This window comes from Pleurodeles waltl, chromosome 3_1 (genome assembly GCF_031143425.1).
Source record: "Pleurodeles waltl isolate 20211129_DDA chromosome 3_1, aPleWal1.hap1.20221129, whole genome shotgun sequence".
In the NCBI taxonomy this organism is placed as follows: Eukaryota; Metazoa; Chordata; class Amphibia; order Caudata; family Salamandridae; genus Pleurodeles; species Pleurodeles waltl.
Window position 1 is genome coordinate 1270212278 of NC_090440.1, and position 288358 is coordinate 1270500635.

Genomic DNA, 288358 nt, shown 5'->3' on the forward strand with positions numbered 1-288358 from the left:
CAATTTCAACAGTATCACTTGGAATTAATGTTGCCGGGTTAACATTGTACATCTTTTTAATGTTACATTTGGAGCACCTAGAATGCTTGTTTCATACCTTGTCATTCTGGCACCAGTCAAATACTGCATTTTTTTTCTTGTCAGTAAAATCTCAACCGAGTGAGGTACCATTACCATCAGAGGATATCCCATCACTACTCCCTCACATTGTGAAAGGCTTTGACCATCTGTGGCAACCTCACGCAAACAACCCGGTAAGGCTGCTGCAACTGGGTCCAAGGTAGCTGCAAAATAGGCTACTGGGCGATAAACATCTCTATGGACCTGTGTCAAGACAGACAAAGAACATGCATCACGTTTATGACAAAACAATGTGAATGGCTTCATGTAATCAGGCATTCCCAATGCTGGAGATCTGCACAAACTCTCTCTCAACTCCGTAAAAACCTTCATTTGGTCCTGATCTAGAGTAATGGGATCTGTAACATCCTTACGTGTCAACTGTCGCAATGGTTTGGCTATCTCAGCAAAATTTGGAATCCACTGACTACAATAACCTAACATTCTGACATCTCTCTGTGAAGTCGGGGGACTTCTCTGCAATATCATTGTAATCCTTTCTCTGGAAATCCTCCTTGACCCTTTCTCAATCTGGTGTACCAAATATTTCACTGGCTTTTGACAATGTTGTAATTTCAAAGGTGACACCTTATGTCCAAATTTTCCCAAACGATTCAACAGGGCAATCGAGTTTGAATGCAATCAGTAAGTCAACAATGTATTGCACCAGAGTCGATTGGTACGGTAGTTCCAATGACTTCAAGTTATTTTTCAGAATCTGATTGAACAAGGACGGTGACTCCGTGTACCCTTGAGGAAGCTTGCACCAGCTGTAGACTCTGTCTAGGAATTGGAAACCAAAGAGAAACTGACTATCCTCATGAAGAGGCACAGAAAATAAAGCTTGTGACAAATCAACCACTGTGAACCACTCAGCATTGCATGGAATTTGAAACAATATTACTGCTGGGTTTGGCACCACAGGACAACACTTGACCATCATTCACTTTTCGTAAGTCCTGCACAATTCACACTTTCCCACGAGGTTTGTTCAGACCTATTATCAGTGAATTGCATGGACTGCTCAACACTTCTTTCAAAACCCCTTGTTTCAGAAAAGCTCCAATTATCTCTGCTACTTTCATTAGAACATCTTATGCCATGTTATACTGTGGAAGCTGCGGAAACACTACATTCTGCTTCAAGGTGATCTTAATTGGCTCCACTCCCTTGATCAAACCCACTTCTTTACCTGTCAGGTCCCACATATTTTCCTGCACTGCTCCCTGCAAGTCTGCATGCAATTCTTTCACAGTAAACATTGGGAAAATCTCAATCAGCGGGTACTCTTCAGTAGTGGTTTCATTCTCAATCTCTGGAGTTTGTTCTTCCTCATCGTCACTATTCGTCTGGACCTCTATTCCAGCAGTTGAACAATTAATTGAACAGCTGGTTTGCACAATAGGTCCCTTTCCAGTAGGGATAATGACTTGAATCACAGACTACAAACGTATACATAGCCTGGAAGTTGCCAATCTCAACCTGTACTGGATCTGTGATCGGATTTATCAACTGCATATTTGCTACCCCTACAACCTGAACTATGCTTTCTGAAAGAGGTAAGTTTAGAACTTATACACTTCTCACTTTAGAGCATGTAGCTCCTGTGTCCACTAGAAATTAGTCCCTATGACCCATCACCTTTCCTTTCACAAAGGGTCCTCGTTGATCTACCTCTAATGAGGCTGCAAACATACATGGCTCCTTATCCAAACTATCACACATCCATTCACCATTTATTTCATTCTCACTATGTAATGGAAATTGGTGCACTGTGTCACTACTTCTGTCTTGTCTCTGACCTGTGACCTGCTGAGTAAGCATCATTTGTTGCTTTTCCATAGGGGCTTGGGGTATCTGCATTTGCTGTCTAGGTACCATAGGAACCTGCTGCTGCATTTGTTGCAACTGTGTCATTTGTGCATGGGATGAAAATTCTGTACTTGATTCATGTTATTTGGAAAACTCAGGTTAAGTCCTCTTATTCTAGAGAGTTTCACAGTCTGAAATGTGTTGACATCACCACCTTGCTGAACAACACCATCCTGCACCATCATCGGACAATCTCGCTTCCAGTATCCCACGTTTGCGCAAAGATGACACCGTAACATCTTCTTCATCCCTTGCACATCATTTTGAACCACTACAGTATTCAAATCTGGTCCGTGATTCATACTGATTCCATGTTCTCTACCTCTCACCTGAGTTGGAACATAACAGTTCCCTGCTGATGCGGTATCTGCTGCACAAAAGCTCGCTGCACTCCTGTTTGAGCTGCCTTAATCTGCATCACCATCACCTTCTCCTTCAACTTTTTCTGCTTCAACCAATCTCATCAGTACAGTATTTTGCATACTGCAACACCTCATAAATCGGCTTCGCTTGGCAACAAATTAAATGACTCAATCATCTGACCTATTTCAGGTCTCAATCCTTCCATAAACCTGAACACAAAGTGCAACATGTCCTTTGGCTTGATCGCTTCCTTGCCACTATACTCCTTGAATGCCTCCAACAATCTCTCATAGTATGTATGTATCGACGCTTTTACCTCCTGTACTGTCCTGTCAATTCTTTGCCAGTCAATACTTTTAGGCGAGGTTCTCGTCTTCGGGAACTCAATCACCTTATAATAATTGTTCAGCACTTCCGGTGATGGTGCACCTGTAACTCTATTCCTTTCTGGTTCACTCATCGGCCAATCCATTGCTTTCTTGTATTCAACCCATAAATCAGCTGGCACCACTATCTCCAACAGAGTATTCAGGTCTTCGCACAGACATTTCGAAAGTTTCACAAATCTATCTGTCTGCTGTTACAATTCATCTGGTTTCTCCCTCAGCTTCGGATAATCATTTGTAAATGACAAAATATCACTCCTGTGCCAAGGAACATGAACAAACTGCCCTCCTGGAATTGCCCTCATTGGTAGAATTTTTACTGGATCCTTTTTTTTCTGCACACTTTCAGACCCTTCTTGTGAATCTCGTTTCTGTTTATCCTTCTTCTTTGCCCATCTGCCTTCCCACTTTTCTAATGCTCCCCAAATCTGAGCACTCTGCAATAATTCTTTAAGATGCACTTTCATTCCAGATGATCTCATGTGTTCAAAATCCTTTGCCTCAAAATCTAATCTGTAACTCCTCTTCAAGTGCTTTGTTTTCTCCATTTCTATATCATATTTTTCTGCCAAAACTGCCAACTTCTGATGTATCTTACCCAATTCTCTTATAATTCTCAGACACAAGCATCTCAGCTCTTCTTCAGTATAGGATTCCAACCTTTTCACTCCCAAAGTCCCTCGACTAGTTCAGTTATTTCTGTAGCCAGCCTCACACGATCAATCTACTCTTCACCCTTGGGGTACTCAGACTGTCTAACCACTCATTTAACTGCTGTGCTGTCAATCCCTGTAATGAAACATTGCTTGCGTTCGGCAATGGCACCTGTTGTATCACTGCACCTGGAGTTTGCAGTATCAAAAGCTTCAAGCTCTGACTTACACTCGGGCCATTTGTGTCATCTGAAAGTGCAACAAGTGGACTAAGGTCCATTAATGGCCTAGATCCATCAAAGGTCTGACCCATAGACGAAACCACCTGCACATGCTCTCTCACATCCCTCCTCACGAGGCTCTGTGACATTTTACCCTGTTCTCTTGTAATCGGCTTCTTTTACGCAAACAATGGTACCGCTGGACCAACAGTAATTGCATCTGGTGCCACTCTGAGAGCCGCATTTTGTGGAAGGGCTACTCCCATACTCAGATTCATCACTGGAGGCACATCTGACTGTGTACCTGTCATTGGTGTGAACTTCGGCAAACCCTGTGGCTGTGCCTGAGGCATCAACATTGGAGTTGGCTCGGCCTGGGCTAGCATTGGCCTCGGAACCATTTGCTCCATAGGAACCACTAAGCTAGAAGTTGTCTCAAGAATTGGTATTTCTGGATAAATTCTCTGTACCTTTGGTGGGTGCATCTGTGCTTGTACTACCGAAGTAGTCACCATATTGGGAGTATTCTGCACTACCCCTTGTACCTCTCCCTTATCTGTTTGCACTGGTCCCGCTGTCCCGTTCACTTGAGCTGGGGCAGTTGGAGCAGAACTAGTACTTGAGCCCCCCTCATGTACCACATATGGTGGAGGTCGATCCCTCAGCACCTGAGTAATAAGGTCCTCAACATCTGAGTCTTCTTCTTCTACGTAACCTTTTTTCTTCTTTTTACTCCCTGACAAACTCTTATCACTTTTGCTAGTCTCCTCTTTCCCTTCTGCCTCATCTTCCTCTGTGATAGCAGGAAACAACTTAACATCCTGCAATGTCGCTATTCTTCACCTCTTCTGTTCTCAATCCCATCTTGCCTCTGCTAGGGACTTCTCTACCTTCCTTATCCTCTTCTGGAATTTGATTTCTTGCTGCTGTCTCTCTATGAGTTCCCAAACCACTAACACCTCAAACTGTGCTGGTATCGGCTTCGTATTCTATAACCTCATCCGTAACTGGTCCAAAATTTTCGAAATAAACATTCCATGCTCTGGAAATGCTAAAGCTTCCTGTTTCTTGGTCAATTTGCACCACTGCTTTAACCAAAGACATAGCGCAACATCTTGCTCCTCCATCACAATATAAGCTGGAGAATTTTCCGGTGGGGTAGGCTCCCCCACTGTTGCCTTAATGTATGTATCACCCTTCATGGTACTCTTAAATGCCTTGAAAAACTTCATATTTTCTATCTTTTTGTGGATTCGAATCAAATCAGGAAATTAGTTTTGCTCCCAGGATTCCCTTCAACTGCTTTCTCAACCAATTGCCTCTCACTGACGGCTGCTAATCCACTCGTGACTTTTCTCACTAACCAACCTATCCCAGCGCGGCTTACTCTGACATCACAGTCACACACTGCGGCTGACAAAGTCTTGCGGCTTGCCCTCCAAAACTCCAATTTATAGAAAACTATTGCAAATTATTGCAAGCACTAACCAAAAACCAATGACCGAAACAAACTTGCTGGATTACTACAGGAAGGTATAATTGCTTCAGAGACCTTACGGATTTTTACTGATGGCCATTTCGCTCGTGCATATATTCCTCTTTCTCAGTCTCCCACATTTGCAAGCAAAATTTGACCTGCAGATTTTACTCTCAACAAGTCTTAGACCACACATGGTCCGTACATCATCAACAACCATGTGGACAATTTTTTAGCACAAAGCGCCACACACATATGAAGCTTGATGACTTCCCTACTTTCATACTGCAGAGTACGCACACTTCTACTAAACCTCAACTGGAGTACACAGACTCCCTACTTTCCTCACATATGTCACAATTCACCTGCGATTTGCATAAGCTTCTGCAAGCGCAACCTGCCATTTTCACACTGTCACTAAAATGCCGAGAACATACCCAACTTCACTAGTGGGATTCAGGACCTTGGAAAGCCATTTCTGGGTTTAAGGGGACATCATTCTTGCTACAATTGCCATTCCGAAAAAGAAAATCCAAATCACAATAATAATGAACAACTAACCCTAACTCAAGCTACCACCATAACCATCGGTCACCACATAACTAGTTCTCCATGGATACTAACCATCAAGCTGCTACCAAAAACTGCTAGCACGGCTGGTCCTTAGTAAGTAAACTTACAAGGGGACGCGTATAGGTCGATGAACCTTTTGATTCACATGGAGTATCCTAGCTACGGTGTGACCAATGTTTCAATAATCGATACGCAAAAATCAATGACTATTAAGCAAATGATTAATCAACAGTTAATACACATCATACCATGACCTTACAGTCATGAATAACCCCAACTCAATATACGTTTCAACAATTTTATTTACCTATTTGTTACAGTACTAAGTCATGAGATTAATTCAAACTTTATTAAATCAAATCAAGATTAATTCATTAGTGACCACCAATAATATAATATAATCATAACTTGAGATAAAATACATTCTAACGCTTCAGCATAAACCAGCATATGAATCAAAGGTGAGTAAGTCAAAATGAGTAGCAGAGTTCAGCAAATTAGTCCATCAATCATTGAGACTGTATTTGTCAACGTCTTAGAATAGAGACTCTCATCTAACCCAGATTAGCATTGGCATGTGGATCTTCATGCGAAAACAGTTTAGAACATGAATTTGGAAAAACATCTAGCTAAGAGAAAAACTAATTAGACAGCGCAGTTGGTACCAGAAATAAAAGGCACTAAAGTAATTCAGTCACATTGTCATAGCTACCTATCCACGGTATGGATCAGCAACAAAGTCAGTCTTCGTCTTCAGGTCATGAATCGATCAGCATCGCATCAGGCTCTACAGAGCATGAGCCCAATGAGAGAGTCTCGAATGTCTTTGATCTCGCGTCTAACATCTCTCGTCATTTCTGACTCCAGACTTCTGCACCTAACATCTGAACTCTCCCCTTTTGTCACGCCATTATATCAAAGTCACCCAGACTATCTTCCAAATTCTAATTGGTCAATTAATCACCAGTTATGACTTTACCCAATAATTTCATTTTCTCAAATCGATGAATCCTACTATTATACAGTTCTCAGGGTGTCAATTGGTTCACTGTGCGATGTTCTCATCATCCGGCTCATTAGGTATTGAAAATGTTGCATAGTCTTCTCCAGTCAGTGTCTTCATTGTTCAAGTCCTGGGAAAGTACATTCTGAATGCTTTACACCGATTTTGATACATAGTTTGATTCCATCATCTCCTGTCCATCGGTTCACGCAAAAGATTCTAGCTAAGCAAATTTTAAACAATGATCAGGGTTATATGTCGGAACAACGAGTGCTTCAACCACCCATGCCTGAACAACGAAGTCGGAACAACGACCTTGTTGTTACCACTAATGCCTTTACCACAAATGCCTTTACATTGATTTTTCATTGTAAAGGCATCCCTGGTAAAGGCATTAGTGAACAGCATGCATGGTTCCAGCATGCGTACCCCCATGGGCCCCCACCACTAAAAATTACCGCGACCCCTCTACCCCACAACCACCCCAACCCCCACCCCCAAAATTACCACAACCCCAACCCTCCTCCCCTAAAACCTAAAGCACCCCAACCCCACCCCTAAAACCTAAACCCTGACCCCCCTCCCCGCCCATAAACCTTAATCACCCGAGCTACCCACCCCCAAAAACTAAAAATACCCCGACTCTACACCCCATCCCTAAAACCTAAAGCACCCCAAACCCCCCACCCCACCCCTAAAAAATAAACCCTGACCCCCCCTCTTCGCCCCTAAACCCTACTCACCCGAGCCCCCCACCTCACCCCCATAAAAACATCCCCAGTCCCAGCACAAATTACCTCCTCCTTGATCACGTTGAATCCCTTCTGTGCCTTAACCACGCATGTATGTGGTTCAGCACATGCATGGTTAAGGCCCTGAACAAGGAAGTTGTGGAAACAAAAGCATTGTTTTGCTTCGTTTTCCACAACTTCGTTGTTCAGGACTCGTTGTTCGGGATGCTTCCCATGATCAGTTCATGGTTAGTTCAAGTTCCAGCAGTTTCATTGCGCTTTCGTATTCAACTTCTGTACGAGGCCTGGTAGAACTAGGCCACAACTTTGGCTAAGTTAAGCTCTATAATATATTGCAAACATATGTCATATAGCTCATTATGACATACTACTACATTGTGTTAATACATTTTCATCATTACACATATGTTAGTTGTTTTTTTAAATATAATTTGTGACTCTTGGTGACCACTCTCCGTGGTCACATTTTCAAACATGACCATTATATTTCTACGTTAATTACTCAAACTACTTAAACATTTACTAATCATTTCTAATTAATATATCTGCATTATCACAGGCAATAGTAAGCCCATGCAGTGGGTAAAAAAAAACAGCGCCTCATCTCAATAGATGTATTGTGCTGCTTTTCTCTTGTCGTTTGACATAGCGTCGCAAGTGTGGTTGATGCGCTGCGCTGCACAGAAAGATAGGAAGGCTGCCCTTATATGTGGTAGCACTGGATATTTTCACATTATATTGTTGTGAACTAACAACACCAGACGGAGTCTGGTGAAGTATTCAGATTATTTATTACAAGCAAACAGCACTCGATCCTTCCAGCTGCTCATCCCAGGATGACTACCCGACAGCCTTGGAACAATCTACCAGAGCACCCATGGTGACATTCTTAATAGTAGATTCCATTGCAAATGGAACAACATCAACAATCCACTACATATGCAGCAGTAGCTGCCTTTTTTTACTATACTTTCTCCTCAATTAACTGTGAGAGTGGTGAACTATTTGACCGCATAATTCAACTGCTAAAGAGTCTCCAAGGGCCTGCTGCTAAATCCTGATTAATCAAGGCCTGGAACTACTATATAGGGATCTGATATTGTATGTATATTTGCTCTTTGATCCAAAAGGATTACTTTTAGGATCATACAGAGGCAACATAAACTTTTGTTTTTACCTTCTTTGTGTAATGTGGAGTATCACTGTATTATATTTTAAATGTTTTAAATTGTTTTGCTTTACCAATAATAATGATTACCAACAATAATGCTTATCATCATCTCTCTGTTTGTCATACTCAGCCTCTGCCTGGCTCAGGTCACTGTTTTCCCTTAGAGAGTTCTAACATGGCCTTGCTCTCATATGTAATATCTGTACTCCCTTCATGTGGTTGATTCACTTCATCCCTAAGAAATAATCCCTGTACTGAAGTTTAATTGGTATTGTCGCCGTGGTACTATTTGTCAACGTCTGAGCCTCTAAACATTCATCACCATTAATTATTTCAATTGCAGTTTGGAACTTATGGAACTTATGGCACGCTGAGTTACCATTGGCCTCACACACCTCTCACCCTAGGTCACTACATGAAATTTCTCCCCAAGCAAGGACAAGTCTCCGTCATTAACAAAGTGTTTGGGATGCTGTGATCTTTTCTTGCAGGTGTCTACTGTTTTGCCAGGGGTAGCTGTCCCAGAAGTATAAAGTGAATAGAAAGAGCCCGGTGCATAGATCACATATTAAGGTGGATGTAAATTATTCATATTCTTGCAAGATTTGGGCTCCAGAGCTTGTCTTCCTGTGTGGAGAAGGACCTTCTGCACTGTAATATTTTCAAAGCACATAATGTGAATAGTGATACCAATCTAGAATGAAGCAACCCAGCTTGGTTCTAAGTGCAGAGTTCATTTTGAAGGAAACATGGTCCATTGCTGATTAGCTGTGTGTGCATTGCACACACATTTACAATTGCTACATCCAGTGAAAACCAGTCATTGCAAGGATTGGATGGCTGAAAATATATGAGGACAGCTATGTAGGTTATTATATTGCGTCACTGCTATGCTGTGGAATCTCTGGATCCATTGAAGTAATTAGAGAGGGACTCCTGGTTATACACATTTGCCACAATGAAAACATGAGAGAAACATTTTAATGGTGGATTTCACCCTTTGAGTAAAAACTAGAGACAAGAAAATGTGTCACATGGATCAAAGGGAGTAGACTGCTCCTATGTATCCCTAATTAAATGAAGCTAAAAAGAAAATGCTGAAGTACCAGTCACTCCCATATTCTTAATCTGGATTGGGAGGGTTTGGAGTGGAATGAGTTTCAGTGGCCAGATTATGCAGAGGTGACACATAGCTCACATGAGCATATCTGAGTTTTCAAAGAGATTGGCTTCGAAGTATTGGACAATAGCTTCAGGATGATTTGCCTGTCATTAGCATAGCTCCTAAATTCAAACAAGGCAATGCAGCAATATTGAAAGGTTTTGGGACGTCAGCTGTGGAAGAGAAAGTTGCAAAATAGATCTAAAGGAGAGGCATAGTGAGGGATCAATCTACAGTACCATGCATTCCAATGTTGTCAAGTCTCTAAAAGAAAGTGCAGTGTTGCACCGTATGTTAGGACTGAAGCTGCAACTCACTGATAAAGCCCAACAATACCTAAACTGGTCTTGGTTGCTAGATTTCCCATCCCAAAGGTATCTGCCTGACACTGCAGGCTGGCCTTATACTATGGAAACTGAAAACATGGCCTATTTGCATATGCCTGGTCTAGCAACTGAGTGGTACAGTCTGCATAAGAACAATGGACTGAAATGTGGCTAGAGTAATTACCAGAAGGTGAGATTAATTCAACCATTCCACTCATAACATTTTTGGTCTACTAAGTGAGATACCCTAAGTGCATTGAGTATGCCTAGATGTCAGACACTGGTCTCTATGCAATAGGATTTAGGCTGAACTGCACTGGCAAGGCCAAACAAGATCGAAGGTAGTCTGGAGTTGCTTGTCTTCTGAACTGGAGGGGACCTTAGCAGGTACATCAATCTGGACTGTTCCTATTGAAAAAGGGCCAGGGCTGATTTTCATATGGGTGTTTTATGTGTGAAGTGCAAAGAGTGGAAATTGGACCCAGGGTAATTACCAGTGACTAAGATTAACTCAAGTATTCTTCCCATCATTATTCTGTTTGTATTCAATGATTTCACTGAGCTACTGCTTTCACTAGTACATTGAGTAAAATGTGAGACTGATGATACTGAGTTACAGATATTGCTGAGATGTAGATAATATTTTATGCCTGATCATACTCAGCTGCTGATAAAACTAAGCAGCTGATGCTTGTGAGTAGCTCAGAATTCTGAGCACTGAAATTTCAGAGTCATTGATGATTGTGAACCATAGTGCCGTTGATAATAATACAGTAGTGATTGCAATGAACTACTTTTGTGACTGAACCTCTGATAATAGTGACCAACTCATAATACTGAACCTTCTGTGCCTATCTAGAAAATCCACTGTATATTGGATGACACCCAAGCGGGTTTTCATCCCGGCCACAGTACAGAGCTGATAATGATGGTGTCCGCAGATTAACTTTGGATCTCGGCTTGCTTCAATTTAGTTCCACTTGCATGATTGCCTATTTCTTCTATTATGAGGGTCGCCATTTACTAATTGTTCCTATGATAGACTTGAGAATGAACTATTGCAAATTTCTGTAGCTCAGTGTTAAATCATCTTTAGTGCACCATCTCCTAATCATTCAATATCAAGCTGGTTAATTGATTATATCTGCCCCCACTTAGGCATTGCTAAGCCTCTTCTAAGATGTCTTAAGGTGTCCCAATCCAGCTTCATGTCTTCTTTAACGTTCTCTGCATGGTTCATACATTCATGCACACTTTGGCCCCTAAGTGTTTATGTCAAAGGTTGCAAAGATACACGCTTGTCCACGACTTGAGATCTCCCAATAGTCTTATGCCCCCCTCACTTCTAGATGTCCATATTAGAATGTAACCCTTCTCATTCCTAGATCCATACTTATGAAACAAATTACCACTTGACATTAAATCCATTCAATGTTATTATATATTGAGGAATAAACTGAAGATCTCTCTCAAATCAATAAGCTATTAACTGGCTCAGCCTCATTCCATGTGAACACAAAGAGACCCCAGGTAATATTGCCCCCTGAAAAAACCCTTTCACATACCATAACATACCGTAACATAACATAACATAACATAACATAACATAACATAACATAACATAACATCACATAAGATAACATAACATAACATAAAACATAAATGTAATGTTTAATGTCATGCTATGAGAAGCGCCTGAAGCATTGGGCTAGTCATAGTTCCCCAGGTGCTCCACGGCCCTCCTTCTGACAGCTCCACTCACATTTCTGAGCCCAATTGCAACAGCCTCACCTGCATTCCTGAGCCTGATTGCGACAGCTCCACTGGCATTCCTGAACTTGATTGCGACAGCTTTCACCACATTCCTGAGCCTGGTTGCATCTTCTTAAGCCCCTGCTGATGTCTCATTCATGCCCCTGCTGCTTCTGCCCTCCAGCCACCCCGCCTCCCATCTTGGCCCCTCCCACCTCTCAGGACATATAATGGAGGCTGCTGCATGGCAGCGCATAGGACATGTGGAGTGGGTGGAAAACTATCAACTACCAAGCACCACTCCAGTACATCCTGCTAAACTCCCATTCCTTATGCAAACATGCCACAGAACTCTGGGACACCATCACCACCCCCAACCCAGACGTCACCTTCATCACTGAAACATGGCTAACACCCTCCTCAAACCTCAACATCGCCACAGCCACCCATTACGGCTACAAGATGATACAAGGAGACTGCCCCAACAAACATGGCAGGGGTATTGCCATCAGCTCCAGGACTATGCCCAGCCTTCTGTGACTCCATTGCTAACATCATCGCTCCCCTCGCCATCGACTCCCTCCACTACATCCAACACAGCAATCTCAATTCCACCTTAATGAACTCACTGACACAAACTCCACTTCCCTCATGGAGAACCTTAGCAACATAGGCCTCACCCACCTGGTCACCAAACCCACGCAGAAAGCCAGACCCACACTGGGTGCCATCTTCACTTCTAGCAACAGAATCAGTTTCACCCACATGATTGAACTTCCCTGCACCGACCACATTATTGTCCACTTTACCCTCTCCAATTCCCAGCACATCACCTCCGAGCACCTCACGACCTCCCACTGAAGCCAGAGCAAGGTAATCATGACCCTATGGGCACAGCCCAAATGCTGCACAACCTGAGCCCACGGCAGACCTTGACCTCCCAGGCTGTTCAAAACTTCACCACCTGGATCACCTAATCTCCGGATAGAGTCCCCGCTGCTATAGCCAGCTAAAACCAACAACACATCCAGAGCTCAGAAACTCCAAACGCGACTGCCAATGACTCAAGAAACAATGGCACATGGCCAAAGACCCCTCCGACAGAGCCGCCTACACAACAGCCCTCAACAACTACCACCACCACATCAAAGTAACAAAAAGAGCAGCAATCACTGCTCACATCAACACTGCAGTCAACCGCACAAAAGAAATCTTCAGAATCATCAAGGAATGCTTTAACCAGATAGCCTCACAGACCACATCCACTCATCCCAGGAACTCTGTGACACCCTCTCAGACTACTTCCACAGCAAGATCACCACCATATACAGCAACTATAACCTCCAACCTTCCACCTCCAGCCTAAACAACATTCCTCAAGCAGAGAACACCAGCCACACAATCACCTCCTAGTCCCCGATTACCACACATACTACCACAGCCATCATGTCATCTATCCACTCTGGGGCACCCACCGAACCCTGCCCCCACCAGCTTTTTAACCTCAGAGCCAACACTACTAGCATGCATACTCAACACCTCCATCTCCATGGCAAGCTTCCTGAATGAATGGAAGTACGCAGAGGTCAGACCACTTCTAAAGAAATCCCCTGCTGAGCCCCGTGACTGTTCTTCCTTCTCTCCTTCCCGATCAAAGTGCTTGAGAAAGTCATCAACCAATAGCTCACCGACTACCTTGAATTAAATTACCTTTTCAACACCTCACAAGCAGGATTCTGGGATAACCACAGCATGGAGACTACACTGATCACTGCCACGGATGACATCACAGCCTTCCTCAACCGAGGAGAGTCAGCAGCTTTGATTCTTCTGGACTTCTCTGCAGCGTTCGTTACAGTCTCCCACCAACCTCTCCTCAACAGACTCCACAACATAAGCATTCAACAAAATGCCCATAAGTGGGTCACCTCTTCATTTCTACACCCAAGGACATCACCTGTGACATATCCCAAAGATCCTCCTTCAGCCCAACCCTGTTGAATATCTACGTGACCCCTCTTGCAGACATCATCACATTCTACCAACTTAGCATATTCTTAAAAAAGTCCACCAATGACCCTCAACTATTGCTCTCACTCACCAAAGACCCCCACAGTGCCAAAGCCAACTTCTACTAAGCCATAATCAATGTAGCAACATGGATGAAAAACAGCTGCCTCAAACTAAACAATGACAAAACCAAAGTCCTGATCTTTGGGAAGAATATCTCTGTATGGGACCTGGTGACCAGCAGAACTCAGACCACTGCCCTATCCATCAGACCACACACAAAACCTCAGCATCATTCTCAACTGCTAACCATCCATGAATCAACAAGTAAACTCAGTCGCCTCCTCCTGCTTCTACATCCTCCGTATGCTCCGCCAAATCTTCAAATGGATCCCTACGGACACCAGTAAAACAGTCACACACACCCTGGTTACCAAACGCCTCGACTATGGCAATGCTCTCTATGCCAGAGTATCCTCCCAGCTTCTTAAAATACTCCACACTCTACAGAAAACCACAGCCAGACTCATCCTCAAACTCCCCAAGTGCTCAAGCATCACCCCACAGCTCAGGAACTTCCACTGGCTCCTCGGCCAGAAAAGATGCCAATTCAAAATCCTCACACTCACATGCAAGGCTCTCCACAACCTAGGGCCAACCTACAACAACCATTGACTGAGCTTCTACTTCCCAGCAAGACAACTATGCTCCACCTCAATAAACCTCACACACACCCTCTGCATCCATTACAATGGAGGCCGCTCCTTTTGCTACACAGAAGTCCTGGAACAGCCTGCCCCCTCCACTTTTGAACATCTCGTCCCTGGCGGACTTCAGAAAGGGACTCAGGACCTGGTTTTTCTACAGAGATATGCACCCTCAGCATTCAGATACCCTTAGGAGTGATAATGCTGCATTTCACAAATGCTATGATTGACGATTGATTGACTTATTAACTATTCATTGTACTGAGCTATGGACGATAGCACAGCCATGTTAATATTGAATGATTCATTATACTGATCAATTGATAAAGCTGAGCTAAGTGAACCACAGCCACTATACTGAGACATGGGAAATCAATACCTTAGCCACTTTTGTTTGTGAGACTGCTGAGCAACATTCTCAAGCACATTGCTAAGCTTTATGAATGACTGGCAATTAATAAGGAAATTAGAGGATAATGGTGGAAACCATAGGTATTATATTCTGGTAGGCTCTCTTAGTGATATGAGCACCTGCTCCATCCTGCTATGATAGCTCATTGGCTTAATGTGCCTATTGCAGTAATCTATTCATAGCCTGTCACAAATTATACTCCTGACTACCACCCAAAGTTTCATGATTTCCAGGATGACAAGGTTATTCTACTTCCCTATAAAATGCCCAAATAAGGATAGTACTCAGCGATGCTAATGGAGAACAAATCACACGCATTTTAAGCAGTTGCATTGGTTCGTTTTTTAGCCAGAAAGGAAATCAAAAATTCACAATTACCCATACAATCTACATGTCCATGGCAATGTTTTTTTAATAACTCATTTATTAACAGTTCAGTAAAGAACAATCACAAGGCTTAGTTTTGCATTGACATTTCTTTTGGTTGTGTAAACATCTCAATACTCAAAATTCCCGGCAATAACTCCTCCCCACCACCCAGTTCAATTGTCATTGGTGAGGGACACAGCTGGTCCGGACATATACTCCCCCAGCCAGAGGGGGCAAAAGCATTTTAGATGTTCCCCCTGTAAGCATTCCATTGCCCCCAAATGTTCCCCCATTTTTGGGGGTAACCTGACCTTCATGTACCACCCTCTCAGCCAACATACACCAACACATTTCACGTTTCCAGCCTCCCAATTGTGACGTCTGTTCTACCCCCACAATTGCTATGTTACATTTCGTGAATGACAGTCCCAAGTTCCACCATATCAGTTCCATGTGATTAAAGTCTGTTACACTGCAACTGTTAAGTAGGCACCATTTCCCAGAGGTGGTCATGGCGCACTCAGGCCCTGATTTATACATGTTGAAGCTAACTGAGCTAACGCAGTTTACTGTCAAAAAGTATACCGCCGGCTAGCACCATTCCAAGACGCCAGCCAGGCACCTTATTTATGGAATGGCGCAATATGGCGAAAAGGGTGGGCTAACGTCATGGATAATGGCACTTCTAAGAAAATACAGAAATACTTACCTATACTTACCTGGGAAGGGGTCCTCCATCCTCTGCTGTCCCTCTGGTGTGGGTGGGGGTGTCCCTGGGGCCTGGGGAGGGCACCTGTGGGCTTATTCCATAGTGTTCCACCATTTGAATAGGAGGCCCCCATGTCCACTAAAGCCTGCCCTGACCCAGGTGTTAAAAAATGGCGCTAAGCCAGCTTTATTTAGGCCTGCCTCTCACCCTTGCACCATTTTTGCACGGGAGGATAAATAAGGCACTAGGGCCTTTGAGTCATTTTTTGCCCAGGAATGACTACCTTGCATCTTATTGATGCAAGGTAGTTTTCTGCATGCAAAAAATTACTTTAACTCCAATATTTTGGAGCTAGACATGTCTTGCACATCAAAATATAAATATGGAGATAATTTTGTGCTGAATGAGCATCAAAAAAATGAACACTAATTCAGCCCAAACGGAGTATAAATACGCCCCTCAGCCACTTCATTCATAGAGACCATGATTGCCTGGCCAGAAAATGTGTAATGAAGGGCAGTCCCACACAATGTGATAAAATGTACCAGCTATCCCACACCCTTGTTGACAGCGCTCCGCCATTGCTTTACTTATCTTGACCAGGGCTCTCTGGGCGTAATAGGACTGATGTAGCAGTTTTAGTTGGATTAACCCAGACTATTGAAACCCATCTGTAGGTATTGTTGTCTCAAAATCAAGAGCCAGTCCTGGCACCCGGTGCTTCAAGGGATAAATTAAATACTTTTTCCAATTACTAGAATAGACAGAGTAGCTGACAAAATTGGCTGTAATCTGCATTAGATTTTTTAGGGTATTAAAGGGGTCTGTGACATACAGCAGAATGCCATCCACGTACAGTGAGATTTTCTCTTGCCACTAGTGTTTACACTGCAGACCTCTGACAAATGGGTCCTGTCTAATCCAAACCACCAGGGACCCATGTATCAGGGAAAAAATCATCAGTGACAAGGGAAAAGCAGGGTGCCTCACTGCAGTTTAAAATGACGGAAACGCCCCCCATTAGCTTTGACCTGCGCTATTGGGTCAGTGTAAAGTAATCTTTCTCATTTGATGAAGAACAGGCTGAAGAACATCCAGGCCAAAACCTAGAACATATAGGCCAAATCTACAGTGTCAAATGCCATTCTGCATCTAATAAGATGTGAGAAGCTGGCCTGGCTTGAAGTGAGTACCAGAGGTGACACAAGGCCAAAAATATCTTAGAGGCTATACTCCCTTTGGAGGTAAGTATTATACACAATATATACATTAGTAACCAGCATCAGGTAAGTAAACAGTCATAAAATAGTGTAAACAGTGAAAAACACAATAGGTTGCAATGGGCCTAGGGGGCAACACAAACCATATACTAAAATAGTGGAATGCGAAGGTCGGTTTCCCCCCAGGGCAACTGTAGTGTGTATAGGGGCACTGGGAGTGTAAGAAAACAACAAATATGAGTAAAATACCCCACCCCAGAGCCTGGGAAAACAGGGGTAAAGTACAGCAAGTTTCCTCAGAACACACTAGAAATCGTGCTAAAGGATTATGCTAAAACCAAGCAAGACTGCAAGACACCAACAGTGGATTCCTGGACCTGAAGACCTATGAAGAGAGGAGACCAAGTCCAAAAGTCGATGAAGAGTCCAGGAAGAACAGGAGCCCCTGCTAACCCTGATAAAGGTGCAAGAGTGGATTCTCTGGTTGGAAGAAAAAGTCAGAAGTGCACCAAAGAAGACAGCTGTGGGTTCCTGCTTGGTGCGAGAAATGTCCTACATCGAGTCGTTGGATGAGGCTGGTTTTTATCTTTGGATTCTGCCAACAAGCCTTGGCTCATGCAAATCTCACGGTTGACATGAAAAGGCCCTACCTGGGCCCAGGCGGGACCTGGAGGTCTCAACGCAGACTGGGGAGACAGAAGGAGCTCTCAGCACTTTTGAGAGCCCTCAGAAGACCAGGCAGCACCCACATGAGTCCCAGAACATGGGGACAAAGGAGTTGAAAAATGCTGTAATTGCATCACTGCATAAAGGGATCCCACGTCATCGGAGAACAACTCAGGGAGCTGAGCATCACAAGATAGAGTGCTGGGGACCTGGGTTATGCTGTGCATGAAGTATGTCTGGAAGAAGCACACATAAGCCCTAGGAGCTGCAGAACATGTGGCGCACAGGTGTACTATCTGGCTCAGGAAGGCAAGCCCTTACCACCACTAAATTTGGACAGCTGGACCTTTGGATAGTCAGGATCACTTTGGTCCACCACATGTGTTCCAGGGATCATGCTCATCGACAGAAGAGGAGTCCCAGAGTACCCGGTTGTTGCTGCAGAGAGGTGCCTGCTGAAGCAGGGAAGTGACTCTGTCACTCCACTGGAGATTCTTTCATCCTTCTGGTGCAGAATGAAGACAGTCAGTCCTCAGAATATGCACAACCTGGAAACTGTTGCAGTTGCTGGCAGGAGCTGAAGTAACAGAGTTGCAGTAGCCTTCTTGGATACTTTGTTGCAGTTCCTGGGGCAGTATGTGGTTGATCTGACAGTCAGAAGCTGAATCAGTGGATGCAGAGGAGTACTGGTGGAATCTTGAAAAATGAATCTGAGGAAACATCCCGAGGAGAGACCCTAAAAAGCCCTGAGAGGGGGATTTCTCACCTAACCAGGTAAGCACCTATCAGGATGGGTCTCTGATATCACGTGCTGGCACTGGCCACTCAGATGCTCACAGAGTTCCTTGACCATCGTGAAAACAAGATGGCAGAACCCAGGGACACTCTAGAGGAACTCTGGGCACCACCCTTTGGTGGTAATGAATATGGGAGTGGTCACTCCCCTTTTCTTTGTACACTTTCACACCAGTGGAGGGACTGGGGGTCCCTGAACCGGTGTAGACTGGATTATGCAAGGAGGGCACTGTTTGTGCCCTTCCAAGCATTTCCAAAGGCTCTGGGAAGATACCCTGCCCATACCTGTAACACTTATTTCCAATGGGAGAGGGTGTAACACCCCTCTCCTAAAGGAAATGCATTGTTCTGCCTTCCTGGGAATGAGCTACTCAAACCTTCGGAGGGCAGAAACCTGTTTGCGAGGTAGCAGCAGCTGGGCCTGCAGAGGAAACCTCAGAGAGCTGGTTTGGCAGTACTGGGGGTCCATGGTGGAACCCCCAGAGTACATGGAATTGCCCCCCCCAATACCAGAATCGGATTGGGGGTACCCTTTCTCAATCTTGGACACCTTACATGGCCATATTCTGAGTTACCATTGTGAAGCTACATATATGTATTGACATATATGTAGTGCATGCTTATAATGGTGTCCCTGCACTCACGAAGTCCAGGAAATTGGTCCTGGACAACATTGGGACACCTTTGCTACAGCAAGGGTGCCCTCACACACATTAACTTTGCACCTAGCCTTCAGGAACTAAAGGTTAGACATATAGGTGACTTATAAGTTACCTGGTGCCGTGAAATTAGCTATGAAATAGTGTTTGCCCTATTTCACTCAGGCTGCAGTGGCAGTCCTGAAGGAGTGTTTGTATGAGCTCCCTATGGGTGGCAAAAGAAATGTTGCAGCCCTTAAGGATCTCCTGGAACCCCAATGACCTGGGTGCCTAGGTACCATATACTAGGGACTTATAAGGGGGTTCTAGTGTGCCAATCTGGATTGGAATATGGAGTCACTAAACTATAGTGACAAATTTGGAAACAGAGAGAGCATAAGCACTGGAGTTCTGGTTAGCAGGACTCCAGTGACACAGTCAAGCATACTGACAACACAGTAAAACGTACTGACATGTAGTCCACAAACTATGAGCACTGGGGTCCTGGCAAGCAGGATCCCAGTGAGACAGTAAAAACACACTGTCAACACTGACAAACAGGCCAGGAATGAGGGTAACCATGCTAGAGGAAAGCTGTCTTCCTACATAAAAGCACTAATGCACATTATTGGAGATTGTCCACCTGCCTCAAAACACCATGAGATTCAGAGTGGTGCTTCGGCAAAGACATAAATCTCAACTGGTCTGGATGAATTAGAGTTATGATAACCTTGAGCAGGCGAGAGGCCAACACCTTGGCCAAGATCTTGGACGCAGCATTCAGGAGTGATATCAGCCGGTGTGAGAAACATTCTTCAGGTGGGTTCTCTTTTTTATGAATAACCACAATAGTGGCCAGTTGCTTGTCCTTCAGCAGCGAGCTTTGTTGCAAACTCTCCTTAAACATGTGAAGCAAGTAGGGGGGCAGCTTCAGGAACAAAAGTTTATGTAATTCAATCGGCACTACATTTGGTCCAATGGCTTTTCTGGAACGGAGGTTGTGGATTGCCTGTCAGTCAGGTGCTCCCTGGAGTCCTTTGCCGTAGCAGTAACAGCTGGGGAGTATAGGTGGGCATAGCAGGTAGAAAAGGTGTCTGCTATGCTCCGATTATCTCACACCAATGTTCCTTGCTATGTTTGCACTTCCAACACCCAACATCCTGCCAGCTCGTGCTTATCCAGCCAAGCTTAACTTAAAAGAAGTGTTGTGTTGCTCTATGACTAGCCCTGTCAGCATCTCTAGCCTCATCCTTATATTTTGTCTGCTTTAACTGTAGGACATGATGAGTGTCAGTAGTGTCTCGCTCATCAAGGCCCTTCTCTAAATCTAGTATTTCCTGTTCAAGGGTTTCAAGTTTGGCTCTTTTATCTCTTTTATGGCCAATGAGAGGCCCTGCGCATTGTTTACTGTTCTATATGCCTCACATAGAATCTGTGGTGAGGACACCAAGGCCTCATTTTCAGAGAAATAATGTTTAGTGACTTCTATAATTCCCTCTCTAATATGTGGCACTTTGAGATATCAAGGACTGAATGATGTCTGGCCGTGCTCGGGGCCTCACTGGAGACTAAAAGCCACCCAGAATGGGGAATGGTCTGTAGTTCTTCTTGCTAGGTGTTGGACATCTGAATAGTGATGACGCTGACACATGAGAGTAAAAAGGTGGTCAATTTGGCAGAGGCTGCCATGTGCCCCGGAATGGAAAGTATAATGTTGGAGTCTGGGGTTGTGAGCACACTAGAGATCAGTGAGACCACAGGCCGAAAGAAAGTTGAGTAAGTGACGGGGGGCAATCCCACAGATATACAAGGTCACTGACTCCACTCCTCACACAGCACTAGAATAAAGTCTCCCCAAATCAACAGTTCACCTTCCGACAGTTGAAACAATAGGGCTGCAGATCAGGTATCACAGTCGTGAACGTGTGGAGGGGCATAGACTGAGCAAAAATTGACCATTACTCCCTCCGAACTTCCCATAAGGGCTGCATATTTCCCGTGTGAATCCAACCATGTCTGTTGAATAGTAAGCAGGAGTGATTTCTTTATGAGAATCCCCACTCCTTGAGAGCCTGTAGTGTAGTATGCATGTACTGGCAAAGTATACCCCCATATATTCATTGCTCAATATGTGGTGCCATTCATATGGGTCTCCTGGAGGAGGAATACATCAGGAGATCAACGTTTGATGGATTGCTTCACAACTCACCTTTTGATACTATCTCATAGGACGTTTACATTCCAGGATAGAATTTTGAGCTTTGACATGTCAATGGAGTCACGCATTTGGAGGTGTGAGCCGAAGACCTCACTGGCCCATCAATGTACCTCTCCACCCTAGGGGTTGAGAAGAGGCAGGAATGGATGTATATGTGCAGTGTCAGTGCTAGTTCCACGTAAAATAGTTTAATCATCAAAACACACATTATAGAATAAGGAAACCCCAAAACAGCCCCCCACTCTCTCGGACTCCCTGCACAGTGGACTTGAAACTGGCTACCACCCCCAACATTGCAGAGTGCCTGTCGCCCAAATTAGCACAGAAACAGGAGGTGACAGTGATGACAACCAACAGTAACCATCACCCCACCCCTCCCTCTACATTGCTTATGTTACTGAGAGTCATCTGTTTTCATGAATACGTTAGTTATCTGTTTTCATGAATACATTAATTGTCCATAGCAGCATTTAGTATCTGGCCAGCATCCTGTAACAGAAAGGAAAAAGAGCTGTTTTCTACATTAAACTTCTTTACTATCCGCCAAGTCCCTGTCTTCCTAGGGGCGGCGAAGTGCCAAGTCTTCCCTTTTGTCTCTACTAACAGTTGTGCTGGGGACATCATGCAGTAATTCAGGCATTGCTTCCTTAGGGCTTATTTCACTTTCACAAAGCTACAGCACTGTGTGAAGTTGAGGAAGAAGCTGATAGCTACATTTTCATACTTGACAGAATGGGCACTGTGAGCTGTTTGAAGAATGACATTGCGATCCCTAAAATTCCCTAGAATTTAAGATTCTGGTGATTATCATGCAGGGCGGTGCACCTGGTTTGGGCATGGCCCTTGGGATCATGTGAGCCAGCTCAACGAGAAGTAGTTCGAGAGTCCTTGAGGCTCCAGAAATTAAAGAATGAGGTCTTCCACAAAAAGATTTACAGCTCTGCCTTCCACCTTCTCAGGGACCCCAATCTTACAGATGTTGTTCCTGGTGGAGTGGCCCAAAAAAGTCCTCGAGTCCACCAGGACCTCTGTGGTAATGTGTAGTTCCTTAACTTGTTTCTTCACGGTTATGGTTTCAGTCTTGAGGACCATAAGGGAGTCTTCTTCATCCTTCATCTGGGCACTCATATTGCAGAGGTCTGCCCGAACGAGTGTGACTACTTTGGATACCATGTCGAATTTAGCCTCTAGGCCACAGGGGGAATCTAATTGTAGAGTGCTCCTTGACTGCGTGCCCCTCAAGTATCTGGAGTATGCAACAAAACTTGGTGAGGTGCTCTGGGTGATAGGGCAGACAATTCACTGATGCTGAGTCTGTATGCCACGACAACTCTCCACTCCCCTGTCTGGATAGAGAGGACTCTGAGGATGGTGAGGAGGACGGGGGAGGTGGAGAAAGAACCGGTGCTCTGGGTGTTTTGTAGCCACAATTTATCCAAAGCGTCGCCTGATAAGGTCCATAAAGTCACAACAGTTCTGGCCAGTCAGTAAGCTTGAGTCCCGTTCCCTAATGTGGTTTGTGAATAATGCCTTGTACATTTGGGCGGCCCATTCCTGGTTCACAAGTGGTATCGGAAAATCTCCAGTCTGGTTAGTCATGAGTTGGTGATAGACTCTCCAGTCATTTGGTCTTTGGCTTTTTTCTCTCTGCGGGCCCCTACACACCGCCAGGGGCCCCACATCCCTCAGGCTCACTCTAGCCTCGTTCTGTGAATTAAGTGGGCTGAATATGCAGGACTGAGCAGTGGGGAGGGTGTGGAGAGCGCACCTGCTCTTCCTTATCCTGGTGCCCCCTATGACACCCCAGGGGCCCCCTTGGACCAGTACATTCTCGGCCCGTAGTGCTTGTGTGCCGCAATGTCCCAAAGTGCTGGCAGAGACAATGGAAGCGCTTCGCGCTCATGTGGGAGGCTGCCGCCTGGGTGTTAGTGAGATCGCAGGCGGCCCCTTCTACGCTCCAGCTGAGCGCCCACTGCACTGGAATCTATGCAGGGCACCAAAACACAAAGCGGTATCTATGTTTGCAGGTGAGTCACCCCTTGACCCGTTCTGCCTGTAGGTTCAATGGACAGAAACCTCTAGAGCACTCACTCGACAAGCGCAGCTCTCCTCTCCACTACTTCGCAGGCAAGACCGCGGCTGAACACGGTGCTCTAGGCTCCAACGTCTCCTGTCCACAAAATAGAACTGTTGGACACAATAAAAGGGCTCAGTGGTATCTCTATGGCCTCCGGTCCCCAAGCCGTAGTAGGGCACCAGGAAATAGATCAGTGTGTGGATATTAGAGGTTTAGGACAGTGGAGAACGAAGGCCGATCTAGCAGGCGGCCATCTCGATCAGCAGCCGGCCACGCCACTGCCCCATGCCAGTATTTTATCTGTGAAAAGAACACGTGCAGATGTGAACATTTTTATTAGGGACCTGCTACTTCTGCTGCTGAGTGACAAACTTGACAAATACCAAGGCGGACTAGTCATTCATTCATCTCATGCCTCTGACTTCCACCACACAACACTTCTTGTTTAGCTCAAATTTGCAGATTCTTTTTCACTGCTGCTTCCTTCTTCTGTCATTGTTTCCCTTTATTTCTCTTTTGCCCTTTTTTTTGCTTTTCTTTCTCTTGCTTTGGTTCAAAGTCCAACAATAAAAAACAAGTTACTGTGCCCGAAAATAAGTACTGGTGGCTATTGCTTACAACCATCAGCACATACTAAGCACCACTGACTGATCTACTACGCTCATCAGGTGGAGAACAGCAGTGCAAAAAACAGCAAGGAAAAGTTGATGTTTTGCTTCTGGCTCTATCCTTCCCTTGGAGCACAAGTGCTCCTGAAGTGCAAGTGCTGCCTACCTCTTTGCAGCTGTCCATTGATATTTTAAATTGTGCCCTGGCTGCACCCCCAGCCCGCCCGTCTTGTCTTCATTGATCTGCTGACTGAACGTCTCCATCAGGTAAATTGCGAGCCATTTTATTTACATGCTCGGACATGAAATTTTAGGTGAGCTTAATACTGTCTGTTCTTATTTACTTTTTACGAGTTATGTATCATTAAAATACCTATCATGCCGATAGAAACGGTGGATGTTAGGGCCACAGTGACTAAAAGCCTCGCCTTTACAGCTAGGGTGACCACCTGGCACTGAGGCAAATTCTGGACAGGACTGTAAAAAATTCAGGACAAAGGGTCAAAATTCAGGACAAAAATTCAGGACAAAGGGTCAAAATTCAGGACAAAATTTCAAGAACAAACGTCAGTTTTACAGAGACACGCAAGAAAGGCCATGCCTCACTATGTTGTCAGTGCATTTATTTACTCTTTTTTTAACATAGCACTAGTTATTCACTGTGGACCTTTTGTGATTGCCTCCTGGTGTGCTACATTCAGGTGTCACATTACGTCCTTGTTCAGTAGTAAATGAATGCCCTTCAGTACTGCGGCAAGGCCATCACCCCTACCCATATCTACCCGATCTTTCCTGAAGAGAAAGTAACAGCAAAATTTTGATTATGTTTCTGAACATTTCAAAACCCCTGGCAAACAGTTTGGGAAACATTAAGGTAATTAACCTTATGCTAGTTTAAACAAATTGAACAAAAACATCTGGCTTACCCCAACCGCCCATGGACTTTCAACCTAATTTTTTTTAAAGAGGCAGGGCAGATGGTCTGGGTGACAGTCTCACACCTAATGACAGGATGTGATGTACCCATAACTTGTCTGTAGTCTCACTGCACTAGAGTGTATGCCTGGGACTCTACATTTATCTCAGAGCTGGGAGCCCGGACTACCAATCAAAAATAATAAAAGAGTAGGATGAAATCGAGATCAAATGGGAGATCCACGGCAAGTAATTCAAAGGATTGTTGCTAACAACTGGATAAATAAAGAAGAGAAGAACAAGGTGGGACAATTCCTAAAATCAGACAAGATGCGTCCACCAAGACTATTTGAAGGTATTGGGTACCTGGGGAGTTGTCTGCACACAGGAGCGAAACAGAAGGGGCACTGTCAAGTGGTTGAACAATCAACACCCATCCACCTTGGCAAACTCTTCTGGTGCAATGGTTCGCATGTTAGTGCTTGTGAAGGGTGAGCAGGGGCCGGACCCCTTGCAAGGTTGTGCAAGGCAATTGCCCACTTAGTCCATGTCTTTATATGGATTTGAAATTGAGCAAAAGCCAAACTAGAGATCTGGGTTATCCCTAAGTGTCAAGTACACATAGAGGGGGTGATTCTAACCCCGGCGGTCTTAGACCGCCGGGGCCAGGGTCGGCGGGAGCACCGCCGACAGACCGGCGGTGCCCCGCAGGGCATTCTGACCGCAGCGCTTTGGCCGCGGTCAGTGCAGGAAAACCGGCGGTCTCCCGCCGGTTTTCCGCTGCCCCTTGGAATCCTCCAAGGCGGCGCAGCTTGCTGTGCCGCCGAGGGGATTCCGACCCCCCCTACCGCCATCCAGTTCCCGGCAGTCCGCCCGCCGGGAACCGGATGGCGGTAGGGGGGGTCGCGGGGCCCCTGGGGGCCCCTGCAGTGCCCATGCCACTGGCATGGGCACTGCAGGGGCCCCCGTAAGAGGGCCCCTAAATGTATTTCACTGTCTGCTGCGCAGACAGTGAAATACGCGACGGGTGCAACTGCACCCGTCGCACAGCTTCCACTCCGCTGGCTCGATTCCGAGCCGGCTTCATCGTGGAAGCCTCTTTCCCGCTGGGCTGGCGGGCGGCCTGAAGGCGGCCGCCCGCCAGCCCAGCGGGAATGTCAGAATTACCGCCGCGGTCTTTCGACCGCGGAATGGTAACCTGACGGCGGGACTTTGGCGGGCGGCCTCCGCCGCCCGCCAAGGTCAGGATGAGGGCCAGAATCTTCAAAATATTTGGGATGTAAATTGCACAAACAAAATTTACAAATTTTAAATTTTAATTAGTGTTTCTTTAACATATGGCACTGTTTTCGCCTTCATACACAATTAGATCTCAGATTGAACTGGGAACAAGTTACCTTTCGATACCTAATGATTAATATCTACCATTCTTACACTGATTTCCAGGATGAAAATCTCGGCAGAGCGAACGGTCCCTCCAAGCCCAGTTTGCTATTTGGTCTTCTCTTCTGCTTTCTGTAGAGGCCATGTGGCACTAGTGAAGATGTGCTACCCCAATGATAGTATTATTTTGCAAACCTTCCCCTGCTCGTCGTTCATTCCTTCTTCAGACAGGCCACACATCTGGTTTGGTCACTGCGGCGCCATCAGGAGCTCTTTCCACTCTAAAGCTAACTGTGACTGTGGGTGGATTAGATCTTCTGGACTTAGAATGCTTTTATTCAGCTGCAGATGTCCAATAGGTGGCTCACTGGCTTTCTGCCCACCTCCCTGCATGAGATAGGGTTTACCAGTAAAGACTTTTAAGGAAGGCTTAATGCACTGCTCATCGTTTCCTACTGACCATTCTATGGATCACCATCCGGGGTTATCATGCATGGCTTTCTCTTGCCTTGCCAGAACCTGTAAACTCACTGACACGAAGAAACCCTATGCTCCTGCACTACCTTTGCTAAGCCTTCCCACACGCACAGGATGGCTGTGCTCAGTGCAACTCCATCAGTGGCATGTTGCAGGTGTCTTAAAATTGGGGACTTTGTTTCTGAACAGTGAGCTACTAAATTTCAAAACCCTTGTGGCAGACTACCATCTTCACCCCGGTCAACTTCTTACTTACCACCACCTTAAATAATCATTAAAAGCCCCATTTCATGTCTGCTACCTAGCACTAACCCTACAAGAGGTGTGCCAGAAGCTCTCTACCATAGGAAATGGTGGCAGACTGATGGAATGGGTGTACAGACCTATCCTGCAACATGGAAACCACTCCAGGTCTTCTTGTCATATTGCCTGGGTGATTGATGTACCAAACCTCTGCAAGATATGGACTAAAATACTGGACTTTCCCCACAAAGTATCCCACAGCTGTCACTTTAAGTAAATTCATAGTGCTTCCTTGTGAATGCATTCTGCCCGTTGCTTGCCATTGGCCTTGTGGTTTGTAACTCACAATTTGTTGCTTTCAATTTGCTGGCTTTATTTGTTTTAGGCTATGCAGCTTGAATTCCTCCCTTCCCTTGCCAAAACCTTATTTACAGTATCCTGCCGAGTGCTCCCTTTCTGTAAACAGGCCTGTAAATCTTGTTCTTATCTTATCATGTTTGCTGTGCATTCAAAGAACAAAGTCAAATGTCAGGCTCTGTCTTCGGTGGGAACTTAGGGGGTTATTCTAATTTTGGAGGAGTGTTAATCCGTCCCAAAAGTGACGGTAAAGTGACGGATATACCACCAGCCGTATTACGAGTTCCATAGGATATAATGGACTCGTAATACGGCTGGTGGTAAATCCGTCACTTTTCCGTCACTTTTGGGACGGATTAACACCTCCTCCAAAGTTAGAATAACCCCCTTAGTGTTTACTTTCCTTTCACAGACTTCAAAGTGAGAGGATTTATGCGACAATCTTGCTGGATACTGGGGATAGGAAAGAGTTTTTTCTATCACATGACAACATTTAAATAGACTTCAGAATATATCAGAATTAGAAGTACAAATCAAGCACATTTTTGTTAATTCTGAACTGTGCTGGAAACAAATACCTTTACATGATTAAAACAAATCATTGCATTAGGTGATGCAATTTCCACACATCATCGTCTCTGCACAATATAGTTTGATTTGATAAACTGTATATCTGTGCAAATGTAATGGTCATTTCAATCAAAAATGTGTTGTCTGTAATGGCAGTGTGTTCCCACACCATGCATGCTCCACTCCACTCTGCTCTACACCACTCCACACCACTGCACCCTACTCTGTATCACTCCACTTTACGCCACTCCATGCCACTGCACTCTTCTCCATTCGGAACCACTCCACATTAAGCCACTGCTCTCTATGCTACTTCACACTATGCCTCTCTACTCTACTCTGTACTACTCTACTCTAAGCCACTGCGCTCTGCTCGTCTGCACGCCATACCACTCCAGTCTAGGCAACACCAATCTAATCCGCACAACTCCACTCTCTGCCACTCTGCAACGCTGCACTGTACGCCACTGCACTCTAAGCTAATACACTCTATGCTAATGCACTTTACTCTGTAACACTCAACTCTATGCCCCTGCACTCTACATCAATACACTGTACATCATTCTAATCTACTCTGCACCTCTGCACTCTATGCCACGGCACTCTACACTACTTTACTCTATGCCATCACACTCTATGCCACTTTATGCAACTCCACTCTAACCTGCACTTCTCCACTCTAAGCCACCTCACTCTACTGTGAAATAATCTACTTTATGCCACTGCACTCTGTGCCACTGCATTCTATGCCACTGCACTCTACCCTGCACCTCTCCACTCTATGCAACTGCACTCTACTCTGAAACAATCTATTCTACGCCACTGTACTCTATACCACTCTGACCACTGCACTCTACTTCAATGCACTCTACACCACTGCAAGCTGACACTCTGCAACACTGCTCTGGCCGCCACTATACTCTACACCACTCTGCTCTGTACTACTGCATTTTGCACCAATATACTCTATTCCACTGCATTCTATGCCACTCTTCTCTGCCCAATGCCACTCTATGCAACTGCACTCTACACCAGTGTACTCTAAACAACTGCACTGCCCTTTACTCTGCACCACTGTACTCTATGCCACTGTTCTCTGTACCACTGTACACCACTGCACTGACACTCTACTCTGCAACTCTGCACTCTACACCACTCTACTCTATGCCACTGCACTCTAGGCACTATACTCTACTCTACACCACTCTACAATACTCCACTCTGCACCACTCTACACCACTACACTCTATGCCACATGAGTCTACTCTGCACTCTGACACTGCACCACTCTGCATTACTGCACTCTCTGCTACTCTGTTGTATGCCACTCTACTCCACTGCACTCTATGTAACTCTACTCCATGCCACTCTATGCCACTGCACTCTGTGCCAATCCACTCTACAGTAAACAACTGCACGCCACTGCCCTCTACTCTGTACCACTGTACTCTACGCCACTGCTCTGTGCCATTCTACTCCACAAAACATTACTGCACTGACACTCTACTCTGCAGTGTTGCACTCTCCACCACCGTACTATAAACAATGTACTATGTACTACTGCATTCTATGCCACTGCACTCTATGCCACTCTACTCTGCATCACTCCACTCTACAGCACTTTGCCCTACTCTGCACCACTCTACACTACGCCACTGCACTCCCTGCAACGTGAGTCTACTCTGCAATCTATGCCACTGCACCACTCTATGCTACTGCTCTCTCTGCCACTCTATTGTATGCCACTCTACTCCACTGCACTCTATGCCACTCTACTCGGTCCCATGCCACTGCACTCTAAACCACTGCACTCTACGCTAACGCACTCTAAACAACTGCACTGTACCCCACTGCACTGTACTTTGCACCACTGGGCTCTATGCCACTGCTCCTATACTACTCTACTCCACTCCACACCACTAGCTTTAAGCCATGCTGAACGGAAGCTACTCTGGTGTATAACATGGCTAATGGCTAAAACACATTAGCAAAGCCAATAACTCTTTCGTAGATGAGACCAACTGGCTCTGCCAATGTTTGTTAGTACTATGAGGTACTGAGGTACCTGAAAGAACTGTAAAAAATACAATTACATTATAAGAAAGGCTGCTACAAAATGCGCAAATACATTTCGGTTAAATAAAAAAAAAAGCGCTTCTCGAATACAGATTTGAATAATATACAGTTTATACCTAGTGCTAAAAAAATGTTATAACATTCCATTAAAACCACACACTCCACAGCTCACCTTGGAAAACCATTACAATACCTCTCTGAAAGAAATATCTTTGCCACCAGAAAACTTCAAGTGGCTCCTTTTAGTAAAGTCAATGCAGGTTTTCAAGCCCCTTTGTATTTGCAGATTTACCAGTTGCCCACATTTGCATGTGTTTAGGGAAGGAGGCCCCCTGGCAAGAAGGCCTTTTCTTATCTGTCTGCCCCTCCCTCCCTCAGAGCACAGGAGACCCCCTGCCTTCCAGCCCAGCTGGGGAAACTCCTCTGCCCGTAATTTTGCCCTGCCTCCGTTGCCCTTTAGGTGAAAGGCTAAAATTACGGACAAATGCCGTCCGTTAAAGCTTTCATCACGGACAAGGGACAGCAGGGCGAAATTACGGACAGTCCGTGAAATTTACGGACGGGTGGTCACCCTACTTACAGCCCCCATCATTAAAAAGACTCCTGTAGCGTACAGGGAGGGAGGCTGGCAGAGGACAGAAAATGTCTGCTCTGCCGCCCCAATTGGCACTTCCCAGGGGGTCACCATCCCGCTCCTGCAGCCTCTTGTTCCTCTGCTTCCCACTTGCAACAGTTCCTCCTCCCTAACACACGCAATGTTCTGCTTGAGCGGGTGGGGACAGGGAGGAGTTAGAGCTGCTGCAGCCTGAAGTCTATGTGCGCAGGCAAGGTGGGTGATGAGTGAGGGATGAGCCTGCGTGAGTGAAGGGTGAGTGATGAGCCAGTGTGAGTGAGGGTGAGCGATGAGCATGTGTGACTGCTAAATTAGTTTAATAACTGTATGAGGGCAGGGACAGTGGTATCCATGTATGAGTGTAGGGTGAGTTGTAAGACTGTGTGAGTGCAGGATGAGAGAGGAGCCTGCAAGACTACTGAATGAGTTGCTTGACTGTATGAGTGCAGGGTCATCGGTGCCCATGTATGACTGCAGGGTGAGTGATAGCCGATGTGACAGTTGAATGAATTTTGTGACTGTATAAATGCAGGGTCAGTGGTGTCCATGTATAAGTGCTGGGTGAGTAATAAGGTTGTGTGAGTGCAGTGTGAGTCATGAGCCTATGCGACCTCTGAATGAGTTGTGTGACTGTATGAGTGCAGGGCCACCAGTGTCCATGTTTTAGAGCAGGGTGAGAGGTGAGACTATGAATGCAGGGTGAGTGATGAGCCTGTGTGACTGCTCAATGAATTGTATAACTGTATGAGTGTAGCATCAGTGGTGTCCATGTATGAGTGCAGGGTGAGTGGTAAGACTGTGTGAGTGCAAGGTGTTGTGTGATTATATGAGTGCAGGGCCCCCAGTGTCCATGTATTAGAGCAGGGTGAGAGGTGAGACTATGAGTGCAGGGTGAGTGATGAGCCTGTGTGACTGCTGAATGAATTGTATAACTGTATGAGTGCAGCATCAGTGGTGTCCATGTGTGAGTGCAGGGAGAGTGATGAGTGTATGAGTGCAGGGTCAGCGGTGTCCACGTATGAGTGCAGGGTGAGTGCTGAGACTGTGTGAGTGCAAGGTGAGTGATAAGCCTGTGTGACAGCTGGATGAATTGTGTGACTGTACGAGTGCAGGGTCAGTGGTGTGCATGTATGAGTGCAGGGTGGTTGATAAGGGTGTGTGAGTGCAGGGTGAGTCATGAGCCTGTGTGACGTCTGAATGAGTTGTGTGTCTGTATAAGTGCAGGGCCTGCAGTATCCATGTATTAGTGCAGGCTGAGTGGTGAAACTGTGAGTGCAGGGTGAGTGATGAGCCTGTGTGACTGCTGAATGAATTGTATAACTGTATGAGTGCAGCATCAGCGGTGCCCATGTATGAGTGCAGGGTAAGTGGTAAGACTGTGTGAGTGCAGGGTGACTGATGAGCCTGTGCGACAGCTGAATTAATTCTGCAAGTGTATGAGTGCAGGGTCAGTTGTGTCCATGTATAAGTGCAGGGTGAGTGATAAGGCTGTCTGCGTGCAGGATGAGTCATGAGCCTGTGTGACTGCTGAATGAGTTTGTGTGACTGTATGAGCGCAGGGTCAGTGGTGTCCATGGACAAGAGGAAAGTGAGCTGTAAGACTGTGTGAATGCAGAGTGAGTGGTATGATTGTGTGAGTGCAGGGTAAGCGATGAGTCTGTGTGACTACTGAATGAGTTGGATGACTGTATGAGTGCAGGGTCAGTAGTGCTCATGCATGAGTCCAGGGTGAGTGATGAGCCTGTCAGACTGCTGAATGATTTGTGTGACTGTATGAATGCAGGGTGAGTGGTTAGATTGTGTGAGTGCAGAGTGAGTGATGAGCCTGTGTGACAACTAAATGAGCTGCATGACTGTATGAGTGCGGGATCAGTGGTGTCCGTGTATGAGTGCAGGATGAGTAATGAGACTGTGTGAGTGCAGGGTGAAAGATAAGCCTTTGTGACAGCTGGATGAATTGTGTGTCTGTATGAGTGCAGGGTCAGTGGTGTCCATGTATAATTGCAGGCTGAGTCATGAGCCTGTGTGACTTCTGAAAGAGTTGTGTGACTGTATGAGTGCTGAGTGAATAGTAAGACTGTGTGAGGGCAGGGTGAGTGATGAGCCGGTGTGACTGCTAAATGAGTTGTGTGACTGTATGAATGCCAGGTCAGGAGTGTCCATGTATTAGTGCAGGGTGAATTTTGAGACTGTGTTAGTGCACAGTGAGCGATGAGCCTCTGTGACTGCTGAATGAGTTGTATAACTGTATGAGTGCCTCGTCAGGGGTGTCCATGTATGAGTGCAGGATGAGTGGTAAGACTTTGTGAGTGCAGGGTCAGAGATGAACCAGTGTGAGTGCAGGGTGAGTGATGAGCTTGTGTGACTGCTGAATGAATTATGTGACTGTAAGAGGGCAGGTTCAGTGGTGTCCATGTATGAGTGCAGGGTGAGTGGTAAGACTGTGTGAGTTCAGGGTGAGTGAGGATCTTGTTTAACTGCTGAATGATTTGTGTGAATGTATAAATGCAGGGTGAGTGGTAAGATTGTGTAAGTGCAGGTTGAGTGATGAGCCTGTGTGGCTGCTGAAAGAGTTGCATGACTGTATGAGTGCAGGGTCAGCGGTGTCCATGTATGAGTGCAGGGTGAGTGATGAGACTGTGTGAGTGCAGGGTGAATGATGAGTCTGTGTGACAGCTGAATGAATTGTGTGACTGTATGAGTTCAGGGTCAGTGTTGTTGTGTATAAGTGCAGGGTGAGTGATAAGGCTGTGTGAGTACAGGGTGAGTCGTGAGCGTGTGTGACTGCTGAATGTGTTGTGTGACTGTATGAGTGCAGGGTGAGTGGTAAGACTATATGAGTGCAGGGTGAGTGATGAGCCTGTGTGACTGCTGAAAGAGTTGTGTGACTGTATAAGAGCGGGGTCAGCAGTGTCTACATATTAGTGCAGGGTGAGTGTTGCAACTGTGTGAGGGCAGAGTGAGTGATGAGCCTCTGTGACTGCTGAATGAGTTGTGTGGCTGTATGAGTGCAGGGTCAGCAGTGTCAATGTATGAGTGCAGATTGAATGGTAAGACTGTGTGAGGGAAGGGTGAGTTATGAGCCTGTATGAGCACACAGTGAGTTGTGTGACTGTGTGAGTGAATGGTGAGTGGTGAGAGTCTATTGGGTGAGTGGTAAGACTGCATGGTTGAAGGGTGCATCTTTATGAGTGTTGTGAATGGTGTGCCTATGTGAGCACAGAGTGAGAAGTGTGATTGTATGAGTACACTGATGAGCGGCATGCCTCACGAGTGCAGAGAGTGAGTGGTGTGAATGCCCTGGATGAGTGGTGTGCCCTTGTCCATGCAGGGTGAGTGTTTGTGCTTGTATAAGTGTAAAGTGAATGAATGAAGCAGTGTGCTTTATGAGTGCAGGGTACGCCAGTGCTTGTGAGTGCAGGGTGAATGATGCATCTGTTTGACTGCAGGGAGAGAGCTGAGTCTTTACGAGTACATTTTCACTCTTAAAAAAAAAGTGAGTTTTCTTTTCTCGAATGTTCTTGCACCCCATCCCATGTTTGATTAAAGTTTGCTTGAACTTTGTATTTAACTTTCTGCTCCACCCACTTTTTAAAAGCATCAGCCGTCACTGCGCATTTTCAAATCAGGGCGGTTTTAATCTTGTAAAGACAAGTTGTATTTTGCAAGATATTGGTGGCAGAGTAGTTTGTTTTAACTGCAGGCAATCCTTGTGGTTACCACAGAAAAAATGAGACAACAAGACCATAAAACAAAACTCTGGTTTTAGAAACGGGGTCTCTAGTTGGCAGAGGTACAGACCCTTGTCCAAATAGAGACCACAGTCTTAGTCAGGGTAAGTCACACACAATCCAAATTATCCTGTGCCCACCCTTTGGTAGCATGGCACTTGAGCAGTCAGGCTTAATTTAGAAGGACATGTGTAAAGTATTTGTGTAATAAATCATAGAGTAACACAGTGAAAACACCACAAAAATACACACAGGTTCAGAAAAATATAAGATATTTATTGGGTTAAATTAAGGTCAAAACAATAAAGATTCAATAAGTACAAGTTGAGACATCACTTTTGCAAAAGTCTTAAATCTTGGACATCAACAGTTGTCTCTTGATTGCACAAAGCAACTGGTTTGCGTCTAAAATAACAGCGTGGAGTCCGCAAAGGAAGAGATGTGTGGAAAAATAGGGTGTGCGTAGGATTTTTCGACTCAGCACATACAATTCATCATTTCTTTCCACGCTGCAAGGGACTTTGCATCATCTTTCAGCACGTAGTCTTGGTTCCTCACTTTGGTGAGATGTTTTTGACACCCAGGGATGATTTAAGGAAATCCTGGGTGTGCGGGAAGAAGTCACAGGCGTTGTGTCAATTAGGTGTGGCAATGTGTCAAATGTTTTTTTTGCATGACAGGCACTGTGTTGATTTTCCACTCTGGGAATTGGCTGCGTCGTTCTGATTCAGTTGTGCATCAATCATGTAGGGCTGTGCGTTGAATTTCCTATCGCCAAGCAGGCGCATCTTCGAATCTTCACTCGGGAAGTCAGGCTGCGTCATTCCGGGAAAGCTGTGCGGTGATTCCTCAGTCGAAAAATGGCTGTGCATCGTTTCCAGCAAGTTGTGTGTAGAGTTTTGCCGCACAAAGAGTTTCCTTAAGAGATAAAGGCCCTTATTATGACACTGGCGGTAAATCCCACTTACCGTCACATTGACGGCTGCCAACATACCGGCATACCACAGCGGTGGCGGATATCCGTTAACCATATTATGACACAAACACACACACCAATCCGACAGACTACTGCCACAAACACAAATCTGCCAGCCCAAAGGATAGTGCTAAAGTGGCGGTCCCAACACCCATACCGTTACACCAACAAAACAATGTCCACCACATTATGACCCACGAATTACCACGGAAGACATTCAACGGTGGTAAAACATTGGTGGTACCTACCACCACGCTCAGAATGGACACCCACATACAAAACAACACCACATTGGACAATACCAAAAACACACACCTGACACCCATACACACCACACCCACACATCCACAGCACTATAAAACACACACCCACAGTACCCACAACCCTTTGTCAATATCAAAAGACTGCAAAAGTAAGCCACTGACATCACAGGGACAACTACAAACACATCACTGACACCCATACATTCCTCACGCACCCCACATCACACACCCCACCACATCACCCAACACACTCTCATAAACACACAACATGCAACACCCATGGCACCACAAAGACACCCCCATTTCACTGAGGAGGAATTAAGGGTCATGGTGGAGGAAATTGTCAGAGTAGAGCCACAGCTGCTTAGAGCACAGGTACAGCAGATTTCCATTGCCCGGAAGATGGAGCTATGGCGGAGAATCGTAGGCAGGGTGAATGCCGTGGGACAGCACCCAAGAACAAGGGACGACATCAGGAAGAGGTGGAATGACCTACGGGGGAATGTATGTTCCATAGCATCAAGGCACCAGCTTGCCATACAGAGGACTTGTGGTGGACCCCCTCCTCCTTCCCCAAAGCTCACAGCATGGGAGGAGCAAATACTGGCATTACTGTGTCCTGAGGAACTCGCTGGAGTAGCCGGAGGACTGGACACTGGTAAGTCAACATTTACTACCTATCACCCCCCCATATCGGCATGCCATCTCACACCCTCACCCTCACTCTCATCAAACCACTCCATCCCACCCACTGCACCTACACATGTAACTAACCCCAATGCCAACCCCTGCATGCTATACCAATGCATGGACACCCCTCCCAGCCCTGCATAGATACCCATCACCAAAGCATGCACAGCACAGGGAAACTAACAATCGTACAATACATCACCATACACAAGCAAAAGGTGGCAGGGCAACACCAACCATAGAGGGGAGGCTTAGGGAAGTGCCATATGTCATACACATGAAGCATAATACATCACTTACACCCCCACAGGTACCTCAACCAATGTCAGTGGAGAGGAGGTGCCAGGACTATCTAGTCCCCCAACAGAAGATGCCCCCAGTGATGATAGTAACTATTGACTTCTGGATCTGGATGACCTACCTGGCCCATCAGGGACCACTGGACAGCCGGTCACCCAAGCCCACTCACAGACCACCACAGAGCCTCCCCCATCAGGATCCAACACCACAGCACCCACCCAGCATACCCACACCTCTTTCACCCAGAACAGACAATCAGCAGTGTGCCCACCTGTACAGGGACCCCAGGCCACACCTCATACCCACAACAATCAGAGACCTGGGGTCAGTGGCAGTGGGCACACCATTCAGGGGACAGAGGCACAGGCCAACAGGGACACTGGGAGGAATGCTGTTCGCCAGGGGGAGGACAGGAGCAGGGAACCGACTCTCCAGGAGGCACTCTCCGAGATCCTGGGCACTTACCAACATCCCCAGGACACGATGGGCCAGATCCTAGGCAATGTGCAGGAGATCAGGCAGCTGCAGGAGGGAGTGGTATCAGGGGATCAGGGAGGACTTGCAGGCCATCAACACCACCTTCACTCCATAGCAGCGGTGCTGGCTGACATGGCCAACATCATGAGGGAGGCAACAGCACACCAGCAGGCTCCTTCCACCAACCACCCTAATGACCAGCCCTCCACTTCCGCTGCCGTTAGTGGGCAGGAGGCCCCGCCACAGGACCCACAGTCCATGAGCACCTGTCCCCCTGCAGAAGGTAAACCACCCCACAAATGTTCCCTGCAACCCAGACAGAAGCCAGAGACACCTGCCAAGACACTGCCAGGAAATTAGACTCTCCTGATTGTCCACCTTGTGTCCCCCCCTATCACCTTGACCACTTTGAACTGCCTTAGCTCCCCTTCCTATGGCAACTTGGACACTGGACCTGTGCTACAAACAGACTGGAACAATACCCTGAACTTTCCTCCATCATCACCCCATTCCATTGCACTTTCCCCTAATTTTTTAGCACTTAAGTAAACACCCTTGGACACAACTCGACTACTTCTATGTCATGTTTTGAAAATTTGTATTCATGGAAACAGTTACATCCATTGCAAAAGTACTGTACGTTGTGGGAGAATAGAAATAATGACCTGTAGCCGGCTGTAGTCAGCATATCAATACACAGTTGTTATATCACCAACATCTGCAATATGAGAAACCATAGGTGACAGTAAGTAGAGTTAAAAGGAAAGCAATGCCATCGTGCCACAGCCACACAGAATACACCAATAGTCATGGGAGTGTTAATCTATACGGTCTCACCTGTGTGTTATTGGAAGTACTGACGGATTACAGATGTTCTGTTGTCCTCATCCTTGTCATCAGCACCTTCATCCTCACTATCCTCAGGGTCCACTGCTGCCATAGGGGCATCTCCAGTCTTCTCCTCCTGCAGAAAAGGTACATGGCGTCTGAAAACCAGGTTTTGCAACATGCAGCATGCCACTACTATCTGGTAGACCTACTCAGGTGAGTAGCACAGCGATCCACCTGTCATATGCAGGCACCTGAACCTGTCCTTCCAGAGGTCGAAGGCTCTGTCGATAATCTGTTTGGTCCTCCATGTGCCTCATTATAACGTTCTTCAGCCCTTGTCCTGGCCTTACTCATAGGGGTCAGCAGCCAAGATAGGTTTGGGTAGCCGGAGTCACCTGCAAGTATTGAGGAACAACATTTAGCCACACACAATCCTATGGGGTAGACACCAGAGGCATACACTGACATACAGTGGGTGGGGACCAAGGCTCACCTATTGGCCACACCCTGTGCTTCTGTAGTTGGACCATCACATTTGGGATGCTGCTATTCCTCGGAACAAAGGCATCATGTACCGACCCAGGATACTTAGCACTGACATGGGAGATGTACTGGTCCGCTAGGCACACCATTTGTACATTCATTGAGTAGAAACTCTTTCAATTCCTGAACACCTGTTCATTCTGGCAGGGGGAGACAAATGCAATATGTGTACCCTCATTCACACCAATAATATTGGAGATATGTCCCACTGCAAAGAATCCGACCTTCACTGTGGCCAAATCTTCCACCTGGGGGAAAGGAATGTAGCTACACATGTGTTTCACCAGGGCAGACAAAACTCTTGCCAGCACGATTGAAAACATTGTCTGTGACATTCCTGCTGCCAAGCCCACTGTCATTTGGAAAGAACAAGTTGCCAAGAAATGGAGCATTGATAGCACTTGCACAAGAGGGTGGATCCCAGTGGGATGACGAATAGCAGATATAAGGTCGGGCTCCAATTGGGCACACAGCTCTGTGATTGTGGCCCTCTCCAGTCTATAGGTCAGTATTATGTGCCTGTCCTCCAGTGTAGCCAAGTCCACCAGAGGTCTGTACATAGGGTCATGTCTCCACCTCCTATTCATCTGCAGCGGTAGGTATCTAAGGGACACAAGAGTGAGTAGGCTGTCACAATTGGAACAACAAAGCCACAGCTGCAGTCAACATAGTGCACTTATGTATTGGGACAGTGTAAATGCCAAAGTATGTGCCAACTTAACCTGTGATGCAGCAATTGGTGATAGGCTTGATCCCCCACCCCTGAAATGGCGACCGCCTGTCCTGTATGGAGGGACAGGTGGAAGTGAGGTAATTCTGCTGACGTTGGGTGCCGTGGTGGTAGGCACTCTTGCACTTCCGTGCAATTCCTCATTGGATAATATGGAACCCTATGGAGTACAGTGGCCAATGGGGATGTATGCCGGTGGTGATGGTGTACACCGCCGCGGACGTGACTGCCATTTTATATCTGATTCCTCACTTGTTTCCTGGCCTTCAACAGGAGAACACCTACACTATATGTGCTGCTGTGACCTTTGTCTGGAACCTATCATGGGCTGATGTACCGGGGAAAGGGCTCGAGCCTTCACTTCAGAGGAGTTGGAGCGACTGGTGGATGGGGTCCTACCCCAGTACAGACAGCTGTATGGTCCTCCAGACCAACAGGTGAGTACACTTTAGCCACAATGCATGTGGCATGGATGCATGGAGTTGTATGTGAAGGCATTGTGAAAGGGTGGGTGGGGGTGGGGGGATTGTCTGTGGCGGTGTACATGTTGTTCGCTGGCCTATGTGTGTGGAAATGGTGATGCAATCGAGTATGGTGGGCCATATGTGTGACAGGCTGGACTGTTTGTTCAATGGAGTTCTCCTGTCTGTATTACCTCTGCAGGTCAGCGCCCATCAAAAGAAGGGATTATGGCGTGCCATCGCCAAGGATGTGCGGACCTTGTGGGTCTATGGCAGGCAGAGCACCACTGTGGGAAACGGTGGGAGGACCTGAGACACTGGGCACAGAAGACTGTGGAGGCCCAGCTGGGGATGGCCTCCCAAAGAGGAAGGGGTGCCAATCGGACCCTGACCCCCCTGATGGCCGGCATACTTGCGGTGGCCTACACTGAGCTGGATGGGTGCTGAGGGAATCACAGCAGCCACAAGGGGGTAAGTGCAGTGGGTTTCATTACATATTTTGGTTGGTGGGGTGGTATCCGGGTGGTGGATGTGTGTTAGTAGGTGCCCCTAGTGCCAGGCCAGACATTACAGCGTGGGTCAACTGAAGAGTAATGGTTGCATGGCAAATACAGGTAACCTAGCTTGTTAGCAGTCCATTTCAGGCAGGGCATTGTAGGTCCCAGATGTGCTGCAGTTAGTGGTGTGTGGCTCTCAAATTGGCTTAGAGACTAACCATATCACTGGTAGTGCAATGCATAGTGCTTAAGCCTATACTTTGTGTGTGACGGTGATGTGCATGCCAATGGTGGTGTTGGTGCAGTCATTGACCAAGTGTTACCTTTGTCTCCTCCCCCTTTCTTGTTTTGTCATCCTGTCCTTGGGTGCATTATCATCATCTGGTGGAGGAACAGGGGCATCAGCAACAGAGGGAGCTGCATCTCATAGGACCCTGGAGGCAGAGTCCACGGACGCCGAGGGAACCAGTGGGGAAAAGGGCAAGGGGAGCACCACGGCAGAGACTGGAGAAGACAACACAGACTCTGATACCTCCTCCGATGGGAGCTCCCTGGTGGTGGTGGACACCTCTGTGACCACCCCAGATGCAGGTACAGCCGTTACCCCTGTACCAGCACCGCCCTCCCAGTAACCCCTCAGCAAGTTGCCCGTGCCCGCTCACCCAGGAGGGTGGGCATCACCTTCGCCCCAGGCACCTCAGACCCTGACCCAGTGAGCCCTGCAGCCCTGAGTGAGGAGGCTACTGACCTCCTGAGATCCATTTCAGTAGGGCAGTCAACCATTGTGAATGCCATCCAGGGGCTGGCATCCCACATGCAGCAATCCAATGCATTCCTGGGGGGCATTCACAGTGGATTGGTGGCCCAACAGAGATCGCTTCAGGCTCTGTTCTCCTCACTGAGGGCAGCCATTTCCCCTGTTTCCACCCAAGAGCATGCACACAGGACAACACCCAAGAGTGGCACAGGAAAATACAGGCACCACGCTTCATCCCACAAGCACTCACGTAAATACCATACAGTTACATACACTAAAAAATCCACAGCCTCCACTGTCTCCCCCTCCTCCTCCTCCACCACCTCCCTCCCAGTCACGTCCACAATCACACCTGCATGCACTACATCAACATCCACTACCAGCATTACCACACCAAGCAGAACCCACACCTCACTGGCAGACACCTCCACAACAGCCATGCATGCGTCCCCTCTGTCCTCTCCCAGCCTGTCTGTACCCCCTCTGAAAGGACACAAAAGCAAGCACTCACACACCCAACAGCCATCCACCTTACATCAGCACACTTCCAATGCACCTGCACCCAAGTCCAGCAGACATACACCTCTAGTAACCACTCCCTCATCCTCCACTCCCATTACTCCTTCCTCCTCCCACCCCACCGTCCCTAAAAAGCTTTTCCTTTCCCAATATGACCTCTTATCTACCCTTCCCCCTGACCTGCCCGTATGGGCAGAGTACTAAAGACACAGCCCAGCACATCAGCCAAACAGTCCACGGGTACAGTGGTAGCACCACCTACTCATGGTGGTGAGGATACCACATCTCCATTGAAGAAGGGGAAGGAGCAAGCACCACCAGGAAAGAAGGGGAAAGAGCCAGTACCACATGGAAAGAAGGAGAAGGAGCCTGCACCACCTGGAAAGAAAAGAAAGGAGCCGGCACCACCTGGAAAGAAGGAGAAGGAGCCAGCAGCACCAAGAAAGAGGGGGAAGGAGCCTGCACCACCGGCAGAGAGGGGAAGAGCTCATCCACACCTGCCAGGAAGGGTAAGGGATCCACGCACCATGTACTGGAGGAGATGAAGCACTCTACTCCAGTGGAGGCTGTCAGGCTGACACCTTCACCACCACCAGCTGTCACTGGGTCCCCACCACCAGCTGAGGAAGTGCAGCCATCAGAAAGTGCAGAGGCTGCCCAAGAGGCTCCTCCATCCACCACAACACTGCAGCTATCAGACAGTGCAGAGGTTGCCGAGGAGGCTCTTCTATCCACCACCACACTGCAGCCATCAGACAGTGCAGAGGCTGCCCAGGAGGCTCTTCCATCCACCACCACACTGCAGCCGTCACTGCCAGCGGATGCCATGTAGGCCACACTCCAGGGGCTGATGTGCGAGTTGCCCCCTCCAGAACCAGTGGGCAACTCACCCACTTGAAAGACTGTGGTCTTGCACTTCCCAGGACATAGCAATGGGCATGGAGCCCCCCTCCAGAACCAGTGGAGTGGTCACCCACTCAAGAGACTGTGGCCTTGCACTCCCCAGGACAGAGCAATGGGCATGGAGCACCTTCCAGAACAAGCGGGGTAGTCACCCACTCAAGAGACGGTGGCCTTGCACTCCCCAGGACAGAGCAATGGGCATGGAGCCCCCTCCAGAACCAGCGGGGTAGTCACCCACTTGAGAGACTGTAGCCTTACACTCCTCAGGACAGCACAATGGGCATGGAGCCCCCTCCAGAACCAGTGGGCATGATCCCCAGCTCAGAGACTGTCATCTTGCACTCCCCAGCAATGGAACATGGGCATGGAGCCCCCTTCAGAACCAGTGGGGAAGTTCCCGTATTCAGCTGAGGTAACCCCCCCACCGTACACCCCTGAGGTGGCTTGCAAATATATGCCCCTGCAGTGTTCTCTCCGGATGTGTCAGGATGAAAGTTGGCCCTTGGACTGTGGCCTTGTGTGCCCTTCTGACTTTGGACTGGTCATTTGACACTTTGTGAACATCTGTATATATTTGGTTTGTGTGGTGGGTTTTGCTATGCTAATACATTGTCTATACTTCAGCAATCTGGTCCGGGTTTCATTATGCCGTGTGTCATTGTTTTACATGGTTAGCTGGTTGTGTGTATGGTGTGTGTGTGTCGGGTGTGTGTCATGCGTGTGTGAGTCACTCTCGTTTTTCCTCCTCCCTCTCTTGTGTGCTATGCGGCTGTATTCACAGTCGTCGTCTTCGTCGGTGTTGGTGTTCCAGTTGGAGCATAACGTAGAAAATCATCTGGAAGTCTTGCAGTTCGGGTTCCATGGCGGCGTAGTTCTTCCCTGTGTCTCCAATGGTGAGTCCTTTCACTTCTTAGCTCTGTTTCCGCCAGGCTTTTGTTGGCGTTGGTACCTCCCCGGAAAAGGTAGTGGTTTGCAGTGTCCTAATATGGTGGGCGGTACTTTGTCTTCCACCTGGCTGTTGCTGGCTACTGCTGTGGTGAGTGTTGTTTCAGCCCTGGTGGTTGGTGTGGGGCATTGGCTGTCAATGGGAGTTATCACCGCCATGGTCATAATTTGGCAGTACTTACCGCCAGCCTGTTGGTGGTATTACCGCCACTTTATCACTCACCGCCAGGGTCCTAATGAGGGCTAAAGTCTTTTTGGCCCTGAGACTTCAAAAAACAAGAGGCAAGCTCAAACCAAGCCCTTGGAGAGCACTTCTCAGCAAAGTCAGAGGGCAGCAGGGCAACAGCAGGGCAGCAGTCCTTCTCAGCAAAACAGCCCATATGAGTCCTTTGGGCAACCAGGCAGTTCCTCTTGGCAGGTTGCAGGTTCAGGTCCTGAAGTGTGTGAGTTGATGGGGTCAGAGAACTGTTTATATACCCAAAAATGTCTTTGAACTGGGGGAGTCTTCAAAGAGTGGTTTTGAAGTGCACAAGTTCCCCTTTCAGTGCAGGTCTGTCTGCCAGGGACCCAGTAGGGGGTTTAGCAGTCCATTGTGTGAGGCCAGGCCACTAGCCTTTGAAATGTAAGTGTCAGGGCATCCACCCTTCCAGCCCATGAAGACCCATTCATTATACAGATGAGTGAAGGGAGTGTCCTGTGTTTTGTGGTTGTCCAGGTGAAATGCAAAAGGGAGCTGTCAACCAGCCCAGTCCAGACATTGTTTCGAGGCAGGCTGTAAAGCACAGATGGATTTTCAGTGCAGAGAAACGCTCACTTTCTAAAAGTGGCACTTCTAAAATAGTAATATAAGATCCAACCTCACCAATAAGCAAGATTTTCTATTACCATTCTGGCCATACTAAATATGACCTGGTTACCCCTTTCTGGTCAGAATTTACCCCTCAAACAGTATATGAGGGTAGCCCTAATGCTATCCTATGGAAGGAGCAGGCCTCACGGTGGTGGAAAACGAATTTAGGAGTTTTCCACCACCAGGACATATACACCACTCATGTATATGTCCTGCCTTTTCCCTACATAGCACCCTGCCCTATGGGTTACCTAGTGCCTACCTTATGGGTGACTTACATGTGGAAAAGGGAGATTTTTAAGGCTTGGAAAGTATTTTTAAATGGCAAGTCAAAGTGGCAGTGAAACTGTGCTCACAGACCTTGCAATGGCAGGCCTGAGACATGGCTAAGGGGCTCCTTATGTGCAGTGGCACAATCAGTGCTGCAGTCCCACTAGTAGCTTTTAATTCATAGGCCCTGGGCACATGTAGTGTACTTTACTAGGGACTTGTAAGTAAATCAAATATGCCAATTGGGAATGAACCAATGTTACCATGTTTAAGGGAGAGAGCGTAGCACTGGTTTGCAGTGGTAAAGTGTGCAAATACCTAAAACCAGCAGAATCAGTGTCAGAAAAGTGGAGGGAGATAGGCAAATTGTTTGGGGGTGACCACCCCAGGCCTGTTAGGTGTAAAATCTGGCCCACACACTGACCAGTCAGACCAGCCCTTTGGGCCCTGCTTGATTGCATTACAGGACAGTCAGACCCTCGTGAGTGGGAGGCAGGATGATAGATGCAGTGTGCTAAAAATGATGAATAACATTTCCAGCTTTCTGCAGGGCTCAGTCACTAGTCCTTTCCTGCTGACAGACTTTAGACACAATAAGGATGGAAGAGGTTGTCTGTCCTGAGGCACACAACAGTGTGGCATGCAAGTATTTCCCCATCTGATGGTCACTCTGAGGATCACTAATCAAAAAGCATATCTAACAAAGCCTGTCATAGTGGGCCTATTGAGGGTGCAATCAGCAGCAGATACTTTAGAGACAGTTAAAGCAATTCATAATTTCAGAAAAACTACTACGTTTAGAGCATAACTCATGAAACAACATGATACACATGAAAAGAAAGAGGCTTTTTGTGTACTTCTGACTTGGCAGCCAAGTGTGGTGGACATGGCCTACTGTAGCCTGATGCTTGAAATGAGGAACATGAAGTTTAGTCTAATTCAATGTCATAATCCAATAGCATAGGAGAATCAAGGACTGGAGAGTCAATTGCGGGGTCCGTCCTAAAGCATCTCACACACAGCTGTCCAGTGGGAAAGGATGTAAATATTGGAATACCGATCTACAGAGGGTGGTGTTAAGTAAGAGGATGGATTTACTGGTCAAGACAGAGCTAGGCGAAGCAGAGATTCAGCATCATGAGTCTGCCTGTTGTAGGGCAGCATAAGAAATGAAAGGTGAAAAAAGTGGGCGTATGTTGCTTTATGACATTCTTAGTTGCATGGTTCCCATTCGGTTTAGTTTGTTCCCACACCTCTTTTGTTGTCTCCCTTTTTCTCTACATATTTCTTTACTGCAGTACCTCATGTCTTTCCACTTTTCAAGATCCTACTGTGCTGTTCTGTGAAGTTCTGACTTGCTGTGAGGCTCATGATTTGACTGCTGCTGCAACCTCCTCATAGCTTCCTCTCCGGCACCCTGGTGCCCTTGAGTTTTTGGTGAACTTTCTCATTCATCCTAGGGTTGTTCTATTCTATGACCATCAAAGCATCAGGTAAGTGGTTACCAAGTGGGAAAAGAGTTAATTCAAACTCTCTGTGTACCTTTATTTTTCACACTATTCTCATTCATATACAAGTTAGCAGAATATCTTCTGATTAAGACAAATAGTGATGCTCTCATAAAGCAATGCACAGAATTTGTGACACCTGATATGCCAGTTGTATACTCCATTGTAGCATCTTCCACAGCCTGGTACCCGCTGAATGACTAGGCCACACTCAGAGCTGTAAATCAAGCATCTTTATTCCCCTGCCTGTATGTCATGCTGATGTAGAGTTACACATGCATCCTGCATTGCATGCACTTTGTATTCTACATTCTCTTCGAGAATTGTGTATGTGTGTATGTTGGGAAGTTGAAGCCTCTTAGGGGGTGATTCTAACCCTGGCGGTCGGTGTTAAAGCGGCGGCCAACCCGCCAACAGGCTGGCGGTAAAAAAAATGGGATTCTGAGCCTGGCGGGAACCGCCAACACAGACAGCCACCTTAACACTCCGACCGCCACGGCGGTACAAACAAACAGCGCTGCGGTCACCGCCAACAGACTAGCGGCAGACAATGTACCGCCCACACTATTCCAACTCACCAATACGCCACCTTTTCCGGGGCGGGAGCACCGCCGATAAAAACACGGCGGAAACAGACTACGGACGGGAAAACGCTCACCACTACGCACTCCAGGAGGAAGGAGGACAGCATGGAACCCGAATTAAACATCCTTCCTGCTCTCGTCTACCTTCTCATCTACCACGAGTACGAAGTCCGGCGCAGACGACAACGGTGAGTACTGCACCTATGACACACGGGAGGGGGAGGACGAAAGGTTACGGGCACACACACATATGCGACCCCCCCCCAACTATGTACTCACCAATGCAGAGCACCAAGTCACAGTGACACCACCCAAACACCCCTGAAAAATGCTAGGACATAATCATATTTGGAATAAATATTTATGTACCAAAAAGCTCCAGAAAATTATCGTACAACCATGAAAGATATTCACAACAAAACTAATGACATACACATCAGTGTATAACTGAAGTACCAAGTCCTGCACATCCTACGAATTCAGCATGTCCGTGGGCCAAAGTCTTGAGAAATAAGGGCAAAGCCCACACAGGAGACCTGAGTCCTTTGGAGAGAACACTGCAGGGGCATCAGATGTAAAAACTACAGGCACCTCAGAGGGAAGGGAAGGGGGGGGCACCACAGCCACATGAGTCCACGACGCCAGATCCACGAGGAGCCACCATGCCCACTGGACCATCCTGGGGAGTGCAAAGCCACAGTCTCTCAATGTCTCTACAGTGGGTGGGCTGCCCACTGGACCATCCTGGGGAGTGCAAAGCCACAGTCTCTCAATGTCTCTACAGTGGGTGGGCTGCCCACTGGACCATCCTGGGGAGTGCAAAGCCACAGTCTCTCAATGTCTCAACAGTGGGTGGGCTGCCCACTGGACCATCCTGGGGAGTGCAAAGCCACAGTCCATCAGGTGGATGACAGTCTCCACTGGTCAAGGAGGAGGCATGGTGGGCACAGTGAACCATAAACGGTGCTTGAGACGGCGGTGCCCAGCGGAGCGGTGCTTGAGATGGCAGTGCCCAGCGGAGCGGTGCTTGAGAGGAAGGGCCCAGCGGAGCGGTGCTTGAGAGGAAGGGCCCAGCGGAGCGGTGCTTGAGACGGCGGTGCCCAGCGTAGCGGTGCTTGAGAGGAAGGGCCCAGCGGAGCGGTGCTTGAGACGGCAGTGCCCAGCGTAGCGGTGCTTGAGAGGAAGGGCCCAGCGGAGCGGTGCTTGAGACGGCGGTGCCCAGCGGAGCGGTGCTTGAGATGGCGGTGCCCAGCGTAGCGGTGCTTGAGAGGAAGGGCCCAGCGGAGCGGTGCTTGAGACGGCGGTGCCCAGCGGAGCGGTGCTTGAGACGGCGGTGCCCAGCGGAGCGGTGCTTGAAAGGAAGGGCCCAGCGGAGCGGTGCTTGAGAGGAAGGGCCCAGTGGAGCGGTGCTTGAGAGGAAGGGCCCAGCGGAGCGGTGCTTGAGACGGCGGTGCCCAGCGTAGCGGTGCTTGAGAGGAAGGGCCCAGCGGAGCGGTGCTTGAGAGGAAGGGCCCAGCGAAGCGGTGCTTGAGAGGAAGGGCCCAGCGGAGCGGTGCTTGAGACGGCGGTGCCCAGCGTAGCGGTGCTTGAGATGAAGGGCCCAGCGGAGCGGTGCTTGAGAGGAAGGGCCCAGCGGAGCGGTGCTTGAGATGGCGGGGCCCTGTTCAGCGGTGCTCTTCTCCACGGCGGGGCCCTGTTCAGCGGTGCTCTTCTCCACGACGGGCCCTGTTCAGCGGTGCTCTTCTCCACGGCGGGCCCTGTTCAGCGGTGCTCTTCTGCACTGCGGGCCCTGTTCAGCGGTGCCTATCTCCACGGCGGGCCCTGTTCAGCGGTGCTCTTCTGCACCGCGGGCCCTGTTCAGCGGTGCTCTACTCCACGGCGGGGCCCTGTTCAGCGGTGCTCTTCTCCACGGCGGGCCCTGTTCAGCGGTGCTCTTCTGCACCGCGGGCCCTGTTCAGCGGTGCCTATCTCCACGGCGGGCCCTGTTCAGCGGTGCTCTTCTGCACCGCGGGCCCTGTTCAGCGGTGCCTATCTCCACGGCGGGCCCTGTTCAGCGGTGCTCTTCTGCACCGCGGGCCCTGTTCAGCGGTGCTCTTCTCCACGGCGGGGCCCTGTTCAGCGGTGCCTATCTCCACGGCGGGCCCTGTTCAGCGGTGCTCTTCTGCACCGCGGGCCCTGTTCAGCGGTGCTCTACTCCACGGCGGGCCCTGTTCAGCGGTGCTCTACTCCACAGTGGGCCCTGTTCAGCGGTGCTCTTCTGCACCGCGGGCCCTGTTCAGCGGTGCTCTTCTCCACGGCGGGGCCCTGTTCAGCGGTGCTCTTCTCCACGGCGGGCCCTGTTCAGCGGTGCTCTTCTCCACGGCGGGCCCTGTTCAGCGGTGCTCTTCTGCACCGCGGGCCTTGTTCAGCGGTGCCTATCTCCACGGCGGGCCCTGTTCAGCGGTGCTCTTCTGCACCGCGGGCCCTGTTCAGCGGTGCTCTACTCCACGGCGGGCCCTGTTCAGCGGTGCTCTACTCCACGGCGGGCCCTGTTCAGCGGTGCTCTACTCCACGGTGGGCCCTGTTCAGCGGTGCTCTTCTCCACGGCGGGCCCTGTTCAGCGGTGCTCTTCTGCACCGCGGGCCCTGTTCAGCGGTGCCTATCTCCACGGCGGGCCCTGTTCAGCGGTGCTCTTCTGCACCGCGGGCCCTGTTCAGCGGTGCTCTACTCCACGGCGGGCCCTGTTCAGCGGTGCTCTACTCCACGGCGGACCCTGTTCAGCGGTGCTCTTCTGCACCGCGGGCCCTGTTCAGCGGTGCTCATCCAGCAGGTCAAGGGAGCCAGACCTGGCCTGGACTCCCTGCTCAGTCGCCCTCGGACCGTGACGTTTCTGGACCCTTCGGGGACGGACTCCTGGCCTCCTTAGTGTCCTCCTTCCCAGCTGGGATGTGGCATGTAGGGTCCACCTTCTCCGCGCTCCTGCTGCCCTTCCGCTCCTTTGATGGGGCTCTCGGGCCCTTGCCTCCCCTAGATGGTGTGGGTGGTGAAGTGGCCGCACATTGCTCCTTGGGGGCAGCCCTGTCGGTCCTCGCACGGCGGCCCTTGTTTTTGCGGGTCCTCTTGCCGGGGGGGGGCTGGACGTGTCCTTGCTGCTGATCGATGTGTCACTGCTGGCAAAGGGTGGGCTCCAGAACCCAGGCACAACAGTGACACCCGAAGCTGGGCTGGTGGTGGCTGCGGTGCTCTTGGGACTCTTTGAAGATGGATGGGGGAGCTCATCGGGGGGAAAGAGGTTAAGGTTAGCCAGGAAAAGTTTTTTAGGGCCAAGGTAAAGGGTAGGAGAAGTGGAGATGGAAGTGGAGGTAGAGGAGGTGGTTGTAGGAGAGTCAGGTGTGCTGTCATTGGGTGAAGGTGCTGGTGCAGTAGGCTGTCGTGAGGTGGATGGCTGTTGGGTGGGTGTCTGCCTGCGTTTGTGTGTCTTGGAAGAGGGGGTGACAGACACAGTGGGAGAGGACACAGGGGACGTGTAAATGGCAGTGGGGGTGGTGACTGCACGAGTGTGGACTGTCCTGGAGGGTGAGGTGGTGATGGAAGCACTGGCTGATGTTGGGGTGCATGCAGGTGTGAGTGTAGACGTCACAGGGAGGGAGGAGGGAGACGAGGAGGAGGGGGACACAGGGGTGGCAGTGGCTGTTGGCATGTCTGCATCTGGGTGTTGCTTGGGTGAGTGTTTGTGGGATCTGTGGTGCTTGTGTTTGGATGAGCTGCTCTTGGGTGTTGAGGTGTGTGCAGGCTGGTCTGATGGTGTGGATGGGATAGGCTGAGGAACAGGAGACAGAGAAAGGCTGGAGGCAGTAAGAAGAGGGAGGCTGGAAACAGGGACAATGGCTGCCGTCAGTGCTGAGGCCAGAGCAGTGAACGCTCGTTGATGGGCAGCCTGACCCGAATGAATGCCCTCCAGGTACGCATTGCTCTGTTGCACCTCCCTTTGCACACCCTGGATGGCATTCAAAAGGGTCGTCTGCCCAACAATGAGCGTCCTTACCAGGTCAATGAGCTCCGCACTGAGGGCAGCAGGGGCAACAGGGGAAGGGGCTGAGGTGCCTGGGGCGAAGGAGACGCGCGCCTTCCTGGGCGAACCGGCACGGAGCGAAGACTGAGGGGCTGCTGGGAGGGCGGGGCTGGTGCGCTGGGTGGCGGCTGTACCTGTAGAGGAGGGGGGCACGGATGTTGCCACCACCCCTAGGGAGCTCCCATCCGAGGACGTGTCACTTTCGCTGCTCTCACCAGCGGTCCCCGTCGTGGTGCTCCCCTCGCCCTCCGGATCACTGGTGCCCTCGGTGTCTGTTCCTGGGCCCACCGGGCCCTTGTGTCCTGCAGCTCCCTCGTGCTCCGATGCCAAATCTCCTCCGCCTGATGATGCTAATGCACACATGCACAAGAAGATGAAGAGAAAGGGTGGGGGGAGAAAAAAGAAGACCAGGTTGAGTGCATGCAATGTCAACACCGTTGGCGGAGAGGACAGACACAGGTGCCTAATGCACTAAGCCGCGCATTCGGGGTACACTACTCAGTACTACTGACTAAGACAACAGGCCAAGAGACGTCAAACGCGCACATGGGAGATGCTGGACCTTCAATGGCTGTACTTGTCACCCTACCGAGGTGGGGGCCGGGGGCACAGGGCCATGCCTAAGGGAGAGGACTACACTACAGAAAGCGCCCTGGGCTAATGTCACCCACAGCCCTCCTCCCCCACCCAGACGCCTCCACTGCGCAGAAAGATAGGAGAATGTGCTGATACTCACCCCCTTGTGTCTGCTGTGATGTCTTAAAGCGCCCATCCAATTCAGGGTAGGCCACCGCCAGGATCCGGGACATCAGGGGGGTCATGGTGCGACTGGCACCCCTCCTAGGTTGGGAGGCCATCCCCAGCAGTGTTTCTGCGGTCTTCCTAGTTCCGCGGCGGATGTCCTCCCACCTCTTGCGGCAGTGGGTGCCCCGTCTGTTGTGGACCCCCAAGTTCCGGACTTCCTTGGCGATGGCACGCCAAATCTCGATCTTCTGATGGGCGCTGACCTATTTGACATGTACAGGGTGGAAAGGAGGAAATCATGAATGACCTGCATGTTAGATGTGATTGGCCCCCCCCTCCAACTTTGCCATATGGCACATGCTCTCATCTGTCGGGCGTTGCACTCCTCATTCGCCCCCTACCCCACCAACTTACATCCACCCCAATCCACACAGGCATAGCCCATTCCATGTGCACCCGGTGTACTCACTTGTTGGTCTGGAGGACCGTAGAGTAGCGCATACTGGGGGAGGACCCCATCCACGAGCTTCTCCAACTCTTCAGACGTGAAGGCAGGGGCCCTTTCCCCAGTCGCAGCAGCCATTGTATCTTCCAGACCGAGGTCACAGCAGCACTTGCAGTATAGGTCCTCTCCTGTGGATGATCAGGTCTCGAGTGATTAAGCAGATAGAAAATGGCGGTCACGCCCACGGCGGTGCGTACCGCGGTGGTGCGTACCGCGACCACCGGCGCACTTCGTAACTGGCTCCTGAAACCCATAGGCTTCAATGTTAACCAATGCGGCTTTGCGCCGCGGTCTTCGACCGCCTACCGCCACGGTGTGCCCCGCCAGCGCATTGACCTCACATCCCATTGTCCCACTTCACAGGTCAGGCAGCCGCCATTTCAAGGGCCTACATGGCTTAATTTTGACTGCGACACACAGGCCTAGGCCTTGCATTGCCACACATACACGCCTTTCAACCCATTGCCATTCTTTAACTGTGCAAGCTGTCTGTACGTACCTGTGGTTTGGCTGACTCTGTGCTCCATGTTGTCCTTCCTAGGCACCGTCCGCTGGGACTTGCGATGAGAAGGAGGAATCCTCGCGTGTACCGACCGCTGGTGGACCTGTCGACAATGGAAGAACGCCATATAATACTTCGATACAGACTTGACCGTGCCACTATCCATGAACTGTGTGCCCAGCTGGAGCCAGACCTGATGTCCCCCATCCGCCAACCCACTGGGATTCCCCCGCTGGTGCAGGTTTTGTCAGTCCTCCATTTTTTGGCCAGTGGGTCATTCCAGACCACAGTGGCCATGTCATCTGGAATGTCTCAGCCTATGTTTTCTAAGATTTTGAGCAGAGTGTTGTCTGCCCTGATGAAACTCATGCGGAGCTACATCATTTTCCCAGAGGAGGGTGACTTGCCTACAGTGAAGGGTGATTTCTATGCCCTTGGACATATCCCCAACATCATTGGTGCCATTGATGGGACCCATGTGGCTTTGGTACCCCCAAAAGACGATGAGCAGGTGTACCGAAACAGAAAAAATTATCATTCGATGAATGTCCAGGTGGTCTGTTTGGCTGACCAGTACATCTCCCATGTAAATGCCAAGTTCCCAGGGTCAGTGCATGACGCGTATGTGATGCGAAATAGCAGCATCCCCTATGTGATGGAGCAGCTACAGAGACAACGTGTGTGGCTAATAGGTGACTCTGGTTACCCCAACCTGCCGTGGCTACTGACCCCAGTGAGGAATCCCCGGACAAGGGCAGAGGAACGCTACAATGAGGGTACTAGGAGGGTGATTGAGCGAACCTTTGGCCTCCTGAAGGCCAGGTTTAGGTGCCTGCACATGACAGGTGGATCCCTAATGTACTCACCAAAGAAGGTGTGCCATATCATCGTGGCGTGCTGTATGCTTCACAACCTGGCTTTGCGACGCCAGGTGCCTTTCCTGCAGGAGGATGGTCCAGATGGTGGTGTTGTAGAAGCCGTGGAGCCTGTGGAGAGTGAAGAGGAGGAGGACTCAGAGGACGACACAGACAATAGGGACAGAGTGATACAACAGTATTTCCAGTAACACCCAGGTAAGAATCACCCACGCCATTTCACAATTGCTTCTAGCCTCCTGCATCTGTACTTTCTGTAGTTCCCACCAGATATTTTTGGGTAATTTTTGATTTTCCCTTCCCTTCTCAGTGCTGTATGACGCAGTGCCTGACTTCTGCTTGGTTTGCCCATGAACTACAGCGTATTGACATTGGTATGTTGTCATCACTAATTGACAGAACAGATATTGAACAGTAATATGTAATACATTTGCTAATAATACAGCATGACTCCAAACTGATTTGTGTGCAATATGTGATTTATTTACAGGGCTAGATATTGGTACATGTGATTCTAAGGGTGATGGGTGGGGGTGGAGTAATGTCCATGGCAGAGTCCAGTTCTCAGTCTCACAGGTGCATTGTCCTTTTGCCTGTGGAAGGATGGAGCAGAGGCAGTTCATGGTTGGACAGGGTGGCAATGTGGGACAGTGGGAAGAGTTCAGGGGGTATGTCCTGCTGGCGGGGGTCTTGACATCCTACTCTGTCTTTTTTTTGGATCTCAGGCTCCTCTTACGGGGTGGTTGTTCTTCAGCAGGAGGTGGGGTTCTGGTGGCCTGCCGTGGTGTTGGGGCCTCCTGTCCACTAGCGCCGGCGGAGGTGGTAGGCTGTTCCTGGTCCGGGCTAGTGACAGGGGCCCTGTGTGGTGCCACATGGTCCCGCAACGCGTCTTCTATCCTGTTGAGGACCAAGACGATGGTCCCCATTGCGGTCCCGATGATTCTCAGCTCCTCCCTGAACCCCATGTAGCGTTCCTCCTGCTGTGCCTGGATCTCTGTGAACCTGGCCAGTACCGTCGCCATCGTCTCTTGGGAGTGGTGGTAGGCCCCCATGATGGTGGTGAGGGCCTCTTGGAGAGTGGGTTCCCTGGGCCTCTCCTCCCCCCCTTCGCACAGCAGCCCTCCGAGCTGCCCGGTTTCCCCCGGCCTCTGTCTCCTGGACGGTGTGCCCGCTCCCACTGCCCCCAGGTCCCTGTTGTTGTTGGGGTGTTGGGTTAGCCTGGGTGCCCTGTAGTGGCAGACACACCGCTGATTGACGTGTCCTAGAGACAGAGGCATGGGCCCGCTGGGTGGGAGCTGTGCTGGTGTTGGCAGAGGGGGTCGGGTCTGGTGTGGCCTGTGTCTGGGTGAGGGGAACCGACTGCCCAGAGGTCCCCGATGGTCCGGGCTGGTCATCAGGTTCAGTGTCGACAGAGCTGCTGTCCTCACTGTGGGCCTGTTCCGGGGGTGGGATGGACATTTCTGGACCCTCCTGGCTGGTGTTTTGGCGTTCGGGTCCTGCATGGGGTAAGAGAGTTTGGTTATTGTTTCTGTGTGTGCAATAGCGTGCGTGTTATAGGTGCCCTCGTCCCCCAGTGCAGGCATTCCCTTGAGGGAGGTGTTGTGAGGGTAGTTAGTGGGGGGGGTAAGTGCGGTGGTCATGCTTGGGTGATGGGTGTCCATGGATTGTGTTGGCATGCAGGAGTTGGTGTTGGGATGGGTGGGTTGTGCTGGTGAGACATTGTCAGGGAGGATGTGTGCTGGGGGTTGGGGGTGAGGGTGGGGGTGTGGGTTGGCATGCTGGTGGGGTGGGGGGGATCTAGTAGTTGAGATTGGACTTACCAGAGTCCATTCCTCCGGCTACTCCTGCGAGGCCCTGAGGATGCAGGATGTTGAAGACCTCTTGCTCCCATGATGTAAATTCGGGAGGGGTGGGTGGGGGTCCGCCGCCAGTCTTCTGGACCGCGATGTTGTGCCTGGAGACCATCGATCGGACCTTCCCCCGTAGGTCGTTCCATCGTTTGCGGATGTCCTCCCTATTCCTGGGATGCTGTCCCACCGCGTTGACCCTGTCCACGATCCGCTGCCATAGCTCCGCCTTCCTAGCTATACTGGTGTGCTGCACCTGTGAGCCGAAGAGCTGGGGTTCCACTCTTAGGATTTCCTCCACCATGACCCGGAGTTCTTGGTCCGAAAAGCGTGGGTGCCTTTGGGGTGCCATGGGGTGGTGTGGGTGAGGTGTGGGGTGGTGTATGTGATGATGAGTATGTTGGTGTGTGGTGCTTTGTGCTACTATGTGGTGTGTGTGATGGTGTAGTGTGCCTCAGTGTGTATTGCTATGGATTGTCTGCTGTGTCTCTCTCTCCTTCTCTCAGTAATTGTGGTCGTAGGGGTTTGTGGGTGATGTGGGGGTGTGTTTTATAGTTGATTGATTGTGTGGGAGTGGGTTGTGTATGTGTATCAGGTGTGTGTATTTGTAATTGTCCAATGTGCCTGTGTTTTGGTGCTGTGTGTGTATTTTGACCGCGGCGGTGTGTACCGCCAATGGAATACCGCGTTGGAAAGCCCGCCGCGTTGATTTGTGGGTCGTAATGGCATGGGCGTTTTTCTGTTGGCGTGACGGTGGAGGTTTGGTCATCTCCAGTTTATCGCTGCCCGCTGATGTGGCGGCCTGCAGTGGAGGTCGGATTTTTGGAGGTTTGGCCGTTGTGGGTCAGAATGACCGTGGCGGCTTTCCGCGGCCGCGGCGGTGTTATGGCGGTCTTCTGACCGGCGGTAAGCGCCTTTTACCGCCGAGGTCAGAATGACCCCCTTAGTGTTATAAGTGGACACTGCCATCTGCTCTACTGTAATAAACTATAATACTCACTTTGAGGAATCCTGTTGATGATGAAGATATGCTATAATTTGGCGACAAGTGCTCTTACCTTTGGCAGCGGCAATACAACTTTGGTAAAGGTGTTGGCAATAGCTGCCCAAAGATATCCGCATCATTGATTCTGTTATCTCCTGTTGCGGATGCTTGATCGACAACATTTAGGAGCGCAGACTGCAGCGGCCCCTAATAACATTATGTGGGTTCGATTGCCCAACAAACAAACATACAAAAGTCTCAAACAGAATGTAGAATACAGAGCACATGCAAAGTGCAATGCACGTGTGTAACTCTACATCAACATTAAACTTTATTTAGCTCTCCATTATTCAAGCAAAAGCCTGCACGCGAGCTTTCGCTTGAGTTGTCCCGCACAGAGCATCATTGAATTTAAATTTCACGCTCAACAGTGGGTCTCATAATTGAGGCATTGTCTTCACCGCTGACTGCCGTAGGTATATTGAGAAGGTTTCTTACCTTCTATTATGCTGCTGCATGTCTATGTCATATTGGAGGCATTATCTTAACCGCTAACAGCCGTAGTCACATTGGGGAGGATCTTTATCCTTTTTGGCACTATGCTGCTGATGATGGAGCTTTTGTGCATCCTTAGCAATGGTGATGGCCACACACCTGGCAATTAAACGTCAGTGCTCCTAACACTGTGGTGCGCCCACCTTTTGGCACACAGTTATGCGCACATGACCTATCTTATGGTGATTTCACACCTTACATTTAAAACCCTGAGCCAGTCAAAGGACTTGTTAACTGGTTAATGGTGATGCACACACCATTTTCATTGAATGCATGTGCCCAAGTTTCACTGTGAGGCACGCACACTTTCACTATTAATAAAAATTACTGGTGACTCGCACACCTTTCAGCATTACAGTGGTGCACATCTAGCCTTAAAGTGTAAGGGCAAATAATTACTGTGAAAGTGTTATATTTATTTTATCTTCTAATGACTGTGCATCATTTTGGAAACAGGATATATCAATTTTTCTTACAATGCTACAGTTAAGTGCACTACTCGATTGACTTTAATACTTCACATGGGTGGCGGTCATGAGTGCCCAAAATCTTTCCGTACCACCTCCACAGGCATTTTGGCCTGCTGGTGGAGAACCATGCATGAAATGGCCAGATTGGAAATCATTTTCTACAAACCACTTAAGCACTATTGGTGTCAATGGAAAAATGGCTCCAGAACAAAAAAGACAATTTTTTCTTCATTTGGTGGGATGTATGGGTTTAAAGGTTTTTGAACAATTACCGCAAACTCCAGCAGATAGTGATGGCAATATTTTTTAAAAAGCTATTGAATCTTTTCATTAGTATTTCACACCTAATGTCTGTATTGTTATTGTCAGATAAAAGTTTTTCCAAAGAAAACAAAAGACAAATGAGAGTATGGATGAGTATGGGCTCTTTTACTTAAACTTATTTTGGATTGTAATTTTGAAGGATAAAAGGGTAATTAATATGTGATTAAACTGTCATGGATACTAAGGATCCTTCGAAGAAAGATTGTGCATTAATGGTGAGGCTGATTTGCAAGGCATTTTTTCACTTAAAAGAAAAGCAGAAATGTCTAGGGTAGTGTGAAAGTTGTAAAAGGGGAAGTTAGTAATGCACATGATGAAGTGATAAATAAAGTTAAGAATAAAGACATGGGCAATGTATTTGATACAAAATAATAAGTTAACTCAGAAGAAGAAGACAAAGGATGCATGGGAGATATATTAAAATGTTACAGTTGTGCCACTGAGTCACATATAGCGTGCAGCAATTCTTGCCCAGCTAGTAAGGTTAAATGTTCAACGTGTGGTAATATTGGACATTTTGCCAAAGTTTGCAAAACAAAGAAGAGTGTAAAAGTAAAATGTCTTTAGGAGGAAAGGAACTCTGATGAGGAGGAGCAGGTTAATAGAATATTTAGCAAAAGGATTCATTTGTGTTGAATATACATAATGGCGATGACAATTTAAGGAAGAAACCCACATGTTTAATGCAGATTGGGGGAGTGGAAGTCCAAATGTATGCAGACTCCGGGTCTCCTTATACCTTCATTAATGAGGGTGTACAGAAGGAAAAGTTCATAGAACACATTGGAGAGAAGTTATTTCCCAATGATATTAAACCAGAAGGGTTCCCTGGTGAGAGAATTGATGTGTTAGGTTACAGATCTTTATTATTTAGGTTTAAAATGGGAAAAGTCAAGGAAATTATACATTGCAAGAAGAAGAGCATCTGCATTAGGAGGGCATGATCAAGCTAATCTTAACATGATGTTAAATCCTAATAGTTTTGAACCGGTGTTGATTGTGGATGATGGTGAGACAATTGGAAATTATTTTAAAGAATTTTCCAAATGTCTTTTCAGACAATATTTGAAATCTTATGGGTTTTGAATATCATATCAGACTAAAGGATGATGCCCATCCAAAAGTTCACAAGATCAGAAATATTTTCATTTTGTTAAAGGAAAAGGTGCAAAAAGACCTAGATAGACTTCTAACAGCTGATTTTATTGAAGACGTAGAAGCATCAAACTGGATTTCACCTGTGGCAATTGCTAGGCGCGACAATGGCGAGAACAGATTTTGCTTATATTTGCATTACCTTAACAACAATATTGTCATAGACAAATTTCCTTTTTCTAACATCTCTGAGATGTTAGCTTTAATTGATGGAGCTAAATGGTTTACTTCACTTGAATTATATGCTGCATACCATCAGATATCATTACATGACAAAGGTAAAAAATGTCCTGCTTTCTTAAGCTCTGTAGGATCCTATCAATAGAAAAAAATGCCCTTGGGGCTAGCATCCAATGAGGCGGGTTTTCAAAGATTAATGTATCCGCTGATTGGCAAAATTAAAACGTAAGATGCTTTCAAGATGATATTTTAATTTACAGTAAAATTAAACAGGAACATTGTAGGAAAGTACTATCTTGCCTGGCATGTTACCCCCATATTTCATTGTATATATGTTGTTTTAGTGTATGTGTCACTGGGACCCTGCAAGCAAGGGCCCCAGTGCTCATAAGTGTGCCCTGTATGTGGTCCCTGTGTGACGACTAACTGTCTCACTGAGGCTCTGCTAATCAGAACCTCAGTGGTTATGCTCTCTCTCCTTTCTAAATTGTCACTAACACGCTAGTGACCAATTTCACCAATTCACATTGACATACTGGAACACCCTTATAATTCCCTAGTATATGGTACTGAGGTACCCAGGGTATTGGGGTTCCAGGAGATCCCTATGGGCTGCAGCATTTCTTTTGCCACCCATAGGGAGCTCTGACAATTCTTACACAGGCCTGCCACTGCAGCCTGAGTGAAATAACGTCAACGTTATTTCACAGCCATTTACCACTGCACTTAAGTAACTTATAAGTCACCTATATGTCTAACCTTTACCTGGTAAAGGTTGGGTGCTAAGTTACTTAGGGGGTCATTCTGAAATCGGCGGTCAAAGGCGCTTACCGCCAGTCAGAAGACCGCCATAACACCGCCGCGGCCGCGGTAAACCGCCATGGTCATTCTGACCCGCAACTGGCAAACCGCCAAAAACCCGACATCCACAAAAGTCCGCCACACCAAAGGTCAGCGCAAAAATGGCGATGACCAAACCTCCACCGTCACGCCAACAGAAATACGCCCATACCATTCCGACCCACAAATCCACGCGGCGCTCTTTCAAACGCGGTATTCCATTGGCGGTACACACCGCCGCGGTCAAAATACACACACACATAGAAAACTCAGCCACATTGGTCAGTTTGAAATACACACACCTGATACACATACTAACACCACTCCCACACACCCAACACAATATAAAACACACACCCACATCACCCACAAGCCCCTACGACCCGAAATTATTAACGAAGGCTAGAGAGAGAGCACAGAATAGACAATCCCACAACACAGAGGCACACAACACCATCACCCACACAGAATCCACGCACGAAACACCACACACCACCACACGCACCACACTCATCACCACAAACGCCACCCCACACCTCAACCACACCACCCCATGGCAACTCAAAGACACCCCAGGTTCAGTGACGCCGAACTCAGGGTCATGGTGGAGGAAATAGTCTGTGTAGAGCCCCAGCTCTTCGGGGCACAGGTGCAGCACACCACAATTGCCAGGAAGATGGAGCTATGGCAAAGGATAGTGGAGAGGGTTAACGCGGTGGGACAGCATCCACGCAATCGGGAGGACATCAGGAAGAGATGGAACGACCTACGGGGGAAGGTGCGTTCCATGGTATCAAGGCACAACATTGCGGTGCAGAAGACTGGTGGCGGATCCCCACCTACTCCCCCCGAATTCACCGCATGGGAGGAGGAAGTCTTGCACATCCTGCATCCTGAGGGCCTCGCAGGAGTAGGCGGAGGAATGGACTCTGGTAAGTCAAATCTTCACTACTGCTTCCCACCCCCCACCCCACCTGCATGCCAAATCATACCCCCACCCTCACACCCACCCCCATCACACCAACACCTAGCAAAAGGCTCACCATCACAACCCACCCATCCCAACACCAAGCCCTGCATGCGACCACAAAGCATGGACACCCATCACCAAAGCATGCCCACTGCACACACACATCACCCCCACAAGCCACCCTCACAAAAGCCCCCACAAGGAAATGCCTGCACTTGGGTACACGGACACCCACCCATCACACGAAATGCCACACACAGAAGCAATAACCATACCTTTATACCCCTGCTGTACCCGAACGCCACCACACCGCCACGGAGGGTCCAGAGATGTCCATCCCACCCCCAGAAGAGGCCCCCAGCGATGACAGCAGCTCTGTCTCCCTGGAGCCAGATGACCAGCCCGGCCCATCGGGGACCTCTGGACAGTCGGTTCCCCACAGACAGCCACAGGTTACACAGGCTACACCAGACCCAACCCCCTCTGGGAACACCAGCACAGCTCCCACCCAGCGGGCCCATGCCTCTGTCTCCAGGACACGTAAATCAGCGGTGTGTCCACCACTACAGGGCACCCAGGTTGACCCACCACCCCAACAACAACAGGGACCTGGGGGCAGTGGTAGTGGGCACACCGTCCAGGGGACAGAGGCCCAGGAACACAGGGGAACTGGGAGGGCTGCTGTGCGACAGGGGGGGGACAGGCCCGGGGAACCGACTCTCCAAGAGGCCCTCTCCTCCATCATGGGAGCATACCACCGCTCCCAGGAGACGATGGCGACGGTACTGGCCCGGTTCCAGGAGATCCAGGAACTGCAGGAGGAACGGTACATGGGGTTCAGGGAGGAACTGAGGAACATCGGTTCCGCAATGGGGACCATCGTCGTGGCCCTTACCCAGATCGTCACCACATTGCGGGACCATGTGGCACCCCAAAGGGCCCCTGTCACTAGCCCAGGCCAGGAACAGCCTACCACCTCCGCCTGTGCTAGTGGACAGGCCACCAGAACCCCACCTCCTGCAGAAGAAGAACCACCCCGCAAGCGGAACCTGAGATCTCACAAGAAGACAGAGTAGGATTGCAAGACCCCCGCCAGCCTAAGATACCCCCTGATGTCATCCCACTGTCCCACATTGTCACCCTGTCCAACCTTGAACTGCCCCTGCTCCATCCTTCCCCAGGCATATGGACAATGCACCTGTGCGACTGAGAACTGGACTCTGCCATGGACATTACTCCACCCCCACCCATCACCGTTTTCCAATCATGTACCTATATGTAGCACTTAAAATAAATCACTTATTGCACTTAAAATAACAGGAGTCTGCTTGTATTCTTAACAAATGTATTACGCATAATGGTGCAATAATGTCCAGTTACTTTGTGATGACAACATACCAATTTCAATAAGCTTTAGTCCATGGGCAAACAAAGCTGAAGTCAGGCAGTGGGTCATACAGCTCTGAAAAGGGAAGGGAAAGTCACAAATCAGTTAACAGGAACTGGGGGGAAAAACAGACAGTGGAGACGCATGAGGCCTTAAGTAAATGTAAAATGGCGTGGCTGATTCTTACCTGTGTGCTACTGAAAATATTGTTGTATGACTGTATCCCTGTTGTCCGTGTCGTCCCCGTCGTCTTCCTCCTCTTCTCTCTCTACAGGCTCCACAGCTGCTACAACACCACCATCTGGACCATCCTCCTGCAGAAAAGGCACCTGGCGTCGCAAAGCAAGATTGTGAAGCATACAGCAGGCCATGATGATCTGGCACACCTTCTTTGGTGACTACATTAGGGATCCCCCTGTCATATGCAGGCACCTAAACCTGGCCTTCAGGACCCCGAAGGTCCTTTCTATGTTCCTCCTAGTTCGCCCATGGGCCTCATTGTACCGTTCCTCTGCCCTGGTCCGGGGATTCCTCACTGGGGTCAGTAGCCACGACAGGTTGGGGTAACCAGAGTCACCAATTAGCCACACACAGTGCCTCTGTAGCTGTTCCATCATATAAGGGATGCTGCTATTTCGCATGACATACGCGTCATGCACTGACCCAGGGAACTTGGCATTTACATGGGAGATGTACTGGTCAGCCAAACAGACCACCTGGACATTCATCGAATGATAACTTTTTCTGTTTCTGTACACCTGCTCACTTTCTTTGGGGGGAACCAAAGCCACATGGGTCCCATCAATGGCACCAATGATGTTGGGGATATGTCCAAGGGCATAGAAATCACCCTTCACTGTAGCCAATTCGCCCACCTCAGGGAAAATAATGTAGCTCCGCATGTATTTCATCAGGGCAGACAACACTCTGGACAAAATCTTAGAAAACATAGGCTGAGACATCCCAGATGATATGGCCACTGTTGTCTGAAAAGACCCACTTGCCAAAAAATGGAGTGCTGACAGAACCTGCACCAGAGGGGAAATCCCTGTGGGTTGGCGGATGGGGGACATCAGGTCTGGCTCCAGCTGGGCACATAGTTCATGTATAGTTGCTCTGTCAAGCCTGTATGTAAGTATGATATGTCGTTTTTCCATTGTCGCCAGGTCCACCAGCGGTCGGTACACGGGAGGATTCATCCTTCTCCTCGCAAGTCCCAGCGGACGGTGCCTAGGAAGGACAACATGGAGCACAGAGTCAAGCAACCCACAGGTTCGTTCACACAGCTTGCACAGTACACGAATCGCTATGCATTGAAAGGCTTGTATGAGTGGCAATGCAAGGCCTAGGCATGTGTGACGCAGTAGAAATCATGCCATGTGGGCCCTTGAAATGGCGGCTGCCTGACCTGTGAAGTGTGACAGTGGGATGTGAGGTCACTGCGCTGGCGTGGCACACCGTGGCGGTAGGCGGTCGAAGACCGCGGCGCAAAGCAGCATTGGTTAACATTGAACCCTATGGGTCTCAGGAGCCAATGACGATGTGCGCCGGCGGTCGCGGTACGCACCGCCATGGTACGCACCGCTGCGGGCGTGACCGCCATTTTCTATCTGATTAATCACTCGAGACCTGATCATCCACAGGAGAGGACCTATACTGCAAGTGCTGATGTGACCTCGGTCTGGGAGATACAATGGCTGCTGCGACTGGGGAAAAGGCCCCTGCCTTCACTTCCGAAGAATTGGAGAGACTTGTTGATGGGGTCCTCCCCCAGTATGCGCTACTCTATGGTCCTCCAGACCAACAGGTTAGTACACAGGGTGCACGTTGAACGGGCTATGCCTGTGTTGAGTGGGGTGTATGTAAGATGGTGGGGAGGGGAGCGAATGAGGAGTGCAACGCACGAAAGATGAGAGCATGTGCCACATGGCAAGGTTGGGGAGGGGGGGGGCCACTCACATTGACCAGGCAGAAAACTGATGCGATTTCCTTTACCACCCTGTACATGTCACATAGGTCAGCGCCCATCAGAAGATTGACATTTGGCGTGCCATCGCCAAGGACGTCCGGGCCCAGGGGGTCCACAACAGACGGGGCACCCACTGCCGAAAGAGGTGGGAGGACATCCGCCGCGGGACCAGAAAGACCGCCGAGTCTCTGCTGGGGATGGCCTCCAACGTAGGAGGGGTGCCAGCCGCCAATTGACCCCCCTGATGTCCCGGATCCTGGCGGTGGCCTACCCCGATTTGGATGGGTGCGTGACGACATCACAGCAGACACAAGGGGGTGAGTATCAGCACATTCTGCTATCTTTGCGCGCAGTGAAGGTGTCTGGGTGGGGGAGGAGGGCTGTGGCTATCTCCAGGCCAGGGCGCATTCTGTAGGCTAGGCCCCTCTGTTAGACACGGCCCTGTGCCCCCGCCCCCCACCTCTGTAGGGTGCCAAGTACAGCTATCCATGGTCCGGCCTCACCCATGTGTGCATTTGTCGTCCATAGACCTGTAGGCCTAGTCACAATAACTGAGTAGTGTACCCCGATTGCGCAGCCTAGTTCAGGGGGCTTCTGTGTCTGTCCTCTCCGACAACGGTGTTGCCAATGCATGCACTCAACCTGTCTTCATTTCTCCCCCCCCCCCATTTTCTTTGTCTTCCTGTTCATGTGTGCATTAGCATTATCAGGTGGAGGAGAAGTGGCATCAGCGCACGAGGGAGCTGCATCTCACATGGCCCCGGAGGGCCATACAACAGACTCCGAGTACACCAGTGAGACGGAGGGCAAGTGGAGCTCCACAACGGGGACCCGTGGAGACGTCAGCGACACCGACACGTCCTCGGAAGGGAGCTCCCTAGCGGTGGCAACAACATCCGTGCCCACCGCCACAACAGGTACAGCCGACACCCAGCGCACCAGCCCCGCCCTCCCAGCAGCCCCTCAGCCTTCGCTCCGTGCCCGCTCGCCCAGGAAGGCTGGCATCTCCTTCGCCCCAGGCACCTCAGGCCCTGCCCCAGTTACCCCTGCTGCCCTCAGTGAGGAGGTCATTGACCTCCTCAGGACACTCATTGTTGGGCAGTCTACCCTTTTGAATGCCATCCAGGGTGTAGAAAGGGAGGTGCATCGGAGCAATGCATACCTGGAGGGCATTCATTCGGGTCAGGCTGCCCATCAGCGATCGTTCAACGCTCTGGCCTCAGCACTGACGGCAGCCATTGTCCCTGTCTCCAGCCTCCCTCTTCTGACTCCCTCCACCCAGTCCCAGTCTCCTGTTCCTCTGCCTATCCCATCCACACCATCAGACCAGCCTGCACACACCTCTACACCCAAGGGCAGCTCATCCAGACATAAGCACCACAGATCCCACAAGCATTCACCCAAGCAACATCCAGATGCAGACATGCCAACAGTCACTACCACCTCTGTGTCCCCCACCTCCTCATCTCCCTCCTCCCTCCCTGTGACGTCTCCACTCACACCTGCATGCACACCACCATCAGCCAGTACTTCCATCACCAGCACACCCTCCATTACAGTCCGCACACGTGCAGTCACCACCCCCACTGCCATTTACACGTCCCCTGTGTCCTCTCCCAGTGTGTCTGTCACCCCCTCTTCCAAACCACACAAACGCAGGCAGCCACCCACCCAACAGCCATCCACCTGACAGCCTCCGTCACAAGCACCTGCACCCAAAGACAGCACACTTGACTCTCCTACAACCACATCCTCTTCCTCCACTCCCATACCCACTACACCTACCCGTCCCTGTCCTTCCCAAGTCGTTTTCCTTTCCAACCTTGAGCTCGTTCCAATCACTGACCCACCCCCTCCATCTGGTAAGAGTAAAAAAAGCACCTCAGCCACCACCAGCCCTGCATCTACTGTGACCATAGTGCAGGGCTATTGGAGTCCACCAGCTCCTAGGGCAGGAACATCGGCCAGCAGCAAGGGGACAGCCAGCCCACCCCCTGGGAAGAGGACAAAGAAAAAAAGGCCCGGCGCGACAAGACTGAGACGGCTGCCACCAAGGACAGTAGCCTTGCCCCGTCACCTGCCACATCATCCAAGGGAGGCAAGGGCCACAGAGCTTCAGCGAAGGAGGGCAAGGGCAGCAGGGTGGAGAAGTCAGGCAGCAGGCGAGCTGCCCAGGAGGGCCCCACCAGCCCCATTCCGGTTGTGACGGACGACACCCACGGGCCCAGGACTCCATCACAGGAGGGCCCCGCGACCGCAAGGTCGGATGGCGAATGAGCGGGAAGTCTTGCCCAGGTCTGGCTCCCTAGACACACAGGACAAGCAACGCCGAACAGGGCCCCGCGGGGAGGAGCACCGCTGAACAGGGCCCCGCCGGGACGAGAACCGCTGAAGAGGGGCCCGGCGGGACGAGAACCGCTGAACAGGGGCCCGCCGGGAGGAGCACCGCTGAACAGTGCCCCGCCGGGAGGAGCACCGCTGAACAGGGGCCCGCCGGGACAAGAACCGCTGAACAGGGGCCCGCCGGAACGAGCACCGCTGAACAGGGGCCCGCCGGGACAAGAACCGCTGAACAGGGGCCCGCCGGGACAAGAATCGCTGAACAGGGGCCCGCCGGGACAAGAACCGCTCCGCTGGTCCCTTCATCTCAAGCACCGCTCTGCTGGGCCCTTCATCTCAAGCACTGCTCCGCTGGGCCCCGCCGTCTCTGCACCGCTCTGCTGGGCCCTTCATCTCAAGCACCGCTCCGCTGGGCCCCGCCGTCTCTGCACCGCTCCGCTGGGCCCTTCATCTCAGGCACCGCTCCGCTGGGCCCCGCCGTCTCTGCACCGCTCCGCTGGGCCCTTCCTGTCAAGCACCGCTCCGCTGGGCCCCGCCGTCTCTGCACCGCTCCGCTGGGCCCTTCATCTCAAGCACTGCTCCGCTGGGCCCCACCGTCTCTGCACCGCTCCGCTGGGCCCTTCCTGTCAAGCACCGCTCCGCTGGGCCCCGCCATCTCTGCACCGCTCCGCTGGGCCCTTCCTGTCAAGCACCGCTCCACTGGGCCCTTCATCTCAAGCACCGCTCCGCTGGGCCCTTCCTGTCAAGCACCGCTCCGCTGGGCCCCGCCGTCTCTGCACCGCTCCGCTGGGCCCTTCCTGTCAAGCACCGCTCCGCTGGGCCCTTCATCTCAAGCACCGCTCCGCTGGGCCCCGCCGTCTCTGCACCGCTCCGCTGGGCCTTTCCTGTCAAGCACCGCTCCGCTGGGCCCTTCATCTCAAGCACCGCTCCGCTGGGGCCTTCATCTCAAGCACCGCTCCGCTGGGCCCCGCCATCTCTGCACCGCTCCGCTGGGCCCTTCCTGTCAAGCACCGCTCCGCTGGGCCCTTCATCTCAAGCACCGCTCCGCTGGGGCCTTCATCTCAAGCACCTCTCCACTGGGCCCCGCCGTCTCTGCACCGCTCCACTGGGCCCTTCCTGTCAAGCACCGCTCCGCTGGGCCCCGCCGTCTCTGCACCGCTCCGCTGGGCCCTTCCTGTCAAGCACCGCTCTGCTGGGCCCTTCATCTCAAGCACCGCTCCGCTGGGCCCCGCCTTCTCTGCACTGCTCCGCTGGGCCCTTCCTGTCAAGCACCGCTCCGCTGGGCCCTTCATCTCAAGCACCGCTCCGCTGGGGCCTTCATCTCAAGCATCGTTCCGCTGGGCCCCGCCGTCTCTGCACCGCTCCGCTGGGCCCTTCCTGTCAAGCACCGCTCCGCTGGGCCCCGCCGTCTCTGCACCACTCCGCTGGGCCCTTCCTGTCAAGCACCGCTCTGCTGGGCCCTTCATCTCAAGCACCGTTCCGCTGGGGCCTTCATCTCAAGCAGCGCTCCGCTGGGCCCCGCCGTCTCTGCACCGCTCCGCTGGGCTCTTCCTGTGAAGCACCGCTCCGCTGGGCCCTTCATCTCAAGCACCCCTCCGCTGGGCCCCGCCATCTCTGCACCACTCCGCTGGGCCCTTCCTGTCAAGCACCGCTCCGCTGGGCCCGCAGTCTCTGCACCGCTCCGCTGGGCCCTTCCTGTCAAGCACCGCTCCGCTGGGCCCTTCATCTCAAGCACCGCTCCGCTGGGGCCTTCATCTCAAGCACCGCTCCGCTGGGCCCCGCCGTCTCTGCACCGCTCCGCTGGGCCCTTCCTGTCAAGCACCGCTCCGCTGGGCCCTTCATCTCAAGCACCGCTCCGCTGGGGCCTTCATCTCAAGCACCGCTCCGCTGGGGCCTTCATCTCAAGCACCGCTCCGCTGGGCCCCGCCGTCTCTGCACCACTCCGCTGGGCCCTTCCTGTCAAGCACCGCTCTGCTGGGGCCTTCATCTCAAGCACCGCTCCGCTGGGCCCCGCCGTCTCTGCACCGCTCCGCTGGGCTCTTCCTGTCAAGCACCGCTCCGCTGGGCCCCGCCGTCTCTGCACCGCTCCGCTGGGCCCTTCCTGTCAAGCACCGCTCCGCTGGGCCCCGCTGGGGCCCTTATCTCAAGCACCGCTCTGCTGGGCCCCGCCGTCTCTGCACCGCTCCGCTGGGCCCTTCCTGTCAAGCACCGCTCCGCTGGGCCCTTCATCCCAAGCACCGCTCCGCTGGGGCCTTCATCTCAAGCACCGCTCCGCTGGGCCCCGCCGTCTCTGCACCGCTCCGCTGGGCCCTTCCTGTCAAGCACCGCTCTGCTGGGCCCTTCATCTCAAGCACCGCTCCGCTGGGGCCTTCATCTCAAGCACCGCTCCACTGGGCCCCGCTGTCTCTGCACCGCTCCGCTGGGCCCTTCCTGTCAAGCACCGCTCTGCTGGGCCCCGCCGTCTCTGCACCGCTCCGCTGGGCCCTTCCTGTCAAGCACCGCTCTGCTGGGCCCTTCATCTCAAGCACCGCTCCACTGGGGCCTTCATCTCAAGCACCGCTCTGCTGGGCCCCGCCGTCTCTGCACCGCTCCGCTGGGCTCTTCCTGTCAAGCACCGCTCAGCTGGGCCCCGCCGTCTCTGCACCGCTCCGCTGGGCCCTTCATCTCAAGCACCGCTCCGCTGGGCCCCGCCGTCTCTGCACCGCTCCGCTGGGCCCTTCCTGTCAAGCACCGCTCCGCTGGGCCCCGCCATCTCTGCACCGCTCCGCTGGGCCCTTCCTGTCAAGCAACGCTCCGCTGGGACCTTCATCTCAAGCACCGCTCCGCTGGGGCCTTCATCTCAAGCACCGCTCCGCTGGGGCCTTCATCTCAAGCACCGCTGGCCCATTGACAGTGCCGGTTCTGTGTCGAGCAGGGCTTCAGGAAGCACTCTGGGCACCATGCCTCCTCCATTAACAGTGGAGTCGGTAATCCATCTGATGGACTGTGGCTTGGCACTTCCCAGGATGGAACAGTGGGCAACCCACCCACTGTAGAGACTTGTGAGACTGTGGCTTTGCACTCCCCAGGATGGGACAGTGGGCATGGATGCCCCTCGTGGATCTGGTGTCAAGGACTCATGTGGCTGAGGTGCCCCCCCTTCCCTTCCCCCTGAGGTGCCTGTAGTTTTATTATCTGATGCCCCAGCAGTGTTCTCTCCAATGGTATCTGGTCTCCTGTGTGGGCTTTGCCCATGTGTTTGTGCACATTGGCCCACGGACTATGGAACTTTGAGGGAATGTGCAGGACTTATTGCCTATGTATATATTGTTGACTATGTTCATTCCTTATTTTTGTATCTTTTATATAGCATATTTCCCATACCTTTAATGGAGCTATTTATACATATATTTTATAGATCATTTTAATTGTGTCTTTGCATTATTCCGGTGGGTTTGGGGGTGTCACTCTGACTTGTTGCTCGGCATTGGGGTGTAGGTATTTGTGGTGGGGGGTGGGTGTATGGTGCATGTGTGTGCCCGTAAGCTTTCCTCCTCCCCCCTCCCCTGTGTCGTAGGTGCAGTACTCACCGTTGTCGTCTGCGCCGGCGTTCGTACTCCTGGTAGATGAGCAGGTAGACAATAGCTGGTAGGATGTTTAATTGGGGTTCCATGCTGTCCTCCTTCCTCGTGGAGTGTGTATAGGTGAGCGTTTTCCCGTTCGTAGTCTGTTTCCGCCGTGTTTTTATCGGCGGGGCTCCCGCCCCGGAAAAGGTGGCGGATTGGTGAGTTGTGATAGGGTGGGCTGTACATTGTCTGCCGCCTGCCTGTTGGCGGTGACAGCCGCACTGTTTGTCTGTCCCGCCGTGGCGGTCGGAGTGTTAAAGTAGCGGGCTGTGTTGGCGGTTCCCGCCAGGGTCAGAATTCCTTTTTTTGGACCGCCTGCCTGTTGGCGGGTTGGCCGCCGCTTTATCACCGCCCGCCAGGGTCAGAATGACCCCCTTAGTGTGTCGGTCACCTATATGTCTAACCTTTACCTGGTAAAGGTTGGGTGCTAAGTTACTTAGTGTGTGGGCACCCTGGCACTAGCCAAGGTGCCCCCACATTGTTTAGGGCAAATTCCCCGGACTTTGTGAGTGCGGGGACACCATTACACGCATGCACTATACATAGGTCACTATCTATGTATAGCGTCACAATGGTAACTCCGAACATGGCCATGTAACATGTCTAACATCATGGAATTGTCACCCCAATGCCATTCTGGCATTGGGGAGACAATTCCATGATCCCCTGAGTCTCTAGCACAGACCCGGGTACTGCCAAACTACCTTTCCCGGGGTTTCACTGCAGCTGCTGCTGCTGCCAACCCCTCAGACAGGTTTCTACCCTCCTGGGGTCCAGCCAGGCTTGGCCCAGGAAGGTAGAACAAAGGACTTGCTCTCCTCAGAGAGAGGGTGTTACACCCTCTCCCTTTGGAAAAAGGTGTCAGGGCTGGGGAGGAGTAGCCTCCCCCAGCCTCTGGAAATGCTTTGATGGGCACAGATGGTGCCCATCTCTGCATAAGCCAGTCTACACCGGTTCAGGGATCCCCCAGCCCTGCTCTGGCGCGAAACTGGACAAAGGAAAGGGGAGTGACCACTCCCCTGACCTGCACCTCCCAGGGGAGGTGCCCAGACCTCCTCCAGTGTGCTCCAGACCTCTGCCATCTTGGAAACAGAGGTGCTGCTGGCACACTGGACTGCTCTGAGTGGCCAGTGCCAGCAGGTGACGTCAGAGACTCCTTCTGATAGGCTCTTACCTGTGTTGCTAGCCTATCCTCCTTCCTAGGTAGCCAAACCTCCTTTTCTGGCTATTTAGGGTCTCTGCTTTGGGGAATTCTTTAGATAACGAATGCAAGAGCTCATCAGAGTTCCTCTGCATCTCTCTCTTCACCTTCTGCCAAAGGATCGACCGCTGACTGCTCAAGACGCCTGCAAAACCGCAACAAAGTAGCAAAGATGACTACTGCAACCTTGTATCGCTGATCCTGCCGCCTTCTCGACTGTTTCCTGGTGGTGGATGCTCTGGGGTAGCCTGCCTCCTCTCAAAATATCTCGAACAAATTAGTAGGAGCCTCTCTACCCAAAAATGAGCCTTTTGGCAGAAATCCATATATGGTAATCGACCTATCACAGGCAATCATAAATGTGGCAATTGCAAAGCATGTCCTAGAGCTATCGTAGACGACACACTTATGTGGAAATGTAACCACTACAAATTATCCGACATGACCAATTGTAAAACAGCCAACTGTATCTACCTAATCAAGTGCCCGTGTCCCCTACTATACGTAGGAGAAACAGGGAGAGATGTTAAAACCAGAATATTGGAGCATATGTCCAATATTCAAAATGACAAAGAGAGTGCTCCATTGGTCACACATTGGAAACAGTATGGACATAAAATTGATGACCTCTCTTGGACTGTCCTAGAAAGAATTAAGAACTCTGGGCAGACAGAGGATCATAAAATCCGGAACAAAAGAGAAGTTTTTTGGATCTTTCCATTAGACAGCTGTGAAAAAGGACTGAATGAATATATCCCATGGGAAAATGCCATCATATAAGTAAAGTTCCTTAATTAATTTCTCCCCATGTGTGGTCATTTATTGTGACCCTAAATGCATTTATTTGCCAGCAGATTTCGCTCGAAAAAAACTCAGTATCTTCTCTAGGGTTTTTTCCCATAGAGTCATGTATTGTCATTAGTGTATTTATCTTTTATTTCACTTCACTTCAAAATTGAAGAGTGACCTATGTCTCTATTTTGTTTCATTTTTCTTTCGATTGTATTTTTATTTGTTTTTCTCTACTAGCATTCTAAAAAGTAGTTTCCATTACCAACTAGAGGTTTCCTCTATTAGGATACACTTTCATTAATTGATGGATATCCTTTGTAAACTACTTTGATATATATTAACATCTATATCATTGTATTTCAGCGTTCATCTTTTTAAAAAAACAACATGAACATGATCTTAGCGGGTTATAGTAAAATCGCCTAAACACTTTTGTTTTTTTCTCTGTATCTTGTGTTAGCTTAGTTCATTATATTCCATATCTTGGACCTGTTTTCAGCATTTTTCCGACCCCGTGGAAGGATAACAAATTCCCATATGGATCTAATTTGAATCACTACAACCGGTTAATCTCAGGTGAATATTAGTGCATATAAATAATATCACTAATAGATATTAATTACACCACAAATATCTATTGAATACAATCAATTAATTCACTAATGTGTGTATTAGTTAGTTTATTTAGTAATTTTAGCATCTATTTAATCAGATATTTATTCATGTACTTATAACATGTTTTCTGTTATCCAGCCGGTTCGTCTTTTTTTACATCAATTGACACTATCACGCCCTCTAGCGAGATTGAAATAGCCATCAAGACAAATATATCACAAAAATGCTATAAAAAGACTCCTCAAGTAAGGTCCTTCATTATAATTTACCACTATCATTATTAACATACACCGGGATGCATGCCTTCACTGAATGGAACCAATAAATGTTGGTAGCACAAAGTAAGGCACATTTTAATTACAATATACTAACTACTGGTTTCCTTAATATTATCTAGAATCAACTATTACAACTAATTGATTATTTGGTACTTTATGCTTCTATTCCTTAAAAATAAAGTTTTCACTTTTTCTCTGATACTCTATTCTCTATCACTAAAAACATAATCCTAAGTGTACTCTGACTCCTTGGGCACTCACCCTAATATGATAATAAGTCACCCTTGAATGACATATATGTAATATAAAGACAGGTGACCTTTAAGATGCTAGCACAATGGTATTCATAAATTACTATATAATTTTCTTTATTAGATATTCAGACTATGTTATCAAAAATTATATCTAGAATCCAAAATTGAATTGACTAGAAGATTCAGCTGCTAAGATTAGACTACTGGTGAACAGTATCATTGGGAACGGCCCTGAAGAAGGTGATCTAGAACAACCTAAAACACCGAAACGCGCATAGGCCTCCGGTCCCCACGGCACCACTTCGACAGAGCCACGTCATTAGTATTTCCTTTGCCTATCAGCTTATTATTATTATTATTATTGTTGTATTAGAAGATTTAATATTTATATATGTTCATCATTAAAGAATTGTTTTAGTCTTATCTTGTTATTAGGATTAGCTGTATTGATGTAAACCTTCACCTGTATATATTACATTTTCCACGATTTTGGGTTTTATTTAGTGTCATCATCGTCTTTCTTCAAAGTGATAGTTTTAAATTTTATGTTAGCATAATCACGCAAAAATAAAATAAATATCCAAATATATAATAGGATTAAGTTGATTTGTGTTCAATTACTAGATTATAGCAGCCTAGCATCATATGTTTATAATAGGTTTTACTGTATAAAGTTGCAACCATCATAAACTACAGTGTTTTCATTCTTGAAGATCATTGTATCTTCATGTATATTCGAGTAGCTCTTTTAGTAGTTTCTCTACATTGCCTCCTCTCTGCACCAGGAGCGCTGAAGAAATCTCCTGTGGGATGACGCAATCTTCCCCCTGCAACCGCAGGCAACAAAAGACTGCATCACCGGTCCTCTGGGTCCCCTCTCAGCACGACGAGCATGGTCCCCGGAACTCAGCAACTCTGTCCAAGTGACTCCCACAGTCCAGTGACTCTTCAGTCCAAGTTTGGTGGAGGTAAGTCCTTGCCTCCCCACGCTAGACTGCATTGCTGGGTACCGCGTGATTTGCAGCTGCTCCGGCTCCTGTGCACTCTTCCAGGATTTCCTTCGTGCACAGCCAAGCCTGGGTCCCCGATACTCTAACCTGCAGTGCACAACCTTCTGAGTTGTCCTCCGGCATCGTGGGACTCCCTTTTGTGTCTTCGGGTGAGCTCCGGTTCACTCCTTTTCCAAGTGCCTGTTCCGGTACTTCTGTTGGTGCTGCCTGCTTCTGCGAGGGCTCCCTGACTTGCTGGCCGCCCCCTCTGTCTCCTCATCCAAGTGGCAACATCCTGGACCCTCATGGGCCACAGCAGCATCCAAAAACCCTAACGGCGACCCTTGCAGCTAGCAAGGCTTGCTTGCGGTCTTTCTGCGTGGGAACACCTCTTCAAGCTTCTTCACGACGTGTGACATCCATCCTCCAAAGGGGAAGTTTCTAGCCCTCTTCGTTCTTGCAGAATCCACAGCTTCTACCATCCAGTGGCAGCTTCTTTGCACCGTCAGCTGGCATTTCCTGGGCATCTGCCCACTATCGACTTTGTCGCAACTCTTGGACTTGGTCCCCTTGTTCCACAGGTACTCTCGTCCGGAAATCCACTTTGGTTGCTTTGCTGGTGTTGGTCTTCCTTGCAGAATTCCCCTATCACGACTTCTGTGCTCTCTGGGGAATATAGGTGCACTTTACACCTACTTTTCAGGGTCTTGGTGTGGGCTATGTTTCTAACTCTCAATGTTTTCTTACAGCCCCAGCGACCCTCTACAAGCTCACATAGGTTTGGGGTCCACTCGTGGTTCGCATTCCACTTTTGGAGTATATGGTTTATGTTGCCCCTGTACCTATGTGCTCCTATTGCAATCTACTGTGACTTTACATTGCTTGCATTGCTTCCTTTTGCTATTACTGTATATTTTTGGTATTGTGTACATATATCTTGTGTATATTTGGTATTCTCATACTGAGGGTACTCACTGAGATACTTTTGGCATATTGTCATAAAAATAAAGTACCTTTAATTTTAGTATATCTGTGTATTGTGTTTTCTTATTATATTGTGCATATGACACCAGTGGTATAGAAGGAGCTTTGCATGTCTTCTAGTTCAGCCTAAGCTGCTCTGCTATAGCTACCTTCTATCAGCCTAAGCTGCTAGAAACACCTCTTCTACACTAATAAGGGATAACTGGACCTGGTACAGAGTGTAAGTACCCCTTGGTACCCACTACAAGCCAGGCCAGCCTCCTACAAACATGAAGTAATTTTAAACAATGTCCTGGAAACCTTAAATGAAAGAAACTTGACAGTGAAATTTTCTAAATGTAAATTTGCTATGCATTCTATAACATATTTGGGTCATGTGTTAAATGAGGGGGGGATTTCTCCCAAACATGACTTAGTGGAAGCCATTAGCAGTGCCCCAGGACTTACAAATAAAGATGATTTAAGATCATTCTTAGGTCTCGTAGAATTTTACTCCAACTTTATTGAGAATTTCTCTAGTAGGACTTACAATGTAAGGCAACTATTGAAGAACAAAAGTACATTTTGTTGGTCTTTTTAATGCCAGAAGGAGTTTGAAGAAATTAAGAACTATATTGTCAATGCCCCTGCACTCAAACGTCTAGATCCCAGTTTGAAGAATTATGTTACGGTGGATGCAAGAAACAAAGGATTGGGTGGAGTTTTAACTAAAATAATTACTAAAGGATATGAAAAAGTAATTGATTATGAATCTAGAGCACTGTCATCGATGGATGAAGAACTTTTTGTAATAGAGAAGGAAATGCAGGTCTTTCAATGGCTTTGGAGCAATTCAGGCCATTTTTAATGGGTAAAACATTACTGGTTACAACTAATCATAAGCCACTTGTTATACTCCTGACAACTGAAGGTATGTTGTGAGCCTCTGCCAAACTAGCAAGAATATCCATGAGACTGTAGGATTTCATCAATAAGATAAAATATGTTCTAAGTAAAAGCAATATTGTAGCTAATGTTTTATTAAGAATGCCATTAGACATTCAAAAGTATGAGAAATTGGAATGGGAAAATTTCAATATTTCATTAATTCATGATCAAGGTGTTTATGGAGTTAAGAAAGAAGAATGGAATTAAGAATATGCTAAGGCTGGTGTTTTTGCAAAGATTGATGCCATTTATAAAATCAGTTTGGCATAGCAAATCTGATTTGCCCACAGCCATGAATCATTATTGGGAAGTAAAAAAATAATTATCTGTATAGAATGGCATTACGAGAAGGGGTGAGAAAATTGCTCTTCCAGTTACTTTGAGAAAGAAATCTGCTGCTTATGTACTGAAGGACAGGGAGGAATTGTCAGAACCAAACTGTTAGAAATGGGGTCTTTGGTTGGCAGTCAGGTTATCCCCTGTCCAAGCAAGGTCACTCTAGTTAGGGTAAGTCACACACAATCCAAATTATCCTGTGCCCACTCTCTGGTAGCTTGGCACTGAGCAGTGAGGCTTAACTTAGAAGGCAATGTGTAAAGTATTTGTGTAATAAATCATACAATAACACAATGTAGCACCACAAAAATACACCACACAGTGTTTGGAGAAATATATAATATTTATCTGGATATTTGCAGGTCAAAACGATAAAAGATGCAATAAGAAATTGTAGAGTTATCACTAAAAAGTGATATGAAGTGTCTTAAGTCTTTAAAAAGCAAACAAAGTATCTTTCAAGCACAAAGTACCTGGGTTGGATGGAAAAATCTCTGCAGAGGGCCGCAGAGGAGGAGATGCGTGGAAAATGGTGTGTGCGTCGGTTTTGCCCCTTCACAATTGGACTTGCGTCGTTATTTTTCACACGGGGAAGACGTTGCATCGATTTCCGGCGCATGGAGAGTCTCCTCTGTGGGTCGCGGAGTTTTCAGACACCACAGGGTCTGTGCGTGGAAACCTGGGCTTGTTGTCCGGCTGCACGTCATTCTGGTGGGCTGTGCGTGGAATTGTCTTCCTCACGGCAGGCGCTGCGTCGATTTCCTCTCTGGAAGTCGGGTGGCGTTGTCCAGACGGGCCGTGCGTCGAAGTTCCGGTCGCACCGCAGGCGCCGCGTTGATCATTTCCTTGCGAAGTCGAGCGGCGGCGTCCTGGATCAGCGTGCGGTGAATTTTTCAGCGCGGAGCAAGCTGTGCGTCGAATATTTCGCCGCACAAGGAGTCCAGTTGAAAGAAAGAAGTCTTTTTGGTCCTGAGACTTCAGGTAACAGGAGGCAAGCTCTATCCAAGCCCTTGGAGAGCACTTCTGCAGCAAGGCAAGAGTTCAGCAAGGCAGCAGGGCAACAGCAAGGCAGCAGTCCTTCGTAGAAAGCAGTCAGGTGAGTCCTTTGGGCAGCCAGGCAGTTCTTCTTGGCAGGATGCAGGTTCTGGTTACAAGTTTTCTTCTCCAGGAAGTGTCTGACCCATTCAAAATGCACATGTATGCAAGTGAGGCTGGAGTACACTGTGTTTGGGGTGTGTCTGAGTGAATGCACAAGGAGCTGTCAACTAAACCCAGCCAGACGTGGATTGTAAGGCACAGAAAGATTTAAGTGCCAAGAAATGCTCTCTTTCTAAAAGTGGCATTTCTAGAATAGTAATATTAAATCCAACTTCACCAGTCAGCAGAATTTTGTATTACCATTCTGGCCATACTAAATATGACCTTCCTACTCCTTTCAGATCAGCAGCTACCACTTCAACAATGTATGAGGGCAGCCCCAATGTTAGCCTATGAAGGTAGTAGGCCTCACAGTAGCGTAAAAACAAATTTAGGAGTTTTACACTACCGGACATGTAAACTACACAGGTACATGTCCTGCCTTTTACGCACACACCATCCTGCTCTAGGGGTTACCTAGGGCACACATTAGGGGTGACTTATATGTAGAAAAAGGGGAGTTTTAGGTTTGGCAAGTACTTTTAAATGCCAAGTCGAAGTGACAGTGAAACTGCACACACAGGCCTTGCAATGGCAGGTCTGAGACAAGGTAAAGGGGCTACTAAAGTGGGTGGCACAACCAGTGCTGCAGGCCCACTAGTGCACTTAATCTACAGGTCCTGGGCAGATACAGTGCACCTTACTAGGGACTTCTAGGTAAATTAAATAGTCCAATTGGGTATGATCCAATGTTCCCATGTTTAAAGGGAGCGAGCATATGCACTTTAGCACTGGTTAGCAGTGGTAAAGTGCGCAGAGTCTAAAAACCAGCAAAAATGAGGTCAGAAAAAGAGAAGGAGGAAGGCAAAAAGTCTGGGGATAACCCTGCAGAAGGGCGATTTCCAACACAAACAGATTGCAAAAAAGTGGCAATGGTGGCCAGATTTAGACGTGTGTGTGGAACAAGTTGTGAGAGAAGGTTTTGCTTGTTCTAACACCTACCAGTCATTCAGGACTTTGAGACCCAGTTTGTCTGAACATATTCTTCAACATAAACCATGGGAAACCATGGCAATATACATTAATGGACCCATAAGAGAAGATCAGGAATACGCAATATCTTTTATTGATATTTTTTCTAGATGGCCGATCATCAAAACTATTGAAGCAGTAAACAATGATTTAACATTTATTGATGAAGTCTTCCTAACTGAGGGTTTGCCAGCACAATTAATGAGTGACAATGTGTAGGAGGCTGGCCTGGTTTGTAGTGGGTACCTTGGGTACTTACACCTTGCACCAGGTCCAGTTATTCCTTGTTAGTGAATGTAGTAGTGTTCTAGCAGCTTAGGCTGATAGAGGTAGCTATAGCAGAGCAGCTTAGGCTGAACTAGGAGACATGCAAAGCTCATGCAATACCACTTATAGTTACACAGTACTTATACACAAATAAAGACAATACTCAGTGTTACAAAAAACAAAGGTATTTATTTGGGTGACACAATACCAAAAATATCTTAGACACAATACTCCTTCTGGAGGTAGGTATTATACACAATATATACACTAGACACCAAAAGTAGACAAGTAAATAGTCATACAACAATGTAAACAGTAGGAGATCCTGTAATGCAATGGGAGAAAATAGGTCTAGGGGCAACACAAACTATATACTAAAAAAGTGGAATGTGAATCAGAATTCCCCCCAGACAAGTGTAGTGTGTGCAGAATCGCTGGGAGAGTAAGAATACAGTAAAGGTAAGTAAATTACCCCACCCCAGAGCCCAGTAAAGCAGAAGTAAAGTACTGCAAGTTTCCTTAGGAAACACAACACCTAGTTTTTGGGATTTTGCAGCCGCCAACCAAGTCTGCAAAGAACAATTGCTGGATTATTGGACCTGAAGATCTGCAAAGGAAGGGGACCAAGTCCAGAAGTCCAGAAGTCGAAAGAAGTTCCAGGAAGGACAGGATCCCCTATCAACCAAGAAGAGGGTGCAAAAGAAGAGCCCCTGGTTAGTCGAGGACTGCAGAAATGAACCTTAGGAAGATGCCAGGGGGTTCCTACATTATGTAAAAGATGTCCCATGGCGTGAAGATCATTGCAGATGAGATTTCGTGTTGTAAGGCACCAACAAGCCTTGGCTACGGCAAAAGTGCATTTTTCATTAAAATGGTGCTGGATGGACCCATGAGGGACCTGGGGGACTCAACTCTGTGTGAGGAGGAAGAGGGGGCTCTCAGCACTTTAGAAAGCCCTCAGGATGCCAGCCAACACCCCCAGAAGCTGCCGAATCTGGGTTCAAAGGAGGTACAAAATGTGGTTGATGCAGCACAACAAAAGAAGGTCTCACGCCGCCGGAGACAAACTCAGCGAGTTGAGCATCACAGGGTGGGGTGCTGGGGTCCTGGGGCAGACTGTGCATGAAGGAATTTTGCAAAGAGTGCGCAGAGGCCTCAGGAGGTGAAGAAAACACAGTCCACAGGGGTGCCATCGTTCTCGGGGTAGGCAAGGTCTTACCTCAGGACAGTCTATGTCGATGATGTCCACCCTCTGTGTCCTTAAGAGCACACTCATCATTGTGAGAGGAGTCCCAGGGTATCGGTCGTCATCTTGGAAGGTGCCTGCTTGGAGCGGTTCTTCTGGTGCAGGACAAAGACAGGGAGTCCCCAGAGCGTTCACACCATGGAAACTGTTGCAGTTGATGACTTGGAGCTGCGGTTGCTGAAGAAAAGTGTCTCTTGTTGACAAGTTGCTGCAGTTAAGGCGAGCAGGCTGAGGTGGATCCGAGGTCAGAAGAGTCTTAAGATGTTGCAAAGGATTCCTGAAGGAAACTTGCAAGAAGAATCTGAGGAGAACCCACAGGAGAGACCCTAAATAGCCCTGAGAGGGGAATTGGCTACCTTATCAGGTATGGACCTATCAGGAGGGGCTCTTCCATAACCTGCTGGCACTGGCCACTCAGAGCTCTCCAGAGTGCTCCCACACCTTACAAAGCAAGATGGCTGAAGTCTGGGACACACTGGAGGAGCTCTGGGCACCACCCCTAGGGTGGTGATGGACAGGGTAGTGGTCACTCCCCTTTCCTTTGTCCAGTTTCCCACCAGATCAGGGGAAAAGGAGTCCCTGAACCGGTGTAGACTGGTTTATGCAAGGAGGGTACCATCTGTGCCCTTCAAGCATTTCCAGAGGCTGGGAGAGGCTACTCCACCACAGTCTATAACACTTATTTCCAAAGGGAGAGGGTTTAACACCCTGCTTTCAGAGGAAATGCTTTGTTTTGCCTTCCTGGGGCTGCCCAGACCCCAGGAAGGTAGAACCCTGTCTGTGAGGTGGCATCAGCTGTAGCTGCAGTGGAAGCCTCAGAGAGCTGTTTTGGCAGAACTGGGGGTCAATGGTGGAGCCCCAGTATGCATATAATTGGCTCCCCAATACCAGATTGGAATGTGGGGACAATTCCATGATCTTAGACATGTTACATGGCCATCTTCATAGTTACCATTGTGAAGCTACATATAGGTATTGACCTATATGTAGTGCACATGTGTAATGGGGTCCCTGCACTTACAAAGTCCTTGGGGGGAAATGGCCATGAACTATGGGGGGGCACCTTTGCTAGTGCAAGGGTGGTGCCCCCACACTTAGTAACTTTGCACCTAACCTTCAGCAAGTGAAGGTTAGACATATAGGTGACTTATAAATTACTTAAGTGCAGTGAAAATGGCTGTGAAATAGTGTGTGCACTATTTCACGCAGGCTACAATGGCAGTCCTGTGTAAGGGTTTGTCTGAGCTCCCTGTGGGTGGCAAAATAAATGCTGCAGCCCATTTGGATCTCCTGGAACCCCAATGCTCTAGGTACCTAGTTACCATATACTAGGGACTTATAATGGGGGTCCAGTGTGCCAATTGAAATTGGTAAATTAAGTCACTGGCCTACAGTGACAAATTGAAAAGCAGAGAGAGCATAAGCACTGAGGTTCTGATTAGCAAAGCCTCAGTGACACAGTTAGGCACTACACAGGCATACACATTAGGCCACAAGCTAGGAGCACTGGGGCCCTGGCTAGCAGGATCCCAGCGAGACAGGCAAAACACACTGACATATAGGTTTTTATCCTTGAGCACTGGGGACCTGGCTAGCAGGATCCCAGTGACACAGTAAAAACACACTGACATGCACTCACAAACAGGCCAAAAGTGAGGGTAACCATGCTAGAAATAGACTACTTTCTCACACAATGGTGTTCATATTATGTAAAAGAAAGCACAGAAATATTTCTAGTGTGGGCATCAAATATAGAACCACATCACTGTACAATCCTAGTCGTAGTGGTATGATAGAATGGTTCAATAGAATAATCAAAAATGCAGTGCAACTGACCATTAAAAAAGAAGGATAATTTGGAAATCCCATGTTCAAAATAGTTTGGATACACAGAACTGTCATTCATGATGATTTTGGAGTGTCAATAATCACAATCAATGTGGTGGAGAAGGACAAGGTAGTTATGATTATCTTATCAATTTATGTAGTAGGTTTCTAATTTCAGTGAGGGTGTTGAATGTGCTAAAGCAGGTGTTATAATAAAAATATTGATGAGTATTCATGTATTCTGAGTAATGGATTTGCGTAGAAAATGTAATAATATAGAGAAAAATAATTTACACATTTGAAAATATGTCCACGTGAGTGGCCGCCAATGTTCATGAAGTATACTTATTAGCTAATTAATATGAAATATGGATCTTTTGTTTGATTAATGCAGTAATACATCATATTGAGGGTTATGCATTATGTATTAACTTTATTAATTGTAGGCCTTAATTTAGCGGAGGTCTTGGCCTTGTCGCATTGCCTCATGTGAAGCTGTATTTCTAAACTAATCAATAAAACATTTGTTTAGAGAATTAAACTGTGATTTTCCACTGTGCTGACCAAATATGCTCAAAGCTAAAAGTCTTTTCTCATGAGAACCATTTGCTAGAAGATGCTGTTCTTGCTAAATGTAACAATATGAGTGTAATGTGTGTAAGTCTGATTTTCCCAGGAGAAGAGCAATGGAGACACTGACTGGAGTATAAGCTGCAACAATATTGTTACCTGACAAGCCGGATGATGAGGACATTACAAGAGGAGCCAATCAGCGACATGTGAACCAAGTACTAGTAGAAAGTATAGACTTGATGTTTTAGTTTTATTGGACAAAGTATGACCATGCAATCCCTTGACCAATAGGGACTTGGGAAGTAGTTTTAGGAAATCTAACTTAGCCGGACTACACTGAGAAGCAGCTGCCATTATGCATCTGTCTTTTGCCTAACACATTTGCCCATTTTCTTTCTGGCCAAAAAGGTTATTATTTTCTTGAGCATCTTGACAAGAGACATGCTTAACTTTACTGCGTAAAGACTTTGGGGGTCATTCTGACCCTAGCGGTCCAAGACCGCCAGGGCCACGGACGACTGAAGCACAGCCAACAGGCTGGCGGTGCTTCATTGTCCATTCCGACCGCGGCTGTAAAGCTGCGGTTGCAAAACCGGGTCCGGCGGTTTCCCGCCGGATTTCCCCCGGCTGGGCGAATCCTCCATGGCGGCGCTGCAAGCAGCGCTGCCATGGGGATTCTGACCCCCTTCCCGCCAGCCTGTTTCTGGCGGTTTTTACAGCCAGGAACAGGCTGGCGGGAACGGGTGTCCTGGGGCCCCTGGGGGCCCCTGCACTGCCCATGCCACTGGCATGGGCAGTGCAGGGGCCCCCTAACAGGGCCCCAGTATGCTTTTCACTGTCTGCCTAGCAGACAGTGAAAAGCGCGACGGGTGCAACTGCACCCGTCGCACACCTGCAACACCGCCGGCTCCATTCGGAGCCGGCTTCAGTGTTGCAGGCCTCTTTCCCGCTGGGCCGGCGGGCGCTATTTTGGCTAGCGCCCGCCGGCCCAGCAGTAAAGTCAGAATGGCCCCAGCGGTCTTTCGACCGCGGAGCGGCCATATGGCGGTTCCAGCCAGGCGGGCGGCGACCGCCGCCCGCCGCGGTTGGAATGAGGGCCTTTGTGTTTTCTGAGCTTTGATGCTAAATCCTGATGTCTTGCTGACCAAACTGATGTCCTGATGACGAAGACTATCTTAGCTTCCGATCCATTTGAGGAGAGGTATATTACTACTGATGTTTTCTTAAGACTATTTGCTTTTTCTTTCTAGGTACCAACCAAACAATTTTCATAGAGCCATAGTTAGATGTTTTCCAAATTTGTGTTGACTAAATTGTTTTGCATGAAGCCCAACATGCTGATGCTAATCTGGTGTTAGATGAGATTCCTCACTAATGAAGTTCACTAGATGGAGTAACATTTGATGTCTTCTCTTTGCTGAAAATAAATGTATGTGATATCAGTTGTGCATAAGTTCTTGTTCATCAAATTGCACTGTAACTTTAGAATGTGAAGTGGCTCAAGTTAAATTACGCTTTTTTCACTGGACAGCCACTGATGTTTCTTTATGTGTATTATTTGAAGTGAGATTATTTTACATGACATTAGCATTGTTAATGTAAGGAAATACAAATTCTAACTTTTACTAAGGGTGTGGTTATTACTGACTGAAAAGTCATGGTGTGTGACAATTACTGACTCCATTGATTGCCGATGCTATTAATTATCATGGATCAATTATGTTATTGATTAATGATTGATTATTGATCTGCATTTACTGGAGTTATTGTGGGAACCTCTTAATTGAGAGTCAAAAAGGTTCATCGAGCTATTCTCGTCCCCTTGTAAGTGTACTTATTAAGGTCAGACGTGCTAACAAATGCTAGGTTATTAGATGGAGATTCCTCTCATTGGAAGAGGTGGTCTCACACACTTAATTGTGTCATGCTTCATCATTGACCACCTCTCTCCACTCCGGTAGGAAAGTGCCACCAGGGCGGACTCAACCTCTCGGTAAAACCTGCACTCAAGGGACTTCTTATATAAAATCTACTGGGCAGAGGGTAAGATCTAAATCATTTAAAAGTACCTGTAGGACTATTGGTGTATTTTCCCTTTAGTAGTGGTGTCCGTGGGTATGATTAAAAGTATGGGAACGGCATGTAGAGCATAATTACTCTAGCTGTCAAACAAAGCCAACTTGTTTCTGCCCTCAATGTGAGCCTAACCTGGTCAGGGGTGTTCTTCAGGGTTATGGATCCCTAACTGGAGGGGTGTGGTCACACCCTATCTAAGTGATACAAAAACCCAAAGCACACTCAAGCCCTACTATAGTGTGAATAACCATTTAGGTACCCTAAATTTTAGGGATACAGGCTTCTGATCTGGGAATAGGACAATGTCCTTCACACAGTCTTCAAAAGGCTCATCGTATTCATCAACCTATGTGTTGCTGTTCCCAGCCACTTGTACGAGGAAAGAGGACATGTGGTGGTGCGGTACCTCTCTCTCTTCCTGTGTGGGTTACGTGCTTTGGGAGTGTCACCTTTTGAAATTATGAGAAAAAGAGTAGTCAGAACCAAAAGTAATCCAGAGTAGTTGGTGCAATCTCCCACTACAGACTTTCCATGGAAGATGTTAGGAAAAGAATTGTTGATACTCATGTAATTTACAAAAAACAATATGGTTTGAGGAGTAACACTAAAGATATCACAATAGAAGCAGGAATGATGGTCAAAGTAAAGAAACCTTGGAAAGTTAAGAAAACTGAAAGTCATTTCACTGAACCGTCGAAGATCATTAACATTTTACGCAATGCACTCATGTTGAGTGATGGCAAAGTCTGAAATTTAAAGAGAATTGCTGTGTTAAATAGTGAGAATATAGAGAATGCGATAGTTTGGGATTAGACTGTGAATATGGACTGGAATGAGTTGGAACTAGCAAAGGAGGTTGAAAGGTAAGCAGAAAATGTGAGTAAACAGAATCATGCCACTTAAGGTGTAAGTGAAGAGAGGAAAGTGTGTTTATAAAGTCAGAAGGATGGAGTAGAAGAAAATATAAGTCAAGAATAGGAGGATGATAATGATGTGGTGAATGACTTACAAGATAAATGGGATGAGAGTAGTTTAGGAACAGAAAGGATGGAGAAAGAAAAACATGTAAGAATTAAACCGAAATGGATGTCAGACAATGAAATAGAATAACCTTATCACATTGTATTATGTCATTTATCTATTGCATAATTTATACATTTGTATGTTAGTTTATTTGTTTGTTTTTGTTTTATTTATGAAAAGTGAAGATGTACCATGTTGATGTAAACTTAAACACAGGCCTCACGCCTTGCATGCACTCTGTACTCTACATTCTGTTCGATAACTGTGCATGTTTGTATGTTGGGCAGTTGAAGCCACTTAATGTGATGAATGGATGCTGCTATCTGTTTTCCTGTAATAAACTGTAATACGCACTTGAAGACTCCTGTCGTTGATATAGCCACGCTACAGTGTACCTGTAAACTCCAACATTCTATATCAAGCTTTCATTACATTCTATTCTAGTGATTAGGTCATACAAATACAGAGTCCTCAGAGAGCTGAGAAAGTTCAGTTCTAAATAATGCAACACACTACATCTCCCCCTCTTTTTGTAACAACAAGTTCACAATGTCCTTCCTGAGTTTATCATCCTTTGTTTTAGACTCATCTGAATTAGGATCCTTGCAGAATAATTTCTTGGACGAGCCATCCGTTACATTCTTGTACTTTTGATAATCACCATCATCAATTAGAGGTCGAATGTGTTTGTTCCACATATAATTATGCCTTTTAGCTTGAGCAGGTCACCATCATGACTCGTATCAGTGACAATCTGGGCTTAAAATACAGAAGCTGGTGCACTTGACAATGAAACCGATGTAGGTAAAAGCAAGCAGTTACCTCCTCTGCCAGGATGGCCTCTGAGGGGGTCAGCCCAGAGGCATTCTTCAAAGGGGAAGTCACATTTGATGGATCAACCAGCCCAGCACCCCTGAGCAAAATGCCTTTTCTTCCTAGCGACAGCATGGTGACATGGCCAGAGAAGGGACACTCGCCCCCAAACCAGTTTTACCATGGGAATGTTACCCTCAGGTAGCCACACCTCTGGGATGGGCTACCTGGCTCCTGATGACTGAGGAAGAGGTCTGCCATCTCTAGGGGGGCAAGAATTTGGCATACTCTAAAAGCCAAATGCCATATATCACAGGATCTTCATCACCAGATAGGAGGGGAACCCAGTAGCCCATTGGCTAGTGACCACATGGTCTTCCCAGGGCAATTTCCTGGGGTGAATATGGCATTCCTAGCACATTGACCCTCAATATTTGCAGGACTTCGAAGGAGGATTAGATGAAGACCACATTGCATCTGCTGGAAGTGAACAAAAAGAGGTTGTGATGTCAGAGTGACTGAACCTGCTGTAGTTTGAGCTAATAGAGTTTGGACTCTGTTTTGCATGCCTTGCTTGGGGAAAAGTTAATGCCTGTCTCCAGAGCGAAAGCAGAGACTCAAAGGGTCAGTTGACTGACCTACCAGAATGGCAGAAGGGACATTAAAGCTAAAAGAGTCCAAATTGTATCTTTGGTGGCCACCACAGCAGTCTTGCTGCTACCAGATGCTGGGCACCCCAAAGGACATTTCAGCAATAGCCAAACAGTGCACCTGTGTCTGCTGGACTCGTGGTGTTGGTTGTGACCAGATTTGTTGACCAAGAGGGACACTAGCCCTCGCCAAGGATTTGAACCAGCTCACCTGTGGACCAAGGACTCAACCAGACTTCACCCTGGCTAATCGCATAGCATCAGGAGCATCTTTGAGCATGCATCCCTCAGCAAAAGGACCACTTCATTGTTGTCTATGCCGGTCATCCTGTAAATTTTGGATCTTGCTCTAAAAACGCTCTGGTCATCAGGTAACTGATTGAAGTATCCTTTCTGACCCGCCTGACCTCCGTCCTGCCAGACTTGGTTGCCCAACTCGGGCTAGAGCTGTCAAACTAACTTTTACAAACTTTTCAAAAGATTCTGAACTTATTGACCAATGCATGTTTGCAGTAGATTTAGAAGTTATTTATAATTTCTAAAATCTGTATCTCTAGCACCATCCAGTAGATTTTGATGATTAAGGTCTCAAAAATGCATACAAATCTGCTCTATTTTTTATTCATTTGTGTCATTTCTTTCACTTTCTTATTCTGTTGTTTGGAGCTGTTAAATGCTTTACACATTATCTGCTCTATTTTGATAAATGTGTGTCTTTTTTCTTTCGCTTTTTAATCTGTTGTTTGGAGCTGTTGAATGCTTTACACATTATTCATTTGCTAAGCCTTACTGCTTGCAACCACAGCTGCAAAGGGTTGCACTTAAAGTTCAGGAAACGTACCTGACTGGACCCAAGATGGTATTTGTGAGTAGACTGCATGTTAGGGCTTCACAGTTACACCATGTAATACACTCATATCCTTACACTGGGTCACGTGTCTGGGTGTAGTTGGTAGTTGGGCTTTGTTTATTCCTCCAGACAACCACACAATAGATGGATCAGGTGTGTCTGAATGGACAATCAACTGGCAGGATGGGGGGCAGAGCAGGGCACAGCACCACTTCCAACTGAATAGGCCGTGACTTCACACAAAGGAATTGTCACCACTGCACTGTTTATGCATACAGCCAGGAGCCGGGCAGCAGAAGCGGGAAACTTCAACTACTTCAAAGGAGAGTTTCTAGAAATGTCTACTACTTCACAGAAGCTACCACATATAAAAATAGGACCTTCAGACCCACTCTTCAGTTTATTTTCTAGGTCTGGGTAGGACTCTCGGAGTAATGCCTGTTGCTGTGGTGTGTTCCACAAGACTGCTTTGCTGCACCTAGAAGGACCTCTGTGTTGCCTGGTCCCTGCCTCGAACACTCAAAGGTCTGCCCTGCTGCTTGAGCCCTCTTTCATCACTTGAACCCAGGACTACTAGGATGACTCCAAGGCTTAGTGGGATGGCCTCCTGATCAAAGCCTCAGGAACTGATACGGTTGCACCCTTCTTGAAACATCACCCTGACCCAGCCTGAGTGAGTCCTAACCCCCCAAGTGGTGGCCTTTCAGTCTTGGACCTTTGGTGGTGATTCTAAAAGTGCCCAGATAGCCGAAGTCCATAACTTGGGACTTAAACATTTTTTGCCGAAAAATTGTTCTGAGAGAAGACCGAGACCAACCTGCTTGTCTATACACCCAAGGTGCATTGCCGTACGGCCTGACTTTTCTGAAGCTCCCGCTATGTTCTTCTCAATAGCAGCAAATCCTGTTCAGTGGTCCTTCAATAAAGGGGGGTTGATTGTGCCTAGTGGAGCTCTCATGGGCTACAACCTCCAATCTTGTATGAGTCCTAACATAGAAATCTTCACTGCAAATTCAATTACTCACTCCACATGGGTGACACACCCTCCTCGGCATTGCCCCTTTGAAATTTACCTTCTCAGAACACTTTTAAAATAAATTCATCCTAGTCCAAAGGTAAGCGCCAGGCGGGCCAAATCCACTTCTTGTTTCCGACTCATGCTCTATCATGATCAGCTATATATTTCGACTTTGATGTGCGGGGACGGCCCTTTCATTTTTTAAGTGCTACTTTTTACCATAAGCATTACAAATAAATAACTCTGGTTCTACTGATTGAATGTTTGCAATTTTAATGTCAAATAATTTATTACAATGTACTCTATTTTTGTAAATTGCGGTGGGATTTTTCTTGTGTTGTGTTTTCCCTTTATTATTGTTTGTGTGCTGTGTAAATACTTTACACATTGCCTTCAAGTTAAGCCTGACTGCTTTTGCGCTAAGCTACCAGAGGGGTAAGCACAGGTTAATTTTATGTCTTTTGTGGCCTACCCTGACAGAGATTGTGCCCGTTGTTTTAACAGATCACTCCTCCTTTCTTTGTAGGTTTAGAGGCTGTGCAGAAGGAAGGAAGGAAGGCAATGCACAGAGTGAGCATGGTGAGCTGTTGCTGCTGGTGCTGTAGTTGGGGTAGGAACACAGAGGTTGGAGGCGATGTGCAGCAAGGCCGAGACCAGGAAACTGGAGAGAGCAGGACCACAGGGCTGCCAGATAAGTGGATATCCAGTGAGTCACTCCCACCTCCCCTGTGGAGCCAAACTTGCTGTCCTGAGGTCCTGCTCTGCCTGCATCCTGCATTCTTACTCCTTGTACTCTTTCTGCCTTTTTTCTGGCATTTCTGGCACATCTAATGCTCATTGGCCACTATTAATTTGAGCTTACAACCACAAGCATGCCACCGCCACCAGCTCCCTTCAGGGCCCCATACTTCACTGTCCCATTACTCTACACTCTAACCTACCCACCTGCTGATGTGTTGCCTGAGGTGCTCATGCTGCTCTGATTCCTTTGCTGAGTGATCAGCAGGATAGTGAGTGGGGGCTTATCCTTCATTGGCCCCTTGCCCATGTTCTACTGCCTAGGTCGTCCCTGCTGTCTATTTGCTCCCTGTGCCCGACTACTATCCACTCAGCCCAGACCCTCTCCTCCTATCTCTCCGCCCACCTGGCTCTTCAAATCAATTAGCCTCAAGCTTTGTTGGGGGTTGCTGTTTGCCGACAAACAACATCAGGTTGTTCAGGGTATGGGAGTGGGAACGTTAAGGGGGAAAGAGGTGGGGGTTTGCCCTTGGCCAAGTGTGGGGCATGTTCTGCAGGAGGTTGTCTGGGGAGCCTGTGAGGAGGTAGATTAAGCTTCTCTCTTCCTGCCCCTTGCTCTTGTGGTGGTGCCCTTGGCTGGCCATCCCAGTGTGACTTTCACCTCCTCTTATGTCCTCAAAGAAGCTTCAGGGATTTTCCACATAACTCCCAAGGCCAGCATAGGATGCAAACCCAAATGCTCAATGCGTCTACAAGCCCATGCCTGGGCAACCAATTAAATGAGGAAACAGAAGTCAAGCAGAACTAGTAGGACGTACCTGTCTCAGTGAAAATGAACTAAAACAAATCTTCTGCAGAACCCATTTCTGAGTCCAAAAGAACACAGGCATTACCCGGAAGAGCAAGCTACGGCCTTCCCTGCCTTACCAGCCAAGAATGCCAAGGAGGTGTCCAGATCCAAAAAAGCCAACAAAGGCACTGGTCACTACTTTTTCCAGCAGGATACTCATCATTTACTGTTTCATGTGGCAGCAACCAGCGATCTCTCAGAGACAGTGGCATTAATGCGCTTAAGACTCAGGTTAAGGATAGCCGTGGTCCTCTCCCTAAACATGATATTGCAGGGATGAGTGTGACCATACATGCCAGCTCACCCAAACAAGATGATTATCATCCCAACAAGAGCATGAAGGATGGTATTAAGTGCTCGGATATGGATTTATCCTGCCTTGGAAGTAGCATGCGGGGAGCACCCAGGGAAGAATCTAGTAGCCATTCAGCACTACCATCTCCAGCAGAGGCTAGGTACCTTCTTAGCCCAATCATAATAATGAACCACCATAGCACCCCGAGTGAGGCTCTGCTAACATGTAACTTTGACTTTGATTTATCTGACCCAAAGGGAGGCAACCTAGGCAACTTAGGCAAATCCCCCATTAGTATAACTCAAAAGGCATATATGAAAACCCAGTAGGGTATAAGGTGCATCAAGTCCCGCAAGCACCTAGCCAATTAGATCAATTTAAGGAACTGTGAATTCCCTGCGAGAAAGACACATACCTAGCCTTCGAAATCAACCAAAATGATCAATAGAGCACTTTGTGCCTGGACAGACAGATGCCAGAGTTCTCAGAGGCTCTGGTTGGGGAGTCCGTGGCTGCCCCTGTCCCTCTCCAAAGAACTGGGTAAACAGTCGAATGAGGAAACTGAGGACAAGCAGGACTACTAAGACATGCCCGTTTCAGAGCAAATAATTAAATCCAAGGTTCCGTCGATCCGAGTCCAAACGAACATATTGCATTGTTCACTCACCTGTTACATTGGTAACAAATGGTGATTTCATTGCACAGCTGGCACCGAATTTCTACCCTGGATGGGAAGCAATCAACATTGTCCTTTCAGTGATAGTCCTGGCTGCAACACTGCACACAGATATACTAGATGGCTAAATAAAAGTTCTGCAAACTCTTGCCACTATAAATATGTCAATTGATTGTAAACTCGACAAATTGAATCAACTTATTACGAAGACTCAAAATGCGCCCCATAGCATTCAGTCTAAATGCCGATATAGCCTATTGGTAGAGAATGTGAAAGCCATCCCAGAAATAATGTCTTCACTAATTACAGATTTGATGGGTGAAGTTGCGAGGGATGTGTTATGTATGATACTGTAATTGGAATGTGGAATGCGGGGCTCGGGTGGTATGGAATGTGGAATGTGGAGCTCGTGGGGACGGATCCGTGGTTGGCGGTGAGCCAACAACACACACTGAGGGTGGCTCCTGTATTTCTTCTCAAATAAACATATTTATGCACTTAACCCGTCTCGCCGAGTCTCCGAACCGCAACATAATTTTGGAGACGAGGGGTTGGAGCGATCGGAGCCACCTCAGAACCTACACAAGTCTGCAACACGCTTTCCAGACTTCGACACGGCACAGACGACTGAGGAGAATACATTTCGCTGTCGGAAGGGTGAGATTTTGCCTTCGACTTCATCGGAAGTCGTATTTATTGACGCTTGGCCTGATTTTCCACATGCATGTACGGCAACATTCTTCTGGCACGAGCTCACCGAGCGCGAGCAGAGAGTGCGCACACATTCTGCCTGCTCGTCTATCATGTGGTTTATGTTTATCCTGTAACCTAGCAACTGGAGAGCTCACACGGAAGAGCCTTCTTCTATGGAGCTGCTGCTTTGTAACAAGAGGAAATTTTGCTGTTATTTTTTTTACTCTCCGTCCGAATGTGTTCACATTTGCTTTTGGGTGTAAAATGAAAATGACTGTGCCAAAAGAACAGCAAAATTGAACTTATAAAATTGTGGGTCAGTCTAAAATTAAAAACGCCCCTCCCAAAAGCACAATTAAGTTGAACTTAAAGAATTGTGGGGCAGTTTGACAGTGATTGACTCTTTCTTGTTCATAACACATTAACCATAATTCAGCAAAAATAAAGGAACAACGTGTCTTGCACTATGCAATCTGTCACTGCTCCTCCACCATTTTTAGAGTCACCTGGAGAACCACCTGTGGCATGGTCTCAATGGTTCAACGTGTTTGAAACTTATCTAAGGGCTATCGGGGCCTCACGTTACAGACTTGAGAGGAAAAAGTTTCTAATATTACAGTCCTTAGGATTTGAAGGTCGAGAAACTTTGAAACATCTCCCAGATGTCGAAGTTGCGGAAGGTGAAGAATTGGACGAATATCAGGAAACAGTAAAAAAACTTGTTCTGAGATTTGACAAACAGCCGAGCCTCGTTGTATTATGCCACAAATTCTTCAAGAGGGCCCAGTTACAAAGTGTATGTATTGATGAGTTTGTCAGTGCACTTTGTAAATTGTGTGCACAATGCCAGTTTGGCGCACTCCGGGATCAACTCGTCAGGGACCAGCTTACAGGGCATTGTGCTGACAACCACATCCAGCAAAGACTACTTACGATGGGGGACCCTTCACTTGAAGAAGTGATCAAGCAGGCTAAGAGCATTGAACTGGCTCAAGCATCTCTTAAAGAACTATCGGCTCAACGCAAGGAAGAAGAGAAAGTTAGTGTCAGCGTTGTCTCTACACGCAAAGAACATAAGACTATGAACAATCAATTTTTCAAACAAAACTATATTTGTTTTAGATGTGGAAATTTCACACATGCGAAAGACTCTAAAGGTTGATCAGCTAAGAGTGTTGCGTGTCACAAATGCAGTCGTATAGCCCACTTTGCTAAAGTGTGTCAGAGTACTGTGAGCAAGAATGTCAAAGTTAACAGTGTGTGTGAAGCCAGTGAGGTATCAGACCAATATTTGGAGAGTGAGTTCCGTGATATGATTGTAACGGTCTGTCTAAAATAGGAGTCCCGTGCTCTATTTTAAATATTATCAGGGATCTTTACACTGGCAACTATGGTAGAATTAGATGGGGCCCACAAGGTGAATTAACAGAAAAATTCCTTACTGCCCGAGGTGTAAGACAAGGTTGCTTTCTTGCCCCTACCTTATTCCTTCTCTTCATAAACGCATGCATCCCTTATCTTATGGAGTGCTCTAACGACTCGCCTAAAATAGGAGGGCAGAAGATCCCCTGCCTTCTTTTTGCCGATGACACCCTGCTGGTATCTCAAACAGCCACAGGCCTTTCAACCCTGCTTTCAAGATTCATTGACTATTGCAATGATTATGGGCTTGAAATTAACCGATTAAAAACCAAGTGCATGGTGTTTGGCGATAGGAAAGGCAGAATGAGACGACCTATTTATTTAGAGGGTGCCGCGCTGGAAAGAGTCAGCGACTTTGATTATTTAGGCCTGAAATTAGAAGACTCGCACAAGTGGCAGCGCCACATCCAGAAGGCAACTTTACGATTGCAACAGCGAGCGAGTGGCATTGCAAGATTTGCAGCTAGATCTCCTAGCTTTGCCATGACGCCCGCAGTAGAAATTTATAAACTACAAGCAAGAGGGGGAGCAATTTATGGAGCTGAACTGTGGGGCCACTGTTGCCTAGATGATTTGATAAAAGTGGAGAACTCTTTTTTAAGGTCACTGCTAAGAGTTCCTTCCAGTACCCCACTGCTCCCAATACGCATGGACCTAAATCTCCCTTCTATCAGCCAGATTGTTGCACTCAAGCCCCTGTTGTACTGGATTCGCTTATGGTCAACAGATTCTCTCGTCCATTATAGATGTGCGCTAGTTAACTTGATGGCCAACAACACTAGCTCCAAAATCAAGTGGTGTGCATATGTAGAAAGGACCCTCTCGCTTCTTGGTTTGGGGTCCTATTGGAAGGAACCATTATCTATCCCTAAGAACGCAACCCAGACACTAAAGGATGCTTTCTGGCTCCACGCTCAACTTTCCCAATTGTCCGTTGTCTCGCCATCATCCATGACGGGAAACTTTCTATATTTTAAATGCCATTATGAATTTGCCCAATATATGGATATAGTATCTTCTCCGTTTGCTCGTTCATTATACATCAGATTCAGGGTGGGCTCCCTTCCTTTGCGTTCCCTCACATATAAATGGTCTAATTTTAGTTGTTCTTCTAAGATGTGTCCGATGGGCTGTGCCAGAGAAGAATCAGTAACTCATATTCTCTTCCAATGCCCCGCATACTCCAAACAAAGAGCCCGTTGGATTATTCCTCTGTGCAGAAGTAAGGGTTTTAAAAACTGCTCGCTAGCTTTGAGAATTTTTAAATCTGATTCATCGGTTTTAGTGGTTTGTTGTTTGTCAAAATATTTAGATTCAATCTGGCGTATCAGACTGAACACGCTTAAAAAAGCAGAGGGAAATTTAACAATGAATGTGGCAAGGAACAATTGATGGACTTATCATTGTATGCACATATTACTTTTATTGGTTCAGACGTATTCCCTACCTGTTGTTTTTATCTCGTTTTGTTCTTAGATACTTTTTAAATAGAAACGTCCTTTTTATCTGATATGGTTTGCCAGGCTTGTATTTTATTCTTTTACCCACAATGTGTTTTTACGTATAACTATAAGGTGCGATTTTCCAGTAGGGAACTGCTTATGTGTAAATATTTCTCTCTTCTTTTTTCTCTCCTTTTTAATCTTTTATGACTTAAATTGTTTATCATGTAGCTTGCCGTTCCTTTTTTATGTGATGTGCTTTTATGGTATTTATATTTACCGAAATAAAGCTAATGATGATGATGATGATGATGATTGTAGTGGTCACGGATGAACAAGCTGTCTCAGGGAATCCTGAGGAGTGTGTAGAACCCTATGTAGATATTGCTGTGGGTGGCAAAATGCTTCATCTGCTTGTGGATTCTGGTGCACGTATCACCATGGTGACATCAGACTTGTTTAAGAAAACATGGGTTTCTAGGAAATTATTTCCACCTGACAGAGCTCCGGTTTCCTATGAAGGTAGGAGGATAGAACTTCAGGGTTTCATTGAAGATATATTGGAAATCAAGGGGCGCAAGATCCGGGGAAAAGTGTATGTTGCAGTTAAGGGACTTAACATTTTAGGTTGGTTCCACCAAGGCCTCTTTGGTATGGTGCTCAGACCAGGTACCAGTGAGCAGGTATTTAAAGACTGTGGTGGTTTAGATCTGCAAACCCTGCATAAGATATTCCCCAGTGTGTTTGAGAAAGAATTGGGATGTATCAAGTGCTTCAAACATACAATCAAAATCAAACAGGGCACCATTCCCATTAAACACAAATTGAGAACGATCCCTTTCAGCTTGAGGGAGGACCTTAAACTGGAATTGGAAAAATTACAATTGTCTGGGGTAGTTGAACCGGTGGAGTTTAGCCTGTGGTTGTCTCCTATTGTGGTCGCTCGCAAACGCAGTGGCGAAACGCACTTGTGTGTTGACTTAAGGAGCCTGAACAAGGAGATCTGGATTGACTCTTTTCCGTTGCCCAGAATTAATGATTTGTTGGAGAAACTAAATGGTGCTGAGTGGTTTTCCAAGATTGACTTGGCTTCCGCATACCACCAGGTGGTCCTTGAAGAAGACTCTAGACATTATACTGCTTTTAACATGCCTCTTGGTACTTTTCAATTTCGCAGGATGCCTTTTGGTCTTGCTTCAGTAGCTTCAGTTTTTCAGCACATCATGTCACAACTAATGAGGGACATTGAAGGGGTCCTGGTGTTTCAGGATGATGTACTTATTTTTGCCAAACAGTTAACAGAACACGGCACGGTGCTTATGTTAGTTTTACAGGTTTTTGAGGAGAATGGTGTGGTTGTAAAACATGAAAAGTGTGAATTTTGGAAGAGGGAGATTGAGTTTTTGGGACACGTTGTTTCGTCAGAGGGTGTCAAAACAAGACCTGGAATAGTTGATGCTGTTTGTTTTGTCCCCCCCCCAAAAAAATAAGGATGAGCTGCGCTCTTTTGCGGGGTTATGTGAGTTTTATTCTAGGTTTATTCCTAATTACGCCTCCAAGATTAAATGTTTGTCTAATATGTTGAAAAATAGTGTTGCATTCATTTGGGACAATGATTGTCAAGACATGTTTGATTTAGTGAAATCTGAAATGACCAATGCTAAAGCACTACGTTCATATGATCCCCTTTTAACATGTAAGATAATGGTTGATGCCAGCAAGTATGGGTTAGGTGCTGTTCTAGTCCAAGATACTAAACAAGGAGAAGCCACTATTAGTTATGCCTCTAGAGTGTTGAGAGAAGCAGAGTGAATTACTCTGTAATAGAAAAGGAGTTATTGGCGTGTGTCTAGGCAAGTGAAAAGTTAAGAAGTTATGTTTGGGGAAGAAGGTTTGTGATTGTGACTGATCACAAACCGCTACTTTATATTCTGAGTGGTGACAAAACTAATTATACTACCCAGCGTATTGCTCGACTTACTACAAAACTGTTGCAATACGACGTAAAGATTATGTTTTTACCTGGTAAACTTAATGTAAGAGCTGATTTCCTCTCTAGATTACCCATTGAGGAGTTGGATGATTTTGATTCTGAAGATGATAGAGAAGATTGTTTTGTTGCCAGTGTGGATCTTCCAGTGTTCAAGGCTTATGGCAAAACTGATTGGGAGATAACGATCCGTGATGATCCGGTTTTAGCCCAAGTTAAGGAATTTGTGATCAATGTGTGGCCAAAAGAAAAGAATGTTTCCTTACCTTTACAACCATTTTGTACAGTTGCGGACGAGATTTCAATAGAAGATCAGATACTTTTGAGAGGCGAGAGGTGTATTCCTACGTACGGTATTCGTTCTGGTTTGATAAATTCGGCACATGAGGGTAATTTTGGGGCGACTATGACCAAAAGGAGGTTAAGAGAGAGTTATTGGTGGCCATCTATGGATAAAGATGTAGATGTGGTGGTCAAAGGGTGTGTGATTTGTAATTCTGCTGAGAAGGGGCTGAAAGTATGTACGCCGCCGTTGTACCCTATTGATGTTCCGGAAAGACCTTGGTCGAAGCTTGGCGTTGACATGATTGGACCATTTAACTTTCTCCCTCACAATTTGCGATATGCTTTTGTTCTCATGGATTATCACAGTAGATGGCCAGAGGTTTGTTTTTACGCCGCTCCATCAGCGATCAATGCAGTTAATTTCCTTAAAGAGGTTTTTATGCACGAGGGTTTCCAGGAAGACATTATTTCTGAAAATGGGGTACAATTTGTTAATTCTGAAATGGATTTTTTTTTACAGCAATCTGACATTAGACATTTGAAAAGTTCTTTTTATCATCCCCAAACCAATGGTTTGGTCGAAAGAATGAATAGGGTTGTTGGAGATTGCATAAAATAGGCTAGACACAATAATGATGACATCCAAGAGGCGGTCAGCACGATGTTGTGGGTTTATCGTTCCACACCTCATTCATTGACTAAGGTGTCTCCTTTTGAAGCGTTAAGAGGTCACAAACCAAGTTCCATTTTGTTTACATCCTGGTTAGCACGTTCATTGAAAAACAAAGGAATGAGTGTAAGGAAGGGTGTGGTCAGGTGGGAAAATGTGGAGTCAGGAGAGGAACGCATGAAGAAGAGACACAATGCGATCAAAGCCACCAGGTTGCGTGTGATTTGCCCCGGAGATTTTGTGCGAATAAAACAGAGTATGTTTGTTAAAAAAGGTGATGCTGGTTTCAGTAAACCTGTTAGGGTGAGAAAAGTTTGTGGGAGTGCGGTTATGGTTGATTGTGGTCGGTGGTGTAACTTATCAAAGGTTGTAAAGTTATCCGAGGACCCTTCTCCAAGTTCTAATTGTGAATGTGATAGTAGTGAGGAGTGTAAAAGTGGTTGTATTGGAAGTCCTATGATACGTGTCCAATATTCGTTTAAGTCCAGTACTCAAAGGTTAGCTATGGATTTTGCGGAAGGGAGTCTACATAGATCTACCCGGGAAAAGGTTTTACCATGGAAACTAAGGTCTGATGAGTGATATCTTCTGGTTGAATACTCTTTATTCTTATAACGGAGTTCTCACGAAGTTTATTTTTTTTCCTTGTAGAATATGTGGGATGTTTGTTTCACTCAGAAATTTTGCCCATTCATATTTCTCTAGTAGTTAGTTATTTATTTATATGTTTTTTGTTGTTTATTTATTTATTTTTTTAAAAAGGGGAGAGATGGTATGTTATATATAATCCTGTAATTGGAATGTGGAATGCGGGGCTCGGGGTGGTATGCAATGTGGAATGGGGAGCTCGTGGGGACGGATCGCGGTTAGCGGTGAGCCAACAACACGCGTTGAGGGTGGCTCCTGTATTTCTTCTCAAATAAACATATTTATGCACCTACCTCATCTCGCCGAGTCTCCGAACCACAACAGGATGCTCAGGGATTTAGCCTTCCACCATCTGCTCTGTTAGCAGGTAATGGCATCTGGTCCCCCAGTGCCTCCCCTCCCCCATCTTGCTGGGTAAAAAGCCAGGGCCAAGCTACGCTGAAGTGGCTCCAGCCTCTCTCAATCAACAGTCTGAGAGCGATAACGTATGTTCCAGCAGCACTCTCAATCAGGATCTGGCCCCTGGATTTGACGGCATAGAAGCTGTAGAAACTGCTTGAAGGGCCTCTCTTACGGGGCACTGTGCATCCAATAGGTTATCTGTTGATGGGGGGAACAAGACCAGCTATCAATGTGGAAAATACAAATACCAAATTTTTTGACCCACTCCCTCAAAAACCAAAAAGCGTCTCAGGAAGGAAAATAAGAAACAAAATACTGGCTCAACAAGAGCCCCAGCAACCAGATCAGATGTAGGTACACCCTTTTTACCCAATATTTTAGCATAAAACCAACATTCCAACAGATAGTGCAGCTGATTACATTCCTCCGCAAATGCCCGACGCCGAAGATCTAGCTGCCGATGGCAGTGTTCCAACGGTTAGCAAGCCTGTTACAACTAAGGAGGTGCCTCATGACCATGCATCACCAGGCTCAAAGGCACAACTGAGCTCAACTCATACATGGCCCCTCACAGTACTTTGTAATTAGAAACAGACAGTAAAAATACTTCTCCTTTAAATAGCTCTAAAAAAAGATCTTGGATTACTGCTGAGGAGCACTTTCTGGGTGGCCTATGGGACGAGGCCCAGAAGGCGCCCCCGAAAACAAGAACCAGCTCCCATCAGGGCACCACGCTCAGGGGCCACTTTAAGTAAGCTGAATAGGTCTGACATGTTTAATACTGCTGAAGAGGGGAGCACTAGTAATTTTTGATTCTACCACCAGCAGCACCAACAATAATCTTCAGCAAAAAAGCAGACAGCTGTAAGCCACAAGCCCCAGAAGCCCAGATGTGTATAGTTCTCTTCAAGGAGAAAATTCCCCCATATCAGGAAATGTCCCCTCAAAGGTATTAATCCTTCATCCAGACTACATCTCTTGTGGCAAGAGGACATTCACAATAGGGAGAACATCATAAACCTCTGTTTTACACTTTCTGGCCTGGAAACTCTGCCCTCTATTGACATCACATATGTTGCCTATAATCCCCAGGACCAGGAGAATTAAAAACATATACTGAAACATAATTCACTAATTCAAGGCTGGTTCAATTGTTTGAGAGCCACCATCGGAAATTATCTGACTGGGGAATAAAAATCTTCCGCCCTGCCACACAGAAATATCCAGCAGTTTTTTTGCCCAAGCAGAAATTCAGGAGAGCCCAGTCGCACCACCAGCAGCATAGGTGGACAACCTCCATCTTATTTAAAGACAGCTGGTCCAACCTATTCAAAGCACTGGGCCCAATGGAGCATCAAAAAAGTGACTTCTCAAGTATAATTATAAGGGTCAACCCAAAGCGGTGGCAGTTGGTGTTGCATGCATAGAGAAAACTTATCTGAAGACTGGACTTGGTTATGAGAGGCACTACCGTGAAGCCCCTAGTACAATCTCTACAATACTTTTCAAGGGTACATCAGACTGGCCATAAGCAAACTAGTCAAAGTCTCGTTGTGTAAAAGTCTGTAAGAATTTGTTCATGACCTATAAGAGGCATGAACAACTCTGATGACAAAGCAGCAGCTATTAGGCGGCTGGCAGAATTTGACATAGTATGTCAAGAGGAAACGTGGGCAATGGCCTCTATCACATAGTCCAGTTATTTAGAGGTTACCTCTCTGGCCACTCCCTCAGCGCGTGGAGGTCACCTTTCTGGAGGAACAACAGTTTATATCAACAGTTGCTTGGGAGTAAAACCTACGCCAATAAGAAAAGTGAAGAGTGACTATTTTTGTTAAAGTCCAACTCGCTAAGTGCAATAGCCAGGATCTGGCCACACACTTAATTAACAGCAGTATCTCCATTGTCTCAACAGTAGGAGATGGCCCGTGCTGGTCCCCAGTCATATAAAGGGGGACAGTAACTATCCTGCAAACTTTAGGCTCACCGCTTTCTTGGACATAGAAGGAAAATTGTTTGATAAACTTTTGAATGAAAAGCTGGAAACGTAGGCCCGGCAGAAGCAACTAACCTAATTTTTCCAGACAGGTTTTCAGATAGTCTGTGACATTGATGATACATTCTTCTGCTTCTCCACTCTGTTTAGAGACTCATTGGAAAATAAGGGGAAACTGCTGTATGCAGCGTTCATCAGCTTTGCCACAGCTTTCGATTTTATGGTGAAAGATGTCTTATGGAAGAACTGCAGAACTGGGGTATCCCAAAAGACATTCTAAGGGTGATAGTCGCCCTTTACACGAACCATGGGTGAAGTTTAGAGTTTCTCCAACTTGAGCAACCTTGATAAAGATTGTCACTAGTAGAACCTTGAAGCAAGGCTGCATGCTCGTGCCACTATTGTTTAGTCTTTATCTGGCAGACCTTCCAGCCACCCTGGCATCACTCCCAGCCTTTCTCCCCAAATTTGCTGGTCAGAAAATTCAGGTGCTGCAGTACTTGGACGACACCATGGTTCTGGACCAAACAGGAGTGGGGCTGCAAAGATCATTGGATGAACTTGGGCAGTTTTGTAAAGTAAATAGAATGGAAATAAACATCACCAAAATCAAGTTGGTGATCTTTGGTCGCAAGATAATCAAAACAGGCTCCGTGACCCAGTATAGTATGAAGGTTGAAAGAGTATCAGCATACAAATACCTGGGGATATGTGTGGATGAAAGAGGACGTGAGCTCACCCACCTGAATGCCCTAAAAATACCTCTCGATCACTAACTGGACTTTTCCAGAAATTATAAAAGAAATTGGTCTGTCCTGACAAAAGTGCAGTAAGTTGAGTGATCATCACCAAACTAATGCCCACTTTATCAAACAGCGATATTGCACCGCCAGTCTCTCTTCTTGGCTGGACTGGAAACAGTGGAAAACTTTCCATCTGCCTTCATGTTCTGGGTCAGCTCAAATTTGAGTAGAATGTAATCTCCCCAGTCAAAAATTCATGCTTATGGACCGATTTTTTATGTACTGTAACAAAGCAATGGTGGCCAGTGATGGATCTTTTAAGATCCTTATATGGAAGGAAATAATGTGTGAAGAGTCCATTTTGGAATACCCGCCTCAAGAAGGCTCAGCAGTGTTTGGGCACAGGCGACCTGTGGGAAGACCCTCTACCTCGGAATCTTGTTGAGAGGGCACTAGCCAAACAGACGAAAAGAAACGTTGCCTTTGCCGATTTAGATTTCGCAAAAGGCGCTCATGGCAGCTGGGCGTGCAAACTCTTATGACCCGCTGACCCTGCCCGCATACTTAAGTTCACCTCTCCCAAAGCAGCAGAAGCAGCAGAAACACCTGCTGATGCGATTTCGACTTAGCCTGATTCCGTAAAAAGGTTACAAATATGGTGGACTGAAGGCATTAACAAACTCTGTATTTTGCTTATGTGATTATCCCACAGAATCCCTTACCCATATTCTGTATACTTGTGGAAAGCTTTCCCCGCTGAGAACATCTTGGCAAAGGCCGATGTTCAGAATCCTCAAAGTCTGGTCTTGTAAAGAGGCATTGGGTACCTGTTTAAAGGGAGAATGCACCCAAATAACATCAAGATTTTTGGAAATTATGAAGAGGGCAACAAGTACCTTGGGCCTTGAACATAATAATCAATTTCCATGAACGTGGAGGATATGGTTAAATCGTCCAGCACTATCTTAAATTTTGATTTTCAGAACGGTGGGCCCACTTCCACCCAAATAAGGACGACTGGGCCTTATTTCATAATATTATATTTCCCACTGTGGTGTAAATTTTAAACATCCCATTTATTATTTCACTCGCTAATCTGCCTTTAATGTATCAGTCTGTGTTAAGCTTTCTTGTGTAAGAATATGGCTTTTATGTCCATCACTTGAGGTTTAGCTATGGCTTGGCGGTCCCTCGGTTTGCTGTTTGGCATCGACTACTGTTGACTTTTAAGTTATTGTAACTTTTTGTATTCTTGTGTTTGCATGATAATGTTTTATCTTGATTACGGCAATGATTTTATTAACGTGCCAAATAAAATCCATTCTAATATGAACAGCGGTCACTCCCCAATCAACCAACAATCCATTTTCTCAAAAGCTGTCTTTCTGAGGAAATAAACTGACGAGTGGAATGCTTGAATTAATCTTAGCCACTGATTATTATTCGTAGTTTCACTGGGGTCCATTACTTTTATTTCCTTGCGGAAAGAGAATCTCCTAAAATGCCAAATGATAGTAGGAATACATCTCATGGCACCTCCATGTGTCGCACGATTTCAGCTCCTTTCCCACAGTCACAGGATGAGGAGCCGAAATCACACGGTGGATGTGAAAACGAGTTGAACATCACTATAAACAGTGAGATTTCAGCTCGTTTTTTGGAGGCTATAAACAGCCAATGTCCATAAACGGTGTGAAAACAACCCAGGACATCAGCCAAAGACTCAATGACCCTTTGTTTTTTGGGTTTTTTTTTGGGACGGGTGGTGGCTAGGTGAGGGGCCAGGTGCCTCTTAGTTAGCTCTCTGCACCAGGCCTGTCATCTCCAAGGCCCTACTCCCTCCTAACACTATGAAATAATGTTGTACGTTGGCAGGTATGCAGAACCAGCTAATGTCAATGGCCTGTTCCCTTGCTCACATGACATTGGAGTCTGCAGGTCTGTATCTCCCTTTGCTTGCTCTCCTGCACTTTGTTTCCTAGATGCAATTATGCTACCCAATAAGCTAGACTAAATCACTTTTCCTGATAGACAACTTACATCCTATTTGACCAGCATTTAAAAAACACTATCTGCCCTCCCTCTCTCGGAAACCTAATCAAAATCCTATGTTGTAGTCCTTATCCTCACTAGCACCAACCTCAACTTCATCCATCAAAAAATAAACTCTTACCACCACCATTATAAATGTTCAATCATTAGGTAACCATACATGGGAAGTAAATTAGTTAATTGAAGAGAATCGGTAGTATATGTTATCTACAGAAATCTGGCTAAAGAATGAATTAGTCCCTTATCTAGGAGACATGTAAAGCTCCTACTATACCACTTACATCATATAGCACAATATCATCAGAAAACACAATATACAGAGTTACTAAAAAGAAAGGTACTTTATTTTTATGACAATATGCCAAAAGTATCTCAGTGAATACCCTCAGTTAGAAGGTAAGTAATATACACAAGTCACATGTACACAAACCCAAAACAGGTAAGCAATAGTAAGGAAAGTAATGCAAACAGTGTAGGATTACAATAGGATGCAATAGGTGAACATAGGTCTAGGGGCAACACAAACCATATACTCCAAAAGTGGAATGCAAATCACGAATTACCCCAGACCTATGGGAGCTTGTAGAGGCTCGCTGGGACTGTAAGAAAACAGTCAGGGTGTCCAAGATACCCCACCCCAAGACCCTGGAAAGTAGGTGTAAAGTACCCCAATAGAACACAATAGTCATGATAGGGGGATTCTGCAAGAACCACAAACACCATCAAAGCACTGAAGATGGATTCCTAGACCTGAGGACCTGCAAGGCAAGGGGACCAAGTCCAAGAGTCGCGATCGTGTCCAGGAGGGGCAGGAGCCCAGTAAACCCCGGATGAAGGTGCAAGAAGGCTGCCTCTGGGTGGAAGAAGCCAAGGATTTTGCAACAACGAAAATGGATAGAAACTTCTCCTTTGGAAGGAAGATGTCCCACTGTGTGCTGGAGGTTGCAGAAGTGTTTTCATGCAGAAATACTGCAAACCAGCCTTGCTAGCTGCAAGGGTTGCGGTAAAGGTTTTTGGGTGCTGCTGGAGACCAGGAAGGAACAGGATGTTGCCCCTTGGAGGAGGAGAAAGAGGGGGCGCTCAGCAACTCAGCGAGCCTCCACAAAAGGAGGCAGCACCCACAAAAGTACCAGAACAGGCAAGATTTGTGAACCAGAGTCCATGCAGAGTCACAAAGGAGGGTCCCACGACGTCAGAGTCCAACTCAGAGGGTTGAGCACTGTAGGATGGAGTGCTGGGGACCCAAGCTAGTCTGTGCACAAAGGAATCCTTAGAGAAGTGCACAGAAGCCAGAGCAGTGGCAAATCATGCAGTACACAGGTTTGCAGTCTAGCATGGGGAGGCAAGGACTTATCTCCACCAAACGTGGACTGAAGGATCACTGGACTGTGAGGGTCACTAGGATATAGCTCCTGTGTTCCAGGGACCATGCTCGTCAGGATGAGAGGGTACCCAGAGGACTGGTAATGCAGTCTTTTGGTGCCTGCGTTAGCAGGGGGAAGATTCCGTCGACCCACTGGAGATTTCTTCTTGGCTTCCAGTGCAGGGTGAAGTCAGACAGCCCCCAGAGCATGCACCACCAGGAAACAGTCAAGAAAGCCGGCAGGATGAGGCGCTACAATGTTGCTGGTAGTCGTCTTGCTACTTTGTTGCAGTTTTGCAGGCGTCCTGGAGCAGTCAGCAGTCGATCCTTGGCAGAAGTCAAAGAGGGAAGTGCGGAAGAACTCTGGCGAGCTCTTGCATTCGTTATCTGAAGAATATCACAGAGGAGAGACCCTAAATAGCCAGAAAAGGTGGTGTGGCTACCAAGAAAGGAGGATTGGCTACCAAGAAAGGTAAGAGCCTATCAGATGGGGTCTCTGACGTCACCTGCTGGCATTGACCACTCAGAGCAGTCCAGTGTGCCCCCAACACCTCTGTTTCCAAGATGGCAGAGGTCTGGGACACACTGGAGGAGCTCTGGGCACCTCCCCTGGGAGGTACTGGTCAGGGGAGTGGTCACTCCCCTTTCCTTTGTCCAGTTTCGCACCAGAGCAGGGCTGGGGGGATCCCTGAACCAGTGTTGACTGGTTTATGCAAGGAGGGCACCATCTGTGCCTGTCAAAGCATTTCCAGAGGCCAGGAGAGGCTACTCCTCTCAGGCCTTTCACACCTATTTCTAAAGGGAGAGGGTGTAACACCCTCTCTCAGAGGAAATCCTTTGTTCTGCCTTCCTGGGACTGGGCTTTCCAGGCCCCCGGGGGCAGAAACCTGTCTGAGGGGTTGTCAGCAGTGGTAGCTGCAGAGGAGACCCTGGAAAATTAGTTTGGCAGTACCCGAGCTCTATGCTGGAGATCCGGGGATGCATGGCATTGTCCCCCCTATACCAGAATGATATTGGGGTGACAATTCCACGATTTTAGACATGTTACATGGTCATGTTTGGAGTTACCATTGTGACGCTATACATGGGTAGTGACCTATGTATAGTGCACATGTGTAATTGTGTCCCAAACACTCACAAAGTCTGGGGAAATTGCCCTGAACGATGTGGGGGCACCTTGGATAGTGCCAGGGTGCCCACACACTAAGTAACTTGGCACTCAACCTTCACTAAGTGAGGGTTAGACATGTAGGTGACTTATAAGTTACTTATGTGCAGTGAAAAATGGCTGTAAAATAACGTGGGTGTTATTTCACTCAGGCTGCAGTGGCAGGCCTGTGTAAGAATTGCCTGAGCTCCCTATGGGTGGCAAAAGAAATACTGAAGCCCACAGGGATGTCATGGAACCCCAATACCCTGGGTACCTAAGTACCATATACAAGGGAGTTATATGGGTGTACCAGGGTGCCAATGTGAATTGGTAAATTTAGTCACTAGCCTGCAGTGACAAATTTAGAAAGCAGAGAGAGCATAAACACTGAGGTTCTGGTTAGCAGAGCCTCAGTGATACAGTTAGGCACCACACAGGGAACACATACAGGGCACATACTATGAGCACTGGGGTCCTGCCTAGCAGGATCCCAGTGACACAAGGGCTAAAACAAACATATATACAGTGAAAATGGGGGTAACATGCCAGGCAAGATGGTACTTTCCTGCTCTCCTGACCAGCACCTCCCAGGGGAGGTGCCCAGAGCTCCTCCAGTGTGTCCCAAACCTCTGCAATCTTGGAAGCAGAGGTGTGAGGGCACAATGGACACCTCTGAGTGGCCAGTGCCAGCAGATGACCTAAGAGACCCCTCCTGATAGGTGCTTACCTTTCTCTGTAGCCAATCCTCCTCTGAGGGATATTTAGGGTCTCTCCTGTGAGTATTTCACGAGATTACAAATGCAAGAGCTAACCAGAGTTCCTCTGCACTTCCCTCTTTGACTTCTGCCAAAGATTGACTGCTCACTGCTCCAGGATGCCTGCAAAACTGCAACAAAGTAGCCAGAAGACTACCAGCAACATTGTAGCGCCTTATCCTGTCGGCTTTCTAAACTGTTTCCTGGTGATGCATGCTTTGAGGGCTGTCTGCCTTCACCCTGCACTGGAAGCCAAGAAGAAATCTCCCGTGGGTCGACGGAATCTTCCCCCTGCCAATGCAGGCACCAAACTTCTCCATCACCAGTCCTCTGGTTCCCCTCTCATCTCATCCAAGTGCCCCGACAGTCCAGTAGCCCTTCTGTCCAAATTTGGTGGAGGTAAGTCCTTACCTCCCCCGCCAGACAGTAATCCTGTGTACTGCGTGAACTGCAGCTGCTCGGGCTTCTGTGCACTTTTGTAAGACTTCCTTTGTGCACAGCCTAGCCCAGGTCCCCAGCACTCTGTCCTGCATTGGCCAACTCGCTGAGTTGGCACCGACTTCGTGGGACACTTTTTTGTTGTGCAGAGTCGACCGTCATGCTCAGATCTTCTGAACGCCTGTTCAGGTGCTTCTGCGGGTGCTGCCTGCTTCTGCATGGGCTCTCCGTGTTGCTGAGCGCCCCCTCAGTCTTTTCCTCCAAGGGGCGACCTCCTGGTTCTTTCTGGACCCTGGCAGCACCCAAAATCCTCAAACGTGACTCTTGCAGCTAGCAAGGCTCATTTGCAGTCTTTCTGCGTGGAAACAACTCTGCATCCTCCAGCACACCATGAGACATCTTCTGACCAAAGGAGAAGTTCCTGGCACCTTCCGTTGTTGCCGAATCTTTGGCTTCTTCCACCCAGAGGCAGCCCTTTTGCACCTTCATCCGGGGTTTAATGGGCTCCTGCCCCCCCGGACACTTGTGTGACTCTTGGACTTGGTCCCCTTTGTTTACAGGTCCTCAGGTCCAGGAATCCATCTTCAGTGCTTTGCAGTCGGTTGTTGCCTTTGCAGAATCCCCTATCTCGACTTTACTGTCTTTCTGGGGTAGTAGGGTAACTTTACTCCTACTTTTCAGGGTCTTGGGGTGGGGTATCTTGGACACCCTTAGTGTTTTCTTACACTCCCAGCGACCCTCTACACAGTACACTAGGTCCATTCGTGGTTCGCATTCCACTTTTAGAGTATATGGTCTGTGTTGCCCCTAGTCTTATTGTCGCCTATTGCATTCTATTGTGTTCTACAGTGTTTGCACTACTTTTCTAACTGTTTACTTACCTGATTTTGGTCTGTGTGTATATTTTGTGTATTTTACTTACCTCCCAAGGTAGTATATCTTCTGAGATATTTTTGGCATATTGTCACTAAAATAAAGTACCTTTATTTTTGGTAACTCTGAGTATTGTGTTGTCTTGTGATATAGTGCTAAGTGATATAAGTGGTATAGTAGGAACTTTGCATGTCTCCTAGTTCAGCCTAAGCTGCTCTGCTATAACTACCTCTATCAGCCTAAGCTGCTAGAACACTTCTCATCTACTATTAAGGGATAACTGGACCTGGCACAAGGTGTAAGTACCACAAGGTACCCACTATAAGCCAGGCCAGCCTCCTACATTGGTGGTGCAGCGGTGGGATAAGTACTTGTAACAACTTTACCACTTTGTCATTGGTGCTTTTCATAAGAAAAGCATATACCAAATACTTCAGAATATACAAAGTAACCTAAACAGTTTAACTTTCCTTCTCTTAAACTTTCTAAAAAGTTTCTAAAACGTTTCTGAAAACTTTTCAAACTTTTCAAAAGTTTGAAAAAAAGTTTTTCTCTGTTCCTTTAAAAGTTCTAAAACCTTTTTTCTCTCTCTGTCCTAAACCTTTTCTATCATGTCTGCAGTATAGCTTACTCCCACAGTTGTCCAGGCAACATATGGGATTCTAAACTTTAAAAGTTTAAGGGGTCTCTGCATGGAAAGAGGTTTAGCCATTGGAAAGAATCCTACAAAAGATCTTCTCCTCAGCCTTCTCCTAGAAAGTGACCAGAACCAGTCTAGCCCATCCCAGGATCAGGAGGTAATGTAAGGGGGTACCCAGTCAGACTCAGAGGAGTCCCCTGAGGTTGCTGGGGATGGTTCTTCCAAGGACCTGTCAGCTAGCAGGCCACCTAGTGACACTGGTAGTGGGAGGGGGTCATACATTAGTAGGGCACCTTTCACTCCAAAAGGCCAGGTTACTAGAGTCCATTCAGTTAGGGACAGGTCCAACTCTGCCAATTCCAACATTTCTTCTGTGTCTCCCAATTTCCAAGTCTTCCACCATGAGGATAACTTAATGGAAAGGGAACTCAGAAAGCTGAGGTTGGAAGAGGCCAGGCTGAAGCTTACAAAGCAACAGCTGGCCTTAGACAGGGAATCTCTGGATGTGGAAAGGGAAAGGCAGAGGTTGGGGTTAGTTACCCATGGTGGCAGCAGCATTGTTTTTGATAGCAATCCTGTTAGGGAGCAAGATTCCAGAAACCTGCATATGATAGTCTGCCCTTACAAGGAGGGGGATGACATTAACAAGTGGTTTACTGCACTTGAGAGGGCCTGTATGGTACAGTTGGTCCCTCAAAGGCAGTGGGCTGCTATCTTGTGGCTATCTTTCACTGGTAAGCGTACGGATAGGCACCTTACTGTCAGAGAAAGTGATGCTAATAACTACAAAGTTTTGAAGGATGCACTCTTGGATGGATTTGGCTTAACCACTGAACAATACAGGATTAAGTTCAGAGACACCAGAAAAGAGTCCTCTCAAGACAGGACAAACTTTGTAGACTGTTCAGTGAAGGCCTTGGAGGGTTGTTACATGGCAGTAAGGTGACTGACTGTTGGACTTTATTGCTTATGCAGGGTCATCCCCATTCTTTTTGCCTCCTGCATCCTATTTTGTCTCACCTGTTGCTGTTGGATTTTGAACTCTGAGCACTTTACCACTGCTAACCAGTGCTAAATTGCATATGCTCTCTGTGTAAATTGTATGTAATTGGTTTATCCATGATTGGCATATTTGATTTACTAGTAAGTCCCTATTAAAGTGCACTACAGGTTCCAGGGCCTGTAAATCAAATGCTACTAGTGGGCGTGCAGCACTGGTTGTGCCACCCACATAAGTAGCTCTGTAATCATGTCTCAGACCTGCCACTGCAGTGTCTCTGTGTACAGTTTTAACTGTAAATTCGACTTGTCAAGTGTACCCACTTGCCAGGCCTAAACCTTCTCTTTTCTTACATGTCAGACACCCCTAAGGTAGGCCCTAGGTAGCCCCAAGTGCAAGGTGCAGTGTATGGTTAAGGTAGGACATATAGGGGGTCATTCTGACCCTGGCGGTCAGTGTTAAAGCGGCGTCCAACCCGCCAACAGGCTGGCGGCCTAAAAGTATGAATTCTGACCCTGGCGGGAACCGCCAACACAGGCCGCCGCTTTAACACTCTGACCGCCACGGCGGTACAAACAAACAGCGCGGCGGTCACCGCCAACAGGCAGGCGGCAGACAATGTACCACCCACCCTATCATGACCCACCAATCCGCCACCTTTTCCGGGGCGGGAGCCCCGCCGATAAAAACACGGCGGAAACAGACATCTCCAATGGAAAACGCTTACCTCGACACACTCCACGCGGAATCGGAACAGCATGGAACCCGATCTCCACATCCTCCCAGCCATTGCCTTCCTGCTCTTCTTCCAGGATCACGAACCTCGCCGCAGACGACAACGGTGAGTACTGCACCTACGACACAGGGGAGGGGGGAGGAGGAAAGGTTACGGGCACACACATACGCCACACACCCACCCCCACCCTCACCCCCACCGAAATACCTACACACCTATGCAGATAAAAAAGTGAGAGTGACACCCCCAACCCCCCCTCAAAAAACAAAGACAAAAGGCAATGAATGTAAAAGTAGAACCATATTATTGCAACAATAAAGTATAGCGACCTTAGCAATATATGAAGAATGAATACACATCTAGAACTCTATCCATACCAGTAGCAAAAGTCCGTCCCAGTCATTCAAAGTCCAAATGTCCGTGGGCCAATGTGCAGCAACACATGGGCAAAGCCCACACACGAGATCGACTCCATTGGAGAGAACACTGCTGGGGCATCACTAAAATAAAAAGACAGGCACCTCAGGGGGAAGGGAAGGGGGGGCACCTCAGCCACATGAGTCCACGACGCCAGATCCACGAAGGGCCTCCATGCCCACTGTGCCATCATGGGGAGTGCAAAGCCACAGTCTCACAAGTCTCTACAGTGGGTGGATTGCCCACTGTGCCATCCTGGGGAGTGCAAAGCCACAGTCTCACAAGTCTCTACAGTGGGTGGATTGCCCACTGTGCCATCCTGGGGAGTGCAAAGCCACAGTCTCACAAGTCTCTACAGTGGGTGGATTGCCCACTGTGGCATCCTGGGGAGTGCAAAGCCACAGTCTCACAAGTCTCTACAGTGGCTGGATTGCCCACTGTGCCATCCTGGGGAGTGCAAAGCCACAGTCTCACAAGTCTCTACAGTGGGTGGATTGCCCACTGTGGCATCCTGGGGAGTGCAAAGCCACAGTCCATCAGGTGGATTACAGAGACCACTGGTCATGGAGGAGGCATGGTGGGCAGAGTGCGTCGTGAAGGCCTGCCCGACACAGAACCGGGACTGCCAATGGGCCAGCGGTGCTTGACAGGTAGGGCCCAGCGGAGCGGTGCTTGAGATGAAGGGCCCAGCGGAGCGGTGCTTGACAGGAAGGGCCCAGCGGAGAGGTGCTTGACAGGAAGGGCCCAGCGGAGCGGTGCTTGAGATGAAGGGCCCAGCGGAGCGGTGCTTGAGATGAAGGGCCCAGCGGAGCGGTGCTTGACAGGAAGGGCCCAGCGGAGCGGTGCTTGACAGGAAAGGCCCAGCGGAGCGGTGCTTGACAGGAAGGGCCCAGCGGAGCGGTGCTTGACAGGAAGGGCCCAGCGGAGCGGTGCTTGAGATGAAGGGCCCAGCGGAGCAGTGCTTGACAGGAAGGGCCCAGCGGAGTGGTGCTTGACAGGAAGGGCCCAGCGGAGCAGTTCAGAGACGGCGGTGCCCAGCGGAGCGGTGCTTGAGATGAAGGGCCCAGCGGAGCGGTGCTTGACAGGAAGGGCCCAGCGGAGCGGTGCTTGACAGGAAGGGCCCAGCGGAGCAGTTCAGAGACGGCGGTGCCCAGCGGAGTGGTGCTTGAGATGAAGGTCCCAGCGGAGCGGTGCTTGACAGGAAGGGCCCAGCGGAGCGGTCCTTGAGATGAAGGGCCCAGCGGAGCGGTGCTTGAGATGAAGGGCCCAGCGGAGCGGTGCTTGAGATGAAGGGCTCAGCGGAGCGGTGCTTGAGATGAAGGGCCCAGCGGAGCGGTGCTTGACAGGAAGGGCCCAGCGGAGCGGTGCTTGAGATGAAGGGCCCAGCGGAGCGGTGCTTGACAGGAAGGGCCCTGTTCAGCGGTGCTTCTCACGGCGGGGCCCTGTTCAGTGGTGCTCCTCACGGCGGGGCCCTGTTCAGCAGTGCTCCTCACGGCGGGGCCCTGTTCAGCGGTTCTGGTCACGGCGGGGCCCTGTTCAGCGGTGCTTCTGACGGCGGGCCCTGTTCAGCGGTTCTGGTCACAGCGGGGCCCTGTTCAGCGGTGCTCCTCACGGCGGGGCCCTGTTCAGCGGTTCTGGTCACGGCGGGGCCCTGTTCAGCGGTGCTTCTCACGGCGGGGCCCTGTTCAGCGGTGCTCCTCACGGCAGGGCCCTGTTCAGCGGTGCTTCTCACGGCGGGGCCCTGTTCAGCGGTGCTCCTCATGGCGGGCCCTGTTCAGCGGTTCTGGTCACGGCGGGGCCCTGTTCAGCGGTGCTTCTCACGGCAGGGCCCTGTTCAGCGGTGCTCCACACGGCGGGGCCCTGTTCAGTGGTGCCTGTCTTGTGCTTCCAGTGAACCACACCTGGCCAATACTTGCCGCTCAGTCTGCATCGGACCTTTCCATTGCGGGGCCCTCCTGTGATGGAGTCCTGGGGCCCTGGCTCTCCTTCGATACCCCCGGAATGGGGCTGGTGGGGCCCTCATGGCCAGGTCGGCTGCTCCCTGCCTTTTGCTCCTTGCTGCCCTTGCCCTCCTTGGCAGACTGTCCGTGGCCCTTGGCTCCCTTACCCGATGTGGCAGGTGACGGTGCAAGGCTACCCTCCTTGGGGGCAGGCGTATCAGGCCTGTCGCGCCTGCCCTTCAGCTTTTTGGTCCTCTTCCCAGGGGGGGGGGCTGGCTGTGCCTTTGCTGCTGAACGATGTCCCAGCCCAAGGAAAGGGCGGACTCCAAAAACCAGGCACGACTTTCTTTGGAGTTGCTGGGCTGGTGGTGGCTGAGGTGTTTGTGGAACTCTTACGGGATGGAGGGGGGGGTCAGGTGAGGAAAAGAGGTCCACTTTAGAGAGGAAAATTTTCTTTGGAGCCATGGGAAGGGTGGCTGGAGTGGGTATGGGAGTGGAGGAAGAGGATGTGGTTGTAGGAGAGTCAATTGTGCTGTCTTTGGGTGCAGGTGCTTGGGCAGGAGGCTGACGTGAGGTGGATGGCTGTTGTTTGGGTGCCTGCCTGCGTTTGTGTGGTTGGGAAGCGGGGGTGACAGACACACTGGGAGAGGACACAGGGGATGTGTACATGGCAGTGGGGGTGGTGACTGCACGTGTGCGGACTGGTGTGGAGGGTGTGCTGGTGATGGGTGCAATGGCTGATGGTGGTGTTCTTGCAGGTGTGTGTGGAGACGTCACAGGGAGGGAGGAGGTAGACGAGGAGGTGGGGGACACAGAGGAGGTAGTGGCTGTTGGCATGTCTGCATCTGGATGTTGCTTGGGTGAATGCTTGTGTGTCCTGTGGTGCTTATGTCTGGATGAGCCGCCCTTGGGTGTTGAGGTGTGTGCAGGCTGGTCTGTAGGTGTGGATGGGATAGGCAGAGGAACAGGGGAGTGGGACTGGGTGAAGGGAGTCAGAAGAGGGAGGCTGGAGACAGGGACAATCGCTGCCGTCAGTGCTGAGGCCAGAGCGTTGAACGATCGTTGATGGGCAGCCTGACCCGAATCAAGGCCCTCCAGGTATGCATTGCTTTGATGCACCTCCCTCTCCACACCCTGGATGGCATTCAAAAGGGTAGACTGCCCAACAATGATGGTCCTCAGGAGGTCAATGACCTCCTCACTGAGGGCAGCAGGGGTGACTGGGGCAGGGCCTGAGGTGCCTGGGGCGAAGGAGATGGCCGGCTTCCTGGCCTTGCGGGCACGGGCCGAAGGCCGAGGGGCTGCTGGGAGGGCGGAGCTGGTGCGCTGGGTGGCGGCTGTACCTGTAGGATCGGTGGGCACGGATGTTGCCGCCACCGCAAGGGAGCTCCCTTCCGAGGACGTGTCGGTGTCGCTGCCGTCTCCACGGCTCCCCGTGGTGGAGCCCCCCTCGCCCTCCGTCTCACTGGTCATGTCGGAGTCCGTTGCATGGCCCTCCTGGGCCATGTGAGATGCAGCTCCCTCTTGCGCCGATGCCACTTCTCCTCCGCCTGATGATGCTAATGCACACATTCACAGTAAAACAAAGAAAATGGGGGGGGGTGGAAAACATAAAGACAAGTTGAGTGCATTCATTGGGGAGAGGACAGACACAGAAGCCCCCTGCACTACGCTGCGCACTTGGGGTACACTACTCATTCACTGGGACATGCCCTACAAGCCTATGGGCGACAACTGCCCACACAGTATACACTGGTCCATGAATCGCGTTACTAGGCACCCTACAGAGGTGGGGGGCGGGGGCACATGACCATACTTCACGGACGGGCCTATCCTACAGAAATCGCCTTGGCCTAGGGATACCCACAGCCCTCCTCCCCCACCCAGGCACCTCCACTGCGCGCAAAATAGCTGAATGTGCTGGTACTCACCCCCTTGTGTCTGCTGTGATGTCCTCAAGCGCCCATCTAAATCGGGGTAGGCCACCGCCAGGATCCGGGACATCAGGGGGGTCAAGGTACGACTGGCACCCCTCCTAGGTTGGGAGGCCATCCCCAGCAGAGCCTCCGCGGTCTTCCTGCTCCCGCGGCGGATGTCCTCCCACCTCTTGCGGCAGTGGGTGCCCCTTCTGGTGTGGACCCCCAGGGCCCGGACGTCCTTGGCGATGGCACGCCAAATGTCAATCTTCTGATGGGCACTGACCTATGTGACATGTACAGGGGGGAAGAGAAACATCATCACTTTTCTGCATGCTCGATGTGAGTGGCCCCCCCTCCCCAACCTTGCCATGTGGCACATGCTTTCATCTGTCGTGCCATGCATTCGTCATTCGCTGCCCTCCCCTCCATCGTACATCCTCCCCACTCAGCCCAGGCATTGGGCACTATGCATTGCCCCCCGTGTACTCACCTGTTGGTCTGGAGGCCCGTAGAGTAGCGCATACTGGGGGAGGACCCCGTCCACGAGCTTCTCCAACTCCTCGGAAATGAAGGCGGGGGCCCTTTCCCCAGTCGCAGCAGCCATAGTCACTTCCAGACCGAGGTCACAGCAGAACTTGCAGTATAGGTCCTCTCCTGTGGATGCTCAGGTCTCGTGTGATCAAGCCGAGAGAAAATGGCGGTTACGGCCGCGGCGGTGCGTGCTGCGGGGGTGCGTGCCGCGGCGGTGCGTACCACGGCGGTGTGTACCGCGACCGCCGGCGCTCACCACCATTGGCTCCTGAAACCCATAGGGTTTAATGTTGTCCAATGTGGCTTTGCGCCGCGGACTGCGACCGCCTACCGCCACGGTGTGCCACGCTTGCGCAATGACCTCACTTCACATTGTCACACTTCACAGGTCAGGCAGCCGCCATTTCAAGGGCCCACATGGCTTCATTCCTACTGCGTCACACATGGCTAGGCCTTGCACCGACAATCATACTAGCCATTTAATCCCGAGAGATTCGTGTACTGGGCATGATGTGGGCACTTACCTGTGGGTTGCTTGACTCTGTGCTCCATGTTGTCCTTCCTAGGCATCGTCCGCTGGGACTTGCGAGGAGACGGAGGAATCTTCCTGTGTACAGACCGCTGGTGGACCTGTCCACAATGGAAGAAAGACACGTCATACTCACCTACAGACTCAACCGTGCCACTATACAGGAACTGTGTGCCCAGCTGGAGCCAGACCTGATGTCACCCATCCGCCAACCCACAGGGATTCCGCCTCTAGTGCAGGTGCTGTCAGTACTGCATTTTTTGGCAAGTGGATCATTTCAAACTACCATGGCCATTTCATCTGGGATGTCTCAGCCTATGTTTTCAAAGGTGTTGTCCAGAGTGTTGTCTGCCCTGATGAAATACATGCGGAGCTACATCATTTTCCCTGAGGTGGGTGACTTGCCTACAGTGAAGGGTGATTTCTATGCCCTTGGACACATTCCCAATATCATTGGTGCCATTGATGGTACCCATGTGGCTATGGTTCCCCCAAAAGACGATGAGCAGGTGTACAGGAACCGTAAAAATTATCATTCGATGAATGTCCAGGTGGTCTGTTTGGCTGACCAGTACATCTCCCATTTAAATGCCAAGTTCCCAGGGTCAGTGCATGACGCGTACATCATGCGAAATAGCAGCATCCCTTATGTGATGTAACTGCTACAGAGACACCGTGTGTGGTTAATTGGTGACTCTGGTTACCCAAACCTGCCTTGGCTATTGACCCCAGTGAGGAATCCCAGGACCAGGGCAGAGGAACGGTACAATGAGGCCCATGGGCGGACTAGGAGGGTGATTGAGCGGACCTTCGGCCTCCTGAAGGCCAGGTTTAGGTGCCTGCATATGACTGGTGGATCCCTAATGTACTCACCAAGGAAGGTGTGTCATATCATCGTGGCCTGCTGCATGCTTCAGAACCTGGCTTTGCGACGCCAGGTGCCTTTCCTGCAGGAGGATGGTCCAGATGGTGGTGTTGTGGCCGCTGTGGAGCCTGCGGAGAGTGAAGAGGAGGAAGACGAAGAGGACGACACAGGCAACAGGGACAGAGTGATACTGCAGTATTTCCAGTGACACACAGGTAATAATCTACTCCTGCATTGTATTATATCTGTAACTGTAGTGGCTCTCTACTGTCTGACCTTTCACCCCAATGTATGGTAACTTAGTTGTGTATATCACTTCCTATTTCAGTGGTCTGATCCCCACGGAGTGCCCTCTGTTTTTTTTCCCCATGGACTACCGCTGTGTGACACTGGTATGTTGTCATCACAATGTAACTAGAAATGTTTTGTTGGTTATATCGAATACATTTGGTTTAAATAAATAGATAGCAGAATCCAGTTGGTTAATGTGCAATAATTGTGTTTATTGAAGTTTTAAAATAGGTGTATAGTTCAAACAGGGTGATGGTGGAGGCATGTCCATGGCAGTGTCCAGACTGTCGTTCCTACAGGTCCATTGTCCATATGCCTGTGGAAGGTGGAGCAGGGGCAGTTCAAGGTTGGACAGGGTAAACAAGTGGGAGAGTGGGATGACATCCGGGGGTTTCCGTGCATGGCGGGGGTCTTGACATCCTACTCTGTCTTCTTCCTCGATCTCAGGCCTTTCTTGCGGGGTGGTTCTTGTTCTGCAGGGGGTGGGGTCCGGGAGGGCCGTTGCTGTTGTGTCGGGCCTCCTGACCACTAGCGCCGGCGGAGGTGGTGGGCTGTTCTTCCTCCATGCTAGTGGCAGGGGCCCTTTGGGGGGCCACATGGTCCCGCAATGTGGTGACAATCTGGTTGAGTGCCACCACGATTGTACCCATTGCGGAACTGATGCTGCGCAGTTCTTCCCGGAACCCCATGTACTGTCCCTCCTGCATGGCCTGGATCTCCTGGAACCTGGCCAGGACCGTCGCCATCGTCTCTTGGGAGTGGTGGTACGCTCCCATGATGGTGGTGAGGGCCTCTTGGACAGTGGGTTCCCTAGGCCTGTTCTCCCTCTGTCGCACAGCAGCCCTCCCAGTTCCTCTTTGTTCCTGGGCCTCTGTCCCCTGGACGGTGTGCCACTGCCAGTGCCCCCAGGTCCCTGTTGTTGTTGGGGTTGTGGGTTACCCTGGGTGCCCTGTACTGGTAGACACACCGCTGCTTGACCTGTCCTGGAGACAGAAGCATGGGCCCGCTGGGTGGGTGCTGTGCTGGTGTTTCCTGAGGGGGGTAGGTTTGCTGTGGCCTGGGGCTGACTGAGGGTAACCGACTGTCCAGAGGTCCCCGATGGTCCGGGCTGGTCATCAGGTTCTAGGTCGACAGAGCTGCTGTCATCACTGGGGGCCTGTTCTGGGGGTGGGATGGACAAATCTGGACCCTCCTGGCCGGTGTGTTGGCGTTCGGGCCCTGCAGGGGTAAAATAATATGGTTATTGATTTTGAGTGTGCCGTGGCGTGCGAATTGTGGGTGCCCTTGTCCCCCAGTGCTGGCAGTCCCATGTGGGAGGAGTTGTGAGGGTGGTTTGTGGGGGGGGGATGGGTATGTGCAGTGGTCATGCTTAGGTGATGGGTGTCCATGGTTTGTGTTGGCATTCAGGGGGTTGGGTTGGGTTGGGTGGGTTGTGCTGGTGAGACATTAACAGGGAGTATGTGTGCTGGGGGGTTAGGGGTGAGGGTGGGGGTGTGGGTTGGCATGCTGGTGGTTGGGGGGGGTGAAGTAGTTGAGATTAGACTTACCAGAGTCCATTCCTCCGCCTACTCCAGCGAGGCCCTCAGGATGCAGGATGTTCAAGACCTCTTGCTCCCATGCTGTGAATTCGGGTGGAGTGGGTGGGGGTCCGCCGCCAGTCTTCTGCACAGCGATGTTGTATCTTGACACCATCGACCGCACCTTCCCCCGTAGGTCGTTCCACCGCTTTCGGATGTCTTACCGATTTCTGGGATGCTGTCCCACAGCGTTGACCCTGTCGACGATCCTTTGCCATAGCTCCGCCTTCCTGGCTATTGTGGTGTGCTGCACCTGTGTGCCGAAGAGCTGGGGCTCTACCCTGATTATTTCCTCCACCTTGACCCTGAGTTCTTGGTCCGTGAACCTGGGGTGTCTTTGGGGTGCCATGGGGTGGTGTGGATGTGGTGTGGGGTGATGTTTGTGGTGATGAGTGTGGTGGGTGTGGTGTTTTGTGCGTAGATGTGGTGTGGGTGATGATGTTGGGTTCCCATGTGTGTTGTGGTTTGCGTTCCCTGTGCTCTCTCTCTGTGTATTGCGCCTTGTCTCTGAATTTCAATTTGTGGGGGTTTGTGGGTGATGTGGGTGTGTGTTTTATATGGTGATGGGTGTGTGGGTGTGGTGTGTGTATGTGTATCAGGTGTGTGTATTTCGAATTGTCCAATGTGGCTGTGTTTTGTAAATGTGTGTGTATTTTGAGCGCGGCGGTGTGTACCGCCAATGGGATACCGCGGTTGAAAGACCGCCGCGTGGATTCGTGGGTCGTAATGGCATGGGCGTGTTTGTGTTGGCGTGATGGTGGAGGTTTGGTCATCTCCAGTTTATCGCTGACCGCTGATGAGGCGGGCTTCAGTGGATGTCGGGTTTTTAGCGGTTTGGCAGTTGTGGGTCAGAATGACCGTGGCGGTTTACCGCGGCCGCGGCGGTATGATGGCGGTCTTCTGACCGGCGGTAAGAGCCTTTTACCGCCAGGGTCAGAATGACCCCCATAGTAATGTGGTTTATATGTCCTGACAGTGAAATATTGCTAAATTCTTTTTTTCACTGTTGCAAGTCCTGTCCGTCTCATAGGTTAACATGGGGGCTACCTTTAAATCTGATTAAAGTGTAGATTCCCTTTGGGAGCAGATGGACATGTGGAGTTTGGGGTCTCTGAGCTCACAATTTAAAAATATATCTTTTAGTAAAGTTAATTTTAAGATTGTGTGTTTGAAAATGCCACTTTTAGAAAGTGGGCATGTTCTTGCTTATACCATTTCTGTGACTCTGCCTGTTTGTGGAATCCCTGTCTCGGTCAGTTTGACAGTCGGGCTGGTTGCACCTCACACTAGACAGCAACACAAAGGGAGCTGGGGTGTAGCCTGCATATCCTGATGAGACGTCTGTACTAGGAGGGAGGGGAGGAGTGGTTACTCACACCTGAAAGGGCTGGGCCTGCCCTCACACAATGCAGTCTCCAACCCCCTGGTGAGTGTCTGGGATCTGGCCTGGGCAAAGAAGGATTTCACATTCAAAAGAGACTTTACTTTGAAGTAGGCCTATTTCAAAGGAGAAATTGGGTATAAGAACGGCACCCAAAACCACAGTCTTTAGATCACTTCTGGACATCAAGAGGAACCTCTGCCTGGAGAAGAGCTGAAGAGCTGAGGAGAAGTGCTGCCCTGCCTGTGACTGTGCTTTGTGGAGCTATCCTGCAGTTGCTGCTTCTGCCAGAGTGAGAGAGCAAAGACTCGACTTTGTGTGCCTTCCATCTTGTGAAGAAATCTCCAAGGGCTTGATTCAGAGCTTGCCTCCTGTTGTTGAAGTCTCAGGGACAGCAAAGACCTCTCTGCCAGCACCTGGAGTCTCTGGAAAGACTCCTACTCTGCCCTGTGGTGCCCATCCAGTTCCTAGGACCCTGAAAGGAGAAGCTGGCAGCATAAAGACAAGGGAATCCACTCACAGAGCGCGTGCAGGGAAAAGATTGGCGCATCTCTGATCTGCGCCTGAAGAAACGACGTGCCGCCGGCTCTGCAGCTGAGAAACGGCACTCGCAGGAAACGTGATGGAAGAATCGACGTACAGAGCAAGAGAAATGATGCGCAGCATCGCTGACGGAGGCTGAGAGATCACCGCCCACGCTGAGGGGTTTTCGGATCATCGTGCTGCTGGATTTCTGACTCAAATACCGCTGTGCGTGGAAAAACAACGCAAGGCCTGCCCGGACCCCAGAGTGCTGACCGGATTGAAGTTGCACTCCAGCAGAGAGTTGAAAGAACTGGGAAAGAAGGCAGACAAATGGGTCAGAATAAGAGTGAACAGAAAAGTTCATACAGGCAGTGACAAGGATGGCAAGAAGAAAGATGGTGAGAAATCTCAAGATAAGCATGGGGATAAAGGTGAAACTAAAGATCCTTCTTCAAATCCTAAACACTCTTCAGGGGGTGGGGATAAATCATCTTCTTCCTCTTCTTCACAACCCACACACATTAAAAAGCATTGGTGCTCTGTGTGTAAAAATAAAGGCCATAGGCCAGGGGATAAGTCCTGCCCAGGTAAACCCCCTGAGCCTACCACCACTAATACATCAAACTCTAGTGCCCCTAGCAGTAGTGGTAATAGTGGTGGGACTGCTGGCAACAGTCAAAATAAGGGTGTATTTGGGTTCACTTATGGGTCCATAATAGAATTTGGGGTAGTCAGTCCCAAGACAGTTTCTGTCACACCTGGTGGCATTGGCCCTGCCACACTGGCTGCTTGTCCCCTTACAATGGATAAGAACAGTCAGACAGTTTCAATAAATGGTGTTGAGGCCCATGCCTAGAGGGTCACAGGTGCCAGTATCACTTTGGTGACTGAAAACCTAGGCCATCATTACAACCCTAGCAGTCGGTGTTAAAGCGGCGGTAATACTGCCAACAGGCCGGCGGAAAGAAAAATGGGATTATGACTGTGGCGGAAACCGCCAACATAGACAGCCACTTTAACACTCCCACCGCCATGGCGGTACAAACAAACAGCACAGCGGATACCGCCAACAGACAGGCGGGAGACAATGTACCGCCCACCCTATCACAACACAGCTATCCGGCACCTTTTGCGGGGCGGAACCAATGCGAATAAAAACATGGCGGAAACAGTACACAGAAGGGAAAACACTCACCTCTCCACACCCCACTAGGAACCAGGACGCCATGGAGCCCGAATTGCAGATACTGCTGGCGATGGTCTTCCTGCTCCTCTATCAGGAGCTCCAACAACGGCAGCGACGACCACTGTGAGTACTGCACCTAAAACACAGGGGAGGGGGGAGGGAAAAGAGAGTGACACACACACGCAACACGCAACACCCCTACCCCCACCCTCACCCACAACACCATACACACAAATACATGCTGCAAAATTACATATACACCCACCAACCCCCCCTTGAATAATGCAAGGACAAAAGGAAATGATTGTCACGATTGTAATCAATAAAAATCCATTAGTCAAAAGTCAAAATCCAGTATAGACAATTATGTACACCAACTACACAAGTCCGGAGAGTGCACCAATCATTGTCCGTGGACCACTGGGGCCAAAATACATGGGCGAGGCCCACCCATGATACCTGACTCCAAACGGAGAGAACACTGGAGGGGCGTCACATAGAAAATATAAAGGCACCTCAGGGGGAGAGGGGCACCCCAGCCTGAAGAACGCATGATGCCACTGCTCCACGAGGGGGCTCCATTCCCATTGAGGTATCCTGGGGAGTGCAAAGCCACAATCCCTCAAGTCTTTCCAGTGGGTGGTTTCCCCACTGCTTTTTCCTGGGAAGTCCAAAGCCACAGTCTCTCAAGTCTTTCCAGTGGGTGGTTTGCCCACAGCTTTATCCTGGGGGGTGCAAATCCACAGTCTCTTAAGTCTTTTCAGTGTGTGGTTTGCCCAAAGCTTTATCCTGGGGAGTGCAAAGCCACATTCTCTCAAGTCTTTCCAGTGGGTGGTTTGCCCATTGCTTTTTCCTGGGGAGTGCAAAGCCACAGTCTCTCAAGTCTTTTCAGTGGGTGGTTTGCCCACTGCTTTATCCTGGGGAGTGCAAAGCCACAGTCTCTCGTCTTTCCAGTGGGTGGTTTGCCCACTGCTTTATCCTGGGGAGTGCAACGCCACAGTCTCTCAAGTCTTTTCTGTGAGTGGTTTGCCCACTGCTTTATCCTGGGGAGTGCAAAGCCACAGTCTCTCAAGTCTTTTCAGTGGGTGGTTTGCCCACTGCTTTATCCTGGGGAGTGCAAAGCCACAGTCTCACAAGTTGATGCCTTTCTCCACTGGTTCTGGAGGGGACTTTGTGCCCAGAGTGTTTCATCCTGCCAAGGACTGAGGTGGTGGATGAGATACTCTATTGGTTCTGGAGGGGGCTTTGTGCCCAGAGTGCTTCATCCTGCCAAGCACTGAGGTAGTGGATGAGATACTCCACTGGTTCTGGAGGGGGCTTTGTGCCCAGGGTGCTTCATCCTGACAAGGACTGAGGTAGTGGATGCCTTTCTCCACTGGTTCTGGAGGGGGCTTTGTGCCAAGGGTGCTTCATCCTGCCAAGGACTGAGGTAGTGGATGAGATACTCCACTGGTTCTGGAGGGGGCTCTGTGCCCAGAGTGCTTCATCCTGTCAAGGACTGAGGTAGTGGATGAGATACTCCACTGGTTCTGGAGGGGGCTCTGTGCCCAGAGTGCTTTATCCTGCCAAGGACTGAGGTAGTGGATGAGATACTCCACTGGTTCTGGAGGGGGCTTTGTGCCCAGAGTGCTTCATCCTGCCAAGGACTGAGGTAGTGGATGAAATACTCCACTGGTTCTGGAGGGGGCTTTGTGCCCCGAGTGCTCCACGTGCATTGTGGCCGGAACAATACACTCGCCTGGGTGTGTGTGCCACGAGATTGCCGAGGTACAGGTTGGATAATACGCCATGGAGGCAGAGACATACCCCACACTGCTTCGGCTTCGCATTCCATATGCAGAAGACAACTGTGATGACAGTGATGCTTCATGGAAGCTGCCCAGGGTCCTGGAACTCACCACCAGCCTCGGACGACTGACCACTGGGGATGGTAGCCATGTCGGCGGTTGTTCCACTGTCTGAGGCTGGTGGTGCTGGCGGTGCTTGCGGCGGTGTCAGTTGCGGCGGTGCTTGCGGCGTGGTCTGTGGCGGCGGTGCTGGCTGCGGGGTCTGTGGCGGCGGTACTGGCGGCGGGATCTGTGGCGGCGGTGTTGGCTGCGGGGTCTGTGGCGGCGGTGCTGGCTGCGGGGTGTGTGGTGGCGGTGCTGGCTGTGGGGTCTGTGGCGGTGGTGCTGGCTGTGGAGTCTGTGGCGGCGGTGCTGGCTGTGGGATCTGTGGCAGCGGTGCTGGCGGCGGGGTCTGTGGCGGTGCAGGTGTTCTCCGCCGTACAGTTTGGCGTCGACGTGGACAGAAGGTGTGACACTGGTCCCTCCGTCTGTGCCACCATGCCCTCTCCTGACCTGCCCTTCAGTTTTTGGCCCTTCCCCATCTTTGATGGTGGCGCAGCTGTCTTGCCACTATCCCCCTTTGTTTTCCCTGACCCCTTGGTGGCAGGTGTTTTCGGCTTCTCCCTCAGGGATGTGGGCACCTTATTCACCTTGGCAGGTGGCAGATTGTCCTTGCCCTCGCTCCGTGGCACACTGGCAGGCCTGATGGTTGGTGCATTCCATGACCCTGCAGTTGCTGGCACCACTGTGCCTGGGGATGTGGTGGCTGAGGTGCTGGGCTGGGACCTGGAAAGCCTGGCCCTAAGGGAAGGACGGGGGGGAGGTGTAGGGAAAAGGTCAATATTAACCAGGAAAAGTTTTTTAGACACACTGCGACAGGTAGATGGAGGGGGTTTGGGAGTGGAGGTCGAAGTAGTGGTACCTCTGCTAAATTTGGGTGAAGGTGCATGGGCTTGAGGCTGTTGTGAGGTGGATGGCTGTTGGGTGTGTGTGTGCCTGCATTTGTGTACTTTGAAAGGAGAGCTCACAGACACACTGGGAGAGGACAAAGGGGATGTGTGAATGGTAGTGGGGTGGTGAGTGCACATGAACGGTGTGTGGTGATGGGCATGCTGGTGATGGAGGTAGTGGCTGAGGATGTAATGCATGCGGGTGTGAGTGGAGATGAGACTGGGAGGGAGGAGGGAGACGTAGAGGAGGGCGACAGTGGAGGCAGTGGATGTTGGTATGTGTGCATGGGCATGATGCTTGTGTGAGTGCCTGTTGGATGTGTGCTGCTTATGTTTGCCTGAGCCACCCTTGTGTGTTGATGTGTGTGCATGCTGGTCTGATGGTGTGCTTGGGATAGGCTGAGGTACAGGGGATTGGGTCTCGGTGGAGGAAGTTGGAGGGGGGAGGCTGGACACAGGGACAATGGCTGCCATCAGTGCTGAGGCCAGAGCCTGAAATGCTCTCTGTTGGGCTGCCTGGCCAGAATGAATGCACTCCAGGTATGCATTTGTTTGTTGCAAATGCCTCTCAACACCCTGGATGGCATTCAGAATGGTAGAATGCCCAACAGTGAGGGATCTCAGGAGGTCAATAGCCTCCTCACTGAGGGCAGCAGGGCTGAGTGGGGCAGGGCCTGAGGTGCCTGGGGTGAAGGAGATGCCCACCCTTCTGGGTGAGCGGGCACGGGACACACGCTGAGGGGCTGTTGGGAGGGCGGTGATGGTAGGGGGGATGGCGGATGTACCTGTTGATGCGGGGGGCACAGAGGGGCCCACCACCGCAAGGGAGCACCCATCAGAGGAGGAGTCACCGTCACTGCTGTCAGCTCCTGTCCCCGCCGTGGAGCTCCCCTCGCCGTCCGTCCCACTGGTGGCTTCAGACTCTGTTGTTTCACACTCCAGGGCCAAGTGGGATGCAGCTCCCTCCTGCTCCGGTGCCAATGCTCCTCCGCCTGATGATGCTATTGCACACAAGAACAGGGAGACCACAAAAAGGGGGGGAAAGACAGAAAAAAGACATGTTCAGTGCATGCAACACCACTACCGTTGGAGGACACTACAGACTCAGCAGCCCTCTGCACTACGCCATGCACTTATAGTTCCTAGATTAATCACATGCCCATGGGGTACATGGCCTAAGCCTGATTGCTGCACACGTGGAAGTCACAGGAGCCTGACTAGGTGTAGATGGCACTAACCACTAGAGGGGTTGGGGTGCCACTGAGCCTGCCTCACAAGGGACCTTGCCTACCAAGATCGCCCTGGCCTAGGGGAACCCACTGCCCACCTCCCCCACCCAGACACCTCGTAATGCACGCAGAGTCAGCTGAATGAGAGTGTACTCACCCCCTTGTGGCTGCTGTGATGCCCTCAAGCGCCCATCCAACTCAGACACGCCACCGCCAGGATCCGGAACATCAGGTGGGTCATGGTGCGACGGGCACCCCTCCCATGTTGGGAGGCCATCCCCAGCTGGGCCTCCTCTGTCTTCTTGCTCCAGCGGCGGAAGTCCTCCCATCTTTTATGGCAGTGGGTGCTCCGTCTGTGGTGGACCCCCAGAGTCTGGACGTCCTTGGTGATGGCACGCCAAATAGCCTTCTTCTGGTGGGCGCTGACCTAGAGGAATAGTATTGGGAAAAAGGAAAATCTTTACCCGTCCGGGCCATCATACTCATTGGCCCACGTTACCACCATTGCCCTGATGCCCATACACTCACTGTCCGCACATGCAGGCCTCAGTCCCCCCATTTATCTTCTATCCACACCACTCCAAACAGGCATTGCACATGCATGCATGCTCACAGTGTACTCACCTGTTGGTCTGGAGGACCGTACAGTTGTGTGTACTGGGGGAGGACCCCATCCTCCAGTTTCTCCAACTCCTCTGAAGCGAAGGGTGGGGCCCTTTCCCCAGACACATGAGCCATTGTCGCTTCCAGACTGAGGTCACAGCAGCACTTGCAGTGTAGGTCCTCTCCTGTTGAAGGTCAGGTATCAAGTGAGCGAACAGACAGGAAATGGCGGTCCCGTCCGCGGCGGTGTGTCCCGTCACCGCCGGTGTACATCATCATTGGCTCCTCAGACCCACAGGGTCCAAAGTTAACCAATGCAGGATTGCACCACGGTCTTCGACCGCCTACCATGACGGTGTACAATGCCAGCGCAGTTACCTCAAATCTCCTTGTCCCACCTTACAGGTCAGGCAGCTGCCATTTCAGGGGGCCACATGGCATTAATATTAACTGCGTCACACCAATGTAGGCCTTGAATACACACAGTAACAGCCACATTGCGGATTAATAAATGTGTGCAAATGACATTTTGTGATACCCCATTGTTGGCTGACTCTCCGCTCGCTGTTCTCGTCCATAGGGCACGTCTGCTGGGGCAGGTGATGAGATGGCGGCATCCTCCGGTGTACAGACCTCTGATGGACCTGTCGACAATGGAAGAGAGACACGTAATAGTCACCTACAGACTTGATCATGCAACAATCCATGCACTGTGTGCCCAGTTGGAGCCAGACCTGATGTCAGCTATCCGCCATCCCATAGGAATCCCCCCTCTAGTGCAGGTCCTGTCAGTACTCCATTTCCTAGCAAGTGGTTCCTTTCAAACAACAGTGGCCATTGCATCAGGGATGTCCTAGCCAATGTTCTCTAACGTGTTGTCCAGAGTGTTGTCTGCCCTGCTGAAGCACATGCGCAGCTACATCGTGTTTCCTCAGGTGGTGGATTTGCCCACAATGAAAGGTGACTTCTATGCCCTGGAACATATCCCCAACATCATAGGTGCCATTGATGGGACACATGTGGCCTTGGTACCCCCCGCAGAAGTGAACAGGTGTACAGAAACCAGAAGAGCTACCATTCTATGAATGTGCAGATGGTGTGTTTGGCCGACCAGTACATCTCCCATGTGAATGCCAAATTTCCTGGCTGAGTGCATGACGCTTACATTCTGAGGAATAGCAGCATCCCTTTTGTGATGGGGCAAATCTAGAGGCACCGTGTGTGGCTAATAGGTGAGGACAGGGACCCTATACAATGTGAATAGTTTTCTGGGTATGGGGTTGTGTGCCTATCAGTTGTCCCTCGACATTTGCAGGAAACTCTGGTTACCCCAACCTGTCATGGCTACTGACCCCAGTGAGAAATCCCAGGACAAGGGCAGAGGAACGCTACAATGAGGCGCATGGGCAAACTAGGAGAGTGATTGAACACACCTTCTGCCTACTGAAGCCCAGGTGCTGGTGCCTCCATATGACAGGTGGTTCTCTACTACTCACCAAAGAAGGTGTGCCAGATCAACGTGGCCTGCTGTATGCTGCACAACCTGGCTTTGCGACGGCAGGTGCCTTTTCTGCAGGAGGATGGACCAGGTGGTGGTCTTGTGGCAGCTGTGGAGCCTGTAGACAGTGAAGCAGAGGAGGCAGAAGAAGAGGATATTGACAACAGAAACACCATACTCATTCAATACTTCCAGTGAGACACAGGTAAGAAGATGTCACTGCCTCCCACATCTCATACTATTGTTGGAGCTAGCATAAGTCTGTGATTTTCACTCATTGTATGGACCCTGACTTGTCACTTTGGCTTTCAATTTCACAGATGTAGGTCCCACTTTGTGCCTTCTGCTATATTTCTTCCAGCCCTACAGCTGTGTTACATCGGTACGTGAACAATTAAATTGACATTGCTATATTCCATGGTTATTGCAATTAGACGTTTGTGAAAGCACAGACTGCCTCCAGATTGATTTGTGATTGAAGTGTGTGTATTTCTGTGCAAATAAGTGGAGGGCGTTGTAAAAGGGGCAGGGGTGATGGTGGAGGAATGTCCATGGCAGAGCCCAGTCTATTTGTTTCACAGGTGCATTGTCCAAAGGGGCATAGGGAGTGGAGCAATGGCAGTTTAAGGAAGGACAGGGTGACAAAGTGGGACAGAAGGGTGACATTCAGGGGGGTCTCATTTCCTGGTGGGGTTCTTGGCAGCGTTCTCTGTCTTGTTCCTGGATCTCAGGGACCGTTTGCGGGGAGGTTCTCCATCTGCAGGGGGTGGGGTGCTGGTGTCGTGTTCCTGTGGTGGTGCCTCCTGTCCACTACCGCCGGCGGAGGAGGAGGGCTGTTCATCGTCTAGGCTAGTGTCAGGGGCCCCTTGTTGTGCCACAGTGTCCCTCCTGGTGTTGAAAAGGTCTTGCAGCACCCCTGCAATGGTGACCAGGGTGTTGTTTATGGACTTCAGGTCCTCCCTGATCCCCCGATAGTGTTCCTCCTGCAGCCGCTGGGTCTCCTGAAACTTGGCCAGTACCGTTGCCATTGTCTCCTGGGAATGATGGTAAGCTCCCATGATGTTGGAGAGGGCCTCGCGGAGAGTGGGTTCCCTGGGCCTGTCCTCCCCCTGACGCACAGCAGTCCTCCCAGTTTCCCTGTTTTCCTGAGCCTCTGTCTGTCACGTGCTGCGCTGGACTTCTCACCTCTGGATTTCGGATTGGCGAATACACCAAGGGGGTCATTCCAACCCTGGCGGTCGGTGGTAAAGTGGCGGTCAAACCCCCAACAGGCTGGTGGTAAAAAAAATGTAATTCCCACCCTGGCGGAAACCGCCAACAGAGACCGCCACTTTAACACACCGCCCGCCACGGCGGGACAAACAAACAGCGCGGCGGTCACCGCCAACAGACAGGCGGGAGACAATGTACCGCCCACCCTATCACAACCCACCAATCCGCCACCTTTTCCGGGGCGGTAGCCCCGCCGATAAAAACACGGCGGAAACAGCCATTTCAAACGGAAAACGCTCACCTCCATACACCCCACGAGGAATCTGGACAGCATGGAACCCGAACTACACATCCTACCAGCCATTGTCTTCCTGCTCCTCTACCAGGAGCACGAACGCCGGCGCAGAAGACAACAGTGAGTACTGCACCTACGACACAGGGGAGGGGGAGGCAAAAAATTACGGGGACACACATATGCGACACACCCACCCTCACCCTCAACCACTACAACACACACATCAATGCATAGCAACACATCAAAGTTACACCCCCAAACCCCCCGGAAGAATGCAAAGGCAAAAGGAAATGATTATAAATATAGAATTATATTGTAAGACTGAGTATAAAATATATCACACATCTATAACTTTATATACATAAATTGTCCAGTCCGATATGTCAATCAGCCATTGTTCGTGGGCCACTGGGCCAAAACACATGGGCAAAGCCCACACAGGATACCTGCCTCCAACGGAGAGAACACTGCAGGGGCATCAGATAGGAAAACTACAGGCACCTCAGGGGGAAGGGAAGGGGGGACACCTCAGCCAGATGAGTCCACGACGCCAGATCCACAAGGGGCCTCCATGGCCACTGTGCCATCCTTGGGAGTGCAAAGCCACAGTCTCACAAGTCTCTACAGTGGGTGGGTTGCCCACTGTGCCATCCTGGGGAGTGCAAAGCCACAGTCTCTCAAGTCTCTACAGTGGGTGGGGTGCCCACTGTGCCATCCTGGGGAGTGCAAAGCCACAGTCTCTCAAGTCTCTACAGTGGGTGGGGTGCCCACTGTGCCATCCTGGGGAGTGCAAAGCCACAGTCTCTCAAGTCTCTACAGTGGGTGGCTTGCCCACTGTACCATCCTGGGGAGTGCAAAGCCACAGTCTCACAAGTCTCTACAGTGGGTGGCTTGCCCACTGCCATATCCTGGGGAGTGCAAAGCCACAGTCTCTCAAGTCTCTACAGTGGGTGGGTTGCCCACTGTGCCATCCTGGGGAGTGCAAAGCCACAGTCTCTCAAGTGGATAACAGTCTTCACTGGTACTGGAGGGGGACTAGTGCCCAGAGTGCTTCGTGCAGCCCTGCCCGACACAGATGCGGGCCTGTCCCTTCCGCCAATGGGCCAGCGGTGCTTGAGATGAAGGGCCCAGTTCAACGGTGCTTTGATGAAGGGCCCAGTTCAGCGGTGCTTGAGACGTCGGTGCCCAGCGGAGCAGTGCTTGAAATGAAGGGCCCAGCGGAGCGGTGCTTGAGATGAAGGGCCCTGTTCAGCGGTGCTTGAGACGGCGGTGCCCTGTTCAGCGGTGCTTGAGATGAAGGGCCCAGTTCAGCGGTGCTTGAGACGGCAGTGCCCTGTTCAGTGGTGCTTGAGATGAAGGGCCCAGTTCAGCGGTACTTGAGACGGCGGTGCCCAGCGGAGCGGTGCTTGAGATGAGTGTCCTGGTCAGCGGATCCGGCCCAGGCATGGATGTCACTCGCCACCTAACATGTGGCTGGCGGGGCCTTCCTGCCCATCTGTCTGGTGGCTTGCGGGGCCCTCCTGGGCTGCAGTTCTCGGCCTGTGGGTGTCCTCCTGCCCACCTGGGATGGGGCTGGTGGGGCCCTCCTGGCCAGCTGGCCTGCTGCCGGACTTGTCGGGCGTGCTGCCCTTCCCACCCTTCCCTGCACGCTTGTGGCCCTTTCCCACCTTTGGCGGTGTGCCAGGTGGCACCCGACTTCCTGGCGGAGCCAATGTAGGGATTTTTGTCCCTGGGGTCTTTGGTCGCTCGCGCCGGGCACTGGCAATCTTAGGATGCTTTTCCGGTGGTGGGCTGGCCGTGCCTTGGCTCCTAGCTGAACTGCTTGCCCTTGAGGGTGGGGGACTCCACAGTCCATGGACAACAGTCTTCAGAGGTCCAGGTTTTGTGGTGGCTGAGGTGCTGATTGGAGTCTTATGAGATGGACGGGGTGGGGGAGTTGTTGGAAAGAGGTTAAGGTTGGCAAGGAAAAGCAATTTGGAAAGAGAGGGACGGGTAGGTGTAGTGGGTGTGGGAGTGGAGGAAGAGGATGTGGTTGTAGGAGTGTGAAGTATGGTGTCTTTGGGTGCAGGTGCTTGGGCTGGAGGCTGTCGTGAGGTGGATGGCTGTTGGGTGGGTGGCTGCCTGCGTTTGTGTAGTTTGGAAGAGGGGGTGACAGACACACTGGGAGAGGACACAGGGGACGTGTAAATGGTAGTGGGGTGGTTACTGCACATGTGCGGAGTGTTCTGGTGGGTGTGCTGGTGATGGACGTAGTGGCTGAAGATGTTTTGCATGCAAGTGTGAGTGGAGACGTGACAGGGAGGGAGGAGGGAGACGAGGAGGAGGGGGACACAGTGGAGGCAGTGGCTGTTGGTATTTCTGCATGTGGATGTTGCTTGTGTGAATGCTTGTGTGATGTGTGGTGCTTATGTCTGGATGAGCTTCCCTTGGGTGTTGAGGTGTGTGCAGGCTGGTCTGATGGTGTGTCAGGGATAGGCAGAGGTACAGGGGATTGGGTCTGGGTGGAGGGAGTTGGAGGGGGGAGGCTAGAGACAGGGACAATTGCTGCCGTCAGTGCTGAGGCCAGAGCGTTGAACGATCGCTGATGGGCAGCCTGACCCGAATGAATGCCCTCCAGGTATGCATTACTGTGGTGCACCTCCCTTTGTACACCCTGGATGGCATTCAAAAGGGTAGACTGCCCAACAATGATGGTCCTCAGGAGGTCAATGACCTCCTCACTGAGGGCAGCAGGGGCGACAGGGGCAGGGCCTGAGGTGCCTGGGGCGAAGGAGATGCCCGCCTTCTTGGGTGAGCGGGCACGGGGCAAACGCTGAGGGGCTGCTGGGAGGGCGATGCTGGTGCGCTGGGTGGCGGCTGTACCTGTTGTTGCGGGGGGCACGGATGTTGCCGCCACCACAAGGGAGCTCCCTTCAGAGGACGAGTCGCTGTCACTGACATCAGCACGAGTCCCTGCTGTGGAGCTCCCCTCGCCCTCCGTCTCACTGGTGAAATCCGAGTCAGTTGCATGGCCCGCCATGGCCATGTGAGATGCAGCTCCCTCGTGCTCCGATGCCACTTCTCCTCCGCCTGATGATGCTAATGCACACATGAACAGGAAGACCACAAAAAAGGGGGGGAGGAGAAATAAAGACATGTTGAGTGCATGGATTACCGCTACTGTTGGCGGACAAGACAGACACAGAAGCCCCCTGCACTACGCCGCGCACTTGGGGTCCACTACGCAATCCGTGGGACATGGCCTACAAGCCTATGGACGACAACTGCACACATAGATGACACAGGGCCATGGATACCTGTACTTGGCACCCTACAGAGGTGGGGGTGGGGGCACAGGGCCATGCCTTACGGAGGGTCCTAGCCTACAGAAATCGCCCTGACCTAATGATACCCACAGCCCTCCTCCCCCACCCAGACACCTCCACTGCGCGCAAAGTCAGCAGAATGTATTTGTACTCACCCCCTTGTGTCTGCTGTGATGTCCTCACACGCCCATCCAAATCGGGGTAGGCCACTGCCAGGATCCGGGACATCAGGGGGGTCAAATGATGACTTGCACCCCTCCTACGTTGCGAGGCCATCCCCAGCTGAGCCTCCGCCGTCTTCCTGCTCCAGCGTCGGATGTCCTCCCACCTCTTCCGGCAGTGGGTGCCCCGTCTGTTGTGGACCCCCAGGGTCCGGACGTCCTTGGCGATGGCACGCCAAATTGCGACTTTCTGGTGGGCGCTGACCTATGTGACATGTACAGTGAGAGAAAAATTGTCATCACCTTCTGCATGCTCGATGTGAGTGGCCCCCCATCCCCACCCTTGCCATGTGGCACATGCTCTCATCTGTCGTTTGATGCATGCCTCAATCGCTCCCCTCCCCACCATCTTTCATCCACCCCACTCAACCCAGGCATTGCCCACTAAGCATGGTCCCAGTGTACTTACCTGTCGGTCTGGAGGACCGTAGAGTAGCGCATACTGGGGGAGGACCCCATCCACAAGTTTCTCCAACTCCTCTGCAGTGAAGGCAGGGGCCCTTTCCCCAGTCGCATGAGCCATTGTCTCTTCCAGACCGAGGTCACAGCAGCACTTGCAGTGTAGGTCCTCTCCTGTGGAAGATCAGGTATCGAGTGATTAAGCAGATAGAAAATGGCGGTCACGCCCGCGGCGGTGCGTACCGCGGCAGTGCGTACCGCGACCGCCGGCGCACATCGTCATTGGCTCCTTAAACCCATAGGGTTCAATGTTAACCAATGCGGCTTAGCGCTGCGGTCTTCGACCGCCTACCGCCGCGGTGTGCCACGCCAGCGCATTGACCTCACATCCCACTGTCACACTTCAAAGGTCAGGCAGCCGCCATTTCAAGGGCCCACATGGCCTAATTACCAACTGCGTCACACATACCTAGGCCATGCACCAACACTCATACAAGCCATTCAATGCATTGGGAATCGTGTTCTGTGCAAGCTGTGGTTACGTACCTGTGGGTTGCTTGACTCTGTGCTCGCTGTTGTCCTTCATAGGCACCGTCCGCTGGGACATGCGAGGAGATGGAGGAATCTTCCCGTGTACAGACCGCTGGTGGACCTGTCGACAATGGAGGAACGACATGTCATACTGACATACAGGCTTGACCGAGCCACTATACAGGAACTGTGTGCCCAGCTGGAGACAGACCTGATGTCACCCATCCGCCAACCCACAGGGATCCCCCCTCTAGTGCAGGTGCTGTCAGTACTCCATTTCTTAGCAAGTGGGTCATTTCAAACAACAGTGGCCATATCATCAGGGATGTCCCAGCCTATGTTTTCCAAGGTGTTGTCCAGAGTGTTGTCTGCCCTGCTGAAACACATGCAGAGCTACATCGTTTTCCCTGAGGTGGGGGATTTGCCTACAGTGAAGGGTGATTTCTATGCCCTTGGACATATCCCCAACATCATAGGTGCCATTGATGGGACACATGTTGCTTTGGTCCCCCCCAGCAGGAGTGAACAGGTGTACAGGAACCGGAAGAGTTATCATTCCATGAATGTACAGATGGTGTGTTTGGCTGACCAGTACATCTCCCATGTTAATGCCAAGTTCCCTGGGTCAGTGCATGACGCCTACATCCTGCGGAATAGCAGCATCCCGTATGTGATGGGTCAACTCCAGAGGCACCGGGTGTGGCTATTAGGGGACTCTGGTTACCCCAACCTGTCCTGGCTACTGACCCCAGTGAGGAATCCCAGGACAAGGGCAGAGGAACGGTACAATGAGGCCCATGGGCGGACTAGGAGGGTGATCGAGCGAACCTTTGGCCTCCTGAAGGCCAGGTTCAGGTGCCTCCATATGACAGGTGGATCCCTAATGTACTCACCAAAGAAGGTGTGCCAGATCATCGTGGCCTGCTGTATGCTTCACAACCTGGCTTTGCGCCGCCAGGTGCCTTTTCTGCAGGAGGATGGTCCAGATAGTGGTGTTGTAGCAGCTGTGGAGCCTGTGGAGAGTGAAGAGGAGGAAGCCGAAGTGGACGACATAGAGAACATGAACACAGTAATACAGCAGTATTTTCAGTGACACACAGGTAAGAGTAGACACCGGCATATTACATTTACTTAATGACTCCTACCTCTCTACTGTCTGACTTTTTCCCCCAGTGTATGGTAACTGTGTTGTGACTTTCCCTTCCGTTTTCAGAGATGTGGGCCCCACTGTGTGACATCTGCTTTGTTTCCCCATGGACTACAGCTGTGTGACAGCGGTTTGTTAGCATTACAATGTGAATGAACATTTTGGCACAGTCATGTCTAATACATTTGTTCTAAATCACAGCCAGACTCCAGATTGTTTTGTGCAATAAGTGTTTTTATTCAAGTGCTCTAAATTGGATGGGTGGTTGCAAATCGGTGAGGGGTGATGGTGGAGGATTGTCCATGTCAGAGTCCAGACTATCAGTTTCACAGGTGCATTGTCCAAATGTCTGTGGGAAGTGGAGCAGGGGCAGTTTAAGGTTGGACAGGGTGACAATGTGGGACAGTGGGATGATAATCAGGGCGGTATCCTTTGCTGGCGGGGGTCTTGACATCTTACTCTGTCTTCTTCCTGGATCTCAGGGCCTGCTTGCGGGGTGGTTCTCCTTCTGCAGGGGGTGGGGTTCTAGTGGCCTGTTGGTCTTGTGTCGGGCCTCCTGTCCACTAGCGCCGGCGGAGGTGGTAGGCAGTTCTTGGTGCATGCTAGTGTCAGGGGCCCTTTCAGGTGCCACAGTGACCCGCAATGTCGTGACTACCTCATTCAGGGCCACTACGATGGTACCCATGGCGGAACTGATGTTTCTTAGTTCCTCCCTGAACCCCATATACTGTTGCTCCTGCAGAAGCTGGATCTCCTGAAACCTGGCCAGGACCGTCGCCATCGTCTCCTGGGAGCGATGGTATGCTCCCATGATGGAGGAGAGGGCCTCGTGGAGAGTGGGTTCCCTGGGCCTGTCCCCCCCCCCTGTCGCACAGCAGCCCTCCCAGTTCCCCTGTTTCCCTGGGCCTCTGTCCCCTGGACCGTGTGCCCACTACCACTGCCCCCAGGTCCCTGTTGTTGTTGGGGTGGTGGGTTAGCCTGGGTTCCCTGTAGTGGTGGACACACTGCTGATTGACGTGTCCTGGGGACAGAGGTATGGGCCCGCTGGGTGGGTGCTGTGCTGGTGTTCCCAGAGGGGGGAAGGTCTACTGTGGCCTGTGGCTGTGTGAGGGGAACCGACTGTCCCGAGGTCCCCGATGGACTGGGCTGGTCATCTAGATCCAGGGAGACAGAGCTGCTGTCCTCACTGTGGGCCTCTTCTGGGGGTGGAGTGGACATTTGTGGACCCTCTTGTGCGGTGACGTGGCGTTCGGGTCCTGCAGGGGTATAAAAGTATGGTTATTGCTTCTGTGTGTGTCATAGCGTGCAATGGGTGGGTGCCCGTGTACCCCAGTGCTGGCATTCCTTTGTGGGGGCTGTTGTGACGGTGGTTGGGGGGGGGTTGTATGTGTATGTGCAGTGGGCATGCTTAGGTGATGGGTGTCCATGCTTTGTGGACGCATGCAGGGCTAGGTGTTGGGTTGGGTGGGTTGTGATGGTGAGACAGTTGCAAGGAGTAGGATGTGATAGGGGTGAGGGTGGGGGTATGAGTTGGCGTGCAGGTGGGGTGGGGGGAAGAAGTAGTTAAGATTTGCCTTACCAGAGTCCATTCCTCCGCCTACTCCTGCGAGGCCCTCAGGATGCAGGATGTTCAAGACTTGCTCCTCCCATGTTGTAAATTCTGGGGGAGGAGGTGGGGGTCCGCTGCCAGTCTTCTGCACCGCGATGTTGTGCCTGGATACCATGGAACGCACCTTCCCCCGTAGGTCGTTCCACCTCTTCCTGATGTCATCCCAATTTCTTGGGTGCTGTCCCACAGCGTTGACCCTGTCCACTATTCTGCTCCATAGCTCCATCTTCCTGGCAATGGTGGTGTGCTGCACCTGTGCCCCGAACAGCTGTGGCTCTACTCGTACAATTTCCTCCACCATGACCCTGAGTTCATCATCAGAAACCTGGGGTGTCTTTGCGGTGCCATGGGGTGGTGTGGGTGATGTGTAGGGTGGATTGTGTGGTGCTAAGTGTGGTGATGTGTATTGTTGTGTTGTGTGAAGTGCGTGCAAATATTGCTGGGTGACAGTGAATTGGGTGTCTGGGTGCTCGGATGTCTTTTCTCGGTGCGTGTTCACGAATCTCTAGGAGTGGAGGTTTGTGGGTGATGTGGGTGTGTATTTTATATTTAATTGGGTGTGTGGGAGTGGTGTGTGTATGTGTCTCAGGTGTGTGTATTTTGAATTGTCCAATGTGGTTGTATTTTGTAAGTGTGTGTGTATTTTGAGCGCGGCGGTGTGTACCGCCAATGGAATACCGCGGTTGAAAGACCGCTGCGTGGATTCGTGTGTCGTGATAGTGGGGGTGTATTTCTGTTGGCGTGACGGTGGAGGTTTGGTCATCGCCAGTTTCTCGATGCCCTTTGGTGTGGCGGACTTTTGTGGATGTCTGTATTTTGGCGGTTTGCCTGTTGTGGGTCAGAATGACCGTGGCGGTTTACCACGGCCACTGCGGTGTTATGGTGGTCTTCTGAACGGCGGTAAGCGCCTTTTACCGCTGAGGTTAGAATGACCACCCAAGTCTTCTACAGGTCCTGGATGCTCCTAGATAAGTGCGACCCCTTCTAGTAGCCACGGTGCTGCTTGACAGGCTACGCCAAAGCAGACCGTACCCTCCAGAAGGAGTCCCAGAGGGAAAAAAAAACCAACACTGGGGAAAAAACCTCTAACAGGAACTCCTGAAGGAAAACAAGAAAAAACAGGACTTGACAACAGGAAACAAAAATAGGCAATATACAGGGTACAAGGCAGGAAAAAAGGAACAGGCAAAAATATCCCAAGGCAAAAGCAGGAACAAAAAACAGGCAAAAATCTCCCAAGGCAAAAGCAGGAACAAAGAACAGGCAAAAATCTCCCAAGGCAAAAAGCAGGAACAAATAACAGGAGCGAACAGCACAACCAGAAGGAAGTGTTTGCAACGCAAGGAGGAACAAGACCGACTGACTTATATACTGAAAAAAGGGAAGTGACATCACAGGAAAGGGAAGTAACACCATCTTGGATTGGGAAAGGCCCATAGACCAGTATAGGAAAAAGGAAGTAGTATAAAAGAAAAACAGAGCATGCTAGGACAAAAACACGAAGAAGACAAGATGGACACAACATGGATAGAGACAGGCAAAAGGCCGAACAAAAAACCCACCACCAACAATAAAAGAAGAAAAAAGGCTACAAGTAAGTGTAGCGTGACCGGGAGCGAAATATATGCTTCCCAGAAAGCTTAGTAAAAAAACACGGGGAACGGCGCTCCGAATATCGGTAGCGCGTTCCACCCGCGAGGACAGAAAGAGACGCTGCGTCAGAGCGCAGCGTTACAGTAGCTCCCCTCCCCGAGGCTCCAGGTTTGTCAGGATGATTGTCAAAAAACAGGCGAACCAAACGGGGAGCATGGACGGAGGAAGCATCTTTCCACGAACAGTCACTGAGGGGGTATCCTTTCCAGTGGACCAAAAACTGTAGTTTGCGTCGAAAAATTCTGGAATCACAGATCTCCTGGACTTCATACTCAGGCTGTCCGTTGATAGAAAGAGGAGGTGGACGTTGGAACTGGCGATGGTAAGGATCAGGGACAAAGGGTTTTAACTGGGACACATGGAAAACAGGATGAACCCTCCAGGTAAGAGGTAAGCGGAGACGCACAACTACAGGATTCAGGATGTGCGAAATTCGAAAGGGTTCATAAAAACGTGGTTTGAACTTATTGGTGGAAAACCGGGATGGTAGAAATCTGGAAGAAAGCCATACCTTGTGGCCCACTTGATTCAAAGGTGCGGCTTGCCGATAACGATCCGCCTTTCGCTTCATAGCTTGTTTCGAAGCTAGGAGAGTAGTGTGAAGTAGGCCCTGGATTCGACAGATCTGTTGTGAAAAAGAAGTGACTGCAGGCACAGAAGAGGATGTTCGAGAAACAGTAGTGAAAGTCCTCGGATGAAATCCACAATAAAAGGGTGTGGTCTTGGTCGCTCCATGTATTGTGTTGTTATAGGAGAACTCGGCAAGAGCAAGATATTCAGACCAATTGCTTTGTGTGGCATTACAGTAACATCTCAGATAATGCTGAAGTTCTTGATTCACTCGTTCAGTTTGCCATTCGTTTGTGGATGGAAACCCGAGGATAAAGAAATCTCATTGTTAAAGAAGGCACAAAAGGCTCTCCAGAAACGTGATACATATTGAGGCTCTCTGTCTGAAATGACCTCTAGAGGAAGACCATGAAGGCGAAAAATATCTCGTAGAAAAATGCCACTCATTTCTGGGGCCGTTGGTAGTTTCTTCAAGGCTGAAAAATGGGCCATCTTGGTGAATGAATCTACGGTTACCATGATTACTTGGTTACCAGAGGAAGTATGTAGAGAGCATATGAAATCCGTGGATAGAGTACACCAAGGAGCGGAAGGAACCGGTAAAGGTCTTAATAAACCTGCCACCTTAGTTCGGGGTGTCTTAGTCTGGGCACAGACTGGGCATGCTGACACATAGGTTTCAGTGTCTGTCTTTAGCGAAGGCCATCAAAAAGATCGCTGAAGCAGTTCCTGGGTCTTCCGGATACCCCGATGACCGGCTATAGGAGAATCATGCACAATTGCAGGGCTTCTGTCTGCACTTTCTTGGTAGGTAGGAAGAGAGCATGTTGATGATAGAAGTAGTTCTTCTGCAAAAAAGGGGTCACTTTATCCCATTCTGAAGCAGACAGAAACTGGTACTCGGATTGAATGCGTTCTTGAAAAGATTGAGTAGCTCCGATGATCCTGCTAGACTCAATAAGATGTCGAGAGGAGTTCTGGGCTATGTCAGGATATCTGCGGGATAAGGCATCTGCCACTAAATTCGGGGAACCAGGTATGTACGTGATCACGAAATCGTACTGGCTAAAGAAGAAAGCCCATCGAGCCTGACGACTGTTGCGACACTGAAAGCTCCGAAGACACTGGAGATTACGGTGATCAGTCCTAGCTTCAAAAGGCTCTCTGGAACTCATCAGGAAATGCCTCCATTCCTTACAAGCTACTTTGAGAGCGAGTAGTTCTCGTTCCAGTACATAATAATTTAGTTCAGCCTCTGATAGAATATGCGACAGATAAAAGATAGGATGTTCCAATCCATCATTGTCTTGCTTCTGCAGCAAAACTGCTCCAATAGCTCTGTCTGAGGCATCAGTCACGACGTTAAATTTCTTGGTATTGTCAGGATTACGCAACACGGGTGCTTGGGTAAAGGCTGTCTTTAATTCTTGAAACGCGTGTTCAGCCTCCTTGGTCCAAATGAAACCCTTCTTCAGGTTCTCTTTCTTAATTGTTTGTGTTATGAAACTTTGTAGGTGGGCAAAGTTCTGAATAAACTGACGATAAAAGTTTGATAACCCAAGAAAACATTGCGTTTCTTTAATGGACGTTGGAGAAGGCCAATCTAATATGGCACTGACCTTGTCTGGATCCATGGATATTCCGTGTTGATTAATACAAAACCCGAGATACCTTACTTCAGATTTATGGAACTCACACTTCTCAGGTTTACAAAACAATTGTTTTTTCTTGAGTCTTTCCAGGACTTGCAGGACATGATCTACATGGTGCTCAAGATCACTGGAATATATCAAGATATCATCCAAATAAATGACTACATATTGATTGAGTACATCATAGAACACTGAATCCATAAATCGTTGAAAAACAGAAGGGGCGTTGGTCAGTCCAAAGGGCATAACACGATACTGATAGTGCCCAAAAGGGGTACGGAAAGCAGTCTTCCATTCATCTTCTTCCTTGATCCGAAGGAGATGATAGGCACCCCGTAAGTCTAATTTAGTAAATATCTTGGCTCCTTGAATGGCATCCAGTATATCTCTGATTAAAGGCAGTGGATATCGATCCTTAATCGTTATTCTGTTGAGTTCACGAAAGTCCACACAAGGACGCAGATCCTTAGTCTTTTTTGGGACGAAGAAGAGAGGAGGCCCAGCGGGGGATGTGGAAGGAGCAATCAAACCGTTGTGTAAGTTGTCGTCTAAATATTCCCTTAACACCTTATTTTCTTGGTCTGTCAGAGAATACATTCGACCGAAGGGAACGACTTCATCAGGAATTAAAGGAATAGCACAGTCATAACTGCGATGAGGTGGCAAAATAGGATTACTAGGTTTCTGAAAAATCCTGATATATTCCTGATAACAATCTGGAACCCCCTGGGTAATAATGATAGAGTTAGTGTTATCCTTAGTTGACTAACAGGACCTTTTTGGAGTCCAATAAGAAGTAGTAGAATAACAATTCTGTTGACAAAATGAAGACGTTAGGGATATAGATCGTGTTTCCCAATTGATATAGGGGTTGTGTCGAGCTAACCAGGGAATTCCCAAAATCATGATGTGATTTGGTGAGGCTATGAGATCAAAGGCAACGTGTTCTTGATGCCCCCCAAATGTCAAACAAAGAGTAGGAGTTGAGGCCACGACAGGTCCTGAGGTTAACGGAGAGCCATCCACTGTGTGAACCTGCTCAGGGGTTTCTTTAGGAATGCGGGGAATTCCTTTACTAGTAGCCCAGGTCTCATCCAGATAGAGTCCACTGGCTCCACAATCAAGGAGAGCCAGAAGATGTTCTTCTTGATCTTGTGAACTCTGTAACTTGACCGAGAGGATAAACAGGGTGGACATGCTTTCTTTGGAGGAACATATTGATGGTACTTCAGCTCCTCCCGTCTCCTTCCTCCTTACAGGGGATGGGAGCTGGTGTTTCCCGCAGGTCTTGAGGGACGTACCGGACAACTACAGATCAGGTGGCCAGCCTTACCACAGTATAGGCAAAGTCCCCTTTGTCGTCGTTCCTCCCTTTCTGACTCCGTCAATGGCCCACGAACCAGATCTATCTGCATGGGCTCTTCATGGGGAGGTGGAGAGGCTTCAGATGGACTATCTTCCGTTCGCCGACTGCTAGCACGGAAGGTACCGGGCTGGTATGGAGCTCTAGTTCTTCGTCTTTCCATCTTGCGCTCTCGAAGTCTATTCTCAATGTTCATAGATTGATCCATTAATTCTTTCAAAGAACAAGCTGGGGAAGAGTGTACAAGCTCATCTTTAATTTCTTCACGCAGGCCTCGGCGGAAAAGGGTTACGAAGGTGCGTTCTACCCAGGAGGTTTCAGCTGCCAGCTGTTTGAAGCAGGTTATATACTGCAGTACATCCTGATTACCTTGCTGAATGTCACATAAGGCTTCTTCAGCTGCTGCTTCTACCCCAGGTCTCTCAAACATTTGTTTGAAAACAGTCAGGAAAGCGGAATAGTTAGCCAGGACTCGGTCATCTGCAGAAACCAGAGGAGTCACCCAAGCAAGCGCTGGACCAGACAAGGCGCTGATCAGATAGCCCACCTTAGTCTTATCCAAAGAAAACTGGAGTGGACGAAAGGCAAAGAAAACCATCAGGGCGTCCAAAAATTCCTTCATCTTTAAAGGATCTCCAGAATATCGAGGAATAGTAGCAGATACAAGTGGTATGTCCATTGATCGGGAAGACAAGACCTGTCGTAGCGCAGTGTTCTCTGCCCGTAACTGTTGTAAGTCTTGGGCTTGTTGTTGGACAGTCTGTAACATAGCTTGAGCATTTTCTGACACCTCTCCCTGTGGATCTTCCATGGCGCTCTCGCAACGCAGAATCTTTTGGCATTGCAATCTGTCACGTACTGCGCTGGACTTCTCACCTCTGGATTTCGGATTGGCGAATACACCAAGGGGGTCATTATAACCCTGGCGGACGGTGGTATGTTGGCGGTAACACCGCCAACAGGCTGGCGGTGTTCCGCCAGCAATTATGACTGTGGCGGAATTGCCACGGCCATACCGCCGGCCCCTCCACTTTCCCGCCATGATTCCGCCTGGTGGTCATAATCCCCAGGGCAGCGGTGCAAGCACCGCTGCCCTGGGGATTATGAGTCCCCGACCGCCGGCCTGTCCATGGTGGTACACACCGCCATGGAAAGGCTGGCGGTAAGGGTACTTGGGGTGCCCCTGGGGGCCCCTGCACTGCCCATGCACTTGGCATGGGCAGTGCAGGGGCCCCCAGGCATAGCCCCGTCGCGCATTTTGAAATGTGTGACAGGTGCTACTGCACCCGCTGCACATCAGCATTGCCGCCGGCTCTATTACGAGCCAGCAGCAATGTTGATGTGACATTTCCACTGGGCCAGTGGACGGTAACACCGTTACCGTCCACTGCCCCAGCGGAAATGTCATAATAGGGAGACAGAAATACCGCCGGCAATGGCGGTATTCTGTCTCCCGCGGCCTCGAGGTCGAAATTACCCCCCAAGTCTTCTACAGGTCCTGGATGCTCCCAGATAAGGGCGACCCCTTCTAGTAGCCACGGTGCCGCTTGACAGGCTACGCCAAAGCAGACCGTACCCTCCAGAAGGATTCCCAGAGGGAAAATCCCCAACACAGGGGAAAAAAACCTCTAACAGGAACTCCTGAAGGAAAACAAGAAAAAACAGGACTTGACAACAGGCAACAAAAATAGGCAATATCCAGGGTAAAAGGCAGGAAAAAAGGAACAGGCAAAAATATCCCAAGGCAAAAGCAGGAACAAAGAACAGGCAAAAATCTCCCAAGGCAAAAGCAGGAACAAAGAACAGGCAAAAATCTCCCAAGGCAAAAAGCTGGAACAAAGAACAGGAGCAAACAGCACAACCAGAAGGAAGTGTTTGCAACGCAAGGAGGAACAAGACTGACTGACTTATATACTGAGAAAAGGGAAGTGACATCACAGGAAAGGGAAGTAACACCATCTTGGATTGGGAAAAGCCCATAGACCAGTATAGGAAAAAGGAAGTAGTATAAAAGAAAAACAGAGCATGCTGGGACAAAAACACGAAGAAGACAAGATGGACACAACATGGATAGAGACAGGCAAAAGGCCGAACAAAAAACCCACCACCAACAATAAAAGAAGAAAAAAGGCTACAAGTAAGTATAGCGCGACCGGGAGCGAAATATATGCTTCCCAGAAAGCTTAGTCAAAAAACGCGGGGAACGGCGCTCCGAATATTGGTAGCGCGTTCCACCCGCGAGAACAGAAAGAGACGCCGCGTCAGAGCGTGGCGTTACACTGTCCCCTGAACCGTGTGCCCACTGCCACTGCCCCCAGTTCCCTGATTTTCTTGGGTTGGTGGGTTTGCCTGGGTTCCCTGTAATGGTGGACACACTGCTGATTGACTTGTCCTGGGGACAGAGGGATGAGCCAGCTGGGTGGGTGCTGTGCTGGTGTTTCCTGAGGGGGGAGGCTCTGTGGTGGCTTGTGTCAGTGTCTGGGGAACCGACTGTCCCGAGGTCCCTGATGGGCCGGGCTGGTCCTCCAGATCCAGTTGTGCAGAGCTGCTGTCATCACTGTGGGTCTATTCTGTGGGGGACTGGACATGTCTGGTACCTCCTGTCTGGTGATGTTGGGTTGGGGTCCTGCAGGGGTGTAAAGGCATGATTATTGCATCTGTGTGTGCCATTGTGTGCAATGGGTGAGTGACCCTGTACTCCAGTGCTTGCATTCTTGTATTGGTCCTTGTGTGATATTTGGTTTGGGGTCTGTGTGGGTATCTGTAGTGGACATGCTTTGGTGATGGGCGTCCATGCTTTGGTGTTGCATGCAGGGCTTGGTGTTGGGATGGGTGGGTTGTGATAGTGGGGCATATGTGAGGAGTTAGAGTGATGGGGGTGAGGGTGGAAGTATGTGATGGCATGCAGGTAGGGTGGGGGATATAATAATAAAGCTTTGCCTTACCAGAGTCCAGTACTCCTGCTACTCCTGCGAGGCCCTCAGGATGCAGTATTGCCAAGACCTGCTCCGCCCATGTTCTTAGTTGTGGGGAAGGAGGTGGGGGTCCACCACCATTCTTCTGTACAGCAATCTGGTGTCTGGAGACCATGGAACACATCTTCCCCCGTAGGTCGTTCCACCTCTTCCTGATGTCATTCCGTGTTCTGGGGGGCTGTCCCACTGCGTTGACCCTGATGACGATTCTGTGCCATAGCTCCATCTTCCTTGCAATGGAGGTGTGCTGCACCTGTGATCCGAATAGCTGTGGCTCTACCCGGACGATTTCCTCCTCCATGACCCTGATCTCCTCCTCAGAGAACCTGGGGTGTCGTTGAGGTGCCATGATGTGGTGTGGGTGATGTGTGAGGTGGTGTGTGTTGTGATGTGAGAGGGGATGTGTTGTTGTGTGTTGTTTGAGGTGCGTGGATGTTGTGTAAGTGATGGTGTTGTGTGTCTGTGGATGCTGGTGTTGTTTACGGTGGTGTCTCTCTCTGGCGTGGTATCAGAATTCTGGTAGTAAGGGTTTGCGGGTGATGTGGGTGTGTGTTTTATATTGGATTGGGTGTGTGGGTGTCATCTGTGTATGTGTGTCAGGTGTGTGTATTTCGATTTGTCCAATGTGGTTGTGTTTTGTAAATGTGTGTATATTTTGAACGCGGCGGTGTGTACCGCCAATGGAATACCGCGGTTCAAAGACTGCCGCATGGATTCGTGGGTCATGATAGTTTGGGCGTACTCCTGTTGGCGTGACTGTGGAGGTTTTGTTATCGCCAGTTTATCACTGACCTTTGGTGTGGCAGACTTGTGTGGGTGTCTGTATTATGGCGGATTCTGAGCTGTAATGGAATTCCGCGGCCGCAGCGGTATGTTGGCGGTCTTCTGCACAGCGGTAAGCGGCATTTACCGCCAGGGTTGTAATGATGGCCCTAGTGTCTCTTGCACAACACATCATTGGACAACAATACAAGATTATTGATGTCCATAACTCCACTAAGTTCCTTCCCTTAGCTATAATTCAGTTTAGTTGGGGTGGAGTTACTGGCCCTAAGCAGGTGGTAGTATCACCTAGCTTACCTGTAGACTGTGTCTTAGGTAATGTCCTAGAGGCCTCAGGTTGGGCTGAGGTAGAGTTTAATACCCATGCAGCCATGCTGGGTATCCCTGAGGAATTCCTTCCTCTCACTGCAGCTGAACTGAAAAAGCAAAGGACAGAAAAAGGCCTGAAAGCTCTGGATCATATTCCAACAACAGGTGAAAAGGCCTCAAAGTATCCCCTACCCACCCTGCCATTCAGGATACCATTCCTGTGGTGGGAGAAACTTCTCCTGGGGTGGCACCTGTACCAAGGGAACCATCAGCAAGCACAGCTCTACTCCCTGAGGGAGAAGTACCTCTCTGTGGGATAACTAGTATTGGTGAGAAAAAGTGTACCATCTTAGTTAACATGGAGCATCCCTCCAACCCTCCCAGAGAAACTGTAGTGCAGCAACCCTACACTGCCTCATAACACTTAGGACAGCAGCCCTGCCCTAGTTTGGAGCTCAAAGGATAGCATCAGTGTCCTACTCCAACTCAAGAGAAACAGCAACCCTGTTCTCTCTTACAGCCATATGGACAAAGTTTTTGCCCAGCTATGGCTTTACTGAGGCAGCATCCCAGTCTGGCATTCTCAGCATTTGATATAGGTCCAGTGGACAATTCCCACTGCTCTAAACTGAAACATAGTAATAGGAACTCTAAGAATATAACTTCACATTGTTAGGTAGCTAAAAAAACTTCAAACAGGGTGGTTTACATCCCCACAGGGAAGTAACCATATAGTTGATGATAAAGGGAGTAACCAATCTATTGCAGAGCTACTCTCCAATTATCACCACTTAGCCAATAAAGACTCAACTGGCCAAGGTTAGCCTTATCGTCCTTCGTTTGGGGGGGTTGTGTAGGAAGGTAGCCTCTTTCTAGCCTTGTTACACCCACTTTTGGCTTGTTTGTGAGTATATGTCAGGGTGTTTTTACTGTCTCACTGGGATCCTGCTAGCCAGGGCCCAGTGCTCATAGCGAAAACCCTATGTTGTCAGTATGTTTGATATGTGTCACTTGGATCCTGCCAGCCAGGACCCCAGTGCTCATGAAGTTTGCCCTGTATGTGTTCCCTGTGTGGTGCCTAACTGTATCACTGAGGCTCTGCTAACCAGAACCTCAGTGTTTATGCTGTCTCTGCTTTTAAAATTGTCACTGCAGGCTAGTGACTAATTTTAGCAATTCTTATTGGCACACTGGAACACCCTTATAATTCCCTAGTATATAGTACCTAGGTACCCAGGGTATTGGGGTTCCAGGAGATCCCTATGGGCTGCAGCATTTCTTTTGCCTCCTATAGGGAGCTCAGACAATTCTTACACAGGACTGCCACTGCAGCCTGATTGAAATAACATCCACGTTATTTCACAGCCATTTTACACTGCACTTAAGTAACTTATAAGTCACATATATGTCTAACCCTCACTTAGTGAAGGTTAGGTGCAAAGTTAGTTAGTGTGAGGGCACCCTGGCACTAGCCAAGGTGCCCCCACATTGTTCAGGGCAATGTCCCCAGACTTTGTGAGTGCGGGGACACCATTACACGCGTTAATACCTATATGTAGCATCACAATGGTAACTCCGAACATGGCCATGTAACATGTCTAGGATCATGGAATTGTCACCCCAATACCATTCTGGTATTGGGAGGACAATTCCATGCATCCCCGGGGCTCCAGCACAGACCCCGGGTACTGCCCAACTAACTTTCTGGGGTTTTCTCTGCAGCTACCGCTGCTGCCAACCCTCAGACAGGTTTCAGCACCAATGGGGCCTGCCAGCCCAGTTCCAGGAAGGCAGAACAAAGGAGTTCCTCTGAGGGAGGGTGTTACATCCTCTCCCTTTGGAAATAGGTGTGAATGGCCTGAGAGGAGTAGCCTCTCCAGGCCTCTGGAAATGCTGTGAAGGGCACAGATGGTGCCCTCCTTGCATAAGCCAGTCTACACCAGTTCAGGGATCCCCCCCAGCCCTGCTCTGGTGCGAAACTGGACAAAGGAAAGGGGAGTGACCACTCCCCTGACCAGCACCTCCCAGGGGAGGTGCCCAGAGCTCCTCCAGTGTATCCCAGATCTCTGCCATCTTGGATGTAGAGGTGTGAGGACACAATGAACACCTCTGAGTGGCCAGTGCCAGCAGGTGACGTCAGAGACCCCTCCTGATAGGTGCTTACCTTTCTCTGTAGCCAATCCTCCTCTGAGGGCTATTTAGGGTCTCTCCTGTGGGTATCTCACGAGATAACGAGTGCAAGAGCTCACCAGAGTTCCTCTGCACTTCCCTCTTCGACTTCTGACAAGGATCGACCGCTGACTGCTCGAGGACGCCTGTAAAACCGCAACAAACTAGCCAGAAGACTACCAGCAACATTGTAGTGCCTCATCCTGCCGACTTTCTTGACTGTTTCCTGGTGGTGCATGCTCTGAGGGCTGTCTGCCTTCACCCTGCACTGGAAGCCAAGAAGAAATCTCCTGTGGGTCGACAAAATCTTCCCCCTGCCAACGCAGGCACCACACTTCTGCAACATCTGTCCTCTGGGTCCCCTCTCATCTTGACGAGCGTGGTCCCTGGAACACAGGAGCTAGATCCAAGTGTCCCCGACAGTCCAGTAGCCCTTCTGTCCAAATTTGGCGGAGGTAAGTCCTTGCCTCCCCACATCAGAGAGTACTCGTGTCTACTGCGTGAACTGCAGCTGCTCGGGCTTCTGTGCACTTTTGCAAGACTTCCTTTGTGCACAGCCTGGCCCAGGTCCCCAGCACTCTGTCCTGCATTGCCAACTCCCTGAGTTGGACTCCGACTTCGTGAGACCCTCTTTTGTTGTGCTGAGTCGACCGTCGTGCTCAGATCTTGTGAATGCCTGTTCAGGTGCTTCTGCGGGTGCTGCCTGCTTCTGCATGGGCTCTCCATATTGCTGAGCACCCCCTCTGTCTGTTCCTTCAAGGGGTGACCTGCTGATTCTTCCTGGGCCCTGGCAGCACCCAAAATCCTCAACCGCGACTCTTGCAACTAGCAAGGCTTGTTTGCAGTCTTTCTATGTGGAAACAACTCTGCATCCTCCAGCACGCCGTTGGACTTCTTCTGACCAAAGGAAAAGTTCCTGGCACCTTCCGTTGTTGCAGAATCTTTGGCTTCTTCCACCCAGAGGCAGCCCTTTTGCACCTTCATCCGGGGTTTAGTGAGCTCCTGCCCCCCCGGACTCTTGGAGTTGGTCCCCTTCGTTTACAGGTCCTCAGGTCCAGGAATCCGTCTTCAGTGCTTTGCAGCCGGTTGTTGCCTTTACAGAATCCCCTATCTCGACTTTACTGTCTTTCTGGGGTAGTAGGGTAACTTTACTCCTACTTGTCGGGGTCTTGGAGTGGGGTATCTTGGACACCCTTAGTGTTTTCTTACACTCCCAGCGACCCTCTACACAGTACACTAGGCCTGGGGTCCATTCTTGGTTCGCATTCCCCTTTTGGAGTATATTGTCTGTGCTGCCCCTAGGCCTATTGTCTCCTATTGCATTCTATTGTGTTCCACAGTGCTTGCACTACTTTTCTAACTGTTTACTTACCTGATTTTGGTCTGTGTGTATATTTTGTGTATTTTACTTACCTCCTAAGGGAGTAAATCCTCTGAGATATTTTTGGCATATTGTCACTAATATAAAGTAGCTTTATTTTTGGTAAATCTGAGTATTGTGTTTTCTTGTGATATAGTGCTAAGTGACATAAGTGGTATAGTAGGAGCATTGCATGTCTCCTAGTTCAGCCTAAGCTGCTCTGCTATAGCTACCTCTATCAGCCTAAGCTGCTAGAACACTTCCTATCTACTAATAAGGGATAACTGGACCTGGCACAAGGTGCAAGTGCCACAAGGTACCCACTATAAGCCAGGCCAGCCTCCTACAACTCTTTGCCTGGATTTAATTGTAGACCTTCCTAAAGCTGAGCAGGGCCACACAGCAATCCTGGTTGTAGAAGACTTAAGGGGTCATTCCAACCCTGGCGGTCAGTGTTAAAGCGGCGGCCAACCCGCCAACAGGCTGGCGGTCCAAAAAATGGAATTCTGACCCTGGCGGGAACCGCCAACACAGGCCGCCGCTTTAACACTCCGACCGCCACGGCGGCACAAACTAACAGCGCGGCGGTCACCGCCAACAGACAAGCGGCAGACAATGTACCGCCCACACTATCACAACTCACCAATCCGCCACCTTTTCCGGGGCGGGAGCCCCGCCGATAAAAACGCGGTGGAAACAGACTACGAACGGGAAAACGCTCACCTATACACACTCCACGAGGACGGAGAACAGCATGGAACCCGAATTAAACATCCTACCAGCTCTTGTCTACCTGCTCATCTACCACGAGTACGAACGCCGGCGCAGACGACAACGGTGAGTACTGCACCTACGACACAGGGGAGGGGGGAGGACGAAAGCTTACGTGCACACACAAATGCGACCCCCCCCCCAACTATCTACACACCAATGCAGAGCACCAAGTCACAGTGACACCACCCAAACCCCCCGGAATAATCCAAACACATAATTAAAGTGAGAATCAAAATTTATGTATAAAAGAGGGTCATTGAAGTCATGGTAAAATAGCAATATGAATTAAAAAAAATCAAGTAAGAACCTTGCGAAACCGATAAACATAGGCAATAAGTCCTGCACAGTCACTTAAATTTCCACTGTCCGTGGGCCAAAGGGTATCAACACATGGGCAAAGCCCACACAGGAGACCTGAGTCCGTTGGAGAGAACACTGCTGGGGCATCAGATGACAAAACTACAGGCACCTCAGGGGGAAGGGAATGGGGGGCACCTCAGCCACATGAGTCCACGACGCCAGATCCACGAAGGGGCCACCATGCCCACTGTGCCATCCTGGGGAGTGCAAAGCCACAGTCTCACAAGTCTCTACAGTGGGTGGTCTGCCCACTCTGCCATCCTGGGGAGTGCAAAGCCACAGTCTCACAAGTCTCTACAGTGGGTGGTCTGCCCACTCTGCCATCCTGGGGAGTGCAAAGCCACAGTCTCACAAGTCTCTACAGTGGGTGGTCTGCCCACTCTGCCATCCTGGGGAGTGCGGAGACACAGGCCATCAGGTGGATTACAGACTCCACAGGTAATGGAGGAAGCAGGGTGCCCCGAGTACAGCGTGAACACTAGCTCGACACAGAACCGGCACTGTCAATGGGCCAGCGGTGCTTGACAGGAAGGGTCCAGCGGAGCGGTGCTTGAGACGGCGAGGCCCAGCGGAGCGGTGCTTGAGACGGCGAGGCCCAGTGGAGCAGTGCTTGACAGGAAGGGCCCAGCGGAGCAGTGCTTGAGACTGCGAGGCCCAGCGGAGCGGTGCTTGACAGGAAGGGCCCAGCGGAGCAGTGCTTGAGACGGCGAGGCCCAGCGGAGCGGTGCTTGAGACGGCGGGGCCCAGCGGAGCGGTGCTTGAGACGGCAAGGCCCAGCGGAGCGGTGCTTGACAGGAAGGGCCCAGCGGAGCGGTGCTTGAGACGGCGAGGCCCAGCGGAGCGGTGCTTGACAGGAAGGGCCCAGCGGAGCGGTGCTTGAGACTGCGAGGCCCAGCGGAGCGGTGCTTGACAGGAAGGGCCCAGCGGAGCGGTGCTTGAGACGGCGAGGCCCAGCGGAGCGGTGCTTGAGACGGCGGGGCCCAGCGGAGCGGTGCTTGAGACTGCGAGGCCCAGCGGAGCGGTGCTTGACAGGAAGGGCCCAGCGGAGCGGTGCTTGAGACGGCGAGGCCCAGCGGAGCAGTGCTTGAGACGGCGAGGCCCAGCGGAGCGGTGCTTGAGACGGCGGGGCCCAGCGGAGCGGTGCTTGAGACGGCAAGGCCCAGCGGAGCGGTGCTTGACAGGAAGGGCCCAGCGGAGCGGTGCTTGAGACGGCGAGGCCCAGCGGAGCGGTGCTTGACAGGAAGGGCCCAGCGGAGCGGTGCTTGAGACTGCGAGGCCCAGCGGAGCGGTGCTTGACAGGAAGGGCCCAGCGGATCGGTGCTTGAGACGGCGAGGCCCAGCGGAGCGGTGCTTGAGACGGCGGGGCCCAGCGGAGCGGTGCTTGAGACAGCGAGGCCCAGCGGAGCGGTGCTTGACAGGAAGGGCCCAGCGGAGCGGTGCTTGACAGGAAGGGCCCAGCAGAGCGGTGCTTGAGACGGCGAGGCCCAGCGGAGCGGTGCTTGACAGGAAGGGCCCAGCAGAGAGGTGCTTGAGACTGCGAGGCCCAGCGGAGCGGTGCTTGACAGGAAGGGCCCAGCGGAGCGGTGCTTGAGACGGCGAGGCCCAGCGGAGCGGTGCTTGACAGGAAGGGCCCAGCGGAGCGGTGCTTGAGACGGCGAGGCCCAGCGGAGCGGTGCTTGAGACGGCGGGGCCCAGCGGAGCGGTGCTTGAGACGGTGAGGCCCAGCGGAGCGGTGCTTGACAGGAAGGGCCCAGCGGAGCGGTGCTTGAGACGGCGAGGCCCAGCGGAGCGGTGCTTGAGACGGTGGGGCCCAGCGGAGCGGTGCTTGAGACTGCGAGGCCCAGCGGAGCGGTGCTTGACAGGAAGGGCCCAGCGGAGCGGTGCTTGAGACGGCGAGGCCCAGCGGAGCGGTGCTTGAGACGGCGGGGCCCAGCGGAGCGGTGCTTGAGACGGCGAGGCCCAGCGGAGCGGTGCTTGACAGGAAGGGCCAAGCGGAGCGGTGCTTGAGACGGCGAGGCCCAGCAGAATGGTGCTTGACAGGAAGGGCCCAGCGGAGCGGTGCTTGAGACAGCGGGGCCCAGCGGAGCGGTGCCTTTCTGCCCGGCGGGGCCCTCTTCAGCGGTGCCTTGCTGCACGGCGGGGCCCTGTTCAGCGGTGCCTTTCTTCACGGCGGGACCCTCTTCAGCGGTGCCTTTCTTCACGGCGGGCCCTCTTCAGCAGTGCCTTTCTTCACGACGGGGCCCTCTTCAGCGGTGCCTTTCTTCACGGCGGGGCCCTCTTCAGCGGTGCCTTTCTTCACGGCGGGGCCCTCTTCAGCAGTGCCTTTCTTCACGGCGGGGCCCTCTTCAGCGGTGCCTTTCTTCACGGCGGGGCCCTCTTCAGCGGTGCCTTTCTTCACGGCGGGGCCCTCTTCAGCGGTGCCTTTCTTCACGGCGGGGCCCTCTTCAGCGGTGCCTTTCTGCCCGGTGGGGCCCTCTTCAGCGGTGCCTTTCTTCACTGCGGGGCCCTCTTCAGCGGTGACTTTCTTCACGGCGAGGCCCTCTTCAGCGGTGCCTTTCTTCACGGCGGGGCCCTCTTCAGCGGTGCCTTGCTGCACGGCGGGGCCCTGTTCAGCGGTGCCTTTCTTCACGGCGGGGCCCTGTTCAGCGGTGCCTTTCTTCACGGCGGGGCCCTCTTCAGCGGTGCCTTTCTTCACGGCGGGGCCCTCTTCAGCGGTGCCTTTCTGCCCGGCGGGGCCCTCTTCAGCGGTGCCTTTCTTCACGGCGGGGCCCTCTTCAGCGGTGCCTTTCTTCACGGCGGGGCCCTCTTCAGCGGTGCCTTTCTTCACGGCGGGGCCCTCTTCAGCGGTGCCTTTCTTCATGGCGGGGCCCTCTTCAGTGGTGCCTTTCTTCACGGCGGGGCCCTCTTCAGCGGTGCCTTTCTTCACGGCGGGGCCCTCTTCAGCGGTGCCTTTCTGCCCGGCGGGGCCCTCTTCAGCGGTGCCCTTCTTCACGGCGGGGCCCTCTTCAGCGGTGCCTTTCTTCACGGCGGGGCCCTCTTCAGCGGTGCCTTTCTTCACGGCGGGGCCCTCTTCAGCGGTCCTTGTCCAGTCAATCAAGGGAGCCAGACCTGGCCAGGACTCCCTGCTTAGTCGCCCTCCGACCGTGCAGTTGCTGGACCCTTCGGTGACGGAGTCCTGGGCCCGTGGGTGTCCTCCCTCACACCCGGGATGGGGCTTGTGGGGCCCTCCTGGTCCGCGCCCCTGCTGGCTGTCTTCTCCACCCTACTGCCCTTGCCCTCCTTCGATGAGGCTCTCTGGCCCTTGCCTCCCCTGGATGTTGTGGCAGGTGACGGCCCAGGACTTTTCTCCTTGGGGGCAGCCGTGTCAGCCTTCTCGCGGCGGCCCTTCTGTTTACGGGTTCTCTTTCCAGGGGGGGGGCTGGCTGTCCCCTTGCTGCTGCCCGATGTATCTGTGCTGGGAAAGGGTGGACTCCAAAACCCATGCACAATGCTGACACTTGAAGCAGGGCTGGTGGTGGCTGAGGTGCTCTTGGGACTCTTAGCAGATGGAGGGGGTGGGTCAGGTGGGGCAAAGAGGTTAAGTTTTGAGAGGTAAAGTTTTTTAGGACCAATGTAAAGGGTAGGTGTAGTGGGTATGGGAGTGGAGGAAGAGGATGTGGTTGTAGGAGAGTCAGGTGTGCTGTCTTTGGGTGCAGGTGCTTGTGACGGAGGCTGGCGTGAGGTGGATGGTTGTTGGGTGGGTGGCTGCCTGCGTTTGTGTGTCTTGGAAGAGGGGGTGACAGACACAGTGGGAGAGGACACAGGGGACGTGTAAATGGCAGTGGGGGTGGTGACTGCACGTGTGCGGACTGTACTGGAGGGTGTGCTGGTGATGGAAGTACTGGCTGATGGTGGTGTGCATGCAGGTGTGAGTGGAGACGTCACAGGGAGGGAGGAGGGAGACGAGGAGGAGGGGGACACAGGGGTGGTAGTGACTGTTGGCATGTCTGCATCTGGGTGTTGCTTGAGTGAATGCTTGTGTGATCTGTGGTGCTTATGTCTGGATGAGCTGCCCTTGGGTGTTGAGGTGTGTGCAGGCTGGTCTGATGGTGTGGATGGGATAGGCTGAGGAACAGGAGACAGAGACAGGGTGGAGGCAGTCAGAAGAGGGAGGCTGGAAACAGGGACAATGGCTGCTGTCAGTGCTGAGGCCAGAGCAGTGAACGATCGTTGATGGGCAGCCTGACCCGAATGAATGCCCTCCAGGTATGCATTGCTCCGATGCACCTCCCTCTCTACCCCTGGATGGCATTCAAAAGGGTAGACTGCCCAACAATGATGGTCTGTAGGAGGTCAATGACCTCCTCACTGAGGGCAGCAGGGGTAACAGGGGCAGGGCCTGAGGTGCCTGGGGCGAAGGAGATGCCCGCCTTCTTGTGCGAGCGGGCACGGAGCGTGGGCTGAGGGGCTGCTGGGAGGGCGGAGCTGGTGCGCTGGGTGGCGGCTGTACCTGTAGAGGCGGGGGGCCCGGATGTTGCCGCCACCGCTAGGGAGCTCCCTTCCGAGGACGTGTCGGAGTCGCTGGTGTCACCACGGGTCCCCGTTGTGGTGCTCCCCTCGCCCTCCGTATCACTGGTGACCTCGGTGTCTGTACCATGGCCCACCGGGGCCTTGTGACTTGCAGCTCCCTCGTGCTCCGATGCCAATTCTCCTCCGCCTGATGATGCTAATGCACACATGCACAAGAAGATAAAGAAAAAGGGTGGGGGGAGAAATAAAAACAGGTTGAGTGCATGCATTGCCAACACCGTTGGCGGAGAGGACAGACACAGGAGCCTCATGCACTACGCCGCGCAATCGGGGTACACTACTCAATACTTGTGACTAGGCCAACAGGTCTATGGACAACAAATGCGCACATGGGTGATGCTGGACCATGGATTGCTGTACTTGGCACCCTACAGAGGTGGGGGGCGGGGGCACAGGGCCATGCCTAAAGGAGGGGACTACACTACAGAAAGCGCCCTGGCCTAATGGCACCCACAGCCCTCCTCCCCCACCCAGATGCCTCCACTGCGTGTAAAGATAGCAGAATGTGCTGGTACTCACCCCCTTGTGTCTGCTGTGATGTCCTCACGCGCCCATCCAAATCGGGGTAGGCCACCGCCAGGATCCTGGACATCATGGGGGTCAAGGTACGACTGGCACCCCTCCTATGTTGGGAGGCCATCCCCAGCAGTGACGCAGCGGTCTTCCTGGTCCCGCGGCGGATGTCCTCCCACCTCTTTCGGCAGTGGGTGCCCTGTCTGTTGTGGACCCCCAGGTCCCGGACTTCCTTGGCGATGGCACGCCAAATGTCGACTTTCTGATGGGCGCTGACCTATTTGACATGTACAGGGTTGGAAAGAAAATTTCACCATTTTCTGCATGTTAGATTTGATTGCCCCCCCCTCCCCAACCCTGCCATGTGGCACATGCTCTCATCTGTCGTGCCTTGCACTCCTCATTCGCTCCCCACCCCACCATCTTACATCCACCATACACAACCCAGGCATAGCCCATTCAACGTGCACCCAGTGTACTTACCTGTTGGTCTGGAGGACCGTAGAGTAGCGCATACTGGGGCAGGACCCCATCCACAAGTTTCTCCAACTCTTCAGAAGTGAAGGCAGGGGCCCTTTCCCCAGTTGCAGCAGCCATTGTCTCTTCCAGACCGAGGTCACAGCAGCACTTGCAGTATAGGTCCTCTCCTGTGGATGATCAGGTCTCGAGTGATTAATCAGATAGAAAATGGCGGTCACGCCCGCGGCGGTGCGTACCGCGACCGCCGGCGCACATCGTCATTGGCTCCTGAGACCCATAGGGTTCAATGTTAACCAATGCTGCTTTGCGCCGCGGTCTTCGACCGCCTACCGCCACGGTGTGCCACGACAGCGCAGTGACCTCAAATCCCACTGTCACACTTCACAGGTCAGGCAGCCGCCATTTCAAGGGCCTCCATATCTTAATTTCTACTGCGTCACACAGGCCTAGGCCTTGCATTGCCACTCATACAAGCCTTTCAATGCATAGCGATTCGTGTACTGTGCAAGCTGTGTGAACGAACCTGTGGGTTGCTTGACTCTGTGCTCCATGTTGTCCTTCCTAGGCACCGTCTGCTGGGACTTGCGAGGAGAAGGTTGAATCCTCCCGTGTACCGACCGCTGGTGGACCTGTCGACAATGGAAGAACGACATATAATACTTCGATATCGACTTGACCGAGCCACTATACATGAACTATGTGCCCAGCTGGAGCCAGACCTGATGTCCCCCATCCGCCAACCCACAGGGATTCCCCCTCTGGTGCAGGTTCTGTCAGTACTCCATTTTTTGGCAAGTGGGTGTTTTCAGACAACAGTGGCCATGTCATCAGGGATGTCTCAGCCTATGTTTTCTAAGGTTTTGTCCAGAGTGTTGTCTGCCCTGATGAAATGCATGAGGAGATACATTGTTTTCCCTGAGGAGGGTGAATTGGCCACTGTGAAGGGTGATTTCTATGCCCTTGGACATATCCCCAACATCATTGGTGCCATTGATGGGACCCATGTGGCTTTAGTACCCCCAAAAGATGATGAGCAGGTGTACAGAAATAGAAAAAAATACCATTCGATGAATCTCCAGGTGGTCTGTTTGGCTGACCAGTACATCTCCCATCTAAATGCAAAGTTCCCGGGGTCAGTGCATGACGCGTATGTCATGCGAAATAGCAGCATCCCTTATGTTATGGAACAGATACAGAGACACCGTGTGTGGCTAATAGGTGACTCTGGTTACCCCAACCTGCCTTGGCTATTGACCCCAGTGAGGAATCCCCGGACCAGGGCAGAGGAACGCTACAATGAGGCACATGGCCGAACTAGGAGGATTATAGAACGGACCTTCGGGGTCCTAAAGGCCAGGTTTAGGTGCCTGCATATGACTGGTGGATCCCTAATATACTCACCAAAGAAGGTGTGCCAGATCATCGTGGCCTGCTGTATGCTTCACAACCTGGCTTTGCGACGCCAGGTGCCTTTCCTGCAGGAGGATGGTCCAGATGGTGGTGTTGTGGCAGCTGTGGAGCCTGTGGAGAGTGAAGAGGAGGAAGACGACGGGGACGACACGGGCAACAGGGACACAGTTATACAACAGTATTTTCAGTAGCACACAGGTAAGAATCACCCACGCCATTTTACATTTATTTCTGGCCTCCTGCATCTCTACTTTCTGTGTTTCCCCCAGTTCCTTTTCACTGATTTTTGACTTTCACTTCCCTTTTCAGAGCTGTATGACCCACAGCGTGACCTCTGCTTTGTTTGCCCATGGACTAATGCTTATTGACACTGGTATGTTGTCATCACAATGTAAATTAACATTATTGCACTGTTATGTGTAATACATTTGTAAAAAATACAAGCAGACTCCTGACATTTGAAGTGCAATTGGTGATTTATTTAAAGTGCTGCGTATAGGTCCATGATAGTAAAACGGTGATGGGTGGGGGTGGAGTAATGTCCATGGCAGAGTCCAGTTCTCAGTAGCACAGGTGCATTGTCCATATGCCTGTGGAAGGATGGAGCAGGGGCAGTTCAAGGTTGGACAGGGTGACAATGTGGGACAGTGGGATGACATCAGGGGGTATCTTATGCTGGCGGGGGTCTTGGCATCCTACTCTGTCTTCTTGTGTGATCTCAGGTTCCGCTTGCGGGGTGGTTGATCTTCAGCAGGAGGTGGGGTTCTGGTGGCCTGTCGTGGTGTGGGGGCCTCCTGTCCACTAGCGCCGGCGGAGGTGGTAGGCTGTTCGTCGTCCGGGCTGGTGACAGGGGCCCTTTGGGGTGCCACATGGTCCCGCAATGTGGTGACTATCTGGTTGAGGGCCAGGACGATGGTCCCCATTGCGGTACCGATGGTCCTGAGTTCGTCTCTGAACCCCATGTACCGTTCCTCCTGCTGTGCCTGGATCTCCTGGAACCTGGCCAGTACCGTCGCCATCGTCTCCTGGGAGTGGTGGTATGCTCCCATGATGGTGGTGAGGGCCTCTTGGAGAGTGGGTTCCCTGGGCCGGTCAACCCCCTCTTGCACAGCAGCCCTCCCAGTTGCCCTGTTTCCCCGGGCCTCTGTCCCCTGGACGGTGTGCCCACTACCACTGCCCCCAGGTCCCTGTTGTTGTTGGGGTGGTGGGTCAGCCTGGGTGCCCTGTAGTGGCGGACACACCGCTGATTGACGCGTCCGCGAGACAGAGGCATGGGCCCGCTGGGTGGGAGCTGTGCTGGTATTCCCAGAGGGGGTTGGGTCTGCTGTGGCCAGTGTCTGTTTGTGGGGAACCGACTGTCCAGAGGTCCCCGATGGTCCGGGCTGGTCATCAGGTTCTAGGTCGACAGAGCTGCTGTCATCACTGGGGGCCTGTTCTGGGGGCGGGATGGACAAATCTGGACCCTCCTGGCCGGTGTGTTGACGTTCGGGCCCTGCAGGGGTAAAAGAGTATGGTTATTGCTTCTGTGTGTGCCATGGCGTGCGATTTGTGGGTGCACTTGTCCCCCAGTGCTGGCATTCCCTTGTGGGAGGAGTTGTGAGGGTGGTTTGTGAGGGGGGATGGGTATGTGCAGTGGTCATGCTTCGGTGAGGGGTGTCCATGGTTTGTGGTGGCATTCAGGGATTGTGGTTGTGTTGGGTGGGTTGTGCTGGTGAGACATTAGCAGGGAGGATGTGTGCTGGGGGGTTGGGGGTGAGGGCGGGGGTGTGGGTTGGCATGCTGGTGGGTGAGGGGGTGAAGTAGTTGAGATTAGACTTACCAGAGTCCATTCCTCCGCCTACTCCAGCGAGGCCCTCAGGATGCAGGATGTTCAAGACCTCTTGCTCCCAAGCTGTGAATTCGGGTGGAGTGGGTGGGGGTCCGCCGCCAGTCTTCTGCACAGCGTTGTTGTGTCTTGACACCATCGACCGCACCTTCCCCCGTAGGTCGTTCCAGCGCTTTCGGATGTCTTCCCGGTTTCTGGGATGCTGTCCCTCAGCGTTGACCCTGTCAACGATCCTTTGCCATAGCTCCGTCTTCCTAGCTATTGTGGTGTGCTGCACCTGTGTGGCGAATAGCTGGGGCTCTACCCTTATTATTTCCTCCACCATGACCCTGAGTTCTTGGTCCGAGAACCTGGGGTATCTTTGGGGTGCCATGGGGTGGTGTGGGGTGGTGTTTGTGGTGATGAGTGTGGTGTGTGTGGTGGTGTGTGGTTTTTTGTGCGTGGATGTAGTGTGGGTGATGATGTTGTGTTCCTCTGTGTGTTGGGTTTGTCGATAGCTGTGCTCTCTCTCTCTCTCTCTCTCTCTCGCCTTCTCTCCGAAATTCTAGTAGTGGGGGTTTGTGGGTGATGTGGGTGTGTGTTTTATAGTTGATTAGATGTGTGGGAGTGGTGTATGTATGTGTATCAGGTGTGTGTATTTGGAATTGTCCAATGTGGCTGTGTTTTGTAAAGGTGTGTGTATTTTGAGCGCGGCGGTGTGTACCGCCAATGGAATACCGCGGATGAAAGACCGCCGCGTGGATTCGTGGGTCGTAATGGCATGGGCGTGTTTGTGTTGGCGTGACGGTGGAGGTTTGGCCATCTCCAGTTTATCGCTGACCGCTGATGAGGCGGCCTTCCGTGGATGTCGGGTTTTTGGCGGTTTGGCAGTTGTGGGTCAGAATGCCCGTGGCGGTTTACCGCGGCCCCGGCGGTAGAATGGCAGACTTCTGACCGGCGGTAAGAGCCTTTTACCGCCGAGGTCAGAATGACCCCCTTATTGTCCAAGAGGGCTAATTTTCTTCCCTTACAACATTTACCAAACTCTAGGGAACATGCATATATCACCTTATGAGAAATGGTTGATTGCACAGACTTCCTTCTGTGATTCTGTCTTATTGTGGCCCCCAGTTCATTTTAGGGTTTTGGAAAGTCTGGTGTCGGTGGTTGTAAATTTATGTTCCCTTGTCCACGAGTTACAATCTCCAAACAGACGCGCAAACTGAAAAGGTGAATCAGTGCTAAGAGTAACATATATGGTGTCAAGTACTTAACAATGCTACAGATTGGGACAACTGCATTTGAATATCTGAATTTGATTTTATTAACTGAGAAAAAATGTCCACTCCTGTCTACACGGCATATGTAGGAGGCTGGCCTGGTTTGTAATGGGTACCTTGGGTACTTACACCTTCCACCAGGTCCAGTTATCCCTTGTTAGTGAATGTAGTAGTGTTCTAGCAGCTTAGGCTGATAGAAGTAGCTATAGCAGAGCAGCTTAGGCTCAACTAGGAGACATGCAAAGCTCCTGCAATACCACTTATAGTTACACAGTACTTATGCACAAGTAAAGACAATATACACTGTTACCAAAAATAAAGGTAGATTATTTGGGTGACACAAGGCCAAAAATATCTTAGAGGCAATACTCCTTCTGGAGGTAAGTATTATACACAATATATACACTAGACACCAAAATAAGGTAAGTGATTGGACATAGGATAGTGCAAACAATAGGAAATGCTTTAGAAAGCAATGGGAGAAAATAGGTCTATACAAGTGTAGTGTGTAGAGAATCACTAGGAGAATAAGAATACAGTAAAGGTAAGTAAAATACCCCACCCCAGACCCCAGAAAAGTAGGAGAAAAGTACTGAAAGTTTCCTTAGGACACACTACATTAGATTAGAGTTATTGCAAGAAACAAGACTGAAAACAACAAATGGTGGATTCCTGGACCTGAAGACCTGCAAAGGAAGGCGACCAAATCCAGAAGTCAGAAGAAGTTCCAGGAAGGACAGGAGCACCTGCCAACCCTGAAGAGGGTAGAAAAGAAGAATCCCCAGTTGGAAGAAGACTGCAGAAATGCACCCAAGGAAGGTGTCTGCAGGTTCCTGCATGATGCCCTGGACGTCCCACAGAAAAAAGTTGGATGCAGTTGAGTTTTGGCACTGGATTAATCCAACAAGCCTTGGTTCTGGCAAAGTCGTGTTTTGTGTCAAAGTGGTGCTGCCTGGACCCAGGAGGGACATAGGGCCCTCAACTCTGCATGAAGAGGAAGAGGGGGCTCTCAGCACTTCAGAGAGCCCTCAGAAGATCACACAGCACCCACAGGAGTCCCAGGACATGGGGACAAAGGAGGTGAAAATTGCAGTTGGTGCAGCACTACAAAGGAAGGTCCCACACCACCAGAGAACAACACAGTGAGTTGAACGTCACAGGATAGAGTGCTGGGGACCTGGGCCAGGCTGTGAATGAAGGAATTTTGCAAATAGTGCACAGAGAACTAGGGAGGTGAAGAAGATGCAGTGCACAGGTGTACTGTTGTACTCTGGGAAGGCAAGGTCTTACCTCCTCCAGACTGGGACAGCAGGACCTCAGGACAGTCTGTGTCGAAGGGGTCCACCCTCTGTGTTCCAATGAGTGTGCTCGCTGTCAGGAGAGGAGTCCAAGAGAACTGGTCCTCGACTTAGAAGGTGCCTGCTTGAGCAGGGAAGTGACTCCGTCACTCCACTGGAGATTTCTTCGGTCCTTCTGGTGCAGGGTGAAAACAGGGAGTCCCCAGAGCGAGCACACTTTGGAAACTGTTGCAGTTGCTGCCTGAAACGGAAGTTGCAGAGGAAAAGTAGATCTTCTGGACACTTTGTTGTTGCTACAGTGGTTCATTGAGCAGTCTGCGCTCGATCTGAGGTCAGAGGATGAAATAATAGTTGCAGAGGATTCCTGATGGAAACTTTCAAGCAGAATCTGAAGAGAAACCCACAGGAGAGACCCTAAATAGCCCTGAGAGGGGGGTTGCCTACCTTATCAGGTATGGACCTATCAGGAGGGGTCTCTGACGTCACCTGCTGGCACTGACCACTCAGAGGCCTCCAGAGTGTCCCCACACCTTGGAAAACAAGATGGCTGAAGTCTGGGACACACTGAAGGAGCTCTGGGCACCACCCCTGGTGTGGTGATGGACAGAGGAGTAGTCACTCCCTTTTCCTTTGTCCAGTTTCGTGCCAGAGCAGGGACTGGGGTCCCTGAACTGGTGGAGAATGGCTTATACAAAGAGGGCACCATCTGTGCCCTTCAAAGCATTTCCAGAGGCTGGGGGAGACTACCCTTTCCCAGCCTGTAACACCCATTTCCAGAGGGAGAGGGTGTAACACCCTGCTCCCAAAGGAAATGCTTTGTTCTGCCTTCCTGGGACTGAGCTGCTCAGACCCCAGGAGGGTAGAACCCTGTCTGTGAGGTGGCAGTAGCTGTAGCTGCATTGCAAGCCTCAGAGAGCTGGTTTGGCAGTATTGGGGGTCCATAGCGGAGCTCCCAGGATGCATGGAATTGGCTCCCCAATACCAGATTTGGAAAGGGGGACAATTCCATGATCTTAGACACACTGAGTAACTTTGCACCTAACCTTCAGTAAATGAAGGTTAAACATATAGGTGAATAACAAGTTACTTAAGTGCAGTGAAAATGGCTGTGGAATAGTGTATTCAATATGTCACACAGGCTGCAGTGGCAGTTCTGTGAAAAGGTTTTTCTGAGCTCCTTATGGGTGGCAAAAGAAATGCTGCAGCCCATGAGGATCTCCTGGAACCCCAATGCCCTGGGTACCTAGGTACCATATACTAGGGACCTATAAGGGGGGTCCAGTGTGCCAATTGAAATTGGTAAATTAAGTCCCTAGCCTATAGTGACAAATTTAAAAGCAGAGAGAGCATAAGCACTGAGGTTCTGATTAGCAGAGCCTCAGTGACACAGTTAAGCACTATACACACACACCCATATTAGGCCATAAACTATGAGCACTGGGGTCCTGACCGGCAGGATCACAGTGACACACGCAAAAACATACTGACATAGTGGTAAAAGTGGGGATAACGTGCCAAGAAAGATGGTACTTTCCTACAGCATATCAATTTGAAGGGTCTGCGCAAATTTTAGACACGGTATCTAGGACGTTTTTCCACATTTCATTAAATCAACAATGCAGCCATGAAACTGGAATTGCCTTCCAAGATGAAAATGCAGCCCATATTTTATGTTTCCTTTTTGAAGTGGGTAGCCAATGAACCTGAGTTGGGAGTGGCAGCAATATTGGACTCAAAACAAATGAGGCATAAGTTATACTATCCGATTCACTGTAAAGGATATAGGTGGTCATTATGACATTGGCCATCAGCTTACCACCACACCGGCGATGGCGGTAGGTCAGTCGCAAGGCTGGCTGTGAATACTGCCAAATTAAGCCCATGGCGGTGATCCCTCCCATAGACAGACAAAGTACCACCCGAACCGCCAGTGCAGTCCATCCACTTACCTCGGCGGTTGCCATTTTCATGCTGGCAGAACACCATACCCCGCCCACCATATTATGACATAGCAGACTGCCAAGATTCCTGGGGCGGGACCACTGCCACCAAAAGCCTGGCAGAAATGAATCAAATAAAGGAGACACTCACCTCCAGGAACACAGAGGAGTCCACGGCTGCCACGGAACCCGAACTGGAAGTCCTGCTAATGCTGTACCACGTGATAGCAGTCCAGTAGCAGCAACGCCACTGCCGATGGTGAGTACAGCTGCCTAGAACACAAGGGATTGAGGGGAGAGTGACACACCTGCATGCACAACACACACCGTACACACATACCACACACCGAGAACTATCTGCAGAGAAATTCAACAACAATGTAAGCCAGGAGCAAACAAAGCCAGGACACATACATTTGGTCCAACCACTGTAATTTGGTGGGAACAACAACCTCAATGAAAGAAATGATATATTTATATATATATATATATATATATACACACATATTCATATATAAATAAATATATATATATATATATATATATAGAGAGAGAGAGAGAGATAGAGGGGGCCATTGACCAGTTCAATGTTTGTGAAAAGCCACAGGGCAATGTCCAAGGCCCAACTTAACTCCTGACAGCCCAATCACTCCACTGGGCAGGGGCATCATGCTGATAGTAGGCAGGCACCTCAGGGGGCATGGTGGGTAGGTGAGTTTCTCTTGAGAGGAGGGTCCTTGGACTTGGGTTTGAGAGTGCGGTTGGTCCTTGTCCTGTTGCTTAGGGGGCAGAGATGTTGACTTGGAGCGGGGGCTGGAGTGCCACTCTTGTGCCCCTTAGTGGCAGACGTAGTGGCAGGGGGAGGGACATGAGTGGACTGAGAGCTGGAGGTTCTGGGCTGGGGGAGAGGGAGCTTCCTCTTAGGGGCAGGACGGGGGGAAGAGGAGGGAAGAGGTCAAGGCGGGAAAGAAAAGTTTCTTAGGTCCAATGGGACAGGCTGTGGGAGGAGGTTTGAGAGTGGAGGTAGAGGGAGTGGTTGTAGGAGGAGTAGGTTGCTGGACTGGGTTGCAGGTGCATGTACAGAGTGCGTGCGTGAGGTGGATGGTTGTTGAGTGTCTGAGTGGGAGCGTTTATGTGTCTTTAAAGGGGGGCAGACAGGGTGGGAGAGGACAAACAGGACGGGTGTATGTATGTTGTGGTGGTGTCTGCAAGTGAGGGTGGTGTGCTGCATGAGGTTGTGATGGTGGTGGCGGTGACTGCGCAGGAGGTGAATGGGTTGCTAGTTTGCGTTTCTGCTGTTGTGGTGACAGTGGACAAGGCTGTACAGGTGGCAGCATTTGGGACTGAAGATGCAATGCTTGCAAGTGTGAGTGTTGATATGACTGTGAGGGAGGAGGAAGGGGAGACATTGGAGGCAGTGGCTTTTGTTGTATGTGCTTCTGTGTGTTGGCTGTTTGTGTGCTTGTGGAGTGAAGTGTGGTGCCTGTGCTTGTCTGTGCGAGTCCTATCTGTTGTCTTGGGTGCATGCTAGTCTGATTGTTTGCATGGGATGGGTGGGGGGTTCAAGTGCTTTGGGACTGGGAACAGGCAGTTGGAGGGGGGACAGAATACCAGGGCCACTGAGTGCCGTCAAAGAGGAGGCCAGAGCCTGAAAAGATCTCTGTAGGGCAGCCAAGCCACCATGAATGCCTTCCAAGGAGGCTTTGCATTGCTGCATCTGGGATGCCACTATGGTTGACTGCCCTGCAGAGATGGATCTGAAGAGGTCAATAGGCTCCTTAGTGGGGGCAGCAGGGCTGACTGGGGCAGGGCCTGAGGTGCCTGGGGCGAAGGAGAGGCCCACCCTCCTGGGTGAGCAGGCACGGGCAACTGGGTGGGGGGCTACTGGGAGGGCGGTGCTGGTACAGGGGGTGGCAGAAGGTATTGTAGCTGGGGATGGTCTCAGAAGAGTCCACCATCACCAGGGAGCTTCCATCAAAGGGGTAATCTGAGCTCCTGTCTCCCGCCTAGTGCTCCCCTAGTCCTCCAACCCACTGGTCTCCTCGGCGTGGTGGACTCTGCCTCCTGGGTCCCGTGGGCTGCTTCTGCTCCTTTGCCAGATGATACTAATGCACATAAGGACAGGATGAGAAAAGGAGAGAGGGTGGGAGAGAAAGAATGGGAGCACAGGGTCACTTACAGCAACAACAGCACATATGGCTACACATCACAATCACTCACTGGGACTAACACTGTGCAGTATGAACCACAATGCCAAACCATTATCTGTGAACAACAGCAGAAATGAACCCAAACACTACCACGTGCACACCTACTGGGACTCACTAAGGGGGTTATTACAACTTTGGAGGAGGTGTTAATCCGTCCCAAAAGTGACGGTAAAGTGACGGATGTACCACCAGCCGTATTACGAGTCCATTATATCCTATGGAACTCGTAATACGGCTGGTGGTATATCCGTCACTTTACCGTCACTTTTGGGATGGATTAACACCTCCTCCAAAGTTGTAATAACCCCCTAAGTCATGTCTGCCATGGTATGCCAGCTACTTGCCAATACCAAATATACATACCACCCTACATTGCTAAGCAGGACTCCATAAGATTAGCTAAACTGGCATATTGGGGCATCCACTGACTAGAACCTTGCACCCAAACACCATGGCAGGCAACAAAAAAGAATACCACACAGTGTGTACTCACCCCCTTGTGGCTGCTGCGCTGCCTTCAAGCACCCATCCAACTCAGGATTGGCCACCGCCAAATGGGCCAGTATGCAGGCCATTAGGGGGGCCAGGGTCCGACGGGCACCCCTCCCTCGTTGGGAGGCCGTCCCCAGCTGGGCCTCTGTGGTATTCCGGGCCCAGCATCTCAGGTCCTCCCACCGTTTCCTGCAGTGGGTGCTCCGCCGGCTATGTACCCGCAGGGTCTGCATGTCCTTGGCGATGCACAACACAACTCTTTCTTCTGATGGGCGCTGACCTGCATAGGGAACACAGCTGAATGGACACCATGAACTCAATACTCCATTCTGTAACAGAAATGGTTTACATACTGCATAGATCCCACATCAAGCCCACACATGACCTGTACCTCTGCATACACATTGCAGGCAGCAAAAATACAATCCCCAAATGACACACTGCCAGCACACACAAACATCTTCATACAGCCATGTCGCATCCAACATACCCATAAGGTAATCACCTGTTGGTCTGAGAGGCCCATACAACTGCCCATACAAGGGTAGGACCCCATCCGTAAGCTTCTCCAACTCCTCCGATGTGAAGGCTGGGGCCCTTTCCCCTGTAGCAGGGGCCATTGTGGGTTCCAGACACAGGACACAGCAGCACACACAGTGAAGGTGTTGATCTGAAGAGAGTCATGAATCAAGACAAATGGGACAGAGAAAATGGCAGTCACATCCGCGGCAGTGAACAATGTCACCACCGGCGTTGATCATCATTGGTTCCTGTGCTCCATAGACCTCAATGTTAACCAATGAGGAGTTGCACAACGGTGCAGACCATCTTCCACCATGACACCAAACGACGGCGGAGTGAGATCACTGTCACCTTTCCCTGCATACAGGACAGTCAATTCCTAATGCTGGTACTCATGGCAGACAATTTAATGTGCTTCATAGGTACCGATGGTACACAACAAGATAATTCCATCGCTGTGTACTGTGTTATTGTGTGTCCATACTTCCTGTAATCACACACATCTCATGTTTGGTTTACTTAGATACCTACCACTGTGGAGGAGGAAGCAAGCACCTTTGTACAGACCCGTAGTGGACTTGGCTACACTGGAGAAATGGCACGTCATTATGAGCTATCATCTGAACAGGTCCACAACTTCTGAGCTGTGTCAACAATAGGAGTCAGATCTGATTCCTGCTGTCCATAGCACTACAGCAATACCCCCTGCAGTAAAGGTACTGTCAGTGCTCCACTTACTGGCAAGTGGTTCCTTCCAAGTGACTGTGGGCTTGGCTACAGGAATGTCACAGCCAAAGTTTTCGAATGTGCTTGGAAGAGTTTTGGCTGCCTTGCTAAAACACATGAGCAGCTACATCTCATTCCCCCAGAGTGAAGATTTGTCCACTGTGAAGGCTGGATTCTACGCTATGGGACACATACCACATGTGACTGGGGCCATTGACGGGACCCATATTGTCTTGGTCCCTCCCAGGACAAATGAGCAGGTGTACAGGAATAGGAAGAGTTACCACTCTATAAATGTCTCCCACATCACTGCCAAGTTTCCTGGATCTGTGCATGATGCCTCATCCTACAGGTGATGCCAAGACTACAGAGACAGTGAGTGTGAATCATAGGTAAGCCTGAGTCTTCACCCAGTGTATGTCACTGTATGCCCCCTGAAGTTGTACTGTGTGCCATTGTACATACGTAATGTGTGTTTCTCACTACATCCAGGTGACTCCGACTACGCTGTCCTGGCTGTTGACACCAGTGAGGAATTCAAGGACAGGGGCAGAAAATCCGTACAATGAAGCATATGGGCGTACCAGGAGGGTTATTGAAGGTACATTTAGGCTACTGAAAACTAGGGTCCTGTGCCTCCATGTAACTGGCGGATCCCTATTCTACGTCCCTAAGAAGGTCTGCCAGATAGTGGTGGCTTGCTGCATGCTGCACAATTTGTCACTCAGATGCCATGTGCCCTACCTGCAGGAGGAAGGAGACAATCCACCTGTGGCAGCAGAGGACACTGAAGACAATGATGATGAGGAGGAGGAGGAGGATGTGGACAACAGGACACATTTGATACAGCAGTACTTCCACTGACACTCAGGTAAGACTGTACTTCTGTTCATACCTCCATTACAGTTAAGTGTTGTGTGGCTGCTGTGTTGTGCCAAGCACTATCTTTACTTCTCAAGTGATTGCCACTTATGCTTTCCCTTTTTGCAGATGTTGGTGTGGTCACAACTGTGTACTGATGTGATGACTACAGTCTGCTTACACACATTTGTTCGATAAAGTCACACATTACCGGACATTTGCACAGGATAATGCAGTTTAAGACATTGCATATTGTTGTATGATAAAGCACAGAAACTTCAGTTGTGTTCAAGGGTGTTTATTGAACTGATAAAAAGGATGGGATGGTGCAATAGAGTGTGGTGATGGTAGATGTAAACTTCAGTGTAGTGGCCCAGTTGGTTTGTTGCACAGGTCCAGTATCCATGGGCCCGTAGGAAAAGGAGCAATTGCAGTCCAAAGTGAACAAGGTGTCTCAGGGACACACAAGGGAGACATTCAGGAGGGGCTCATTTTCTGGCAGTGGTTTGGGTCTTGGCAACAGTCTCTGGTGTCTGTCTGAGTCGCAGGGATTATTTGCGGGGTGGTTCACCTTCTGCAGGGGAAGGGGTGCTGGTGGCCTGGGAGTGATGTGGCAGGTCCTCCCGTCGACTAGCTGAAGGAGATGTTGCTGGCTGGTTAGTGGAGGGGGCCAGCTGGTGTGCTGTATACTCATGCATCGTGTTGGCCATGTTACCTTGCACCCCTGCAATGGTGGCCATGTTGGAATCTAAGCCCTGCATCTGCTGCATGTCCTCCTAGTGGTGTCCCCACTGGTTCCACTGGTTCCACTGGTTCTCCTGAAAGATGGTAATCACCTGGCCATCCTGTCCTGGGATTGTTGGTAGGCCCTCAGGACATGTGTGAGTGCCTTCTGGGCAATTAGTTCCCTGGGTTGGGCCTCCCCCTGGCACATAAGTAACCTCCCACTGGGCTTGCTCCCCTGTGCCTGTGTCCCCTGAGTGGTGTGCCCAGTCCCACTTACACCAGGGCCTTCATCGTCTTGCCTGTGTGGTGTCGACTCAGGTCCCTGTACAGGTGGGCACACAAGTGATCAACATGTCCTGGGGACAGAAGTTTGAGGAGGTTGGGTGGTCCTGTGGTGTTGGAGTTGGATGGGTGGACCCTCTGGTGGACTGGGTGTGGGATATGGAAGCAAACTGACCAGTGGTGATAGACGGGCCAGGGAGATCATCCAGATTGGAACATTCAGAGTTGCTGTCATCACTGAGGGCATCTTCTGGCGGGGGTCTGGGTTGCCATGGCACATGCTCACCAATGACATTGTCTGGGGTACCTGTGGACATGTGAAAGATTTGTTACAGTAATTGTGTGTCACATATTCAGAATTTCTGGTTTTCCCTCTGGGTTGGGTGTTATCCTTCCACCTTTGGTTACTGTATACTGATGGATTGTGAGATTAGTAGTACTACATGCTTCCCATGCATTACTGTTGTGTGTGCATGCAGACCTGGGAGGGGTGTGCTTGCAGTGGATAGGGCATGCAGGGGTACACAATTAAGGGTGGTGATGGGGTGGTTCACTCTATGGGATGGGGTGAAGTGAGTCAGGGTGAGGGGGTGACGTGCCATATAGGTATAGGTGGTGGTAGGATAGTAATGGTGACTTACCAGTGTTCAGCCCTCCAGTGATTCCAGTGAGGCCCTCATGATGCAGGATTGCCAAGACCTTCTCCTCCCATACTGTCAACTGTGGGGGAGAAGGTGTGGGTCCACTGTCAGTCTTCATGATGGCAACTTGGTGCCTGGACGCCACTGCACGCACCTTTCCCCGTAGGTCATTCCACCTCTTGCAAATGTCGTCCCTTGTGCGTGGAGACGTTCGCACGGAGTTCACCCTGTCCACGATCCTACGCCATAGCTCCATCTTCCTGGCAATGGATATCTGCTGGGCCTGTGCACTGAACAGCTGTGGCTCTACCCTGACGATTTCCTCCACCATCACCCACAACTCCTCATCTGTAAAACATGGATTCTTCTGTGGGGACATGCCAATTGTGTGGTAGGTGTAGTGTGTGTGTTGTGCAGAGTGTGATAGGTGTTGGGGCATGATGTGTGGTGTCTGATGTGTGAAAGGTGAATAAGTGGCTGTGGTTTGTGTGTGTAGTTCTTGCACTATCTATTCCTGGCAAGGCGTAGTTAGTTTTTCTGTTTGCAAAGGATTGTGGGTTGTGTGTGGGGCTGCTTTGCTGTGCTAACCCGCTGCCATTTTGTTTGGGGAAGAAGAAATGGACCTGCAACCCATCTTGAACCCAGGACTTCAGAGTGACTTAAAGGGCTAGGCTGCTGGCATCTTGATCTGAACTTCAAGGATATAACAGGCGCCCACAGCTCCTGGACCCATCTTCAACGAGTTCCTGACACCCAAGAGGTGTCTTTCAAGTCCTGGACCCTTGATGTGGCTACTGAGCTCTAAAATCAAGATTTGGGGCTCTTTACAGCTGTGAACGGGCCTGTTCGCACCGGATCTGTGCTGCTTACAGTAAAAATTGGCACGAGCCACCACAAGCCTGTTTCTTCACCTAGCAAGCATTGATCACCCACAGAGGACTGTGAATGAGAAGTGCCATCCTGCCCATCCCCGATTTCTGGCCTGCTTTGCATGCCACACCTACCACCACCAGCAATGCTCTCTGTGCTCCCCGTAACTTTCTTCAATGCAAACAGTAATCTTGGCACAAAACTTGAGAAGGTAAACCTTCAGCAGGACTGATCTAGGACTGTACCCGATGCAGTCAACCTGAACATTTGAACTTGACCTGATCCAGCGTGACCAGATAGCCGTGCTTGGTACTTTATGCTTTAATGGACTATATTGAGGTTTATTTTCTAAAAATTCACAACTCTGGTTCTACTGATTAGATTTTCATTGTTATGATCTTGTTTTATGTATTAAATTAAGCTCAAACTTGGTTTGCGGTATTTTTGTATGATGTTTTCACTGCTTTACTGTTTGAAGTGTTGCACAAATACTTTACACATTACCTCTAAGTTAAGCCTGACTGCTCTGTGCCACACTACCAGGGTACTGAGCACAGGTTAATTTGGGGTTTGCTTCCCCTGACTAGGATTGTGGTTGCTGTTTCGCCAGGTATCACACCCCAGCCAACCAACAACCCAATTTCTAATTTCTTGCATTTGCCTACTAAACTGGCTGTGTTTACCATCAGAAAACCAATGGTGCAGTACAGCACTTGATTAGGCCACATTTCACTGTGCACCTCCCATTCAACAAAAGTGCTGTCTCAAAAATAGCCCTTACGATTAAGCATACTATTGGTATGGCTTAGTTTACATATATGCTGGTATTCAGTTGAAGGCATAACTGCTCAAAAACTGCAGGGTGTACAGGCAAAAGGCAAAAGGCTGGCTTGATGCACTAGCTCATTGATGCCAATGTCCATATTTCCTCACCATCTGTATTCCCTTGTCCATCTTCGCATATGTCAGGGAACACCTGCCCTGGTCAACATAACCATTCATGGAGTACCCTTCAGGATATGCAAATAGTCACTGTAAACTCACCCTATCCCTTGTTTAGGACAATGCCCAGTGGGAATATAGTAAGGTTCTTTATCGGAATACACTGGATAGAGCTTGCTTTCTTGACTTCTCTCACCTCCTTATGCATTTTGTTCTGAACTATGTCAAAATGATTCTTTAAAGACTTTACCTTATCCACCCATCACCATCCTTTGTGGCCTTCAGATATTAGTTCTTCCAATGTGACACCTTCTGGAAACAGCTTGGCTAGACCTCTGTCAGGATAGCAGGGCAGCCTTTTTGTTGAGTACTACCAAGTTGCTTGGTGTATTGGCCTTTTCCACAACATTTCGCCAATTGCCTCTCCCTTTGTATAGTCCTGTGCATGTCTCTTGCTGATCAGTTCAGTGCTGTACCAAGTAGTGTTTCTCTGACACATGAAGCAAGTATCCAAATTTGTAAGTGTAATGGTGTAGGAGGCTGACCTGGCTTATAGAGGGTACCAATGTTACTTACACCTTGTGCCAGGTCCAGTTATCCCTTATTAGTAGAGTGTAGTAGTGTTCTAGAGGCTTAGGCTGATAGCGGTAGCTATAGCAGAGCAGCCAAGGCTGAACTAGGAGACATGCAAAGCTCATGCAATACCACTTATATCATATATATACTATATCATAAGACAGACAATACCATTATTACTAAAAATAAAGGTACTTTATTTTAGTGACAATGTGCCAAAAATATCTCAGAGGATGCGGAGGTAAGTAACATACACAAAATATACACAACAAACCAAATCAGGTAAGTAAAATAGTCAGAAAGTAGTGCAAACATTGTAGAATACAATAGAATGCCATAGCCTCGGGCAACACAATCCATATACCAAGAAAGTGGAATGCGAACCACAAATGGACCCTTAGGCAAGTGTAGTGTGTAGAGGGTAATTGGGAGTGTGAGAAAACACTAAGGGTGTAAAAGAAACCCCACCCCAAGACCCTAGAAAGTAGGAGTAAAGTACTATTATTTCCCCAGAAACACACTAAAGTCGTGATAAAGGATTTTGCAAGGACCACAACAGACTGAAAAGCACTGAATATGTATTCCTGGACCTGAAGACCTGCAAAGGAAGGGGACTAAGTACAAGAGTAGCTAAAGTGTCCAGGGGGGCAGGAGCCCACTAAACCCCAGATGAAGGTGCAAAAATGGCTGCCTCTGGTTGGAAGAAGCTGCAGGTTTTGCAACAACGAAAGGAGGTAGGAAGTTCTTATTCATGCAGAAGATGTCCCACCGTGTGCTGGAGGATGCAGAGTTTCTTCCTTGGCAAAATACTGAAAACAAGCCTTGCTAGCTGCAAGAGTCTCTGTTGAGGAAAAAGGGTGCTGCCTGGGCCCAGGAAGGACCAGGATGTTGCCACTTAGGAGAGAAGACAGATGGGGTCCTCAGCAACGTAGGGAGCCCTTGGACAGGAAGGCTGTATCCGCAGGAGTCCTTGAACATGGGTAGAAGAATTCTGAACATGGCAGTCATCTCAACACCGCAAAGAGAGGTCCCACGACACCGGAGATCAACTCAGGAAGCTTAGCATCACAGGACGGAGTGCTGGGGACCTAGGCTAAGCTGTGCATGCAGGATTTCTTTGAAATGTGCACAGAAGCCCTTGTAGCTGTAGATCACGTGGTGCACAGGATTACTGTCTGGAGAGGGAAGGCAAGGACTTACCTCCTCCAAATTTGGACAGTTGGTCCACTGGATAGTCTGGGTTGCTTGGGTCCACCATCTGTGTTTCAGGGGCCATGCTCGTCAGGATGAGAGGGGACCCAGAGTACTGGTGAAGCTGAAGTTTGGTGCCTGCTGTAGCAGGGGGAAAATTCCGTCGACCCACAGGCAATTTCTTCTTGGCTTCCAGTGCAGGGTGAAGGCAGGCAGCCCCCAGAGCATGCACCACCAGGAAGCAGACAAGAAAGCCGGCAGGATTAGAAGCTACAATGTCGCTGGTAGACTTCTGGCTACTTTGTTGCAGTTTTGCAGGCATCTTGGAGCAGTCAGCGGTCGATCCTTGGCAGAAGTCGAAGAGAGAAGTGCAGAGGAGTCCTGATGGATTCTTGCAAGTCGTAATCTGAGGAAAAGCCCACTGGAGAGATCCTAAATAGCCCTCAGAGGAGGATTGGCCACCTAGTCAGGTAAGCACCTATCAGGAGTGGTCTCTGATGTCACCAACTGGCACTGGCAACTCAGAGGCCTCCAGAGTGCCCTCACACCTCTGGAAACAAGATGGCAGAGGTTTGGGACACACTGGAGGAGCTCTGGGCACCACCGTAGGGTGGTGATGGACAGGGGGGTGGTCACTCCCCTTTCCTTTGTCCAATTTCAGGCAGAGCAGGGACTGGGGGTTTCCTAAACCAGTGTAGACTAGCTTATGCAAGGAGGGCAACATCTGTGCCCTTCAAAGCATTTCCAGAGACTGGGAGAGGCTACCCCTCCCCAGCCCTTAACACCTATTTCCAAAGAGAGAGGTTGTAACACCCTGCTCTCAGAGGAAATGCTTTGTTCTGCCTTCCTGGGATTGGGCTGCCCAGACCCCAGGAGGGCAGAACCCTGTCTGTGGGGTGGCAGCAGCGGTAGCTGCAGAGAAAAGAGCTGGTTTAGCAGTACTGGGGGTCCATGGTGGAGCCCCCAGGATGCATGGAATTGGCTCCCCAATACCGGATTTGGCATGGGGGGACGATTCCATGATCTTAGACATATTACATGGCCATATTCGAAGTTACCACTGTGAAGCTACATATAGGTATTGACCTATATGTAGTGCACACATGTAATGGTGTCCCGCACTCACAAACTCTGGGAAAATGGCCCTGAACTATGCGGGGCACCTTTGCTAGAGCAAGGGCGCCCTCACACTTAGTAACTTTGCACCTAACCTTCAGCAAGTGAAGGTTAATCATATAGGAGACTTATAAGTTATTTAAGTGCAGTGAAAATGGCTGTGAAATAACGTGTGCGTTATTTCACTCAGGTTGCAATGGCAGTCCTATGTAAAGGTTTGTCTGAGCTCCCTATGAGTGGCAAAAGAAATGCTACAGCCCACAGGGAACTCCTGGAACCCCAATACCCTGGGAACCTATGTACCATATTCTAGGGAATTATAAGGGTGTTCCAGTATGCCAATTGAAATTGGTAAAAGTGGTCACTAGCCTATAGTGACAAATTTAAAGGCAGAGAGAGCATGAGCACTGAGGTTCTGATTAGCAGAGCCTCAGTGACACAGTTAGGCACTACACATGTATACACATTCAGGCCACAAACTATGAGCACTGGGGTCCTGGCTAGCAGGATCCCAGTGAGACAGGCAAAAACATACTGACATACATGTAAAGTTGGGGGTAACATGCCAAGAAAGATGGTACTTTCCTACAGATGGTAACATGCTCCTTTATTAAAGTTGCAGCAGGTCCCCATATAGGTTGCTTTGCTTGTAACCCCAACCATTTCTGGGGTCGGTGCCCATGAATGGGGGTGTTAGGCAAAGGTTGATAGACAGCACTGTAAATGATTGCAAAGATATGGTCAGAATCATCAACTGCAACCAGTATTAATTATCCAGTTACCCCATGCTTTTACGAGAATGCTCCTTATTGTAAAGCAGCAATGACTATCCCCCAAAGCTAAACTGGGGAGTCCTAATAATGCTGAAGTAATTAAAGAGGGCAACACTCATATCAAGAAATTTTTCACGATACAGTTTTATACATGTTAAAAGCTGCTATCTTTGTGTTAGTATTTTCAGGTTCTCCGCATCTCTTTGCTAATTCCCTTTCTTCTTTTTTGAACTTTTCAATGCTTTAGGTCTCCCTATGAAGAAACATCAAAATATTGATATACTCCCACATCAAAGTTAAAGTCAAAATCTTCTTATTCGACTTGAAATAGAGCCATAAAAGCTCAGAACAACTGCATAAAAATAAAAAATCAATACAAAAGGAACAATTGAATCTGCGAATTTCAGAGAATATTCTTTAAACAAAACTACAGCAAAATCGTATATTTTTTTGCATAACTTTAAAGTGCAGGCGACACTTAAAATGTAATAGAACACAGCAATTAATAACAGGACCCAGTTTGACACCGTGTTACCCTAAAATAAACAATTACAGGGTCCTGGATCATATATGAAATATTTTAGCAAAGGCCCACAGAGTTGATTTAATAACAAAGCGTTGACTTATATAAATACACCTTAAAATATAAACAATGTTTAAAATACAGGAATACAGCAATAGCAGGCAATAGCAGGCAAAAAAATCTAACAACATAATATCACTCCAAAATTAGGCCTCATGCTGATCATAAGCATCTTAAGAGCATCGAATGTAATGTAATATTGCTTGACATGTTCATGAAGAGTCTGATTGTTGTAGGAAGTCCAGGCATCTTATGCTGTCTGAAATGTTTGTCTCACAGAATTAGGCAAAAGGCTTTCCTGTGGGACTGCCACAGCTTGCAAAAACACATTCTGGCCCTCATTCTGACTTTGGCGGGCGGCGGTTGCCGCCCGCCAAATTCAGGTCGCCGAAGGACCGCGGCGGCCATTCTGGCTTTCCCGCTGGGCCGGCGGGCGCCCGCCAAAGGAGCGCCCGCCGGCCCAGCAGGAAAGACCCTGCAACAATGAAGCCGGCTCCGAATGGAGCCAGCAGAGTTGCAGGGGTGTGACGGGTGCAGTTGCACCCGTCGCGATTTTCACTGTCTGCAATGCAGACAGTGAAAATCTTTATGGGGCCCTGTTAGGGGGCCCCTGCACTGCCCATGCCAGTGGCATGGGCAGTGCAGGGGCCCCCAGGGGCCCCACGACACCCGTTCCCGCCATCCTGTTCCTGGCGGTAAAAACCGCCAGAAACAGGGTGGTGGGAAGGGGGTCGGAATCTCCATGGCGGCGCTGCTTGCAGCGCCGCCATGGAGATTCAGCCCATTCAGGGGAAATCCGGTAGGAAACCGCCGGATTCCCTTTTCTGACCGCGGCTTTACCGCCGCGGTCAGAATGGGCTGGGAAGCACCGCCAGCCTGTTGGCGGTGCTTCCGTGGTCCCCGGCCCTGGCGGTCTTGGACCGCCAGGGTCGGAATGACCCCCAAAGTGTGTTGTGCTTTGTTGTGAGTTGTCACATGGACAGTTTGGAAAGTTTGCAAACCAAGGGCAACGTGTACAAAACACTTTTGCATTAACAAACCGTTTTCGAACGTAAAAATGCCTTTTCAGATGTGCAAAGCTCCAATTGCGACTCAGTAACTTTTTACGGAATCACAATTTGGGTTTATTAATCGGTATTTGGAAGGGGAGAGCCTGGGGCATCTCTTCCAAATACCGTTTCACATTGATATGGACAGATGTTTTGCAACCAAAATGCAGTTGCAAAACATTTGCACTTTACTGCCAACTCAAAGTTGGGTGGTAAACCATTGAGAATAGTGAATACATAGTTTTTTAAGAGAAGGCAGTGGTCCCACAGACCACTTCCTACTCCTAAAAAGTAAAAATGAAACTTTTAAAAGAGGGTGCAATTAAAAAAATAATTTACTTAATCAAAAAGCAATTACAGGTGTGGTGATCTACTTACCCCAGAAGGCCAACACCCCTGTGATAGCAGGGAATCCTAGTGGGTGACAAATTGCGACCTACCTCATTAATACATTAGTATTCATGAGGTAGGACTACTTGCAACCTACTACAAATTCTTAGTTAGGGAATAGGGGCGAAATAACCCCTTTGTACATTGTTAATAGTGATTAGCAAATAGCTAGGCCCAAAAAACACTCTTCTGAGTCCATCAAGCCCCAAGATCCCGGCCTTGGAAATGCTGCTAAAAAGAGAACGGGGTTAAACCATAAATGGGTAAGATAAAATCTGTACTCAATGGTATAAATGGAAGTTAAATAAAACTGAAGACCTGATTGTCAATGTAGTGAGACAGTAATTACAGCAGTATTTCATGTTCTGGAACTCCCTTGCTCAAATTTTGAGGCCATGAATTATAAACACGTTTTTAACCAAATCAATGCTTTTTGATTTTGTGTAAAAATCGGGAATCCCAAAAGTTTTGAAGGCTAGTTTAACATTAGCTATCCATGGAATGACAGAGGCACTGTCCAATAGAAGACAATTGTCTAAGATTCCTCTCAGAGAGTTAGCTTCATACCCTCAGCTATAGTAGCATCAGACTGAGTTTAATTTTGTATTCCAGATAAACCAGTCCTACCTCTGAATGACACATAACGATAGTAGTTTCTGGCACTGCCAACAACCCGCAAAACAATTAGGGGCATATTTATACTCCGTTTGCGCCGAATTTGCGTCGTTTTTTTCAACGCAAATTCGACGCAAAACTAACTCCATATTTACACTTTGCCGTTAGACGCGTCTAGCGCCAAAGTTCATGAAGTTAGCGTCATTTTTTTGCGTGAACACCTTCCTTGCGTTAATGATATGCAAGGTAGGCGTTCCCGTCTTAAAAAATGACTCCGATGCATATGCGTCGTATTTATACTCCCGGGCAAAAATGACGCCCGGGAGTGGGCGGGTCTAAAAAATCCACATTAGCGCCGGATTTTAGCGCCTGGGTCAGGGCAGGCGTTAAGGGACCTGTGGGCTCAGAATGAGCCCAGAGGTGCCCTCCCCTGCCCCCAGGGACACCCCCTGCCACCCTTGCCCACCCCAGGAGGACACCCAAGGATGGAGGGACCCACCCCAGGGACATTAAGGTAAGTCCAGGTAAGTATTTTTTTTAATTTTTTTTTGTGGCATAGGGGGGCCTGATTTGTGCACCCCTACATGCCACTATGCCCAATGACCATGCCCAGGGGACAGAAGTCCCCTGGGCATGGCCATTGGGCAAGGGGGCATGACTCCTGCCTTTGCTAAGACAGGAGTCATTTCAATGGGGAATGGGCGTCGTAAAAAAATGGCGCAAATCGGGTTGTGGCGATTTTTTTGCCTCAGCCTGACTTGCACCATTTGTGGACGCCCATACGCCATTTTCCCCCTATGCCGGCGCTGCCTGGTGTACGTCGTTTTTTTTAACGCACACCAGACAGCGCCGGCGGCTAACGCCGGCTAACGTCATTGAATAAATACAGCGCCCGCATGGCGCTTCAGAATGGCGTTAGCCGGCGCTAATTGTTTTGGCGCAAAACTGCGTTAGCGCAGTTTTGCATCAAAAAGTATAAATATGGCCCTTATTCTCTACCCTTCGTAATTGATCAACACAACAATATCCCCAGACCTCAGTATCATCACTCCCAATTGCCATGCCCTTACTATTATAAATACAAGTGATTTTCCTGACTGGATTGTGGCTTAATTTTATAGCAAAACTAAAGACAGACTAGAGGGATCTTTGGAAGTGGGCCATCCTGCATTTAAGTAAATAGTCACATTTTATGGTAGCGGAGAAAGGAATGCCTAGATAGGAAACATGTCTGTCTTCAACTATTTCGTCCCCTCCAAGATAAGACGTCTTTGCTTTAGTGTTTCTGGGCCTAAGTTTGATAATGAACGACTTCGATTAGTTTTTAGTTCCAGTTCATTCATAACATTTCTGAAGGTGTCTAGCAAGGTTTGCAGCCCATTGGCAGTTCTAGATAAAAGGACTGCATTGTCTGCATAAAATAAGACCGGGACCAGGCCTTTTCCAAATTTTAGTATGTCTTTCCCTTCCAACAACAGGTAATATTGCAGGTCTATATAAATGAAAAAAGAGCATGGGGTCCATGAAACACCCCTAGTGACTACAAAGGTTGATCTAATCTTAGGAGAGAGTTTGCCATTTGGTCCCGATCAAATTTTGGGTGCAGAATAACAGAGTATTTCAAAGCCTATCCCTGCCATACTTGTCCAGATTTGGAGCAATGCGCCATGTCAGATGCCCAGGAGAGATCCATAAAGGCTAAATGAATGACCTCTCTCCTGCCTTGACATATTTACCTATTATAAGCTCAAGGTTAAGGCATTACTCATCCGTACCCAGGCTGGGGCAAAAACCGTATTGCATCTTGGACAGTGCCTGATTTTCTTCCACTTAGGCCTCCAATTTTTCAATTATTACTCTACAAGTTTTTCGAAAATACTGCCTACTAAGGCGATTGGGTGATAATGGCTTGAGTAGTTTCTGTCCCCTTTCTGGAAAATCTGAACCACGACTTCTTCCTTCCACGGAGGTATTAAGAGACCTTTTATATATTGGCTTTTATTATATTTGTTCGTATAAGGTGCCCAATATTGAACCTTAGCTTTAAGCAAGTCCATAAGAATGGCATCCGGAGCTGGAGCTTTCGAAGTGGGGCTTAAGATGATTGCCCTCATTATATCATTACCTTCAGTGGGCTGGCTTAGAGCTACACCCACATCCTGGTTTGCTGAGTCTAGGTCCATGCTATCTGAGTCAAAACATTTTGTAAAGTGTTCCACCCAACTGTGAACTGGAAGAAGAGATTCTATCATAGATTTTTGATAAATGGAGAAAAAAGAGTGGTTAACAACTTTCCAGAAAGCCGTGGTGTGTTTTAATTTCCCAGGTATCTTGAAGTACCCTCAAGCCTTTTTCTAAGTTCTGCTCTTCTTTCCTCTAATATGCTCTTTCACTTCTGACAAGCAGCCAGAATTTCTTCTTTTATGCATGGTCTTTTGCTAAGAACTGACTTCAGCTGTTCATGAGCTGCTGTACTGGTGTGATTGAACCACATCTGCTGGGATTTGGTTATAGACAATTTGGTTACCAGCAATTTCGAAGAAATGGAGGTGCACAGAGAATTAGGCATCTAGGGCCAGATGTATGAAATGCAAAATCATCTTTCACGCTGTATGAAAGGCATTCGCAATGCAAATATAAGGAATCGCAAAAATAGCAATTCCTTGCAACGGCAACATGTATTTGCAGATCGCATTTGTGTATCGCAAATAGAGACATGAATCTGTGAATCGCATTCTGCTATTTGAAAATTGCAACCTGGATTTGTGAATCGCAGAATGCGATTCGCAAAATCATGTCGCTATTTGCGATACGCAGAATGCGATTCGCACAATCATTCTCTCAATTCAATGCATCAACAATTCGCAAATAGTGAATATCCATTGAATGGCCTTTTGCATGTGCAATTTACCACGAAGTGAAATAGGTGCAACCTGTAAAAAGAGGCCCAGAATGACTCAGCCTCTTTTCCACAATGGCTGTACTCTATGTGAAGGCGAGGAGGATGAGGATACTGGCAGGTTTGTGGAGAGGGAGAAGGAAACAGGAGTGCATTTTTAGAGTGTGCATTACCCTTTTTGACCAGACAGAGGAGGATATAATGATACGTACAGGTTAAGCTCAGCCATGATACTTGACCTGATAGCTGATCTACAACCCATACTGCAGCGCAACACACACAGGACCAATAGTATACACACCAATGTTCAGGTATCATGCTCTCTGCACCTATTAGCCTCAGGGAGCTATCAAGGGGTCATAGCAGCTGCTGTAGTGGTCTCACAGAGTGCTCTCTCATAATTATTCAATGCATTTCTCAATGCCATGCTGAGCAAAATTCAACAGCACATAAGATTCCCCAACACCCACAGGAATTAATACAGAGAACATTTTATTTCTACCAGATTTCCCAATTCCCACATGTAATAGGTGCCATCGATGGGACACATGTAGCTATCTGTCCACTATCGGCCACAGAGTATGTTTATTGGAACCATAAAAGTTCACATTCCATGAACATACAAGTAATTAGCAATGCCTCCAACATTATAACTGATCTCGTGGCCAGATACCCAGGTAGTACACATGACTCCTACATCTTTTGGCACAGTGGAATTTAAACAAGACTACTTGCTGGGGAGATGGCGAAGGATACCTACTGGGAATTACTCATTTTACTCTCCTGTCATTCCAGGAGACAGTGCCTATGCCGTGCGGTCATTCATACTGACGCCCTACCTGAGACCTGCAACGCCAGCCGAAAGGAGGTATAATGCTGCTCACAGGACAACCCACAGCATTGTGGAGAAGACATTTGGCCTGCTGAAGAGTCGCTTCAGATGCATACATAAGAGTAGTGGTGCACTACAATACAGCCCTAAAATAACATGCAAAATCGTGGCTACTTATGCTATGTGGCACAACATTGCTACAACGAGGGGCATACCTGTAGAACCCACTGAGCCGGACTCAGATGAGGATGATGATCCCTTGCCACCCATTCAACCAACAGACAGAAGCAGTGCAGTAGAGGGCAGACAAAGACGTGCTGACATCACACGCAACTATTTCTGATGTAAGTAATGACAATACCACATATTTTATGTATTACTCTAGGTAGCATCTTTATTGCCTTGACTTCAGGTTATATGTGTGTGATTAGGACATAGCTATGCACTATAGACAAACGTGTGAGTAACAGAGTCACACTATTAGGATCATAGTATAAATGTTTTGCTACATGTTAAGCTAGTACCCTGTACCCCCTCAACATTACTTTCTACGTCCACAAACTCCACATGAGTGCTCAGTGGCCTCAGTGGTACCTCTTGTAGCGGGTTCAAAGACAGTACTGTGTCTGGGTCTGGGTCTGCGACGCCTAGGATCCATCACCGAGGCTGTAAGACCTCTGAGGCTAGAGAGCTTCTCACTATCCCCACCACCCAGTTCCCTGTTTGTAGCACTCCGTGCTGTCTGCATTCTCTCCAAAACATTGGTTATTTGCACCAATCCTTGTGTAATGTCCTGACTGCAATGTGCCATCTCCACTTGTATGTCCACAGCACGCTGTGATATAAAGGCAGTTGTGGTAGTGAGCCGATTGTCATATCTTCAGAACCCATCCAACCTACCCAACAATTGGTGATGGCACCTACGGTGGCTGACATGCTCCTGCTGAATCACAGTGCAGAGTTCCCTAAAGGTGTTTGTCATCTCCTTTGGGTTTTCTGCTGCTGTTTGCTGTCCCTCATGCAGCTTGCACATGTTTTCATTAGGAGACTCAAACTGCTTGTGCATTATTCCCATGTTTTCATTGAGAGACTCAAACTGCTTTTGCATTGCTCCCATGTTTTCATTGAGTGCATCCATCTGCTTGTGCATTGTTGCCATGTTGTCATTGTGAGACTCAAACTGCCTGTGCATTTCACCCATGTTGTGCCTGTGAATTGACCTCATGTGTTTACATTGCAGGTGGAGCACTTTCAGCATGGAAGCCTCAAGGCCGCCAAAGAGTGATGGGCCTTCACCTTCCTCTGTGCCTGCCATATGATGCCTCCTGAGGGGAGTGGACTGACGCTGGGGCAGGGACTGCTGTCTTATTGTACTTCTAGCCTCTGTAGGTGGAGTGGGTTCTTCATCTGGCATTTCATCAGAGTCCAGGTTATACTCTGGAAGAGGTAGCACTCTTGCCCTGTGTCTAGTTGGTGCATGTATGAAGGACTCACTGGTGTTTGAGTCGGACTGTGGCTGAGTTTCGCTACCCCCCACATTTCCACCTTCTGCTGTGTCAGGGCCCAGAATATCTGCAACAACAATCTGCAGCATGTAATTTTTTATTAATACTCAAATAATTGCATAATAGTATTAAATGTACAATGGCATAGTGTCACTAAGAGTCTTTTGTGTTGTTTCTCTATTTGGCTTAATACGATCTTGATATTTATGTGGTATTTGCACATTAAGGGGTGTGGACTACCACTCCCATAAGGAATTGCTGTATTGTATATAAGATGTGGCATGGACTATTTATCACACCGCATAGTGTCAATAGCTATTTTCTAAGGGGTATTCGTCCATGCACATATGGGGAGACACATCATTACTGCCCTTGCCTTTGCTGGTGCTGGGTGTACCTGAGGTGTCAATGTGAGTGACACAGACCGCAGCTTCAGGAAGCAGTGTCAACTCCACCATGTCTTCCATTGGTGTCGATGGTGTCTGGGTCGGTGGTCCTCCTCCGGTGCTCTTTGCTTCCTTTAGTCTGCTGGCTACCCTCACTTTGGCATGGTAACGCAAGTCGCACCATCGCAGGCGTATCTCCTCAAAAGAGCGCTGCACAACACCCACTGTGCATATTTTGGTCTGGATATCTGACCACAGTTTCCTCTTCTCACTTCAAGGTACCTGTAGTGAGTTCTTCCCAAAAAGTTTGTCATGGTTCCTGACCACCTCCTCAGTGAGCACCTCCAATTCCTGCTCACTGAATTTGAGCATGCGCTTCCTGTCACCTTTCTCCTTCACAATCCTATCAGTAGCCATGTTCCTGTTTGGTCATAGCTGGCTCACAAGGCTGCCTCCCTGGTGCTGGGATGTGTCTCTTTGCCTGCTCCTGTGGGAGGGTCTTCTGGAAACAGCATGGGCTGACTCACTTTCTGGTTTTGAGGTTATCAGGCTGTTCCAGTTTGCCGTTTTCGCAATTGCAAATACCGATTCGCTATTTTTTGCGATTCGGTATTTGCAACTCGCAAATTGCGTTTGCGAATTTTAAGAAATCAATGTTACTAAGTCACAGTTTTCATACATCCCATTTTGCATTTCTAAAATAGCGATTTCTCAAAGTTCGCTATTTAAGAAATGCAAACCGGGATCTTGATACATCTGGCCCCTAGAATCTTACTGAGGTCCTCATCAAGAGTGGTGACGGATATGGCAGGCTGATTTTCTCTTATGTCATCCATCAATTGGTCCCTCTTAATATTCCTCCACTTAATCCTAACTTCTTTATTTACGAGTACGTTTTTTCCAGTCTCTCCATGGGAGAAATAGTGTTTCCGAAATTTAGACCAAAGGAGACAATGAGCAGATTGTGGTCACTTATGCATCTAGGTAGAAAGTTGCTCTTTAACAACATAGGTATCAAATCAGAAGGCATGATCATATGGTTATTTTACTATTACTTCCACTGCCCTTAAAAGTCAGGGGACAATAATGTCTGAAGCCCTGTAGTCACTAGCGAAAACCAGGTTTCTTGAAATTAAAATCCTTATCAGGGTATCGCCATTAGGGACACCCTTAAAGTGAGTTTTCTGAGTCTATTAAGACAAAATATGACCTAAATGACATGGTCAAATGTGGAAATCCCCTATACATGAAATGATAGCCTCCTTTTTGTGGCCAGTTGAGAAGGTTGAAAAAGCATCTTCAAGATCATTTATGACCTTAGTAGAGCTAACATCAACAATATAATAGTACAAACTAAACAAATGTAAGTCTTAAAAATTCAGGGATCCTAAGTAACAATAATTGATAAAAGCGAGTAAAACAGATTTTGTTTACTTCCAGTGTTGTCAGATTTACTGAAATTGATTTCCCAGGCATTTCTTTTGCTCCAGCCGAAATTGATTGGCTGTCTAGGCTACACGCAAAATAAAAACCATTTAAATAAGAATTTTCAACCACCTGTGTCTCTTTGCTGCAAATCATATTGAATACTTTTATTTCAGATAACTGATTTGGATTGCTTAGCTTTGGGTTTATTCCTGCCACTTTCCATGAGAGCATTTTAACTTGATGACCAAAAGTGGGTAATTCATAGGAGCTACCCTTGAAGGGGTCACTATAGCCATTTGTTCAAATATGCCCAAATGTTTTTTTTTTTGTGTTGAACAAGTATGCCTCCAAGGGGGCTTCCAACTCCCAGAGGAAGGTTTGCTCCTTTGAAGCCCTTTTACTTCTTCAGATGCTTCTTGTCTCCTTAGGCTGTGTTTCATGTTTCTGTTCTTTAAAATCCTTGTCCCCGTCCATCATTAACATCATCTATAGTGTTCCCATCCCAACATCATATCTCCATCCTGCCCATGTGCACCGTCTCATCTGTGCTACCTGTCTTTTGTACTAATGTGCCACTTTGCCCTAGGTACATATACCAAGACTCTCATCACACCTCTTGGAATTTCTCAAAGAAACCTCTTCCTTCTCTTCACATCCATAACTCTTCTCTCCCTTGCATTCAATATCCTACCCTCGAGCTCCTCATCTTTTTACCACATTTCCCCACAGGTCCTCTTCATACTCCCTTCTTCTGTTCTTCTCATTGCCCTTCCTATGCATCTAGGCCACTTGTCGCTCATCACTTCTCGAACATGCTTCTTTGCGACTGACTACTATCACATGTCCCTCAGTGATCTACTGCTGAAGCCCCTCTTCGTGTTTGCATTCACTGCCCTTCCATTGATACCTTCAGTCAAGGACATTTTACGGACATTTTAGAAGGCAGTCTCAGACTCATTTTTACAGCAATATCCCAGAACTTTCCAGGGCCTTAACCCATTTGGCCTGTCTTTCCAGACAGATCCAACTCTCCTTACTACACAATGCCGTCTTCAAAATATCCTTTCATTAATTCTTCTGTCACACCAACCCCTATGGCCATACAGTGTCTTGCCTGTCCCTCGGCACTTTCACCAACTTAGCCCTGTGCCACCAGCCTTTGTTGCTTTGTCATTCTTACACACTAAAGCCAATGCCCACAATGTAATGGGGTCTCACTCCAGTGTCCAAACTGATTCCCTCATTGTACCTGACATTTCAATTCTCTGTTTAGTGAAGTCCTGTGCATGTTTCATTGAAGACCCCCTTCCTCTGATCAGCCTGCCATAATGTGCCAGTTGCCTTCACCCACCTTGTCAGGGGATTACACCCTGGCAGCGCTAACCATCACCTCTAATGCTCTTTCTCTTTTATTCTGGCCCAAAGCTGCAGTGGGGAACTTCTGCATCACAACTATTCCCTTCTATAAGGGCTCAACTTCAATTGGCCCACAGCCCACACCAACGGTCCCTTTACTGTTACTCCTAGTCCATGTGCTGTGGGCTTAACAGCTATCAAACTCTCCTTCTTTGTGATTCACTACACTTCTCTTCAGAGAAGGATTAAACACCAATGGACCATTGACACTCTCATGGGCCACTATGCTCCTGTCCTTTTGGTGGGAGGCAAAACATGCATTAAAACAATAGTGGGGACCCCCATGAATGCTTGGCACAGCTTGCTTGTCTAGGTTGCAAAGGCAACATCCCTGTATCCCGCAGCACTGGAGGTGCTCCTCTATCTCAGCCTCAAGGGGAGCTGGCCTGATTTGCTACCACTACAATGCTGCACATGATGTAATAATGAACTTGTCTGTAAGCATGTATGCCAAAATCTTCATGTGAGTAAAACAGTAGAAAGGCTGTTGGTTCTTTGAAGCCTCCTACCTGTGCACCAAACAACCCTGGCAGAGACTCCACTCCCCTTCACCGTGGGCCCTTCCTGGTACATATTTTACAAGACATAACGTAATTTGTCACACAAGCAAAATATTTCAAACCATCTGATTGCATTTAATGCAGAGAAACTGCTTTCTTAAATGGTTAACCTCATATTTTCAGTTTGGTGTTTGTGAGGGCTCCAAACCATCTTTACTCTAATAAAGTTAAAAACACACTGGTAAGGGATTATTTGCAATAACAGCTAGTGCAAACATTGCATAAGGGCCAAGTGATCACTGAATGTTGGCTGGTACAAATGTAAATTGAAGACAGAAAAAATACTTAATATTAATGTACATTTATCCACTACTTTTGCACCTTAATTGATCTGGCCTGTGGGACCTAATGCTAGCATAGGCAGATGACCAAAAAAAGTTTGTTTGTGGACAGATTAACTGTACCCAACATTTAATATGCAAGTATGTGTGATGTAAAAAAATACTGTTCTGTCCAAAAGGTCCCAAATACCTTTTCCAAACTCCACTTCTAGTTTGCATTATTTTTTTGCATTTTATTTGTTTTTTTTTGAGGAGTACTATATATTATCTTGCATTAGGTGCAGGCATCTGCGTACAAGGAGACATTCAAGGTGGAAACACAGCTCTCCTGGATCTGGAGGAAACAATTAATTACCCTGATGAGGTGATGAGGTCATCAGTCGACAACTCACTTTAATTATTGCTGTTGTAATGGTGGAAAAGGTTTTGAGATGAGACAATGAAGTCTGGTCTAAGAGGGAAATCAATGGCTGGACATAGATGTCTAAGCAACTTAACTTCTTAAATCTGCTTGCAATCCCACACTGCACACACAATACTGTGTGACGTGTGGCCACTTATGTTTGAGATCCTCCTGCTTCATTAAAAATCAATTCAAAATTAAATAAATGCACTTATACACGTATATCTGTCATTTCTCTTGTCATCTGTGTCAACATTTGACTCTGTAATTGAAGGGTGGATTTGCATATGTTTTGATGTGCCCTTGTCAATTCTGTTTTTTTTTTTTGTACTTTCCATTGACTCTTTTTTAACACATTAATGCAACCCAATGATTCTGTCACCTTTGCTGAAAAACTCATTTGGCAGGCTGACTCACTCAATAATTGTAACTGGCATAAGCAGTGTTTTAATTATTTTCAGGCACTCGTCCAGCTAATGTCTCACAAATAGTATACTTTGCAGTATATATTCAATATTTATTATTAACATTAATTCATTTCTAACACATCATCTGAAATACAGATTATAACATTTTAATTTAAGCGTCCGGCCCCATAATATCATAGGTAACTTCAATCGTATTATAGTTCTTATAGTGGTTCTTTACAGTCCATACAAATAACTTTATAGTATTCACAGCGATCCTTGTAGCTATTTGAAAAGTCCTCTAGATATCCATCCAAGTTCAAATCATGTGAGTTTCGTATCGAATATTCACAATATTTGGCCTATCAGCCTACTCAGCCATTTTAGATATCCACCTAACATCACCCAGCACGTGTTTCGCCAGGGTAATCTCCCAATAGACTTCATCATGCTGTAATGGTATATAGCATACAAAGAATTTAATGTACCAATATACAATGTTATTGTATTTAATTCACCCTTACTGATCAGTAAACAGTGAAAATAACTCCAATATTTTTTATATCAAATTGCATGATTTATATGTGTATATTGTCCCCTCATTATAAGCTCCATGATAAAATTCAAAACTTATATATATGAAATAGCTCCGTACAGGTCTGCCTGCCGGGTTCCCAGTAGGGGGTTTGGCAGTCCAATGTGTGAGGGCAGGCCATTAGCCTTTGAACTGTAAGTGTCAGGTCCCTCCACACTTCTAGCCCAGGAAGCCCCATTCAGCATGCAGATTAGAGCAGGTGTGACTGAGTGTCCTGTGTTGGTAGTTGTCTGGGTGAAATGCACAAGAAAGCTGCCAACCAGCCCAGCACAGACGTTGATTGGAGACGGGCTGTAAGGCATAGATGGATTTTAAGTGCAGAGAAATGCTCACTTTCTAAAAGTGACATTTAAAAAATAGTGATATAAAATTCAACCTCACCAAGAAGCAGGATTTTCTATTACCATCCTGGCCATACTAAACGTGACCTGTTTACCCCTTTCTGATCAACCAGTGCTGCAACCCACTAGTAGCATTCAATTTACAGGCACATGTAGTGCACATTACTAGGGACTTACAAGTAAATTAAATAAGCCAATTGGGTATGAGTCAATGTTACCATGTTTTAGGGAGAGAGCACTTGCACTTTAGCACTGGTTAGCATTGGTAAAGTGTCCAGAGTCCTAAAGCCAGCAAACATGAGGTCAGAAAAAGAAGAGGAGGAAGGCAAAAAGTTTGGGGGTGACCCTGCAGAGACGCCATTTCCAACAACTACCATAAAACGAGGATTGGGGGAGTGGCCTAGCGGAGCATGGGGTAAAACACATCTCGTCTTCTCCTCTGCCCCCCCAGCCTTCTAACATCATCTTAGGCACTGGGGTGACAAACAGGGAATGCTGACAACGACTTAGTAACCGAGCTCCCCTTCTACACACTATAGAAGGGGCTTCACTCCCTGCAACAGCCAGAGTGCCAGCATTGAAACAACATGGGATGATTGGGCCCCATTGGCAATTGGGCACAACAAAGTGAGATGACCGCTTGAGGTATTTGCATGCTCCCTCTACATGCCGGGGAGGGGCTATCAACTTCTGCAATAGTATCCCGACAGCGGCCTCAAGTCCTTCCTGAGAGGCCCAATCCAAACAGATATACTGTGGCTGGTAGACCACTGCTCACCAGATGGCCAACGAGGACACAACACGGGCTGGCTGGAGCTCAGCTGACACCTAGGAGAGAACAAGTGAGTTGGCCGCTCAAGATCGCCTCTGTGCCCTGGCCCCTGCTTGCAACGAGAAACCTGCAGGAGCAATGTGGGCCTCATTGCATGGCCCACTGCTGGAGTCCTCCATTTCCCTGAGGGCCAGAACCCACCTTGCTGAGCATAAAACCCTGTGCGGACACCCTGCTTCCCCTGAAACCCCTCACTGAGAGGAACCAGACAAGAACCTACAGCTGTGGGCCTGTTCAGCATAGTTACAACCACACCTCCATGCCTCTGCCTCTTCTGACCTTGCTTGTGGGGGTGCAGCCTAACTGGGCCTGTCAATGAGAGGGAAGGAGATCAGCATGGTGCCACAGGGCCTCTCTCTTCCCCTTCTTGCTCCACTTTCAAAACAGCAATGGTGTTGCCTGGAGAGACATTACTGAGCACCCTTGTCCTGCTCCAAGACCTGGCATTGAAGGTGGCCTCACACTAAGCCTTAGTTGGACCACCACATGAGACACAGATGGTTGACAGTGAACTGCTCTATCTTTTGGGGTGGCCACAAGGAGACCTGCCCCAAGCGTGCTACACACCTGGATTCCTGTGCAGAGAACACCCATCGGATTTCCTGCTCACCAACTGCTGCATTCTACCTTTCTTGAATGAACCCACCGTAAGTACTCTAACAACAGTGGTGTAGCTTGACTTACAGCACCTGTTTGAGGCCCTTTTCTTTCTCACGGACATACCTGCTGAGGATAAGCATCCACCACTTGTGATCTTGTGGACACCACCAGTGTCACTCACCCCACCATCCCACCTATTTTGTTGGTCCCTGCAAGAGCCCTGGGGAGACTGGGCCCCCTATGTGAGGAGGGGTGAAGTGAGCTCTCTATGAGTGTCTGACTGGCTCCACAGTGGGCTCAAACTCCTCTTCCCCTGAGAACATCTGGCCTTACCTCAGCTGCTACCCTCCTGAGACTATAACAATATCCTCACTGTGGCATATCACGTGCCAGATGGTGCCTCTTTCACAGAGGAGTGATGACGCAGCCCTAGACTGCATGGAACTTTCTACCTTCAAAGCCCACGCACTCAGACGCTATGACTCATCTCAAATCAACCAAAGACACCCCAATTAGATCCATTAAAGACAATCCAGTAATCTCCTTCTGGATCAACCACCCCCCAACAGGTGTTGTGCCAGCAGATCCCCCTATGACCAGTGTGGCTAGAGATGTGGCAATTTTTTCCAAGAAATCCGCTCTGAAATTGGCTCACTTAAAGCAGACTTTAAATCTTGCATCCAGGATATTCAGTGAGATGACTCTGAACCTGGGGGTTTGTGGATGATCTTGAGCGGACAGTTGATGCACGCTCAGAAGACCACGAAATGCTCTGAACAGGGTGACATAACTCTAAAACTAACAAGTTGAACTACAAACAAAGCAGGAAGACCTAGAAAATAGAAGCCACTGGAACATCATCCATAACAGAGGTGTGCCCGGGGGTGCAGAGAGCCTTGACATTCTGGCCTTTCCAGCTGAACTCCTGCAGACAATCCGGAGAGAGAAGGATACCCACCTCCCAGCCCTAAGCAGGGTCCATTGCATGTCAACTGTTGCAGACCACACTATGGGGGTCATTCTGACCCTGGCGGCCGGTGACCGCCAGGGTCACCGACCACGGGAGCACCGCCAACAGGCTGGCGGTGCTCCCGAGGGCATTCTGACCGCGGCGGTTCAGCCGCGGTCAGAAAGGGTAAACCGGCGGTCTCCCGCCGGTTTACCGCTGCCCCAGTGAATCCTCCATGGCGGCGGAGCGCGCACAGCCGCCATGAGGATTCAGACACCCCCTACCGCCATCCTGTTCATGGCGGGAAACCCGCCATTAACAGGATGGCGGTAGGGGGTGCCGGGGGGCCCCTGGGGGCCCCTGCAGTGCCCATGCCAATGGCATGGGCACTACAGGGGCCCCCGTAAGAGGGCCCCAAAAAGTATTTCAGTGTCTGCTTTGCAGACACTGAAATACGCGACGGGTGCAACTGCACCCGTCGCACCCCTGCAACTACGCCGGCTCAATTCTGAGCCGGCGTCCTCGTTGCAGGGGCATTTCCTCTGGGCCGGCGGGCGCTCTTTTGGAGAGCGCCCGCCAGCCCAGAGGAAATGTTTGAATGGCCGCCGCGGTCTTTTGACCGCGGTGCGGTCATTTGGCGGCGGTACCTTGGCGGACGGCCTCCGCCGTTCCCCAAGGTTAAAATCACCCCCTATGTCCCTGACACAAGTTAATTTCTTTACAGACAAAGACGCTATCATGCAGACCACAAGAAGTAAAGCTGACCTAGTATTTCTCAGCCATACCATTCAACTGTTCCAGGATCTCTCCCCATCACCCTGCACAGGCAGTGGAACTTCAAACCTGGTGAACAGCGCATCATACAGTCTCTGGTGGAGCAAAGCATCTCCTGGGGCTACCAGCTGATCTTCAAAACAGTGACCCCACTCCATCCCACTCACAGGCCAGGGAAGGACTGCACCCTGTGTGAACCATAGTGCCGTCCAATCGACCGGATGAACGTCGCAAGGAAACAGCCTCTCAAGAAACCAAGCGTAACGTCACTTAACATCTCTACAATATGGGAAAGGACCCTTCCCCAGCTCCCTCCACTTCTGGCTCCCTGTAACGTTGAGACATTCTTTCACCATCGCCTGGGACACCTTCCCTGTCAACAGACACCATGACTGCCATGACTCTGGGCCATGGATGGGATGGGTGATACCACAGGATCCCAGGTACCATTAGCTCACTTGCACACACTGACACTCAAGCTAACCCAAAGTGCCTGCCAACCACACTTCAAGCCCCAATCCTCATGCAGGATTAGTGCACTTATAGCTCTGCAGGACGGGGAACCCATCCTTGGGCTCTGTTGGCTTGCTGTTTTTGGGTTCCCCTGTTTGTCTCCCTTTCTTAGGTCAACCATTTAGGGAATTTGTTGCTGTTGCTTTCTTTTTTGCCCTGCACACTTTATGCCATCATGTTTGCTTGGGCACTGCATGAGGTCCTCACCTCCTTCAACGGCTAATTTGACTATTGGAAACAAGGTGGGATCTTTACTGGCCACAGACCCCACCAGCGCAGGCCAGGGCACACACTGCTGAGCTACACAATGGGGAGGGTGGAAGATTTGCGAACAGGACAAACAGCGGGCTTTCCATGATCATCAGACTCTTTATAAGCATGCTGAGGTCTCCTCAGCTTTAGTAGAGAAGTACTTGAGCACCTGCAACAGGGACCCCTTCACCCCATCATGCAGAGCTCCTTGATGCACTGATTGACCGCAAGGAGCTGTGCCGGTTAATGCAGGCTCTCTCACTTGGCAAATGCCCAGTCTCTGATGGGCTTCCGGTTCTTTTTTATAGAGGGCTCCTCCCTAACATACAGGAACACCTGCTAAAGTTTTTTAACTCCATCACTCAGGACAGGGGCCTGATGTCCTCCGCGGCTGCGACTGACATCTTTCCTAAACCAGGAGAGGAACCAACCCACTCTTCGTCCTATCACCCCAATAGCTCTTCTCAAGACCGAAATGAAAATATTTACAAAAATATTATCCACTAGGTTGGAGCACTAGTTCCCTGGCCTTATTGACCCAGACCAGGTGGGGTTTTATAAGCAGTTGGCAGGGGGCAGACAACGTACATCGGGAGGCACCTTTGATGGGAAAGGCTCACAGTCACTATATCCTAGACAGCCTTCTCTCACTCATTGTAGAGAAGGCTTTTGATAGGGTGAATTGGTAATTCCTTCTGGCGGCCCTCAGAAAGGTTAGTCTGGGAGCATGCACAATTTACAAATTTATGGCCTCATATTTCCCCCCAATGCCTATTGTCCATGTCAACAGGCAACACAAGGACTCTGTTAACAACCTAAGGGGCACCCGTCAGGAGTGCCTGCTATTGCCCTTGCGCTTTGCCCTAGCTGTATAACCCTTGGTCATCTCCATCTGTCAAAACACTGCAATTAAGGGCATCCTTTTTGGGTGCTGGGAGCATAAGATCAGCTTGTCAGCAGATAACCTTTGTTCATATGCATAAAAACACTGTCAATCTACATCATGCTACGCAGGGCTTTGCTATTGTCGATTCCACCCAACATGACACTCGGAGCTGGAAGTACGTGGTCAAGCAGGCACTGTGACCCAGGCCTGAAGCAACTGACTGACAGATGACAGGTGGGGTGACAAGTAGTCCATAGACAATCGCGCAAAACAGGAAAGATCCAGATCAATTCCCCAGATAGGCAGCAACATCATAAAGGTCCTAGGAAATTAGAACCTGATAAAACACATTTAGCCAGAAGGGTACACGTTCTCAAACAGCATAAAGTTAGATGTCACATGAGGTTAGGAACACACAGCCAATCAGAACACAGCACACACACCACATGTGCTCCCCATGCTGAACATCTGGACATGTTACTTAGCAGCCCACACTATGTCCACGCAAGGTTCAGACCCACCTGTACACTTTATCAGATGGTTGGATTTATGGCCTCGTCACAAGGCCCAGATTCCTTTTTTCAAATAATTTATTCAGTCATTTTATTGCACCTTAAGACATTGTATAAAAAGACACTCCAAACTCTGCAAATTTGAGAGACAGTCATCAGACCCTGACTCTGTACTGTGCTCTACTGGCCGTTGTGTTTAATTAAACAGACTGTTCCTGCTTTGTCAGATGCCACATGTCTTTCATTTATTTAAGGTAAATCCCCATTTGATCAAAATTTGGCGAGCCAGTCGGAGAGACTAGTTCCAAGCCTATAATGCAGCTGAAGGAAAGGAAACCCACCCATACGGATTCACATCTGCGCAACAGAGAGAGGTGAGCAGATGCCGCAATTGATTGAAAGCTCTGCTGAATCTGCGGGGTACAGGTCCATCCTGAAGCTGCATCTGATCCTTAGTCCCAGCATTTGGCATATGGCAAACCAGGGCTCCTCTTGGACCACTGGATGAGACACAGATGGTATGCATGACCCTGATTGGGATATAGGTGGTCATTTTGAACATGGCGGGCCACACCGCCACATAATGTACCCCTGGAGGGCCACCATAGGCAGCCCTCACTCACCGCCAGGCTGCCTCCATCAGGCAGCCTGGCGGTTGTTCCCGCAAGAGCCATGGAAAGGCTGGCAGAAGGGATGCACCGGGTCACCCCTGGGGGCCCCTGCACTGCCCATGCACTTGGCATGGGCAGTGCAGGGGCAGCTGTGCAGTGCCCCATTGCACAGGTCACTGCCCGATTTACGGGCAGTGATCTGCGTGATGGGTGCAGCTGCACAGACGCATTGGTGGGGGCTCCATGTGGAGCTGCCGCCAATGTCCAGGCCAGGCATTCCTCTGGGCCCGTGGGTGGAAACAATGTTTCCTCCCACAGGCCCAGAGGACTGTTCACAATACGCCCGGCGGGGTTCAGGGGGAGCTGGCAGTCTCTAGAAAGACCACCAGTATGAACACAGCGGTTTCGACTGCCGTATTCATTATGAGGGCCATAGTGTTTTGTTTGGACCGCTGGGTGAGACACAGACCTTCAATGTAATGTAGAGTTCCTCTTGGACTGCTGGGCAAGACACAGATGGTGCACTTGATCCTTGAGTGTAACATAGGCACAAGGCCTCAGCATTTTGGACCAATGGGTGTGACACAGAAGGTATGCATAGGCTCTGGGTGTGATATAGAACCAACATCTCAATCATATTTTTTAGTCTAAAGGGGTTGCTCAGCACTACCAGTCTCTTAAACAGTGGTGGTGTCTGAAACAAATGAGAGGTGTTTTTCGCTTGGACTACTGGGCATGACAGAGATGGTATGCTAAAACCCAGGGTGTGAAACAGGGTGCAATTCGAACGTTAGGGGAAATTTGGAGCTTGGGTGTAGATTGTGCTTGGCCAAGAAGGACCTTTAGTTGTTGATTTGTTCCTTTTTATCCATGTAAATTCTTGCTGTCTTTGTCTCCGAGCTGATATTGACAGACTATCAGGTTCACTTGGTTCTTTGCACCGTGCACATGCTCCCCACTACATCAGGCAGCATGTGCTAGAAGCGGGCTAAGGTTTTTTTTTTGACAAAGTCATAATTTTTTATCTGTAATTTTTCTTCTCTTTTCTCTTCATGTCCATTGTTGTTTCCTCTCTTTTCTCTTCGTTTCCATTGCGGTTTTCAATTGACGCTTTTTTTTGGTGCTGATAAACTGTTGCAACTATATTTCATGTTAAAAAGCTATATCTTGTTAAGTGTTTTATACACATATAAGGAATTCACTATCTCTTACAAAGATGTATTCCATGCCTGCTAATCTGCAGCTAAAACGATTTACAATGTTAAAGTTAACCATTGCATTTTCTTACAGGATATGATTCTTCACATGTGTTGTTTTATGTATTGTGGAGGTCTATTTGATGCATCTCTGTCTAAAGTTGAGCTCAAAGCTAGTTGGTGTTGATGGCATAATCCTGTTTACGTATCTCTCCACGATTACAATAGGATTTAGGACAATTTAAAACTAAAAAAAGTTAGAACTGTGCCATTCCCCTAGAGAGGTTCCCAATTCATTATGGAGTCACTGTTAAGCCACATGCACACTAGATTCCACACATAAATTAAAAAACTAGATAAATACTAGCTTGAATAGCACACAAATACTGAGGCACACATTGTCCCCTGACATGAGGGGGAACCTTCAACACCAACACAATGGACCATACAAGGTCACACATTCAGACAAAATTTGAAGGGGAGAAAAGGTTTAAAAGAGAAGCACTGTTAGAACTATGAGTCATCTTTGAGGTGGGCCGTTCGTGCAAGCACCCAAAACACACAAGCAAGGTTTCCTCTCCTCCTCCATGGTAAGTAGGTATGGAGGTGCTCTCTCTGATGACTACCATCACAGCTGTCCCTACCCTAGGTTACAGCAATCCACTGGTTATGGGGCTCAGAGGTGCTCCCCCCCCACTGGGCATCAATTCAGGGCTGGAGGGATGTCAGCCCAGGTTGGAGCTGGAGTCCAGCATGTTTAACCCCCATCTGTGCCGCTCCGTCGTTCAAACTCCAGCAGCGCAGGGAACATACATTCCAACCCGTCCACTTGAGTGCTTTCAGGTGACAAGGAGGTTCATAGTGGTCCTGGATAGTTGCACCACATGTGGAGGGGAGGAAAAAGTTCCCAGCCTTCTAGGGTCTGACATCGGGGAGGGAGTCACAGGCTACACTCCCCCAAAGTATGACCAGGCAGCAGAAGAGATGACAGAAAGTGAGCTTGAGGGTGCGTTCACATTAAGGAGAAGCTTGCCCAGCACTAAGGGAAGGAGTCAGCGCAGGTGGGAGTTAGAATAAAGACGTGAGTTGAGGAGAGAGAGAGTGAGCTTTCACCTGGGAAGCGCAATGAGGGAACAGAACAGCGTGCCCTCCTCTGGTGGAGAGCAGAGCTATTCCCAGGGCTTCATGTGGAGAGGAGTCTAAAGTAGGATGAGAAGGAAGAACCCTATTTGAAGCTCAAATCCCACCAGACCATCAGCATAGGAGAGGGGTGACCAAGAAATAAGAAATCAGAGTAGCCTATTCCAAATCCAACTAAGGCTTAGGAGAAGCAAAATGGCATCTTTACGCACGGAGGAGGAGAGCAGTGAGGAAGATGTCCGCTGCTTCCTGAGAAGGTACTGGTCAAACAGACTGATCCCTAGAGAGATAGGTTCCAGAAAGAAGGTGATGTAATTAATTATGCTACCTACTGGCCCGCTGGACTAAAACAGAGGGCCAGTATGATAAACTCTGACTGGAGGAGGAATCCTTTGAACTGGAGGATATAGCCGTCAGGGAACACTGCATCCGGCATGAAGGGGGAGATCCCAAATGGAACTTTCCTTCCATGTGGGATTGTCTGAGAAGATGAAAGCGTTACAATGAGGAAAAGCCAGCAGATTTGCTTCTAGCCAAAATATGCCCATTATTACAGAAGGGCCCATCTGTGTGCCATGGGCGCAAGGGACAAATAATGACTAAGGACCAAACTATCCCCATTCATGGATGGGGTAGGAAAATGGATCTCATGTTTTGAGAAAAACATCGTAGGAATAAACCTTGTAATATTTGATGTCAAGATTCTGCTCAGCAGCATCAATACAGTGTTTGACCAAGCCCACATCCTAACCATCACACCGACCAATACCGAGCATGATGGAGCCACATTAAATTCATTCAGACACCAGATATGGCCGGCCCTAAGGGAAATGTAACCTGACTGCCCAAAAGTAGGAGGATTGATGGTGGAGAGTATGAAGCCTAAGAAAACCATGATTGACTTTGAAGACCAAATGAGGGAACAATGGGGACAGGAGACAGGGCAGCCATGGACCAACATGGGCCCCCAAGTTGCATTCTTTTACAATATCTTCAGAAATAACAGCATAGTTGGTTAGACACCAAACCTTGGCGAGATATCCAGGCCCACATATTACGTTACTACAGAAAGAAACAGGAAAAGATCTTGGAAAAGCAGAAGCAAACCCAGAGAGACGCCGCAAAGCCCGTTCAACATAAAATGAAAGAGACCACCTTCAAGGGGCCCGCATTGGCTGCGAGTGTACAAATGACACTAGTCTTGAAGGGAGCTCCACCTCAGAACCTCAAAGGTCTTCCCCCCAGTCCTAACAGCAGAGGTTACAGAGCCTGGCAGCCACCAGACCTCATAGAGTGCTACTGTTGCCACAGAATGGGCCACATGGCCAACCAATGCCACTTAAAGGTGTATAGTGTGCAGAGAGGGACAAGCCTAGGTCAGTCCCCACAAAATCCCCAAATGCACAACTAACCACAGTTCAATCCAAATGCATTCTGCATTCAGCAGACAGGGAACGTATCTCAGCAAGGGCTGGGGCTCAGCCAGGGCAGGGAGGATTAACTGTCTGGGAAGGCAATGAATTTGCACAATCACAAAATAGAAATGTGCAGAAAGTCAAACTCGCAGTAAGTTTATATTGACCTCATGCCAACTACAAAACTCATTTCAGCAATAAAAATCAGTGACCCAACATTAGGAGAGAACTCACACCTTTACTCGAAGTCCGGAACAACTCAGCGCTGCTGTATGTTTTGTCGATCAGGAATCCACACTAGAATCTGCCATTCTGGTGCTTTCAGGGGTCTAGGCCTCATTCTGCTGCTGGGATGCCAGGGCTGGTTGGCTGGCCAAGCCCAGTGGGAGGGCAATCTGACAAGGGGGGCAGGGTGACCTCTAACCAGAGCATAAAAGCCAAGACCCAAATCCCCCATCCAAATCCAATTGGGGCAGTTTCCAATCAACAGATCAAATGGTCCCCATTCACAGGCACTTAGCCTGGGACTACAGTTCCTTCATGGTGCGCAGGCTCATCTACAGCTCCTCCAAAACCAAGCCCTCAGCTAATGGAGGTCCCCTTTTCAGTTCCGAAAAGATACGATGTTCCAGTGTGTGGAGTACGGTTTCCCATTCACCTGGTATGGTGACGTCCACAAAATTCCAAAGTCGATGCACAAGCCCGACAAATTCCGTAGTACACGCACAAAGTCAGCAGGGAAATTCAGTCAGCGTCCCAGCTCATTACCTGTATCAGGCAAATCTTGATGATCTCCGGTCAAGCACCTGACTCCCATTGCAGCATATGCTCAGCCTCATCCTCTCCCCAAAATGCTTTCAAATGTTCAAAAGTCTGCTCTTCGGATCATGTCCCTCTGAAACAGCGAGAATTGTGTGTCCCTGGTCACAGCCTCGGGGCGGCAGGCCTAAAACATCTTGGATACGAAGAGAGGGTGTGCCGGAAGGAGAAGTGACTCTGTATGTGACCATCACAGCCCCATGTGATGTGCACAGATACACTCACCGCCACTTCCGGCCTGTCGGTCAGATCGCATAGGGCCTCACATACACACCATCCAGGGAAGCAGTAGTCCTGGCCTGAGTTATTGCCAGAGCAAACTCATACTGGGTTCATGGAATACCTCTCTGACCCCTCCGGCATTCCAATAAAACACCATTGCATGAAGATATAGCCAAGGGCACAGTGGCACATAGCCAAAAACACCTAACTCCATTACGGAGACTCTCATTGCATGCCATGTGCAGGGACTATAGGGGTATAAACATGTCCTCAGAGCACCTTGCAAACATCTGCAACATCTGCAACCCTCAAATTGTGACATGCCCGCTTCCTTTTACATTGTTCAATGCACGTGTAAGTCAACAGGCTCCACCCACATTAGTAAAGCACACAGGCGCACCAACAAAAGATTGCTTAGAAATAAGCATGAAGATCTCCCCATAGAAGCACTCTCCCCTGCCATGACTAGAGAAGAGGACCATATGACTCACAAAATAAGACTGAGGCAACCCATGAATAAAACACTTACAACTCCCTAAAATAGTTGCCCCAACTGGAGCCACCTCAGAAATAAATGCACAGGGCATAAGTAAAGTAGAAAGGTGCAGAAATCTTCAACGATAAAAAGATGATGTATGTTTTTCTATGCTGACCTACAACCCACAGCTCTTGTTCAACAGGTCTACGACCAAGCCACATGTGCACCACCTTTTCAGTGGCCCACTTCCTCTTAATCAACAACTTCCAGAAATCTGACAAGACCCAAGCATGCAAAGACAGAGACTATGGACTGTTTTTTGACTGTTTGTACAGACATTCCACTATGTACTCTCATAAACAAACAAGAGACCCCTGGTACCGCAGCACATGACTAGAGCAAAGACATCCCTGATTGCTTGAAGACCGCAGATGTTTCCCCAGAATAAGATCCCAAGACCAGCAAAATTCCAAAAGTTATGTATTATTATACCCTTGTGACCCTTTGTTTGCTGTGGGCGTGGCAGTATCCATCAATAGCCAGAAATCTGCCTAGTCACACGGAGCCTACCTGAACATTGTTACAGTGCTCGTGTAGGGGACTTTCCCACATCACTTACAATTACACTGAACCTAATGTTAGTATTCCACATGCACTGAACAGTGCACTCTTACAAAACACATAGGACCTCATTACAACCCTGGCGGACGGTGGTAAAGCAGCAGTAATAACGGCAACAGGCCGGCAAAAAAAAAAATGGAATCATGACCATGGTTGAAACTGCCAACATAGACAGCCACTTTAACACTCCGACCGCCACAGCCGTAGAAACAAACACCACGGCGGTAACCGCCAACAGACAGGCGGAGGACAAAGTACCCCCCACTGTATAACAACAGGCCTATCAGCCACCTTTTCCGGGGCAGAACCAACGCTATCAAAAGCACGGCAGAAACAGTACACAGAATGGAAATCACTCACCTCTCGACACCCAACGAGGAACCAGGACGCCATGGAGCCCGAACTAAATGTCCTGCCCATGCTGGTCTTCCTCCTGCTCTATCAGGAGCAGGGCAGACGCTGTCGACGACCATGGTGAGTACTGCACCTACAACACACAGGAGGGGGGAGAAAAAAGAGAGTGACACACACATGAAACACGCAATACCCCCACCCTCACCCACAACACCATACACACAAATACATGCAGCAGCATTACATATACACCCCCTCACCCTCTGGAAGAATGCAAGGACAAAATTAAATGATTGTAACAATTGTAATCATGAAAAATCTGATAGTGAAAGTTCAAAATTCAGTATATACAAATATGTACACCAACTACACAAGTCCGGATAGTGTACCAATCATTATCCGTGGACCAGTGGTCCCAAAATGCATGGGCGAAGCCCACACAAGATACCTGACTCGAAACGGAGAGAACACTGCAGGGGCATCAGATCGAAAATAAACAGGCACCTCAGGGGGAAGGGGAGGGGGGCACCTCAGCCGGATGAACGCACAACGTCACTGCTGCACGAGGGGGCTCCATGCCCATTGCTGTATCCTGGGGAGTGCAAAGCCACAGTCTCTCAAGTCTTTACAGTTGGTGGTTAGCCCACTGCTGTATCCTGGGGAGTGCAGAGCCACAGTCTCTCAAGTCTTTCCAGTGAGTGGTTTGCCCACTGCTGTATCCTGGGGAGTGCAAAGCAACAGTCTCCACTGATTCTGGAGGGGTCCTTGTGCCCAGAGTGCTTCATCCTGCGAAGGACTGAGGTAGTGGATGTGATCCTCCAATGGTTCTGGAGGGGGCCTTGTGCCAAGAGTGCTTCATCCTGCCAAGGACTGAGGTAGTGGATGTGATTCTCCACAGGTTCTGGAGGGGGCCTTGTGCCCAGAGTGCTTCATCCTGCCAAGGACTGAGGTAGTGGATGTGATTCGCCACTGGTTCTGGAGGGGGCATTGTGCCGAGAGTGCTCCACATGCAGTGTGGCCGGTCCCATTCCCTCACATGGGTGTGTGTGCCACGGGATTGCCTATGAACAGGTAGCATGATACACCATGGAGGCAGAGACATACCCCACCCTGCTGCGGCTTCGCCTTCCACCTGCAGGTGCAAACAGTGATGAAAGTCATGCCTCATGGAAGCTGGGCAGGGTCCAGGAAGCCTCCTCCAGCCTCGGACGGCTGACCACTGGGGATGGTAGCCGCATCAGCGGTGGTGCCACTGTCCAAACACGTCTCGGGGCTGGTGGCGATGCTTGCGGAGGAGTCTGTGGTGGCAGTGCTGGCGGTCGTGTATGTGTCAGCACCTGTTGAGGGACACAGCAGGACGTCTCCTGCAGACTCGGACGGCTGCCCACTGGGGTAGATGCTGGGGACTGTTGCTGAGGCTGCAGACGTGCAGGTGGTGGTGCACGTAGCTGTGGAGGTGGAGGTGCTGGTGGCGGTGCAGGTGGCGGTGCTGGTGGCAGTGCAGGTGGCGGTGCTGGTGGCGGGGCAGGTTGCGGTGTTTGCCGCCATACAGGTTGGTGTAGTCGTTGACAGAAGGGGTGACACTAGTCCCTCAGTCAGTGCCACCATGCCCTGTCCTGACCTGCTCTTCTGCTTTTGTCCCTTCCCCACCTTTGATAGTGCCACAGGTGTCTTGCCACTGTCCCCTTTAGTTTTGGCGGAGCCCTTGGTGGCTGGTAGGTGCGGCTTCCCCCTCGGGATGTGGGCATCTTCTTCACCTTGGCAGGTGGTGAAATGTTGTTGGCCTCGCAAGGTGGCACACTGGCAGCCCTGAGGGGTGGCGCACTCGATGACCCCGCAGTTGCTGGCACCACTGTGTCTGGGGATTTGGTGGCTGAGGTGCTGGGCTGGGACCTGGAAAGCCTGGCCCTAGGGGAAGGTTGGGGGGGGAGGTGAAGGGATGAGGTCAAAGTTTTCTAGGAAAAGTTTTTTCGACACACTGGGGCAGGAAGATGGAGGGGATTTGGGAGTGGAGGAAGAGGTAGTGGTTGTAGGAGGTATACGTTTGCTGAATTTGGGTGAAGGTACATGGGTAGGATGCTGCTGTGAGGTGGATGGCTGTTGGGTGGGTGTGTGCCTGCGTTTGTGTACTTTGGGAGGAGGGCTCACAGATACACTGGGAGAGGACACAGGAGATGTGTGAATGGCAGTGGGGTGGTGAGTGCATGTGAGCGGTGTGTGGTGAAGGGCGTGCTGGTGATGTAGGTAGTGGCTGAGGATGTAGTGCATGCAGGTGTGAGTGGAGACTAGACAGGGGGGAAGGATGAGGATATGGAGGAGGGGGACACAGTGGAGGCAGTGGCTGTTGCTGTGTCTGCATCGGGATGGTTCTTGTGTGAGTGCTTGTGGGATGTGTGGTGCTTATGTTTGCTATGTCCACTCTTCCGTGTTGATGAGTGTGCCTACTGGTCTGATGTTGTGCTTGAGATAGGCTGAGGATGGGGTCTGGGTGGAAGAAGTTGGAGGGGGAAGCTGGACACAGGGACAATAGCTGCCATCAGTGCTGAGAAATGCTCTCTGTTGGACCGCCTGCCCAGAATGAATGCCCTCCAGGTATGCATTTGTTTGTTGCAAATGCCTCTCAACACCCTGGATGGCATTCAAAATGGTAGATTGTCCAACAGTGAGGGATCTCAGGAGGTCAATAGCCTACTCACTGAGGGCAGCAGGGCTGACTGGGACAGGGGATGAGGTGCTTGGGGCGAAGGAGATGCCCACCCTCCTGGGTGAACAGGCACAGGACACATGCTGAGGGGCTGCTGGGAGGGCGGTGCAGGTGGGGGGTGGCAGCTGTACCTGTTGATGCGGTGGGCACAAAGGTGCCCGCCACCGCAAGGGAGCTCCCATCAGAGGAGGAGTCGCTGTCGCTGGTGTATGCTCCTGTCCCTGTCGTGGAGCTCCCCTCCCCCTCCATCACACTGGTGGCTTCAGACTCCGTTGCTTTACCCTCCAGGGCCAAGTGGGTTGCAGCTCCCTCCTGCTCCGGTGCCACTTCTCCTCTGCCAGATGATGCTATTGCACGCAAGAACAGGTAGACAAAACAAAAAGGGGGGGGGAGACAGAAGAAACACATGTTCGGTGCATGCAACAACACTACCACTAGCGGACACAACACACAGGGAGCAGCTCTCTGCACTAAGCCATGCACTAACAGTTCCTAGCAAATTCACCGGCCCATGGGGGACGAGGCAAAAGCCCAATTTCTGCACACCTGGAAGCCACAGGAGCCTGACTAGGTGTAGATGGCTATTACCAGTAGTGGGGTTGGGGTGCCATAGAGCCTGCCTAACAAGGGACCTTGCCTACCAAGTTCGCCCTGGCCTAGGGTAACCCACAGCCCATGTCCCCCACCCAGACACCTCGTAATGCACGCAGAGTCAGCTGAATTAGAGTGTACTCACCCCCTTGTGGCTGCTGTGATGCCATCAAGCGCCCATTCATCTCCGGATAGGCCACTGCCAGGATCCGGTACATCAGGGGGGTCATGGTGCGACAGGTACCCCTTCCATGTTGGGAGGCCATCCCCAGCTGGGCCTCCGCCGTCTTCTTGTTCCAGCGGCACAGATCCTCCCATCTTTTACAGCAGTGGGTGCTCCGACTTTGGGAGACCCCCAGGGTCCGGACGTCCTTGGCGGTGGCACGCCAAATACCCTTCTTCTGGTGGGCACTGACCTAGAGGAAAAGTGAAGTAAAAATGGATGTTTCTAGCCCGTACATTTCATCTCACGCATTGCCAAACACCTCCCACACTGGCCCTGCCATACATACACACACAATCCTGACATGCTGGCCTGTCTCCCTCCCCAACCTCTTCCGTCCATGACACTCCATACACTCAGGTGCCATCCACCATGCTCACAATGTACTCAACTCCTCCGAAGTGAAGGCAGGGGCCCTTTCCCCAGACACTGTAGCCATCGTCGCTTCCAGACACAGGTCACAGCAACACTTGTAGTGTAGGTCCTCTCCTGTTGAAGGTCAGGTATCAAGTGCGTGAACAGTAAGAAAATGGCAGTCACGTCCACGGCGGTGCGTACTGTCCCTCCCGGCGTACATCATGCTTGGCTCCTGGGACCCATAGGGCCCAATGTTAACCACTGATGAATTGCGCAGCGGTCTTTGACCGCCCACCGTGACGGTGTACAACGCCAGCACAGTTACCTTATTTCCCCTTGTCCCACCTTACAGGCCAGGCAGCCGCCATTTCAGGGAGCCATATGGGATAGAAAAACTGTGTCACACCTATCTAGGCCTGGAATACAGACAGATACCGACACATTGCGATTTTCGAACGTTTTAGCAAACAACACATTGTGATACCTAAGTGTTGGATGAACCTCTGCTCGCTGTTCTCCTCCATAGGGCACGTCTGCTGGGGTAGGTGATGAGATGGCGGCATCCTCTGGTGTACAGACCTCTGGTGGACCTGTCGACAATGGAAGAGAGACACATCATTATCACATACAGACTTGATCGTGCAACAATCCTGGAACTGTGTGTCCAGTTGGAGCCAGACCTGATTTCAGCTATCCGCCATCCCACAGGAATCTCCCCTCTAGTGCAGGTTCTGTCTGTACTCCATTTCCTGGCCAATGGGTATTTTCAAACAACAGTGGCCCCTCTAACGTGTTGTCCAGAGTGTTATCTGCCCTGCTGAAACACATGTGCAGCTACATCGTTTTCCCTCAAGTGGAGGATTTGCCCACAGTGAAAGGTGACTTCTATGACCTGGGACATATCCCCAACATCATTGGTGTCATTGATGGTACACATGTGGCATTTGTCGCCCCACAGGAATGAACAGTTGTACAGAAACTGGAAAAGCTACCATTTGATGAATGTGCAGATGGTGTGTTTGGCAGACCAGTACATCTCCCATGTGAATGTCAAGTATCCTGACTCGGTGCATGACACTAACATTTTGAGGAATAGCAGCATCCCTTAAGTGATGGGGCAACTCCTGAGGCACTGTGTGTGGCTAATAGGTGAGGCCAAGGTCCCAACACAGTTGACATAGGTGTCTGGGTATGGGGTTGTCCCTAAGGGTTAGTGTGTGTCTAACAGTTGTCCCTCGACATTTGCAGGTGATTCTGGTTACCAACCTGTCATGGCTACTGACCCCAGTGAGGAATCGCAGGACAAGGGATGAGGAATGCTACAATGAGGCACATGGGCGAACTATGAGGATTATAGAACGCACCTTCGGCCTTATGAAGGCCAGGTTCCGGTGACTCCATCTGACAGGTGGCTCCCTATAGTGCTCACCGAAGAAGGTGTGTCAGATCATCGTGGCATGCTGTTTGCTGCACAACCTGGCTTTGCGACGCCAGGTGCCTTTTCTGCAGGAGGATGGGCCAGATGGTGGTCTTGTGGCAGCTGTGGAGCCTGTGAACAGTGAAGAAGAGGAGGCAGAAGAAGAAGATGTTGACAACTGAAACAACATCACAATGCAATACTTCCAGTGAGACACAGGTAAGAAGATGTAACTGCTTCCCACATCTCATACTATTGTTGGAGCTAGCATAAGTCTGTCATTTTCACTCCGTGTATGGACCCTGACTTGTTACTTTGCCTTTCCATTTCACAGATCTGGCTCCCACTTTGTGCCCTCTGCTATGTTTACTGCTGGCCTACAGCTGTGTTATATTGGAATGTGAACAAGTACATTGACATTGCTATATTCCAGAGGTTTTACAATTACACATTAGTGAAAGCACAGACAGACTCCAGATTGTTTTGTGATTCAAGTGTGTTTATTTCTGTGCAAATAAGTGGAGGGGTGTGTGAAATGGGCTGGTGTGATGTTGGAGGAATATCCATGTCAGATTCAAGTCTATTTGTTTCACAGGTGCATTGTCCAATGGGACATATGAAGTGGAGCAATGGCAGTTAAAGGTAGACAGGGTGACAAAGTGGGACAGAAGGGTGACATTCAGGGGGGTCTTATTTCCTGGCGGGGGTTTGGGCAATGTTCTCTGTCTTGTTCCTGGATCTAAGGGACCGTTTGCGGAGTGGTCCTCCATCTGCAGGGGGTGAGGTGCTGGTGGACTGTTGTACCTGTGGTGGTGCCTCCTGTCCACTAGCGCCAGCGGAGGTGGAGGGCTGTTAATCGTCAAGGCTAGTGTCAGGGGCTCGTTGGTGTGCCACTGTGTCCCTCCTGGTGTTGAGAAGGTCTGCCAGCACCCCTGCAATGGTGACCAGGGTGGTGTTGGTGGACTTCAAGTCCTCCCCAAACTCCAGATAGTGTTCCTCCTGCAGCCGCTGGGTCTCCTGAAACTTGGCCAGTACCGTGCCCATGGTCTCCTGGTAATAGTGGTAAGCTCCCATGATGTTGGAGAGTGCCTCGTGGAGAGTGGGTTTCCTGGGCCTGTCCTCCCCCTGTCGCACAGCAGTCCTCCCAGCTTCCCTGTTATCTTGTGCCTCTGTCCCCTGAACCGTGTGCCCACTGCCACTGCCCCCAGGTCCCTGATCGTCCTGTGTTAGGTGGGTTGCCTGGGCTCCCTGTAGTGGTGGACACACTGCTGATTGACGTGTCCTGGGGACAGAGGGATGGGCCAGCTAGGTGTTTGCTGTGGTGGGGTTTCTTGAGGGGGGAGGATCAGTGGTGGTTTGTGACTGTGGCAGGGGAACCGACTGTCCCGAGGTCCCTGATGGACCGGGCTGGTCAATCATGATCCAGGCGTGCAGAGCTGCTATTGTCACTGTGGGCCTCTTCTTTGGGGGGACTGGATATGTCTGGCACCTCCTGTCTGGGGACGTTGGGTATGGGTCCTGTTGGGGTGTAAATGCATAGTTATTGTATCTGTGTGTGCCATCTTGTGCAGTGGGCGAGTTACCCTCTAATCCTGCGCTTGCATTATTTGCCGTGGCCCTTGTGTGATTGGTGATTTTGGGGCTTGAGTGAGTCTCCACTGGACATGCTTTGGTGATGGGTGTCCATGCATTGGTGTTACATGCAGGGCTTGAATTTGAGATGTGTCGGTTGTGTTAGTGGGGTATCTGTGGGTTGTTGGGGTGATGGCTGTGAGGGTGAGGGTGGTAGTATGTGATGGCATGCAGTTGGGGTGGGGGGATGAAGCAGTAAAAATGTGCCTTACCAGAGTCCAGTCCTCCTGCTACTCCTGTGAGGTCCTCAGGATGCATGATCGCCAAGACTTGCTCCTCCCATGTTGTTAGTTGTGAGGGAGGAGGTGGGGGTCCCCCACCAGTCCTCCATACAGCAATCTGGTGTCTGGATACCACCGAACGTACCTTCCCCCGTAGGTTGTTCCACCTCTTTCTGACGTCATCCCGTGTCCTTGGATGCTGTCCCACTGCATTGACCCTGTCGACAATTCTCCGCCATAGCTCCATCTTCCTTGCAATGGAGGTCTGCTGCACCTGTGATCCGAATAGCTGTTGCTCTACCCAGACTATTTCCTCCACCATGACCCTGAGCTCCTCCTCAGAGAACCTGGGGTGTCTTTGAGGTGCCATGATGTGGTGTGGGTGATGTGTGAGGTGCTGTCTGTTGTGATGTGTGAGGGGATGTGTTGGTGTGTGTTGTTTTAGGTATGTGGATGTTGTATGAGTGATGTTGTGTGTCTGTGGATGCTGGTGTTGTGTTAGGTAGTCTCTGGACTTCTTTCAGAATTTTGGTTGTAAGGGTTTGTGGGTGATGTGGGTGTGTGCTTTATATTGGATTGGGTGTGTGGGTGTGGTGTGTGTATGTGTGTCAGGTGTGTTCATTTTGAATTGTCCAATGTGGTTGTGTTTTGTAAATGTGTGTGTATTTTGAGCGCGGCGGTGTGTACCGCCAATGGAATACTGCGGTTGTAGGACCGTCACGTTGATTTGTGGGTCGCGATAGTGTGGGCGTATTCCTGTTGGCGTGACAGTGTAGGTTTTGGTATTGCCAGTCTATCACTGACCTTTGGTGTGGCAGACTTGTGTGGGTGTCTGTATTGTGGCGGATTCCGAGCTGTGAGTCGTAATACCTGTAGCGGAATTCCGCTGCCGCAGTGGTATGTTGGCGGTCTTCTGCACTGCAGAAAGCGGGATTTACCACCAGGGTTTTAATGACGGCCATAGTATCAGCACATGACTGCTCTGGGAGCCCAGACATTGGCCAGACCATGCTACATCTGTTCGCTGATGCCATATGCCGTAGGTCCCAACAGGCTTTATCTGTCCCAGGAAGTAGCCCCAGAGAAAGCAAAACATTTCATTCATGTGTACCTTTGTAGAATCAGGGCCAAGACACAACCCAGTAGGGTACAGCCCCACAGAGTAGTAGTAAACATCACTCAATATGAAACCAATTCCACCGCACTGTATCTTTACACTGAGCCTAGCGATATTCAAACCGAGCTGGACAGGATGCGCAGGCGGGACACTGTAGGGGACGACACTGTTTGGCCCCAAGACTTTCCAGAAAAAAAGTTCATGGAGGTAGCAAAACTACTGTACCACTACACAAACAACTCCGCCCGTCTGTATCTGTTGTCCCAGGGTGGTCTTTGGCATGTCTGGGGCAACCTTCTTTAAGAACAATTGGACCCGAGACATGAAGTTCCTGTGTAGGGCCATCCACCTCAAGGATACAAGGGAAAATAAGCCTCATAGGTGAGGGTTAAATGCCAGCATAAATACCCCATGATACTCAAATAGATAGTTACACATGGTTGGAAGGGAAGGGGCAACTCTTAAGTGTACGCAAACCTACACTGTAATCATTATGTTTCAGAGGCAAAGGGATGATCCATCCAGGCACAAATTAAAATTCTGGCATAATACTGCAGGTCAGACATGCACTGGGTCACTTTCATGTTATTGACTACTGCTAAAACTGTAGAGAATTTGCTTACGCTCAGCTCGTCCCTGGATGGTTGACCCTCTGCTGCCTCGTGACTGCACACCCCAACCCTGGTCATCCCTGGAGAACCAGCATCCACAGCAGAGGAAAACAACTCTTTTACATCAGGTTTGAAAGAAAAGAACTGCTGATTATTCTGGTTGGGCTCAGTACAAGGGCATTCCAGAAGAATTCAGACTATTCACTGACACTCAAGTAAATGCGGGAGGGCCCATACCCTTCTTCACACTACAGACAAAAGCGAACACTTGCTGGGAGCAGATAACCAGGCGGGAAACGCTGAAAATGATAAACAGTATAGAGCTCAACCTAAATGCTATCAAGGAAGAACAAAGAGCCATTCCCCTCATGGTGATGCAACATTGGTATGTGTTGCACTTAATGACCATAATGAAGGGTGGGGTATTGACAAAGATTGATGCGTCCTGATGTACATTTATACCTGGTAATGACCTGGACAATGGAACACTGACTTTTGCCATCCAAGCACTGCATCTTCTGTAAGCTGACATAAAGAAGGAGGGAGGGAGATGCCCCAGTGCAGGACTGGCATTTGATTGATTTTCCTGGTTCCCCCGTGGGTGGTCAGACTGTGCATGTCATTGCTGCCAATTCTCATTTCTGTGCTGTTTTTGTGCTGTCTCCTACAAGGGGGGGTGGTCACAGCTGTAAAAAGAGTCAAATTAGATAGAGTTATAGTAGCTAGGGAAATGGTATTAGACACAACAGAAACACGTCAAACCTTGAAAAATGTGACTGTCATGAAATATGAAGTGGATAAAGTAGTTGAAAATGTTGATATGCATTAAAACCAATGTCAGTGTACGCCATTATATGTGCCAGAATAATAACAAACCTGCCTTGCTATTGTCGATTCCACCCGACATTACATTTCCATCAACCCTGAGCCAGAAGTACATGGTCAAGCAGGCCTTGAGACCCAGGCCTGCCGCAACTGATTGATAGATCACAGGTGGGGTGACACATAGCCCTTTGACAAAATATGCAAAACAGGAAAGACCCAGATCGATTCCCCAGATAGGCAGCAACACCACAAAGGTCCTAGGAAATTGACTCCCAATAAAGCACATTTGGCCAGAGAGGTACGCGTTGCCAAAACACAATAAAGTTAGATACCACATGAGGTTAGGAACATACAGCCAATCAGAACAAAGCACATACACTACACTCAATGAACACGCACTCCCCATGCTGGACATCTGGATATGTTACCTACTGGCCACCTGCAACTTTAACTGATGCTTGGATTTATGGCATTGTGACTAGCCCAGGATTCATTTTTTCAACAAATGTATTCAACCGTTTTATTGTGTCTCAAGACAATGTACAAAAAGTCGCTCAAAAGACTGTAACTTTGAGAGACAGTCATCCGACCCTGACTTAGTGCTACACTCTCTCAGTTGTGTTGAATTCAACAGACTGTTCCTGCTTTGCCAGACGCCTCTTGTCTTACATTTGTCCAAGGTAAATCCGCACTCGAGCAACAACTTTTACTTCCATCTCTCAACCCACTACTTCTCTGCTGGCTTTTGGTGACACCCTGGCCAGGTACAAAACGGTCTCTGCCTTCAAAATCCACCTGACCAAATCCCACCCAATTAATCTTGCTATACCCAAACAGGACCTCCCTGCAGTACAAACACCACTGCTGTTCCAATGACCCCTTCCTTGATCAGATATCTTGGCCTTAATCTAAATCCACCTTGTCAACCTTGATGCAAGACAACTACCCACAACTACTGAAGTTTATTCTGGAAGACCTACATCTCTAGAAGTCCCCCATGTCCTGTGTTGTATCATTTCCAGCCCTTGCCCACCCGAATTACTCAGCATGATATCACTGGCTTGCAGTGTGACATCCTCTCTTTCATTTGAAAACTGATGCAGCTTCACAAGATGGGTAGATTAATATGCCCTAATCTTCTTGAGTTGTATAAGGTGGCTCATCTTCAGCATCTTTCTAAGTGGGTGGTCCATGAAAGTGAGAAGCACTGGTTTCGTATGGACAGGGCAGTGGCCTCCCGCCCGCTCTGGGATCTAGCTTCGCTTCCTAAAAACTCCCAGCCATGTAGTGCGTGCATAGCTACTCACACCAATATGGTGTAAGACATCTGTGACAGACTGGAGCTCAGAAGGGGGATCAGCAACCTACCTTTCCCCAACACACTGATTGCCTTCAACCCTGATTTCACAACTGCACTTGCATCTCAATCTTTTCCTAGCTGGGGGCTGTAGGATCTTGCGGGATCATTTTGTGGGAACTTCCAACAAATCCTTCGAGCAGTGTAAGGCCGATTTTCAACTCCCTGAAACAATGAGACTTCAGTACCACCAGGTGCCTCATAGGTGCTTCACCCCTCCAACTGTCCTGCAGCTACCAGTCCCTATACCCCCTTTGAAAAAAATGTGAGATCATATGCTGGCTCTCAAAGGCTTGTTTCTAATACATATAGGATCCTCCAACTTTCTATTCCCCCTCAAACCCACACATACCAATCTTACTTGTAGACTGAGGCTACAGAGACCATTTCCCCCAAAACAGTGGAATACTCCTGAGTGTGATATACCTAAAACTTACAGAAGCCTCTAGTTTATATGGTATAACACACTAGCCCACATCTCTACCATAGACCCCTCCACATCTTCCCTCTGATGGAAATGCAGACTTGAGAAAGAGGATTTTTGCCACACCTAGTGGTCCTGTAGCCTCATTACTACTTAGTGAAAGGAGATCAGAAGGCACATTAAAGCAACCCTAGGGTATCATCTCCCTCCCTCTACCATACTTTTATCCATGGCATTTACCAAATACCCCTTAAGGCAATGACCCATGTGGACTGGAAAATTATTATCCACATGCTAAATACTTTCCCTTCTACCCCCCAATGGTTCACCATTCTCTGGCAAGTGTGCATATGAAACAAATATCTCATAACCTAGTTAGGACAGACAATACATTTCAGGATATTTTGGTGCCCCTAGATCCAATAAATGTCCCACCTAGAGTTTACTTACTTCAACCACCAAAGCTCAGGGAGCTGGAACTTTTTGAATAACCCTTTGCTAACAGTTGGCTCAGCTATCTAACACCCCACTCTGCCTGATGGGACAGATAAATGTGTCCCCCTGCCCAACATTATTCCCATGGTTCAATGCTTTGTATCGCACATTGACTTAGATTTGCTTTTCTTCAATGTTTTACAACTTTTTCTATCCTTCATATGCAACAGGATGTGCTACAGGACACTCTTGGTGCACATATATTTGACATCTGCTTTGTTCAGCGGTACCCATAACACTAAGCTTTGATGTATGCTCTCCCTTTATACTGTAAAATGACTTGACTCCTGTATTATTGTGATTGTCGTTGACCGCACTGTATTTTGACAAAACGTCTAATAAAACTATTATGTGTAAAAATGAGCATTAATTACATGTTTCTATGGAGCTCTAAATGGCAGAAGTTGAGTTAGGAAGCACCACATAAAATATTGTTATTTAGCATGTCTATATGAGTTTCTCCTACAGGTTCTGCACTTAGAAATAGGGTACATCATTTGTAATCCATATTTAAAGCAACAATATCCACAAGTGTTTCATTTTTCAATGATTTTCCCCACAATATATTCTGGTAGGTTTGGACTACTGAAATGTTTGTCTGAAAGCAGCGAGGGCATGATAATTATTACACAGCCCAAATTTCCGATTGGAATTTAACTTCTGACTTGTAATTAGGTTCTTTTATTGAAGTATAATAGACAAAAACACAACCAAATGTGACTGCTACAGCAGAGAAGCCCAATTTTGGTTCGCTTTCCAAAGAGCCTCCACTTGAGGTCTAGATAAAGTGTATTAAGCGACAGGAGTCATTTTCTAAGAGGATTTCTCTCGACCTATGTGTGATTGGAAGTATAATAGAAACCATGTGGCACAGTCTTGAATGAAAATCAATTATTCCCATGATTCTAAGATCATAGCTGCAACTTCAAACACATATTTGTAATATCATGTATTATCTTCAACATAAACAAGAAACATCACTGGATGTCATTTACCTTCTTTACATTTTCATAAAGCCTAAGAGTCGTTGCCTGGCTGTGGAAGTATCTAATAAATTGTTGATGCTATTTCACATATAACTGGAGTCAAAACTGTCAGTCACAATGGGCTCCTCCAACAGCATATGGTTATCACTTATTTTTCGTCAGGTTGCTAGGGAAATATAGGATCCATTAAGTCCCAATCCTGCCAAACTGAGTGTTAGTCACTTTTTGCATTGATATACGAACTGCAGCAATTTATGCATGTGTTTGCATATTTGAGAGGGTGTAGTCCATCTTGCTATGGTAAAGATCGAGTAGGAAATCATCCCTGCCAAAACCCACCTGGTCGGGTTGGTATTAATTTTATGGTTCCCATCCATATTATGGCGGGCTGGTATGGTGATATATGACCTACTACACCCTATCCTGCCACATTGAAGGGTTAGTTCCTGTATAAAAATTGATATATGCACAACAGCACTTTATCAGTGTGTTTGCACATATGGAAAGTGGTTGATGCCCCTGCCATATCAAAGAATTATTTGAAAATCATTCCTGTTAAGATCTATGTGGGAAATGGTGAGTGTCAATTTGATGTGGGAAATTCTTACCTCTTGTTCAATATATGTACCTTTGGCCCTAGGCGCCCAATAGATCAGCCACTCCATCTATGCTTAATGGATCAGCTAGGGAAGGAGCATGTCCACTCTAGGAAGCTTTTAGTTCCCAATTTGCTTTGTGGGAATAGGTGAAATCTTAAGTTTAATTGGTTCACAGACACTGTGGGATTCTAAAAGAGGGTTTATTTCTGAGAGTTGTGATCAGTATCCCTCTGCTGAGAAAGGAAGGAGTTCCTTATCTAGATACTGTTTACGTCCTGTTCACCCAGGCACTTTACAGCTTATGCACTCAGGTACTTTACAGCAGATCCACTAAGGCACTTTATGAGCCCTTAGGATGTGTTAATCGCCACCCATCATGTGGGAAACCAAGGTAGAAGCATTATGTAAGTACTGGGCATTTTTTATGTGACTTGACCCTATAGGAAGGGCACCTTTGGTAAGGGTAGATGATTTTAGAATCTTTGTTATGGTAGTTTGATTGTGTTTTTGGTTTATGTTTTAATTGACTAATAAACTAATTTTCACTTATATATATTACCACTAGGTAGTTATAGTTAGGATCATGTTACCATAGATTTTTTTTTTAACTTTTCCCTATCTTTGCCACCATTTAATTAATCTTCATTAAATGTTGCAAAAAAGTACCCTGTTGATTCTTGTTGCACACAGAAAGTTTTAAGGAGATCCATCAAGCAGGGCCAACAAAAAGGGGGGTCAAAAAAGTTGAGTGCCCCATGTTAATTCCCATAGGACCTTTGAACAAGGCTACAGCCCAAACCACTGGACGGAATTACACCAATTGGGTATAAAGCTAGCTTTCGGTACGTAAATTACCCTTTTGCTTATTTGGTGTAACTCTGTCCAGTAGTTTTGGAGATATTAAAGGGAAAATGAATTTGCATATCTCTGGCCATGATGACTTTGCGAAGATTAAGAGCTCGTGCATGGCAAATGTACAGCTCTGATTGGCTGCCAACACTTCAAACCAAGGAAGTGTTGGCCGCCATCTTGGGACTCAGCTAAGTCCCAGAAAAATAAGTAAATAAAAAAAAAGAAAAGTGGCCAGGATAGAGATACCCTGGCCCCGTAAGTCTTGTGCTGGGGTCATAGAGGGAACCCTCCTCCCCCGAGCTGAAAAGCATTTAAAAAAAACTATTCACCATGATTTGCCTCAGATATGGCAATATATTAAAAAAACAAAAGCAAGCACAGTTGTTTTCTATAGACCCCCTGGATGGGCCATCACCTCCCTGGGGCACACACACTAAAGTAATGCAGGGGGGAGCACCTGGCTCCCCTGCAGCCCCAGGGACAGCCACCTCCCCAGGGCACAAACACTAAAGTAATGGGGGGTGCCTGTCTCCCTCCCCCCGGAGCCCCGGGGACCACCATCTTCTCGGGGCACAAATACTAAAGTAATGCAAGGAAGCTGAATGACCCCTCTCCCCCTCACACAGACCCAGGGACCACCACCTCCCCACAGCACAAGCACTAAAGTAATGTGGGGGGCCGCCTGGTCCCTCTGCAGCTGCAGGGCTTCTTGGGCATAATCATAGAGTCTGGATACTAGGCACGTGGGAGTGGGTGTCTGTAACATCGAGGACAATGGTGGCAGCTCTGAGGGTTCTTGAAGATCTCTACGAAGTAACTCTCTCATGACATGCCTAGCTCTGTGATAGTGAAACCACATTAATGCAGTAGGGGCCGCTGTACGCATCTGCACCTGATCCCAGCTACACATTATCCCATCTTCAAAAAATCTCCCATAGGCCATAGTGTGTATGTCTAAGGAGGTGAGAGAGCCCAATGCGCCCCTTTCCTACCATAGCGAGAACCATAAACACCAATTTAAATGAATAAGAAGGGCTCCAGCTTGCTGGTCCAGCAGGCAGTGCCAGGAGTTATCCGTGACATTCAGGGACTCATAAACACGAAATCTACACTTTGGCCCATGGAAAAGAACCTGCCGCAGGAAGAGTGGGGCCACCGTGACACGCTCCAGCCGCAAGCATTGCAGGTCCTTTGAACTGTGCGTCCAGTAGTGTGCCAGGCTGCTCTGCGTCATATGGTAATAGGTCTTGAGGTCAGGTGCACCCATTCCCCCCATATCATATGGTAGATGGTAGTATGGGAGAGTCCCAGCGGACCCATGGTTGCTTCCCGGCCTATGCTGATCAGATCATCAATGCACGTAATGTTGATAACATGGTCTGCGACAGCAGCAGTGGAATGTTCAACAAGAAGAACAAGAGATGGTGGAGCACCACCATTTTCATAATTGTGACTTGGCCCACCAGGGAAAGGGGCAATTTTATCCAGTGGTTAACATCTTCAGTCAATTTGTTTAGAGCTGTACCATAGATTTCTAGTAATACTGTTTACGAGTCAGTGGGCACATGGATCCCCAAATATCGGACAGCATCAGTGGTCTGTTGCAATGGGAATTCCATGGGCACCGGCAACAATGTTGGTATAAGTGGAAACTCAAGAGATTTTTCTCAGTTAATCCGGAGGCCAGAGTAGCCTCCAAACAACGTCAACTCCTGTAGAATCCGGAATAGACTGTCATCCAGGTTCCGAACATAAATTATGGTATAATCGGCGTAAGCTGAGATAATAAGCCTGTGCCAAGGGTATATGAGCCCACAATGGAAATTATATTCCCTTAATGCACATGCAAGCAGTTCGGCCACCAAGCTTATAGCAGAGGGGAAAGTGGGCATCCCTGACTGATGTCTCTGCCAATGACAATGGGGTCCGGGACAAAACCCTTATTGCACACTCACACCACAGGTATGTGTATGATGCATTTACTACTTGAAAGAAAACCTCTCCAACTCGTATCTTTTTCAATACTTCGTGCATAGTGCCCCATGCCACTGAATCAAACCTTTTTTATGTCCATAAATATTGCTCCAGCGCTGACATCAGGACTTATAATTTGCCCTTCTTTAAAAATCTTTTGAAGGTTATGTGTCAGGGAGCTTCCCAGAGTGAAACCTGTCTGTTCCATACTCACCACATCAGGCAGTATCATTGTCAACCCATTGGAAAGTATTTTGGCATATCTTTACATCTATGTTCAACAGGGATAGCAGGTGGTAGAATGAACACTCATCTTCCCGCTTACCTGGTTTCAGAATCGTGACTAGCAGAGCTTCTCTCATAGTGGAGGACATTATGCCATCCATGGCCATCTCTATGAACAAGGTCACCAGATGTGGTATTAGGATATCTGGGTAAGCTTTGTAAAAGGCCACCATAAGGCTCTTTGTTTCCACTGCCTTCCCAGCCAACATGTCCCTCATCGCATTCCCTACCCCCCAGGATTCAATAATGCGATAGGTCTTTCCCTTTGCTCAATGGTTAGCTATTTCATGGCTATATGAGCCAGATAGTCTGTAGTAGCGTCATCTTCTCTCATCAGCTGAGCTTCGTAGAGTGAAGCAAGGTACCCACGGAAGTGGTCGACTCTCACTTTTGTGGTGCGAACCAGATCACCCTGGCCATCCTTCACCTCTAGCATTGTGCCAGTGTCCCATCGGGAGCGTAAGCCAGCAGCCAAAGTAGCATCTGGGTGCTCCCTCTCCCAGTATGGCCGGGTGGTCAGGTACATTCTGAGCACTCCGTTCTGCTATGGGGAGGCAAGGATGCTACTCTCCCACTTGCCAGGGCCGCAGTCTCTATCAAGACAGCTGGCACAATAGACGACAGTATGGGCACTGTGGCCAACCCCGGCTGCGCACAGCCAAGGGTGGTAATAGGGGTTGGCTGGTTATAGGGTTTGGCCGCCTCCCCTGTCCAAAGAGCGTGCGCAGCAGTAGTTGGATTAACATATTGGCCCTCATTACAACCCTGGCGGTCGGTGTAAAAGTGGCAGTAATTCCGCAAACAGGTCGGCAGAAAAAAGATATTACATGCATGGCGGTTACCGCCATGCCAAACCACAACTTCTACACTCCGACGCCAAGGTGGTAACGACCGCTGGGCTGAAGACTTCAGTCTCCAGCCCGGCGGCTGTAACTAGACTGCCAGCGGTATCACGACCCCGCATACTGTCATGGATTTTGTGGGGTTCTGTACTGCCACGAAATCCATGGCGGTAGGCACTATCAGTGCCAGGGAATAAGTTCCCTGACACTGATAGCGGTCTCCCCCACCCACTCTCCCTCCCCAGATTCCTCCCCCCAAACCCACGACACCCCTACCACCCCCCAAAGGTGGCAGGACCCCTTCCCCAACTCGCTCAACATTGACACACATCCCCCTACCCCCCTACACGCACACTCACACCACTACTTCTCATACATGCAGACATACCGCACACATACACGCACACATACACACAGACATATACGCACACATTTCCCATACACACAACACACACCCCGCATGCATACACGTACTCACACACCCCCTCTACACACTCACACGCACACCCCCATGCACACACACAACACACAACACCCCCACCCCCCTCCCCTAATGGACGATCACCTTACCTTGCCCGGTGATCCTCCAGGAGGGAACGGGATCCATGGGGACTGCTCAGTTGCCAGCTCCCCGTCACCAGAATACCGCCACACCGAATCCTGGGTTGTGATTCAGTGGGCGGTGTTCTGATGATGTGGCGGTGGAGCAGCCTCCACTTTACCGCCGACTGGCAGTATGGCTGCCGGTGGCTCTAAGGCCGAAAAAGGGCAGAAGGCTGCCAGCAGTCATGATACGCTGGGCGGAAAACCGCCTGCACTGGCGGTCTTCAGCATGGCGGTACAAGGTCCAAATGAGGGCCATAGTCATGAAAATGACTTTACGTTGAAAAAAAACATAGAAATTCATCGAAATAAACAACGGTTCAACTGATGTTATAGTTCGGAAATAGAGCAAAAAAAAACAAAGACTACAGGGACGTTATAGTTAGGCTCACATTTTAAATGTACAAAACCATAGAAAGTCACTTGTTACAGATAGAGCTATCTCAAGTAACTATAACTCATACCCTAATGGAACTATAGCTCGTGCCCTTAATAGTTTTGGGTTGTTTTGGTGACCTTTTGTTGGACTGGAGTAAATTTTACGAAGAAAATGCTGCTCTCTTGGTGTCCTGGAGTGTGTGTCATGATACGCTGGGCGGAAAACCGCCTGCACTGGCGGTCTTCAGCATGGCGGTACAAGGTCCAAATGAGGGCCATAGTCATGAAAATGACTTTACGTTGAAAAAAAACATAGAAATTCATCGAAATAAACAACGGTTCAACTGATGTTATAGTTCGGAAATAGAGCAAAAAAAAACAAAGACTACAGGGACGTTATAGTTAGGCTCACATTTTAAATGTACAAAACCATAGAAAGTCACTTGTTACAGATAGAGCTATCTCAAGTAACTATAACTCATACCCTAATGGAACTATAGCTCGTGCCCTTAATAGTTTTGGGTTGTTTTGGTGACCTTTTGTTGGACTGGAGTAAATTTGACGAAGAAAATGCTGCTCTCTTGGTGTCCTGGAGTGTGTGTCATGATACGCTGGGCGGAAAACCGCCTGCACTGGCGGTCTTCAGCATGGCGGTACAAGGTCCAAATGAGGGCCATAGTCATGAAAATGACTTTACGTTGAAAAAAAACATAGAAATTCATCGAAATAAACAACGGTTCAACTGATGTTATAGTTCGGAAATAGAGCAAAAAAAAACAAAGACTACAGGGACGTTATAGTTAGGCTCACATTTTAAATGTACAAAACCATAGAAAGTCACTTGTTACAGATAGAGCTATCTCAAGTAACTATAACTCATACCCTAATGGAACTATAGCTCGTGCCCTTAATAGTTTTGGGTTGTTTTGGTGACCTTTTGTTGGACTGGAGTAAATTTTACGAAGAAAATGCTGCTCTCTTGGTGTCCTGGAGTGTGTGCTGCCGGCTGGCACTGTGTTTCAATTTATTGATGTTTGTGGCACCTCACCCGTAAACGCACTGGAGCTGTGAGGGTCCCAGCTGAGAGAACTTGTGACTATGTCATATATATATATATATATATATATATATATATATATATATATATATATACATACATACATAACGCAGTACACTTCAAAGGAATTATTCTTCTGATCAAGAGAAGTCTAATGTCTAACATAAATAGTTTGCAGATGCTAAGACATAACCTACATTTTAGTTTTGTATTCACTTATATGGATTCATTGCATTTTAGCGATTTTCATTCAAAAGGGTAATATCCTGAGAACTTGGTCTGATTTTGCACTTTCACATGCCACTTGCAATATATTCAAAGAAGACGTAATTAATGTAAACAAAATCTTAATCAGTTTAGGATTCCTATTGTAAAATATATTTTTTATTTGCTAGTCGAATTCAGTCAGCCAAATAACTTCTCTATTTTGTTTCACTTTCATCATAAAAAATAGTGCATAAAATAATTGCATTTAAATTTACATCATTATTAAAAACAAATCCTCACTGTAATTGCTAAACTCCGTTTCTTTTCTTCAGTAATACAGCTGTCCTTCATAAATGCTGCCTTTAATATTTGTCATGTGCCTAATATAACCTATTTAGTTGTGGCGTGGCAATATAGCTTTTATCCCTTCTCGTCCTATGGAATTAGTGAACTTCAGAGATCTATAAGTCTCACCACTTGAGCTGTGTATCACTGCCTCTTATTGAGTGCTTCCATTGCAAAGCATGATGTACTATACATCTCATCAGCAACCGATCACACTTTCAGTCATATTTAATCCTTTGTGTCACTCATGGATTTTAAATTTAAAGCAGGTATTTAGTCTCACTGCCATGCCCTCAATATATAAAAGATTGCATTCTTTTCTCCCTAACCAAATCCCATTAAGGTGCAAGAGGGATTCATTTTCGACTGGGGCCAGATTGTATGTTTTAATAATCAATGACATCTGTTGCATAGTGCCTCAAAATTAGGCATTGGGAACAGAGACATAGGCTCCTTAATTATTCTCAGTGGTTTAAATCACTGGTCAGATTTCCCCTATGTGAGTTTTTGTTCATTTACGGTTTTTAAAATCTGTCTCAAAATTAAAGAAAGGAAAATGGAACTTCATAAAGCTACAGAGAGTGTTTTCGGGGAAGAGACAATGCGATATAAATGTGAATTCTGTTATTAGGTGGAGGCTGTAATCATGTCTGCAGAAAGCCTTAAAAGCAAGCATGGACCTAGCCAATAGGCCTGACTTTACTGAGCTAACACAAGCTAACGAACGAACGCAAGCACAGGGCATGCATATTCATTTTAGAGTCTTTAAAGCTGGTGTAAAAGTTACTTTACTTATTTCCGCATTGTTAGGACAGTTTTGACACAAAGATCAGTAGTATATTCTCAAATTCACCAGGTGTGCAGAGTAGATCTTGTAAAATACCATTATTGATCCACGTAGTGACACTATAGGCAAGGAGCAGTTACTTCGGTCTCTTTCTGGTGTACTCCTTACAGCCTTCAATATTTCATAGGATTTAACTTTTACCAATATCTCTTCCTTAAATTCATTCATTCGTTGAGACACTTACCCAACATCCCCATTTCATTTTCTTAAAAATCCCACTTTCTGTTAGTTGGCTTTCACAATCTACTTCCTGCTTCAAGCATACTTTTCAAAGTCGGTATACTTTAAGAGTGTGCGAAATTGTTAAAAGTTTGCACAGTGCTTCATTTGTAATACAAATAGAGCAGATATAAGAAACGTGCTGCTGCACCCACTGCAGCACCACTTTTCTTGAGCCCCCCCTTAGAGCCCTCCTACTGCCACCATGTGTGAATCGTATTTAAAAAACAGTGCACTATGGCGCAGGATACGGGGGCAATAGTGTCAACATTTTTGGCACTATTGATGTACTGTTCAGGGTTCAGCAACATTTTGGGGCTAACGCTAAACAATACATAGGGGCCCATTGTAACTAATGGTGAGCCTCCTTTGAGAGGCATTAAAAATGTTGAAACAGATGGTACAAAGAAATCTTTTAGATTTCTTTGCACCATTTTTTCGGTGCCCCTACCGGGGGAACACCCCCGTGCATACATTATGCCTGGTGCAGGCATAATGTGGCTCAAGGGGTTGCAAAGTGCATGCATTGCACCACTTTATAAAATGGCACAGTGATTTCGGCCTCACATTGGTGTAAAATGAAATTACACTAATTCTACACAAAGAGGCCCTACTCAATTGAAACTCGGGGTGTGAAATACCAAGACTGCATTGTCGTGATTTCACCTGACGCCTCTTTAAAGCACCATCAGACACTCCCCAACACTTTATGCCACACTTGCAGATTCCTTTCATTCCTGCTTTCCACCCATTTCTCTGTTTTTCTGTCTTTCTGATTCTCTTTCTTTTCCTCTCATGTCTTTTTCTCTCTCTTGTTCTTGATCAAAGACTTGAGGGAAAATAAGTGTCTGTCCCTAAAAAACACTCAGATTAAGCACTGAATTTGCAACATTCGAGAAGTTCTACTAAAAAAACCACAAGTTTCTGAAAGTTGTAAAGTATCCTTATTTAACACTAAGAAAAACGTTCTACACAAGAGTTACTTCTTAGAAGACAGTGCTATTTGCTTTTCAATATTATAAAGCAGGAAGCAATGCAAAAGGTAAACATGCAGGAATTATGCACACGTTGCTACTGGTCATAAAGTTACAGAGAAAAATGTTGCCTACATTTTCCACCTTCGCTGAATGCAATTAAAGTCAGAATTACTTTGCTATACATAATAGGAGGCTGGCCTGGTTTGTAGTGGGTACCTAAAGGACTTACACCTTATACCAGGTCCAGTCAGTTATCACTTATTAGTGAAATGTAGGCAGTGTCTAGAAGCCAGGCTGTCTAGAGGCAGCTGTAGGTAGAGCAGCCAAGGCTGAACCAGGAGACATGCAAAGCTCTTGCAATACCACTGTTATCACACAGTACTCACACACAAGAAAGACAATACTCAGTGTTACAAAAAATAAAGGTACTTTATTTTAGTGACACTATCTTAGAGGCAATGCTCCCTTAGGCGGTAAGTAATACACATAAAATATACACTAGTAACCAAAATCAAGTAAGTAAACAGTCATAAAATAGTGCAAATAGTGAAATTCACCATAGGCTAGAATGGGGCAAGGGGAAACAAAAACCATATACCAAAATAGTGGAATTCGAAAGTCGGTTCCCCACCTAGGCAAAAGTAGTCTGTAGACGGGCACTGGGAGTGTAAGAAAACACCAAAGGTTGGTGAAGTACCCCACCCCAGAGACCAGGAAAACAGGAGTAAAGTACAGCAAGTTTCCTCAGAACAAACTAGGGCCCATATTTATACTTTTTGACGCAAACCAGCGCTGGCGCTGGTTTGCGTCAAAAATTTTACCGCCGGTTAACACCATTCCTACGCGCCATACGGGCACCATATTTAAAGATTTACGTTAGCCAGCGCTGCGGGCTGGTCAGAGTAAAAAAAGATGACTCAAACCAGGCAGCGCCGGCGTAGGGGAAAATGGGGGTTGTGCTTCACAAAATGGTGCAAGTCAGGTTTGAGCAAAAAATCATTGCTCAAACCGGACTTGCGCCATTTTTAGGCGCACACCCTCCATTGAAATGACTCCTGTCTTAGCAAAGACAGGAGTCATGCCCCCTTTCCCAATGGCCATGCCCAGGGGACTTCTGTCCCCTGGGCATGGCCATTGGGCACAGTGGCATGTAGGGGGGCCCAAATTAGGCCCCCCTATGCCACTTTAAAAAAATCTAAAAAAATACTTAGCTGAACTTACCTGTAATTACCTGGGATGGGTCCCCCCATCCATGAGTGTCCTCCAGGGGTGGGCAAGGGTGGCAGGGGGTGTCCCTGGGGGCAGGGGAGGGCACCTGTGGACTGCTACCATGGTCAGAGACCATGGAAGTGAGCCCACAGGTACCTTAACGCCTGCCTTCACCCAGGTGTTAAAAAATGGTGCACATCAGGCTGGGCACTGTTTTTTAAGGCCCGCCTCCTCCTGTGCGTCAAAATGAGGCCGGAGTATAAATAAGGCGCATAGGCCTTAAAGTCATTTTTTGGGCGGGAACGCCTACCTTGCATGTCATTAACGCAAGACTGTTTCCCGCATTCAAAAAATGACACACACTGAGGATTTTTGACGTCCCCGGGGTCAGGTGCCAAAGTATAAATATGGGGCAAGGTTTGCGCTGCATGTGCATCAAAATTCTTGACGCACATTCGGCGCAAACAGAGTATAAATATGCCCCTTAGAGTCATGGTAAAGGATTATGCAAAAACCAAGCAAGACTGCAAGATACCACCAATAGATTCCTGGACCTGAAGACCTGTGGTGAGAGGAGACCAAGTCCAAGAACAGATGAAGAGTCCAGGAAGAACAGGAGCCCCTGCTATCACGGATGAAAATATAAAAGTGGATTCTCTGGTTGGAAGAAAAAGACAGAAATGCACCAAAGAAGACAGCTGCGGGTTCCTGCTTGGTGCAAGAGATGTCCCACGTCGAGTCATTGGATGCAGGCTGGTTTTCATCATTGGATTCCGCCAACAAGCCTTGGCTCACGCAAATGTCATGGTTGGCGGGAAAAGGCGCTACCTGGGCCCAGGAGGGACCTGGGGGTCTTAACAAAGACAGAGGAGACAGAGGGGGCTCTTAGCACTTCAGAGAGACCTTAGAAGACCAGACAGCACCCACAGGAGCCCCAGGACATATGGACAAAGGAGTTCTGGTGCAGAATGAAGACAGGCAGTCCTCAGAGCGTGCACAACCTGACAACTGTTGCAGGTGCTGGCAGGAGCTGAAGTTACAGAATTGCAGTAGCCTTCATGGATACTTTGTTGCAGTTGTAGAGTTCCTGGAGCAGTTCTGCAGTTGATCCGATGGTAGGAGGTGAAGCAGAGGTTGCAGAGGAGTCCTGCTGGGATCTTGCAAAACCGAATTTGAGGAAACACCAAGAGGGGAGACCCAAATAGCCCTCAGAGGGGGATTGGTCACCGAACCAGGTGTGGACCTATCAGGAGGGGTCTCTGACGTCACCTGCTGGCACTGTCCACTCAGATGCTCCCAGAGTTCCCTGACCATCCTGAAAAAAAGATGGCAGAACTCAGGGACACTCTGGAGGAGCTTTGGGCACCACCCCTGGGATGGAGATGGACAAGGGAGTGGTCACTCCCTTTTCCTTTGTCCAGTTTCATGCCAGAGCAGGGACTGGGGGTCCCTGAACCAGTGTAGACTGGATTATGCAAGGAGGGCACTGTTTGTGCCTTTCAAAGCACTTCCAGAGGCTCTGGGAGGATACCCCTCCAATGCCTGTAACACCTATTTCCAAAGGGATAGTGTGTAAAAACCCTCTTCTAAAGGAAATGCATTGTTCTGCCTTCCTAGGATTGAGCTGCTCAAGCCCCAGGAAGGGGAAGGCAGAAGCTTGTCTGTGAGGTGGCAGCAGCTAAGGCTGCAGTGAAAACCTCAGAAGACTGGTATGGCAGTACTGGGGGTCCATGGCGGAGCCCCCAGGGCGCATGAAATTGCCCCCCAAAACCAGAATCAGATTGGGGGTACAATTTCTCAATCCTTGACACCTCACATGCCATATTCGGAGTTACCATTGTGACCAGGTGCAGTGAAAATGGCTGTGAAATAGTGCTTACACTGTTTCACTCAGGCTGCAATGGCAGTCCGGAATAAGTGTTTGTATGAGCTCCTTATGGGTGGCAATAGAAATGCTTCAGCCATATGGATCTCCTGAAACCTTAATGCCCTGGGTACCTAGGTACCATATACTAGGGACTTATAAGGAGGGTCCAGTATGCCAGTTTGGAGTGGAATACTGGGTTACCAGTATGTAAGTACAAATTTGGAATCAGAAAGAGCATAGACAATAGTGTTCTGGTTAGCAGGACTCCAGTGACACAGTCAAGCATACTGACAAAACAGTAAAACATACTGACATGTAGGCCACAAACTATGAGCACTGGGGTCCTGACTAGCAGGATACCAGTGAGACAGTAAAAACACACTGACAAACAGGCTCAAAGTGGGGGTAACCATGCAAGAAAGAGGCTACTTTCTTATATACATTGTCAATGATCTTAGAATGTAAAGAAAACCTTTTGGGGAAATTAAACCAGAAACGTTTGTAACATTTGCAAAGAGCTAGTAGAAAAGATTTTGAAAAACTTCATTGGCGACAGAAATGTGTCCTTGTATTCATGGGCTAAGTTTAAATCCATTTGTTAGAATTAAAAAAATCACCAGTAAAACCAATGTTGAGTATTTTTCTTTAATTTGTTATTTTTGAATTTCTTGGGCTAATTTTATTCGAGGTTCTGATGAGTCAATTAACAACACCAAGCGTGTTAAACATGCTTGAGTGGACTTCTTGAAAAAATAACTATGAGGGACGACACTGGGTCTGAACAATTCAGAAAAAAGAGGGAGGTTTTTGGGATTTTTTTTCTAGAAACTTGCAAAAGGGGCCTGAATGAAGATATCCCTTGGCACAATGCACTTTGAGTCTCCCTTCTGAAGCCCTGCTGGGTTCCATTGAGCCCCTCCAAAATAAGTGCTCAGGCTGCTGAGCCTTTACTTTCCACTCGTTTAGTTATTTTGTTTTTTCCTATTTTGACTTACATGTCTCTGTGTATTAGTAACTTTAAGACTGTGTACCGGGTTGTTAGTCCATTATTAGTAGTTTTAATCCACTTGTTATTAGGACCCTTTTGCTCCTATACCCTCAATTGTGCCAATTATATCTGCACAATCGTTCCTCTGTTTCATATTAGTTTTTTTTCCTTATCATTGTTCCACTCCAAGATGGCCACCGCTCTCAGACTGTCTCTGTATGCATATGTACCCCTGGTCTATTTCTATTTTTCTCACCACCAGTTGCCGGCTTTTAGTTTCTGGCTATTCAATAGCCCGTTAATGCGGCGTGGCATGGAAGCAATTGCTTATCCTAGTTGATCCACACGCCGGATAATCCTCTGCTGTTTATCCTTTGAGGTAAGCATCTCTGCACGAAACCACATTAGCAGCGTGGATTGAGCTTTGTCCAATGCCGCTTGTTGGCGAGCATTTTTTTCTCTCTGCTTCATAGACTGTCTTTACATTCTACCAGCTGTGACACCCGTCCCGCATTTTGCGTGGCAGGCCACTGGGGTCTATTTGACCTGGTAAGCACATTTCCTGCCCCTGTGTGCAAACTGTCTTTCTAGCTTCGGTTCTGTCTGGGCATTCTAACCTAATCTTTCTATCTTATGAGGCACTATATGGCTCTTTCTAAATCTGCACCTTCTAATTAGTTTGAAGGCCAGCACACTCACTAACACGGGTATTTATACACGGGAACAGACGTATTTTATGCCCCCTTTATAGGTTATATGATTGATATAGATAAATGTATATGTTTTTAACCTACACATAGATTTGAAGAGATGACGTTATGCGCAAGAATGGATTCAATGCCCTGATGAAGGTGGCTGTGATTTAGATGTATATATTTTGTGGTACAACCCCACCGAAACCCGCGTCGGCAAGAAGGATGACATACTTACAGAAGGAGCAACATCTCTGATAAAAAAACTTTATTCTAAAGATGGACTGCATAGAGTCATGTTAGCTCACATCTATTTGACATGAGCATTAGTTTTTGCGATACTGACCACTACATTTGTTGAATGGACTCCGCTCTAAGCTCTTGCTTGAAGTTTATGCGAAAACTCACACATTAGTCTGATATCTGCTGAGATCGATATATGAGATCTATTTTTATGTTGTTAAAAGAATTTTGATTTATAGACTATGGGGGTCATTTTTACCTCAGCGGTCTTTTTTAAAGATCGCTGAGGGACTGCCGTGCGGAAGACCGCCAGTGGTGGCGGTTTGCCGCTTGGCCTATTATGACCGTTGGCAGCTCTCCATCCTTTACGGATGGAGAGCCGGCAACAGCCATACTGGCGGGAGGCGGGGAAGTGGAGGTTGCTCCACCTTCACCGCCACGCCAACAGAACATCGCCCAGCGAATCACGTCCTGTGAATCACCGTGGCGGTGTTCTGTTGGCAGTGTGGTGTCGGAGGAGCTGCCCCCATGGCTCCCGTCCCCTCCCGGAGGATCATCGGACCAGGTAAGTCGATCGTCCGTGAGGGGAGGGGGGAGCGGGGGTGTTGTGTGTTGTGTGGGTGCATGGGGGTGTGTATGTAGAGGGGGTGTGTGAGTGCGTGTATGCCTGCGGGGGTGTTTTGTGTATGGGAATGAGTGCGTGTATGTCTGTGGGTATGTCTGAATGGATGTGTGCATGTATGTTTGAATGTGGGTGTGTGTGTATGACTGTGTGTGTGGATGTAGACATGTATGTTGGCGTGTGTATGTGTAAGTATGTAGGAGGTGCGTGCATGCGTGTTGTGTGGGTATGGGTGAAGTGATGTTGGGGGTCAGGATGGGGATGGGGGCCCTGCCACCTTTAGGGGGTGGCAGGGGTGGTGGGGGGTAGGGGAGAGAGTCGGGCTGGGGGTGGGGGGTGACGGAGACCCCTATCAGTGCCAGGGAAGGAATTCCCTGGCACTGATAGTGCTTACCGCCATGGATTTCATGGCGGTTCAAACCACTGGAAATCCACGGCGGTAAGCCGGGTCAAAATACCGCTGGCGGTATAGTGACGGCCGCTGGGCTGGAGACGCAGGTCTCCAGCCCGGCGGGCGGAACGGAGAACCGGCGGATGACCATGGCGGTAACCGCCATGGTCATAATTCCACAAAGTAAGACCGTCAGCCTGTTGGCGGTCAAACTGCCGATTCTCCGCCTTCCGCCAGGGTCATAATGACCCCCTATGTTTCGAGATATGCAGACATGTTGAATCATTGGTTACTTCAGGCGTCTTGATGTTGTATATATGGATGTTTTATGTATGATTGGTTGTGTATGTTCCTCGTCTGTCCATTGGAATATTGTGTGTTGTGTTATGATCATTGGAAGGGGGGGTTTGTACAATTTTTGACATATATGTGGTTTTAATGCGAAGACTGATGCAGATTTATCTAGAGTTTGATTATCAAATAAAAGAAAAACTTTTTGTTATTCATCATTTCAGGCTTTCTGATTAGATTGAGCTTTCTCTCTAAATTTATAGGACAGTGATATATTTTCTGCTTACAGCACCAATGACTTGCTTCACAAAAGATGCTAAAGCACTTTAAAACCACAAAACGTGATCCAAAACTTGAAAATCTATAGGCTATATATACTGTTACAACACTATGGGCAGTTCCAGGCTGGAAATAGCTTAGAACATAGGTTAATATCCACAAACCTGGAAGTTTGTGGGCATTGTCAAACTTTTCTAAATGACATTCCCTCTGGTTATGGTCTGGTATTTCTTCCTGGCAAGGGCAAGAGTATATCTGGAGCCAGGGTGGATATGCGGACGGATCATCTCCAAAATTGTGTAGTTGTAGGGGAAGAAGTGTCTTTGCAGGGAAAATTAGTTCTACATGGAGAAAAGAAAACATCTAAGTGCAGTATTTTAATTTATTTCTTAATTTGTAAGTGTAAATATATTACGTTTACCCTTGTGGAATGCATTTGAAATGGAGAAAATTACAATTCTAGAACTGCTTCTGAGAAACTTTGATTGCTGCAGCTTTCCTGAAGTACCTTTTCAAAATCAGGAAAGGACATGTTTCTCTCTTTGGGATAACCTACCAAAACACAGAGGACATTCTGTCTGAAATATTTTAAGTGCCATAGTTTAAAATGCATTTGTGATACTGTAGATGGGACATTCAGCATGTTTGTGATGGTGTAGCACATCCTCTAAACTCTAAGCAATGCTTAAAATCTGTTGGGACTTAGAATTCTATTTTGACGCACACAGGTCTCATTCAAACAAAACTCCTTAAGTGTCAAAGTTCATACTGTTCTCGGAATACAGGCCTTGGTCAAGACTGTCTTGCCATCTTCCTACTATGATACTCTAGCCTCCAAAGATTTTCGAATATTTCAAATGCAAGTCCAGGCCTATCATCTTTGGCAACAATCTTGGGATATAAATGAGGTGAATATGACTCAGCAGACACAATGAAAAACTGCTATGGATTTTACTATGACCCAGTGTTGTCAATAATTATTTTTTTCTGTGTACAAACAATATTTAGTCCTTATGTCTTTTAGAGGAGTATGACTTCAATATTGACAAATAAGTTATACATTTATTTTTAACTGTATCAAATATTTTGCACAGGGCATGATGATTTTAATTTGTATGTTTGATTTTTTAGGGAATTTATTCTCTAGCAGCTCGGCACAAGTACTATGATTAGTCCGTGTACTTGTCACAACCAAACATGCATTATAATAATTTCTCTAACTCCATTCCAGCACCATGTTCCCTTGTTACAATAACTTACACAATCTTATTGATATGCAAGGTGTGATAGTTCATAAAACACTCCCAATAGTCCAAAAGGTAAAGAAGTACTCCCCAGCTTTGGCAATGTAGAACCATAATCCAATTAATTGGAACACATATTTGCTTTCTTCACACATATATACACATGTATACATTAGGGTCAGCACTCACCAACCTCTAAAGTTTGATTGTAATAGGGTATTTTGCCAATATTTTAGTAATATTTATTAGTTCACTATTATATGTTTCTTATTTTACAGCTTTGAATATTTTAAGACTAACAAAAGTTTATATATTCTGATTTTCTGACAAACATCTTTTTTTAGTTTTTTTGTTAAACGGTATTTAATTCAACACATAAAACCAAAGATATTAACTCAAGTTAGAAATTAGTAACAGGTAGTCAAGATAGTCAAGTCAATTCTGTCAAAAACAATAATAGCATTTATTTTGTAAAAATCTGTAAGGAATATTGATTGATTAATTGATTAATAGAATTTGTAGTGTGCTTTACCACTCCAAAGGATCTTGTGGCATTGAGGTACAACATATTAAGGCAAATGAAAGGACTTTGATCTTACTCTTCACAATCCTATGTGCTTTGGATGAGAAAGAAAATACCATTCATATCAGCTAATGTGCTCTCAAAAAAGGTGTGCGTCCCTGTTTATTCTGTCTTTCTGTTTAGCTTGAGCCAACATGTTTTCCACACATGTCTAGAGTCACAGATTGTGTATCCAATCTCCCCTTTGAAGATGTATTTTGGTTTTCACCCCACACAGTTTAGTCAAAATAAAGTCAATGTGTTTCTTGTTTTGTATTAGTATTGAACTCTCTTAGTAACAAATTGTTTGAAGTCTCATGGCACCTTATTAGCATTTAAGGACATATTTGAATGTCCTGACTCAGAGTATTTTGCAGATGAAGCATTATGTGATATTTATCAAGGTGAAATGAATGTCTTATGTGATTCATTTTTGTCAATTAGCATTGAAATTACTTGAATTGAGTGAACTCAGATGACTCTGTTGCAACGTTGAAAGGAGACAATAAGGATGAATTAATTTGTCAGCAATGCCCTACTTCATTTTCTTGATGTATTGCTTTTGTTCTGATGATTGAACACAGATTACAGGAGAGGTGAAAGCAATGAAGACATTTCCGAGAAAGTTATTATAATTTTTCAACAGTTCCTTCATCTGATCAGAAAAGGTTACAGTAGACCCATTGGTTCAATTAAGGGTGTGCAAAATCTGTGTGATTTGCTTTCATGTAATTGCTCTAAATGATAGCAAAGTTACATGAAATGATGCGTAATTATGCAAAATGCAAATCCATCGTTCTGTGCTGTATTTTAGCTCAAAATGCATCTTCACATCTATTTTAGACACAAGGATGCATTTAAACAAAGCACCACAAATACTAGTCACTCAAGTTGCTCGTGTGCATTCCTGATTTTTTTTTAAAACCACATATAGTGTATTTTGTGGTGAATTTTTTATTGTTACAATAAATGGAGCATGGTTACACCAAATGGCATAATGGCATCATTTTTAAATATTTCGTAACAAGTATAATGCAAAATTCACAAAAGTATGCCAATTACACCAGCATAATTTACTTTGTGCCTAAGCCCAGTCTTGGGAAGATCCTATATTAGAGACAGACGTGAGGGTTCCTATGATTTAAAGTGAAAAATGGCTATATTTCTGTCTGTGTCTATTTCCTCATGATGCTGGACATATGTTTTGAGACTGTACTAAATGATCTCATGGGAATAGCAAAATCCTTTTCTGAGAATAAGACAGTTGTGCACACTACTCATTCATTATTTTGGCTAGTCAATGAATAATTTCATTCTAAACATTGTTATAACAACCTAGGAAGAAAATATTGTTATTAACTCAGTATTTCTTATTGGTGATACCTGAGAAATATGTAATTGATGAGGACTAGATCATGACCAGTAACATTTTTAAGAGAGTTAAGAAAACTCCTGAATTGATTTGAAATGTACTGGCCTACTCGTTAACTATGTTTATTTTTCTCCATTACATGTCGCAATTGGGGATCATGCAGAAGTTTCACTGTCTCTCCTAATTATGCTTTCATTTTTGGAATTCTTTAGCTGAAGAGGCATAATTTCTGTGTCAGTTAGTCTCCTTGATTATCCTCCTCATCACAGTTTTGTCACTGTCATTGTTATTGGTTACAGAGTGATGTGATAAAGGACTCCACCCTTAATTTAATTATGGCTAACCTTTTTTTCAGTTCCACTGCAGTACTGAGGGCAGATTTAAGAGACCCTAGCACCTCTTTGCACCACATTAGCGCTAATGTAGCCCAACAAGGCCAAAATCACAGCACCAAATTTACAAAGTGGCACAATGCATGCATTGCTCCACTTTGTAACCCTTTGCACTACATTATGCCTATGCTTGGCATAATGTATGTAAAGTGAGCATTCCCCTGTTAGGAGGGTCCAAAAAATGAATTTCTTTGCATATTTTTATTTTCTGGCACTTTAAACAACTGCTCAGAGCAGGCGTTAAAAGGAGACACACCATTGTTTACAATGGGCTTCAATGGGCTGTGCAGGATTATTATCAAAATGTTTGATGCTAATCCTGAAAAGCTCCAAATTAGTTTTTAATGCTGGTTCCCTAACTACCGCCATGGTGCACCATATCTTAGATACGGTGCACACATGGTGGCATTAGGGGCGCTAAGGACTGTTAGAAAAGTGCAGCTGCACTATGTGAAGCACCACTTTTCATAAATCTGCCCATATGCATTTTCTTCAGGCCTCGAAGCTGACACCTCTCCTTTAGATGACGTGGGTGTAGTAGAGCATAGGGAGGTACACCACTCTTCACTGAGAACCCACTCGTACTTGACATATGTGTGTGTATTAGGGTGTGGAGAGGGACTGGCCTCTCTGCTGACACCTCAATTCATGACAACAGGTCTGCTTTATACCGCATGGGGATGGACAAGCCTCTCTACTGAGACCTGTCCCCAGGGTAAAATGCATATGCATAGAATGTGGTGAAAGAATGGCCTCTCTACTGAGACCTATCTCCATAGTGACATGCATAGCACAGTATGGGGAAATAATACATCCTCTGTTGAAGCCTCTCGCCAAGTTCACTGGTGTGCATAGTATGATGCAGGGAGGGACTACCCTCTCCACTCAGAACTCTTCCCCAGGGGATGGGCATGAATGGTAGATTCTGATAAACAGATCTAGGCACTCATTACAAGGCTGGCAGTCATGAGACCGCCAGCCTCGCCGTGGCGGTCCTACCACCCTGGAGCCGGCAGTAAGGACCACCATATTAAGAGCTGTGGGGCTCGGCCGGAGGAGAGCACCTCCAACCGAGCGCCGGATTACAAGGCTGCAAACCACCAGGCTTACCATGGCGGTCACTCCCCCACGGAAACCCTGGCAGTCATGCACCCTGCAATAGGAATCTCTGTTCCTGTCAGTGACATACACATGCAAACTTGTCCCCACACATGAAAACATCCCCCCCACATATCCACACACTCACAAACACCCCCACGCCCTTCACACACGCATGCATTCACATACACACCCATTCAGCATATGTGTTGTAATTTAGTAGCGATTAGATTAAGCATTAGCAGAAGACATCTTGTATTTAGCAACTATTGTGAACATTTCACATAATACATTTTGCATTCATGGCCGCCATTATCTCTGCCACATGCTCGCCATGTGCTCTGTCCTACCTTCCTGTTAACTACTCTTGAAAATCTGTCTAGTGACAAGTTATATTTAGCATCTCCCACTTTGCACATGCCCAGTAAGGTCTGCAGCTGTTAGAAATTAGTAACCGACAGTAATGTGTCTACAAGTCTTTGAAAACTGTTAGCCCCTCCTACCTGTCGACTGTGCATTTCCATATGAGCTTATATGTATATAAGTCTTGCTTCTATAACTGTACCACCTTCTTTTAGCCCCTGCGTGGATATAAAAGGACCATGCTCGCTTAGTTCAGTGTGCTACTTCAAACATTATCGAAGGGTGTTGTTTGAATTGTGGTACCACCTCATGAGGTATAATAAACTTTGTCTTTTATTTCAGTTTCTGTGCCAACTTCTTCCTATCTGGTCTGAGGACTTTGTGCAGAGAAGGGCGAACCCCTTGCACTAGTAGGCCTTGCTGAGGCTTACTTCGACATATGCATATATGCTCTCAGACACCCCACTCACTCACATTCATCCACAGAGTCACCTCCATACACACACACATATACACACACACATTCACATTCACTCGCATACACGCACACGTTCACCACCCCCTCCGCAGAAACACAGACATGCACCCACACACAGGCACCGCCCCCCCCCCCTTCGGACACCTACTTACCTTCTCCGTCGAGCAGGTCGTCCGGGGGGGAATGGGTCCTGGTGGTCTTGCATCACCAGCACCACCACTCCAGCAATAATCCACCAAGCCGTAATACGGCTTGTAATACGGCAGGTAGAGTCTTTCTGCAGTGGTGGTGTTGGTGATGCAACCACCTCTGCACCGTCGACCGCCAGCACGAGTGCTGGCGACTTTCCAACACAAATATGATGGACAGCTGCCAGCACTCGTAGTAAAGTTTCATAAGATAAGGCAACAATGGTGAGAAGAAATGCACATACACATACACATACCAAACAACACCACATTGGACAATTCAAACTACACACACCTGATACACATACACACACCACACCCACATCACTATAAAACACATGCCCACACTTCCCACAACCCCTTATGAATACAAACCATTGGCACAAGACAGACACCACAACCACAGACAAAACCAGAGCCACACACAACCAACACCTATACACCACCCACACACCTTACATCACAAACCCCAACACATCACCCTACACACCCTTACCCACACTACTCACACAACACCCATGGCACCACCCCGATTCTCAGAGGAGGAACTAAGGGTCATGGTGGAGGAAATCATCAGGATAGAGCCACAGCTATTTGGAGCACAGGTACAGCAGATATCCATTGCTAGGAAGATGGAGCTATGGCGGAGGATTGTGGACAGGGTCAACGCCATGGGACAGCACCCAAAAACTAGAGATGGCATCAGGAAGAGGTGGAACGACCTATGGGGGAAGGTACATTCCATTGCAGCAAGACACCAACTCTCTGTACAGAGGACTGGCGGTGGACCCCCACCTCCTCCCTCACAGCTAACAACATGGGAGGAGCAAGTCTTGGCAATCATGCATCCTGAGGGCCCGGCAGGAGTAGCAGGAGGGCTGGACTCTGGTGAGTCAACTCTCTATTACTATCACCACCTACCTGCATGCCATCACATACCCCACCCTAAGCCTCACTCCCATGACTCTACCACCTCCCACACACCCCACTATCACATCACAATCATCCCAATGCCAAGCCCTGCATGCACCACCAATGCATGGACACCACTCACAGCCCTGCATAGACACCTATCACTAAAGCATGCACACTAGAGAGAATCAGCTAGCCCACTACATACCAACTCACACAAGTGAAGCTGCCAGGGCGAATACAACCAAAGAGGGCAACCCACTGATGCACAATATGTCACACAGAAACAATAACACTGCATTTCCATCCCCACAGGTACCCCAGCCAATGTCAATGGAGAAGAGGTGCCTGCAATATCCAGTCCCCCCACAAAAGAGGCCCACAGTGATGACAATGACTCCGGTCGCCTGGATCTGGATGACCAACCTGGCCCATCAGGGACCTCTGGACAGTCGGTAACCCAGCCACAGTCACACATCACCATAGAGCCTCCCCCCTCAGGAAACACCACCACAGCACCCACCCAGCGTACCCATACCTCTGTCCACAGGACATGTCAATCAGCAGTGTGTCCACCACTACAGGGACCCCGGGGCACACCTCACCCCAAGACAATCAGGGACCTGGTGTCAGCGGCAGTGGGCACACAGTTCAGGGGACAGAGGCACAGGACAATGGGGAAACTGAGAGGACTGCTGTGTGCCGGGGGAGGAGAGGCCCACGGAACCGACTCTCCAGGAGGCATTGACCGAGATCCTGGGAGCATACCAAACTTCTCAGGCTATGCTGAGCCAGATCCTGGCCAATGTGCAGGAGAACAAATGGCTGCAGGATGGACAGGACCAGGGGATCAGCGAGGACCTACAGGCCGTTAACACCACCCTGGTTTCCACTGCAGGGGTGCTGGCAGACATGGCCAACATTATGAGGGAGGCAGCTTCACAACAGTGGGCCCCTGCCACTAGCCAGACATCTGAACTGCCTTCCACCTCCACTGCCACTAGTGGACAGGAGGCACCGCCACAGGACCAACAGGCCACCAGCACCCCTGCCCCTGCAGAAGGTGAACCACCCCACAAACATTCCCTGAGATCCAGGCAGAAACCAGAGACTATTGCCAAGACCCCCACCAGGAAATGAGACTTGCCTGATTGTCACCCTTGTGTCAAACTCTGTCACCCTGTCCACCTTGAACTGCCATTGCTCCCCTCTCTTTGGCCCCTTGGACAATGCACCTGTGCTACCAATAGACTGGAACTATACCCTGCATATATATGGAATATGTCAAATGATTTAAGTATGTATTCATTTAACCAGGTTCAAACATTGCAATTCAACTGTACATTAATGCTCACATTGGAAAGACTTGCAGTTGGCTGCAATGACCACACCAGGAGCGATATTGGGGCACCAAAATCTGCAAAATGAGTTACCAAAGGGTACAGTGAGTGGGCATAGAAGTGGAAAATAACAGTATGACTGTGACAATGATAAACAAGAAAATGTCAATGAAAGATGAAGTAACACTGGCCTGCCTGTGTGTCATTTGAAGTATTGTCTGATCACTGCAGTTCTGTTGTCCTCATCCTCATCCACTGCCTCCTCATCCTCACTGTCCACAGGGTCCACTGCTGCAACACAGCCATCTCCAGCCTCCTCCTGTAGAAAAGGCATAAGGTGTCTCAAGGCAAGGTTGTGCAACATACAGCATGCCACGAATATCTGGCAGACCTTCTTGGGTGAGAGCACAGGGATTCACCTGTAAGATGGAGGCACCAAAACCTAGCCTTTAGGAGGCCAAAGGTACGTTCTATTATCCTTCTTGTACGCCCCTGTGCCTGACTGTAACATTCTTCTGCCCTTGTCCTGGCATTCCTCACAGGAGTCAGTAGCCATGATAGGTTGGGGTAACCTGAGTCACCTGCAAATATGGAGGGACAACATTTAGCCGCACACTCTCCCATATGGCCTACACCATACCCGTACACCAGCATCCACTGGGTGGTAACCAGGGCTCACCTATTAGCCACACCCTGTGCCTCTGGAGTTGGGCCATCACATTTGGCATATTCCTCAGGATAAAGGCATCATGCACAGACCCAGGATACTTAGCATTGACATGGGAGATGTACTGGTCCGCCAGGCACACCATCTGGACATTCATGGAATGAAAACTCTTTGATTTCTGAACACCTGTTCATTTTGCGGGGGAGGGGGGAAAAATGCAATATGTGTTCCATCAATTGCACCAATTATGTTGGGGATATGTCCTATTGCATAGAAGTCAGCTTTCACTAAGGCCAAATCCTCTACCTGGGGGAAAAAATGTAGCTGCACATGTGTTTAATCAGGGCAGACAACACTCTGGTCAGCACTATTGAGAGCTGTGTGGGTCCCACATATGCCTCAGTTGGCAGTATGTGTCCCTCCCCATGCCCTGGTGGCTAGCATTGTTATTGGTACTGTCATGCATAGTGCGTAGGCCTGTTCCCTATGTGTGAGGGTGGTATGTACATCAACGGTGGTGTTGGTGCAGACATTGACCCAGTGTATCCTTTGTCTCTCCCCCTATTTTGTTTTGTCATCCTGTCCATGTGTGCATTGGCATCATCTGGCGGAGAAGCAGAGGCAACAGCGATGGAGGGAGCTGCATCCCACAGTACCTAGGAGGCAGAGTCCTCTGACGCTGAGGGCACCAGTGGGGTTGAGGGCACCATGGGGAGACTGGAGGGGACAGTTCAGACACAGATACCTCCTCCGATGGAAGATTCCTGGTGGTGACGGACACTTTATTGACCACCCCAGCTACAGGTACAGCCACAACCCCCATACCAGCACTGCCCTACCAGCAGCCCCTCCGCGAGGTGCCCATGCTCTCTCACCCATGAGGGTGGTCATCTCCTTCACCCCAGGCACCTCAGGCACTGCCCCAGTTAGCCCTGCTGCCCTGAGTGAGGAGGCTATTGACCTCCTGCAATCCAACTCTGTTGGGCAGTCAACCATTTTGAATGCCATCCAGGGGCTGGCAGCCCAAATGCAATAGACAACTGCATTTCTGGAGGGCATTCACACTGGCTTGGGGGCCCAACAGAGTTCAATCCAGGCTCTGGCCTCCTGTCTGATGGCAGCCATTGTCCATGTTTCCACCATCCCCCGTCCAACTTCCTCTTCCCAATCTCATTCCCCTCAACCCCAACCTATCCCAAGCACACAGGCAGACAAGCATGAACACAGGAGAACACGCAAGAGTGGCACAGGCAAACACAAGCACTACACATCAACCCACAGGCACTCACACAACACTATCCAGATGCAGACATATAAACATCCACTGCCTCCTCCTCCTCCTCCTCCACCACCCTCCCAGTTGCCTCTCCACTCACACCTGCATGCACTACATCCTCATCCGCTACCACCATCACCGGCATACCTATCAGAACACACACCTCACTGGCAGACACCACCACAACAGCCATGCACATGTCCCCTGTGTCCTCTCCCACTGTGTCTGCCCCCCCTCCCAAGGTACACAAATGTAAGCACTCAGACACCCAACAGCAATCCACCTCACAACAGCATCCAGCCTATGCACCTGCACACAAACACAGCAGGCAGACACCTCCCACAACCACTCCCTCTTCCTCCACTCCCAAACCTTCTCCCTCTTCCCACCCCAAGCAGCTTTTCCTCTCCACCATTGACCTCTTCCCTACCCCTTCCCCCCGTCCTTCACGTTTGGCCAGGGTTGCTAAAGCCGAGGCAAGCACCTCGGCCCCCCAGTCCACAGGCCCAGTAGTATCCACACCCTCTTGTGGTGGTAAAGGATCCAGGTCACCAGGCAGCCTCATGGAAAGGGTGCCTGCCCCAAGTGCTGCCCAGAAGGGCAAGGAGCCCTCCCCAGCTGCTGCCCTGAAGGGCAAGGTGCCATCCCCAGCTGCTGCCAAGAAGGGTAAGGAGCCTGCCCCAAGTGCTGCCCTGAAGAACAAGGTGCCATCCCCAGCTGCTGCCAGGAAAGACAAGGAGCCTGCCCCAATTGCTGCCAAGAAGAGGAAGGAGCCATCCCCAGCTGCTGCCAGGAAGGACAAGGGGCCTGCACCAGCAGGCAGGAAGGACAAGGGGCCTGGTGCTGGGATTCAGTCGGAGCCCCCAGCAACAAGCATGGTTGTGCAGCCTTCCAAGGCTGCTGGGGATGGGCAGGAGCTTCCTCACACAACCACCACCAGCAGCAGCAGCACCACCAGCAGTGAGCAGCCATCCGAGGCTGCAGGGGATGGGCAGGAGCTTCCCCCCACAACCGCCACCAGCAGTGGGCAGCACCACCACCTCCAGCAGTGGGCAGCCATCCAAGGTGGCAGGGGATGGGCACGAGCATCCCCCCACAACCACCAGCAGCAGAAGTACCACCACCATCCAGCAGTGGGTAGCAAGCCGAGGCTGAAGGGGATGGACAGGAGCTTCAACCTACAACCACCACCAGCAGCAGCAGCACCACGACGACCACCAGCAGCACCACTACCACCACTGAGCAGCCGTCACTGCCGGCGGACAGTCTGTAGACTTGCCTCCATGGGCTGTTGTGCGCCCTGCCCCCTGCAACTCCTGTGTGCATGACACCCAGCTGAGAGACTGCGACCTTGCACTCCCCAGGATCCAAAGCACAGGGCATGACGCCCCTTCCAGAACCAGTGGGTATGACACCCAATCACCCCATCCTCACCAGGATCAGAAGCACAGGGCATGATGCCCCCTCCTGAACCAGTGGGTATGACACCCACTCACCCCATCCTCCCCAGGATCCAAAGCACAGGGCATGTTGTCCCCTCCAGAACGACTGGTGTTGTCCCATCTGCCGACTGAGGTGGCCCCCGTTACCTGTCCCCCTGAGGTGCCTGCCTATTTTCCAAGTGATGCTTCTGCAGTGTTCTCTCTGCGTTTGTGCAGGAGACAAGTGGGCCTTGGACTTTGTCATGTGGCCCTGTGGCCCACGCACAATGAGGACCGGCAGTGTCCTCTGAAACTGTACATATGTATATACTTTTAGATTGAATGTTCATATTTTTACTGTATTTATATTATTACACTGACTTTCATCTATTCGTGTTGTCCTTGCACTATTCCTGAGGGGTACGGGGTCAATATGTTTTCTTTCTGCATCTGATTGTGTGTATGGTGTTGGGGGTGGAGGGGTGGCGGGGTGTGTTGTGCGTGTGTCACTTTCTTTTTCTCCCGCCCCCATGTGCTAGGCAGCTCTACTCACCGTGGTCGTCTTCACCATCATTGGTGTTCATGGTGGAGCAGGGCGTAAAATATCATAGGAAAGATTTCCAGCTCGGGGTACATGGCATCGTGGTTGGTCCCTGTGTCTCCAAAGGTGAGTCCTTTCCCTTCTGAGGTCTGTTCCCGCCAGTCTTTTGCTCTTGTGGTACCGCCCTTGAAAAGGTGGCAGATTGATGTGTCTTAATATGGTGGGCGGAAAATTGACTTCCGCCTGGCTGTAGGTGGCTACCGTTGTGGTGGCTGTTGTTTCCGCCCTGGTAGTCGATGTAGAAAAGTGGCTATCTATTTGAGATCTTTCCACCATGGTCATAATTTGACGGTAGTTACCGCCAACCTGTTGGCGGTATTACCGCCACCTTATCATCTACCGCCAGGGTTGTAATGAGGGCCTTAATCTCATCTCAAATTGGTTGGCAATAACAAAGTTCTCTAAACAGTGCAGTGGCACAATATCTTGTTTAAAACCAGCAACATGGTTTGGTAATATGGCACAATAATATATGCAACCAATTATAATATGCTACTTCTCTAAAGTGCAACATGACTAAAAAGTGTCTGAGCATCAAAAAACGAGTAACTATTATCTAATGTCTGGCCATATGACAGTCAACTGTGTCAGCACTGTCATACAAACTCACATACCTTAACCCCTTGGGTGCCTGGAACGTAAAGGTTATGTCCTGGGCAGTACTGCTCGGGTGCCTAGGATGTAACCGTTATGTCCCTGTATGGGCCCTCTGGGGAAGCGCTAGCGTACCCCCTTTAGTCTGGCACCCCCCTCCCATGGGCAGTTTCTGCCTCCTCTCGGGTTCCAGAACTTTGCAGCACTGAAATGTGAGGAAAAAGGTTTTTTTTTGCAAATGTTGAGGTTTACTAAGGATTCTGTGTAACAGAACCTGGTGAGAGTACGACAAGTTACCCAATTCTAGGCTCCCCTAGGTGTCTAGTTTCCAGAAATGCCCAGGTTTGCTAGGTTTTCCTAGGTGCTGGATGAGCTAGAGGCCAAAATCCACAGCTAGGCACTTTCCAAAAAACAGGTTAGTTTTCTTTGTGAAAATGTGATGTGTCCATGTTGTGTTTTGGAGCATTTCCTGTCGCGGAAACAAGGTCTACCCACTCAAGTGAGGTACCTTCTTTATCAGGAGACTTGGGGAAATGCTGGGTGGAAGGACATTTGTGGCTTCTCTCAGATTCCAGAAATTTTTGTCACCATAATATGAGGGAAAAGTGTTTTTTTTTTTGCCACATTTTGAGGTTAGCAAAGGATTCTGGGTAACAGAACCTGGTTAGAGCCCCACAAGTCCCCCCATCTTAGATTCCCCTAGGTGTCTAGTTTTAAAAAAATGCACAGATTTGGTAGGTTTCCCTAGGTGCCGGCTGAGCTAGAGGCCAAAATCCACAGCTAGGCACTTTTAAAAAAACAGGTCTGTTTTCTTTGGGAAAATGTGATGTCGCCATGTTGTGTTTTGGGTCATTTCCTGTTGCGGGCACTAGGCCTACCCACAAAAGTGAGGTATCATTTTCATCAGGAGACTTGGTAAAATGCTGGGTAGAAGGAAATATGTGGCTCCTCTCAGATTCCAGAACATTCCATCACCGAAAATTGAGGAATTTTTTTTTTTTGTGCCAAATTATGAGGTTTCCAAAGGATTCTGGGTAATAGATCCTGGTGAGAGCCTCACAAGTCACCCCATTCTGAATTTCCTTATATGTCTAGTTTTAAAAAATGTATAGGTTTGCTAGTTTTCCCTTGGTGCCGGCTGAGCTAAAGGCCAAAATCCACAACTAGACACTTTCCAAAAAACACGTCAGATTTCAATGTAAAAATATGATGTGTTACGTTTTCTGTCACGGGCACTAGGCCTACCCAAGCAAGTGAGGTACCATTTTTATCGGGAGACTTGGGGAACACAGAATAGAAGAAACAGTGTTATTGCCCTTTGTCTTTCTCTACATTTTTTCCTTCCAAATGTGAGACAGTGTGTAAAAAATACGTCTATTTGAGAAATGCCCTATATTTCACATGCTAATATGAGGACCCCGGAGTTCAGAGATGTGCAAATAACCACTGCTTCTCAACACATTATCTTGTGCCTATTTTGGAAATACAAGGGTTTCCTTTATACCTCTTTTGATACCTATTTTTGACTGTTTATATTTCACCAAATGAATTGCAGTATACAATGAAAACCCATTGCTAGGTGCAGCTCCTTTAGTGGCTCTGGATACCTAGAGTTCTTTGTGAACCTACAAGCCCTATATAGCCCCACATCCAGAATAGTCCAGCAGACGTAATGGTATATTGCTTTTGAAAATCTAACATTGCAGGAAAAATTTACAGAGTAAAACATGGAGAAAAATGGCTGTTTTTTTACCTCAATTTCAATATTATTTTTATTTCAGCTGTTACTTTCTGTAGGAAAATCTTGTAGGATCTACACAAAGGACCCCTTGCTAAATTCATAATTTTGTCTACTTTTTAGAAATGTTTAGCTGTCCAGGATCCAGCATTGGTTTTACACCTATTTCTGACACTAATTGGAAGGAGGCTAAAAGCACAAAAATGGGTTATGTAAAATGCCAAAATTATGTTGAAAAGTGTGGTTTTCTGATTCAAGTCTGCCTGTTCCTGATAACTGGGAAGATGGTGAATTTATCACCGCAAACCCTTTGTTGATGCCATTTTCATGGAAAAAAACACAAGCCTTCTTCTGCAGCCCACAAAAATATTGCTGTATTTTGTCTAATTTCTTGGTCTCCTCCAGGGGAACCCACAAACTCTGGGTACCTCTAGAATCCCTAGGATGTTGGAAAAAAACGATGCAAATTTGACATGGGTAGCTTATGTGGACAAACGTTATGAGGGCCTAAGAGCGAACTGCCCCAAATAGCCAACAAAAAGGCTCAGCACGGGTGGGGAAAGGCCTGGCAGCCCACAACACCATCAGTCACGTTTCTCATGTTAGAGAGCTAGTGTGTCGCATTCTGTCTGACAGGAAGCCACACATGTAAGACTGAGGCACCTCTGCACTCCCTCTGGTCTGCCTGACATGGTCTTCATTACTACCCGCACCTGCTTGGCCAGCTCCCGCTGGTCTCCTATCACTGTTCTCTGAAAGATGATGTCTGGGTACTCAGAGTCCAGGGCTGGTTGGTGCTCTGTGTGGTAGCTGGGTGATTCATGTGGAGACCCCGCAACACTGTGGCGGTCATTCCAACCGTGGCGGGCGCCGCCCGCCATGCGGTTACCGCCGAATGACCGCACCGCGGTCAGAAGACCACGGCGGCCATTCTGGCTTTCCCGCTGGGCCGGCGGGCGACCGCCAAAAGGCCGCCCGCCGGCCCAGCGGGAAAGACCCAGCAACGATGAAGCTGGCTCCGAATGGAGCCAGCGGAGTTGCTGGTGTGCGAAGGGTGCAGTGGCACCCGTCGCGATTTTCAGTGTCTGCTTTGCAAGCAGCGCCGCCATGGAGGATTCCTTGGGCCAGGGGTAAACCGGCGGGAAATCGCCAGTTGCCCTTTTCTGACCGCGGCTTTACCGCCGCGGTTAGAATGGCCCAGGGAGCACCGCCAGCCTGTTGGGGGTGCTTCCGCGGTCCCCGGCCCTGGCGGCCATGGACCGCCAGGGTCGGAATGACCCCCTGTGTGTCTTCCCGGCAACCAAAGGTGGTGTCTGGAGGCAACCTAGGACATCCGGGGGAGTCTCTTCATTGATGGTCAGCAGCTTGGATCCACATGGGCAACTATTTGTATGATAGTACAGTTACATTACGGGCTAGTAACATTGTGCACATAGTGCAACATTGATGCCACTTGTGACAGTTTTTATGCATGAAGGTGCTCTTTTATGCACAATACCAACCATTCACACACCACAGACAACCTTGTTACATGGTGAATTTGCAGCACAAATGATGATCACAGACATGCTCCACGTGTTGTATGAGTTCACTGTCGTGCCCATTCTCAAAAGGCGCATTGAGGTGTGTGAGAGTTCTTATAAGGCCACCCTGTGTCGATTGCATTCCACATTTTGGACACTGAGGCCCCCATTTTTTCTTAAGTGGTCCAGCTCGGTGCAGCGGCAATAATAGTTGCACATCGCTGCAGCACTTTTGAAACGCAGGGATGCACCATATTTTTGGGAATGCGGCCCACCCCTGCCTTTCCTCCAGCGCCTGTGCAGATTTGTTCTCCCTGCACCAACACAAGCATCCTTGCACCATAGTGCAAGGGTGCCTGTGTTGACTGGATAGATTGTTTATATGCAGGAAGGTGTCCCTTTATGCATATAAACAATTTATTATGGCAAGGTGGCATTTCTATGTCTCCTGCAGGATCCAGCACACATGAGAAGGGCAAGCACACAAGGAGGATGGAAAGCATTTTTCCTGGTTGCTCCATCCTGACACCAGCCCTGGGCAACAACTATATGCAATGGGTGTTGTGCCACAGCCACACTGATTGTGCACCCCTTCCAGGCAATGTGCTGCTTGTGCAGGGGCCGTATATACAAGGTGATACTATGCCACAGTAAGTGGCTTAAGTCTACGTTGTGTATATGTCAGAGTGCATTGCACCATGAAAGCACTACTAAAAATGAGGTTTGGGTGTCGATGGGGCTTTTGATTCTGGCCCTATGTGTCCCGATGCGACCCTTTAGCATGGATTGAGTGTGTCCTATGTGCCTCCCCCTTCTGCCATTTGTGAGATTCCAGATAGTCCCCTCTGCAACTTACTCTGCATTTGTGGTAGTTCTTGGTAGTCTGTGCTGTTGTGTCCTGCAATTCCAGTTACCAGCTCCTCCAGGAGGACCACTGCCCCATCTCCTCCAGTTCATTTAGGTACTCCTGTGGTGCTAGACTACCACCTCCAGTTTGCAGTGCTGCCTTTCGGTTCCTGGCCAGTTTCTCCTCATTCTGCGCTTGCGATCATGCCAGCGTTTCCTGCAATCAGTGACAGTCCTCTTCACCTCTGCTACGCTGTTAGTTTTATCTACTATTTCCTGCCATATAGGCTCTCTCCTACCTGTTGGCAATTTGGAGGTGACGAAGAGCTGGTGCTGGTACTCTGTCACCTCTCTGACCATTCTCCTCCTCACTAAAGCACGACTTCCGCTTCCTCTTCTCCTTCTCCTGGGACTTTGATGGACCCTCCTGGCTGGCACTTGGCTGACTGCGATCTCCCTGGGTCTCCCCTGGTGAGCATTCGCGATCGTGTTTTCCCAAATGTTTTTTTCTTGCTAACGCATTCTTTTTTTCACACTAATGCTGTTAAATATGGTGCTAACCCGGGTTGCATCAAAAAGTGTGTAGCAAACCGTTCTAACATCACTTTTGCAGCATTAGCATAATTTTTTCTGACTGCATGTCGCAGTGGTTAGCGTATTTTTTTTTAATGCTAACCATTCTTTAGTGCCATTGTGCGTCATTTTCTAAATATGGTGCACAGATGGATTTAGGGAATGGCTTTAGCTTGTGGTAATTCTTTGACGCACAGCTGCGCTAGCACAGTCCTGTGTCATTGTTCCTAAATATGGGCCCAAGTTTTACCATGTTTGAACCATGGTATGCTGTTCCCTGCATCTAGAGTTCTTATTTTATTAAAAGATTGCCTCAAGGGGAGAGGTGAATTATTGGACCCTTAGTCGCTAGACTATTCGTCTAAATGCTGATACCTGTGCTGTATTCTTGGGCCCTGAATCTAAGTGGGTAGGGGTTGGGGGGCATTCCTTGGTAAAGCAAATACTGATCTCTTAAATGTATTCTCTATTTTCTTAAAGCCCCCTATATTGTTCAACCAGCACATCTGAGCTCCATATGAGGCAGCACCCAGCCCTCTGGCTCAATAAATTTCAATGGCCAAGTTGGGACGGTTATAATTTGAATTGTTATCCTTTTGAGTATATTGGAACCTGCATGCTGTAATATAAGTTGGCTTTTTGTTAGCTGGGGTGCCCATGTAAGTGTACTGGCAATTCTGACCTCTAAATAGTCCCAAAAAAAATATTTTTCCAAGAGCGTTTCCCCTAGCAATACCTTGCCTCTAAAAGACCTTTGCGGGCTGAATGTCATAAACTTGTTTTTTGATACATTAACTTCTAAACCAAAATGTTCACACGAGGACTGAGAATGATTAAGTAAGTTTTAAATCCCCATGGGAGTTTTTTATACAAGCAGTGGGTAATCTGCAAATAGCCGAGCAGGCACTTTATGATCCGCTAGCTTGGGCGGATCACCTTTGTAGTCCGATTACATCTTGATGAGCACCTTTTATATAAAGGGTGAACAGAGTCGGAGTCAATATGCATCATTGGCAAACTCCTCGGCTTACCATGATTCAATCAGTCAACTCACCTTTCCTTCCCCATCTCACTTGGGCATAGTTAATATTGTGAAGTTGTATAATGATTTGCAATAGATTGTCATCCCCATCTCTTTAAACACTTCCCACTTTTTCTCCCTAGAGATGAGATCAAGAGCTGCTTGTAGGTCCACAAACACTATGGGGCATATTTATTCTCTGTTTGCACCGAATTAGCGTCATTTTTTTTTACTCTAATTCGGTGCAAAACTAACTCCATATTTATACTTTGGTGCTAGACCCGTCTAGTGCCAAATTTATGCAGTTGAAGTAATTTTTTGGAAGTGGAAACCTATCTTGCCTTAATGAGAATTCCTGTGCAAAAAATTACTCTATGGCCTTAACACCATATTTATACTCCCATGCAAAAGTGGTACACGGGAAGGAGGAGGGGTAAAAAAATGGTGCAAAGCTGTTTAACACCTGGGTCAGGGCAGGCGTTAGGGGACCTGTGGGCCTATTTCCATGGTAAAACACCATGCAATAGGCCCATAGGTGCCCTCCACAGGGCCCAGGGACACCCCCACCCACACCAGAGGGACAGAGAAGGATGGGGGACCCCATCCCAAGTATGTACAGGTTATTTTATTTTTTAAAGTGCCATTGGGGGCCCTGAAATGGGCCCCCCTACTTGGCACTGGGTACAATGGCCATGCCCAGGGGACCCTGTTCCCTTGTGCTGGCCATTGGGATGGTGGGCATGACTCCTGTCTTCTGAAAGAAAGGAGTCATTTGGTATGGATGGTTTTGCGTCTGAAAATGAAATGACTCTAGGCAGGTAGGAGTCATTTTTTTTACTTTAACCTGTCATTTTTTTGTGCAGAAACCCCTTCTTCCATACTACCAGCCTAACCCGACTAAAGTATTTTTTTTTGCCGCTAGCCTACCCTTTGCACTGGCTTGCACAATTTCATAAATATGGTGCTCGGCTGGTCACAGAAATGGTGCAAGCCTGTGCTAAACCTTTTGGTGCAAAACTGAGTTGGTGCAGTTTTGCACCAAAAAGTATAAATCAGGGCACTTGTATATATGTTCCTTCTTAATGATCACATATTTCTGCAGTATAAGTAAAAATGTAAATACTTGGTCCACAGTCCTCATAGTGGCTCTAAAACCCACCTGAAGAGGGGTCAGGATCTGTTCCTCCTCTATCCATGATTGGACTCTCACAAGCAGCTGACAACAAAATATCTTCTGGTAAATGACGATAAGACTAAAGGGCATAAAATTCACAGAGTCCCCTCTGTCTCCCTTCTTGTATATTGGCATCACTTCTGCACCCAATCAACGATCAGGAATTTCTGCTCCTCTCGCTATCACATTGAATGTTTGATTTAAAATAAAACCCCAAGCCATAGGTTCTGAGGCAAAGAGATCTCCGTGGACTTTATCAAGGCCTGGTACTATGCATTTTGTAAGGCAACCAAAGGCCTCAAGTATGCCTCTCCTTCCTCCCTACTATTGCCACTATCCTCTGCATCCTCTGCAGCCCAGAATACTCTTGTGAACCACCCTATTTAGAGTAGAGGGTATTAAAATGGGTTAACCATGTACATGACTGGATGTGATAGTCTTCTTCTGTAACCTATATTTGGGTACCTTTCGTACTCATATGTCAGAACTGTTTGCAATCCTTTGGGGTTGCTGCCTTGACCAGGTCTCTCTACAACTGCTCTTCCCAGTTCCTTCTAGCTTCAGTTTGAGCTGCCTTATATTTCCTCCTTTCCTCTACTATGACTTCAATGCATTCACTTTGGCAGTTATTAGCCTTTCCCTTGCTGCCATACAATGGTAGTCATACCATAGACCTGCACTTGAGTTTACAGCTTTATCATTTCCCTCTTTAATTTTTATTTTTTTTATTTTTTTTCAGTTAATTTTATAAAACTACTTACAATTGGTTGGTCATCTTCTTCATACTTCAATATTCAATAATAATAATTCAATAATAATTCAATAATGCATGGATTTTATGCATATAGATCTAAAAAAAGGTATATTCATTGCCTTCTATGATTGGCCATTTCAGCCTTTTCCTATTGCTTCATGACATAATTAGTATCTCAGTTTGTGCCAAAGTCGGTCCAGAAGAGAGGATATTTGGTGTATCAGGTCCAAAGATAAGCAATTATGATCACTGTGCACCATTTCAATAACAGCCAAGTCTTCTATGATTGGCCATTTCAGCCTTCTCCTATTGCTTCATGACATAATTAGTATCTCAGTTTGTGCCAAAGTCGGTCCAGAGGAGCGGATAGGTGGTGTATCAGGTCCAAAGCTAAGCCATTATGATCACTGTGCACCATTTCAATAACAGCCAAGTCTATTAAAAGAGGCCATAGGAATACATCCGGGAGAATATAATAAATTCTGTAACTACAAAATGCCTTATGAAGATATGACTAGCCCCCTGATCGGAGGAAGTACAGCCTTTGCAAGCTTGTATGTTATGCTTTACTGCCAGTGATGCAACCTGCATTGCTATCTTTGTGTTTTTAATGAAACAAGTGAGAGTCAAACTAGGACTCATCCTCTTCCTCATGTAGATTAGACATCACCTCAACAGGCTCAAATTTTGTGTTCAAGTCACCTGCCAAAAATAAATGACTTACATTGTTACTTTGATCCAGAAAATCACATAGAATATGAATAGTAGGTGAATCCTGGTTCTGTGTGGGAACGTATTATAGATGTTGGCCACCAGGATTGAGCAAATTCCATTATTTGCTGTAAGTCTTAGGGCTAATATATCAGTAGACCTTATCCCTAACTTTTAATGGAACAATTCAGGGATATCCTAGTCCAAATGATAGGGCTTACAGATGGATACCCTGCTGGAGAAGGGGAAGCTTCTCTGCTGTAATTTGTGTAGCCCACTCTATAGATTGCCATGGTAGCCCATGTTTCTTATAGAAGGCATATATGAAAGGTTTCTATGAAGTAACCTCACTCAATACTTTTTAGCTTGGACCTCAAGCTTACTATGTTCCACAAAAGTATCTGTACCTCTGTAGTTCGGATCTCAGTTAAGTTCAAGTCTGACTCTGTGGTATTAGAGAGGTGGCACATTGAAAAGGCACCCTCCATTCTAGGCCCCAAGTTAGGGTTGACAACCCCTCGTCCTGTCAGACCCACCCACTGGCAGTATTTTGATAAAAATGTCCACCTTGATCAGATTGCAGCTGACAACTCAAGGGCCTGTTGGTCCTATTACTTTGCACACAACTTTCTAATGGTAAATTACATTTGAACCGGATTTGTGACCCACAGCAGGGTGTGGTATGCTGGTCCAAGTTCATAATCCAATCCCAAGATTGTCATTAGTTATTTCTGGAATGATAAAGTTGCATTCCTCATTATAATGGCAGCATCTTGTAGCTAAAATGTCTGATCTAAGTATACAGCGACAGTGCCTTACGTGCCAGATCCAGTGTGTGACTTTGTTAATCAGAATATCACTATTCTCTTCTATTCTACTTGATAATTTAGGGACATTTACCATGAATAATTTACTATCCATATCCCTTTGTGGTCTGTTTCGTCCATAGCTAAAAGCACCTCTCATGGTTCCAGAATCCTCCCACATGTTTCCCCACCTGCATGAATGTTCCTATGTTATTGTACATTTCTTGCATTGGGCTTACATTACATTAATCATTTCCTCTTATGGCAAATCCTTTAGATAGGATTTTTTAATTGATTAGATAGTTGACGGCTTTGGGTGACCAGTGTAGGTGTCTTCAGGGTAGAATGTGTAGATCGGTATGGTATTTGGTGGTTAAAGTTGACCAGCATGGCCATGCTTGATTAAACTCTGCTATTTTCCATTGGTGCATCATTGTAGTTGGGTAATGGTCTCTGGTATTGGCAGTTACCAGGATTCCTCCTTTGATGGGCCAGTTACAAATGTGTATTCCTACACGTTCCAAGCTAGTGACATCTGGCCTATTCACAGCTTGTCTCCCCCTCTGTTCCTGGCAGCTTGTCATCTCACCCCATTGGTCATCATTTGTAGTGTGCCTACTTTTTATATTAATTACCCTATTAGAATCCTCATCTGTGCCAGATCTTCCCTAACTTGTATAGTGATATCCTTCAGCTGACTCAGTTGTTCATGACATAATCATTTATAGCATACTGCATTATCAACAACATGACTTATTAACTCAGTCCGAATCCTTTTGGTGGGTGCCATTTCCCATTTGAAGGAGTAGGCTATATCGATTTCTGCACATGATCTTGGGAGAGATATGCACACCAGGCAGATTCTACCTTATTCACTTGCTAAATCTTGCCTTTGTTAGTCTATATCCTGTCTACTGGTCTCACATATAATACCATCTGCAGGATCTGCAGCCACACTGGGTTTCATTCCCAATGCAAATGACAATTGGTCCCTAGTGAGGTTAGATGTAAGTTTTTTCATCTTAAAAATATCAGCAACCTTTGCATTGGGCTCAGTTTGATTTGGCAAATTCCTCTCACTAAGCAATGTTTCTACTTCTTCTATGAGGGTATCAATAATGTTGATTGTAAAATTCTTTGTTTGCATGAGGGGCAGCTTTCTTTGTGACCTTTGCCACCCCCTGAGGGCTGCATCTGGCCTTCCATTTCTCCATTACAGTCCCAAAAGCTTGTCAAAAAGGTGATCTTACTGCAACCAGCACAAGATAAAACTTAGAATTTACTCAAGATGACTAGAAACAATAGATCTTAATAATGTGGCCCCACCCCTTCCTGGTTCAGATGGGCCCGTCTTGGCCTGGTCTTGACCCAGGCGCATGCCCAGGCATGTCCCCCGCTTCGGGAAAGGTCCAAACCTGTTGAAGCATGTCAGCAGACTGTGACACCTCCTTGCCCCTGTGGAAGCTTGGAGAAGAAGTCCCACCCTAGCTGCAGGGCTCAGGTGCAGAAAATAACTTTATGGCTTGAGGGCACAGAAAACGTCCCTCCTAGATGGCACACACTGTGGGAAAGGTCCAGTGATGTTGAAGCACGTCAGCACCCTGTGGCCCTTTCTTGACCCTGTGGAAGGTGGAGGACAAAGTCCCACCCCATCTGCAGGGCTCAGGTGCAGAAAGTGCTTCATGCGCCCAGGCAGGGAAAACTGCAATCTTAGATGACCCACGCTGCAGAAAAATCCAGCGCTTTTGAAGCACATCACACAAGCACCTCCTTGCCCCTGTGGAAGCTGGGAGACAAAGGTGGCCATTATGATATTGGCGGTCTTAATAGAAGACCGCCGTGCTGGCGGCCGCCAAAAGACATCCACAGAGGCGTTAAATTGACTGCTGTATAATGAGGAAAAAATACAAAACTGCTAGAAAACAGCCACAAATCTGACACAGCCAGGCTGAACTATGGCAGTGAGAGGCTGTCCCACCACCCTCACCGCCACGCCAAGAATAGACCGCCCTAAAAATTATGACTACATATCACCACAGAGGTCATTCAATGGCGTCAAGCCATTGGCAGTGTGAACCGCCGCTGTCCCAACACTGACTACTCAACAAAACCACCCCACATTGGCCATTTCAAATACACCACACCTGATACACATAGAAACACCACCCACACCCACAAGTATAAAACACATACCCACACATCCCACAATCCTTTGCAACAGAAAACATTTGTCACACAACTCGAGGCCACTCACGAAAACGATCTGGACATACACAACATGGCCTCCTGTACACCCCAAACACAAAGCACACAACAGTATTGCACACAAGCACGTACCACAACACGGAACAATTGGCCACCAGCACTCAATCCCACATAACCAAACAACTACCACACCCCACAAAATAAACCACCCTCTGCACAACCCATTCACCACACACACATAAACATCATCATGTCCCCGCAAAAGCACCCTCGTTTCACAGATGATGAGTTGCATGCCATGGTGGATAAAATTGTGAGGGTAGAGCCCCAGAGTTATGGTGGAGGATCGTCCACAAGGTGAACTCAGTGGGAAACCATCCATGCACAAGGGACAACATAAGGAAGAGGTGGAACGACCTATGGGAGAAGATGCAATCCATGGCATCACAACACCAGATTGCCATCCACAGGACCGGCAGTGGACCTTCACCTCCTACCCCAGAGTTAGCATCCAGAGGGTCTGCCTGGAGTCACCTGAGGAATTGAAAGTGGTAGGTCACCAATACTCCCCTACCACTATGAAAACCTGTATTGCATGTGTACCTTTCACCTTATCACTCCCCAACCCACCCAAACCCACACTCAAATCCACCCCCTTGACCTGCCATACCCATTACCCTTTCATGTCCACACCACTTAACTAACACCTTCCTAACATCTGCACTCACAATTATTGGTAAAACATGTTCAGCATGAAGCACTTCCAATCCCACAATGCATCACCCTTCACTCAACTAAAAATGCACAACACCCATTCCATAGGCACACCTATATAGGGAAAGGATGATATTTACCACTGAATAAGCATGTCCCAAGAGAAAACCAGAAAATGGCAATGTCAGTAAAGCAAAAATACTCATTAGTCATCACACATCAGATGTAAAATGAAAAATGTAACTCCATTTGCCACAAAGCCAATAATAAACTGTCTACTGGAAATGCCACACCTGGGGAGCAACCATCCAGCAGTATGTCCCAGGTCAGGAAATGTGTAAATGTCAGGCAGATGTGAATGTCTCTTGTTCCTGTACACAGGTACCACTGCTAATGTCAGCCGGCAGCAGGTACCATGAACACCCAGTCCTCCACCAGAAGAAGGCCACAGTGATGACAGCAACTCTGAATGGTTGGATCAGGAAGTCCTCCTGACCCATCTGGCAGCTCTGGTCAGCCACACTCCACAAGCCTCAGCCAGGCCACGACAGAACCCCCACTACTGAGGCAGATACAGTTGCCCAACGCCCCCAGGCCCGTTTCCCCAGGACACGTCAATCAACAATGTGCCCACCTGTATGGGGACCAGAGTCAACACCTACCAGGCAAGACGAGGAAGGACCTGGTGAAAGTGGGAATGGGCACACAGTTCCAGGGACACATGCACAGGGGGCAAGGGCCAGTGGGAGGTCATCTGTGGGCCAAGGAGTGGGACAACCCATGGATCCGACTGCCCAGGAGGCACTATCACAAGTCCTAGGAACCTACAAAAAATCCCAGGACAGGATGGGCCTGGTACTCACCACTTTGCAGGAGAACCAGAGGCTGCAGAGGGAACACCACCTGGAGGCCATGCAGCAGTGGCAGGCCCACAATGCCACCATGGCCTCCATCGCAGGGGGGCTTATCGACATAGCCACCAGTCTGCGTGTATCTTCCACCCATCAGCAGGCCCCTTCCACTGGCCAGAGTCATGACCAGCCCTCTACATCTGCTGCAGCCAGTGGACTGGAGGCCCTGCCAGAGGACTCACAGGCCTCCAGCACCTCTCCCTCTGTAGCTGAGGAACCCCAAGAAAATGTTACCTGCAACCCAGATATCCAACAGAGACTGTAGCCAAGACCAAAACCACTGCCAGGAAGTGACCCTCTCCTAACATGTCTCCCTTGTGTGCCATTGACACACCTTGTTGACTTTGGACTGCCATTGCTCCATTCTCCTATAGCCCCATGGATACTGGACCTGTGCTACCAACTGCTTGGGCCACTACACTGAAGACTTCATCCACCATCCGCCCACTCTTTTGCACTACCCCTTCCTGTTTGTAACAACAGTACACACACTTAAACACAGCTGATGCATTTCTGATTTAATTCAATCACTATGCAATGTCTGTAGTACAATGTGACAGTGTAAATGTTACAGGACATCAGTGTCCAACCAAAATATTGTCTTGTAATGTTTCTCAGTGAAAATGCATTTTACCATTCACCATCCACCAATCCCAGTGATAGCAGTCAGCAGCTATTTCATGGGCACACCGTAGTGACCACTGCAAGATTTGTAAAAAGGGTAAAACATCCATTGCATACACATTGGAAATAGATGATTGTCAAACAACATGATCCAGTGTCAAATACAATACTAGATTCATAGGCCGCATCTCCTACAGATGCAACACTGCATTGAACTATCAACATTACTACACACATGACACAAACTCAGTAGTGTGCCTAGAACACACACCAAGAATAGAGCCATGCCATGTTGTCTGCATGGCACATTCTTCTGCACGGCATCCAGTGCTGGGGAAACTGTCAGGGACACCCAAACACAGATGTGAAATGTGAGACCATCAGTACAGCCATTACACTACCAATAACACTTCCCAACTACAGCGATACTCTTATATGAAAAAGTGGGTTGGCCAAACCACTCTGAGCAAAATATATCCAAGGCAGAGTATTAGTAACCCCATAACTCCCGCCTGTACCACTAACCACACTGAGATGTCTGAGGCACAGCAACCCACATACTACTGAAATTAATATGAGAGCTAACATACTGCTCCTCACAAGGTGACTGTGAGATCCTCAACCACAAACCTACTTGACTGTCATTGGAAGTACTGTTGAGTCCTGGTGTCCACATCATCCTCCTCCCCATCTTCATCACGGTCTTATGTTCCTTCTGTAGCCAGACGTGCATTATAACCCCCCCTCCTCTTCCAGTAATGGCACATGCCTTCTGAGTGCCAAACTAGCAGGCCATCGCTATCTGGCAGGCCTTATCAGTGGAGTAGACCAGGGATCCACTACATGTGCAGACACCGAAATCTTGCTTTCAGAAGGCCATGGTCCTTTCAATCACTCTTCTGGTCCTTCAATGTGCTTCATTGTAGCGATTGTCAGCCTATGTCATTGGATTCCTCATGGGTGTCAACAGCCAGGACAGGTTAAGATACCCTGAGTCACCTGGGAATAGTGGAATGACACATAACATATGTACAATCTTAGAGAGAAGGGAAAGGATGGATGATGTGGCAGACAGTGAATACAAACTTCACACCCTCCCAAGAGCCAGCCCCTCTCTGTCTGTAGTTGTGCCATCAGGTGTGAGACAATGCCATTCCTCATAATGTATGTGTCATGCACAGATCCAGAGAACTTGGTAATCACTTGTGAGATATACTGATCAGTGAGGCACATCATTTGCACATTGATGGAATGATAACTTTTTCTGTTTCTGAATACCTGCTCATTTACCTGGGAAAAGCAAAAACAACAGATGATGGATGGAATGCAAGAACAAATCAAACATTCACCCCCAGTCACACTTCTGGGTTTAATCCATCAGATGTTTTTGCTTGCTATGCCTTTCTAGTTCAGACCCGGCCATATGCAAATCAGTCTTGACCCTGTTCCTAATTAGAACAGTCCTTCCTGAACTGCCAGGCCAGGTCTTCCCTTCCCTGGACCAGAAACAAGCATCCTGAGACCGGTTTCCGCAAGCACGGAACCCACGTTTGGGCATACCTTTCCCACTTGAACAAGGTCAAGACTGATTTGCATATGGCTGGCTCCAAGCTGGGATGGCATGATGAGCAAAAGAATGATGGATTAAACCCAGGTCTCTGACTGGGGGTGAGTGCTTGCATTGTTCAGCAATCCGTCCATCATCCTTTTGTGTTGCATTTATCCTGGGAGGTACCAAAGCTATATGTGTACCACCAAAGGCCCCAATCACATGTGGGATGTGTCCCATTGAATAAAAATCTACCTTAACTGTGGCCAAATCTGCGCCATGTGAGAATTTGATGCAACTTTCAATTTATTTTAGTAAAGCAGATAAAACATCCTTCAACACTAAACTGAACATTGGTTGAGACATTCCTGCTGCCAAGGCCACTGTCACCAGAAATGAGCCAGTGGCCAAAAGTGAAGCACTGAAAGCACCTGTGCAGTAGAAGGAATAGCATTTGGATGAATATTAGCTGGCATAAGACCTGGCTCCAATTGTGCACACAGTTCTCTGATTGTCACACTATTCAGACGATAGGTAAGCAGTACATTTTGTTCTTCCATTGTAGCCAGGTCAACTAGGGGCCGGTACGCAAGTGCATTCCTCCGCCTCTGCATTATTCGATTTCTACGCATAGCAGACAATACAAATGGAACAAAATCAATACATATTGAGCACCCATGTAATCAATCAATGCTGGAATATCAACCTCATAGGCAACCCATTTGACATTCCTACACTGGTGGTCCTACATACTGTCAGCTGTAACATACAACCCCCTTTCGTTATATTTCATGTCTACAGCTCAAATGCACAATGAATGGAGACAGGTGAAGATATGAGTCACAAAGCCAATAGTACAGCACTGTTCCCTAGATCAGACACTTTTCAGCAGAGCATCGATAATGATGCAAATGGTGTAAGGCATTATCATTTCATAAGAGTAACTACACAACATGTTGGGCCTGGCATATAGTGTGCCAGATTGCTCTATGATGCACAATTATTGGGTACAATGATTAATTACAGTGTAAAATGGCAGCCGCCTGTCCTGCATGCTGAGGACAGATGGAAGTGACCTCACTCAGCCAGCGTTATTTGTCATGGCGGTGGGTGGTCAGAACCATTGTGCAACTCCTCATTGGATAATATTTGATGTCTATGGGGAACAAGGGGCAATGAAGATCACCGCCGGCAGTGACAGTGAACACTGCTGCGGCCGTGACTGCCATTTTCTAGATGCAAATTCACTTGACTCTTGACTGTCCAGCTATCAAGACCTCCACTGCGTGTGCTGCTGTGTCCTGCATCTGGATACCATAATGACACGTTATACAGGGGATAGGGCCCCAGCCTTCACATCGGAAGAACTTGGGAAGCTTGTGGATGGGGTCTTACCCCTGTATGGGCAGTTGTATTGGGCTCCAGATAAGCATGCAAGCAGCTTTTCTGTATAGTAGATGCAACATGGTTGCATGTAGTTGCATGTGTGTGCATGCAGTTTGTCCTTTCAAGAGTTTTGTGAAACCTTAATGTGCACATGAGTACGTGTAATGTGTAGCATGACTGTGATATGTATACAATATGTTGTCCTATGCTGTAACTGGTTTACTAGTCTACAGAAAATGTGTCCTTATCTCTGTGTCTCCCATGCAGGTCAGTGCCCATCAAAAGAAGGGTGTGAGGCGAGCCATCGCCAAGGAAGTGCGGACCCTGGGAGTCCATAGCCAGTGGAGGGACCCACTGCAGAAAGCTGTGAGAGGATCTGAGACTCTGGGCCCGGAATACAGCTGAGCTCGTCCTTCTAACGAGCGAGGGGTGCCCGCCAGACCCTGACCCCCTGATGGCCCGCATACTGGTGGTGGCCTACCCAGAGTTGGATGGGCGCTTGAGGGCAGCATAGCAGCCACAAGGGGGGAAGTAGTCAGAGTATTCGTCATGTAGGTATTGAGTTGCATAGTGATAGTTTGGTTAGATAATAGCTAGTGGATGCCCAAGTAACCTCAGGTTGGGTTTGTAGCTGAGGTCCTCATTGTAATGCTAATTGGTCTGTCTGATAGGTAGTTGTAAGTAACAGACATGGCTACACATGTGGAGGGGTACATCCTGGAACTAATGTGGAAATTGGTGACTCTCATGTACTGCTCTTTGAACTAGCTATGTGGTATGTCCAGGCAAATGGAGGTTGGGCACACACTGTCATGGAATTAGTATAGATGTCACTCAGTGGACTCTCAAACATGGGGGCATATATATAGGCCCCTAGTGCCACCGTGCACCACATAAACGTAATTTATTTTGACGTTAATATGGCCCAACAAGGCCAAAATCCCCACGCATGCATTGTGACACTCTGTAACCTTTTGCGCTACATTATGCCTGCACCAGGCCTAATCTATGCAAAGGGGGGCATTCCCCCATTAGGGGAGCTGGAAAACATGGCATAAGGAAATCTATAAGATTTCCTTACACCATTTTTTACAGCACTTTTAACACCTGCCTTAAGAGATGGCATTAAATGGGGCCTTCCATTCCTCATAATGGGAAACTATGTACTCTGCAGGAATAGCGCCAATATTTTGGCGCTACTCCTGCACTGTACATCAATAGCGTCATGAAGGATGACGCTATTGCCCCCTACCCTGCACCCTGGTGCACCATATTGTAAATACGGCACACACATGGTGGAGGTAGGGGGTGCTAAGGGGTGCAGGGAAAGTGGCGCTGCACCCGGTGTAGCGTGACTTTCCATACATCTGCTCCATGGTATGTTGTATAGTCACACTCTGCTGCTGTGTCAGTGCAGTATTGCCAATGGAGAATTGTAGGGGCTTCAAATAGCTGGGTATCTTGTTTTCAGTAGCCATTCCTTTGGTCTGATGTTAGGTACAGCATACTGTATATTGCTTGTTGTTAGAAATGGGGTATTTGGTTGGCAGTCAGGTTACCCCTGTGACACACAATCCAAATTATCCTGTGCCCACCCTCTGGTAGCTTGGCACTGAGCAGTCAGGCTTAACTTAGAAGGCAATGTGAAAAGTATTTGTGCAATAAATAAAGCAATAACAGTAGAACACCACAAAAATACACAACACAGTGTTTAGAAAATTATATAATGTTCATCTGGATAAATGGAGTCAAAACGATTAAGATGCAATAAGTATATGTTGAGATATCACTGTAAAAAATTATATAAAGTGTCTTTAGTTTCTTAAAAGCAAAAAATGTCTCTTGCAAGCACAAAGTACCTGGTTTGCGTTCAAAATCTCCACAAGGAAACACAGAGGAGGAGATGCATGGAAAATAGGGAGGTGTGTGTCAATTTCTCGGGCCGCACACAGCGAGGCGTCATTTATTTTTCATGCAGGGAAGGCTTTGTGTCGATGTCCGGCGCTCAGTCTTGGATCCTTTTCGGGTTGCCGGGCATTCGAACATTGAATTCCAGCGCTGACAGGACGAAGTCACAGGGGCTGCATCGATCCGGTAGGCGTTGCTTGGAAATCTCTACCACACTGCAGGAGCTGTGTGGATTACTCTCTGGAAGTCGGGCTGTGTCGTTCCGGCTCAGCTGTGCATCGATTCAGTGGGCGATGTGTTGAATTTCTGGTCGCTACGCTGGTGCTGCATCGATCTTCTCGCTGCAAAGTCGGGTATGTCGTTCTGGTTCGTCATGCAGTGAATTTTTCACCGCAATGCAGGTTGTGTGTCATTTCTGGCAAGCTGTGCATCGATTTCCACCGCACCGGGAGTTCTCCTCTCAGGAATGAATTCTTTTTGGTCCTGAGACTTCAGGGAACAGGAGCACTTCTCACCACAGCCAGAGAGCAGCAAGGCAGCAGTCCTTCACATAAAGTAGTCAGGTGAGTCCTTGGGTAGCCAGGCAGTTCTTCTTGGCAGGTTGCAGGTTCTAGTTCAGGTTCTCTTCTCCAGGAAGTGTCTGTGACAAGAGTGTCTTGTCAAGAAGTGTCTACCGCAGAAGTGTCTGAGTTGGTAGAGTCAGAGGCTCTGCCTAAATACCCAAATGTGCCTTTGAATTGGGGGAGACTTCAAAGCATGGCTTAGAAGTGCACAAGGTTCCCTCTCAGTTCCATCCTGTCTGCCAGGGTCCCAGTAGGGGGTGCGGCAGTCCTTTCTGTGAGGCCAGGCTACTTTCTTTTGACATGTAAGTGTTAGGCCCTCCACCCTTCCAGCCCAGGAAGACCCATTCAATATGCAGATATATGCAAGTGTGGCTGAGCATCCTGTGTTTGGGGTTGTCTGAGTGAATGCACAAGGGAGCTGTCAACTAAACCTAGCCAGATGTAGATTGGAAGGCACAGAAGGATTTAAGTGTAGAGAAATGCTCACTTTTTAAAAGTAGCATTTCTGAAATAGTAATATAAAATCCAACTTCACCATTAAGCAGGATTTTGTATCGCCATTCTGGCCATACTAAATATGGCCTGGTTACTCCTTTCAGATCAGGATCTACCCCTCAAACAGTATATGAGGGTAGCCCTAATGCTATCCTATGAAAGGAGCAGGCCTCACAGCAGTGTAAAACAAATGTAGGTGTTTTATACTACCAGGACATATAGAACCCACGTGCTCATGTCAGCCTTTTACCTACATAACACTGTGCACTATGCGCTACCTAGGGCCTACCTTAGGGGTGACTTATATGTAGAAAAAGGGGTGTTTAAGGCTTGGCAATTACTTTTAAATGCCAAGTCGAAGTGACAGTGAAACTGCACACACAGGCACTGCAGAGGCAGGCCTGAGACATGGTTAGGGGGCTATTTATGTGGGTGGCACAACCAGTGCTGCAGCTCACTAGTAGCATTTAATTTACATGCCCTGGGCACATGTAGTGCACTTGACTAAGGACTTACAAATAAATAAGCCAAATGGGTATGAGCCAATGTCACCATGTTTTTAAGGAGAGAGCCTATGCACTTTAGCACTGACTAGCAATGGTAAGGTGTGCAGAGTCCTAAAGCCAACAAAAATGAAGTCAGAAAAAGGGAAGGAGGAAGGCAAAAAGTTTGGGGGTGACCCTGCAGAAAGGCCATTTCCAACACTTGTGTATAGTAGTAAAGTGTGGCTCATATACAGCATAAGTGTGGTTATTGACCCTATGCTCCCTTTATTTCTCTCCCACCCCCCTCCTTGTCTTCCTGTGTCCTTGTGTGCATTAGCATCATCAAACAAAGGAGTATGGGAACCGGTGAGTCGGGAGGCTGCAGCCCATGGAACCCAGGAGGCACAGTCCTCCGACGCTGAGAGGACCAGTGGGTTGGAGGGCGAGGGGAGCACCACGGGGGAGACAGGAACTGCTATATCTGACTCTGATTCCTCCTCCAATGGAAGCTCCCTGGTGGTGGCTGAACCCTCTGGGACTACCCAAGCAACTACATCATCCGCCACCCCCATTAAAAGCACTTCCCTCCTAGTAGCTCCCCACGGAGTTGCCCATGGCTGCTCACCTGAGAGGGTGGGCATCTCCTTTGTCACAGGCACCTATGCCCCTGCCCCAATCAGCACTGCTGCCCTCAATGAGGAGGCTATTGAACTCCTGAGATCCATCTCTGTGGGGCAGTCAACCATGGTGAATGCCATCCAGGGGAGGGCATCCCAGATGCAGCAAAGCACTGCCTACTTGGGAGGCATTCACAGTGCATTGGCTGACCTATGGAGATTGTTTCAGGGTTTGGCCTCCACTTTGATGGCAGCCAGTGTCCCTACTTCTTCCGTCCCTCCTCCAGCTACCTGTGCCCAGTCCCAGAGCCCTCTCCCTCAACCCATCCCAAGCACACCATCATACCTATATGCCCCCTAGACAACAGACAAGATGCACAAAGATAAACACAAGCACCACAGGTCACATAACAAGCATGCACACACCCAACACACACCAACAAACACAACATCCACTGCCTCCACTGTTGTCCCTCTTCCCTCACAGTCACATTATTACTCACACCTGCCAGCACTGCATCCACACTCCCAGATCCTACCACAAGTTCAGCCTTGCGAACAGTCACCACCAAAGCAGACACACAGACATGCACCCCAAGCACCTCATCCGCACTGACCACCACCACCATCACACCCACATGCAGAACACTGACCTCACTTGTAGAAACCACCTCAGCATACATTGACACAACCTGACTGTCTTCTCCTAGCCTCTCTTTATCCCCTCTTCCCAAAACACATAAACGTACTCACTCACCCACCCAAGAGTCATCCACCTCACACATGCACACTTTGCATGCACCTACATCCAAGTGTAGCACACCTACATGTCCTCCAACCACTCCCTCTACCTCAACTTTGAAAACCTGTTCTCACAATCCACCCCACTGTTTCTAAGAAACTTTTCCTTGCCCGCCTTGACCTGTTCCCTCCTCCAACCCAACCCCGTGTTGTCCCTAGGCGTCACGTTCCCATCCTCAAGTCCAGTCCCTGCAGCTCCCAGTCCTCCCATGCCCCCCTAGTGTTTCCCATGTCCTCCACCAGCCAAGAAGCCTTCCTCTAAGGCAATGACTGTAGCCACTCCGCCCGCGCTCCAAGACTACTCCCCGCCATTCAAGACTGAGGCTAAACCCCCACCCCTTCCCAAACCAAAGCCCAAGGACTCCCCTTCAAAATATAGACCCCCACCACCACTACCACCCACTGAGATGGCTGCCTGCCCAGTGGAGGCCATGAGGCTGTCAGGAATCAAGTTGGGCCGAGATCGATCATGCTCATGTGTGCATTTAGCACAAGTTGGACTGGCCAATGGCCTATTCAGGTATTTAGTTTTACAGTTTATGATTTGCAAGGAATACATCTGCCCAACTGATGATGTTGGTGTTGATTACAGTGATTTGTCTGGGCTTTAATTTAGTGTGCTAATGTTATTTCTGTTTATTTGGAGCCATTTGTGATCCCTGTGTATGCTATGTATGTGTCATGTGTGTTAGGAGTTCGATGAGTGTTTTGGTTGTGCCTATCTGTGATTATTGTGCTTTTTTTGAGTTTGTGGCTGTGTGTGTGTATCTGCATGGGTGTTTGTGTACATGTGCATATGTGTGTGGCAGACCTTGGCGGGTGCATATGTTGCATGTGGGTGTGTAACTCTCCCCTTCCCTCTCTTGTGTGCTACACGGCTGTAAGCACGGTTGTCGTCTTCGTCGTCATCGCTGTTCCCGTATATGGATTGCATGGTAGACCATTGGGAAGACTTCCAGTTCTGCTTCCATGTCGGCCAGGGACTCATCTGTGCCCCTGGAGGTGAGTTTCACCTTATGTACTGGTTGTTTCTGCCAGGTTTATTGTGGCAGTCGGTCCACCCCGGAAATCGTGGCGGTCTGCTGACTTGTAATGTGGTGGGCAGGGAAAAGCCTTCCACCAGCCTGAGGATGGCAACCACATTCGGCGGTGGTTGGACCTCACAGGCACTACTGGAGGTGTTGTGGGTATGTTCGGGTCTGTTCACTGCCACTGTTGTAATGTGACGGTCTTCACCGCCGGCAGACCGACCACCACCACCGTCATGGTGGTCTGGTGTCCGCCAATATCATAATGACCACCAAAGTCTCAACCCAGCTGCAGGGCTCATTTGCGGAAGAGTGTTTTACGACATGCGGGCATACACAATACTTTTTATATATATTTATATATATATATATATATATATATATATATATATATATATATACAATCCAACCAAGCAAAATTGTCCCGTAAGGGTGTGCTCCGGCGCACTTTGTTCTACGGTGGTGTGGTTTTACTGGCAGGACACACGTTTATTGTATAAACAAATTCCTTCTCTTCGCAAGGAAAGAACAGCACTCTAAAGGTGTAACAACTGTGATCAAGGTTGTGCTGACTGAAACGCGTTGGGTGCTTTTGCGTGCGAATGATCTGAAAAGCCCAGCATTAAAGCTTTTGGAAATTTTACACCTTTAGAGTGCAGTTCTTTCCTTGCGAAGAGAAGGAATTTGTTTAATCATATATATATATAAATATAAATATATATATATATATCTATAAATATAAATATAAATATATATATATATATAAAGACGATTTCCTTAGTTTTACAAAAGGAAAAACGGCACTCCAAAGGTCTTCATTTTCACATGCTTTAATGCTGGGCTCAGTATGCTTCACAAGGATTACAAAAACGCCCGACATGTTTCAGTCATTACGACCTTGTTCACAGGCATTTCCTGTTGTGCCCCTTCTCAGTGTTTATGTACCCATTAAAAAAACTAATGAAAACTATCAGTTCTTTTTGTAAAACTAAGGAAATCGTCTTTATATTGTAACGGATGTCCTACCATAAAGCCAGCACCGCCGTAAAAAGAAGCGCGCCAGAACACGCCAGCACAGGACAAACATTTCTTGGAGATATATATATATATATATATATATATATATATATATATATATATATATATATATAAAAGTAAATGAAATGGATCGCAATGTCTTTCCCAACAACGCAGCAGATGGAGACGGGGTTGCAAAACCCGGTAAATCATATAACAAACATCCAAACACCTGGGCGAGCCGTGTTGACTCGTCCCAGATGTAAAAATGAGTCTCCGTCAAACAGGATAGCTGAAACCGGAATTTTATTTGCATGGAAACCCAACGCGTTTCAGAAACAAAGTTTCCTTGATCATGGGTAATGGACCCATTCATTTAATCATTTAAATACATATATTGTGTCTTCTTTTGCTATTTATTGTTCAATGTCACATATTTTAAAATCTTTTTATTGTATAATCGTACTTGTAGTGTAATTCAATTTTATTTGGATTTTTATATTTTTTTTCACTTTTCTTAGGTGGATTTAATAGGGATGTATTAAGTATTGAAGACTAAGAACGTTTAGTCCCGTGTTCGGAAAAGGCAAGGAGCTATTATATCTTTTTATTTATATTTCTTGTATTTTTATATCCTTTTATAAATATAAACATCTTTTTGATAATCAGTCATCATCTGTGGTGACGTGACTTTGCGAGAACATTGTTGTTATTAGCCATTTGGAATACATTCCATTCTTAGGAGAGAAATATATGAGACGTTTAGAAGTTTATATGATTATATAATGCATATGACTAGATTTTGTTATGCTTTATATTTATGTAGTAGATATTTGATAATTGTAGGAGGCTGGACTGGCTTGTAGTGAGTACCAAGGGGTACTTGCACCTTGCACCAGGCCCAGTTATCCCTTATTAGTGTATAGGGTGTCTAGCAGCTTAGGCTGATAGATAATGGTAGCTTAGCAGAGCAGCTTAGGCTGAACTAGGAGACGTGTGAAGCTACTACAGTACCACTTAGTGTCATATGCACAATATCATAAGAAAACACAATACACAGTTATACTAAAAATAAAGGTTCTTTATTTTTATGACAATATGCCAAAGTATCTTAGAGTGTACCCTCAGTGAGAGGATAGGAAATATACACAAGATATATATACACAATAGCAAAAATATGCAGTATAGTCTTAGAAAACAGTGCAAACAATGTATAGTTACAATAGGATGCAATGGGGAAACATAGGGATAGGGGCAACACAAACCATATACTCCAAAAGTGGAATGCGAACCACGAATGGAACCCAAACCTATGTGACCTTGTAGAGGGTCGCTGGGACTATTAGAAAATAGTGAGAGTTAGAAAAATAACCCTCCCCAAGACCCTGAAAAGTGAGTGCAAAGTGCACCAAAGTTCCCCTAAGGACAAAGAAGTCGTGTTAGAGGAATAATGCAGGAAAGACACAAACCAACAATGCAACAACTGTGGATTTCCAATCTAGGGTACCTGTGGAACAAGGGGACCAAGTCCAAAAGTCACAAGCAAGTCGGAGATGGGCAGATGCCCAGGAAATGCCAGCTGCGGGTGCAAAGAAGCTTCTACTGGACAGAAGAAGCTGCGGTTTCTGCAGGAACGCAAAGGGCTAGAGACTTCCCCTTTGGAGGACGGATCCCTATCGCCTTGTAGAGTCGTGCAGAAGTGTTTTCCCGCCGAAAGAACGCCAACAAGCCTTGCTAGCTGCAAATCGTGCGGTTAGCGTTTTTGGATGCTGCTGTGGCCCAGGAGGGACCAGGAGGTCGCAAATTGGACCAGGAGGTAGAGGGGACGTCAAGCAAGACAAGGAGCCCTCTTATCAGCAGGTAGCACCTGGAGAAGTGCCAGAAATAGGCACTACGAGGATGCGTGAAATGGTGCTCACCCGAAGTCGCACAAAGGAGTCCCACGTCGCCGGAGACCAACTTAGAAAGTCGTGCAATGCAGGTTAGAGTGCCGTGGACCCAGGCTTGGCTGTGCACAAAGGATTTCCGCCGGAAGTGCACAGGGGCCGGAGTAGCTGCAAAAGTCACGGTTCCCAGCAATACAGCCCAGCGAGGTGAGGCAAGGACTTACCTCCACCAAACTTGGACTGAAGAGTCACTGGACTGTGGGGGTCACTTGGACAGAGTCGCTGGATTCGAGGGACCTCGCTCGTCGTGCTGAGAGGAGACTCAAGGGACCGGTAATGCAGCTTTTTGGTGCCTGCGGTTGCAGGGGGAAGATTCCGTCGACCCACGGGAGATTTCTTCGGAGCTTCTGGTGCAGAGAGGAGGCAGACTACCCCCATAGCATGCACAAGCAGGAAAACAGTCGAGAAGGCGGCAGGATCAGCGTTACAGAGTTGCAGTAGTCGTCTTTGCTACTATGTTGCAGTTTTGCAGGCTTCCAGCGCGGTCAGCAGTCGATTCCTTGGCAGAAGGTGAAGAGAAAGATGCAGAGGAACTCGGCTGAGCTCTTGCATTCGTTATCTACAGTTTCCCCAGAGACAGAGACCCTAAATAGCCAGAAAAGAGGGTTTGGCTACTTAGGAGAGAGGATAGGCTAGCAACACCTGAAGGAGCCTATCACAAGGAGTCTCTGACGTCACCTGGTGGCACTGGCCACTCAGAGCAGTCCAGTGTGCCAGCAGCACCTCTGTTTCCAAGATGGCAGAGGTCTGGAGCACACTGGAGGAGCTCTGGACACCTCCCAGGGGAGGTGCAGGTCAGGGGAGTGGTCACTCACCTTTCCTTTGTCCAGTTTCGCGCCAGAGCAGGGCTAAGGGGTCCCCTGAACCGGTGTAGACTGGCTTATGCAGAATTGGGCACATCTGTGCCCAAGAAAGCATTTCCAGAGGCTGGGGAGGCTACTCCTCCCCTGCCTTCACACCATTTTCCAAAGGGAGAGGGTGTCACACCCTCTCTCAGAGGAAGTTCTTTGTTCTGCCATCCTGGGCCAGGCCTGGCTGGACCCCAGGAGGGCAGATGCCTGTCTGAGGGGTTGGCAGCAGCAGCAGCTGCAGTGAAACCCCAGGAAGGGCAGTTTGGCAGTACCAGGGTCTGTGCTACAGACCACTGGGATCATGGGATTGTGCCAATTATGCCAGGATGGCATAGAGGGGGCGATTCCATGATCTTAGACATGTTACATGGCCATATTCGGAGTTACCATTGTGAAGCTACATATAGGTAGTGACCTATATGTAGTGCACGCGTGTAATGGTGTCCCCGCACTCACAAAGTTCAGGGAATTGGCTCTGAACAATGTGGGGGCACCTTGGCTAGTGCCAGGGTGCCCTCACACTAAGTAACTTTGCACCTAACCTTTACCAGGTAAAGGTTAGACATATAGGTGACTTATAAGTTACTTAAGTGCAGTGTAAAATGGCTGTGAAATAACGTGGACGTTATTTCACTCAGGCTGCAGTGGCAGGCCTGTGTAAGAATTGTCAGAGCTCCCTATGGGTGGCAAAAGAAATGCTGCAGCCCATAGGGATCTCCTGGAACCCCAATACCCTGGGTACCTCAGTACCATATACTAGGGAATTATAAGGGTGTTCCAGTAAGCCAATGTAAATTGGTAAAATTGGTCACTAGCCTGTTAGTGACAATTTGTAAAGAGAGAGCATAACCACTGAGGTTCTGGTTAGCAGAGCCTCAGTGAGACAGTTAGGCATCACACAGGGAACACATACCTATAGGTCACAACCTTATGAGCACTGGGGTCCTGACTAGCAGGGTCCCAGTGACACATAACAAACATACTGAAAACATAGGGTTTTCACTATGAGCACTGGGCCCTGGCAAGCAGGATACCAGTGATACAGTGAAAACACCCTGACATACACTCACAAACAGGCCCAAAGTGGGGGTAACAAGGCTAGAAAGAGGCTACTTTCTCACAATAATTGCCTCATTATAATCTCCCTATTGATGTATTTAATTGAGTATGTATTTTTAAATAGACTTTGTGTGTTTCTGAAGACACGTTTAGTGGATTCTCATGCCAAGTTATATGAATATATTTATTTATCATAAGGATGTTTGTTTTAAAAACTGCTGTATAATATTTATGCTTCTGAACAGGGACTGTGTCTCCAGATATTTATTTGTTTAGTCACTTTAAGATGGCAACATGTTTCAGGGTTTACTTGTGGATGTTGCACTTTCGTTCGTTTTTCATGTTGTTGAATGTCTTTCTGCACTTTGCATTGGTGTATTAAAATGATTAAATTAATGGGTCCATTACCCGTGATCAAGGAAACTTTGTGTCCAAAACGTGTTGGGTTTCCAAGCCAATAAAATCCTGGTTTCAGCTATCCAGTGTGACGGAGACTCATTTTTACGTCCGGTTTGAGTCAACACGGCTCGCCCAGGTGTTTGGATGTTCCTTATTTGATATACATATATATATATATATATATAGAGAGAGAGAGAGAGAGAGAGAGACATATCTAAATTGTTACAATGCATATTGCATTGTAAAATATCACATTGTAAATCAATACATGTTTCACAATGCTTTGTCAAAATCATTTGGAAAGGCATGTTTTGTAAATGACATATCTTAGAATAACTGACACTGATTAAAACGTTTAAAATATTGAAATATGGAGTCACATGTTGAAAAATATATAACATTTACATCAACAACCAATATTTCAAAAGAAACAGACACCAGTTGTTGCAAATTAAGGTGGTCATTACAACCCTGGCAGACGGTGTTAAAGCGGCGGTAAGACCGCCAACAAGCCGGCGGTAAAAAAATTGGAATTACGACCGTGGCGGAAACCGCCAACACAGACAGCCACTTTAACACTCTGACCGCTACAGCGGTACAGACAAACAGCTTGGTGGTCACTGCCAACAGACAGGTGCAAGACAAAGTACCGCCCACAGAATCACAACTTACCAATCCGCCATCTTTCACGGGGCGGATTCCCCGCGGACAAAAACACAGCAGAAACAGGACTTCAAAGGGAAAACGCTCACCTCTACACACCCCACGAGGAATTCGGACGCCATGGAACCCGAGCTGCACATCCTGCCAGCCCTCACCTTCTTGCTCCTCTACCAGGAGCACGAACGCCGGCGGCGAAGACAACGGTCAGTACTACACCTACGACACATGGGAGGGAAAAAACAGGGACACACACATGCAACACCCCCACCCCCACCCCAACCCTCACCCACTACAACACACACACTAATACATATTTATACATTATAGTTACACCCCCCAACCACCCCGGAAGAATGCAAAGACAAAAGGAAATGAGTGTAACCATTGTAATATATTAATATCAAGTAAGCAAAAACTTAAGTAAGCTTTCCTTGGGGAAGCGCAAGGAGGTCCCGAGAGGCGTGTAAAGGGCAGGAGCCCTTTAAATTTCTTATCGCGCTCCCGCCGTCGCGGGAAGCGCAAGGAGGTCCCGAGAGGCGTGTCAAGGGCAGGAGCCCTTTAAATTTCTTATCGCGCTCCCGCCGTCGCGGGAAGCGCAAGGAGGTCCCGAGAGGCGTGTCAAGGGCAGGAGCCCTTTAAATTTCTTATCGCGCTCCCGCCGCGCGGGACGCGCACGGGCGAAGCCCGGGCCAAGGGCGGGCCCATCCTTGCCCGTCATTGCCAGGAAGAGGCAGGGCAGGGCCACCCCCCTGACATTCATCTAAAGTTGCATGGACATGCCAATCTACACGTATGGCTGCCTGAAGGTACTGTGTTGATACTTACTCCTAAATAGGTCCTTTTATAGAGGGCCTTTGGACCGTATTCTCCACCTATTGTTGCGACGCTCTTTCCATTACCCGATAAATACTGGAGTGGGGACAGGCTGGGCCTCTGCCTTTTTTTTTCTTTTTCTCTAACTGGCAATAGGTCTGGTTAGATCTATAGTGGCAGCTTAATCCATGGGAAAACGCAAGGCATCAGAACCCCCAAGGGGGAAGATGAATTCTGTAAAAAAACTTAGGAATGCAGGTGAGAACTGCACGATAGCTGAAATAGACGATCTTATTGAGGAGGTAGAGTCACTACTATGCAGTAGGACCACTATTCGGGAGGGCCCCGACAAAAAGATGACCTCCTATTACGCGAAGAAAATCAAACCAGTGGAAGATAAAGCGATAGAGATCGTTTCCCAGCAAGAGGGGGAGGCACCATCTGATGTCAGGACTGTTAGCCCTAGGGTTGCTGCAACTAGACCCTTGCACCTATGCACCATTGATAATGGTAGGAAGAAGAGCCATATCCAGGAGTGCGAAGTTAGGTGCTCCAATAAATATACAGTCTTGGCAGAACTTGATAGTAGTAACATACAGAATGCACAAGAGGGGGAACCCGTGGATGAATTACACCCATATATCCCAACTGTACAGCTAGATAGTGAAAGGATCACTCCTTTCAATTCAGAACCAGGGAACCCTCTAAAAAATAAAACAAGATCTATAGCAGATCTTTATGATCTAATCACCGGATTAATCCAGGAAGTTAGGGATTTGAAACTTGAAGTCAGAACCTTAACAGATATTGTGGAAAAGGAGGGGGGTAGGGGCACCTATAGAGGCCAATGCGAAAGGGAGTCCCCCCCCATATCACCCCATCTACAAGGTAGATCCACATATCCTCAAAATTCGATTACTAACCCTAACCTTACCCCAGCTACAGCCAAGATTGTACAACAACCACAGGGATGCACGATAGGGGTCAATGTGGAACATATTGGTTCACGCAATTCCCAGAGAAGAAATTATAGTAACTTATGCCAAGGAACAGGGAAACCACAAAGAGATCCCCGCTTGGTAAAAGGACCCCAAAAAGGAATTTTGGAACTTACTTTGAACTCCTATCCCCAAGCATCTAATGATTATAACAAAAACACCATATGGAACCCATACTCTGAGGAGGATAGGTCTCCTACTAGGATCAATGTTGTTCATCTGTTAAATGTTCCAAAATTACCCTTAAATAGCAGAGAAGATGAGGACTCCTTAAAAAATAAGCTTATACATTGGATCAGGGCTAAAAGACACTGTTTATCCATAATTCGATCAGATATTAGGGGGGTAGAAAGAATCCCTGGAGAGAGGGGGAAACCTGACGTTATTGCATTAACACTCAAGGATGGAAGATTAATCAGAGGTTTGATTGACATGGAACAGAGAACCCCCGCCCCTAATTCCAATGCCATGAGGTTTAGCTTGGATCCATTAACTACCAAACTTCGAGCACAAAGGCATAAACTTAACCACAATGAGGGACTGCAAAAGAGAAACTATGATTCAAACCTTGAGAGAGTAGATTGACTAATCCAGATAGATCAGGCACAAGTGGAACCCAATGGGGACCAAATAGTAGGGGAGCCCCATGAAGGGATTGATCTCCATGCTATAGGGGCAGGGAGCGCAGTGGAGCCTTTGTATGGTAGGAAAAATTTAACAACTCACCCGAGCCATACTCTCAATGCCACAAGCCTAAACGGAAGGGGTCCTATCACCATGATTTCATGGAATGTAGCTGGCTTAAAAAACAAGCTTATAGACCCCGAATGGCAGGACTATATTGATCGACACCATGTCTGTCTCTTCCAGGAGACGTGGCTTAAAGATCCACCGTATAAAGTAGGATATAAAACCTACTTTATCAGTGCAACTTCAGCTGCCAGAGGGAGACCGTCTGGGGGGTTGGTTGTATGGGCGAAGATCTCATTAAATGTTGAGATACGCATGCAAGCCACTGAGTCGGAGGACATTCTATGGTTGACAATGGGAAAAAAATATAAGATAATAACCCACTTGTTTAATGTATATATAAGACCTAGAAAGTCAAACGTGGAGTCTCCTGAAATAACTCTACTAGACGAGCTGCTCAAAAAAATTCCAATAGGTGAGACAACTATGATAGGGGGTGACCTTAATTGTAACTATGAACCTATAATTGGATTCGAACATTTAGCAGAAGAGGAAGACCGAATGAGAACAATTCCTTACCTAACAATAGAAAAAACTGTCCCAGGCACAGTGGCCGCACTGCAAATCATGAGCCTTACATTAAACCATGGACTGAGGGCATGCAATGGCAGAGTGGGTGAAGTCGGCCTTAATCTGGTTACCTTCCAGAGAGGCAACTCAACTTCAAAAATAGATTACATTCTGCATAGTATAAGCACATGGGAAAGACTAGCGACCTTTAAAATTGATAAAAGAAGGGATAGCGATCACTTCCCGCTAATAATTGAATTCAAGGCACACTTCTTAGATTTGGACTCGAAATATATAGAACATGATAAAGTGAAGTTACAACCCACCCTCAGTAACAACAGAAGGGTTGTAAAATGGCCAGTAATACTTGGCAATCAGGTCACTTTGATAAACATTTACAACATATTTTCTGATCTCTTGGAGCCTTATGCAGAAAATAAACCTAGTGACATTCCTATTACGGCCATCCACCAGTCATTGAGCACTATGTTAAGACCTGTCCTGACTAAACAGTTACAGAATAAGCACATAAAGGAGAAGGCCCAAACCACCCCTAACAGTCCATGGTATACTATCAAATGTAGAGAGAGGAAAAGAGTACTGGTAGAGGCGCTAAAGCAAAAAAATCAATTAGCCATACAGCAGGCAAGGGCCAGTTATAAGAAAACGCTGGCTGTTGCCCAACGCAACTGGGAGGACCAAAAATGGCAAGACCTGCTGGTAGCAGCGAAAAGCAATGATGCAAGAACCTTTTGGAAAATAGTTACCCATGGTAGCAAAGAGGGGATATTTACTACAGACCATCACATAGACCCCGAAACATGGGTTAACTATTTTACATATCTTTACTCTGACCCTCCCACCTTCGATCTCTATCCCTCAAGACACAAAACCCCAGTGGCTTGGGGTATTTTACCCGAGTTACAGTTTAGTCTGGAGGAGACGGTGATTGCCATTGAAGCAATCAAGCCAGGAAAAGCCCCCGGTTTGGATAAGATCCCGGGGGATCTATTCAAACATAGCATAGAAATCTGGGCACCGTATCTAAACCTTTTAAGTAATGCTATAGCAAGGGGAGGCACAATGCCCGAGACATGGACAGGGGCAGAAATAATCCCAATCCACAAAAAAGGATCCAGGGAAGACCCAGGGAACTATAGACCAATTAGCCTCATAGACGTCACACAAAAAATTTATGCTAGACAGATCCTGAATAGAATCAATATCTGGATAGAAGAGAACAGCATAATGTCTATATACCAAGCAGGCTTTAGACAACAGACCAGTACAGTTGACCAGGCCTTTAGGCTATTGACAATAATGTGGAAATACACTAGACTAAAGAAAGGCCACCTGTATATCGCGTTTGTGGACCTGCGTGCAGCCTTTGATCTGGTGCCGAGAGACTCCTTATGGGCAGCATTAGGAAAACAGGGCATGCCGGGGAACCTCCTGGGCCAGCTGGAGAGGCTACATGAAAATACATTTGCAAAGGTCCGGTGGGGGCCAAAAGGAGAGTTGACAGATCCAATACCTATCAAGAGGGGGGTGAGACAGGGCTGTGTGCTCGCCCCAACTCTTTTCTCTTTATATATCAATGATCTGGTTCATCATCTGAAACAAAGTAACCACGACTCACCAAGATTGAATGATGATCCAGTCCCCGCCCTCCTTTTTGCAGATGACACCATCCTATTGTCTCAAACTCCAATGGGCCTGCAAACTCTACTAGATAAATTCAGTGAGTATTGCAGCTTGAAGGGGTTAGAAATAAATGCAAACAAGACTAAATACTTAACTGTTAACCCTCACAAAGCACTCAAGAGAAACATTTGTATTAGAGGGCAGGCACTGGAACGAGTTAAAAAATTCAAATACCTAGGGATACTGCTTGATGCCAAATTGTCATGGGCGCCGCACATCAACAAAGCTGCTATCTCCTTAACTCATAGCTCTATGGCAATCAGTAAAAATTACAAATGTTCAAGGTCGAGTACTGTGTCACCAGTATTCGAGATCTACAGGTGCAAAGCACAGGCCGCTGCTCTGTATGGCGCAGAACTCTGGGGATTCACAAAACTAACTCCATTGGCCACTCAGGAAAATAATTTCATGAGGGGGATATTGGACCTCCCTCCATCGACTCCGCTGATTCCCTTAGCCCATGACACTAATATGAAACAAATAGGCAAATTGGCAGCCCTGAGGCCCCTGCTCTACTGGTGTAGACTTTGGACAACCCCTGAACTGATCCAATACAGGCAAGCCTTAATTGAGATCATGGGCATGGACAAGACTATTTCCCTCCCGTGGCTTTATTATATCAGGCAAAGCTTTTACAATTTAGGGCTGAAAATCTACTGGGATGAACCGCATATACTCACAACCCAATCAAAGATCCGACTAAAGCAAGTATTTTGGGACTTCATCTTTAATAGCCCTCTTCATAGCAAGGATTCAGGTAGACTAACCTTAAGTTTTCTGGATTTTAAACCACTACCGAGCGCTGAGGAATGGATTGATACCATTCAACCTAGACGAGCAAAAGCTTTATTTATGAAGTATCGATATGGGATTCTCCAGGTCAAGGCTTTTACCTTCAAATGGGGTCTCCTGAATGGGAGTAATCATGAGGCGACCTGCGAGCTATGTAATATGGAGACTCCAGAAACGACGGATCATGTCCTTTTAAATTGCATTGCCTACGATAAACTAAGGAAGAAATGGATCCGACCCATCTGCAGGAACGTTGGAATCAGGAACTACAATGAAGCTGCCAGATTTTTGAGATCCAGCTCGATACCATATGTTGGTTTTGGTCTAAGCCGGTTCTTAATAGCAATTTCATTCATCAGAGACAAGGCGGGCCTGAGGTTGTAGGCGCTCTAATTCAGGCAAAACTCCCAAAGTCAACCTATGGGTCCTGAAATCGATAACTGGGAGTCACCCTCTGCAATTCAATGGCCTTGGGACCTATAATCGGCCAAGGATATATCTAGCTCAGGGGACTCTGTCTATGCCCGGGAGGACCGTAGCTACTGGGAGGTTGATTAAGTTACCTAGAATGGTCATTGTCACCTATGAAACTTGTTCCTGGATTCTGATATTTATTTATTTTTATCCCAAAAAATCTCCTCCTAGTTAGGCAAACAAGTGCCTGATGGCACAGGAGGTAAATTTTATGGGTTTTACAAATGAAATACTGTAATCGATTTTTACCTACTGTTTTTAAGATCAATATCAGATAACTTGTTTCTAGTAGATAAGTGAATATTTGCTGCTGCTAGAACAATGTGCCTTTTTGCATCACTCGATCGTATATGACCTCTAAGCAATATAGGTACGTAAGAAAGAAAGGAATCGTTGGGCCCTAGGGATTGTTAATCACTTTCTAAAAATTAGTCAAATAACCCCTCACGTGATGATGGTATCTATATTGCTAAGATTGTAGAGGCAACTTGAACCTATTGGAGGCAAATAGTCATTCAAAAGCATATATCCTACTTTCATAATGGTTACTTTTTGAGCTAGTCTATAGTTAATGATACTACTAGCAAGATAGCAATTTTAACTGTTTTTGTATTAAGGCTTATACTTTAGGGGTATTTTATAAAATTTTATAATATTTATATGGCGATCTGCATGATGATGTGTACTGTATATTTTATAGTGTTTTAGTGATTAATTGTTGATTTTTTAATAACATTTATACCCATAACTCGCCTATTTGTATTGTATGGCCCTGAGGGAGCTTTGGTCTCGATCAGTTTTTAGTGTTTCTTTGTCTTTTTTCTTTTAAAAAAGTGTCTTTGTTTCTTCTAGAAATGTAAGAATTTTGTCAGTATGCTTTTATGGTATTGTTTTACCGAAATAAAGCTGTAAAGTAAGTAAAAAAAAAAAAAAATATATATATATATATATATATATATACACCATAAACAAAATATACACCAAGCTTAGTAGTCCAGGTAGTGCTCCAATGAAGTCCCTGGAACACTGGGCCCACACGGTATGGGTGAGGCCCACACAAGATCCCCAACCATGACGGAGAGAACACTGCAGGGGCATCAGAGAGCAAGAAAAAAGGCACCTCAGGGGAAGGGAAAGGGGGGGGCACCTCAGCCGGTTGAGTGCATGACACCAAATCCATGAGGGGGCCACATGCCCACTGTTCCATCCTGGGGAGTGCAAAGACACAGGGGGTCATTCTGAGCCTGACGGGCGGCGGAGGCCGCCCGCCAGAGTTCCCCCCTCCGAAATACCGCTCCGCGGTCGAAAGACCGCGGAGGGTATTCTAAGTTTTTCCCTGGGCTGGCGGGCGGTCGCCAAAAGACCGCCCGCCAGCCCAGGGAAAAACTCCCTTCCCACGAGGATGCCGGCTCGTAATCGAGCCGGCGGAGTGGGAAGGTGCGACGGGTGCTGTTGCACCCGTCGCGTATTTCACTGTCTGCCAAGCAGACAGTGAAATACTTGTAGGGGCCCTCTTACGGGGGCCCCTGCAGTGCCCATGCCAGTGGCATGGGCACTGCAGGGGCACCCAGGGGCCCCGCGACCTCCCCTACCGCCATCCGGTTCCCGGCGGGCGGACCGCCGGGAACTGGATGGCGGTAGGGGGGGTCGGAATCCCCTCGGCGGCGCAGCTAGCTGCGCCGCCTTGGAGGATTCCAAAGGGCGGCGGTACACTGGCGGGAGACCGCCAGTGTTGCCGGTCCGACCGCGGCTTTACCGCCGCGGTCGGAATGCCCTTGGGAGCACCGCCGGCCTGTCGGCGGTGCTCCCGCGGTCCTCCAACCCGGCGGTCATTGACCGCCAGGGATGGAATGACCCCCACAGTCTCTCAAGTCTATACAGTGGGTGGGTTGCCCACTGTTCAATCCTGGGTAGTGCAAAGCCACAGTCTCTCAAGTCTATACAGTGTGTGGTTTGCCCACTGTTCCATCCTGGGGAGTACAAAGCCACAGTCTCTCAAGTCTAAACAGTGGCTGGTTTGCCCACTGTTCAATCCTGGGGAGTGCAAAGCCACAGTCTCTCAAGTCTCTACAGTGGGCGGTTTGCCCACTGTGCAATCCTGGGGAGTGCAAAGCCACAGTCTCTCAAGTCTCTACAGTGGGTGGGTTGCCCACTGTTCAATCCTGGGGAGTGCAAAGCCACAGTCTCTCAAGTCTATACAGTGGGTGGGTTGCCCACTGTGCCATCCTGGGGAGTGCAAAGCCACAGTCTCTCAAGTGGCTGACAGTCTCCACTGGTTCTGGAGGGGGCATGGTGCCCAGAGTGCTTCATCCTGCTAAGGACAGAGGTAGTGGATGTATCTCTCCACTGGTTCTGGAGGGGGCCTGGTGCCCAGAGTGCTTCATCCTGCTAAGGACAGAGGTAGTGGATGTATCTCTCCACTGGTTCTGGAGGGGGCATGCTGCCCAGAGTGCTTCATCCTGCTAAGGACAGAGGTAGTGGATGACAGTCTCCACTGGTTCTGGAGGGGGCCTGGTGCCTAGAGTGCTTCATACTGCTAAGGACAGAGGTAGTGGATGCCTTTCTCCACTGGTTCTGGAGGGGGCTCTGTGCCCAGAGTGCTTCATCCTACTAAGGACAGAGGTAGTGGATGGCAGTCTCCACTGGTTCTGGAGGGGGCATGGTGCCTAGAGTGCTTCATCATGCTAAGGGCAGAGGTAGTGGATGGGAATATCCACTGGTTCTGGAGGGGGCTCTGTGCCCAGAGTGCTTCATCCTGCTCGTGACGGACTCAGTAATGTCAGTGTCCTTGGCACTCATGGACCAGCGGTGCTTGTGGCGGCGGTGCCCTGTTCAGCGGTGCTTGTAGCGGCGGTTCCCTGTTCAGCGGTACTTGTAGCGGTGGTGCCATGTTCACCGGTGCATGAGGCGGCGGTGCCCTGTTCAGCTGTGCATGAGGCGGCGGTGCCCTGTTCAGCGGTGCTTGTAGCGGCAGTGCCCGGTTCAGCGGTGCATGAGGCGGCGGTGCCCTGTTCAGTGGTGCATGAGGCGGCGGTGCCCTGTTCAGTGGTGCTTGAGGCGGCGGTGCCCTGTTCAGCGGTGCTTGTAGCGGCGGTCCACTGTTCAGCAGTGCATGAGACAGCGGTGCCCTCCTTTGCAGTGACTCAGCTGCTGGCGGTCCTCTCTGTCCCAGCGGGGCTTGTGCTGGCGGTCCTCTCTAGCCCAGCGGGGCTAGTGCTGGCAGTCCTCTCTGTCCCAGCGAAGCTTGTGCTGGCGGTCCTCTCTGTCCCAGCAGGGCTTGTGCTGGCGGTCCTCTCTGTCCCAGTGGGGCTTGTGCTGGCGGTCCTCTATAGCCCAGCGGGGCTAGTACTGGCGGTGGCCTCCTGGGCAGCAGGGCAGGTGCTGGTGGTGGCCTCCTGGGCAGCGGGGATGATGGCGGTGGCCTCCTAGGCAGCGGGGATGATGGCGGTTGCCTCCTGGGCAGCGGGGATGATGGCGGTCTCCTCCGCTGTGCTGCTCTTCCCAGACTTTCCGGGTTTCTTGCGGCCCTTCCCCACCTTGGAAGGTGTCGCAGCTGACTCCACATTCCCACCGGGACCCCTGGGAGCAGCTTTGGTGGCTGGAGTCTTCCGCCTCTCCCGCCGGGCACTGGACAACCTTTGATGCTTGACAGGTGGGGGACTGCCCGTGCTGTGGCTCCGTGCCACACTTGCTGCCCTGGTGGCCGGTGCACTCCAGATTCCGGTGACTACAGGCACCACTGGTCCCGGAGATGTTGTGGCTGAGGTGCTAGGTTGGGACTTGGAGAGTCGGGCCCTAGGAGACGGACAGAGTGGGGGAGGTGTGGGAAAGAGGTTAAGGTTGTACTGGAAAAGTTTTTGGGAGACACTGGGACGGGTAGCTGGAGGGGGTTTGGGAGTGGAGGAAGAGGTTGTGGTTGTAGGAGGTGTTCGTTTGGTGACTTTGGGTGAAGGTGAAGGTGCATGCGCTGGAGGCTGTCGTGAGGTGGATGGCTGTACGGTGGGTGTGTGCCTGCGTTTGTGTATCTTGGGAGGTGGCGTCACAGACACACTGGGAGAGGACATAGGAGACGTGTGAATGGTAGTGGGGGTGGTGACTGCACGTGAGCGGGGTGTGGTGGTGGGTGTGCTGGTGATGGCAGTGGTGGCTGTAGATGAAGTGCATGAAGGTGTGAGTGTAGACGAGACTGGGAGGGAGGAGGGAGACGAGAAGGAGGGGGACACAGTGGAGGCAGTGGATGTTGGTGTGTCTGCATGTGTGTGATGCTTGCGTGAGTGCCTGTGGGATGTGTGGTGCTTATGTTTGCCTGAGCTTCCCTTGTGTGTTGACATGTGTGCATGCTGGTCTGAAGGTGTGCTTGGGATAGGCTGGGGTACAGGGGATTGGGTCTGGGTGGAGGAAGTTGGAGGGGGAGGCTAGAGACAGGGACAATGGCGGCCATCAGTGTTGAGGCCAGAGTCTGAAAAGCTTGCTGAAGGGGCGCCTGACCAGAATGAATGCCCTCCAGGAATGCATTGGTTTGTTGCAACTGCTTTTCGACACCCTGGATGGCATTAGAAATGGTTGACTGCCAAACAGTGAGGGACCTGAGAAGGTCAATGGCCTCCTCACTGAGGGCAGCAGGGGTGACTGGGGCAGGGCATGAGTTGCCTGGGCGAAGGTGATGCCCACCCTCCTGGGTGAGCGGGCACGGGACAAAGGCTGAGGGGCTGCTGGGGGGCAGTGCTGGTTGGGGGGGTGGCGACTGTACCTGTATATGCGGGGCACAGATGTTGCCACCACCACAAAGGAGCTCCCATCAGAGGATGAGTCTGTGTCGCTGGTGTCAGCTCCTGTCCCCGCCTTGGAGCTCCCTTCGCCCTCCTTCCCACTGGTGCACTCGGAGTCCGTTGTCTCGCCCTCCAGGGCATGTGGGATGCAGCTCCCTCGTGCTCCGGTGCCACTGCTCCTCCGCCTGATGATGCTAATGCACACAAGAACAGGGAGACCACAAAAAGGGGCGGGGACAGAAGAAAGACATGTTCAGTGCATGCATTACTGCTACCATTGGCGGACACGACAGACAAAGAAGCCCCCTGCACTACGCCGCACTCTTTGGCTCCACTGTTCAATCCCTGGGAAATGGCCTACTAGGCTATGGATGACATCTGCACACATGGATGACACAGGGGCATTACTAGGTGTACTTGGCACTCTACAGAGGTGGGGTGGGGTGCCACATGGCCTGCCTTACGGAGGGACCTTGCCTACTAAACTCGCCCTGGCCTAGGGAAACCCACAGCCCACCTCCCCCACCCAGACACCTCCACTACGCACAAAATCAGCAGGATGAGAGTGTACTCACCCCCTTGTGTCTGCTGTGATGCCCTCAAGCGCCCATCCAGCTCCGGATACGCCACCGCCAGGATCCTGAACATCAGGGGGGTCATGGTGCGACGGGCACCCGTCCCATGTTGGGAGGCCATCCACAGCTGGGCCTCCGCCGTCTTCTTGCTCCAACGGCGAATGTCCTCCCAACTTTTCCGGCAGTAGGTGCTCCGTCTGTGGTAGACCCCCAGGATCCAGACGTCCTTGGCGATGGCACGCCAATTTTCTTTTTTCTGGTGGGCGCTGACCTACATGAATTGTACAGGGGGAAGAGAAACTTATTACCAACTGCACTGTCACAGTCATTGGCTCCCATCCCTACCCTTGCCATGTCGCACATGCACTCACCGTCGTATCTTGCACGCCGCAATTTCCCCCCCCTTCTTACATCCACCCCACTCCACACAGGAATAGCCCATACAGCATGCTCCCAGTGTACTTACCTGTTTGTCTGGAGGACCGTAGAGTAGCGTGAACTGGCAGAAGACCCCGTCCACGAGTTTCTCCAACTCCTCCGATGTGAAGGCAGGGGCCCTTTCCCCAGACGCTCGAGCCTTTGTCTCTTCCAGCAGCACTTGCAGTGTAGGTCCTCTCCTGTCGAAGATCTGGTATTGAGTGATTGAACAGATAGAAAATGGCGGTCACGTCCGCAGAGGTGCGTACCGTCACCGCAGGAGTACATCGTCATTGGCTCCTGGGACCCATAGGGTCCAATGTAGCATTGCGCCGCGGTCTTCGACCGCCTACAGCGACGGTGTACAACGCCAGCACAGTTACCTCACATCCCCTTATCCCACTTTAGAGGTCAGGCAGCCGCCATTTCAGGGGCCCACATGGCTTCATTTTTAACTGCATCACAATTACCGAGGCCTAGACTCAACACACATACAGTCCACTTTTCGGATTAGGATTCGTGCTCTGTGTAAGCTGTGGGTATGTAGCTCTGAGTTGTTTGACTCTGTGGTCGCTGTTGTCCTTCATTGACACCGTCCGCTGGGACATGTGAGGAGATGGTGGCATCCTCGGATGTACAGACTGCTGGTGGACCTGTCGACAATGGAGGAAAGATATGTGATCATCACATACATGCTTGACCGTGCCACAATCCAGGAACTGTGTACCCAGCTGGAGCCAGACCTGATGTCAGCTATCCACCATCCCACAGGAATCCCCCCTCAAGTGCAGGTGCTGTCAGTACTCCATTTCCCTGCAAGTGGGTCATTTCAAACAACAGTGGCCATAGCATCAGGGATGTCCCAGCTTATGTTTTCCAACGTGTTGGCCAGAGTGTTGTCTGCCCTGCTGAAACACATGCGGAACTACATCATTTTACCTCAGGTGGAGGATTTGCCTACAGTGAAAGGTGATTTCTATGCCCTGGGACATAAACCCAACATCATAGGTGCCAATGATGGGACCCATGTCGCTTTGGTCCACCCGCACAAGTGAACAGGTGTACAGAAACCAGAAGTTATTATTTGATGAATGTGCAGATGGTATGTTTGGTAGACCAGTACATCTCCCATGTGAATGCCACGTTCCCTGGCTCAGTGCATGACGCCTACATCCTGCGGAATAGCAGCATTCCATATGTGATTGGTCAATTCCAGAGGCACCGTGTGTGGCTATTAGGTGAGCACCTGGAAGCAAGGCAGTGGGAATGGTTGTCTGGGTCTGGGGTTATCCCTACAGGTTAGTGTGTGTCTAACAGTTGTCCCTAGCCATTTGCAGGTGACTCTGGTTACCCCAACCTGTCATGGCTACTGACCCCAGTGAGGAATCCCAGGACAAGGGCAGAGGAACGCTACAATGAGGCCCATGGGTGAACACAGCGGATAATCGAGTGGACCTTCGGCCTCCTGAAGGCCAGGTTCAGGTGCCTCCATATGACAGGTGGATCCCTATTCTACTCACCAAAGAAGGTGTGCCAGATCATCGTGGCCTGCTGGATGCTTCACAACTTAGCTTTGCGACGACAGGTGCCTTTTCTACAGGAGGATGGTCCAGATGGCGGTGTTGTTGCAGCTGTGGAGCGTGTGGACAGTGAAGACGAGGAAGCAGAAGAAGAGGACATGGACAACAGGGACTCAGTGATCCAGCAATATTTCCAGTGAGACACAGGTAAGAATACAAACCTGCCTACTACATGTACTTTAACACTACTACCTCTCTACTGTCTGTCGTTTTCACCCAGTGTATGGTCACTGAGTTGTCACTTTCCCTTATTATTTCACAGATGCGGGTCCCACTGTGTGACATCTGCTTTGATTCCTCATGGACTAGAGCTGTGTGACATAGGTATGTTGACATTACAATTGAAAGAGCTTTTTGGCACAGTAATTGCTAATAAATTATTCCGAAATCACAGACTGACACCCGATTGTTTTGTGCTTCAAGGGTGTTTATTTAAGTGCAAAATATTGGAGGGGGTTGCAAAATGGTGAGGGTTGATGGTGGAGGAATGTCCATGGCAGAGTCCAGTCTTTTAGTCTCCCAGGTGCATTGCCCAAATGGGAATAGGAAGTGGAGCTGGGGCAGTTTAAGGATGGACAGGGTGACAAAGTGGGACAGAAGGATGACATTCAGGGTGGTCTCATTTCTTGGCGGGGGTTTGGGCAATGTTCTCTGTCTTGTTCCTGGATCTAAGGGACCGTTTGCGGAGTGGTCCTCCATCTGCAGGGGGTGAGGTGCTGGTGGACTGTTGTACCTGTGGTGGTGCCTCCTGTCCACTAGCGCCAGCGGAGGTGGAGGGCTGTTAATCGTCAAGGCTAGTGTCAGGGGCCCGTTGGTGTGCCACTGTGTCCCTCCTGGTGTTAAGTACTTCCTTCAGCACCCCTACGATGGTGCCCAGGGTGGAATTGATGGATCTGAGTTCCTCCCTGAAGCCCAAATACTGTTCCTCCTGCAGGCGCTGGGTCTCCTGAAACTTGACCAATACCGTTGCCATCGTCTCCTGGGAGTGGTGGTAGGCTCCCATGATGGAGGAGAGGGCCTCGTGGAGAGTGGGTTCCCTTGGCCTGTCCTCCCCCTGTCGCACAGCAGCCCTCCCAGTTCCCCTGTGTTCCTGGGCCTCCGTTCCCTGGACTGTGTGCCCACTGCCACTGCCCCCAGGTCCCTGTTGTTGTTGGGGTGGTGGGTTAGTCTGGGATCCCTGTAGTGGTGGCCACACTGCTGATTGATGTGTCCTGAGGACAGAGGTATGGGCTCGCTGGGTGGGTGCTGTGCTGGTGTTTCCAGAGGGGGGAAGCTCTGTAGTGGCCTGTGACTGTGTGATGGGAACCGACTGTCCCGAGGTCCCCGATGGGCCAGGCTGGTCATCTAGATCCAGTTGGACAGAGCTGCTGTCATCACTGTGGGCCTCTTCTGTTGGTGGAGTGGACATGTGTGGACCCTCCTGTCCGGTGACGTTGGGTAGGGGTCCTGCAGGGGTATAAAAGGATGTTTATTATATCTGTGTGTGCCATGGTGTGCAATGGGTGGGTGACCGTGTACCCCAGTGCTTGCATTTCTGTGTGTGACCTTGTGTGATGATGGTTTAGGGGGGTGTATGGGTTTGTGCAGTGGGCATGCTTTGGTGATGGGTGTCCATGCTTTGGTTTTGCATGCAGGGCTTGGTGTTGGGATGTGTGGTTTGTAATGTTGGGACATTTGTGAGGAGTTGGAATGATGGGGGTGAGGGTGGGGGTTTATGATGGCATGCAGGTAGGGTGGGGGATGTAATAGTTAAGATTTGACTTACCAGAGTCTATTCCGCCATCTACTCCTGCGAGGCCCTCAGGATGCAGAATGGCCAAGACCTGCTCCTCCCATGTTGTTAGTTGTGGGGGAGAGGGTGGGGGTCTGCCGCCAGTCCGCTGTACCGCAAGGTGGTGTCTTGAGACCACGGAACGAACCTTCCCCTGTAGGTCATTCCACCTCTCCCTGATGTCATCCTGATTGCTTGGGTGCTGTCCCACTGCGTTGACCCTGTCCACTATTCTTCGCCATAGCTCCATCTTCCTTGCAATGGAGGTGTGCTGCACCTGTGATCCGAATAGCTGTGGCTCTGCCCGGATGATTTCCTCCACCATCACCATGAGCTCCTCCTCCGAGAACCTGAGGTGTCTTTGCCGTGCCATGGGGTGGTGTGGGTGATGTGTGGGGTGGTGTGTGTGGTGATAAGTGTGCTGATATGTAGTGGGGTGTTGTGTGAGGTGTGTGGAAGTTATGTGGGTGATGGTGTTGTGTGCCTGTGGATGCTAGTATTGTTGATGGATCTGTCTGTCTCTGTGCTTCTTTCTCAATTGTCGTCGTAGGGGTTTGTGGGTGATGTGGGTGGGTGTTTTATATTGTATTGGGTGTGTGGGAGTGGTGTGTGTATGTGTATCAGGTGTGTGTATTTTTAATTGTCCAATGTGGCTATGTTTTGTATGTGTGTGTGTATTTTGAGCGCAGCGGTGTGTACCGCCAACGAATACCGTGGTTGAAAGACCGCCGAGTGGATTCGTGTGTCGTGATAGTGTGGGCATATTTCTGTTGGCGTGACGGTGGAGGTTTTGTTTTAGCCAGTTTATCACTGACCTTTGGTGTGGCGGACTTGTGTGGGTGTCTGAATTTCAGCGGATTCCGTGATGTGTGTCATAATAGCTGTGGCGGGCTCCCGCCGCCGCGGTGGTGTGTTGGTGGTCTTCTGCACGGCGGTAAGCGGCATTTACCGCCAATGTTGTAATGAGGGCCTACGTTTTTTGATGTAAATATGAAAAGACGGCAACCATAATATTCAGCTTCTGGGTAAAATTAAAAAAAGTAAATCCAAAAGTCCTAAAATAATAAACAATAAAGAACCAGTTAGGGCCGAATAGCGCCCTATCACACTTCAAATCGTTTTTGAGGCTCCAGATGTTGTACTTTTCCCTCTCTCTGAATATATGTGGTTTGTAAATCCGAGTTGAGTTTACCTGTTTCCTCGTCATGGGGCTCTCATTCCTCATGAGGCAGATAGTAATACGATCACCTATCTTTTGGGACAAGGTGGGGTTGTGAGGACTTAAGTAGGAAGCACAGGGATTGCATTTTCTAGGGAAGAAGGCCTTGGGGCACAGTGAGTGCTTCGGATGTGGTGAGGGTTTGGGAAATTGAAAGTTCTAGGTGCTTGGTGTGGTTTTGGGCAGGGTGATTAAAGGAGGGTGGTAGACAAATTGAGTCCACTTATGAAATTGTGGCAGGTGATGGAACTTAGGCAGAAGGTGGAGTTGGGTGGGCTGAGAAATAGGAGCAGGTGTCCCAGAGGCACTTGTGACCCAGGAGCCACTTCTACAAACAGGAACTCACTGTGGGGCAGACATGGTGGATTACTTTTGTTAGTCACTCACTGACACCCTGATGCCATCCAACAATGCCACCTGCCTCACAGATAGGTTCTTAATGCCTCCTCAGACACCAGTGCTGGTGGGAGAGGAGCAGGGGTAGAGGTGCCCAGGTCAAAGGATACCACAGTCTGCTTTGAGATTGCGTGCCAACTTGGTATCAGAAGGGCAGGAGTGAGGGTGGA